This window comes from Pimephales promelas, chromosome 7, assembly GCF_988280905.1.
Source record: "Pimephales promelas chromosome 7, fPimPro1.hap1.1, whole genome shotgun sequence".
In the NCBI taxonomy this organism is placed as follows: Eukaryota; Metazoa; Chordata; class Actinopteri; order Cypriniformes; family Leuciscidae; genus Pimephales; species Pimephales promelas.
Genome location: NC_142775.1, coordinates 25,048,984 through 25,279,387, shown reverse-complemented (window position 1 = coordinate 25,279,387; position 230,404 = coordinate 25,048,984). Strand labels below are relative to the sequence as shown.

At 37.3% G+C, this 230,404-nt stretch overlaps 10 protein-coding genes across 14 annotated transcripts; 3 read left to right on the top strand and 7 right to left on the bottom strand.

Moving 5' to 3' along the window:
• Positions 1-6,834: 6,834 nt before the first annotated feature.
• On the top strand, positions 6,835-11,053 carry mmadhcb (metabolism of cobalamin associated Db). The gene is made up of 8 exons (XM_039656061.2): positions 6,835-6,962; positions 7,581-7,619; positions 7,787-7,925; positions 8,137-8,354; positions 9,264-9,372; positions 9,673-9,803; positions 10,538-10,624; positions 10,710-11,053. Exons 2-8 carry the CDS (start codon positions 7,611-7,613, stop codon positions 10,902-10,904), a joined length of 888 nt encoding a protein of 295 aa, XP_039511995.2. The 5' UTR covers positions 6,835-6,962; positions 7,581-7,610; the 3' UTR covers positions 10,905-11,053.
• A 15,234-nt stretch (positions 11,054-26,287) lies between these two features.
• lypd6 (LY6/PLAUR domain containing 6) lies at positions 26,288-51,198 on the bottom strand. Its single transcript, XM_039655286.2, has 5 exons — positions 51,027-51,198; positions 36,599-36,764; positions 33,212-33,310; positions 29,344-29,474; positions 26,288-26,838 (listed from the first exon to the last, which is right to left on the bottom strand). Exons 2-5 carry the CDS (start codon positions 36,714-36,716, stop codon positions 26,665-26,667), a joined length of 522 nt encoding a protein of 173 aa, XP_039511220.1. The 5' UTR covers positions 36,717-36,764; positions 51,027-51,198; the 3' UTR covers positions 26,288-26,664.
• A 7,999-nt stretch (positions 51,199-59,197) lies between these two features.
• On the bottom strand, positions 59,198-77,528 carry lypd6b (LY6/PLAUR domain containing 6B). Of its 3 annotated transcripts, XM_039656055.2 has the most exons (7): positions 77,440-77,528; positions 72,846-73,016; positions 63,526-63,616; positions 61,401-61,526; positions 60,725-60,823; positions 60,511-60,638; positions 59,198-60,388 (listed from the first exon to the last, which is right to left on the bottom strand). In XM_039656055.2, exons 2-7 carry the CDS (start codon positions 72,915-72,917, stop codon positions 60,218-60,220), a joined length of 687 nt encoding a protein of 228 aa, XP_039511989.2. In that variant the 5' UTR covers positions 72,918-73,016; positions 77,440-77,528; the 3' UTR covers positions 59,198-60,217. The 3 variants fall into 3 exon arrangements, with proteins under 3 accessions (XP_039511989.2, XP_039511991.2, XP_088989384.1); XM_039656057.2 differs by lacking the exon at positions 72,846-73,016 and having other exon boundaries at positions 77,440-77,473; XM_089133258.1 differs by lacking the exons at positions 72,846-73,016; positions 77,440-77,528 and adding an exon at positions 66,978-67,114.
• Positions 77,529-77,770: 242 nt separating this feature from the next.
• On the bottom strand, positions 77,771-98,578 carry kif5c (kinesin family member 5C). The gene is made up of 26 exons (XM_039655995.2): positions 98,099-98,578; positions 92,592-92,679; positions 92,432-92,505; positions 91,628-91,732; positions 90,916-90,964; positions 90,767-90,822; positions 90,584-90,671; positions 90,308-90,432; positions 89,853-89,957; positions 89,520-89,668; positions 89,232-89,380; positions 87,960-88,126; positions 87,795-87,863; positions 86,539-86,745; positions 86,295-86,438; positions 84,838-85,026; positions 84,493-84,610; positions 84,284-84,360; positions 83,838-83,947; positions 83,552-83,653; positions 81,859-81,919; positions 81,658-81,729; positions 81,115-81,219; positions 80,814-81,030; positions 80,396-80,562; positions 77,771-79,804 (listed from the first exon to the last, which is right to left on the bottom strand). The coding sequence occupies exons 1-25, from the start codon at positions 98,222-98,224 to the stop codon at positions 80,408-80,410; spliced, it is 2,907 nt and encodes a 968-aa protein (XP_039511929.2). The 5' UTR covers positions 98,225-98,578; the 3' UTR covers positions 77,771-79,804; positions 80,396-80,407.
• Positions 98,579-103,066: 4,488 nt separating this feature from the next.
• Positions 103,067-113,251, top strand: map3k19 (mitogen-activated protein kinase kinase kinase 19). 2 transcript variants are annotated; one of them, XM_089133256.1, is made up of 12 exons: positions 103,067-103,319; positions 103,518-103,672; positions 103,787-103,899; positions 103,983-104,092; positions 105,323-105,377; positions 106,436-106,514; positions 106,932-107,140; positions 108,637-108,680; positions 108,768-110,651; positions 110,910-111,011; positions 111,148-111,848; positions 111,991-113,251. In XM_089133256.1, exons 1-12 carry the CDS (start codon positions 103,131-103,133, stop codon positions 112,079-112,081), a joined length of 3,732 nt encoding a protein of 1,243 aa, XP_088989382.1. In that variant the 5' UTR covers positions 103,067-103,130; the 3' UTR covers positions 112,082-113,251. The 2 variants fall into 2 exon arrangements, with proteins under 2 accessions (XP_088989382.1, XP_088989383.1); XM_089133257.1 differs by lacking the exons at positions 103,067-103,319; positions 103,518-103,672; positions 103,983-104,092 and having other exon boundaries at positions 103,813-103,899.
• Positions 112,267-123,958, bottom strand: ccnt2a (cyclin T2a). Its single transcript, XM_039655375.2, is given in 10 exon segments — positions 112,267-113,669; positions 113,671-114,821; positions 114,909-114,979; positions 115,073-115,236; positions 117,389-117,434; positions 117,658-117,720; positions 118,096-118,156; positions 122,039-122,167; positions 123,078-123,159; positions 123,761-123,958. Coding segments are annotated over 10 exon segments (2,103 nt in total). The 5' UTR covers positions 123,919-123,958; the 3' UTR covers positions 112,267-113,491.
• A 225-nt stretch (positions 123,959-124,183) lies between these two features.
• Positions 124,184-129,542, bottom strand: acmsd (aminocarboxymuconate semialdehyde decarboxylase). 2 transcript variants are annotated; one of them, XM_039655689.2, is made up of 10 exons: positions 129,364-129,541; positions 128,606-128,650; positions 127,372-127,468; positions 127,151-127,200; positions 126,788-127,024; positions 126,526-126,619; positions 125,795-125,890; positions 125,465-125,637; positions 125,138-125,236; positions 124,184-124,746 (listed from the first exon to the last, which is right to left on the bottom strand). In XM_039655689.2, the coding sequence occupies exons 1-10, from the start codon at positions 129,418-129,420 to the stop codon at positions 124,684-124,686; spliced, it is 1,011 nt and encodes a 336-aa protein (XP_039511623.1). In that variant the 5' UTR covers positions 129,421-129,541; the 3' UTR covers positions 124,184-124,683. The 2 variants fall into 2 exon arrangements, with proteins under 2 accessions (XP_039511623.1, XP_088989381.1); XM_089133255.1 differs by having other exon boundaries at positions 124,708-124,777; positions 129,364-129,542.
• A 1,265-nt stretch (positions 129,543-130,807) lies between these two features.
• Positions 130,808-166,611, top strand: tmem163a (transmembrane protein 163a). Its single transcript, XM_039655691.2, has 8 exons — positions 130,808-131,144; positions 138,823-138,942; positions 155,731-155,774; positions 156,122-156,213; positions 159,712-159,808; positions 165,629-165,740; positions 166,165-166,306; positions 166,419-166,611. Exons 1-8 carry the CDS (start codon positions 130,955-130,957, stop codon positions 166,477-166,479), a joined length of 858 nt encoding a protein of 285 aa, XP_039511625.2. The 5' UTR covers positions 130,808-130,954; the 3' UTR covers positions 166,480-166,611.
• Positions 166,612-191,503: 24,892 nt separating this feature from the next.
• On the bottom strand, positions 191,504-192,629 carry arl4cb (ARF like GTPase 4Cb). The gene has a single exon (XM_039656085.2). The coding sequence runs from the start codon at positions 192,244-192,246 to the stop codon at positions 191,668-191,670; it is 579 nt and encodes a 192-aa protein (XP_039512019.1). The 5' UTR covers positions 192,247-192,629; the 3' UTR covers positions 191,504-191,667.
• A 1,653-nt stretch (positions 192,630-194,282) lies between these two features.
• Positions 194,283-209,393, bottom strand: sh3bp4 (SH3-domain binding protein 4). The gene is made up of 5 exons (XM_039655943.2): positions 209,296-209,393; positions 206,731-206,929; positions 204,289-206,633; positions 199,355-199,543; positions 194,283-197,761 (listed from the first exon to the last, which is right to left on the bottom strand). The coding sequence occupies exons 2-5, from the start codon at positions 206,840-206,842 to the stop codon at positions 197,537-197,539; spliced, it is 2,871 nt and encodes a 956-aa protein (XP_039511877.2). The 5' UTR covers positions 206,843-206,929; positions 209,296-209,393; the 3' UTR covers positions 194,283-197,536.
• Between the last annotated feature and the right edge of the window lie 21,011 nt (positions 209,394-230,404).

Genomic DNA, 230,404 nt, shown 5'->3' with positions numbered 1-230,404 from the left:
TAAATTTCTGCAGCAATTTCTCCTGTCTTCGTTGTCACATGATACTTCAGAAATTATTCTATGTTGATTTAGTGCCCAAGAAACATTCCTTATTATTGTCAATATTGAAAACAATTATGCTGATTAATAGTTTAGTGGAAAATTATTTGATGAAGAGAAAGTTCAAAAGAACAGCTTTCATTTGAAATAGAAATTGTATATTATAAATGCCACTTTTGATCATGCAAATAAAAAATCTTGGCCACAAACTTTCAAATGGTATAGTGAGTTATATAGGCAATATTACATCTTACTTGTTTTTTTGTTTTGTTTTTTACAAATAAGACTTCATAATTTCTCTGACTAGCTTTCTAAATTAAAATGTAATAATTTATTATATTTACATATTACATACTCAACACTAAAATTTCAGTAACTGTCTTTATTTTTACTGACCAAATTATTGGATGGGCCAGTTCATAATGATGATTTCGCACTCATTGGCCCATTTTGAACCCACTTATTTTGACTTCTGATTTTTGTTATATTTCCTACATAAAATGATAAAAGATAACACAAATCTAGATTATTTAACAAAATGTGTCCAATTTTGCCTGAATTAACCCTAGTCAATCAATATATAGTGCCTGAGAAAATACTAACACGACACCGTTCTAACAGAAAACCCTTAATATGATCTGGCTGCTCATTTGCACAAAACAGTGCCTGGTGGCACAAGAAGCAAACCATGAAATAGGTTCCAAGGTACAAGCCTTTAAAAAATGTATCGCTTCCCGCAGCCTCGTGAACCGGAATTATCCAGACAATGCTTTATCTGTACAGAGTTAAAGGGAAGGGAAGGAGGCCTTCACAGGGGAGAGACTAGTAGACACTTCAGGACTGTGTTGTCGTAGTGTCCAGGGCCAGGGGCAGGTCCATCATCAGATCTGGATCCGGCGGACTTCGGTAAACCACGGGATATATAGAGAGACTAATGTTAGCATACATCCTTCTTATGATGTAACAACTACATCAGGATTTATGGGAAGTGTTCCTGGTTTTGGGCGATCTATGCAACCTAACATTGAATTTTAGGAGTCTATAATGTGTTATGTGTATGCTAAGTCAAAGAAATGTGTTTTTTTTATTCCAGATTAGAGCTGACTGAGTGTGTCTGCTTCCCAGACAATGTTAGGAAGACTGTTCACCCATTCAATCACTCATTCATACACCGATGACAGTGTCAGCATGCAAGGCACCACCCAGCTTGTCATGAGCAGCTGGGGTTAGGTGTCTTGCTCATACTAGTCATCCAGTGTTTTATATCAGCTCTGCATTCCGTTGATTTTGTGAATTGGTAAGTTTCGTCAGGGTGTAAAGAAAGAGCTGAACATCATCAGCATAACAGTGAAAACAAGCCATGCTTGCTATCTCCTAAGGGTAGCATGTACAGAGTGAACAGCAACGGTCCTAGTTCTGAGCCTTGTGGTACGCCATACTGAAAATTTAGATCGATAAGACATCTCTTCATTTACTACAAACTGATAACTGTCTGATATCATTTAGACCATGCTAATGGCTAAAGTCAATTTAAAAGAATGTTGTGGTCAATGGTATCAAATGCAGAACTAAGATCGAGTAACACTAATGGAGAGATACAACCACGATCGGATGATAAGAGCAAATCGTTTGTGACTCTGATGAGATTTCTTTCTAAAAAGGAACATTGTGAAGATACTGCCTTTTCTAGTATCTTTGACAGAAAAGGTAGATTCGAGATCGGTCTGTAATTGACTAGTTGAATAGTTATAATTTTCAATCATTTTCAATCTTTTTATAATTATCAATCTTGTGAGTAGACTAAATAAGTTCATAAATGCATTACTGCTGTGCTGTTTGGAAATGTCTGGGGTTGAAGTTTTATTTTTCGTCAATTTAGCCACTGTTTCAAATATATACCGGGTTTTGCTTGTTTTCGTCAAATAGGGTTGAAAATTAAACAGATCTGGCAGCTTTTAAGGCCCTTCTGTACGCAATCTACAGCAGAGAGATGACTAGTCTCGTGTATACTTAATTTAGCCAAGCTGCAAAGTTGACTCAGAAACAGTTACCTTAAAAACAGCCGATATGGCAAATCGCCGTCATATGTGTTTTCATGTGGATTTTATGTCAAATAGATAATAAAAAAGCCTCAATCCAACTATAACAGTATTTGCAACTATGCACTATACGTTTAAAATGGGTTGAATGTCCTGGTCTTATGTTCTTGAGTATGTCATTTGTCCGACAGTGTCATTTGTCCCAAAGAGCACTCACTGTGAGGTCAATATACAAGATATTTTATGAGAAAACAGCCATGAAGGGACTTTTCAACCTTATAGGGGAGGGCTAGCTTTTGATGAAATGTGAAAAGAATGTCCTGTGGTTGGTTTTTCCTCTTTTCTCAACAGTTTCGCAATATTGCTGGCTCCACACGCCTGTGTCTTAACACAAAAATCACATGAATCATATGTTTTGTTTTTCACTCTGTGAGGGTGTAAAACATGATCATTCTAAGCAGCAAAAACGAAACCATATGTCCTTTTAGCAGACATTAGTATACTGTTCTTTTGTAAACAAAATTTTTCAATAATAATTTGATCAAATGCTGCAAAAAATTGATTAAACCATATATTTTTTCATTATTATTTATACACGCTGAAAATATTAGTGAACGCCCTCCTGTGTCAGCAGCACTTTAAGAGCACAACCCAGAGCAGGAATGTTCTCAGAACTGGAGAACAGCCAGAGCAAGAAGCTGCTCCATGACTGAACGAATACCACATCTTCACAGTCAACCAACAAGAACTGTCTCCATCCTGGGTCATTTACAAATCATGATAGAAATGCTTTTAAGAATACTGATCACATATGGAAACAATTACTTTTTCCTACTAAAAAATTCAGCATTTCTGGTCACCAGCATGGTTTGTTTTGCATGGGATGTCGGTTGCTGCTTTGCTGGTCATCACCAGCATGGGAAACAGGAGTAGTGATTGACCAGCTCAGTTTTGCTTGAGAACTTCATATGATGGTCCAGAGCTCTAGCTCTAAACATGGAATTCATGCTGGTTTATATTGGATTTTTCAGCTTGATTTCCACTTCAACTTTTTTCAAATTTACTAACCACGTCTATACTAATACTCAACATCACTGCATGTTTGTGTCATTTCCTTTTCTGTCCCTAGAAACCCTGGCTTCAGTGTAGCTTTGTGCTGAGTAAGCAGAAATACCACATGTGCTCTACGCAGAACTCAACAATTTGAGAGGTGGCGGTCACTCGTTGTGTGTGGAAACATATGGATCTGATAACACAATTTTTGAAAACGATATTCGCAACCCCTGCTGGACCACCAGAATATAGAATAACAAACTGTGTGAGTCTGTGGAATGTGAAAGTTAAACAGACATGGGCCTCTTCTGTTACAAGGCAGCTTCTCACCTGATAAAAGAGCTCTCTGATTTTAGATTGAACCATAAGGAGGGTAAGACTCTGAGGTGGAGGCAATTTGCCAGAATCTGCTGTTCCAACAACCGAGACATGAATCAAACTAAAATAACTACAGCATACTAAGTGCACGGACAGTCTAGAAGGAGGTGGAGGATATTTATATTGTGTCAATTTCATGAGAGCATGTGAGTGATTGAAAGTTTGTGGCAAACCAGGGTCACCATGAAGGCTTTTCTTTTTCCTGCTGTCTCAGGTTTGTGCTAAAGCGAAGATAAAACATGACCAAAGAAAAAAATATGTACACTTCCAGTACTAAACAACATAATAGTTTATGTAGGCCTAAGTGTAAAAGTTTTGTTTAGCGTGCAAGGGGATATCATACAATTACCATAGACTATAGAGAATGAATATTAAAAACATGCTCTGATATGAAGACAGCAAAAGTCTATAAGTCCATCTTAATATTAACATTTTTATCAGGCTTCTACGTATAGGTGTCTACTTATAAGTACCGGCATTTCTGAAGGGGTTGAGGCTGGGATTTAGTGAGTTTGAAGTGAAAGTATTTGATGAACGCATACTATGTGCGGAGAGCATTCACTCAATGTTATTATCTCATTTTTGACATTGGTCGCTTTCAGAGGCTTTTGCATCGGAGGTCTTCATATATGTAAATATATTATTCAAAAATATTTTCAAAAATGAATTTAATCTCAATTACAAAGTATCACATTTTCCTTAAGGTACTGTAACCATTGGTTATAACAACAAGCAGGGGGTTGCACGGAAGCACTGAAAATATTCTGCTCTGTCTCACATAACAAAAAACAAGTCATATCAAACTTACACCATAACAAGCAACTGTTTAAAAAGTTAGAGTAAATGTGTTGCAATGCACAGAAAGCAGGTATCTCTGATTCGACTGGTTCATCTGGTGCTATGGGAAACCACGGCATGTGGTGGCTTGTCTTAACTCAGAATGTTTTGTCTTTGAAACCCCAGAGAGGAACAATTTCTCATTATTAATACCTGTTGGTCCTGTCTTTCCTACTTGTCTTTCCCTGTTTTTCCTCCATAAAAAGAATAAATGTTTGAATGGCTCAATGCGTTCAGTAATCCTGCAGTGGCATCATTCTGGAATCTCTCAGGCATTCCAGTCCTTCAGTTACACATTCTTCATAGGGAAGAGCATCTTTATTACTCTACAAAACACAACTAAATCCATCCAGTGTGTAAGTTCCACTAAACACATCTTTTCCATTAGAAGTTTTCCTGTGCGTACTGCAATTAATCCACAGAGTTATTTGTGAATGAGACCATTGCCATGCTGGAATTGGAAAGAGCCCTCCAACTCCCCAAACTCAATCAGTTCTCTTGATCTCTAGTGTCACTGTTCTGCGCATGACGATAAGAATGGTCTTCATTTGAATCAAGGGCCCTTGCCAACACACTTATAAGTAAAAGATGATCACAGGAAATCCTGCCACTGTGCAGAATGGTCTGTATATTTCTCATTTGATATCTAACAGAAACACATGTCTCTATAATCCAATTTCGATGTAGCCCAATTGAGAAACTCATAAGCAGATGGATTTATGACTGTAGTTTTACATGAGAGTAACCACACACAAGGGCATGGAGTCTGTGGTTTTTGGTTATGAGAAATAGATATGGAGGTATTGAGCATTACCATGATTATGTATTTTTTTTAACAATAAGGAACAATTTCCAACAAGCTTTAGGTATCATGAAATAATTCATTTCTAAACAGATTTATTTCTGATTAATGGCCATTTACAGCATTTCATCAGTACACACATTTGACAACAAAAGAACAAGACATCTTAGTGCATCTTTTGTGTGTTTTTTTTTTTTTTTTTTTTTTCATGAGAAAAATAAGGCAGCCAAGTGACTAGGGCCACTAAAAGAACACTAGGGGAAAACCTGAAGCTATTTAATTCCATTACACTTCATTTGAGTAAGTGCAGGGCTGTAGTTTTTAACTGTGCCTTTGTCGAGGAGAAACCCTTTGGCTTTGGTACAGCTTTTAGATATTGAGTTGCCACATGCTCATTGATAGGACTGACAAACAGCGCCTGGTAATGCAATTCAATGCTTCAGGGTGACCTGGAATGTCCTCCGAGTTTCAGAAGAGTATGCAAGGCAGTGAAAGCCTTAATAGGCCCCGGAAAAGGCTTTCCGTCCTTTATAGAAATAGGCTCTGTTGCTGTTTTTAGTATTGCACATCACACTTAGAAAAAAATAGGCCAATAAAAGAGGAGAGAGAACAAAATACCCTACCAGTCGGACACTATTATGTTTGTATATGCATTATATTTTTCATATTGTAACAATCATAAACTCGTGTAATGCAGTGCTTCAAATGTGCGGATTATTTTGGTTTTACTATAGAGTAAACTTGGATATAAATACATTTGTCTGTCAGTATCTTCTCATTATTCAACAGAATAATTTGTTCATTGGTTGTTTGTTATTAATAAGACAATAAATACAAACAATGTTTGTTGTTAATTGAACAATACATTATTTGAGCCTTTTGGGGATTCTTCAATGTATTTGCCTTTTATTAATGTCAAAAGCATTTGGTGCAACTTACATTTGCTAAAAATACTACAGTGAAAGATGAAACAAGAAATCACGGTTTTCTTATTGTAATTTAGTGTGAACTTTGAAAGCATACTGTACTGCAGAAAAGCCACAAATTGCTTTTATGTATTTTAAAATGGCTTTAATGGAATAAAGGAAGAAATGCCAAGACAATTTTTAATAGTCTATATAAATCACATTCTCTGGCTGGTCTTACATGCTGGAAATGGAAAAATCCATATAAATTTGTTTGGTTTTCAAATGTCAAGTTTTCTTCATGGCTGAAATTAATAAGGTTTGTACCCATTCCGGTGCAGAAATTAACACAAATTGTTGTAGGATAACGCTGATGCTTTTATTTAATGTGAAGATGATTCCACCAGAAAACCGATTCACAGAAGAGTGGCAAGACGTTTTGACTTTTATTCATTCCCTGGATATGAATTCTTGATATCAACAATTACATTTTAACTAGGTAAAATAGGCTACAAATGAATGATTATCAGAAATTAGATTCTATGGAATCTGCAGAGGATTTGTGCGCTCCCTCCACAAAGCCTTTACAGTGCTGGGCATTGCAGGAACAACTAGGGGCAGTGCCATCAAGAACACCACCGACGCAGCTGAGAGAGCCTTGAGAGATGGCTCTGGATCTGTAGAGGAGCACCATGGGGGCAAACGAGTGCTATCATGGAGTCTCAAGAACGAGCAAGATAAACATTTTCTATTAGTCAATGTTCTGCGGACATCTAGTGGAGCTGTAAGAAATTTCAGGGACGTTCTTGTGTTTGTCCTTTACAGGCCTCCGTTGTTACGTAAGCATAAGGTTAACCAGAAGAGAGCTGTTAGCAAGCTAACAGCTAACATACATCATACACAATTCAGGTAAGAGCATTTGCTTCATTTGAATATTGTTATTGCGCATCTACAAAGAGATTAGCAAATAATACAGAACACAGGCTATGTTTCATTATAATTGGAGTGATTGTTATTAAATTTAACTTATAGTTTGGCCAGTGGGTTAATGTGTCATTAACTGTTTACTTAACGTTATAGTTCATCTCTTATTTAGTTACATTTGTGAGAATTGGTTGAAGCCTGAATATTCTAGTTTTTTATAGTGGTAACAGTTAAGTTGTGTTTTTTTTCTTTATTTTTCCTTTATGACCTCTGTTAGTTGCACAACAGACAGCAGCTGTTTTTTTTTTTTTTTTTACATTTTGAAGATTTTTATTGTTTAACCTTAGTTCTTGATTATAAGAGGAAATATTGCAACTCAGGGTGATTTTAACAAAATTAGTTGTTTCTTTGAAGCTTTACTGGGCTGTACAGCTCTTCTGTGAATTATGAAATCTTGGACGCACTGCTCTCATCCAAAATAATCATTGTTTTGTCAGGTACCTATTATGAAGAGAGCTACATTTGTTGTGTGTGTGTGTGTGTGTGTTTTTTTATTTTAATAAGTATTGTTATGTGACTATATATTTTTCTCCCCACCAACAGGTGAACTGTAAACAAGAGAAGCCCAACAGGATGACCAGTGTAAGTGTACTGCCATGTAGTCTTTGCAAGGTGGATCCAAGTAAACACACACACACACACACACACACACACACAAAAATCGAACATCATGACTACATGTTTGTCATGGTTCACCTATGGTAGACATGTTTATAAGCGCTATATAACTGCTTCCTGTGTTTTCTCAGGTGCTCTGCAGCAGAGCTCGACTGGTGACTTACCTGCCAGGGCTTCATGTTCTAGTTCATCGTGTTGTTGGAGCCAGAACTTTCTCTGGGGCGTCCGGCTCAGATGAGCCACACTTGAACGTCACAACCCCTAACGTTGGTAAATGAGTGTATTCCGAGAATATTTAAAAAAAAACAGTTGTCCAATAAAACAGAATTTTGTACTTGCCTTTTCAGGTAGACTTACTGTAATTACAAATTATTTAACATACAGATTAATAACAGCATTTGCTGTGGTATCATTAGTTTGATGTGATATAACTTTTAAAGTGTGATTCTAATGGTTTGTGTTGTTTATTATCTGTGAATAGCGCCCAGGACAGTGTGGCCGGATGAGAACATGGGCCCATTTGGGCCTCAGGATAAGCGCTTCCAGTTGCCAGGCAACGTAGGCTTTGACTGTCATTTGGAGGGTCCAGTGGAGCAGAGGAACACACCGTTCCACAGTGTGATGCCGGACTTGCTCACTGCTCAGTCCAGCAGCGAAAGGCACAACTTCATCCTGGCCCATTTCATCAATGAGATACATGTATGATCCTTTCAGAAAAAAAATAAAAATAAATATATGTATGTATATATCTGTATTTGGAATGACAGAATAAACAAATAACTAGTAAAAATAACATTATTAATGGTTGAGAAATAATGTTAATGCATTAATGTTTAAATATCATAATTAAAGGTAGGGTATGGGATTTGCAAAACGGCCGGCAGATTTTGAAAATACATCAATGATCAGATTGCTTAATTTTCTTTCAGTGCTTCTAACTCAGTGGCTGTAAGTGAGAAATCATATTTAACAACATGAATTTGAAAAACAAAAGACTTCACTATCATTAATAAAGTTATTATTTTGCTATTGCTTAGAATATCTATATGTTACCTCATAATATTAATATAATGTAAATTAATATTATGTTAGATTTTAAAACGTTCAAACGTTTAGGTCGGGAAGATTTTTTAAAATGTTTTTGAAAGTATTTTCTGCTCAACAAGGATGCATGTATTTGATCGAAATACTATAAATTGTGAAATCTTACTTTAAAAAAAAAAAATATATATATATATATATATATATATATTCTGAAATTAAATGTATTCCTGTGATTTGAAAGCTGAATTTTCAGCATCATTACTCCAGTCTTCAGTGTCACATGACCCATCAGAAATCATTCTACTATGATGATTTGCTGCTCAAGAAACATTTCTTATAGTGCTGCTCAATATTTTTGAGGAAATAGAAAGTTCAAAAGAACAACGTTTATTTGAAATATAATTGATTCTGTTTGTAATATAAAAGTTTTTACTGTCACTTTTGATCAATTTGATCAAGATCTCGACACCAAGCTTTTCAAATTTTTATATATTCAGAGAGATAGAGAGAGAATACAATACTGTGTATATATGTACATATACATGTATGTGTTTTGTTTTTTAGGAAATTGATCAAACTTCTTCAGCACAGAACGTAGATAAAGTAGAGCAGTTTTTGGATCATTCCAGTGTGGAGTGTGCTATTCAGTCTTGCCCGGAATTGTTAAAGAAAGGTCAGTATGCTGCTGTTTTAGAGTATTTGAATTCATCAGATTTAGCATGGACTTGTTTTATTGCTCTGTGACTTTCTGATGAGATCATTGGCAGTAGAGGTGGGCTTGGTTTGAATGGTGTAAATGTAAAATATGACCACAAGAGGGTAGCATTTCCATGTGTTTTTTAGGCACAAAATTTTGTGGTTCTAAATCTCAAAATGTAAGTGTTTTGTACGCAATTACTGTACAGATATTTGGTCGCTTTCGTTTGGTTAATGTTTATTTATATGCGTGTACCCTATTTATTATCTAATTCAGATTTTGAGTCCATGTTCCCTGAGGCGCCGTCAACTGGCTTGATGGTGGTCACTGTGACTCAAAAGACGCAGAACGACATGACGGCCTGGACTGAGCAAGTGGACAAAGAAAGGGAAGAGCTGCTGGCTAAAGTGAGTTGATAAAGTTGCTTGATATGATTAACATGCCATTATACACACACTCACACACACACTCACATATATACAAGTGCTTAAATCATGTTATTTGCAATTAACAAGATGCATATTTCAACATCCTAAAGAGATGTTCCAGAGATATTTAGAACTCAACATTGCAATAGATAGATCGATAGATGCATAGATAGATAGTCTATCTATCTATAGATAAATCTATAGATAAATCTATATTTATTTACTTTAACTGTAAATAAGTATCTAATATATATTTATGTGTATTATATATTATTATTATATATTTACATTATATATAATATTGAATATTTTATTATTAATGTACACACATAATGCCTAACTTAAGCTGCTGTCACTTCATATCAGAGTTGATCATGATTCAGGTATCATATTTTAGCCCCTCTCTGTGACTTTGTATTGTCCTTGAGTAAAAGTTATTTGGCTTTATTACAAAAAAGTTCTTTAGAACGTGTGTGTCTGAGAGGGAGAGCTTTGGCAGGCTGTGTTATTTACTGTTATTGTCTGGTTCACATCACTGTGGGGCCATGCTGTAGGAAAGCTGCAGGGACTTTATTATTTTCATGCTGTTGATTGTTTATGAGCAGCTTTATTCAAAGGAAAGATTTATAACTGAACATGTGCCAAAATGGAAGCTCCTTGGTTAAAGCAATTCATTAGAGTTGAATCAATGTTGATAATTGTGTTCTATGCAGTTCATTTCAGGTGCCACAGAGATATGTAATGCTCTCCGAACTGAAGGATTCTGGGCCGATTTCATAGACCCGTCATCTGGACTTGCAGTAAGTCATTTAAACGTGTACAGAACTTTTGATACGAACTACAAGCTGCTGTTTAAATTTAAACAATAATCTTCTCTGTCCGCAGTTCTTTGGTCCGTACACAAACAACTCACTCTTCGAAACAGATGAAAGGTATCGGCATTTAGGTTTTCAGATTGAAGACCTGGGCTGTTGTAAAGTGATTCGGCACGTAATGTGGGGGACGCACGCTTTCGTGGGCACACTTTTCACCACAGCGCCACCCGACAGCCAGATCATGAAGAAGCTACAAGGGGACTAAAGTTAATTAGTTGAAGATGCTGTGTGTGTCGCCATGTGAACACTTATCAATATCAAAAATACACTTACATCCCATAAGGCACTTGAATGAAATTTCCCAATGACTGTTGCTGGAAATCTGTATTTATTTTTGTAGAACAAAGAGCACTTTTGGTGTTATTTTGGATATTTGTTTTACAGAGGTAGTTCTGTGTCAAATCTCTCTCTCTCTCTCTCTCTCTCTCTCTCTCTCTCTCTCTCTCTCTCTCTCTCTCTCTCTCTCTCTCTCTCTCTCTCTCTCTCTCTCTCTCTCTCTCTCTCTCTCGCTCTCTCTCTCTCTCTCTCTCTCTCTCTCTCTCTCTCTCTCTCTCTCTCTCTCTCTCTCTCTCTCTCTCTCTCTCTCTCTCTCTGCTGCCTTTCTTGCAGTACAGACCTTAAAGGAACTGAAATGTAACCGTTGTATAGCTGAACTTGTTTCTTCACCATTGCTCAATCTGATTCTGCATTTGGTAATGTTAATTTGTTGTTGATGGTAGTTAATTTTGTGCCATAAATTATACATTCAAGGTTTGGGTAGTGATCAAGAGCAGTAATCAGTTTAATTCAGCATTGTAAGCTTTAGTCATAACTCCATAACAGGCACAATAAATAATAATAAATGAGTATCACTGGCTATAATGTTGACATATTTTTGTGTTATTTTGATGCCTTTTAAGTAAATAGACTTGGTAAATTTAGCTACAGTGAGATTGAATTGATTAAATATCAGGTGTTTTTCGTAAATGGCTTATTTTAGACTCTGAACACTTAGCAAAACCATTACATGACTGTGTGTATGCAGTTGAAAACAAGTGTGTTCACAGGTCAAGTCATTAATTTGTTTATGTATATTATGGATAAATTGCTTAACTTTTTGCCTAACATCTAATCATTCTCTGGCATGGACAATTACTATTTTGAGCTTAATATTTAAGCAGAGCCCAAAACATTGTTGAAAATTAATTATCAATCATTAAAATAACATACATATATATATATATATATATATATATATATATATATATATATATATATATATATATAGATACTGTATACACACACACACACACACACTGTACTGACTGTATATGTACACTATAGTTCAAAAATGTAAAATTTAGGATCAGTCAAATTTGAAAGAAAACAAAAATATTTGTCTTAATCTTACAATTTAAAATATATTACAGTTAAAATGTTCTCTATAGTAAAATATTTTAAAATGTAATTTATTCCTGTGATGCAAAGCTGAATTTTCAGGATCATTACTCATATCCAGTCCTCAGTGTCACATGATCCTTCTGAGATCATTCTAATATAACACTTTGGTGTTTGACATTTCTTATTATTATCAATGTTGAAAACAGTTGTGCTGCTTAATATTTTTGAGAAGACCATGATACAAATCCTTTGTAACACTATACATGGCTTTACTGTCCCTTTTGATCAATTAAATACATCCTGGAAAAAAATCATAGTGACCCTGAACTTTTGAACTGTAGAGTATGTGCAGTGTAAATATAAGTAAAAATGTTGATGTTTGCTATTGTTGGTTGATTTGCTTGAAGCGATCATAGCCAGCAGCTGCTGAGGTCAGTGTCTCAATGGTGTCATTCCATTTCATTCAGAAGCACAACAGATGGACTATAATCACTCTTCTTTAAACTCTGACACCATTATTTAGATTTTTTCGCTCTCCATTAGCAGGTGTGTTGGTGAATTGTGTTTAAATCATGTGGATAACATAAGGATTATATAAATACTTTCATGGTCAAATATGCTCATAGATTTAATTGTAACAATTTAATTTATTCTATAATTAAAATGCAAATGTTACTTCACCTTTGGAGCTATTTTATTTATCTTAATATTTTGCTTTATTATATCAGATGGTAATTTGCTTACATTGTTTTCAGTCCTTCGTAGAAAATGACAAAGCAAATAATTTTATGGCGAGTACTTTGGATCTTATGGTCTGCTTCTTCTGTAACTAGTATATGAAGATTTCATTAAAGGTATTTAACACAAAAAAAATCAGTCATGATGTGTGGTGAAATCAAAGTGTGTGGTTGATCAAAGACAGACTGTGTGTGATTTTTAGAACTGCAGTCATTATCACCCCAGGATTGACATGGCTATCAATTAGATGTAATTGTCCTGCTAAAACTTGGTTCCTACCCTTTGTTCATTGGAAAGTTCACTAACTGTTTACTGGATAACTCATCACCAATATAATTATAATGTCATCTGGTCCTTTTATCATCCTAAAAGTAACACAGTGTTTAGCCTAAATTTAAAAATGACCTTTGTGTAACTAGTCTTCAATCAATTGTTGTGGTAACAATTTTTTTCATGAGAAATTTTCATGAGAAAAAACCTAATAAGCTACATGCACACTTTTACTAAACATTTTTTTAAAGCAAAAGGTAGAATAAGTGGCTGTTTACACAACACCTTTTTTTTTTATCTAAAAATAGATTTTAAAATGCTTTTTGGTCATTTATTTACACAAAAACTGCATTTTGGGGGCCTGGAAACGCAAACTTTTCAGAACAGGTTTCAAAATGTTTTTTAAAACAATAACATTATTATATACATGTACAAACCCATAGTACAAACAACAAAAATGTGAATTTGTGAAAACGGTGACGTATTATGTGCACAATAGGCGCGTAGTGTTTCTTTTGTGACAACACCAACTACTGGCCTGGCATGCATACACTCTAAAAAATGCTGGGTTGTTTTAACCCAACTTTGGGTCAAATATGGACTAACCCAGCCGTTGGGTTAAATTTTTACATTTCATTTTTAACCCAACATTTTGGGTTTGTCCATATTTGACCCAACATTGAGTTAAAACAACCCAGCATTTTTTAGAGTGTAATAAATTATATATATATATATATATATATATATATATAAATCAATTGTATTTTTGACTAAAGCACCATTTGCAATGGTGGAATAATTCAAACATGAAAATGACAGAATCATAAATTTTTAATTGGGGTTAGATATCTAGGTCAGACAGCCATCTTGTTGATCATGAGAAATGAATTATTCAAATAAATCCCCACCCTCACAACCCCACGTCCTCTAAGAACATTTTTGTATTAATATTTTTTGTTGTTGTTGTTGTTTTAACAACTTTAGGTTTAGATCTGTGTAGTAGGCTATTTGCTAAAAGTCCTGTTAGATATGGAAGATAAATTATAGATTTTTAAGAAATGTTTACATGGATTTTTGGTAAATAATCAGCCCACACACATTTGTGATTAAATAATAAATAATAATAATAATAATAATAATAGTCAGATTAATGGACCTAGGAATGTCTACCAAATAACTGGAATGATTAAGTATATATATATATATATATATATATATATATATGTGTGTGTGTGTGTGTGTGTATATGTATATATATATGTATGTATTTATATATATATATATATATATATATATATATATACAAACACACTTCTGTCTCCTGTCCTGTTAGTATAGTGACAGCAGGCAACGCCAGGTCTGCAGAGAAAGGAAAACCTGGAGTCAGAGGTCTGTTCTGACAATGGAACGTTCCCACTCGTTATCTGCCAACATTTTCCTGTTTTTCAGCAGCTAAGATTTACATTGGCTAGGGCATGTGGAGAACCAAACCTCCACTCTATGTTGATGATTTTTCTCTGCACTGGGCAAAAAATAAATAAATTTAAGGTATTTTAGGGTTAAATTAAGGACAGAATTCCTGGTGACCATTCAAGTTGACCTAATAGGAAACCTTTTAGATTTGTGTTTTTGACTTCTGTTGTGATGCCATGTTTCTTTTTCTGTTGCCAGGATCAAGTTCTGTTGACTGCTGCAAAAGCTCAGAGTCTGTGTATTTGGACTCATGATCATGATCTGAACCGCAGCCGGTGTAATACACATTGTGATGTGTGCTTGTTCATTCAGCTCTGTGTGTTCTGGTAATCTTTTTAGGATTTCTGATGGATTTTCATTGAATTAGACTTAGATTGGAGTTTACACTTGAATTAGAAAACTGCAGATAGCACATAAGATCTGGATCTTCAGAAACAACTTTTTTTGACTCAGAAAACAGATGATGTTGAATGGCTCATATGCTAATGCAATTTCCCCCCTTTATTATATTTTCAATGTTCTGTAATGTTTAGATCTGTTGTTTTGTTTTTGTCCTGCTCATTCTTTTTACTGCCTGCACTGCTGTTCAAATTCAGGTTTTTGTTTAAATTTCAGAACATCGGATGCTATTTTTTAGGATTCATCATTTATATTTTGGTGTATCCTGAGCCTTCATGATCTGCCATCATTGTGTAATTCAGTCATCATAACACTGAAGCTGTGATGGTGCACTTCTCTCAGTCCAGTCCTTCCTCAAGTCTTTCCATCACACTGCAGCAGACTTCCAGTCTGTCCGGTGAGATTTTCCCACAGTCTCCGTCTTCCTCTGAAGACAGATTTCACACTTACATATCTGTTGTTGTCTCCACCCTGTCCTGGAAACTGATAGCACATATAAAAGCAGTTACATTTTGTCCAGTAGGCCTATACTGTACATATTTATTCAGTCACAGTAACAAAAAATAATTTTAAAAAGAAATAAAATAAAAGTGAATACATGAAAGTTTGATGGCATATACATTTAATAACTGTTATTGTGAGTAGTAGTCCTACTAAAATCACTATAAACACTTACTTTATTATCTTGTACAATATTAAACCTATATTTTACTCATGGCTCGGTCATGCTGAACGCAGACACTTGGCATTTTCCCACAGTAAAGAAGGGCTGCGTTTGTTTCCATTGCTGCTCAATCTATCCCAAAGCTTCACGGCAGAGTAATTAAAATCTCAGCATGGCCGTACTGAACAGGATATGCAGCCATGCCCTCCAACAATGAGGGTCATTCTTTGGACTCCAGACCAGGTACCTGAAACCCAGCCTGCAACAGCTCTTGATCATTAAAAACATGTTCCTGCTCATCTGGAAAGTCAGCTCTAGAACGGATATTTGACTTGTATCGGCAGGGAATTAGCCGAGAAACTGGATTACTAAAGCAAGAAGATGAAGGGAGCTTTTGTTTGAATGTTTGTCAAAATAACTATTTTTTTAAATTCCTTTATTTGAGACTAAGCTATACCGTACTTGGACTAGTACAAACATTTTCTCGTATACAGTATTTTTTTTTCTACTGTCACAACAGCAGATTGTAACTAAATGCCACTATGAGCAAAGCTAACTTCATAATTAACCTGCAGGCCTAGTCCATTTGTTAAACGAGAAGTAACCAAAGGGTCACTGGGTGTTCACTTTTGACCTCTTGTGTTGGGCTTAATGAGAGTTGTGTTTCCTCTTCTCTGCTACCATAAATTTGAAGACCCAATAAAATAAGACCTAAACCTGTCTAGATAAATTAAGTTGAAATTTGAGTAATAAAAACCATTGGAACCAGTTAATGCTACAAATTTGTCATCTCAAACTGAGGCATGTTATACTCTACGGACAATGGGCTCTTAAAAAGCACATAGCCTTTCCTGTTTTAAGAATATATCAAATATAATGTGGCTAACTTAACTCTACTATGAACTTAAATATATTTACAAAAAAAAAAAAAAAAGAAAAGAAAAAGAATTTCTTCACAGGAATATTTAGATTTTATCCCTTAAAAACGTCATCGGGTTACGACTGTAACCCTTGTTCCCTGAGAAGGGAACGAGAACTGCGTCAAATGACACTTTGGGGGAACGCCCCTCAGCGTAGCGCCTCTGAACTATGAATGAAACTATGCCAATCTCTGATTGGTGTTGCGTCATGACGTAATGTGTGACGGTACATAGGCGGAAGCTAAGGACCCGGCACACATGAGATGTCAGCTTCTGTGATGAAGCAAGCGCTCCCAGGCAGGGGAAGGCATGGCCACGAGACGCAGTTCTCGTTCCCTTCTCAGGGAACAAGGGTTACAGTCGTAACCCGAGGACGTTCCCTATCAAGGGAACTCAAACTGCGTCAAATGACACTTTGGGGGAACGAGTACCGAGAACGAAAACATTCCACTTCAATCCGTACAGCTTCCTCGTGGAGGGAGCTCTAGAGCTGAATATGGTCTCCATTACTCCAGCTGATAGGCCGGCCTCTAGGTACTGTGCCCCCTCAGGGGCCAGACCCACAGTTTCCATAACTCTGGCCGAGGGTGAAATATTGAGCCCTCCGCCTGTGTCAGCAGGCCCCTTCTGAGGGGAATCTCCCATGGAGGGCCGTCTAGAGCAATATAATGTCTGAGAACCATACTCGGGCCGGCCACAACGGGCTACCAACAATAGACTGATTCCGTCGCGACGGACCCTCTCTAGAACTCCAGGGAGCAGAGCGATCGGGGGAAATGCATACAGACATAGCCTCGGCCACGTCTGTACCATGGCATCCAGCCCCAGGGGGCTGGAGGAGTGAGGTGAAAACCACTGTTGAGAGTGGGTCATCTCTCGAGATGCAAACAGGTCCACTACCACTGGGCCAAACCTCTGAGATATTGACTCCACCACCTCGGGGTGGAGTCACCACTCCCCGGGCCTCAGCCCCTGTCTCGACAGGACGTCTGCTCCCTGATTTTGACTCCCCGGGATGAATGTCGCTCTTAGAGACAACAATTTCTCCTGGGACCACAGGAGGATCTGATGCGCCAATCTGCATAGAGGGCGAGACCTCAGACCCCCCTGATGGTTTATATAGGCCACTACTGACATATTGTCTGACCTCACGAGGACATGGTGACCTCTGAGGTCCGGCAGGAAGCTCCTCAGAGCCCGGGAAACCGCCAACATTTCCAGGCAGTTATGTGCCAGGAGGAATGATGGTCCTGCCATAGGCCTGTCGTAAAGCGGCCGTCCATGACCGCGCCCCAGCCCGTGAGGGAAGCGTCTGTCGAGACGGTTTTCCGGCGACATGACGCTCCCAACACTGGACCTTGGGACAGAAACCAAGCTTTCTTCCACATAGATAGGGAACGAAGGCATCTGCGCGTAACCCTGATCGTGCGGAACGGATTTCCCCTCAGGGAAAATCCCTTGGTTTTAAACCACCACTGAAGGGCCCTCATGAGCAGCAGGCCAAATGGAATGATGTTGGACGCTGCTGCCCTGAGCCCCAACACTCTATGGAAATGTTTGACAGTGATGGCTTGGCCCAGCTTTATCCCAGCCACTGTGGCCAGGATGGATCCGACTCACGCGGGGAAACAGCCGTGCCCGCATCTTGACCGAATCCCACACCACTCCCAGGAACGTCGTTCTCTGGGCTGATGTCAACACGCTCTTCTTCGTGTTGAGTCTCCACCCCAACTTTTGGATGTGGGCGAGGACAACATCTCGATGCTGAACCGCCTGCTCTTGTGACTGAGCCAGAATGAGCCAGTCGTCTATAAAATTGAGCACCCTGATACCCTTGAGTCTCAGGGGTGCTAGAGCTGTATCCACACATTTGGTAAATGTGCGGGGTGAGAGTGCTAGGCCGAACAGAAGAACCCGATATTGGTACGCTTCGCCCCCGAAAGCGAACCTCAGGAACTTCCTGTGAGATGGAAGGATGAATATATGACAGTAAGCGTCCTTCAGATCTATCGTGGCAAACCAATCCTCGGATTGAATTTGGTTCACGATTGTTGGTGAGCATCTTGAATCTCCTTAGAGAATGGTTTAAGTGCCTGAGATCTATTATCGGACGCAACCGCCCCATCCTTCTTGGGAACTATGAAGTAGCGGCTATAGAGCCCGGACTCCCTGTCTAGTGGAGGAATATGTTCTATGGCCTCTTTTTCTAGAAGGGAGTTTACTTCCTGTTCCAATACCCAACCCTGCACTGGGTCGACTACAGTCCAGATCACCCCATTGAATCTGGATGGGTGGAAACCGATCTGCAGCCTGTACCCATTCTGAATGGTGCGCGGGGCCCTATTTTACCAAGGGAACCAGGCTCTCGAGCCTGGCCTCGGGTATTAATCGGAATTCGTTCTCGATCCCCTGAAGCGGATTTCCGGCAGGGCTGGACCGAAAACGATTCTCGATGGGCGGACGCGATTGCTGCCAGGCCGCAAGCCTGTGGGGCGGACAGTGCAGCTTGCGTTCGCTGGAAACCGATGCGTCCCGAAATGTGTTTAACGGCGGGAGAGCAACATCAATTTGCCCGCAGAGAACCTAGGCTGGCTAGGACCTCTTTGTGGAAGCCTTTATAGCCTGCAGGACGACCCTCAGGTTGCCCTGTTTAGGCTGAGGTTTCGCCTGAGAGTGCCGTCTATGGCCCCAAGCTCCTAAAGGGGGGGCTCTAAAAGCGGTACTCTTTCACCAAACAATACTGTTTTAATATTATTACAGTCTCGTAATCTACACGCTGCCTCAGCAAACGTGAGATTTGAGCCGTAACAATATATTTGGCTTTCATCCCTCAAGAAGAAAGTCAACAGATGTGAGACTGAAATATCCGACAGCGCATGTACTAATTTGTAGGCTTATGCGTCGAGATATTTCTCAATGAACACTGCCAGCACCCTCAGGAGCTGACTGTGAATGCCTCACACAAAACAGTATTAATTATTTTTACTATTTAAAATTGTTATTTACAGGTTATGTGTCCTTATTATAGTAGACTCATAATCTACGCGCTGCCTCGGCAACGGCGAGATTCGAGTCATTCACAATATATTTGGCTTTCATCTCTCGAGAAGAAAGTCAATAGGCACGAGGCTGAAAACACCCGAACGCACGGCTGTGTGTGCGTCCAGATTTTTCTCAATGAACACAGCCTGCGCCCTCAGGAGCCGACTGTGCATGCCTCGCCCCCACACAGAATCTTTATTGCAGAGTAGACCGAATCTGCGCGCTGCCTTGACAACGCGAGATCCGAGCCACTATCCACAAGTTTCCGAGGGGCGCTCCTGTAAAAAATAAAGTGGGTGAAACTTCCGGTGACGCGGCGGAAGTAGCATTCCAATGGTATTTTGTGTGTTAGTTAGCCAAGAGGCTAGCTGTTTTTCGGAGAATTATTTTACTATTTAAAGACGCAAATCTTTATGAGAGATGTCGTTACGGAGCTCAGGGACAACATGTGCTGTTCGTGGTTGTATGTATAACAGGACTAAACTAATTCAGTGGCTTAAACGTGATTGTTTTGAACATAAGCTAAAAACGAAATCAGAGTGATCCTGTTAACAGCCCGTCTCTGATCCTGCCAACGACTGTAGTTTCCATCACCTCCCAAAAGATGACGAATCTTCCTGTGTACATTTGTTTAAATTCTTAATATTATATAAACTCTATCAGCATGTGATTAGCTGTTTGCTACTGATGTTACACCTAAACTCAGGATCAAAGCCTGTGTTGACAGAATACCAAATGTGCCAGTTAATGTATTCAAGTAGCACATTCATTTATAATTTTGAATAAACTCCAAAGCACAATGACTAAGTGTGTATTTTTTTATTTTAATTGTTTGTCAGCTCACACAACTGTCTGTCACCATGCCCTGATGAGTATTGATTATAAATAATGTTATTATGATACTCCCAATCAACTACTGCGGAGGGTAAAGGTACTGTTATTCACCCTTTTGAATTTCGTTGAGGTTGTGTTCCCACATCGTTAGCTAGTTAGGATCGCTATAACTTGAATGACTGTCAACTGTTGAATGAACGAGTGTCAAGCATGTCAAATCGCGCTTTGTTTACTTCGAACCGGAAGTCGCGCCCACTTTTGACGCAAGGCCTCATGGGGCGTAGGAAACTTGTGGATACATAGTTCCCACATGACGTCACAACATACGGGCATTTGCCGACCCGGCGCCATTGCTTAGGGCAAAACATAAGAAGAAGCAATACGAGTTGAACGAAGTGAAATGAGTTTCGTGCTATAAAGTGAAAATGGTCATCTCCTGCTGAGTCAATGGATGATAAAATCGTGCCGGAGGTTCAGTTAAATCGGGATTTTACACTATACCCGTCATTAGACTCCATATGGATGTGAGAAGACTAAGCTTTTGTCCGAACAACGACGGAGATTATGGCTGGCGAGCATAAACAGGAAAGAAACTCACTCAAAACACGCAAGAATTTGTTTGACAAAAGCACAATGTTGTGTTTTATTGCGAGTGTAAATAAATATAAGTTAACACATTGCAGTTTGAATAATGTCCTGTATGAACAAAATGACGAGGTATTAAAAACATACAAAACAACATTGTTTCCACTGTTTGATCTCACATTCCAGCATTGCAATCTCAGATTATGTCCCTAAAGATCCCGCGTATAATGTAGTTCCTCATTACATTAATTAAATTGCACGCGACTCGCGTGACGCGAGTTATTTATTTTAATATTCATGCACCGAACCATGACGCCCGCAAGTACATGCATATTACAGAAATCACCGGTGACTGGGGAACATAGGAATTAAGTTGTGCAGGCTATGGCTTTTTAATAGACAGATTAGCATCATGCTACTTCGCTATGATGACTTAAGTTACTTTTCCATTGATTGCACTTGAGCAAACGTCACCAAACCAACCCCACGTCAATCTGATCGTACACCTCCAGTGATTTCCAGGCTTGGAATTGCTCACATGTGTAAAAACTCCTCACCAATACCAGATAATTGTACACATGAAAATACTGTATCTGAGGCAAAGTTGCATAATCGGTGCTCTTCTTTTGTTGCATAAGGATACACACCATTTATGAAGGAAATTTTCGCATTGTACCTCTCTATGTCTTGTTTTAATAGTCTCTTTATAATCTATTACACTTTGTCTTTTCATGATTTGCATAACAATAAACAGACATAAATATTTGTTTGTAAAACGACATTCTCTGATAAAACGTTGTAAACGCCTATGGTAAACACAGCGGTTTTGCCCTCAAAGATGGCGTCTCCGGGGAGGTCACGTGACAATTTTTTTGCCTGTGGGAACTATGTATAGATTCTTTATTGCAATTCAGACCTTAAATCTGCCTCGGCAAACGCGAGATCCCAGTCTCAGAATCTCTATATATCTTTTTTTTTTTTTTTTTTTTGCTGAGTATACTCGTAATCTACACGCTGCCTCGGCAAACGCGAGATCCGAGCCACTAGATTCTGAATTGCAATGCAGACCTTAAATCAACGCGCTGCCTCGGCAAACGCGAGATCCCAGTCTCAGAATCTTTATTGCTGAGTAGACTCGTAATCTACACGCTGCCTCGGCAAACGCGAGATCCGAGACACTAGATTCCATATTGCAATAATGCAGGACAATTCTTATGGGACAAACAACACCAAATAAGACAGACAGTTTGACACAGAGCGCTTTGTTGAAGAACAAACAGCTGACATCTCATTTGTGCAGGGTCCTTATATAGCTTCCGCCTATGTACCGTCACACATTACGTCATGACGCAACACCAATCAGAGATTGGCATAGTTTCATTCATACTTCAGAGTCGCTACGCTGAGGGGCGTTCCCCCAAGGTGTCATTTGACGCAGTTTGAGTTCCCTCGATAGGAAACTCATATTTAATGATCACAATCACTAATCTAAAAGTTTTTCTTCCCGAACAAAAATTCTTCATGTCTCAAAATAGCCTATGTCCATGGATATGGAAATTAGCCCCGCCTCCACTCATTCACGCCAGCTCAGACAGAGACACATTCGGTCAACTTTCATTCAAGTTACTGTAGTAAACGCTGCTCAATGGTATCGCTCTTTACAACGTCGAACAAATACAGGTAATTAAAATGATTAGCCCTTTGCTTGACTAAGTTATCAAACGGCTAATAATAATTTGCTGCTAATGTTAAACACAAACCTTCTCATTCGGCATCCCAGAGTCTTAAAGGAGTAATTTTAAAAGAAACTTTTGCTGATAATTTACTCACCCCCATGTCATCCAAGATGTCCATGTCATTCTTTCTTCAGTCGAAAAGAAATGAAGGTTTTTGATGAAAACATTCCAGCATTTTTCTCCATATAATGCACTTCAGTGGGAAACAAACAGTTCAAGGTCCAAAAGACACAAGTTTTCAGTACAAACTGCAAACTGTTGAAAGGGCTTTAAACGACACCAGACTGAATAAGGGTCTTATGAAACGATGTTAATTTAATAAATAAAAAATCAAGTTTAAGTTTTATAAGCTCAAATGCTCGCCTTGCTCTGTTCTGTGACGAACGTTTGTGACTCTCCTGTTCTAACTCGTTCATCAAAATCAATGAATCTTTTTCCGAGTCATTTGGTTCATTCAACGAACAAAACGAACAAATTGACTCGAAAAAAGATTCGTTCATTTTGATGCATGAGTTCGAACTGGAGAGTCACAAACGCACATCACAGAACAGAGCAAGGTGAGTATTTGAGCTTATAAAACTTAAACTTTGTTATTTATTTATTAAATGAGCGATCGTTTCCCTTGATCGGACCCTTATTCATTGTCTGGAATCGTTTAAAGCCGTTTCAACAGTTTGCAGTTTGTACTGAAAGTGTCTTTAGGACCTTGAACCATTTGGTTCCCACTGAAGTGCATTATATGGAGAAAAATGCTGGAATGTTTTCATCAAAAAACTTCATTTCTTTTTGACTGAAGAAAGAATGACATGGACATCTTGGATCACATGGGGGTGAGTAAATTATCAGCAAAAGTTTTTTGATCTTTTGGCTTCTCTTGAGACTCCCCTGCTTCACAGCATAGTTGATGATATGCTAAAGCCCATGCACCAGTACCTTGACCTGATTGTTTATTTAGTTAGTTTGGTTACAAGAAACACCACCAGCGATTTCAAACCACATTTTTGAGACAGTCTTCAGAGTTTTAAGGAGAAAATAATTTGCACATGCATGGTTTGTCTTAACATGCACATGTTTTTTTTTTTGTTTTTTTTTTTGGCATTTGCAGTTTTTACACCTGCAGCACCCTGATTAGTTTAGCACTGTTAGTAGTTATACATTTAAAATTGTTGACCATAGGCATGAAATTAAGGGGGAATGGGGGAGTAAGGGTTGAGTGGAAAATGGAACAAACCAGAAATCTCTTTTGAGAGAACAGCCAGTAAGCCTCATTTGTAGAGAACATTCACAAACTCATCTGATTTTCATGTTGAATTATGCTGTCCGTAATTTAGCCGAAGCAAACTTAAATTTTAGAATATTAATTTTATTAACAGAAAACAAAACATCAGTAAACATTCTGATGTGAATTTAATACATTACAACACAAGATACCACAGAAGTGTTACAATGTACTCCAAAGGCATGATTTAAAAACATATGTACACAAATAATATACAGGGATATTACAAACCAGTGTAGAAAAAAATATCTACATTTATAACAAGCCTTGGCACACGATGGCATGCAGCATTCACAATTTTGTAAGTATAAAAAGATCATGCAATCCTATTACAAATCTGTATTTTTGTATTAAAGTTAAGATGCGAGTAGAAACTGATGAAAGACCTTTTTACATATACAATGTTATAAATCAGAGCTGATTTATATCAGCACTTTCAAAGACATGTTTAATGCACATGACCCTCAGATAGTTAAGCTGGGTCCACTCAGGTTAAAGGTGTTTTGTACATCACTAAACTGGCACTAACTGCTCCATAATTACCTGAGTAAATGGTTTGAGCCCTTCTGTGATCACCATGCCCTTTACATTGTACTGAAGTGAACAAACTGATTTTAGTGAATGTTAAAAATTACTTTTCATAACTCGACAAAAGACAGGAAATAGCTTCATATACAGATCGCCTAAACAAATCATAAAGCCTGAACAAATAACACTGTCGCCGCAGACTCAACATTTTTAGCTAATCGCACAGTCAGCCAGGAATCATGATTAGGAAATATTACAGTAGTACACAACAATGGACTGACGTATGTATAGGAAAACATATACATATATAATAATAATAAAGCCTTTCACTGTAGGCTATATGGACGTTCAATCACAATGCTTTCACATGAAAATCTGTACACAAGTGCTTTACGAATACATGTTGCATTATGACACAAATACACAGTGCAAAACAAAAACAAAATGTTCTTTTTATAGGATTGGCAAAGTTGCTGGATGACATGTTGAACTTTTTTTCTAGCCCTTTTCCATGATGACAAAATGATTAAAGAGGGGTGGGTGGAAAATTCATGACCCCTTGACCCCTAAAGTTATGCTCATGCCTACAGGCAACAGCACACAGTTCAACCTCCTATAAAAATGGATACAAAAATAAATAGATCTATACAAATGTATAAAACACAACTTATTAATTCAAGACAAAAGATGTGCAGGTTTATGTGAGTTTTGCTATAAATATCCTCTTCCCATGTACAGTACCGTTCAAAAGTTTGGAAACATTACATTTTAATTTTTTTTTTTTTTTTGTTCATCAAGCCTGCATTTATTTGATCAAACTCACAGAAAAAACAGTACTATTGTAAAATATTAGTACAATTAAATGCAATTTATTTCTGTGATGTACAGCTGAATTTTCATCAGACATTACTCCAGTCTTCAGTGGAAGCCTTCAGAAATCATTTATTAGCAATTCTGATTTTTTTTTAAACCAGTGATATTTTTTCAAGATTCATTGATGAATAAAAAGAACAGTATTTATTCAGAATTCTATATAAATCTTTACTATCATTTTTGATCAATTTAACACATCCTTGCTGAATAAAAGTATTAATTACTTTAAAAAAAAGAAAGAAAGAAAAAATATTACTGACCCCAGACTTTTGAATGTTGGTGTATATTATTACAAAATATTTTAAATAAATGCTGTTCTTTTTTAATTTAAACTTTTTATTCATCAAATAATCCTGAAAAAGTATATATTTAAAAAAAAATTTAAGCAGCAAAACTGTTTTCAACACTGACAACAAATCAGCATATTAGAATGATTTCTGAAGGATCGTGACACTAAAGACTGGAGCAATGGCTGAAAAAAAAAACAGCTTTGCATCACATAAATAAATTATATTATAAAAAAATATTCATTTAGAAAACGTCTCAGGTTACGACTGTAACCTATGTTCCCTGAGAACAGGGAACGAGACAATACGTCGAATGACGCAATAGGCGTTCCCCATTGCGTCATTCGACGTATTGTTGAGTTCCCTTCGAAAGGGAACGTCTCAGGTTACGTCTGTAACCTATGTTCCCTGAGAACAGGGAACGAGACAATACGTCGAATGACGCAATGGGGAACGCCTATTGCGTCATTCGACGTATTGTCTCGTTCCCTGTTCTCAGGGAACATAGGTTACAGTCGTAACCTGAGACGTTCCCTTTCGAAGGGAACTCAACAATACGTCGAATGACGCAATGGGGAACGCCTATTGCGTCATTCGACGTATTGTTGAGTTCCCTTCGAAAAGGAACCGTTATTTTAATAACATTTCACAATAGTACTGTTTTTATTTTATGTATTTTTGATCACTTAAAAGCAGCCTTGATGAGACTTCTTAAAAAAAAAAAAATTATAAGTAATGTTTCCAAACGTTTGACCGGTACTGTACATCATGGAAAACTCAGCTGGAGGGAAACCACTCAGTTTTTTTTTTTTTAGAGAATATTAGTATAGGATTCATAAAAATGTATTCATAGGAAAGAAGTCCAACAACTAACACTTCATTTCGAGGAAGGCAACGCCCACAGCTGACTGGCTCGTGCCAATGGTTTAGTTATTGCCATAAAGGTTCATTCTACTCTCAGTTAATACAGTGGAGCATCAGGCCGACGATACAGACAGAAAGCAGCAGTGTGGGACTCTGTGCTGGTTGCATGCTCTCATTAATGGGAGAAGTGGTGGCAAAGATGGCATCAGTCTCGTTTCGTGGGAGAGACATGTTACAGATGTTCCCCTCGCAACAGGCTGTACACTCCTGCATAGAGAAATATGCCAAACAAGAAATATACTAAACAAGATTTACACTTTCTGAAGTAATGCCAGTACTTGAAAGGCAAGACTACACTGATGCAAAAAGCACAGCGCAGGTGAAAACGCTTTTATGAGACATGCTTCTGCAAAATAACTAAAATAAACAAACAGAAAATGTTGAACTGCATATTTACAAGCTACTGTTTTTGTAGATATATATATATATATATATATATATATATATATATATATATAAACAATAAAGCAATTACCTTGGCTATAAAGCTACTGAGCTTGACATGTGGAGAAAAACAAAATCAAGATATTGTGCCCACAAATTAAGAATTCGTTCCCACAACTTAATGTTGCCACAATTAAAGTAAATTAAATCAAGGGGACAAATATTATGTGGCCACAAATTTGAACTAAACCAAGTCTTAATTTGTGGAAACAAATTCTTAATTTGTGGCCACGATATATATTTTTTCTTCCTCATGTCTTGCCAGACAGTATAATAAGCACTTCCTCTGAGATTTTGTTGATAAATGATACACAGATACACAACTATAAACACACACTTGTGAGGCTTATCCTGCCCCCCCCTCCCCCCTTAAACAAAGAGCACTGGGAAGCTGCCCTTAAAACAGTTGTAGAAGATTAAATTGCAAGGATAACAGCAGTTCAATATGCAAATAGACATAAGAAGACTAGCATGTTATGATGATGTAACTGCTTTTACATTCTGAATGCTGACCATTAAAATGTAATCTTAATTTGCAGCCCATTCTCACCCCCAAGGCGTCACTTAACTGACGCCTTGGGAAGCATTTGGACATGCTTCAATATCTGACGCTTTAGGCGCCCTTTAGCGTCAGTTAGATGACGCCCTAGGATCGCGTGTACCCTACCCCCACCCCACACCTAAACCTAACCGCGTCCTCTAACTGACGCTTTCCTTTAGCGTCAGTTAGATGACGCCGTAGGATAGCGTCATGTAAGTGACGCTAAAGGGCGCCTAAAACGTCAAATATTGAAGCATGGTCAAAGGTGACGCCTTGGGGTGAGAATGCGTTGTAATTTGTGACCCACGCTGGCAAAATGAGTCGCAATGAGCAAATTTTCAAAAATGAGTAACTGTTATTTTTACATTTTCTATTAAAAAGTTGATTTGTTGGAATCAGACAACACATTTATGAGCTACACTTTGTTTGAAGTAAAATCAGCAAAGTCAATTTTGAGAAAAAATCAAGTTGAATTTTTCAGAAATTTCCCAAACAAAATCACCTAGCAAACAACCATAACTTAAAATCCCATGGTAATACAAACAAATTTGGCACCAAGTCAAAACCCATACCCAGAGGAAAATATATATAATCAACTTTTTTTCCCTGATACCACAATTGCTTGATTAACATTAATGAGACAGCCTATAAGACAAGACCTACTGTACTGCACCGATCTAATATAATGTTAGACATCAGATGTGTTCTTTTATTTATATTAGCAATTTTCATAGACTTTGAAAATTACATTTCATTAGTTCAGACTCGTGCCATCGAGAATTCACTGAATATTCTAAAAGTCGGAATTCTACGCTTTAAAACGATACCAAACTCATGCAGTGCCGAATCTTTTTTTTTTTAATTCAAGGCTTATAATGAACAGCACAGAACAGAAAGTTTGTGTTAAAATCAACATAAACTAAAAAAAAAACTAAAATTCTTATTTTTTAGGGAATATTGCTGTATTTATTATAACTATGAACGATCTGTGCACTGCAAACAACAACAACCATCTAATCAATTCCTCATGGACAAAATCAAGTCCGGCCATACATAATAACGTGTTTGAAACTGTTTCATTCGGATATACGTCACCACAAGGAAGAAAAGATTATCTTAACTTCTGTTTCATGCCAACTTTAAATTGTTTAGGGCTTAATTAAGTGCTGAAGTTTCAAAGCTGATTTGGGATTAGGCCAGAATTTATTTGTGCTTGTCTGAACTGTTTTTCCTTCTTCTAGGTAAGCTATTTTTTAACCTTAGAATGAACTTCTAAATTTTCCCTTTTATTGTTGCTGTGGCATCTTTACACCACATTTATCTCTCAATCTGGCCTTCTCACATCTGCCCCTGCCCTCTGCATAACTCCTGTCCTGTACTAGAGGTAAAAGGTGAGTTAAAAAGAGTTCAGGGAGTGACCAGGCTCACCTTTCAGCAAGGATTACTCAGAGAAGGATTACTGAGAGACGGCAGCATAACTCACAACTTTATCTCATCTGCAGTGAAATCACTTGAAAGGATAAATGGATTAACTTAAGAGCAGAGTTTAGTGTTGCTGACTGAGCCATATCCTAAGCAGCAGAAATGTGTATCATGCACTCGACATGTTTAAGATCACTTCAAGTGGACTGTGTAAAGTGAGATGAGATGGACTTCATTAGGACGAGCATGACACAAGCTGGATGCACAAGTTACTTAATATGAGAGTTGTATTTAGTTGCTCTCACCCTGTTTCCTTCATGGTCCATGTCCGAGCACCCTGTTTCAAGACAGTCTTCCAGCGTCACGCAGCGCTTTTTCACCGACACCGTGTTTCCACTCCAGTTCATCTTATGACGTGTGTAGCAATATCTGCTCTCTAGAAGTTACAAAGAAACTTCACTTAGTTTTCTCAAGGGCACACTGTATACATCCCTTTAGACAACATTAGGATTTGACTAAATAAAAGAAATATTCTTCCAGGGATTTTCTACGGATATTGCAGTACTCGCCCTCAGCCGAATCTTTAATAAGTGCCCATGAAATATGAGTAGCAAAATATTGCACAAGAACTTCAACACACACAACACAACCATTTCTAAAAAAAATCCAGGAAATGTATACATTCCCTGCAAAACTGCATATGATCTGTAGCAGCATGTGCTTACTGAAGGAATGAGTGTCTGTATGAGTGAGTCATTAACACAGAGCTGTAAATCAGACCTAACACAGCACCAGCCTCCTTATATGGGAGGCTATTCATGGCAAAAGCATTTACTGAATACATATCTTAAACAACTCAAAGGCAAAGCAGGGCCTGAAAAATACTGAACCTGCATCTTATTCACTAAGCATTCGCTAAATGTTATTCTTATTCAAAAAGCAAAAAGTATTATTCGTAAGACTTCTTATTCAAAAAGTCTTATTCAAAAAGCATTCGCTCGTGTTATATTGAATTTTGACCCAGAGAGGATCTTCTTTTCCCAAAAAATGCTAGTTTGTTATCGCATAAGACTGCAACTTACGGCCTTTGCTCACTTTTGTTCCTTTTGGGGGTTATTTTCCATCTGGTTACACTTCGTGTTCCCAGTCAAAAATGACCAACAATCAAAAAATAGCTTACAAATCTCTTGTTATGAGACAAGGATTTTAATCTTGTTTCCTTTTAATTAGGGAAGGTTTTGTATTTATTTTATGAACTGATTGATCTTTTTTTTTTTTGTGGAATAAACTATTTTCCCTCATAAACTGAAGGGAATAAGTTCAGATCAATTAGGCCTATACCATCAATCAGCTCCAAAAAGAAATACAAAACCTGTGGTAAATGAATGAAAACCAGTAAACAAAAAGATGCAATGTAACATACAGTATGTGATAATATAGCATAATGAAAGATTTACAAGCAATGTAAAAGGTTGGTCGTTTTTGACTGGGAACCCCAAATTATTATTTTTTTTTAGCAAATTCACAATTAAATAGAACTGCTCTGTGACCATTTAAATGAAGTCATTGTCATTCTTTTCAGCCCAAACATACCTCCTTCGTATATAAATTGGATTCATTATAAATTGCGCCTTGTTTTGCAGAAGGACATAAATACTGTACGTTAGTTTTAATAGGCACACTGCTTCAAACTGCTGTGTAATAAGAGAGAGGTTACGGAGATGAAATCAGATCAAAAAAAAAAAATCAAAAAAAAAAAAAAAAAAAAACTCGATATGCAAGCCTTTCTCCAAGATGTCGCGGCTGTGCCCTGGGATAGAATTAATTCCTTGCCTCACTTGGAAGAGGCATGGTCTTTTTTTAAAAACACTTTCAGTCTGATTATGAGTAAGCATGCCCCTCTGAAAAAAATTAGGATAAAAAAATCGATACAGTCCCTGGTTCTCCAATGAACTAGCTGAGATTATTCGTCGCAAAAACGCCCTCTGGAAAAAGGCCCGCTCTAACCAATCTCCAGTAGACTGGCTGGCCTTCCGTCAATGCAGAAATAAAGCAACACAGGCTATCAGAAATGCCAAAATCTCGCATTTTAAAGAGACACTCAGCACATGTGGCACTGATGCTAGGGCATTCTGGAAAACAGTCAGGGTAATGGAGAATAAAGTTATCTCCCCTCATTTACCAGTGTCTATGTTATTTAATGACATTATCATTACTGAGAAGTCTCAGATGGCTTCACTTCTGAACCATCACTTTATCAATGCAACCCATACAGTTTCAATGTCAAACCCGAATCCTGTCCCAATGGACACTTCAGCTACAACCAATGCAGATGCTCAACGTTCTCCATCAGACAAGAGGCCAGGGGCTTCTCTTTTATGCCTCTTTCCACCTCTGAAGTCCTGGATGAACTCACCAAGCTGAACACAAAGAAATCTGCTGGTCTTGATGGTCTTGATCCCATGTTCTTAAAAGCAGCATCCCGCATTATTGGCGCTCCCGTCACTAGACTATTCAACATGTCCCTACAGCTCTCTGAGTTCCCTATTGATTGGAAATCAGCTGCAATTTTTCCCCTCTTCAAAGGGGGTTCTGAACTTGACCCAAATTGTTACCGCCCAATTTCCATTCTACCATGCCTTGCCAAAGTTCTGGAGAAGCTCGTACAAAAACAGTTAAATGATTTCCTGGATAAAAATCATATATTATTTGACATGCAATCTGGTTTTCGGACGGGCCATGGGTGCATAACAGCCACCACAAAAGTCCTTGATGATGTAATCACAGCATTAGACAGCAAGTAGGTCTGTATTGCCACCTTTATAGACCTCGCAAAGGCCTTTGACTCTGTCGACCATAGGATCCTCTTACATAAGCTTTCGAGTATTGGTCTGTCCTCCTCTAGCTGTGACTGGTTTGCTAATTATCTCACCAACCGTGTCCAGCAATTGAAGGTTGACAACATAATGTCAGACCCACTTACTGTCTCTAAAGGTGTGCCTCAAGGCTCCATCCTGGGTCCAATCCTTTTTTCTATCTACATCAATGATATAGCCAGAGCTGTTGGTACCTCTCGGATTCATCTTTATGCAGATGATACCATTTTGTACTCAGTTGGTTCCTCTCCCAATTCTGCGGCTTCCAGTCTTAAACTTAGCTTCACCTATTTAGAGCAGTTCTATGACAGTCTCCACCTCCGTATTAACACCAGTAAGACAAAATGTATCCTTTTTAGCCGAAAACAGGTTACAGAAACTCCACCTACAATCACCTGCATGAACGGTACGGTTCTGGAGTATGTCAAGGAATATAAATATCTTGGTATCTGGTTGGATTCATCCCTGTCATTCATTAAACACATCAATAACCTTCAAACAAAAGTCAAAGCTAGACTAGCTTTTCTTTTTCGTAATAAAGCCTCCTTTACCCATGCTTCCAAATGCACCCTCGTAAAGACGACAGTACTGCCAATCTTGGATTACGGCGACATTATCTACAAAATGGCACCAAACACAGCTCTAAAAAAACTTGACACAATCCATCATTCAGCCATCCGTTTTGCCACTAATGCACCCTATCACACTCATCACTGCGACCTGTATAAACTGGTGGGTTGGCCCTCCCTTCATACCCGGCGGCTCCATCATTGGTTTCTCTTCATATATAAGACAATTCTGGGCAAGGCACCTCTCTATTTGTCATCCCTACTTCATGCCGCTCATAACACCTATCACACAAGATCAAGTAATTTGATTAAATTTAGTATCCCCCCTACTTCTACTACCTTTGGACATAATGCCTTCCGCTTTGCATCAGTACACGACTGGAACATACTACAAAATACCCTGAAACTTACATCTCTGATCCCAATCTCCACCTTTAAGCAAAACCTCGAAAATTACATAGTTGACTCTTGTTCCTGCTGACAATCATGAACCATATTTACACACTTATTTAAGCACTCTATTCGTTTTCTTTTTCCTCTTTGTTGTCTTTTTTATTTTTATTTAGCTGCTTGTTCTAAGTGTTATGTGTTTGACTATGTACAGCTGTACATTATGTTCTTATTTTTTCCTGTAGCCTCTTGGCCAGGTCATGTTTGTAAATGAGAAGTGGTTCTCAAACATTTTACCTGGATAAATAAAGGTTAAAAAAAAAAAAAGATGTTGGCACCTCGTGGACAGTAGAGATCTGGAGCCCAGCGATTGCATTCATAGTTGTCAGGTGCATCTTCACAGGTAAAACATTTAAATCCTCCTGGATATGGAGTTGCTGGGAAAACAAAGGACAAAAGAATAATAAACAATGTAAATGGAATGATTTAGATCATCATTTAGCGATTGCAAATCTTTTGGTGAAATGTTGAACAAAAGGACGGGAATCATCAGATATAAATAGTATACTGTATGATATTGTATACATATAACATCTTATCTGCCAATACAATAATCTAATATGCTCCCTAAGATTGTGTTATTAATTAAATATACCATTTTAATATGACAGTAAAACAGTAATATTGTGAACTATTATTACAATTTAAAATAGTTGTTTTCTATTTTAATATATAATTTGTTTTTGTGCTGAATTTTCAGTCTTCACAGTCTCCAGTGTCACAGGATCCTTCAGAAATCCTTCTAACATGATTTTGTGCACAATACACATTTCTTATTATTATCAATGTAGAAAACAGTAGTGCTGCATAACATTTTTGAGGAAACCATGATATATATTTTTTTCAGGATTCTTCGATGAACAGAAAGTTCAATAAAACAATTATGTAAGGATAACAACAATGTAAAAAAACCCTTTTTTTCTCTTTCATCTGCATTGAACGTTACATTTTGATCATGTTATAAATGTGGTAAATAGAAATAAATGATTGTGTTGTCATCATACCACAGTGCTTTCCCCTCAGACTAACTCACACAAAGTAATGAATGGTAATCAATTTTCTTTTTCTAAAAAAAAAAAAAAAAATCTCCTGTTGACCAAATAAAAAAAAAAAAAATTCTCGGACATTATGATTTACACACAGTGTTTACAGAATCATCGATAACATACACTCATTTCATTTTCAAATAAATTTAATGTAATTATGTAGGCTACCTGTATCAATTTCCTAAACAATAGAAGCACTTGTGAAAGACTGAGACACCGTCTATTCAAGTGCTCTTTGCTGTTAATCCTCGGGTGAAAAAGGTACTTGGGAAAACAGTGTGCTTTTTCTCTTCCTGAAGCTCCACAATCAGATTACACGTCTCACATAGAACATAAACGGCGGCCTCGTTTTTGTTATAAAGTTTTAAAGAGAAAAACAACTCTTGTTGAACTCATCCAGCAAATCCTTCAAGAATCTGATCAAGTGACCATTTTAAACAGGCCATTCATTCATCCAAACAGCCCAATGTGCTCGCTCTTCATTCTGAGGTCCCTAAATAGCTCTGTATACAAACAGAGCTTAGTTAGAAGTTCATTTATGACCTACAGATTTTAATGTTAACCTCCACCAGATTCCTGTGAGCCTCCTAATGAGAAGGTGGTCACTAAATAATTAATACAACTGACTGTAACCTCTCTTATATATTTACAGCACAGGCTCAAAGAGATGAGAGAAACATTAGAGTTCTTCCAACAGCAAAATATGAAGTCTGAGGCACATTTATGACCCTTGTGTGTCTGTCAACATTATACATTTTCTTCCTTTCCAATTCAATGTCCATGTCTTGTGTGGATATCTGTTTGATATCTGATGTCAAAAAAGGAGAACACAGAACAATTTGTAATATAATTCAATGTAAACATGCTTTGAGTTTTTATAATGAGCTGATTTTTGATAGGCACCAACATTTTGTTGTACATGTAAACACACTCATTGTGTAGTTCTAAGTATGCTAAATACATGGAGTGTGTTTTGTGTGTTTTCTGAATGATCTCATGGGATTGTAAATCCATGCTTGCCATCTGGAGTGATGAAATCAAATCAACTCCATTATCACAGTAAATCCTCTACATCAATGTACAACAGCCGGATATCAGAAGGTCACAAATACGGTGGTGTTACACAAACTATTTTGAGATCTCATAAGAACTGATTTGTTTTAAGCTCTCTCTCTCTTTCTCTCTCTCTCTCTCTCTCTCTCACACACACACACACACAATCCCCGCTGGGCCATTGAGCAGATACGGATATCTCCAGCTGTACACCGGAGAGCCACCACACAGCTAAGGATTTTGGGAGGTCCTGCTCACTGTGATGAAAGAGTTTGGGATTTCACAGATCAATTCTCTCAACAGACCTGAAACCAACATCTACTCTCTTTCATTATGGATAGTTGTACTTGCCACATGTAACCAACTCACTGAGATATTTACATATCAAAAACAATGATATTATTGCCAACAAGTGAAGCGATCAAAACTTTTGAAATCAAAACTTCAAAAATAGGAATGTGCAACATAAGGAATTTAACAATTCTGGTTCCATTTCTGAATGGAAAATGTTTGGAATAGCTTTCACTAAAAAACATTGTAATAAAAAACATTATATATATATATATATATATATATATTCAGTAAGGATATCAAATTGATAAAAAAGTGAGATTAAAGACATTAATAAATTAATGTTACAAAATATTTATATTTCAAATAAAGGCTGTTCTTTTGAACTTTCTATTTATTAAAGAATCTTGATTTTTTTTATCACGATTTTCACAAAAATATTAAGCAGCACAATTGTTTTCAACATTAATAATAACAATAATTGTTTCTTTAAGCAACAAAACAGCATATTAGAATTATTCCCAAAGGATCACGTGATGCTGAATACATTACACTTTAAAAAATAACATAGAAATGCACTAATATTTCATCATATTACTGTATTTTCAATCAAATAAATGCTGCCTTGGTGTGTAATAAGACTTCTTTCAAAAACATTAAACAAATATTACTTATTATAGTGTAAGTATTTGTCTGAATTAATATCAACAAACCATATTCTTAAAAATTATATAATGTAATTGTGTTTGTTGATGGCATAAAGAATGTTATCAACAAATGTTAACAATATGTAAAAGCCATTTCCCCATAAAGAATTTTAAGATGCAAATCAAACAGGGATTAAAGAAGAAAAAGACTCTGTCAGAAAAGGATACACTGATCTATAGCGCCACTGCCACATGCTCTGAACAATTGATTTCACATCAGCAGACCTAGCGGGCAGCCTGAGTTTTAGGGTGGGGGGTCTTAACACAGCTGGTGTGTCAGCTGAGACTCTGAGTTTAGTTCAACCACTGATACAGCCTAGAAGGCCAATTATAAGGTCACAATATAAAATCTAGAACCCCATATTTGGAATGAATTTGCATTCAGAGCCTGAAGGTCTAACAGCTCCCTACCAGCCCTTAAAAGATCTATAGAAGCCAGGATTGACAACTGATGTCTGACTCTATTGTTCTTCCAGATGAGATGACCCAGGAAAAGGATTATATCAGTTTCATTTTCAAAGCTTTGGTAGAATCTAATAAGAAAGAAGGCTAAAGAAGAAATACTTACTTGAGGGATGGAGAAAAACAATGTCTTTTTCTGTGAACTCCCTAGATTGAACCGCTTTGATCCAGCCGGTGATGGCGGTCAGCATTAAGCCCCAGGCCATGATAGGCCAGGGTCCCATAGCTGGAGGAAAACTCACATGAGCAGGTACCCTGATCCAACACGGCACCTGTTAAACAACACAACCATGGTCACACAAAACTACTTAAATATTAGGCGCCAAATGAATTAAGTTTAACAAGGGATTAAAGAAACATCTGCTGAAGAACGACAGGAACTCTATAGGATTAAAGCAGTTCAAAGCAGTGTTATCCCTCTCCAAAACACCGGACACAAAGAGGCATGCTTGTTATTCCAGCAAAGTGCTTCATTATATCAATGACAATGTTAGTTTGCCAATGTCCTGACCCTCAGCGCCAGTGACAAACTCTTAGCTGTTTGCTTTGGTTGTCGGCAGCAGAACAAACACTCATCTATTGTTTTCAATTACTGAATGCTCACAGTGCAACATCTTTGATGAACAACACCATAAAAGTAATGGATACTTGTATATTTACAGTCCACGAAACAGGATCAGATTGAATGGAACAACTTTTTTGTTGTTGTTGATAAGATTCTATAAACAATATAACAGTAAAATGATTTACTTTAACCCATTCAGACCCTGTGTCCATTACAATGGACATCACATGTCAGCCCCCTTTTTTTAACTTCTGGAGCATTTCACAATGGACAAAAATGGAACAAAAATGGAGGCTCTAGACACTTCCAGAGCTGAGATATTGAGATATTTATAATGGCATAAATGCTTCGTGGGATGTCCGTATCTCAGCTCTGGAAGGGTCTAGAGCCTCCATTTTTGCACTCAGATCTAAGTCCCATGGCCCTCTATCAGAATCCATCCAGAGTTTCAAGAAGATTGGAGAAACATATTTTTTCGCACCAAAGAAAAAAACGACAGGGGTAAACACTGTCGTTTTTTTTTTTTTGGGTCGAAATTTTGAGTTTCTCTGATCTTCTTGAAACTCTGGATTCTGATAGAGGGCCATGAGACTTAGACCTGAGTGCAAAAATGGAGGCTCTAGTCTAGACCCTTCCAGAGCTGAGATATTGAGATATTTATAATGGCATAAATGCTATGTGGGATGTCCATATCTCAGCTCTTGAAGGGTCTAGAGACTCAATTTTTGCACTCTGGTCTAAGTCTCATGGCCCTCTATCAGAATCCAGAGTTTCAAGAAGATCAGAGAAACTCAAAATTTCGACCCAAAAAAAAAAAAAAACGACAGTGGTACCCCTGTCGTTTTTTTTTTTTTTTTTTTGTGCGAAAAAATAAGTTTCTCCAATCTTCTTGAAACTCTGGATTCTGATAGAGGGCCATGAGACTTAGACCTGAGTGCAAAAATGAAGTCTCTAGACCCTTCCAGAGCTGAGATATGGACATCCCACATAGCATTTATGCCATTATAAAAATAGTGGGTTTGTGGACGGTGGAATTATGGGATGGCGCTTGGTACCACAGACTCAGAGGGCCCCCCTGAGTGCAGTAAAATAGTTTTTATCATGACAGGAACTTTAATTAAAATGTCTGTCAAAAACACTACCCGAATCCCCATTCAATAGATTGTCAATGGGACCGCGCCCAAGTGCAGCATATTGAATGAACTGCCGAAAAACTTTAAAAAAGATAGTGGGTTATTGGACAAATAGTGGGCTTGTAGGACGGGGGCGTAGCCCCGGAGTGGTCCCGGGACATTTGGTAAATATAGTGGGTTATTGGACAAATAGTGGGTTTGTGGGATGGGGGCGTGGCCCGGGAGTGGGCGGGGGGTGGTCCCATGACATTTGACAAATATAGTGGGTTATTGGACAAATAGTGGGTTCGTGGGACGGGGCGTGTCCGGGGACCGGTCAGTGGGGACGTTTCGAGGGTGGCTCCACTGAGGGGGCTTTTGCGGAACTGCCTCAGGGGTCCCGAAACTTCGGGCTCCTCCCGTCGGCCCCCCGGGGCGGTCGGGGAGTGTTATAAAGTTATAATGTTCAAGTTTTTGTTCTAAAAAATGACTCTAGATTGATTGATTCGAAGATATTTAGTTTGTTACAAACAATGTGCAATCTGTAAAACAAAAACCTCAAAATTATAGTTTAAATGGTATACTGCTGGGATTTTTTTGACCTTGAGAAAAATCTTAAAGTATAGACCAACAATTTTTATGTTTATTAATTTATTTCATGTTGGTACATTTTTGGGAAGTACACCTGTTTTGACCTGATGTTCATTGGAATGGACAAAAAAAAAATCACAATGAAAGCAATTATATATTTTTTTTTTTTCATTTGTTTTAATTTATAGAAACCTCATGAGCTGGTAAAATGTACTTTTATATTTTTCAGAAACTTGAAACATAATTCAGGTCTGAGGGGGTTAACTAAATCCAATTAAAAAGCAAAACAATATTTGAAAAATGAGAATGATCTGGGCTGGGGTTTTTTTTGGTGCGATATACTTGTTCAACAAAAAATCCCCCTGAAAGACAAAAATAAGCCTGGAGAAAAGCACATGGCTTAAACACAGAGCTCTGCGGTTTACATTACTGAAACGAAAGCTGGGGCAGATTACACATTTTTCAGAAGTGCTTGACTAAACTGCTTTGAGTGCTTTCTTCAGCGAGTCAGATGGAGGGCCAGCCAGAAATCAATCCATTCATTTTGGTGAATCAATTGCTCTTAAATTGTTTACAACTCTCAAATTAAATTCCCCTCTACAAAAATCTGACTCATAATAAGAGAGCAAATAAATACAACAGAGCAACCTCCAGGCTGCCTTAAACATTTACAAAAACACGGTTTGAAATGTATACCATTTTTCCAGCATTTCCCCTTTAAAATGTATGAGTTTGAGTATATTTCAGTCATCGGGTATGAGATATTTGCTTTATTTACAGCATATTAGATCAAAACAGCTAATTCAACACTATTATTTAATGATGGCAACAAACAAATTAAAATTTTGAGATGGTAAGTACTGCATTGTGTATTTTTTCCTTCTCCATCAGTTCATTCACATACCAATCTTAACCTGGAAGGAAACAAAACCCTCAATAATCAAATTATTTATTTATCTTTTTATCAATTTAAAAACAATAAGAACCCTTAAAGTTATGCATGTCCAATATGATTATAATGGCTTTCCCGTCTGAGGATGTAAAATAGATTTCCTCCTGTTAATGTGTTAGCCGTGCTACTCTCAGAAAAATGATTAAATAGGCCGACACCGGGCGACCCTGAGCTCCTGCTGCTGTGTAAGCTCCTGACCTCTCAGACAATGTAGAGTGGCACAGCACAGCCGTGTTACAGAGCATCAGGTTTCCTCAAAGCAATCCTTTTCTCCACTGAAGGTCTAAAGGTGCCATTGAAAAGGAGCAGAGAAGTACATATCAGTTTTCGTTTGTAGCTGATTGGTCCCACAAGCTGTTCCTCGACTGGGAATGTCAACAAACAATTTAAGTATGTTTTGACACCCCTTTGATAAATACGCTGACCTCTATAATGCGTTAAGTCTGGAGGTAATGAATTAGATTTTCCCCTTGGGCTTTCAGCATTATATTAGTAAGAATTCATGTTTCATCTGGATGCTGAACAGATGCAGAGAAAAGCGGAGAGTTATACAATGAAAGAGCTAGGTGTTATGATGAATGGGTTAGTTATTTAGTGAATGACGTATATTTCTGCCATCGTAGATTCTACAAGAGAAAACATTAAAGGGATAGTTCACCCAAAAATGGAAATTCTGTCATCATTTTTTTGCCCTTTTGTCTTTTTCTCTGATTTTCTATCTTCGGTAGAAAGTATATTGTCAAGTATTTTCTGGCCAACTCACAAATAGTCAAATAGTGTGATTAAGCCTAATTCTTCTTGCAGTGAAATGAGTTCAGATAAAAGCTCAGCTTAGATAAAACCACCCTTTGTATGAGACTGTGACATGAGGAGGGAATGAGTTAAGTAAGGAAAACCTTGTGTAACAAAAATACATCCTACTGATAAGCAAACATGGATTCAGTTTCAACACAGGTGTCCTCAAACCGAGGCATCTTATTCAGCTTTATCTGTCATTGGAGAGTATCATGCCCTAGACCATCAAACACCAGCTGCCCAGGCCACAACTTTGAGAACATGGATGATAAGAGGTCTTCAAAAATAATTAAATACAGAGACATAACAACTACAGTGTGTAGCATAAGCATCATCACATACCCCTCACCATTGGCATGGGGCACTTTCCATAAGACCATCTCTCAATGCAAATCAAACCAGCTATTAGGCTAACTGAAAAACAACAACAACAAAAAAAAACATGCCAATCTAGCAAACCTGTTCTTAATAACTGTATGAACAATTTCACTTTAAGTGTTGACATTGTAATCATAATAATGATGACTGTAACTCATGCAGTCAAACAAGGGAAAATTTTTAATTTAAATACTTTCCAAACAAGGCACATAATAATTACTCTGACATTCAAAGGCAACCTTCCAGACCAATCAGGAAGTGCCCCAGGTTGAACTTCAGTGCCCGATCTCCTCTAAAGCTGTGCCAAGTGCCTGCCATGAGCAATACCTGTCATCAAAGCCTTCACCCCTGCAAGTCGCTCTGGAAAATGGAAACTGCGGTTGTTGGTTTGTTTAAGCAGACTATTCTGTTGTTTGGAGAGTGTTGAAGAGGATCACGATGCATTAAAGCATAGCTGGAGAGCAAACACTTTAGCACAACATGAACCTGGCTCAGAAACAAAACAACCTTTTGCACTCGCTTGATTGTACATCTGTACTGCTTTTACGCTGTCTCTGAGCCTTGTAATGCAAATGTTTTTGAGGCAAGTTAAGGAGGGATGACTATATGTCCATATAAAACCACTGGTACATTTAACCGTCTTTCAATAAGATTAAACATAAAATTGCACATAAACTGTGTCCTCAATTTCTAATTAACACATCACATCTGTATTCTGTACACTGATGTACAACAGTAATTTATATAAAATGTTCTCTGTTATACTTTAATTACATTTACTGTACATTTAATAATTTAGCAGGTGCTTTTATCCAAAGCGACTTACAAATGAGGAGAACAATGGTCAAAGTCAATTCAATTTTCAGTCGCATTAACTTTGTATTAAAATTTTGTGCTTTCTGTTGTTTGTCTCCTATGTTTCTGCTAAAAATGAATAAAAATATTCAAAGGGAACCATTCAAAGGTTTGGGGTTGGTAAGATATATATTTTTTGTTAAGTCTATTATCATCAAAACTGCATTTAATTGATCAAATATACAGTAAAATGTGTATATATCAAGATATTTTAAAATTAAATTTATGACAAAGCTGAATTTTCATCAGTGTCACATGATTTGCTGCACAAGAAACTCTTATTATCATCTATGTTGAAAATAGTTGTTCTGCTTCTAATTTTTGTGGAAATGCATATACTTTTTTTGTTTTCCTTTATGAAAGTTGAAACAAAAATCATTTGTGACATTATAAATACCCATTATAAAAAGCATTCTAGCTAAATAAAAATAATTTGAAACAAAATCTTACTGACTTTTTGCAGTAAGTAGTAGATATTAAAGTGTATAAGTGTATTCTAGTATAAGTGTAAAGTGTATATAGTAATGTATATATAGTATAATATATCTAATGTAGATAGTTAAATCATTCGGTCTTGGAAGAATTTTATAAGAAATGTTTGAGTTTGTTTTGAAAAATATGATACAAACATGAAAAACAAAAACATTGAAACCCCATTGAAAGAACAAAAGAATTAACGAAAGAAAGAAAGAAAGAAAGAAAGAAAGAGAGAGAGAGAGAGAGAGAGAGAGAGAGAGAGAGAGAGAGAGAGAGAGAGAGAGAGAGAGAGAGAGAGAGGCATTAGTCATATGACTGCATGAGTTACACAGCTTTTAAAACAAAACAGTGCTGATTTAAGTTTTTTTGCACCTGTGATACACTGTGTGAGAATGACTGGGGGAGCTCTAGAAGCCTGACTTCCTCTCTGTACAGCATGGTGCATCCAGTCACACTAATCTAATGTCATCTCATTCCTGCAGGTCACTGGCTGACTCAGACCCAGCAGGGTGGAGGCGAGAGACAGCTTGGTGAGGATTGAGTCTCCCCGCAGGTCAAGAGCCCTGGAGTTCCTGCCTGAGCCACTGCCAGTGCCAGGAGAAAAAGACTAACTCAGGTCAGAAACACGATATTCCGGGTTGTGAATTGGCCTGTGAATGGCAGTCGCTCCCATTAATGGAGGGAAAGAAATGCAAATCCTCTCCTGTGACTTCCAAAACTTGTTGGACCAGATTTTGCACAGGTTAAAAGACAAGAGTGGCAAGGAAGCCACAAACTAAAAGTTGTGTCTCTTTTCCAGTCCGTCACAAACACCTGAATGTCAGCATTTCGTAAAGAAGTAAAAGATTATACTAGAAACTGCACAAAACAAGAGGCTGTTCTTACTTACAATATAACAATAGCACATAAATTCTCTTCATATTCCATGAATAGAGTTAAACTAAAATATAGCACAACCCCTTAAAAAACGTATAGCAAAATTCCCTGGAAAGCCTCATACAGAATGGACAAGAATGCAAATTGAGAGAGGGCACAATTGCAATCTTAACAGAGCCCTGTTGTCACAAGTCAAATGGCATCGAGCAATGCCTCTGCCCTATAGTGCACCCGGTCAAGACTAAAGGAGTCACGTTGGATCAGAATCACAGACCAGCTAATTGAAATCCTACGTGCACAAACACACACTAATCCGGCACTATTCGTTTGAAGTGGTTCGATTCAGACGCATAATTTTTAATCCCCTCTTCAGACTCTTGACACATCCAAAGATCCAAGGAATCAGTCATGTAGCTCAGAATAACACAATGAAAAATAAACTTCAAATGCTCTAGATAATGCAGAAAAGATTCTCTGCCTTAAAAGAGCTCTGTTGGAACAATATTAATGATACAATGCGCCATATACATGAATAAATTTGGAGGGAAAATATTGATATTTTGATTGATTTATTGCTTCAACTTTTTTTGGGGTGAGGATAAAGTAAAAATGTTAGGGTTATAAAACAGCTGTCCTGATGTAACATGCAAGAAGAAAAAAAAAACAAGCCTCATTGAATAAAAAAAATATTAATATTTAAAAAGCTCATACATGCAATACATACAACCAACAAGACAGAAACATGCAGTAAAAAAAAAAAAAAAAAAAAAACTTTAGAGGGATAATTTAATGCTGACTATATACCCCCCCCTAACCCCCTCCCTCCAAATGTTTTCTTTTGAATTGCACAAATAACACAAAACAAGTTTTGAATGACATCCGGTTCTATCATTCATCTGTTTTGCTTCTGTAGAATTGGGTTGAACTGATCATAATGACCTCTGCAATAGCATCTCTTCTCTCCCTCTTGTTTGGTGATCCCACTTCTTGAAACTATATGGGATATGGGAAAGACTTATGGGCTCTATTGAATCTGTCCAACCATAAAATGTCTGAGCGTGTGGGGTGGGTCAAACCAAGGAGGGATAAAATAACTGTGTGGCAGCTGTAGAACACTAAGTGGGTGGGGCATAGGGTAAGTTTGATTCCCTTGAACTTTGGGCCAGCAGAACCATAACAGGATAAAGCGGCAAAGAGGGCTAATTAGGAATGTTCATGAAAGGATTTGCTCCCTCTTTTGTCTTTGGGGCTCAGATGGCAAAACCTCACATTCTCCCAACAAGACATTTACACTCGGTGATGATGGACAGAGTGTGACTGAGTTTAATCAGATGGGGGAAAACACACACCCCACTCTCTGAACTATGAGGCTTTTGTTCATATTTACATGTAAACATCTGCAGTTCAGACATGGGTATTTTTAAAGATCACCTGACACTGGAGGAGCTTGTGATTTTGTCAACATACCATGTCAAAGAACATCATTATTAGCAAAATTGCCTAAACATAAGAGCACTGTGTCTGTTCAAGGTCCGAATATGAGAATGATATGATTGTGAATAAAATGTCAACATTTCAATAAAAAAAATCTTTTTTTGTTTTGCAAAACAGCCAACTTATGGAAAGCCTCCAGCGGTAAAGACAAAACATTCCAACTTAATTTAATTTTGTAAACATGAACCGTTAAAGACGGCAGTTCATCAAAAACATGCCAGTGAAAATCCACAACAATTAGGCAAGGGGATTTAAAGCAATGAAAGTGGGACAACAAGGAAAAGCGATAAGGACATTTGCGTCAATCTTAGTGTCTCACAGACCACCCCAAATGTTGGAACCTATTTCACCTCGGCTTTCAGATTGTCATTCTGTAATATCAAAGAATTTAAATTTAATATACAGCATATACAAATCAACTTTTTTTTCAAGAAATCTATCCAACTGTCCGGTCAAAAATCAAGCAGGTTAAAAGCGCAGGATCTATTCTGCAATGTGAATTATCCTGCAGAATCCATTCAAGCATTAGTGGAATGAGAAAGTTCAAAGGAAATGAAAAGCCTCTGGAGGCTGAAGTACTGTATCTGCTGCTGATGCTGAGGAGGGAGACACGTACTGCACTTAACAACAGCAAGATTGACTGCATACATATGGGGTTCAAAGCAGAATGGCAAAAAAGAGCAGTCCAGGCATGTGGATTTTATGCCTTTGTTTCTTTCCCCCCACTAAATCATAAATAAGGGCATATACATATACAGGCCTCAGGGAGGTAAGATTCCCTAAGAAAAAGAACTATTACTTTGTAAGGAAGTGAAAAAAAAAAAAAATCATTTCTTGTCTAAATCTAAAATCGTCTTTGTTTATTTATAGTTTATTTTGGTTGGGACAGATACAGTGAACATAGATTATCTTCTCAAAGTAATCCCATGTTGGTGGTCCCATAGTGTTTATAGCCAAGGCTAATTCGCAACACCTGTCCCTAGAAGGGCTTTTTATATTAAACATTACACTAGATGGATAAATGAGAACAAAATAAAAATAAACAGTGAATACATTAAAAGGTTCAAAAACCAAACAGTACAAATAACACATTTTATCTATGCGTTGTTTGAAAATCTTTAAAACCTGAAAATAAACGTTAAAAGCACTAATCAAGAAATTCACATTTTTCTTCAAAGTTTTGGGGTCGGTAAGATTTTTCAGCGTTTATGAAAGGCTATATTTATTAAATCAAAAATACATAAAAAAAAGAATACAAAAAAAAATAATGTTGTGAAATATAATTACAATTTAAAATGACTGATTTATAATATGTATTTAAAAATATATAATTTATTCATGTCATGGCTACTGAAAATTCAGCTTTACCATGACTCCAGTCTTAAGTGTCACAAGATCCTTCAGAAATTATTCTAATATTCTGATTTGCTGCTAACAAAAATAAAAAAAAATCTTACCATAATCAATGTTGAAAACTGTTGTGCTGCTTAATATTTTTCTAGAAACCATAATATATTTTTTTTTCAGTTTTTTTGATGAATAGACATTCAAAAAAAGAAAATTGAATTACTAAAGTCATTGCAGAATAATCAATGAATGAAATGCTGAATAAAATGCTTAATGTTATTATATAATATATATTATTACATTGATACTGAACACAGTGGCTGAGGTGAATAAACCTTTAAAATCCTCTGGTTCATGGTATATTAACAGACTCATACATTTTTATACACTGACAAAGGATTCAGCAGTTTCACTTCAGGGTGCAAAAGGGCCCCCGTAAGACAAATCGGATACATCTGTTCAGTAACGCATTCAAATGGGGTGCAAGAGCAGCTAATTAGCATCAAAATCTGCCAAAAGCTTCCTAACACCATTCACGCAGATTTACACAGGCCTATATCTGAGCAAAATCCTCTCCATAATGAACCATGTATAGGCTACATATAAAAATAAATAAATAAATAGTAAGCTATATCATGTTATAAAGCTAAAATATTGGAATAATGGGGCGTAACGTGCAAAAATAACAGGTCTACGCATTAATAGCGCTGGACGCCTCAGGCGGACTAGCACTGACCCAGTGACAGTGATCTTTGCCTGGTCACTCATGCAGTTAACGCAAAACAAACTTTGCTAAATAATTCAAAAAGAGCATAAGTAATGCACAGCGTTGAGGGATCCTCTCATACGCTCCGATGCACAGCGTTTGTTATGTGCTCAGTCCAATGAGAAGTGTCATTATCCAAAGACCATCAGCCTTTGTCAAGTTCCTGGACATGGTGAGGGGAAACAAAGGGGTCAGATGAAGCCATCGCTCTGTCTTCTGCCTCACCGTCCCCATTGAGAAAGCACTCTGGGTAATGGAGAGTCTGATCAGCACATGGAGCACTGCACCCCCTCCCCCACTACGACACGGGATGCCACTGATGGTCACGCAATGGCAAAAAAGGTGGCATGTTCTATGTAAACCACAGATTACATTGTGGGTATTACAGTATTATTTCAAGACAAAAAAAAAAAATCAAGACTGAATGCAAGCCAATAATATAGCAGGATTTTAAACCACAGAATAAACAAAAAGAGAAATCCAGAAACAACACACATTACATGTAGATTCAAAACACACATGAGAGACAATAATATCTAATGTTCCCGTGACATTCCTTCAGCCAGCATCATAACGTCAGATAATGACCCTCATCATACTGTATGTCAGCAATAATGACCCATATAACTCTAAATGCCTACATGCCCTTGTCATTAGAAGGGCTTAAATAACACCTTTTGGTTTATTGGCTGGCCCATCTGGAGAAACACCTGCCCCAGCTCTAGCATGTGCTCATAGAGGTGTTCAACTGTTTCTTGGGGTCAGAGGATATGTAAATATGCGGGCCTTCCTGTCACAAGTTTCTTTAAAGGTAAGTATCCACTCAAAGCCGCTGTCTGGTGAAGCTAATCCATCAAATCCTAAAAGGATGTCGGATTCCTCCACACAAACAAAGCAGAGGTATTAGCAGGGTGAATTTTTTTATATTTATTTACATTATAATTACATTACATATTTAAAATATTTCATTATAAAGCATTTTACAAACATATAAATTATATATTGACTCATAGTGATACTCAATGTCAAAACAACAACAATCGAAAAACGAAAAAATTAAGGGCACGTAAAATAATAATAATAATGTATTTTGTGAAACTGCCAACAATGACTCAGTATAAGCACTCTTGTTGCTCTTGGGTCAGTCACTATGGCGCTGTAAATGTTTCTGTAAAGTCTTGCACAAAGTGATTTTTTATTAGGTAGCACTTTTAATTAATCATAAACAAATATTGCTCTTTGCTGAAAATAAAATCAAGTTTAAACAACAAAATCTACTATAACCCCATTCTGTATCTCACATTCACTGAGATTCACCCCTTTGTTTTACAAACAGCTCAAGATGCAAATCTCTTCAGTTTAGAAGTAGAGAAATAACATATAAGCCTTTCTGCCCCAGCTCACATAAAGTGAACCCAAGAGACCTAATGGACGATAAATCTTGTGCGTGGGTACTACGATTAAAAAAAAACAACAAAGACAAATGCATTTTTCACGCTGGTGAGGATCCTTTCATCTCTTAAACATTTTCTTCTTGAATTCATTGTTCTGACCGTGTCCCTTCAACCAAGACTGCAGCCCCACCACAAAATCAGACAGTCTACAGATGGGCTTTAGACACACATCACTGTATAATTCCATTCTTCCTATGCATGTTTGCAGAAGACAATGCCCTCCCTTTGACCCAGACTGGACGAGACTGTGGGCTTTACTTTCATTTAACAATGAAAATCGCTTTACAAATATACTAATATGAATTTGAACTAATATTGGGAACACTTTATCTACATTAACTTTACACAGTAGTCAATTTATTTATTTATTCTTTACTGTATTATTATACATTTAAATTATAAATGTTAATATTATTTCAAGCATTACAATATAATATTAACTATCAATATTAGCTATCAATGATATAAATGACACATTAAACATGATTAAATAATACATAATAATATAAATAATAGTAGTTGTAGTATGAACAAAAATGTGATTAAATAAACATTTACACTTATAGATTAATAAATTCTATAAATATTGTTGATTATTAGTTCATGTTACCTATGCATCAACAAATGCTCATATTACTGCAAAGCATTCCCATGATATATGAAGAAAATGACAATATGAGTTTATTTTCTTTCACTTTGCATTGTCTGAAATGGTCTCAGTCGTTGTGATGTCATCAGGGCTTTCCCGTGCTTTTTCCACTTCAGTGGAAATGTTTTCTTCTATCTGATATCAAAGGAAGCTCGGCTCATAAGTAACCCAACTGATTTCCTTTCACTGCTAAGAATATTTCGCACTGTGTCTTCCTCTTGTGTCCTTGGCTGCCTGTGTTGAGTCTGTACTCACAGATAAAATGCGTTTCACACAATCTTTTGCACTGAAAAAAAAAAAAAAAAAAAAAAAAAACTGACTGTGGAAATGAGCATGGAGTTATTTGTCTTCTCCACCACACCGCAGGTGCATTACAGCTAAGCGAGATGAAGCATCTTCCCTACAAAGAGAAAAACTGCAGTCTGGGCTACATTTTCATAAAAAGGTCATTGGAATGAGAAGACGTGATTTGCTTAGTCAGTCAACATTAGTCATTGGCTGTAAGCCAAAAAAACATTAAACAAACATTTTTACATTACACCCTGTATAATACTAACAAGGATTGCAGTGACCTACATATTGCATATCTAATACAAAGCTACATTAAGATTGCCAGAGAACAAATGGAAATAACCAATGTGTCTGTACACACCATGATTGAATGAACCACTCCTACAAGCATGACAAACACAAAGCAGCACACAAAGCTCTATTAAGGCAGTGGATCATATCAAATTCATAAAATCACTGCACATGCTCTGCTGTATTCGCACCTGCTGCATATGAAATATAATAGATCCATTGCTGTGCATATATTCACACTAGTGGATGCAAAAGTGCTTTAATCCTGATTAGTTCCATATAATACAATACAAATACACAACACTGAACAGTGTGGGCAGGGGGAGTAATTCCTATGACCTTTCATGTGCGCGTGACAGGTCGCCACTAGCATTTGACAGAACGTCAAAATACATATATTTAACGAGCATGGAAGATAACTCGCTTATTTAGCACTGTGTTTAAGACATGTACAGTGTAATTTACAGAGATGAATTTGTACGTTTTATTGCATAGTGTAAAAAATTAATAAACAATGTGTTTGACAGGACGGCCATTTATTTAACCTTTGGAAATGCCATTGTCTATAGGTTAACACCATTTGTGCACTATTATTCAACAAACCACATCAAAAACATTTATTTAAAAAGTAAAACTTTAAATAATAAAAAGCCAGAACTCTTTTGTAAAAAAAAAAAAAAAAAAAAAAAAAAATACAGATGCCATAGTATTTTGCTGACTGTAGGCTATAATTTATAGTTCCTGTTTGTTCACTAAACTATATAATGTAGGCCTAAATACACACACATATTTAGTTAGTCTGTTTGTCCATGTAAAATGCACTGATAATAACACCGAAAGCTAATAAAAGGCCACATAATTTACAGTTAATCAAAATGCCTCTTCAGCAACAGTAGTCAATAGTAATATGAATACATAGCAGTGTTGGTTACCCACACAAAGACACAAACATCAGGTTATCATACAACACTTCAATAATGCAATAAACCTGAACTAAATAACCTAAAACGGAACATAAACTCTACAATATAACGTACTACATAAATGATTACATAAATAAGAAGCAGCTAACTTCTTAAATAAAATCTAAACAATAATGGGAATGTCTCACCCCCTTTAAATAAGTAACTAGTTAAAACTAACTAATAAAAAGCATATTCAAAAATAATACAAAATATAATTTTAAATAGCCATGCATTTTTACTTCTAAAACATTTTTACAGTAAAATTACACATTTTAAAACATATGATTTTGTCGTATAATTCATAAATAATTAGCCTATGACTAGCCTTTTTTCATTCTTCTAACATTGTGTAGCCAAAATCTTCTTAACTGTAACCACTGGAAGCGTTTAGCTCGTGAGTGCGTTTCAGTAGCCTAGGCTATGTTATAATTGATTATAATGCAAGCGTGGTTTTGACGCAACGCTGTCAACAGTCTGCGGCTGTTATTCACTAATGTTTACTATCTTTCGAATGTGGTTTGGATCAGAGAGGTAGCCTATAGCCTACAGTAAATTAAAAGCATTTCACACCAAAATAGGTCAAAAAGCACTCTTTTAGGGATAAAAACAGGTAATTTGGGTGTGCTCTGTCATTAATCAAATCGCAGCATGCAGGTCAAATAAAAAGGTTACCTACCGAAAATGATTCAAACGACCGTAGTCAAACTTTTATCACGGCAGAATTATCCTTGTATGGCAAGATTCGAAGAAAGTCATGTATATCAATAGTGTCCTTTCAGTTGTCTGTACTCATGACACGTCCGAGCTGAATCTCTGTGAACTCGGTTCCTAAAAGGCGGATGAGACGCTCGGCTGCGCCTATCAGAGGTCGAGAGGAGGCGCGTCCCGATGGATCCACACACACACACACACGCACACACACACACACACACACACGCACACGCACACAGTAGCCTACTGAGTTTTATACACACTACCTGCCAAAAGCCATGACTAAAAATATCTGGTATTGCAGATAACTATAAGCACGTGTCCACTATCAATATTTTTTTATTTTATGTTACTTTTGCTTTAGTGTAGCTACATCCACAGATCTATCAGACAAACGTTCAATCGATAGCCTAGTTTTAAAAGTCTTTTTGTGCATAATGGACGCGTGAATTGACTTCAATCGCATCTGGTGCTAAAACGCTGTGTGCGTTTATTATGGACAAAAATGTTTATTATGGACAAAAATATTATGGACAAAAATGCTGTCTAGAATGGCAGTTCACTAGCTTTTAAAACAGAATGTTTTTAGTTGGCCCTCTGCTGGCGATTAAAACACAGTAATGTCAAATCAAAACCTTAATCAAATCAAATAGCTTATTTTTTGACAAAACAGACTAATAAATGGTTATAATCATCTATCTATACTTCTATCTATATATCATCTAACTTTTTTTTTTGTAACCTTACCTGAAACAATTAATCACATTACAGAGCTAAAAGCCTTCCTTCAAGGGACTTTTTGGTGGGTCTTAAAGTATGTGACAGTCAAAATAATATATATTAGCCTACTTGTTGGTTTGTTGCTGTTTTGTGGGAGAAACAAAAACCAAGAAAGCCTTTTAGAGCAAAAGTACCCCAAGATAGCTGATCTATGACCAGATAATTCACATTTAGCCTACAGCCATTATGATGTATATTCAAAGTAAAAAGAGGAACTCTTTTTTTTTTTTTTTTTTTTTTACCAGCTTAACAATTTCAGTAAGCATATACCAACCAGATCAGGTCTGAAGGAGTTTCAAGTAGGTCACGTAAATCTGCAAGTAAACTTTTTTTTGTGAGGACTCTATGGGGCTGAGGGGGGGGGTCGAACCGTAAACCAGGAAGCATCACAGACCCCCCCTGTCGTCACAGTTGTGCCTTTGAGCAAGGCCCTAAACCCTGCAAGTAGCTTCAAGAGGACTGTCTCTGTAATTTGTGCACAGTGATCACTTTGATTAAAGCATCAACCTCACACACTAAGTATGCTCGCAGTAAATACGTCGTGCTTAACTTGTTATTAACTAATTGTGTGCTAAACCTCCAAATATTATATTCACTGATGTCACGAATCGGTTGTAATATACTTCATGCCACAAAAATCCAAAATGTTTCCCCAAGGGCAACAATTAACTCAAAGAAAGAGAGCCTGATGAAATGTGACATGTGTGGCATGCAGCAAGACAAGCTGTTGACATTTTTTTTTTTTTAATATTGATAATAAATTAAATTATAATATTAAATAACTTTGAATATTTTTTTATTTTAAGTAATATAAATAAATAATAATATAAATAAATTAAATAGGTAAAGGATTTGTCAGCAATTGGCTCTTTTTGTCTGTGTGTAGCCTGCAAAATATTGCTGATTAAATATGCAATTAAAGATTTGGTGTTTTGAAGACAACTGACGTCCTCTGGAAAATCTATAGGGCCCTAAAATCATTAACATAAAAGTGTGAATAAATCCATCATACAGCTACTTAAAAGCCTGTGTATAAAGATCAACTTCTAAGCCAGGAACCTTTGCACAGGATGAGAGTTTGATTTGTAGCGAGCGGATTTCGACAGCAGTGAGGGAAGCCTCTGTCGTTTTAGGGAAGTGCAGAGAGATTGATGCCAGGAGTAGATCATGAGGTGAGATCAGCCATGTAAATACTACAGTGTTTTCATATACAGTAGTTTACTCACTATACATCTCTCGTTTTGAATGGAAGTACCATAGGACACAATACAAAAATCGAATTAGCTGGCTAAATAGACAAACAAAGTTTGCTTAATGTACTTTGCTTCTGCAAAAGTATACATGTACGACTCCATACATGAATTTGCTTTCTGACAGGGGAGGCTGAAATAGTGTCCACATGTCAGATATATCACTGGAACAGCCTGACATTAGGAGAAAAGAGCATCAGCACTATGTACAAATTTTGCGCATGACTGGATTCCGCTTGAAGTTTAAATCTAAAATCAGCAGTTCAGACATAATTACAACCTCCTCCTGTAGGGTCAGATTTCATGTAATGGAGGTGCAGAGCCTCGCTGGTATGCAGAGCCACGAGATAAGGATAATTTTACTACAGGTTGAAATGAACAGTGAGTAGCAGAGAAAGAGGAGTTCACAAAGACACTGGAGAAACAGGGAAGGCAAATATCTCAATTACTTGCACGCTTTTGGCATCTTGACAAAAATATCATTTAAATGAACGAGGAACACTTTCTGTAATGCACTGACCTTTTCTTGTTTAGACATAAGTTTCTATAATCGTTTTACGGCAGCTGTGAAAATTTTAAGCGGTAACATAATGAACGTGTGGTCCCGAAAAGATTTGCTAGCTCTCTTTAGAAAGACCACATACTGTAAACGTAGGATCTGCTCTAGAACTTCTACATTCCTCAAGATCGTCTGAAAATAGAGCTGCTATAAACACACTGGAGAAGGTAACAAACAGATTAAACAGCCATTGTCATTTGTGCCTCGGGCTGTACAGCTGCAAACCAACACCGGTAGTCATTATAGCCCTGAATGCTATCTTAGGAACAATATAAGGAATTTGTGTTGAGATTTGAGGATTTATTCTACTTTAAAATTTACTACCTCCTTTCCAAGACAAAAAAAAAAAAAAAATCATGACATTCACACATTGAAGAGCTGACAAGTCATTATTACTCATCATAGCTAATGCTATTTACCTCCAGAGGGGAATAACACACCTGGTATGTCCTCTTACCTGTCACCAGACGTCTAGTTGAGTTGGTTGGCATGCGAGAGGCACATAATCATCTCAAACTGAATGAACGAATGGGCTTTGATGATGTGTACTATTGGGATGGTGGTGAAGGCATTAGTGCCTCCAGCATGCTTCAATCATTCACGCTGGTCTCTTCAAGGAGCAACCATCCTTCCTCAACACATCAATCATTTCTACCGAATGAGACAAATGCCCATCTGTAGTAAAAGAGGATTTAGCCATGAAACGCTAGCAATTCTGCATTCCTACTTCTATCTAATGCCAATTCCTTTCCCCCTGCTTTCATCTGACATTTGCTTTAGGTGATTTTTGTTGTTTTGGGGTCATGAAAAGTCACATTACACTGTAATGTCAGTCATTTACTCAGCCTCATGTAATCCCAGTATAGACTTTCATTTATTTTATATTTTTTAATATTCTTTCTTTTTGGTCATCAATGGAAAGTCTGTGTAATTAACCTTATGTATTTTGTGGTTTAATCCACGTGTTTTGAAGAGAAATAGCCTGGTTTATATGATGAACAGATTCATTTTAGGCTTTTATTCATATATAAACATTGATCAATGCACATAGAACACATAAAATAACGGACGCCCAAATGTGCTTGCTTGACCACGAGAACCAATGAGGTTTCATTTCTGGAATTTTGGAGAACCAAAAGTCTTTAACAAATTGAATGTGGGAGGGACAAAACATTTAGCTGAATTTTAAGGTTCTTAGCATCTGTACAAATGGGGCTTTATTAGTGCTGATCATTGGTTCGAGTAACTTTTTTGACATTTGGGTATCAATTGTTTTAATTCTACAATATATGGTGTAAAAACGTCTGAGTGCTGCCCTCCTCAGGTTGAACGGTGGCTACTGCAGTTGAATTTTCCTATTGGATGTTTGCGGTGGTACTTGACGTAAGGGGTTGTAGGTGACGTAAGCAGCTTCCAGCTCACCACGCCCTTGGTACGAGCTCACCACGGCCTTGGCAGGATAAAAACAATCTTGTTTCGTCAAAACCACTGCTCGAGTTGGAATTATGAGTATTGAAAATGACCAGAATAGCTTATTTTAGCATCTATTTAGCATAGCATTTATATAGTTATTTTGATTATTTTGTGTAGCCTAGCTGTTGCGTTGTACTGCATCAGTTACGATAGCTTCAAGTTAACGTAGATTTATCTGTGTTTAGTAACGTTGCAGTGGTCAGGATGGTAAATGTAGAAATGGGCTTATCCACACAGCGAAAAACCTGAAAAGCGACGCAGTGCCAAACGTTGCTCCTCCTGCGAGGACTCCACCACCCCAGCGGCGTCTTGATGTGAGTGATCATGTATATTTTAAATCACAATTTATGGTTAGGCTAAAGTTAATCCTCTGGGGTCGACAAACGCGCCAGCGGATTTTGCTTGGCGCATCCACCGGCCAGCTCAGTCTCACACAAAGCCCGCCCTTTTGCCCATATATGGATTGGCGGGGTTAGGGTTAACCAAGATTTTCCAAGATGGTGCCGTCCATACCCCCTATAAATGGCATCAAAACCGCCGGTATGGACGCCACCATCTTGGACATGGTGTCCACAGACATTTCACCCTCCTCCACTTCAGGTGAAGGTGGGGGAGAAAAGTCCTTGACTTCAAATGACCGCTCTGTTGCAAAGCTACTTGCGTCACTCCAGTCATTTTCCATTTTAGAGTCTGACAGCGGCTGTCACTGCGGGTCTCAGGTTCGTCCCCTCTATCTCCGGTATAGTCTGCCCATTTTTGCAGCATTTTTCAAATATTGCCAGTGGGTGGAGTCAGCCTCTGACCAAGGGTTTAGTTACCCTTTAAATTGTCCCTTTTTCCTCCTCAAAAATGAATTTGAGATAAGTTGTTGAACACGGTAAAAGTCCATTATGTCACGCAGCAACAATCTGCATTCAAATTCTACTCCTGGTCAGTCTTTAAATGTTTGGTGAGAGAGGGTCAGAAGGGGCCAAGTATGTACTTTCCATCAGCCCTAAGTTATTTTTTCTTCATGTTGAAAGGTTTGTTGGCAATGCAGGGGGTGTTAGATCTCAGCAAGTCTTCAGACTTTACAGAAACTGCTCTTCACATGTGCTTAAAGATCACAGAGAAAGATACACCTGCCCTCTTTCGTCATCTGCACGTCAGTATTGTAGCACCACTCACATAGAAGTTGCTTTCAAACCAAACAGCTTTCTGCTGGTCAACACTGTCAACCTGCATGACCAACGTAATCATTGCAAAATCTGCAGATCGCTAGGATTCCTATTGAAATTGACTAGACATCGGTAAATGTGACAACAATTTAAAAGACAATTTATTGATGTGGCCTACCTTCTGTAATAATCTTCAAATCAGGAATGTGCATTGATGACCAAAAACGCTGCCTCTGCAAGCAGCTCCCTGAACTTTGGAAGAAAGCAATTGTTTGTTACTTCAGTTTCAGTCTTTCTTAGTATTCATTTAAAACACTACTGAGGGCCACTGCTCTGCATTCCATCAAAATAACTTCTCGGCCATTGGTATTTTTATCCTCCCATGACTAAGTGCCACCGAGGGTATACACAGGGCTGTTTGAGGTCTGGTTCAACCAAGTTTCTGAGAGGTCAGATCCCTAATGGAGAACAAAATCTCTCTGGAAACACTGTCGGCTGCCAATTAGTGCAGTGATCTCTGCCCCTGAAGTGGAATGTTAAGCTCCGCTGGCCGTCACATAGCATATACACGAGAGGACAATACAGCCGGATTACAGGACAGGTCCTGATCAAATGCAGCCAGTGTTGCTTTGGGATTACCACAGAAGGGATTTCCAATGAGGGAATTTGTGTTCAATGGAACTTTCTGGTTTGTCAAGAGTCCTTGCAGTAGAGAAAGGCTTTTTCTCATTGCATTTTCATTTCTTTTTTTTAAATTTCATTCTAAGCAACTAAAGACATAGAGCAGCTGCCAAGCGGTAATGGCCGGATGTTAGCAATATCAAAGCTATAATTCCAGATTTATGCCAAACCTTTTCAGAAAATACAACACCAAATATACTTTTTATATATATATAAAATAGTATAATGATTATTAAAGCTCTATGTTCTTATCTTAAGATGAGGTTTTGTTTTCTCAAGATGTGTACATTGCAGCCAAACACGAGTGGACTTCCTTAACTTAGAACACGCTTATTGAAGATGCCTGTGAGGAGACATCATCAATCCCCAGACTTCAATAGAACACACATTTATGTGGCGCCACCATAAAAAAACAAGAGCAGGAATGACGGTTGTTCATTGTTTGAGCGTATCAAATGCCATTCAGTAAATGAATGTTGTTTTTGAACTACTTTTACTTTTATGACGTACAATTTTAGTCACTCTTATGACCAAACGCATCACTGGATAATCCAATAATTCATGAATCAAATCCGATCAATTTTCTTTTTGATTAATAAGAATGTACGAGGGGACTTTCCAATGAGCTCTAAATGTCTTCCTTTAAAATCCAGTGACGTTTTATTGTGGGGAAAATACAATGTTCTGCAATGATGTCTATTTTTTTTTTTAGTATAAATAAGATTGTCAGCACCAAAAGTGAACATTTATATTAATTTGTTTTTATAGTTTTCTGATCATGTTCTCCAGCATGATTTAAATATGTTTGAATTTTGGAAGCAAGAAAATCAACAAAGTAGGTTACAAACCTGCTTATTGGTTTAATGACCTGTATACAATTTTAAATACTTCTTAATCACTTAAAATATTATTTATTTTCATTCAAATAATTCTAACTTTTGGGGATTACATTTGAACATTTACATCATAATTTGCATGCTTGATTTTGAAAAGATTTCCAATAACCTTTGCATAATAAACCAATGCATAATAAAGCATGCTATGCTACTATACTTTTACTAACATGCTCATAGTAATGCATCTGGATGGATAAGAGCCATAAGCTCTGCGACGCCTTGTTTTCACAGATTGAGTTCTGAATACTAAAGACACAGATGAGAGCAGCAGCACTGATACTGTTTTTCTCAATCGGAGATCAATGACTCTTCAAAGCCGGAAAGTGACAGACTCCAACTCTACGCCTAATAAAACCAGAACAAAGACAGCCAGCAGCCAGAGCAAACAGCACACACGGCGAGACAGTCAGCAGAGCAGGAACACACACACACACTTTAACTTCATAAGTCAGTGAAGCAGCTACACAGAAACCAAATCTCATTTCCTCTGCAACCATTTTAGAGGAAAAGCCATATGTCATGTTTGGTTTGGAGAATGAAAACCCCTCATTATTCCGGACAGCAATGATATTAATGGTCCACGGCTTTGTGTCCCACACTGAGATCCTCTTGGGAATGTTTTTATTGTTCTCAGAGCTCTTTGGGGGGGTTTGCTCTTTTGTACTGTTCGAGGTTCAGCTCGCTCCTCTACATTGAAACCTGGGCCGTCTCATGTAAAAAGACAGAACTGTTCTCAGATCACCGTTGAAAGAATTTTAAAAACGTAGCCCTGCTGCTCTCATACAAAAAGCACAGCGGTATGTTATAGATTAAAGAAACGAGGAGCCGTTTACACACTCAATCAATCCAATCGAAGTAAACAAGACTATTTATCATAACTTCCACTGTCATGGAAAGCAACACGGTCTCACGGTAAGGTTTTACAAGTCTCAAGCTCTAGTTTCTATTCATTTCTTAATATAAATGTATATTTATTGGATATTTCAGCTCATTTTTAGTCCAAATGAAATAAACAGAAGTCGCAACAGATTTATCCTCCATATTGTGACAGTGAAACAGATTATCGAAAACAGAAATTTACAGCAGGACTTGGTTCTTTCTAATGGTTGTTGATTGAATGGTGGGAGGTCTGAATGTGAGCTTGCAGTTGATCATAATAAATAATTTAAGTGGACTAAATGATTGGAGAATATGTCACCAGAGAGAAGCCTCACTGGAAAATGACATTTTGATTAAAAAATAAAATTGAAATATGCACGAACGAATCATATCAATAACATGCATTTCGAGAAAAGTGTCAGCAGCATAATAACTGATCATGCAATTTTGGTGCATGGACATTAGTTAAATAAGGTCACATTTTTATTCATTTAAAGTTTTTGGGACAAAAAAAAGCTGAGAAAAATGATGACAGAGTTTGCAACAGTCAAATCCGAATAACCCAAAATATAGTTAATTAATTGGTGCTTACTGTATGTGATCCAGGTGCATGTTCTCAAAGCTTTGACATACAGCAATCAAAATCTCTTTTAGAGACATTGGCATTGTTTAGAAAACTAGAACAACACGTCCAGCGTCCTCTCATTGCTGTGCTTGGCCTGTGTGACAGAATCTGGGAACAGAGCCACAGGACCATCCCACATAGAGATATCCAATGCTCAGTGTGAGCCTCAATACAAATCCAGTGAGGCAGCATAAGTGTAACCCACTGCTTTAGCTGCTAAATGCTACTTTGCTATAGCCGTCTGTTTTTTCAGTCCGATTTAGCACATTATTAGTAGCAGCCGTCACAAGCCGTACTAGTACTCCATTGACAGATCTTCCGGACACAACTGGCTTTTTTCCTCACTGAATCCATTAAAGAGTTGGGTTTTGCTGTTTAGCACTTTCCAGTTAGTTAACCCCTACTGGTTGATGCTGTAACTATGGCTGTAACCAACATATGGCTGCAAAATGCATCCACTGATGGTCATTAAAATGTATTAGTGTTTTCTGACAGAATAAAAATGTTTATGAGCAACATATAAGTCACAAATATTGAATTATATTATAATAGATTTATCAATGTCAGAAAGCATAAAAATAGTCCAAATAGTCACTAGTGCTCATCTTTTTCTTTTGGTGCCACTACAGGCAGATGAGTCACAGATTTCAAATCATGTTCTTCCAGGGAGTCCTGCAACATCCTGCCATTGAGATGGATGGGAATGCCAACAGATAGCTTTCTCCGGCATGATATTACTGTGAACTTAATGAAAACATCCATCTGACTGTATTAATATTCCAGTGTGGATGATGTCTTTTTGGCTTCTTTCACTTGTAGTGTTGTTCATCACCAAACAAGTTCTCATGACTGAGGATCACAACGGTAACAGACCAGTGAGAGCCGGGATAAGCAGGATCACAGTATCCCAGTTCCTGAAAGTTGGTGCTGCTGAGCTGTGGGTCTTTCTCGGAGAAAACACAGCATTACTGTGATTGGTCGGCAGCTCTACGTTACAAACCATCCCTTCACAGCAAGATACACACTCCTGCAACACAGAATCCCATTTTATAAGTGAATACAATTTTTGTACAAGAGATTACTGTATGTATGTACTATGTTACCATGTATTTAAGTACAATGAAGAGCGGATCATATGTGGATACTCACATGGTGTGTATTTTTGTGATGTCTACAGCCGGCTAACTGGCATTCTTCATGCATTGCACATCTTTTGGTAACAAACTTTGTCTTTCCATGATGGTAGAAGTGATGTATCGTCATACAGTACTGGGTATCTATAAATGAAGGAACGGGATATCAGGAATAATCTTTATCAAGAGACACGGTCTGAGAGCGTTGGGTTTGTGTTTTGTAAACTCACTCTGAGGGCACCACACATCTTCTGCCCAGCGGTTACAGCTGTAGTTGTCTGAGGCCTGTTCACAGGTGAAGCATTTGAAACTCTTGGGAAACGGGGTGGCTGTACAGACATGAGCACAGCGTTATTGTATAAAGTCACATTTATGGTAATGCTTTATCATGTGATAACATTCATGTCAACAAACGATTACATTATTGCTTAACAGGTCACTGGTTAATGTTTGGGGATGCTAAGATTTTTTTTAAAGTCTCTTATGCTCACCAAGGCTGCATTTATTTGATCAAAATACAATAAAACAGTAATATTGAGAAATATTGATCACAATAGATAACTGATTTAAGATGAATCTATTTTCTATTTTAATATGTCATTTATTCTTGTGATGGCAAAGCTGAATTTTCAGCATCATTAGTCTTCAGTGTCACATGATCCATCAGAAATCATTCTAATATGCTGATTTGCTGCTTAAGAAACATTTCTTAGTATTATCAATGTTAAAAATAGTTGTGCTGCTTAATAATTTTGTGGAAACTGATACTCAGGGTTCTTTGATAAACAGACAAGTTCCAAAGAAAAGCTAAATATTATAAATGTCTTTACAGTCACTTGATATATTTAATGTGTTAATTTCTTACTACTACGTACTCATCCCAAACTTTTGAACAGACACACTCACCTTCTACAGCAGGCATGAGATTGTAGAAGTCAATATTGTCACTTGCCACCAAATCAACAAGAAGCTGAACAAGAACAGTGACTAAAGCCAGATCTGCCGCCATGTTTAAAACACTGATAGTGACGCCTAAAATAAACAGTAAAAGATATGGTAAAGTCTCCGAACATTTGACTTCCTGTAATTGTCCACATTTCTATTTTGTTAAGCACCTCAATATTATAACTATTGGCATGGATTGGGCAAATACTCATTAGCATCTAGAGTTTAAGCATGATAAAGAGAAACCATATCTCCATGGCAAGAGGCCAATGAATGTTGACTGGAATATGATGAGCATAAAAAGAACACTGAAATTATTTTATGCAGATTATGCATGTAGATTGATCATCTTGTTTTGTTCAAAAAGTAATTTATAAAAAGATCTAAGATTGACGCCTACAGCTATAAGATAACCCACAAAATTCAGTCATATTAATCACAAATGCCAAACCAACAGGACAGAATTGTATGTGATGGATGGTTTAACATATTAGTCCATTAATTATAGCAAAGGCTCATATTCTGGAGAACTACAACCTACTGTATGAATTCTAATCATCCAAACGCATTTATTTCATGCATTATTCAGTTTACTGAATGCACCAGAGTCACTGATATATCCATTTGCATAAAGCCCTCTGGCTTCAGTTGCAAGTACCTACATTTAAAAAAAAAAATTACAATACAAAATCCAGCAGAAGGCCTTATAACTGATGACTATGGAGTCGAGTCTAATGTCGCCCACATTTTTGAAATATCTCGCACCTGCCCCAGGCATTTTAAGACGCAGTGAGACACATTGACCTCAGAGGTTAATCATTAAGGCTGAACACATTCTCTGAGGACATTAACATGCTCTAGTGCTTGTTTCCATCAGTGTTTAGTTACATATAGCATTGACAAATTCATTCTGCGACGGACATTAGACTAGTGTTTTCACAAGTAACTTATTTCCAGTCTGAATTAACATGAGACTTAATCTGTGAAACATGCGGTAAACAAGCTCTTTAAATAGAATTACAATCTGGAATATGAAGCCCAGGTTTCACAGACAGGGTTTAGATTAAACCAGGATTAGGCTTTAGTAAAATTAGCACATTTAAGAAGGTTTTCTAAATGTACCTTTAGAAAAACTGGTGTGAGACATCTTGAGACAAAACAATGGTACTTACATATTTTAATATTTGAACTGATATGTCAGTGCAAGTTGCTTTCTGACAGCTCAAACTTGTATTTTAGTCTGTGAAATGAAGTTGAACTTTCTTATTTAACTTGACTTAAGTTCTCCGCATTAAATCACACATCTTACACAGAAATCCACAGGCTATTTCATCTCTAGACAGCATATGGTTTTAAAGCAAACAGATGACTGTCATTAATCTTGTGGCAGTGACAATCTACTCCTGAGGGTCTCTAGCAGAGTAAAGAGAGATCACACATATATAATGACTGACAGCACAACAGCAATCAGCTATACTGACCCAGAGGTTAAAACACACAAAGGGACCTGCGGTCTGAAGCCTTTCAGCTCCCGATGTACGTGCTCTTAGGTCATAGACCAACCAGCGGACATGTAGGGACTTAAAAGCAGTTCATTAAGAATGAAGAGCGTAAAATGGTCATTTGCATGCATCTTTATGTTGGCATATTTATGGCGAAAATAAACCCACACAAACACACAGCCATTTTATATAGGCAAAGATTGCATTCTGTGTTTTAGATCAAAACTGTTGTCTACTTTGATATTTAAACTCGTTCCTTGAAAGTAAATGTCTTGAAGTGAATGTGACGATAATGAGGTCTAGAGTGCAGAACCTCAGAGGCCTGTTGTTTGCTTCAGTGATCTGTGAAGCCTGAATAATCACAACTTTTAACATAGTAACTTCTAAAAAACATTTGTGAGAGAACTGCTGATTACTACTTTACAGTGACTGATGCTAACTAAAAACTCACTTGTTAATTAGACCAAATTTGCAGAAAAAAAAAAACTTATAAAAATACATATCCAATACAAATATAATGCAAGCAAAATACACTCAAGTCACACAAAACATGAAATTAAAAACACAAGAAACAAAAGGCTTACCTTTTGTCTGTAGAGTGGAAATCTTATACACAACGTTACAGGCAGACAGATTCTCTGAGTCATTGTGCGGAGACTGCTGTCTTGACTGAGACTTTCAAAAGGAAAAGGAAAGAGAAAGCTTAGAAGTCATTTTCCAATTCAGCTCTCTCACACACAACAACAGAAAAGAGACCACCGACCCCAACCTCCTGACAACCCCCGCTTCTGATTGGACAGCAGGTGCATTGTGGGGGCGGGGCCTGTAGCCATTGTGTGAAGTCAACAGTGTAGTGGCAAGCCAGTCTAGCCCATGTAATTAGCATTCACACAAACCCGATCCACGTAACCTCTGGAAGACCAAGAGCCTCAACAAAAAACACGACAAAACAGTTAGATTAACTGTACTTTCCTCAATACACTTCATGAGTGAATGAGTGCATTGATTTTTGCTTAAACTGCAGAGATTAAAATTAATATCACTAAAGATGTTAGGAGATTTATGGTCTTGTGGAGGGAGGAATCATTCCAACATGCTGATTCAGTGCTTAAGAAACATTTGTTATATTATCAATGTTTAAATGGTTGTGCTGCTTTATATTTTAGTGGAAACTGTGATGCTTTTTTCCCTTGTTTAATGAATACAGAAACTTCAAAAAAATAACAGCTTTTATTTAAAAGAGACATCTTTTGTAACATTATAAATGTTTTTAATGTCACTTTTGATTAATTTAACGTGTCCCAAACTTTTGTTTTGGTATTATACGCCGCCTACTTAGACAGGCAGTCATTTATCATATCATGAATAAAGCTGTTTATTTTGTGTCCAATACAAGCATCACCATGTTTAAACCATCTGTCATGCACAGGGTTAGGTGGGGAGGATAAATGGTTGCATTTAAGCCAGGACTGCTAATACGTGGAAATGAGCAGAGATCACCAATTATATCGGTCTCTTTTTTTTCTTTTTTAAACCTCAAGGGGGATTTACCTATAAACTTTTGATTGAATTATATACAGTTAAGTTGCAAAAAAGATTTAATATGCAATCCATCCCAATCTAATTATGTTTGCAACATCAGTGAATCTACAACCTGACCTATATAACTGATAGCAGCACCAAAAGTTAGCAGTGTGTGCTATGAAGAGCGGCATGAAGAACTCAAGATATGGGAGGCTTCATATGTCACCACTGATTCTCTCGTGCAAAATTCTGAATAAAAAGAAAATATGACCAGTAAATTCAGATACACTTTTCATTGTAAAAATATATTATGGCTGTCTGCCAGCCCCCATAAAAGAGCAGCACGTAGAATATCAATGAAATATGATACAGTATTCCTCATTTGATATCTTGAGTTCTAGCTGTCCCTCACGGCTGTCACAGTAAATATACAGCTGTGAAATCTTCAAGTCTTGTGTAAATATCACACCACAGTGTGTTTTAGTGCATCCTTTGAGCTTTATATAAGCCTGATGTGCTGACAGGGTTAGAATTACAGGAATGTTCCCAGACTAACCAAAGCTTTAAAAAATTCCTCAAATTAAAGGTGGATCATCCTTTGAATATCCAAATAAAATACTTGTGATAGTCTCAAACACATTCCTCAATATTTTACAACAGCCTTTTGGAAATGAAAAGTTTTATGTCCTTCAGTCAAGGTTTTGCAGTTTTTGTCATGGTATTCTTTCTATCATGCGTGTAAAAAAATAAAATAGAAAACTCTTTAAAGCACATTTAGGTGGAGAACGCAAACTGCCCACTGTCTCGCCTCCAGGGAAACGATCTTTTCCAGGAACGAATCAGGGACAAATTGTAACTTTATTCAGTTAGTCTTAGAACAAGTCAATTCACTATTCATGAGCCAGAAAATATGTATTTATGTTTATAAAAGTAAATAATTTGTTTTGAATGGAGATGTATATTATCTTAATACACTAAATGAGACAAAGTTCCATTTACAACTGGTATTAAGATGCGTTTTGGTCGATCGGATCACAAAAAGACGAGGAAGACACATTCTCATTAAAAAAAAAATCATAATATATATATATATATATTTTTTGGTCAGGACCGAAAGAATCAAGAGAACCGAATTACAAATCTAGCTAGCATGCTTCCCATAATGTGCATGCGTTAGGTCAGTGGGCGGAGAGTAGGCGGTCTTTTGTGGCTGTTCAAACACATTTGATCATATGAGCCTCTACATTATTAAATCAATCAGGTCGAATGTGCTCGGAGTGCGTTCGTACCTCTGGAAGTCATCGAAAGTGGACAAGCTCAAAACATTTTAGACCCTGTTTGCACATTTAGCGTTTTCCACTTCGTGAGCATTGACAAAAATGCTTAATAGGCTACCGGGTGTAAACAGGCCCGATAATAGTCAAACTACCAGTGGCTGGTGATGATAAATAAATCATTTTCAGAGGCAGCGCTCAAAGCTTTTCAGAGAAACAGACTATATAATTCTTAAGACTCACTTACAGTCATATGATTAATTTATATTTTATCCTTTGTTAGTTAGGTCTGGTTAAAGTCAAACTGAGTTCATAATCAAAGGAGCTTCAATTATGGCATGATCTTCACTAACATTAATAAAAAAAACAAGATATGTCCAGGAATAGTATATTGCTCTGTCAGCAATTTTACTGGAAGACATTGTTGATAGATTTACTACTTTGTTTTGAAACCGGCAGATCGTCTTTTGACACAGAAAAACTGAACACATGACGTGACTATATGGTGATGGTCCCGCCCTTCTCAAAAGCCGGAGGCCTTTTCTGATGGCCTGAGGGCCAGTGGATACATTTCATCATATTATGCAGTGCTCTATTTTTGCTGCTTTGAGGTTACAGTTGAGAAAAAGAGGAATGTGAAGAAATGTGCTCTGGGGAGGAAAACAGAGGCCAAAAGTACACTTCATGTCAACATGAAATCAAATCTGAAAGGCTAATCTCCAGATGTACCATCTCAGAAATCATTTAGCTTTTTGTTTAACGAATGGCATGATTTAATGCTCCTCAACAACCTTTTCATGTATATGATGATCCTAAGTCTAGCAATTTGTCTGAACATGAAGAGAACCAGAAGAAAACATTCCCACAGTTGACTATATGCACCTGCATAGGTACAACCCAGATCCTGACCATTCAAGTGAAAAACACTTAAACCCACATGCCGTGTCTCTTGAAATATGTCAGCACTGAAAGCTTAGCGTGAATTAGAAAAATAAGCTGACCTAAATGTCCTGGTTCCAAGACACTTTCATCAAATGAACGATTTGAGGAATCAAATTTCTGTTGGCATATGGGTAGAAAGTGACATCAAAGCAATATTTATCAGACCTCCATGTTTCAGTACTGTAACACTGGCAGGATTTCAAGTGCGCTACACTCAAGTGTGTGCATATTTACCAAGACATGAATCACCACAGCATAGCAACAGTGGTTCAACAATACAAACATGCAAATGTTACCTGAGATTTCCTGTTGAGATCCTTAAAAGGGTAAAAAACTTCCTCTCTTAAATTACTTTCGTCCTTAAGAAACAGCTGATTTCTTAAAGGAAAAAGGGGGAAAAAAATGGTGAAGTAACCACACAAATAAAACGCATCCAGGGGCTGATTACTGAACAAGCATCTTCATTTCCTTGTTGAACTGAAAAAGTCCAGGAATTTTCCTACAAAATCTCACCACATTTAGATCTCCTTTGTCTCACATTTGTCACTGACTGGTTAGGTATGTGAGTCTACCTTAACAGGAAGACAGGCCGTCATAAACACACCAGGTCAAGGATATAAACTCAGGGGGGCTTTGTGTGACTCCTTTTATTGGTCATTTGTGGTGGGTGTCTTTCCAGCTCTTTTATCAATGCTGACCAAGTCAGCACACAGACATGTAGGTTGTAAAACAAAAAAGCCCTGAGGACAATATACAACGGAGAGAGGGGCTTTTAGTACTTTAGTAGAATTACAGGGTTATAAACCATATACTTCATGGAATTTAATATTTATATTTGAAGGTAACTTACTGAATTTTATTGTGTGAATTTCTAAATCTCACAATTACAATTCAACAAAACAAATAGGCCTAAAGATCTTCTAAAATAATTAGCACTAAGAAAGACAGAAAACAAGCAGATCATGATAATTCATTGTTTACTTATCGAATGAGTTATCAGGGAAGGATGTAAGCTTAAATCTGTTCATTCTGTAAATCTATTACTGACTTAATCTATTCCATTCACAGATAAACATCAGACTGGAAATTGTTCATTATTACATAAAACTGCCATATAAAGATTCCATTATATCCTTCAGGCTATGTCACGTGGATAATGGAGGTGACGTACAGTAATAAATTCAGTATAATGCCTTTCTGTTACCCGATCAGGTCTAGTCGTGCCTAAGTGAGATTTGTGTGGAAAATCCCTGAGGTGTGTATTTATGTGTATGTGAAGACGAAGGTCACGGTGAGTTAGGATTAAAAAAAAAGCAGCTTGCAGTGGATCATTTTCACTTGTGTCATGGCATTTCAGAACTGAGAACAGTAGAACAGTAGGTCAAATTTAGTCAAGATTTCTGATTCAAATTCCATAGACTCATACCTTAATATTTTGACGACAACAAAAAGCCATTGAACATTTCTACTGATACTTGCCAAGGGGAAAATGTAAACAGTAAAACAATGAATGAATCCACAAAATGAAAAATATAAATAACCATCCAGTAGTTTTTGCCTTTAAAAAATATTGTACTTCATAAACTGCATACATTTCTAAAAGGTGGCAAATTACCATAAAAATGAAAGTATATATTTTCAAGACATATATTATTTTTTATATAAACAAATTCAAAGCTTATGGTATCTGACAGTTTATAAACTACCATTTAATTGTTTGGTATCAACGATATTAAAACATTTAATATTTTTAAAATGCACACTGAAAAAAAGGCAGTAAAAACAATATGATATTGAATTAATTTGTGAAATATTATTAATATTTAAAACAGCCATTTTTTATTTTAATACATTTTTGAATGTAATGTATTCCTTTTATGGTAAAGCTGAATTTTTAGCATCATTACTTTAGTCTTTAGTGTCACATGATCCTTCAGAAATTAGTTGAAAACAATTGGGATGCTTAATACTTTTGTGGAAACTGTTTTTTTTTTGATTCTTTGATGAATTTAAAGTTCTATTTAATTTATTTTAAATGTAAACATTTTGTAACAATGTATTTAATGTCACAATAATTTTAACTAAATTTAATGTCTCCTTGCTGAATAAATGTAATTTCTTACATTAAAAAAAACAAATCTTACTGACCCCAACCTTTGAATGTTAGAGCATATTGGAACGGCAATGCAAAAAACACCTTTTCTGTAAATGATCACTGGAGAGAGCCACACCGTTTGGCATCTGCACTGAACCGAGAAAAGGGTTTCAGAGAGGGAACCTGAACATCTCCTTCCACCGTCATTTTAAGGGCTCAACAGCCACTCAGGTAAAATTACGTTTTGTGTTTCACTTGTGATTTCTTTGTGTGCCCTGTCCCATGTATTGATTACTTTTTGGTACGTAACACCTAAAAGCAGCTTAGAAAGCCTTTAAGAAATTCCAAGAACGTGCATATAGAGTCTCAAATAATTCTAGAAGACCTAGTCCTTCATTTGTCAACCCAGAGTTCAAATTACCGAAGGAGCTTGTATTCAAAAGTCCAAAGTCGTAAATTGGTCTTCTGTCCCAAAAGCTTTTAGACCATTGTTCAAGATTTTGAAGGGCCATCTTCAAAATTTAGCACACTTTTTTAATCCTCGCTTTCAGATCAATTTTATGGTAGCTTAACAAGCACAGATCTGTGCATGCGTACCGAAGCAGAAGTATTCCTTCCCAGGGTTCATATGTTGAGAAAGGAACCCTTGAGTGTCAGCCTCTCTCATTACATGGGGGTGAGAGACCAGGGTCTGTTTAATTGGCCAACTGATTACAGCACATATGCTTTTTTGCTCCCCTCGTCCTACTGCAGACTCTCAGAAGCCTTCCTGTTCTCTGGCCTGCAGGTTCAGAGAGATCAGGGCCCTGCAACAAGGGCTTTCTTTGTGTGCTTCACTGGGCTGGGAAATGGAGATGAGTTTGTCCATTTGCCTCTGAGGCCACAGCGAGGGCTGAATGGGGCCCTGGGAGAAACGTGGGCTCAGGTATCGCTAACAGCAGGTGAAGCATATGACTCTGAACTGATATCCAACTCGACGAGATCTGGAAAAATCCAGCATTCGTATCATGATTGAAGTGCTGTGATGTTCTGTAAATGATTTGGCATTCTGAAGCCAAGAACATTATTAAAGTTGATGACATCTTTATTTTAGGTTTTGCTCATGATTAACCTTAAAAAAGAAGAACCGTTTCAAAGCAAGTCAAAATTGCATTCTCTAATAATCGGGCTTGGCTCTGAGGATATTGATGGACCCTAAAAATAACAGAGCTTTAAAAAAAAAATCTGCAATAATTTGATAAAAATCCTGCAGTTATCTAAAAGTTTTTACAGCAGAACATTAAGGAAATATATGAATGCACATATATTGAGCACATCAATTATGATCAATATGCTTGTTTGATTCATGACAACAAACCTCATTGGTTCTTGTGCGTCAGGCAAGCATGTTTAAGCTTCTGTTTATCATTTCTGATGACCTCTATGTATTTGCATTGATCATTATTTATATGGTAATAATCTGTTCATAAACAAATAAACCAATAGACTCTTTGAGTTTTTCAACAATTCTCCCATATCATCCACTCTAAAATATGGACAAACCCAGCCATTGGGTAAAAAATGTAATTTAAAAATGTAACCCAATGGCTGGGTTTGTCCATATTTTACCCAGAATTGGGTTAAAACAACCCAGCATTTTTTAGAGTGCATTTGCGCATAATCTTCCACTGTCTGGGATTTATAAAGTGAATTCTGCGCAGGTTCTGGCGTACGCACAGTTTTGGACATTTTTGGCTTTCAGGGACACACACTTTTAGTGAGGATCCTACGCACGCACAGTTTTATAAATGAGACCCCTGAGGATCTAAAGGAGCAGGCAGGGCAGTAGGGGTGGAGTAGATCTGAAAGATATGAATGTGCAATACCATTTCATACCTTAAATGTAAGAAGTGATATCTTAAATTGAATATGTGATGCCACGGGTAACCAGTGAAGATCATGCAGTTAGAGGAGCAATGTGAGCAGAAGCCTGGTGGCGGTAACTTGCTGCTGAGTTTTGAACTGAAATCTTGCAATAAGTTTTTTGGGCAGACCAAGAATTAGAGCATTGCAATAATCAAGACGTGATGTGATTAACAAATGCATTAAGATTTTAGCATCAGCTAGAGTGAGAGAAGATCGAAGACCTGCAATATTACGAAAATGTAAAAAAGAGTTCAACAACAGAAGAAATATGAGAGGTAACAGATAGAGTTAAGTCAAAAAAGACACCATTACTGACAGATGAAGAAGGCTTAACATGAACCCCACCAATATTAAAGGTCAGGTCCATCCTTTTGACTGAGGTGGCAGGGCCGATCCTCCGTATTTCAGTTTTGTAATTATATTTAATTGAATTAAATTCAGAAACTCCCCATGCTTGATATACCTGATAAATGCAGTAAGTGAGTCAGGCAGGGAAGGCCTAGAGCTGGTGGTGAGATCAATTTGAATGTCATTAGCATATCAAAGAAATTAAAGTCCATTTATGCGCATGATATCACCAAGTGGTTATTCTATAAATGATGAATGGACCAAGAACTGAAACTTGAGGAACACCCAGTGAAAGCAGAGCAGTGGATTTATTTTCTAATACTTTCTGTGGTTGATGTACTGTAGGTAATGAGCCAGGAAAGAGCTGAACCAATGATACCGAGATAAGTATTTCATGGCAGACTGTGTCAAAGAGCTTAGATCGAGAATCATCAAGATGTTTATTAACCCTGAATCCATGGACAGAAGAATATAATTTACTACATGAATAAGAGCAGTTTCAGTGGTATGAGATGGGTGATATCCTGAGTCCTGATTGAAAAAGATTCAAAAATGCCATTAGCATACTGTAAGTAAGATCAATAAATGAGAAAAAAAAAGTCTGTTAGTCTTGGGGTCCTTGGGTCTGTAAAAGCTTTAACCCACTAGTCTAGGGTTTAAAATGGCACAAACATTAACTGTATAACAAATGAAGTTTTCAAACAGCCCAGTAATATAAGCTCAGGTTCTACCATAGATGTCTTGATGTTAAAGGAGTCGCTATACGGTCACGAATTGGGAAATCAAATTTTCCATGAGCTTTTGACATACAAGATGTCATCTTAAGAATATCCTGTAAGTTTCAGAATTGAAAACTTCCAAAAACAGCTTTGAAACCAAGCTCAGAAAACAATTTATTTTGGAATGTCCCTATTTATGACGTCATAGATAGGCGAAATACCACCTTAGAAGATCAACACCTACAGTAGTTCTACATAATTAACACTGTAGCCCTGATAAACATGCCTTTGAAGAGTAAAATGATTGTGCAGTGCCAGGTTTTGGAAAAACATAGTAAGTGCATAACCTTCCCTTTGACACTGCATTTGCAAAAAGATGCTGTGACTTCTATACTGGATCTGATAGAAATGGCGCAACACACCTATCTGAGTTGCAAGATCACTGCATTAATGCACTCAACATGTACGATGGGCTACATGACGCCCTATAGGATGAGAATAAGTTGAAGTTTCAGAAAGCAGTGGGCCCAGATTCCACACAATAGTACGTTTTAAACTCACTAAATAAGACTGTAAACAAAATTTGCAAGAACAAGGATTTAACACTATGTTAGTCTCTATTTCTATCAAAAAATGTTGCAGGTAGTAGGTACATGCGTTATTATGAATGAATAGTTTACAATTGTTGGCAACCAGGAGAATAGCAAAGATTCAGATAACACTTCACTTTCCTTGAATGAATAACTTCAAACATTGTGAAATTTACTTATAATCTGAGAAGTTATATTCAACAGAAGAACTATTATTTGGTTGTAAATGAGTAATTAATGTGTCTGAATCATTTCATTTTGTCAAAAGCTTCTCATTACTCTACCAGAACATTTATATTCATGTTTAATTGACTGGTCAGAGTGCTTCATCTAAAGACACACTGGGATCAGAAGCTCAGACCTAAGTGCCTATTACTCTGGCCACTGCTTTCGACTCATCTGATTCGTGGGTGTGCGGATCTAATCTCCTGAGATGATGAGAGATTGGGTTCTTTTCCAAAGTGCTCTCTTCAAGTTAAGATTAAATAGACCCTTTAGCTGTTTCACCTGGGACAGTGGCCAAGGTAACTGAATAGAGATGCCTGGACATTTATTCTGTGTGAGAGAGTCTCCCTGCATTCTCTGGATCTCATGAGGATTACAGTGCTCTTATTGAAGAAAGCATTGAGATGGAATCCAGCCTGTGCCATAATACTGCAGAGGTCATGTGCAGTTTACCTAAAGAGAATGGGAAAAATGTGGAAATAAATACAGCGCCATAATGTGGGCTGCCCTGCAGATTGCGGCTGTTTGCTTAGTCAGATCATGTTATAAATGACAGTTTATGCTCAAACTACAAAATGTTTTTCAAAGAAATCTCCATGGGTGAATTTATTTGATCAAATAAAGAACGCAAACAGTAATATTGTGAAATTCTATTACAATTTTAAAAAACTGTTTTATATTTTATATACTCCAGTGTTCAGTGTCACAAGATCCTATTTTTCTTCTAATTTCTTTGATAAATAGAAAGTTTAAGAACAGGATTTATTAGAAACCTTTTGTAACATTAAAAATGTATTTACTGTTACTTTTGATCAATTTAATGCATCCTTGCTAAACATATTTATTTAAAAAAATCTTATAGACCCCAAATAATATTTAGAATGGAGAGACTAAATTCACACATTTAAAATTGGGAATTGCGGCCACAGCATTGTAATAATGTGCACACTAAACTGCCAGAGTGTCTGTTGGTGTCCCTGGGTGTCCACTAGAGTCCTCTTCCCCATACCGTCACCACCACATCGGCACATCCTGAACTGCATTTCCCATAATTCTTTGTCTGAACTCATCACTAATCTTTGCACAAAGCTGTTCCCCCTTAACTTGTTTGAACTGGTCTATTTATACCCTGTCTGTTTCTGTGATTGTTGTGGATTCCTTGATTAATGTCATTTTGCAGTTCTCTGTTCCACTACTGGTTGTTTCTTAGTTTTTGGACCGTCTTGTATGAATTTTGACCTTTTACCTGGCTGGATTGTTAGTACAGATTACCCCATTAAACTGCACTTGGACCATATCTTTTCTTGTGTGCATGTCATGACATATACAAGTAACTACATTTCTTTGAAGTTGCATTCAAAATATATCTGGCTCAAAAAACCTTGCCCTCTAAATTTGAATAGGCATAATTTTCCTAAGGAAACCTGATCCTTTTCATTATGACGTGAACCACCTAGATGCCAAGATGTAAGGGAGAAACTATTCTTCAATTATTCTATAAAGAGTGGATTAGATACTCTGCTTCCTCTCACTTTTGGCGACAAAAATGGGTCTCTTATCGATGACCCTAGGGTACCTCTATTGTTTCCATGACCTTGAGGGCAAGGGCCGATGACCCTCACCTGTCATTTTACTAGGCGACATTGTGATAGTTCTGACACACAGGGCCTCAGGTCAGGCTTATTTCTACGCTTGACCATCCCATCATTCTAGAGGGGGACCCAACTTCACATTTCTACTTTTTGGTATCTTCAGGATCTAATCATTCTGCAAAATAGCAACAACTACAAACAGCCTCTTTAAACCTGAATGCATTGGTCTAAACATGCCCACAGTCAGACAGACCCTGTTGAGGTAGTTTTTAAAAACTGGGACAAAAAAATACAAGTCAGAACCTTGCCATGAACGGAAACGGCACCTTTACATCATTCCTTGAGTTGAAGATGACATAACTAGAGTCATGTGATACCAGTCAAGATAGGCATGTACATTGTGGTTTGATGCAGACCCACTTGTGAGCTCTGAGCTCCCTCTCAGGTCATCTGTAAAGAGCTGATACTCATGACTCACTCTAATGATAGAGTGCTGTGAAATAGTTGAGCTCTTAGCTATCGTAAGCAGCACTTCAGCGGGTAAAACAACCCTGTGTTTAAACATACAAACCCCTATTAAGCAAAAAGATCTCCCGATGGCATTCATACAACAACAAACCTGCTCAAAATTGAGGAAAAACACGAGCATCCAAAACAAAAAGGGATACATCTTCCTCCTGATTATAAACACGAAGGATTTGGGAGTTGAAATGCTGTGTAAACATGAAAAGAACAAGTAGTTTCGCCAATGAGCACAATGCTGTTCAGGTCAGTCAACAGCAGCTGCAACTTCCAAAACCAAAACCAAAGCCCTCATGCCATCTGTCTCCCTTCATCTGTCCACAGCAACAACGGTCCTTCTGAATCAAAGAGGGCAAGCAAACAAGGCTCTTACTCTCTAAGCTAGTGATAAAAACGTAATTGGTGTGTTATGGCCACTCTTGAAATTCCACAGTAATTGCAAAGGTTTGAATCAGGACCAAAACAGCCTAGTCATGTGGCGTTGATCTAAACAGTTTTATGCAGAACTTCCTAAGCTAAGTTTTGACCAGCAAATATACCCCATTACACTGCATGGTTCAAGTGAACCAAATCCGATTTTTTTCCTCTCGTGGCACAGATCGGATATGACCGGTGAACGTGTAAGCAGGAAAAACAATGCATGGATTCCGAATTTCTCAGATCGGATTCAGGCCTCACTCATATGTGGTAATAAATCGGATATGAATCGGATACGTGCATTTGCGTGTGCCATGTAAGCAGACAAATCGGATATTCCCCAGTAAATTCGAGTCGTACGTCACTAAAAAATCGCGCAATGGAAGACAAAGAAAACACGCAGTGGAGCAATGCGGAGGTTTCATGTCTTTGTTTGGGGCGAAAAATCTAGGTAAAATGCAGGGTTGTTACAGAAATAAATCTGTAGGCTATTTGAAGACATTTCACGAGATATGGGGAGGCACGGATTTAAGTGCTTGTGGCTACAGTACCAACAAGGGCTCTCCTCTTTTTCTCCGCCGTACAAGACCAAAGTCTTATGGCTGAGTCTTTACCGTCATCACCGGCGGCGTTGTCACAGGCAGGCTTTTGTGGCTCTGTGGTACCTGATGTAAGATGAGTGATCAGCACGAACACAAATACTCTTATCTCGTTGAAATCTTGATGGATTTACAAACGGTTTGGTTTCTGAAGGAGTCTCCCTCATTTAAACTTTGTAAAACTCTGTCATTTAGCTGTTTGATACCATTTGGTGTTACTTTGTGAAGACTGGAAAAGGCAGTGATATTTCCTTATATCTTGAATACCTTGAACATTTTAATATTATTTATATACTCTTATAGTATAATATATATATATATATATATATATATATATATATATATATATTCAAAATATTAATAAATACTATAGAGTATATAAATAATATTAAAATGTTCAAGGTATTCAAGATATAAGGAAATATCACTGCCTTTTCCAGTCTTCACAAAGTAACACCAAATGGTATCAAACAGCTAAATGACAGAGATTTACAAAGTTTAAATGAGGGAGACTCCTTCAGTCTTTGGGTTTAGTGAGGTGTAAAGCAAACTAAGGTTTGAATGGCAGGATGTGACCAGCTCATCTCTATCTTGTGGGCTCCTCAACACACTCTTAATGACGGTCTGACTCTCGATTGCACTGATACATGGCAGCTGACAGCAGAATCTGATCCCCGGGTACGACTGAGCTTTCACTGACAGACTAATGGAAGCTTTCTCGTCGCGAGAGACGGAGCCTCAATGATATCTAGAGGAGCTGAGGGTCACATCAAAGAGAACAATCCTGCCTGTGATCTGCTAGTGTCCTCCAGTTCTACATGAGAGCAGAGATGAGAGACAGCCCTGCAGGCAAGAAGAGAGGAGGGGCTCTCGATCACTCCTCAACCCCATGGCAAAATTAAGGAAAATATGCAGAGGGCAACATGAGAGGCACTGATCACAATAATAAGTTGGATCTTCTGTAACATCTAAATGAGGTGTAGCAGATTTTATATTCTTACTCAAGAGATTTGTCCTGAGGTATAAAGATACTGTATATTTTATTGATCCTGTTTTGTGAACAGCCATTCAATAGAACCACTACACAGAACTTAATGCACCAACTGCTTCCAGGACAGACCTCACCACTGGTCTTACAAGTTAGATATCTAATTTTTATTTCTTCAAGATGAATAATACGAAGATTTTTAGACATTTTTAAGATAGCAATTCATATTGGTGTTGATATTTGTAACTGTCTGCACTGTTAATGTGCTTGTGGCCAGGTCTCTCTTGAAAAAGAGGTTTTAAATCCCAATGAGATCATCTGGTTAATTAAAATAAATAAATAAATAAATAAAGTAATATTTTTTATTACTGTAAGTAAACGTGGATTCCTATTGTGACAACTTACCCCATATAGTGGCAACATATAAACATCACGAAATCTTCAAATATTTTTGTACACAATAATGGTGTCTAAAAATAAAATAATAACAGTAACAACAGTGGGATGAAGACTCACATTTAAGTTTACTCTCAGTGAACGAAGGTAGGTTAGGCTAAGGATTAGGAAAAAGATGTCTCCTAACTGACACTAAAAGTTTCTAAACGTAACGTTAAATAAGAAGTCACACTACTGTATTGGCGGTCTCTGTGGCGTTCCGTTCATGAGTTTGGGGTTGGTAAAGACAGAGAAAACCTCGAGCGTTTGTTGTTCCAAAGTTTAACAGTCCAACCTCAAAGAAAAGCTCGAAACAACCTTACCGTTGAGTGTATTCTATCCCAGCAGCAGCAGAAAATAAAACCCACTGACTGTGACGCGGAACGACAAGAACGCCCATTCGCGTTGGACCGGCCATAGACAGTAAAAGGGGACCGGCGCGCTCAAACAGGGTCTCTGGTTGGTCGACTGGTTGCTGACGTCAGTATTCCACATATTCTCTTGAGTCGAATCTTCCAATAAATCAGTTGTTCACAATCTAAATGATTCTTTACATTGGTCTAAGTGTTTTTTATATTTAAAACTAATTTGTAAAAAAATCTATACTGAAAATAAAATTGTCTGCCAAGAGAAAAAGACAAAACTGATGAAATATACATTTAGTAACCTTTTATTGATTCCACGTCAATATCTGATAAATGAGTGTCAGAAACCCTGTTATGTTATCCATAACTTTAAGCTTGATATCTTGGAACAACCATTAGAAACCATTTCATATCCATGTTGTGGCTCTTCCTTCAAAGCAACTGAAGTTCATTTATTGTCCTCTGATCTCATTTCCAGATGCTCCATACACTGCTGAGGTAAAGTTCATAGCACTTTTCATAAACTTTAGAAACACTTATGAACAAGAACCTGAAGACAAAGAGTATATTAAGAGGTCACTCTGTGTATTAACTCACCACCATATAGCTACATGGAAAAACAACATTCAAGGACATACAAAACACTAGACCTTGTTAAGTTATAGGCTTTGAGAGGCCTACTTTACATGAGTAGTTCTTCTATTATTTCGATGATGAGCAAAGTTCATTTGCCAGGGGAAATCCTCATATGGAACCTAAGAAGTGCATTTGTGAATGTGGTTTTAATTTGTCAGTTACACAATCCCACAAGAGAGTGCAATAAAGTGCTCACAACACTTATTATCGAGTTGTCAGCCTTTACAGTAAACTGAACAAGATTTCATCATATTAACATTTTCATGTACTGATGTAGTTACAAGTGATAAGAAACCAAGCTGAGCACACAGACTCAAAATCTTACCAGAGACAATTAACACCAGACAGTATAGGCAAAGTTTTATATTAGCAAAGGATTGTAAATAGCTATGGCATGATAGCATAGTTTACATGGTTTAATATTTGTTGAAACAATATTTGTGTTTCTTTAAAAAGCCAATGGGTTCTCAATCATATCATAGATTTAAAAGTCACTCAATGAGGTTTTTTAAAAAATCCGTCATCCTATTTTAATGATATCAATAAATAATGATAAAATTATATAAAAATTAACTAAATTAAATGATGCATTATAATTGAGCACATACATATCTAATTAAAAATCAGCTGTAAAATCTCTCCACATTTGCTTTCTTAAATGCATGTAAGCAATAAAATCTCTCTACATTTGCTTTCTTAAACACATCTGATCTTTTCATATGTGAAGCTCTTGTGTCTCTTATGACTTTGGCTGTCTTAAAATGATTGCATTTCATGCCCTTTAAAACAGGTCAGGTTAAGTAACAATGATAATACTTACAACAACAAAGATATCTTCAAATGATTCCTGGTTTTAACACTAATGTGGTATTACGACTGATATTTAACAGTTGTTGTTTGCTCCAGAGCACCTTATGGTATAAATTACAGTAAGTAATATTTTCAAAGCACCGATATATCTGTATAAAAACATGTACACATAATGATCTGGCTCTAAAGTGAGGAAAATAAAAGAATCTAAAAAGGACAATATGCAAATAAAATAAACTCAATTCCAATACTTAATGTATACAAAAATAAATTAATATAAAAATGAACATCAAGTAATAATCATTAATATAAATCATGACGAATTAAGCTTGAAGCAACTTCCTAAACTACATTCCAGTCATGTCACTGCATGTTCTCAATGAATATGTGCCAATTAAAAGAACCACACATGCTCTGTTACTCCTGAGGTGGTAAAAACTTCCAATGCTGATTTTTGTGACAACTTTTCATCTTTCAAGTCTTCCAAGTCTTAAGTCTTACTACTATGGAAACTATCCTGGCATCTGTGATGAAAGATGAGCTGAATAACTATAATCAGAATGTAATTCCAAGTATCCCGTTGTCTTAGTGTGTGGGTCTGGGTTTGTTTATTCACTTTAGATGAGTCCACAGATCTCCATTCAGGGCTGATGAATAAACGGAGGGAAGCAGGGAGTTGACTTAATCAGTATGAATGCGTTTGAGGTCATGGTAAGGACAGTAAGTAAACTTGAAAAGTCTTCGTAAAAGATGACAGTAGTTGTTTTCCCCCCTCAGCAAATAGAAAAGACTGCATTGGAAAAAGACATATTGTTGCCACACATAGCCGGAATGAAAAGATGTGCAGACAGGTATCCAACTGGTCTTTTTTTGTCCCCTGTTGGAAGTGTGAAAAGTTAGACACACCATGTTGCAAGCAATCCTGTCAGGGAAAATATATTAATAAACATTTCAGCACCCTAAACATTATATTGCCAACAAACAGCTTTTCTTGCCACCCAGAACATGAAGAAAGTTATCAATAGGTAAGAAAGTGACCTACCCTGAAATAGATACATAAACTCTGACAACATTTCAATGAATGCCAGATGGCACTAGAGTCTGTCCACTGTTCACTGACTTTCCCAAGCATTCTGGCGCAGATCTTTTGTAGCTATTATATCCATGTCGCTCCATCTTAGTCAAACAGTTGGCACAGTAACTAATGTTACACCGCAACTTCTCAACTAGTCACTGGCGCTTCCCAGATGCATCACATGCCACTGAAACCTAATTAGCAGCATTTTTCAGCACGGACCCTTTCATTTCAACATTAAGCCAAACAGAATCACACCAGCTTGAGCCAAAGTCAAATTAAGAAGAAAAAGAATTAATCTGAAGGAACATGACATGACTCCATAACTTAAATGAAGCAAAACATATTGTTGTATCAGGAAAAGCAACAAAAGACTGTTTAAAACACACATACGTGGTGTGCTTTTCACTTGTTCCTGTGATGATACTGCAGCAGCTGCTGCTGGTGGTGCTGCGATTGGTGTTGGTGGTGTCGTCGCGGGCTTGGGACGCCTCCTCTGATGCTGTGTCCCGGTGAGGCAGAAGCCACTGAGTGATGATGTCCAGCACGAATAGGCTTAGCTACAAAAGTGAAAAAGTGTGGTTCAAAATTAAACGTATTTAAAATACTTTTAACTTATAGATATAAATAAATGTATATGAATTTGAAAATCTCAAGTAAAGGGAATGAATTTACTTCTTAATATGTGGGAGACATATACAGCAATGCATAAGAGTATTTGGTCTTCATGTAACAGGAGACATTGTAGTACTATTGCGCTCTCTACTGGATATAATGCAACATTGAAATCTGAAGAAGAAATGGGGCTGACCGATCTGTGCGGTGTGGTTCCTCCTGGCCTGATTCTTGGCTTGGATGACCTCCTTGATGCGGTCCACCTCCTGCTGGTACTTCTTACGGTCTCTCATGGCACTTTCTTTGGCCTCTCTCAGAGCAGACTCCAGGATCTTCACACGCTCAGCAGTTGCACGGAGGCGTTTCTCCAGTTTGGGCAGCTCACATCTTAAGTCTGCATTATCACGTACCAGCTACAGATATATAGAAATGAAAGAATATAGACAACTATATACAGAACTACTAATTATATTATATTATTTTACATTTCAATATACCTGCTTGTGGACTTTAGTGAGCTGTTCCAGGTTGTTCTCCAGGAAAATTATTTTTTGTTTTTGTGCCAAACTTCCCCCAGATTCATCAGCGTCCAACTCCATACTCTACAAAAAAGTTTTTTTTTTTTTTTTTGCACTTGCCAGTTGCACTTTATTCATTTGAACCACAGTTAAACATTTTAACTAATACTATAGATATCACACTTCCCAAGTTGATTTAACCACAGTACAGTACATTAAGAAAAGCTTTATTGCAACAGAACACAAAATTTTTCTGAAAGGTTATGTTAAAAATATATATTTATTTTAAGTCTGAAAGAACATGTTTTGGAAGCAAAATCTCAAAATTGGCCAGTGTATAAAAAACCCAATGATTTTGCCAGTAGTACCTTGCCTTAATGTTTTTCCTTGATATTGTCTATTTTTGTATCATTAATAAAAACAGTTGCAACTGTTTTTCAGAGAATACTATCACAAAGTCAAGATGAAAAAAGAAAATTCTTAAATGAAGGGAACAATATTTGGATTGTATCGGATACTCACTCGTCCAATGCGACTATTGATGTCCTGGATAAACAGCTTACGCAGGTTTTGGAGAGTCTGGAGCTCTTTGACCTTATGAAAGACGGGACAGCATGAAAGGTGATCTAAACAACTACTCCATATAAGAAAAACAGCTATACAAGTAAACTACTTGGACAGACAGACTCAGCTGTTGGGTAATGCTGGGTATTTAAATCTTACCACAGTCTCTTCCAGACCTTTTAGGTCTTCTTTGACTTGCTCTCTCTTCTCATTCAGCTTGCTAATTAAAAAAAATATTGATCAAAAATTTCACAGAGCTACAAATTCCTGACAGACACACACATAAGTAGTTGTCATTTTAAATGCTCAGAGATTGGTTAAAGGTGCAGTAAGCAATTTCTGAGGAATTGGCTTTATGCACAGCTGCACTACTTCCTGAACTTCAGCCAGCTCCTGGTTTCCTGTGTGCCATTATTGGGACAAACTTGATTAATTCAGGTGTGTCTGATTATTGTTGCCGTGACTACTGGAGGTAACATTGTGCGCGCGTCTGTGCCATTCATTCACAGACATGCTATTCATATTTAAACAGTCTTTGTGCAGTTTACAGACACTATTCAATAACGCGATTAGAACAAAAGACTTAAGAATAAATAACAATCATCTGAATCCGCTCCTCGAAATGAAACTACCAGCACTTCTGAGGTAACTTTTCCAGGATTATTACGATAGTATTATTCCTCACTGCGCAGCAAGACAAGGTAAAGTACAAGATTCTTATTAAACTGGATGTTTTATTCAGCTGATATGAGTTTTCATGGCTTGCCTCAACATTTGCGTTTGAGTAGCGCGCACTCTCAGTGGGCATGGTCACATTAACACTTAATAAGCTATAATTAGCTGAAAGGAAAAAGACATCACTCTTTTTCATAAAGATGACATAAACTGAGAATATTTGTTTTTTTATATATATAAATGACTTCATTTAAAAGAAGAGAATTTCAGCTTCATAACGAAAAATCTTTTGTGCCTGTGTAACAAGTATTTACTTGATTGTAGCTCATTTTCAGACGCGTTTCAGAATGAACTTCACGAACTGAGAGAAGGCAAAATATGCATCATGTTTGTTTTTCTTTATTTGATAAAAATCAGAACACTTTGTTTTTATTGTGAGTATCCTAGACACTTATGTGTAAGATCAAAATCAACAAAGTAATTTTAACAGTCCCTTTTGCACTGATAAGGAAAAAAGTGAAATTGTAGCGCCTGCATGATAGCCGACACCAGAGGGTTAATATTACAAAAGCTTTAAAGGGAGACTGTAGAAGATTTTATTATTTAGAAAATAAGTAATTTAATATAATATATAGTTATATGTTTGTGCACTATTATTTTCCCTGTTTGTAACTTTGGTTTGACTTTCTAAAGCCTGCAGAAGGCCTGGAATGTTGCTCACAGCAGACAATTCTATTCTAGTGTCACATGGTAAAAAACCTTTAAGAATATCTATAGTGTGTGTTACCATTTTCGGAAAAGGATGTATGGTATATATTTGTGAATGGGGCAAATATCTGGAGGTGTCTTTTGCAGAAGATGCTTAACATTGTTGTAAAATAAAGTCAAATTTTTTTGTCATCAACGATCTCTTGGAAGTGATTTTTACAAAAGAGAGAAACAACAACAAGACCTCAGCAGGAAGGCCTGAAGGCAGGACAAAGGGGTTGCATTGTTTCTGCTCTATGTGCGGGAAACAGTTTTGAGTGTGTGCTGCTGGTGACTAACAACAAACAACTCATTTTGGGGAGAGTATGATGTAAGGGCGGGGTGTGTTTGTTTGGGTTTATTTCAAATACCAACAGTGTTTCTCAGAAATCGCTTACTGTACCTTTAATCTCCCCAAAACAATACTCACACAAGCTTCTGTAGTCTCTCGTCCTTCTTCAGTTCCTCCTGTTTGAGCTTTTCATAGTCAGACAGGAGCTGCTTCTTTTCAAGTTGAAGAGCCTGGTTCACACTGACATCAGATAACAGGATATTACTGAATAAACTGAGCAATTTAAAATTTTTGATGAGTGTTAGACCAATGCCAGCAGATGCAGATGAATTGATAAAAAGCCTTTTTCACAAAAAAAATATTTTAATATTAGTAATATTCAACTATTGAAGTTACCACGAGTAGACAGAAATTAAGCTCTTACTCCTTAAACTCATCCAAGATCCTCTGTTTCTCTTCAATTTCATCTCGCAGACGTGAGAGCTGCTTCTGATGAGCCTCTCTGTGGCTTTCCATCTGCTGTTCTAGGGCTTGCTACATGCAGGTACACAGAGAATATAACTATTTATGCTCGTATGAATATAAAAGGCACTTATTTGGCATTTTCAACAGTTATGTGTGAATCTTCTAGGGCAATTTTGTGTGTAGTGTTATTTATTTAACCATGGACTTCAAAATGTTCTTATTCTATGCAGCAAATTAAAAAAGGCCTTTTCTATACAGCTAAATAGTATCTATATAGATTAAAATATCTTCAAATATTTCTTTCTATCCTATCCTATCCCATTCATTGTTTGGTTCCTCAATGACAACCAATGGTATGATTTTAGGCGCCAAAGTCTATCTGACAAATGTGTTTGTGCACATCACCTTCATCTCCTCAGCGTCCTGCATCCTGCTCATGTGTTCCTTTTCCTTATCCAGGACTGAAACCTCATGCATCTTTTCTGTAAAAAAAGATTATTTTAAATATACAGTGAAATTACCATCAAAGGAACAAGTTGTGCTTTTTCTTGATCTAAATGAAACAATTTTACTTTGTAAAACAATGCATTGTTTAGTATTAACTACACACAGACCCTGTGCGTGGAGTTTAGCGAGCTCCTCCGATAGTGAGTCGTGGCTTTCCTCCAGCTGTCTCTTCTTCTGTTCCATGTTCTGCATGTAGTCTGTGAGGGATTTGATCTTTGCCTGATGCTAGGTGAATTAAAAGCAAGCACACACTCTAAATCCACACATACCAGTAGCCTACATACCAATTAAACGTATGCATGCACATATATTTAAAGCAATAATAATGTATCCTTTAAAAACGTTGTAATGAGTTAATCCAAAGGGACATTATACAAGATAAAAGTTCAAAGGGAGGAATCCCATATACAGGGTTCTGATCTAGAACCCCCACTAGGTGGAGCCATGCGTACCTGAGAGATCAGGAGCTGGCAGGAAGCGAGCTCCTTCTCGTTGGCCTGCATTTTGCGCACTGTGTCAGTCTGCGTGCTCTCAAGCTGTTTACTGCGGTTGACCAGAGACTTCACTTCTGACTTCATCTTACTGATGAAGAGCCGTGCCATGGTGAATTCCTCTTCCATTCCTCCGGTTATCTCTGTCATCTAAATAAAGTGAGAAACCAAACAAGCGGCATAGATCTCAGTCTGTTTCCATTCATTTGTTATTTGAATTAGCTTTGTCATGAAAGCTGCATCTTAATTCGCCTACGTATGCTATGCCCTAAAAGTATGTACTCTTTTGGTGAAGAAAAAGTAGATACTTTTGAGTGTGTAGCAGAAAAGTAAACAAGCTTTGGGACATACTGTACTATCACGTCATACAATTGTGTCTTTAATGGTTGCATCGTGTCACAGTTATAATCCTCCATATTAAATTAAATTAAATTTCCTATCGTATCTGACAGAAATACAGAAGCAGGCTGACAGTCGCAGGTCTTTCATGTGAAGATTCTCCTCATGTTAATGTATAATGATGCATTTAAAAGTGAATGGCCAAACGGATCTTTATAAAAGTCCACACTGTTATTGCAGATGGAACACGGATAACAATAAATTAATATATGTTTTTTTTAAACTTTGATTAATCACTTAAACTTTTATCTGAACCTCTCACCATCAGTCACGCATATCCGCCATGTTTTGTAGTTTTTTGTAGTCTGTAGTTCCACCTTCAAAGCACAATGGTTTGTGGGCAATATTAGCCTATAGAGCGTGCACGTATCCACACTTCAAAAATCTGAATCCGCTCCTCGAAATGAAACTACCAGCAAACTACCTACCGGAAATAGTAGACCATCCGGGGAGTTCTGGCATGCTCTTTTTAACATACTATGCTTTGGCACACACTTCATTTAATCTCACACACTGTTTAGGATGGATAGTATGGACATTGAGATGCAGAGTAAGAATAGAAAGTAACTTTTTATCCATCAAATAATCTAAAATAAATAAATAAATAAATAATAATAATATTGTTCAAATAAATGCATCCTTGGTGAGCATGAGACTTCTTTCGGAAAAATCACAATAAATGTTTTTTGTAAATATTTTGTAAAAATTGTAATATAAAATTTGTTTTACTGTATGTTTTGTGAGATGTGTATTCTTGACGATGATGAAATTTTAGTTGCAATTATATAACATTAAATAAAAAAGAAAGTAAAATGCACTCAGAATACTAAAAAAGTAAGTTAAAATAATATTAATAATAATAAAAATATAAATAATATATATATATATATATATATATATATATATATATATATATATAGTATGTGTGTGTGTGTGTGTGTGTGTATTTTAAGTAAACATTATTATTGGGCTTTTGTGTTGTGCAGTTAAACTTTCTCTATGAAGGAGTGTATTCTTACCTTGTGGTCATTCAAGGCAATAACACTGCCAATCTCATTGAGGTCCCGGAGCAGTAGACTGAGGATCTCTGCTGATCTCTTCTTGTGATGTCCACTGAGTTCCTGCAGGGCACACAGATCCCTCTCCACACTAGTCAGAGCGGCCTAGAAGACAATAACAGCATAAAATCAATGAATTCTTCAGTTACATGAGTTTTTCCATGATATTTATTTTCTCGCTTTCCCTTCTCTCCATTGTACTTACGCTCTTTTGCAAAAGCTCCTCTGAGATCTGTTGGTTTGTTTTGCCTCTCTCCTCCACCTCATGGCTTTTCTGGTCGTAATTCACCGCTAGCTCCTCTAAGGCCTGGAGCACCTCCTTCACCTCCCCTTTTGCTGCCTCGTTCTCATGCTGCAAACGGCTCAGATCTTCCTGGATCTTCTCATAGTCATGCCGTGTGGATGCTAATAACTGTGTGGATGCAAAATGGGGAAGTCGCACATTTATGTTAGTCAGAGGACAGTCGAATTCCTGCTTATTTGTGGAATACTATTAAAAAGATAGAGTCTTAATTAATACTTTTATTCAACAAGGATGCATTAAACTGATCAAAGGTGACAGAAACATTTGTAACAATCCAAAATCTTTACTATTTGAACTAAATGCTGTTCTTTTGATCTTTCTTGTCACTATAGAATCCTGAAAAAAAATCCACAAAAATATTAAGCAGCACAACTTTTTCAAAATTGATAATAATAAGAAATGTTTCTTGAACACTAAATCTGCATATTAGAATGATTTCTGAAGGATCACGGGACTGAAAGTCCAGCTTTGCCATCACAAGAATACATTACAATACGTTCATAGAATACATAAAATATGTTCAAATATAAAACAGTTATATTTTATAATATTAATGTTTTACTGTATTTGATCAAATAAATCCAGCATTGGTGAGCAGAATAGACTCCAATAGACTTACAGTACCACAAACTTTTGAAAGGTTATGTGTACAATAAGTGATAGCAAAACTATCGTGTTGAAAAAAGTGCTGCATTATTTCCTCTCATGGAAGTAAAAGCAGTTGAAAGTTCATTAGAAGAACAAGTAAGATTTCATTAGAATCATCAGCAAAATGGATAGAGAAGCAGAAATATGGGAATACAAAGATATGTCCAAATGTTTCAAAAGAGGAGAAAACTCCAACAGAGATGCTGCAAAACTGTTTCCATGGGAACAACATTTATTTCCACCTGAATAATTAGGAGCAATTTTGCTTTGCAGCCGCTTGAGAGATGCTCTTTGTACCGGACAGGAAATTCTGAGTATAGGCAGTGAGATGATGAACATCAATTATTTTCAACTAATATTTACCTCAAGCATGTGTTTTGATAAACATTCCATCGCCTATGCATGTTTAAATAAGTAAAGTGGTTCCTTCAGACCCATTGCAGGCAAGGGATCATGGGAAGACATCATAAATTATTGTAGAGGGCATCTCTATGTTGATTCGGACTCACCTCATCCTGATCCACCATCTGCTGCTTCAGGTTCTCTGCCAGCTGACTCTGCTGGTTGATCTCATCATCCTGTGGTGAAAATGGGAAAGAGAGAAGAAGGACTGAATTGTGAGGCTTGCACTTCCTGATGCACATTTCTAACAGCGTGTGAGAGGTATTTATCACCTTGTCGTCTAGCTGCTGATATAGGTCATTGATCAGCTCCTCATATCGGGTTTTCTCTGAATCAGGAAGAGGCTCAGGAGGCGGAGCCGGAGTGTCAATTATGGGAGGGGCTTCAGAATTCTTTGATTCTTTACTGCTGTGCTGTTCATTAACAGGTACATTCTCACCTGAAGATAAAGGAGTGAAATATGTCAAAATAAATAAAATAAAATGTAAAATAAGGCTCTGGTTCCTTAACTAATAAAATGAACAAGGCTTCCAGGAAACAGTCCTGCAGACCTGATGATAAAAAACACTGACTGGACGTGAATGAAAGAACAGCTGCACAAAGAGTCAGAGCCACATTCATTCTGGGATTTATCTGGGCTTTATAAGTCTGAGATGGGAGAGAAATCTTGAATTCAGCATCTTTGTGTTTTATTGGGCAGTACAGGTGGAGGGGAGCTGATAACACTGACAGAGAAAAATAAACCTCATTCATGGAAATGCATGAGAGAAAGTGAGACATACTGAGAGAATGACAAAAACATCTCAGGATTCAGAGAAGGAGAAATAAAGTGAAGCTTTGAACTAAGGTCTGAGGCTAAATATGTAACTGAAAATATTAAAGGAAAGTGAATATTTTTAGCTATATACATTAGTGCTTTGTAGCAAACATGCATTCACTTAATGACAGGCCTTCTGTTTAGAGTCATTATGTGTTTACCCTTCCACAATCTGAGTAATTAGTGCTAATTGGTATTTATCATTGTCAATTATTGTGGATGTTTGTCATCAGTACACACACATGGTTTACATGAAAGCCAATTTGTGTCAATTTCTCATCAATATAATAATATATTAACATATACTATTGAATTACTTCATTTCCTCTATGGAAACATCATTATTTTACTCAAAAACAAAAATCGGCTATGACCTTATTGCTTAAGTCTTAAGCAAACAGAGGAGGAAGAAATAACTGGCTCCCCTCATTGTGGGGTCCATTTCAGAACTCAAATGAGCTTCTGTCAAGACAATTACATCAAAAATCAACTGGCCTCTGCAAAAAACCAAATGATACGCGTCTTCTCAACCATTACAGTATTTTCAAATAAACTGCTTCAAATGTCAAACATCATTCCAATGAAATGTTTCTCATCGTCCTAATTAACAAAAAATATAATAATAAAACAATTTATACATTAAAATCAATAAAAATATCTTTTCAGTCTGTAACAGCAAAGTGATATTTTATTATTTGGAGTGGCTGTGTGTGTTTTCTCTATTTACCTTTTCGCCATCGCTTGAGCTCATTTTCTAGCCGCTGGATGATGATTTTCAGACCCCTGGTCTTCTCTTTCTCTTTCTCATATTTCTTCTTCCATTCCTCAGCTGTGAGCTCCATGTTAACAGAAACTGTGTTTTTGATGGTTTTGGCCCTGCGTAAAAGAGAGTTATTTCATCAAAATAAAATAAATTATTTGTATATGCACATGCTTGTTTCATATTTACCGCAGCACTGAATTTCTGACTTTCTTAATTTTAGGAGAAACATTATAGGGCATAAAATGGCTTCACCTCTGGCCGAACATGAGAGTGGATTTGGTCTCAGCCTCATTAAATACAGAGGGAGAGCAACAGATGACGATGGTTGTTCGGCAGTTCCCACCCAAAGAGTCCTGAAGGATCCTGGTCATTTTACTATCTCTGTAGGGCACATGGGTTTTCTGTAATGAGAAATATAAGGCAAGACATAAATAATGTATAGATCGCAAATGTATTGCTTTGTACTGTGAGAGGTGTATACATGGCCTAGATTATGTACAAACAATGTACACAAAAAGTATTTCAGTGAGAAAATAAAAAGAGAAAGGAAAAAAGAAAACGTCTGGGTAGCACTTTAGCACTTACGGTTCCTTCGGCCAGGGCTGAGATGACGTTCCCCAGAGCAGAGAGAGACTTATTGATATTTTTAGCCTCGTCCAACACAGATCCTTCTGCTCCAGTTTTACTGACCTGTGTGTGTGTGAGAGAGAGTGTGGAGATATTATATCATTCTCAAACCTATTTGTAGGTTTATTATGACTCTGTCAGGATTTTTGAACAATTCTAAGACTGAGAACAAGAGTGTGATCATATATTGTAATGCTAGCCAGAGGCTGACATAAAAAAATTGGATGCTGCATTTATTGTGGTAAAAATATTTTTAACGCATTAAATTGAAACATTTTGACAGCACTAATATATATATATATATATATATACATTTGTGGTACTGCTTTTCTAGATATAGCTAGAGCGACTAGATTTTTCCAAACAAAAACAAAGACAAATACAGAAAGAAAAAATAAATAAATAAAACATGCCTTTTCACTTCCTGCTAGATCCACCAGGTAGAGTTTTCCACTCAATTTCTTCTCTGTCTCCACATTCTCCTGCTTGATATTAATGAGGAAAATGCTGTGACTGCGGGAGCTGTGCTCATTCATGTCTGTAACACAATGTAACATCAGATGACCTTGTGTTAGTTAGGGTAAAAACAGTGTAACGAGGTGAAAACAACAGTGTACTGTACATTAGTTATGTTTGATTCAGAATGCGATGTATTATATTCAGAGAAATTAGGTTAAATAGCCACTTACTTGTGACAGCCACATGACGATTGGTTTTACCCTCGTCAATCACATCCATGACATCCTCTGGACTGGACACAAAACGCTCCGTGCAACCCTGGCAACAGAACAGCATCAAAAGACACATCACATCAAGGAAGTGTTTGTTTCAAGCCTGTGACTGAAAAACACTGTATTGTGCATCTGTCCTACCTTGACGAAGGGCACTCTGTTCTTATCCTCATGTACAGCCAGGTTGGTTTTGGAAACTTTAGGATTAGACAACAAAAATGTAATTTACACTATGAAAAAAAAACATGAATATTATTATTATTATTATTCTTTTTTTAGTTTTATCTTACCATCGAGCAAGTCTCTGATTTTGTCCAGGTAGATTTCAAAATAAGATACCTGTGATAAATGGGTGGCTGTTATTTTTTTTTAATTTAATGATTCAGTTCTACATTAATGGACATGATATCAAACAACAGTCCAATACTGTATTAACATACCCCATAACTGAATATACTCACTTTATGTCAGAGACATTCTATTATTTCTTCTAAACAACTACTAAGCTTAACATTTTTTTTCTAATTGTTACTATGTAATAGTTGATGGATTCACATGTGAACATAAACAAGCAGATTTAATGTTGAATAATTTTAGCTCCCTAATGGACCCTTTCCATATTTCAGGGTTTCTCAGAAGCAGAAGTCATCATAGTTGGGTAAACTTCTATAGTGGTAAATGGAAATTTCAATTACAATTTCTGCAGTCCCATTAGATCCAATAGCAAATGATAAAAATTCACAATAGTGTTTCTATGACTTTTTAAAAGAGGAAAAAAAAAAAAAAGAGATTGTCACTCATTTGCCATCACTCCCTCAACCGTTGTGTTAGAAACAGTCACACAGCAGCGCTAACTACTTTTCTGAAATGTAAAGACAAAGTAATATAACAAAGTATGGTCTTATAACCGTACATTACATTTTTTACAAATGAAAATATAATAAAAAATGTTAATAACCGTAGAAATCACGTGTCATCACAGTCTGTGTAAATGGTCCATACCTTGATATGGAACTCCAGGTTCTCATCCATAGAGTAGATGTGATCAAAGATGTCCTGGGAAATGCGAGGGATGATGCCCATCAGCTGAGGGTTGTGGAGCTGTCCCTGTGTGCATGTTATAGAGGACAATTCAGAGGAAATATTTGTTAAGATGGCACTTATTTCTGCCAGTTAGTGTAACTTATGTAAGAACTAAGCTCTGTATTGAAGAATTCCCTTCTCCATAGTCCCGCCCCTTTTCAGCGCTGCGCCCATTGTGTTCTGTCTTCCAGTTTGTAGTTCCACAGCATGAAGGAAAGTTCTTACGGATTTATGAATGAACCACTCGTTTTAAAATGTTCCTCTACTGACATTTGTCATCCGCTTCAAACATTTCAATGCTTTCGTTAGTAGATCTATTTTACCAGCTAATTACTCTTCAACCGCGATGCCATAGGAATAGACAGAGCTGCCGCAAAAACGGTATGAGGACATCCTGCTTGGCATGCTAATTTGCACCTTTCAGTGGCTACAAAGTGATTAATTTTTAGAAACATTTTTCAAATAACTGAATTTATATTCAAAACCTTTGCCGCAAGCACAGTCTGTTTCCAAGGCAACACTTGCAGTTAAGTGGCATTTTGCTGCTGTTGCAGCAGTTTGGCATTTCAGTCATTTCATGAAAGATGCCGAGAGATATTCATCAGTCGAGAGCATTTTGTGACTGAGCATAGTGACACAGTGCTGAAAGGTTACTTTGTTATTGAAAAATTGAAATATGTGAACTTGATACAAATCGTTATAGATATATTTTTTCTGCCTTACCTCCATTGTGTGAGTCTTCCCAGATGCGGTTTGGCCATAAGCAAAGATAGTCCCATTATAGCCATCCAGCACATCTGAAATGCAAGATTCGTGTTACAACTTTTCATTTTTTGCCAGGTCAATGTAACCTTTCATACTTGTTCATGCAACTATACGCAACCTTTAACAATCTGTTTGGCACAGGCATCATATACTTGTTCCTGTGTGGTGTTCGGAGGAAGGACTCGGTCAAAGATATAAGGCTTGCCCTAAAAAGACAATCAGATTAGTCAAGATGCAAGTAATAAACAGGAACAAGTAAAATGGTTCAAAGGGTATCTTTGAGAGAAAATATAATATAAGAAAATAAGTAATATTTTGTTTTAAGCTTCTCTCTATTAACTCTATTAAGTTTCTATTATGTTAGCCTAATGCAGATAAACAAGTTTGATTTCATTATATATCTTATTCATTTATGCAATATTGTATTAACGCATAGAGACGTCAGTCAGCCTCTTTCTATTGCTGACGCTGCACAGATTCAACTAACGGCTATTTATGAAGTTCCCCAGAGGATTTCAGTGGTATACATTGTTAAAGAGGAAATAAGAAGGACCTTGTGATGAATAAAGCCCATCCCCCAACTGCCAGTCAATCTTATTGAGCCACAACAAATCCCTCTCTTTTTTTGTTTTGACTCTCTGAGCTGAAGCCCGAACCTGCTGAAAGATCTGGATACTTTGAAACTGCTGTGCAATGAGAAATAATTCTCCAAAGAAATAACCATGTGCAGTGGAACATTTTTTTAACAAATACATAAACTAGCCTATAAATTAAAATGCTAAGCTAGGAAACCGGAGAGTGTTGGAAATGTGTTTGCAAGCATTCATTACTACAAAAGCTGGTAACACCTTAGTTCAGTGTCCAATTCTCATTATTAACTACTTTCTTATTAGCATGCATAACTAGGATATTGGCTGTTTATTAGAACAAACAAAGCACACATTAACGCCTTATTCTGAATAATCATCTTCTACATCCCCAATACCTAAACAATAACAACTAACAAACAACTATTAATAAGCAGCAATGAGGAGTTTATGGAGGCAAAAGTCAAATAATAGTTAATTAATAGTGAGAATTGGACCCTAATCATAATGGATAATCATAATCACCCTAATGGAACCACTTCCATTCTTTTTCCCATATAAGATAATCTATCCTTTTTTGTCTAACCATTGTGGTTAAACTTTTGTATAAAAAGTAATATAAAAATAGTAAGCGCAGCATACTGTCTTTTACTGTAGCCTACATATAGTGCAAAATCAGCAAACCAAGATATATTTTTAGCATTAGCATTCTGACTCATATATTAAGTGTCTTTAACTCCTAACATTTAAATTAATCATTTAATACATTGCATGAATTGAGTACATATTACATTGTACAAATATACCTACTTGTAATTACAGCTGAAATTAACTTCTGTAATTGCACTGTTGACTCTGCCCTCAGACGTATACCCAGCCTTAAACCTAACCAAACCAGTCCTAACCTTATACTGTATCACACCTCAATAGCAGCATTTTGCAATACAACATGAACACAATAAACACCTAAAATTTAAGTACCTAACACACTTAAGACCCCCTAATATTAAAGTGTGACCGTGTTATTTTTACATATGCACACCGATATCATGGGGAGCTCATGTACTGCTGACAGCAGCTTTTCCACATCCTCCTCCACCCATATGCACACATATACTCTCTCGTACAAAGAGAGAGAGAGAGAGAGAGAGAGAGAGAGAGAGAGAGAGAGAGAGAGAGAGAGAGAGAGAGAGAGAGAGAGAGAGATGCCTTACTAAAACATCAATAAATCTAACATACGGACCAGCTGACCTAAAACAGATGAAATGAAATATCCCTGACATGCATTTACCCTGTTGATAATCTAAGACATCACATGCAGACAGCAGTTCTGCTGCGTTCACACAGACGCATGATTTCTCTGTCTGTCTGTTTGATTAAGCAGGTAGGGGTCAAGCATTCCCACTGAGACACAAATGAAAGCTGTTGCTCAAACCCAGACCGTCACCACGGAAACAACATCCCACTCAGAAAGAAAAGCACTTATTGGCCGGCAGTCAGCACCTGTCTCCTGGCCAATAGTGTAGGAGAATAATATGATTGCTATACAATGATCTCTTCCTTCCATCTCGCTCCGTTTTTTCAGCACATAGGCAATCTTTTCTGAGACAAATACTCGTATGCAAATTTAATTGATTTTTGTAATTCAGAATAATTGTGATAAAAAATAATTACCGTAAAACTGATATCAAAAGGCATATATGTTTTTAAAAGTATTTTATATTTAGTGAAATATCTCAATAGACAAGGGCATATACGCTAAATCTTGCATTTGACTTTCATTTGTGCCGTAGTCTGAACACTATATAAACACAGGCTGTATATAAAAGCACATGTGTTCAGGAGAATGCATTCTTTCTTTAAGTCAATAATTTATGCACACTATCTAGGGACCATCAAGGCTTTTTCAAGAGTACTCAGGATTTTACCAGCTTCAATCAAAATCCTATACTTCCTGCTTGAAAGGATAATGCATCTTTTCCTGTCCATTTCAGTAGAATAGAAATAGCAGACTACATGCAGTATTCAAATAAATGATGTGCATATGAAGAGTTCAGATGCAAAAGCCTCTAAATGCCATTTGAAATTGTCTTCTTTAATAATGATTTTTATCAAACTTGTATATTTAAGTTCAGTTATTTCACTTAAATAACAATTAATAGGTAATTATCATTGCCATTTAAGTGAAATTACTGAACTTAAATATACAAGTTTGATAAAAATCGTCATTAAAGAAGAAAATTTCAAATGGCACTTAGAGGCTTTTGCATCTGAAGTCTTCATATCACAAATAAATCTAATAATGCAGTAAATGTAAGGGTGGTGATGTCAAAATATAAAAAATAAATAGGCAACTAAAGGGTTTCTACAAGCAACATGAATGTGACTATGTGCGTGACAAACAAGATTGTCCCAATCCTCAGTGGACTTGCTTAAATATTCCACTAAATCAGCCTAAACGTTCCCTGCCAGCCCTGGCCCCTCAAATGGCACCTCTGTCACTACGGCAACGTAAATTACTCAGGAGCCCTGGGCCTCTCTGTGGCCTTGCACATATAATAAGACGTTTCCACCACATTAAACACAGCTGACCAGACTACCCTCATAATGCAAAAACATCAAATCCAGCCTGATGCTAACATGCTGCAAATAATTGGTGATTACTCACAGTCACAAACTGTCCTGTAAATCTCCCTGCAATCGTTTTGTGGGTGGACAGTCATTCAAGGAGTTTACATGCAAAGACAAAGCGTGCAACCTCTTTAATGACTTTTGTTTATTTTAAATAATTAATTCATATGTAAAGAAATAATTATCATGTAAGATGAATTATTTTCTTCAAAATAGTTGCAAAGTTGCTGAATTTTTTTATGAATTAGAGAGTTAAAACAATACATTTTAATAACGAATAATACGTAATATTACACAATCGATTATTACTCAATTAAAATTAAATTTAGTTTTCTTCACAATTTAAGTCTATATTATATCAATACATTTTAATCAATAATTCAGAAGTGGATTAAAAATTAATTTCATTTTACGATGCAGAAGATAATAGTATTTAAGATATTTAATTTACCATTTTATTTGCATCATATAAAGTTATTTTGCAGAATTAGTTTCATAAATTCATTTTTATTTCCAGTTCATCAAGACAAATGATAGATATAGACATTTCTTTTTATTTCCAGTTCATCAAGATATATATGAAGAGTTCAGATGCAAAAGCCTCTAAGTGCTATTTGAAATTTTCTTCTAAAATAATCATTTTTATCAAGCTTGTATATTTAAGTTCAGTAATTTCACTTAAATGACAATTAATAGGTAATCTTCATTGCCATTTAAGTGAAATCACTGAACTTAAATATACAAGCTTGATAAAAATGGTCATTCTAGGACAAAATTAGATAGATAGATAGATAGATAGATAGATAGATAGATAGATAGATAGATAGATAGATAGATAGATAGATAGATAGATAGATAGATAGATAGATAGATAGATATTTTTTTTTTATTCCCAGTTCATCCAAACTGTTGGGGGAGGAGGTGTGAAATTCCCCCTTCCCCCACAAATGAATTTGATTTTATTGACGTTTACAATCTGTTTTTAAAGATCAGACTTTCTGTGACACACCACACAGACAGGTTTGCTACTAAACAACAATCACTAATGAGATGCAGGTAGTTAAACATTGACAGTATAATAAATGTACATATATTAACGAGATCTCCATTCAAAACCACAGTTGTATCCTAAAGCTGAATGTCTGGCATTAGGAGGACCATCAGGCTGTGCATAGCCTGCAAGGCACCATTAAAGAGAATTTACATCAGAAGTAGGAGTCTAATACCTGCTACGCTCGATTTTCTGTGCAGATTAGGCATGGTAATGCTGATTACCATTTCAATGGGTCGGATAATATGGTCTATTGTGTTTGCACAAGGGATTTCTCAGGGGTTTACTGTAAAACATAAAAACCATCAGTATCTTACTGCGTCGACACTCCAGCTTATTCATAGTATGTCACACACACACCCACACAAACACTTTTTTTTCAGGTATCAAATGCTCTTTCATTTAATCACTACCATACTGTGTTATTAAAAGACAAATGAAACAAGCCTCTGACCCATAATAATCATTTTCCAAAGAAACCACAAATGCTTCCAAGTCCTAAATTGAAAGCATTGCATGGCATTCAAAACAAAGTAGAATGCAAGTTCAATCAACAAACAACTTGCCATTCTAAATTATTATTACATAAATCTGTCACATCTGATGGCCACTAAGAAAATTATGATATTAAAGTAACCAAAGTTATTGTGGAGAGACATGAAAACAATGACTGAGATTTTTTTCGGTGAATTCTGTCCTCCAAACTAACATTTCACATTGTTACATCAATTGAGTTAAGTGTAATTTAAAGTAGCTACATTCAGACAAAAGTCAACTAATGAAGATGAATTGTGATCTCTGGAAAATGTTTTTTGGTTATTTTATGTAATGTGCCATTATATATATATATATATATATATATATATATATATATTGTTATATTAGTTAATGATTGACATTTTTGTACATAAACCTTCAAATGTTTGTTTTGTGTTTCGTATCTCGTGTTTTCATACTTTCAAAAGTAAGACGAAAGAAAGCATGTTCAATGCTATAATGCTTCTAAAAGCATTATAGATAACTTAAAATGCGATAATTAAAAAAAAGTTTGCTTTTCAAATGAAATTGTTGACTGTCTAAAAAAACAAAAATCTAAGAACGTTGTACGAGCAAGCCCTGAATTCAGGACTTAGCCTACCTTTTGAAATGAAAGAGCCATCGGATGATTCACCCAGACAGATAAATGATCACACAAATGAGTCACAATAGAGTGATAGGCTATATTTATCTAAAGTTAGGCTACATCATATGGATATCTCCTGCACAAATAGCCTAACGAAATTAAGATCGTATAAAAAAGATACAGGAACATTCTGTCCGCCTTAATAACATCTGTAGACTCTAAAGACATCTTACCGTTATCACCACAGTGTCTTCTCCTTTGAATTTCGGTATGTATTTGTCACCTCTGGTGATTTCCGATTCGTTAAGTGGCCTGAATCGGCACATCACCTTCACACAACATTCAGCTGCATCCACCATCGTGTATGATACCGATTTTATCTAAAGAAACTTTCTCTCCGGTCAGCAGATCTAGTCATCCACCCAGCAGTCTGCAGAGGAATGCATCAATCAAACAATCAAAATGTCTCGATGCTTGCCAGCCGTTCAGCCCGTACGGTCCCTTCCTATTGGCTGGGCGAAAGAAGCGTTGAACCTGAAAACAATCTCAGATAAAACTTCTGGACACCGTTTTAAATATCGTGTAACATATCATATCATCACTTAACAACAGCTTTGTTGTCGTTGGCGGTGGCTGTTCGTAGCTGAAGTCGATCGTTGGAAGAGCATCAGCACTGGACAGTTCCACGGTCCACCTCCTGCGGCTCTACGCGCTCTGACTGACGGCGAGCCGCTCCTTCCACGCGCGCTTCTGCTGTCCAACAGCGCCTCTCAGCAGAGCTGTCCGTGACTGCAACAGCAACAGGGAGAGTTCATTAAAAGTGCCCAAGGCCAGTAGCTCTAATTAAAAAGTGCCAAAAATAAAGAAATCAATAGCAGGCGAATTGTCTTATAATTTATGTAGCTAGGCCTACACTCATTTAGCCTATGCATCATCACAAGGTGCTTTTAAAAAATACCGTAACATTACATGTAGCCCACCAAGGAAATCACATCTACATTTGGTTATGTTCACTTGAATTGTAATTTATGTAAATTCAGTTCGGAGTCAGTTGATCATATTTTCTATAAATGACCCCTTGCCAAATAATTTTGGTCTGACCTTTCAAAATTCCTTGCCTCAAAATCAAAATTGGACTTTGATTTATTGTGTGACATAATCTGTCATTTAGCCTAATTCACGAACCATAAAATAGAATACATATGTAATTATTTTATTGGCAAAATATTTAATTTAGAAATGTAGCTACAAGGTTGTTCTTTAGCAACCCCAATTAAATAATTTCCTTTGTGACTTTAATCACATATGACACTAAAACAATTAGAATAACAAAAAAAAGTATCAACACTGTTAAATTGTATGACTGTTGAATGTTGCGTGACTTGATCTACTGCCACATTGAATTGTGTATTAATGAGTAAAATCACGTTGGTCCAGTTTGGAAAACGTGTAGATGTCACGGTTTAGTTTAAACTCAGAACCATAAATAGGGCTATACTGCCCTCTTGTGTCAAATTATATTTGTATATTTATTTTTCCAACAAATAAAACCAAACCCGCAATAAAACACCGTCCAAACACCCTTGAACTCAACAGATTCAGTGGCTCAGTTGATAAAGCGTTGGGCTTTAATCAAGAAGACTTGAGTTCAATTCCCATACTTGCGTTAATTTGTTGTGATTATATCAAACAAAAGTGGCCTAAACAATATTTCTTCAACCCGGTATAGTGACAAGACCTGAAATAATCACGTTGGTGCACTTTTGAAAACGCGCAGATGTCACGGTTTAAACCCCCTCAAACGTGAAACTTACACTTAAACTGAAACTTACCTATTGATTTTCATTAAACTGAGAAAAATGGAATTTTGTTTTATTGACGATCACTGAGAAATGGTCTAATATTTAAAACGCAAAAAACATGTATTCTTTTCAAGGTGAACAGGATTCATTTGCCTCGATCCACGCTGAAAAAAACGTCTAAATGTCACTTTTTTATTGAAGCAGCCTAAATAGTCCACTTTGGAAAATGTGTAGATGTCACGGTTTAACCCCCTCAAACGTGAAACTTACACGTTTGCTTTAACACGCTCCATTGGAGAGATATCCGGATGTTTATTCGCCTCTGCCATAACGACCTATTGGTTTTCATTAAACCGAGAAAATGGAATTTTGTTTTATTTACGATCACTGAGAAATGTTCTATTATTTAAAAAATGCAATATATATATGAAGAGTTCAGATGCAAAAGCCTAAATGCCATTTGAAATTTATGGATCCACCCCGAAGAAACGTCTAAATGTCACGCTTTTAATGTAGCCTATTTATGTATTTACTATTTATTTATTATTGTCTTCCATTTACTTTTTTTCTCTTTATTTATCTTTTGTAATGCTGTCTTCCATTATTGCTGTAGGCCTGCTTAAGTGTTTAAGATACTTTTGTTTATCCATCTTATTTGTTCATCAAGCATTACAAAGGTAACATTAGGGCTATAACTTTCACAGTTATGTTCAGTTTGTCAAGATATCATGGACTTTTTATTCACATCATGTGTTCCTTTATTTGATTTTCCCGACAATCCATTTTTCTATGGTTAGGCTAAATCATTCTGTTCAGGTGCAAAAGTCATTAGTCAATAGTCATTAACTATCTCGTTTGAGTCACTAAAATCCTTCAGTGTTCGGTCTACGTTAAATTTATGTTGTTGCCTTGCCTGTCTGAATATTATGTGATTATCCTCATTAAACTTCGTATTGGAATTGTATTTTTCTTCTTCTGCCTTCCTGCACCTGTGGCACATAAGCGGACCAAACAATGTAGGCTAGTAAAACAATATACATCGATCAATAAAATAAATAAATAAATAAATAAATAAATAAATACAAATTGCACAGAAGTGGAATTAATAATACAAACAAGTATTTCCCGCTGGAGGGATTTAATTTATTTATTTTTTTTTTTTTTTTGCATTCAATAACTGTGAAATTGAGAAATCATCAGCAGTGGCCACTAGAGGTCGTTGTGTTGTGTTTGGCTGTTCAAGTCTTGAATGTTATGTGATGTCTGATATTTAATGTTAAACCTTAAAAAGTTCCCACTAAATCTAAAATGTGATGGTGTTACAGTGAGTACTGTTAAATGCAAGGATTCCGTTAAATCAGCAAATCAGTGAAGTGGATCACAGTGTATGATCCTTTAATGCAGTAGAATTAAAGAGCGATGTAATTCTGCCTGTAAAGGCTGTTGGCCTCAGTGAAGGTCAATCACTGCAACTGTATCTCCACATAATGATTCCCAGGACTGCTGCTGCTTAACACACATGCAAAGAGGCTACAAGAGACAGTTTATATGCTGACTGGGAAATACATTTTTTGGAACAGGTGTAAAATATTGGAACAATACAATATGTCTTTAAGAATTATGAAATACAAAATGCACACTTCCCCTTAGAAACCAAAACAAAGGTCTCACGGTGAGTTCATTGTTTTCATGCCAAAGCTCTCCTTGGCAGAGTCTCCTTGGCAACAGGCTGTAAACTCAAATCTGCTTCAGGCAAAGACGCAATGAAGACAAAGGACTGACCCTTAAAACACAAGGATGTAAACATTGGAACTAATTTGACTTCATTTAACTCAAACATTTCAATCCAGAGAGGCACAGATGAGTGACACTGGTGAGTCTTGCTGGTTTTAATGTAGGTAAGCAGCAACAACAAAACATTTTTTTATGGTCTCTTATTTAATAAGTACTTTAACATAAAATTATTTGTCTTTGGAAGTTCTATGCATAACGTTATGCATTATAAATTGTTCTTTTTGGCTCATGAGCTTCTCTTTTTCTAATGGATAAATACATGATCATTCATTTTTGTTTATTAGTCAATTATGAGCTGCTTTGGGGTGTTAATAAGTAAGCAAGAAAAAAAAAACTATTTGGTATGTATCATAGGTAAAAAAAAAAATACTTAAAGTATTAGTATTGTATTGCACCATTTTTACTGCATCACTTGTTGTGAACACTGAGGATGGTATTCATTGCAGCTAGTGCACCAGAACTGCAGCTAATTTCTGTTTGTGCGTCTGCCAGAACACTAGAGCATGAATAAACATGAAAGAAGCAGAATTGGTCGTGAGATAGTGTTGGAGCAGCTGTTGAAGGAAGAGCTTGAGGCTGTGACTCTGGGGCTGGAGCAGGGGATCTACTCCTGGGAAGAAATTGACCTGTCTCATGATTCACTATTTCATTTAGTTAAAGTCCCTCAAACTTGCATTCAGATGTACATTTTGAGATAACTATTCATCATAGTCACACAGCCTTTTTTTATAAGTTAGGTGATATAATACTATTAAAAAGTGTGAGATTTTAAACTGTCCTAGTGCACAGATTCGACAAACCATTCATGTGACCAGAGGTGCGCACTTCAGTAATTATCCATAAGGTTACCGACCGCTGCACTAGAGAATACATGCACTGTGAGAGTCAAGGTGAATGAATTCCCACATCTTGACAGAAGAGCACTTCCACTGCACTCATGGTATGTTTACACAACAACAATGTACTAAAAATTGAAACTTTTTTTTCTGTGCGTTTTTTGCGTACAGACGCCGTTTTCAGAGTGATTCCCATTCACGTGAATCTGTGAAAATGACTAAAAATGCTGTATTATGCATGCCAGGGCAATAGTTGGTGATGTCACTTTGTAAAAAAAGAAAAAAAAAAAAAACACTATACGGCTACTGAACACGTGTGCATGACGCAACTTTTTTCACAAACTTACGTTTTGTATTTGTATCATTTTCAATCGTCTGGCTTCCAAATCCCTGTTGTTGTGTAAATGAACGGCCAAAATGAATAAAAAGTTTTCACTCACTCATTTAGTGGGATCTATTAGAGTAGTATTTAGAAAATGGTGCAATGAAGGTAATTTTGAATAGCCAAGTGTTTATGAGTGTGTCATTGAATCATTTACTCAACCAATTAGTTCAAAATTACTGACTCATCCACAGGCACAGCACAATGGCAACATATAATTTTGATGTTGCTTCAATTTGAACGATTTTCACTAGTGGAACAAACATAGTAAAGTAACTGGGAATGCCATGTAGGTTACTCCATATTAACTTATTGTTTTTATTTGTTGTATTTAATTATTTAATATATTTAATTGTTGTAATATCGCACTTGCAATCGTGATGTTGGTCTTAATATCACCACCATCAGTGCATTGCTCAAACTACTCAAACATACATTTTGAACACAGGTGATGCATTTCCTTCTGGAAAGAGGAGCTGACGCTACACTTTGTAACCATAGCAACCAGACAGCTCTTCATGTTAGTCAACCAGCACTCCAGGGGGAGCTGTTGATGGCTATGATGAGAGACGTACCACGCCAGAGGCAGCTCTCACTAGCAGCCTGGTGGGGAGATCTCTACTGTCTACAGGACCTGATGGTGAGCAGCTCAGACTTTAACTTACACTTGCCATTTGACTGCTTGAAATGTGATATCAGACAAAGCAGGCCAGACTCCATAGGGAGATCTCTGATGGATCAGTATTGGCCATCTGTCATGATATATTTTTACACTCACCTCAGGCAATGGCTGGAAGGAATTACAACAAACGAGTCTAATATTGTTTATGTGTTGCAGGCCCGGACAGACTTGATGGACTTAAATAAACAGAGCAGAGATGGTCTGACCCCACTGATGCTGGCTGTAAGGGATGTGGATCTGTTTGAAGGACTGGAGATGCCATGGGAATATCAACCCGTGGAAGTGGTGAAGGAACTTGTGTCTCTTCAGGCGTAAGGAAACCTATTTCAATTTTATTAAGCCTACAGTTATTATTTTTACTTCTTGGATCTGTAAGGTATTTGATTTCGTAGGCCTCTCACTGATCCACGTGTTCTGATTTCCAGTGACACAAGGATGCTTGATCGGAGAGGTCACACTGCTTTGTGGTACGTCTCTCAGATCAAGAGCACCAAGAAGGAAGATCTCTTTAAAATAATGGAGTCTTCAATGCAAACAGGTAAACACTTTTCTTTTCATTTAGAAACCAGTTTATGTTCTCGATGCATTTACTCATTTTAGTGTTTGTATTGTATTTTGGAGATACAATATTCTCGTGTCTGGACGAGTCTTATTGGTCAACGAGTCCTTCTGTACACTCCAGCTGCTGTCCTACACGTGGCAGCTGCACACCAGTTTCAGATAAGATGAAGGTCAGGTGCTTTAACACGACTTACTAATTAATGCAGTGAATATTGCCAGTGTCTCACACAGAAATCCTTGTGAACTTTGTAAACAAAAGCGGACATATATTTACAGCATAAGCTGCATAAAATAATAAATATGTATCAGTGGGACTGTAAAGGCAATACCAGTTAAATGTAGTTTATTTGCTACATTTAAATGTTTTAATTAAGCCGTTCATGACGTTCCATTTGGCTGAGCCTTGGTCACAGCAGGCATCACAGCTGGCTAATGATGGTGTTTGTTAGTTGATTTAACGGACCACCTCCAGATGGTCAGTAGTCAACAGGTGAATTAGTCATGTGTGATTCTGTAAGAGGTAATTGTATGGGACGGTCAACCCTTACAGCTTTTATGCAGTTTTGTTTCTTGGTGCATACCAGCTGTCATTTTAAACCACCTTTCCTTTTCTGAACTTTAAAGTAACCATGAAATCAAAATTGACATTTCAAATATTTCAAGAAATATTGCTGTATTTATTATAAATGATTTATCGATAAACTTTTTTTTTAAATTCATGCGCCCTCATAAACTAACTCTTTCCCTGCCACCAATTATGCCACCTGTTGCCAGTCACCATAAGCATTTTTGATATTTTTTTTACAAATCAGTAATGGCCCCCCAGAATATTTTGCTGTATGAATATAGATGCAATATATTCAAAAGAATTAACAGAGCATTCTGCTTTAAACAAAGTCTTGCTTAATGCTTTCTTTTTTATCAACAGTTGAATGTCGAGAAAATCACGTTTTGTCAAAGACTACAGCGTACATAAGCAATACTTTTATTACTCGTCTCGGTTTCTTTTTTAAACATGATTTGATCTGGAGATTTTATACTTTTTCAGAAGGCCGTATAAACAGTAAAAACATTCTATCAATGGCTGGGAAGCGTTGTGTCAAACAATGGAAAATTCCATCAATGGCGGGAAAATAGTTAATCAAAATAACTTACCTTCTTGCAACGATATCACTTCTTTTCCCTAATGATGTTTTTCGGCTTGAGGGCAGGACAACCTGTCACTCACATAAGATCACAGTAATAGCAAACCACAATGATCCAATCAATTACCGATAGACAAAATCGAGTCCAGTCCTATATTTTTTGGTCTTGTTCAAGAAGCCGTTTCACTCAGATATACATCAGAATAGGGAAGAAAAGACTATTGCAACTTCTGTTTAATTTTTTTTTTTTTGTAGAAAGAATCAGCTGATATAATCATTGCTCAAAAGAACAATGCAGACATCCACCAAGGTGAGTTGCTGGAATAGACTTAACAAACATTAATTGTGCTCATCCTAGACAGAATGTCAGAGGTACTGTACACCTGCTGAATCATTCCAGAAGGACAGTGATTCTCTGTGTTCACTGGGCTTTCAAACACCCCCTTTGGCAGTAACCATCACCCTGAAACACACACACACACACACACACACACACACACACACACACACACACACACACACACACACACACACACACACACACACACACACACACACACACACACACACACACACACACACACACACACACACACACACACACACACACACACACACACACACTGCAGCCTCAGACTCTCAGCCTATCCCTCAGAGGATCCATGACAATAGGAGGGGTGTGTCTGACTCTGCTTTTTGGGCTCCTCTGTTTCGACCGACTCAGACTACACCGAGTCATCAGCAGAGAACCTCTGAATTTGCAGATAAGGATTATGTAAGACTCAGAGGAACTGTAAAACATTTGGTTTCAGTGAGGCTCGGGCTACTTTAGAGAGGACAGACTTTATGAAAGGTAATTTTCTTTGTGTACACACACGCAAATTTTGGGGTCAGTAAACTGTATTAAATGTTTTTTTAACAGAAAAGCTCACAAGGTTGCATTTATGTGATCCAAAATACAGTATACACAGTAATATTAGGAAATATATTACAATTGAAAATAGCTGTTTTCATTTTAATATATTTAAAATGTAATTTATTCATGGATATATATATATATATATATATATATATATATATATATATATATATATATATATATATGAAAAGTGATGTCTATGTGTATATGATAAAAGGATTAATGCTTCTAGGGACATTTTGACATTTCATTAAAAAATATTTATGTAAGATGATATATAGATCTTAAAATGTTGGTGGATTTAATTTATTTGTATTGGTTTTAGTGTTTTCTGTGGATAGTGGATCTAGTTTTTTGTGAGTTTTTATACTAGCTCTACAGTAGAACCATAGGAACGTTTCATATGACCCTATAGTTTTCACCTAGAGAGTGTATTTGGATGTCTGCAGATAACAGGATTTGCTTTGAGGGTTGTATGGAGCCAAAGATGGACATCAGACAAGACAAAGATGAGATGAAACGAAGCAGGTTATGACTGCATCTGACTGCATACACACTCATTCATCACTTCCTCAAACTAAATTAGCATTCAGATAAACAGGAGAGCCAATCATGAGTCAACAAATCAGACTTAAACACCAACACCAGCAGTTGTGTATACATAAACTGCACAAACAAACTGCCCTCACAAACAATCTGCCTGCATGAAACCCCATGTCCATTCAGTGGCTCCCTCTCATTTCTACACAAAGACTATACAGAGGAGTACAGTTACAGGATCAAGCCGTCGTCAACATAAGACTATGATTCCAGGGTGTGCCAGAGAGAGAGGGGGAGGGTGTTAGATTTAGCTCTGCCCTTACTTTTTAGAATAGAAATTTAATAGAAATAGAGAGTTTTTATATTTGAAAAATATAACCATGCTAATGTAAATTTTTCACTCAGTCGGACTTCATCCTTACCCAGCCTATGGAGCAGTAGAAAAGACTGGGGTAAAGTAAGGCCTTTGCATCCATCTCTCAGTTTGACTTCCTCCTCAATACCCGTTCTCCCTGCTGCTCATGCCACTCAGCTCAGCAAATCTGCACCAATGCTGATGAACCCTCTTCTTGATGCAAGTGTGCTGCTGAAAGCACGGGCTAACATTCATAACAGTAAGTATAGACAGTTGTTACTTGCGGAAAAAAATCTAGTATTAAAAAAATTACAGAAGCTGATAAATAGATATGTACAGAAAGACATATAAATAATGCATAAATGCACTTCCTGGAATGCAGTTTGACAGAATACATTGGAAAAACAAGCACAGTAAAACATTAAAATTGTACTTACATGCATCAGCTGAAATGCAAGTTGGTCCTTGAGTTAAGGCTAATAGCTTGTTTGCAGTCATGTGATTCTGATGATGAGTTCAGTTGGAGGGCAGGAAGTGAAAAGCAGAATGGAGCAAGATGGAGGAAAGTCCGTACTGTGCTGGTTAAGAAAGGTATAAGTAGAAAATCACAACATTATGTTGGACGTGATCCTTATGTTATAAAGAGACATTTTTCTACTGAATTGAAAGTCTTATCTGCCATCGTCCCACCACGTTGAGTTCGGTATCTGATTTGTTTATATTGTGCTGCCTTTCTGCTAGTGATTTTAGGGCAGTATTTTGATATTCTGTTGTGATTGTGAAAAAATGTCACCATTTAGGTCATCCACTCTGAATAGAATGTATGGGCAGTGATGATTTGAGCAGTAAACTGATAATTTTGCCAGCGTCTGTCTTTAGTAAAACTGCATGCAATCCAGAAGGTAGCTACAGATCATGGAGTACTATGGAGTTCACCAAAGGAGATGTGTTAATAGCCAGAATCAAGAGTCCTGGTGTAGCTCCTCAACTAGTCCAGATTAATTTGAATGTTAGTTTCACTGCTTTCCCAGTGCTCAAGAAATTCTATATCACTCTCTATTGTTTCTAAAGAACATCTAGAAAGGCACTGAGTATGTGATGAACAAGAAGGGAAGTAGTGCCAGTGTTAGTCATTTCTGTATTATTAGGGTAGTGTGATCCAGGGGACATTTACTTGTATTGCCTGGAGATTGTGACAATTAGAAAAACAGAATAAGAAGCTGGACAAGTCAGAATTTCAGAGAACAGAATCCTGACATAGGTAGGAGTAGGTAGAGCATGAAGAACAGCCTCTCCATAATTTTCATAATAGTGAGAGCAACTGTTTTGAGCAACCATCATTTGCAAAACATCCTTGGGATTTTATGACAGGATGAACCAGCTGCTGTGCATCTTCAACCCCCAATGTCTGATTTCAGCAGACCCCAGAATTTTGATCAGCTGGGGTAATGTTATGGACATTAGCCTACCACTGAGCTGCTCAGAAACTACTCTGCATCTCCACTAATAATTTGTATGATCTACAAGGGGAAGGCTTGCAGAATGTTCAAGAAGTATTTTTCAAACAAAATGTACGTTGCCTACCTTGTGGTTGGTGTGACCAAAAATGAGGACAAGTACTTGCTTAGTTAATGGGGCTACTCTACTTTTAAGTTGTCTGTGTGCAAATTTGATTGCCATGAATGAACGATTCTGTTCTGAGAAGGTTGTCACACGAAGGGAAAGCATATAATAAAACTTCTTAATTAACTACAGGACTTAAAGCTGTTGACACAGGGGATGACAATAACAGGAAAAAGGTGAGGGAAATCTTATAAAAATAGAAATAATACAAGTAAAAAATCTTGACTTTAATAGCATTTTGATTATTGTGATGTGATTACCAGACGCCACCTACTCTATGTTCAAGGACACCCAAACATCTCACTCCTCTGGACAATAGATACACGGATGGTTCTGGACGTTCAAGCCTCGAGCACCCACTGATCTTAACACAAAGCAGCATCTTGCCCATCTCATCACAATCTGGGAGACGATTGGAAAGGAACTCAAGCCAGTCTTCCCGAAGATCCAGAGGCACCAGAGCGGGCAGTGAAGAGAGCAACTCCTGCAGCAGTAGTAGCCAAGAGGAGGATGAGACTGTGCCTCAAGATGCACACAAGATACATGTGGGATTAGAGAAGTCACTCAATTTGGAATTAGGGACCTATTTGGATTTTCAGGATTTAGTCAGTTCTGTAATTAGCAATACCACAAAAGATAAACACAATATAATTTCAGACAACAATAAAGATTATACAGCTATCGAATCATTGACTGTCAGGGAGATCGAGGCTAATACGAGATCTTCCAAGTCTTCCAAAACAATTGAAAACTCAAAGGATCTTCACGGAAAGTGTCCAACTTTAGACTGCTGCTCTGTTTCTGAAGGACACAAAAGCATAGTTAGGGAAATACATCCTTTAGTCAGAGAATCCTGTTTTATCGAAGATGAGAAGCACTTTACCACTGTGGATTTTACTGAAGTAGAACAAACTACAGATGGAAAGAACAAACCAGTTAAAAAAACAAAAGGAAATGACAGGAAAGGCAAACCATTTATTCAGACAAACCAGTCATTCAATGTTCTGGCACACAGAAATCAAAGTACTGTTAAAAGTACAAGGAACAGGATAAATTCACCAATTCAATCAAAGCTGCAACTTAGAGAATGTAAACCCACAAGCCTAGTCACTGCAAGAGAGACAACTAACAAATATTTGCCAAGAGCACCTACAATAGCTCGCAAAAAAACAGCAGATGTAGCCCCAACCACAAAAAGGACCTCTGAACCTTTTCAGCACACAAGGTCAAGTGATGAGAAGAAAGTAAACAATAACAGTCAAAAGCAAATTCACAGAGATCCGAGAAGTGCAAGGGCACCCAAAAAGCCTGCACCAGGAGTAGCACAGCGAGCAAGGTCAGCTGTCGATTATGTCACTTACAATGACATGTTTCTTAAGATCAGTCAGGGAGATGAAGGTCCAGCAATCTATGAAATGTTTGCAACTCCAATGTATGAAAATCTCAGAGTAGACTGTTCAGCGGAGAAAGCAAGACAGGTTCATACAGCGCTTCAAGTTAAAAGACAGATAAATGGAAAACCGAGGGACCAAAATACAGTGGAGGTTAACCGAAGGAAACAAGCGCAACCTGAGAGATCCAATCGAGGCAAGTGCAGGCATCTCAAGCGGAGGGATAATGTTACCAAAGGGATGAAGAAACACCCTCCTCCTTCAGAGAATAAATGCCATGTCATTATAACTTCTACTTGTGGAACCGTCCAGAAGAAATCTGAAATGCCCATCATTACGGGTGATGGGAGGGAAATTTCAGGCATGGAAAGACAATGTACTTCCATACTGTCAGTGATAGAAGAAGTTCTTTCCAACACTGTGCCCAAAACAAATCTCATTACGGACATAATACATCAAGCACAGACTCCAATGGATGCAGGTGTTAAAAGTGAACCTGAAATATCATGTGTGAGCAGATTGCCCACGCAGCCACTGATCAATACATGGACAAGTGACGGAACAGTGTCACCTGTGCACCAGAGGTTTCCAGATGAAGCCAGTGATGGACTTCTCACTGATGACCTGCTGCGGTCTTTGGCAGAGAAGTTGATCTCACTTGAGAAAAGAGATGTTGAAACACTCAAGACTGAAAATGGAGATGGCACAGAGTTTAAACATAACTTGCCTTCAAAATTTAAGACATTTCTAAATAAGGTAACGTTTAACATATTTCAATTGTACATTGAGTCAGAATTGCCAGCAATGGTCCTTGCTAGAGGGCTCCTTTCCTGCTGACTTCAGCTCCAACCTGCTTCAATACAACTGCTTGCAACACATTGATTTGCTGGTATCGGTGCATTTTATTGGGGTTGGAGTTGAACTCTGCAGGATGGTAGCTCTCCAAAAGCAGGGATGACTACCTCATTCCTTAAGTCGATATTCTTGTCACATTGAGTTTCTTTCATCCATCAGGGTGTTTCCTCAGGTGAACTACACAACACTCTCGAATCTTGCTCACATGATGCTATTACATGGACAAAAGGAGAGGTTCTGGGTAAAGGAGCTTTTGGGACAGTAGGTGTTTAAATGATAAACATTTCAAAGCACCATTTTTAGCTTTAAAATAAAAATGATTTTCAAAATGTTCTCCAAGTACAACCTGATATAAAGGTTTTATGTTTCTCATTTTGTTCTATATTTTAATTTATAGGTGTATTGTGGGCTAACCAGTCAAGGCCAGCTGATTGCAGTAAAACAGGTGGCACTGGACGCTTCAACTTCAGAGATGGCAGAAAAAGAGTACGTTCGCCTGGAAAGAGAGGTGGAGCTTCTTAAGAACCTTCATCACACTAACATAATTGGTTTCTTGGGAACAGCTCTCTGTGAGAACACTGTAAGCATATTCATGGAGTATGTTCCAGGTGGCTCCATCGCAAATATCCTGAGCCGGTTTGGACCATTGCCAGAGAAGGTCTTTGTTCTATACACTCAACAGATTCTGGAAGGTGTTGCCTATCTTCATGCCAACAGGGTCATCCATAGGGATCTGAAGGGAAACAACATCATGCTTATGCCCACTGGAGTGATCAAGTTAATCGACTTTGGTTGTGCTCGTCGTCTTAGCTGTCTTCAGACTTCAAATGGAAGTAAGAGTGACCTTTTGAAGTCTGTGCATGGTACTCCATACTGGATGGCACCAGAGGTGATAAGCGAGACAGGTCATGGACGGAAATCGGACATCTGGAGCATTGGCTGCACTGTGTTTGAAATGGCCACAGGAAAACCACCCCTTGCACACATGAACAAGATGGCAGCCCTTTTTTATATTGGAGCTAGAAAGGGCTTAATGCCTTCTCTGTCTGATGACTACTCTACACATGCAAAGCACTTTGTCCAGGCTTGCCTAACCAGGTACATTGCTCTTTTACTCAAAAATCAAGAAATATTTGCTCTGGTTCTTTTTGTGAAGTTTTTAAATCCACTGTATATATTCAGCCTGTTTTCCACACGCTTCCTGTGTGTTTTGTAAGTGGGAAATATTTTCTGTTTGCAGAGATCCAAGGCAACGACCGTCAGCAGAGGAACTGCTAAGACATTCATTCATCTCTCATCACAGCCAAACCTGCAATAGACCAATGAACTGAAAACTTATTCACCAAATCAAAAAGTACATTTTTAAAACAATGATACAATGCAAATTGACCATGTGACCCAACATTTGACATGGGGAAAATATAATTTACTAAAACATTAAAGAACCGTACGTAGTAATTTGACAAACATGGCGATAAGCTTTTAACACAAATGATCAAATACACAAAGACTGAGGTTAAGGTAGTGGAAACCATATCATTTATTAAATCTAAATAAAATGGGGGTGAGGGGGAAGTGCCAGGGTTTGCACTTGCCTTGTCCAACTGCAATTCAGTGATCAAAAGTAAAATGATGGTTTGTACAATGCTGGCCTCGTTTACGAATAGCCTCACCGAAAAAAAATCTAAATCAAAAGATCAAAACCATTCATCCGTATTCAGAAATAATGTTGAGGGCCTATGAAAGCCCAGATCTCTTTGGGTCAGAAATGTGATAATGAAATCAATCTCTTTTTACCCACCTTTTTCTTGTTATTTGTTATTGACTTACAGAGTTGCACAAATAGGCTACTGCTTCAAGCCAAGAAATATATAAAAATGCACTTCACAGCGAAGGTTATGTAAACTTCATAGAACTACACTTTTTGAGGCACAACCTTTGGCATCCAGCTTAAGGTCATCTTGAAGGTCAAAAAAGGTACAAATTGCATGGCCTGACAACATGCCAGGTAATTGGCAGGGTGTAGATCGCCTGCTAGTTCACCCTCTTCTGGAACAGGGAACACCAGTTCAAACATCACTGGAAGGCTGTGCTAGAAATGCCAACGACAGATTCTAACAACGAGTCACAAAATCCCCTCCACCCCCATATATTTATATATATGTATATATATACATTTTACAAGCAGCTCCAAACCTGAGAAGTTATGGTACAGCTTTTATCATACAAGAATGTATGTACATTTTTCTCCACATTCTGTAAACAACTCGTCCCTTTCATTTTAGACATGCAGCTCATACAGAGGGTATCAGATGAGGGGAAGGTAACAAAAAAAAAAAAAAAAAACATTTAAGGAACTATGGAACTTAAATATTGATTCTGCATTCCTTCTAACTAACAAATGAGAGGAGTGTCAGTCTTTTTAGAGGCTGCTTTCAGTCATATAAATTTTCACTGTGGCAAAACTTTCATTACTTATTTTTATCACGTAAAGATTTTTTTTTTTAAAACTAGAATGGCCCTGAATTTCACATACTGGCTTAAGCATTCATACTGACTGTTCATGAGGGAATACTGAGAAAGAAGCAGCAGTTACACAGAGATGGCGAGACTTAACCGAACTGCCAGAAGATCGGGAAGCATTTTTATTTTCTTTCTCTTCATTGCTGTTTTTTTCTCTTCTTAATAATTAAATCTATGCTTGATTTTTCTTTTATATTTTATCCTCTTTTCCTATCAGTTCAAGAGTCCATTCCATGGGCACTTAACAGCGAATCAAGCATGTCAAAAGTATCTTTGTAGTCTCTGTGTTGGCCATTAGCAAGGCCGTCGCCATCAGGGCCATGGCTCTCCACTGGTTTCCTGGCCAGTTTCACTAGGGTGTTGAGATGTCCGTAGCCCACCTGGTATGTGACGGGGAGGGGGGAAGGGAAGGTTAGGAACAGAGTTGTGAGATGACACACACAGCTGAACAGATGAACAATGAGAGGAACTACCTGTACCGCCTTTGGAGCTTTTGTTCTTTTTGGAGTGGTGATTGTGGCTGGCGTCGGGGTTCACCCTCTTGCGTGAGGAACTGGAAGCTGAGCTTGCACCATCAGCAACAGAACCTAATGGGCTCCTAAGGGCCGAACTAGCTGCGGGTGGCTCGAGGATGCTCCTGCCATTGCCGCTATGTGTGTGAGTGTGCGAGTGGCTGTGTTTGTGATGGTGACGATGGGTTGAGTGGTCTCTGTGTTTCTCCTTGCTCACAAGCGGGCTGGAATGTTTGCTCTTTGCAGCACCCTCATCTGAGGAGCTGTGCCGCTCAGAGGACACCTTTATTTTCATTTTTAGCTCCTCCTTACTTGATCCCCCTTTCTCGGTTTGAGAGGGGACTGGAAGACGCAGTTTTAAAGAGCTACCTTTTTCACGTTTGTCCAGGAGCTTGTCCTGCCCAGCGACAGGCAGTTTCATCTTTATGGGTGAGGCAGTGGTGACTCCTGCTCCCTGCTGCCCCAGAGATAGTTGGGGTAAATGTTTGCGGTAATCTGTCTGTGCTGGAGCAACATAGACCTCAGTCTCAATACTCTGCTGCTCTTGCCTGCGTTTCTGCACCGCCAGTTCAGCAGCGTGTTTCTCCCTGTACTTGTCCAGAGACATTTTCTGTGTGGGTGCTGCAGGATAGGTTGTTGCCTGGTGCTTGGCACCACCACTGGACTTGTGTTCGTGTTTGGCAGGGTTGATCTCTGTACTTTTGTCAGGCCGATGTGGGTGCATAGATGTGTGTGGGGGAAGTTGTTTGACAGAATACAGGTCTGAGCGTACTTGGTCCTGAGGCCAGTCACTGGGGGCGGTGTAAGTGTAAGCGGTTCCCTGCATGCTGGCAATAGAATCAAGAGAAAGACTGCTGCTTGAGTTGCCTGGCAGGGTCACTGGGAAAGATGTGGAGGCTTTGGAGAATGCTGTACTTGTAGAGACCCCAGGAAGGGCATCCATCAAGGAGAGGTCCTGGGTTAACGAAGGTCCCGCTAAAGAGCTGCTATCTGAGCCCTGACCATCTGATTTGGGCTTCTTAGCCGCTTGTGTAGCCTAGAAATAAATATTGCAACTGTGTGTAATTTAACTACGTTTGACAATGTAAAGACACCCAATGGATGATTTAGTCTAACTGCTCACCCTCCAGTTACGAATCCTCTTTAACCTGCTAGGTGTCTTCTCCAGTATCTGCAGAAACTCGTGGGTCAGTTCTACAACAAAATTCAAATGAATATAAATCATGGGTGACTAAGAAATAGGACAAAATTACCCTTATATGGTAATTTAGGGGAATGTCCATTTACCATCAAGAAGTTCAAGTGTAACTAAGTTGTCCACATACTCCCACCAGTGCTTTCCATCAGTGGAAACGGGGATCTCCCAGTTGGACCACTTGCAAGCCAGGTGAATGCAAACACAGGCGATGACTGTGGGCTTGTACTGCAAGCAGAAGGTGGTGAGGTGCAGACTGCAAGAGCAGCACGTCATGGAGGAAGAAAAAAGACAACAAAGAAAGAGCACAACATGATCAATTGCTGAAAAGATGGAATGCAATGTTGAACATCTAGAAAGTATTAAAGTTAAGAAAGCATTAGGCACTAAGATGTTCCCCAATTCTGAGCAACATACTTCCAAAATTTGCTTGCACAGTTCAGAAACTACTTCATATAGCAGCATGCAATTTAGTCACATTTTACAATTTGGACATTATAATTAAAGCATTTCCCTTCAAATCTACTGTTCATATTTTGTGACAATCTGAATGGCAAAAGACATGAGAAGGGATGCTCTGATCAAGATCCATACAATATTGATTGTAAGTTGAAAAAAAAAAAAAAAACAAGTAGGCTTACTCAACATATCCATACAAGGATACACAGAAAGGCTTAGGGGAAATGGTCTACAAGGCCTACTGTCAGACTGCAGTCAGCCAATTCTTATCAGCAGTTGATCGATTGTAGCATACCTACATTTGAAGTTTAGAATATCAGTAAAAAGTCTTAAAACAAGAGTTTATAAAATAAATTCTACTATGAGGAATTAAAACTGTGCTAGCAAAAAAATAATAGGTTTGTTACTCATAATCAAGGGTAAACTTGATACTACTGACAAAAAAAAAAAAAAGTACATTCAATAACAGGTGTAAAGGCCTGCAGTCAACAGAATCATAGGGAACAGTGAAGCAAACAAGCATATGGTTACCATCCATATTTACCACATGTATGTGAACTGTATGTAAACCTATGTCATGAAAGGCATAAAGCCGTTTGGCCTCATTAAGTGCTTATTTTTTAATCTCTGTGAATTTGCCCTGTCACTTGTTCTGCTATACTGATGACAGAAGAAAAACTGCATTAATAGTCCCTGAAGAAGAAGATTAAGACATTTCTCAGCCAACATGCTAATTTTTTTTTTTAAATGTGTTTTACTGTCTTTTGAAAATGAATACAAATAAACTGAAGCCTCAGTCAAAGCTGGATGGTAACCTTGTGCTACAGAACAGAATCAATGTTTGGACATGGGGTAAGAGGAGCTTTTAAATGCAAAAAAAAAAAAAAAAAAAAATAGTATAAATGAGTATAAATGATTAGATCATCCATCAACTGTCATTGGCCATATGAAACTGGGGCTGATTTATCAATTCTGTTAAAAAGTCCACGTCCTTTGGGTAACTTGCTCTTGTTTGAGAACGTCCCTTTTATGTGCAAACCCCGTGTTAAACATATGCTGCTCTAGTCCCATGTTCAGACATCGCATATAGTGTTGCAGTATCCCTAAGCAAAAAATGGGCATATACTAATGATGACAACTAACCTAACTTAATGAAGACAATAAATACACAATGAGGGGGAACACACACAAAATCAAATTATTCTATTTGATTCAATTACAAGGAAGACTACACCCTTTAAGGACCTTAAGTTACACACCTGATATAGACAATTTTTTTTATAGATTATAGGGCGTATACAAATACATAGCCACTGAAACAATTCTTTAAATGTACAAATTCAAACAGGTCCTTAATGGGTTTGCTTGCATTAAACACAAGTACATCACAATGGAAGCACAACAGATGGCTTCATCTCACAAATCAATTCAGGCAATTCAGGCATTGAATGACAAAAACAAAAACAAACAAAAAAAAACTTCTAAATAGTTTGAATATGAAAGACCAAAACATGGTTTAATTATCACTTTAAAAATAACAAAATCATAAGAAAAAAACAAGGGGGTCTGGGTACTTACCGTGAGAACTTCTATGTAATGTTTACATCTGTGTAATCTTTAGCTGCTATTCAGGCTACCAAAGTGTCTTTTTTAGACAAATGCACTTCTGTAACCGAGCAAACGTGAGGTTCAAGAGCACCACTACACTTCACATTGTGCATTCAACCCCTCTGTGCCAACAATGATCCCTCGTACAATACACCGCACTGCAACCGGGGCCGGTGCCGCCGGACCCCCTCCCCACCCCGATCTGAGGGCATGTTTGAGAGGGGGGGGCGTCCCAGTAGCCACCGGTGCAAAGAGGGTGTTGGACACTGGTAGGGTAACCTGCAGTAAAGGAAGCTATAGTGTGCAGTCACAGTGCAACAAATGAGGTTCTGGATAACAACCTGTTGGTAGCCATGAAATAGGAAGTCTGTGCCAGATCCTTGCTTGCTGTGAAAGCAAACACAGAGAAAGAGGAAGGTAAAAGAGTGAGTAAAACTCTACATGGAAGTAAAAATGAGACCTAATTACACTCAAATCAGTGAGGTTTACCTCTCCATGAACTGCATGCTTAGCCATAGTTCAAAAGCCAAAAGTTCAGATTACTAGATTAAGTCAGCACTGTTTTATTTCTAATGGTGATTGCAGAGAGCATGTGAAGTAAAGTCTATACCTCGGACTAGCTGGGAACATTTCACAACATCAGTGTGTGGATGTTCAATTGTTATTTCAAAGCCTGCAATATAAAGCACATGAATTTAATTCCTAACTGAATCACACGATTCTCAACACCTGTAGATCATGAAAGAACCATGCATTAGTTAGAACAAAGCCTTTAAAACAATGCAGAATCATTGATACCCATGTGTCCTGTTGCAAAATAATCAGGAGATCCAAGATTAACTGAAAATCAATTTCACTTCATTGCAACAAAGCTTAAGATCATCATTCTGTCTTTAAATTTAGCAATGATGATACAACTTTCCAGTCAAAAACTGAGTGGAAATGCTTTTTTTTTAATTCAAACTTTTTTCAAAGGTGAACCGCTGTCAGCAAGCCTCTATGTTCACTCTAATATTCAGTTCAAAGGAACCTCCTTCCATAGACTTACCTAAAGTCTGCAGCACTATGGTTTCAAGTATCACCAGCTCTTGAGCTTGCTGGAGGTATGCCTGAAGTTCAATAGACAATCATTACATGAGGCTTGTAATGTGTCTTTCTATATCTTCATCCAATAAACAGAATTCTCTGCATAATTCCAATTACAGGCAACACTAATTTTTTGCTTAACAATTTAACACTTTTTTTTTTATAAATTAAGACCCTCAAGATGATATTTTCCTTATTTAAGGGAGTTTTATGTCCTAGCACTGACACACTGGATGTCTAACGTCAGTGTCTCACTAGTCCATTTTCGGTTGTAAGCCTCATTTACATCATTGCTGGAGAATGAAAGGGAGTCTGTGAGTTTCACATGAACGGGAATGTAGAGAAATATTAGAGGCATTTCTTTAATCTGTCCTCCTTAAATGGTTAGTTAGAGTAGTTAAAGGTATAGTTCACCCAACAATTTTAATTGTCATAATTTACCCTTTGTCGCTCCAAGCTTGTAAATATGGTCAAAAGAAAGCTCAAAAGTGCTTGCATGACAGGCAAGATCAAAACTAATCAATTCTCACGCTTCTCTTGACCATATTTAATGAGGTCTATTAAGTGCTTATGAAACTTCAAGTGAATAAAGTAGGGCTGGACGATAAACCGGTCTCAGTATTTATCAACATTAAACCATTGTCGGGAACAATAAAAAAAAAAAAAACGTTCGATATAGCGCTCGATATTTTCATTAAAATGCACCCACATCGCCGGTAGATCTTAGGGGCCGTTTACATATCGCGTCTACAAACACGCGGAATATGGAAGCATAGGGGTAGCAACATTCAATTTGAAATGTAATTATGTGAAATGTAAAATGGCAATGCATTTCTGTATTTAAATGTACATTTACCATTATATTTGTACAACGTTGGTGCAAAATTAAAATTTGCCATTTCATATATCAGTTTAAATATGTAAATTGAATACATATTTTAATACTTTGCAAGTCTCTAAATTAAAATTTAAATGTATTACACAAATTATTAGATATGTTTAACACGTTCAAGCAAAAACTCGAGCAAAATTATTTATTTTTCGGATCAAATTCATAGTGAAAAATGTGACCACTCTTTATTTCTTCACAACTGATTGTAATGTTCAATAAAGTGACTCAAGTGATGTATGACCATCTCCCATTTCTATTTTATTAAGTATATTCACAGGGTGGGTGGGGCCAACTTCACGCAGTGATTGACAGGGTGGGTGGGGGCGGGGTCAACTTCACACAGTGATATTACATTTCAAACTGAATATTGCTACCCATGATTCCATACTGTCTCCTTTCCAAAGCGTTTGCGCTCCCATGGCGTCTGTCGTTGCTATGTAACCATGAACTGTACTCTCCAACACATGTTGACTGAAGGTGCGTTCCATTCGACCGTGGAACGCGAAGTTAAAGATGGCGTGACCAACACAATGTTGCCCAACATCAAAAGGCAAACGGAATGAACGTGGGACGAAAACCTTACTACTCATTTCGAACTTCACGCTCAGTTTGGACCAATGTCAGTGCAGCGCAAGTCAATCTTAAACAAGAGACACTGTTACTACACAGCGCTAAGATCCAGTACAGAAAGCATTTGAATTCACCACAGACGTAATAACATCACTGCGAGATCTAGTGAGAAGCATTCAAATTGCTCCATTATTAACTGTAGATCTCTATAATCAAACAGCACTGGCGTAGAAACCAGGAAAAACATTGGCCATTAACTAGGCTTTAAAGTGTAAATTGCAGGTTAACCACCACAACCAATTCATGTGTAAATTAAAGTGCTCAATATGTATATATTTAAACATTTCTGTCTTAAAATACATTAAAATAACTTCTAAGGGTTTCAAAGGTAGCGTGTTATTTACAGTAACTGGGTGATGACGTCATAAGAGGGAGTAGCAACCCATACTCTAGATTCCTACTGTTTGTGGCTTGACTATGGAGAACCACTGAGAGACTGAGGAGGTGGGGAACCATCAAATTCTTGATGGACCACAGCCCTACAATTTATCAATTATCAATTCTTGGTGTGAGGAAAATGAGGGGAGGGTTGGCCAGGTGTCCTGGTGATTAGCTGGAGCTAGCCTAGGTTAGCCTCGTGCTAACCTGGATAACATTAGGGAACAAGCCAAAGGGAACAGCTCGACCTGTGACTGGAAAATGTGACGTGCCTCACGCAGCATATCCTGGTTTTGCAGCCTGTTCTCATCCTTTAACGTCATATGCAAAAACGGCGATATACTACGCACATGGCACCCTTTATCGTTAATATAATACGCGAACCCAAGAGGTCCTGAATCCTTTAGCGTGAATATGACGCACACCCTACTCCACACCTAAACTTAGCCCTCACAGCGCGTTATATTAACGATAACGGGTGCCATGTGCGTAGTATAGTGCCGTTTTTGCATATAGCGTTCTATATGACGTTAAAGGATGAGAATGCGTTGGGTTTTGACGCATGCTGTCTGAACCCATTTGTTCAGGCAGGATCATGGTCCTCTTGAAGCCAGCACACATGAGTATGTTTACAATTGAGTTATTTCATTCATCACTTCTGAATTAAAAAAAAACAAAAACATTTCTATATAATTACTAGCCTACTTGCCGTTAGATTAACAGTAACTCTAGGCTTGGAGTCCCTTTTATGATTACACGCCCAGCTTAGCGGAAGGGAGGGGGAGTGTAAAAAGTACCAACTTTTCATATTATATTCAGCATTTTGGTATAAAAAAACAAGAAAACAATGGTGGGTGGTTCTTATCTTTGTTTAGTAAGCACACTGCATTATCTTCGTGAAAAATGTAACCTGCAATTTACACTTTAAGTCCACAGATCAGCAACATTCACCATGGATTTAATGTACTAACACTAACTGTAACCATGTTTGGCTGGAATAGTAAAATGCTTTCAAGTACGTCACATATCTTTTTCCAGCACTTCAAAACTCAAATATGACCATATTTAAAAGTTATTTTTAATGTGATGACCAAAACATTGTTTATCCTTCAAAGATTAATCTCATTTATAAAACTTAAGTTTCAAGATGTAGGATAACTCACACTTATTTAAAAAATGTTTCTTTTAATACATTTTTTTTTTTTAAATCAAGGAAATTCCTCTGGTATTTCTTTCTTTCTGCTGTATCGAAAACGTACCGAACCGTGACACAATTGTGTATCAAACCGAACCAAGAATTTTGTGAACCATTACACTCCTACTAATTACAGATGTTGATCTATCTCAAAGTTTGCCTTGATTGTTCTACGTTAACTGCACACATTTTGTAACATTTTATTCAAATTCAAGAGTTTCTTTAAAATTTACTTTTTTATCTTAATAGAAGACATAAAGATGATATTTTTGTTTACATTTTTGACAGCTAAAACTAATATAATTTGTTTTTTGCCTTAATAATGAGGATAAAAAAAAAAAAAAAACAGTGGTTTAAATTCACTTGTCTAAATTTGGTTTAAATTTAACTTGTCTTAAAAAAAGCTATAAAAATATCAATAATTATCAATACCTAACGATATGAAACATTATATCGTGATCAAATTGCACAGCCCTACATAAAAGCAAGCATACATTAATTTGGTTTATCAGGGTGTAGCGCGAGTAAACGTTGATACTTTTCACTTTTGTTGAACTAACCTTTACTTTTGTTAATTAATGGATATGACATACATCTGATAAAAAAATAAAACAAATTAAAACAAACAAAAAAACATTTGGCAGATGAGAAACCCATGATCAAAGTCGAGTTGTGTAGAGTTGACTAGTGAGACGCCTGATTCTGTAGCGACAGAATCTAAACACTCTTATGGAGGCATGTGTACCGGAAATTATTCAGTATGATGAAAAGGTGGAGAAAATAGAATCAATAAAAATACCCATGACTTACATTACTCTTAGTATCCAGAGGAGGCTCTTGTGGGTTTAAACAAGCATGCGCTACTTTGATGACATGTTCGAGTTTCCGTGGTTGCTCTTCAACTTTTGCAGCCAGAAATAAAGTTGTTGGGGAGATGGTCTGTAGAGGAAAGAAAAGACATGGTCACATTGAAAGATGCAAGTCTACTTTCAAGGGTTAGGCTATTTCCCCCTAAAATGAAAGTCATATCCTCAATTACTCACCCTCATTTTATTCCAAGCGAATAAAACTTTTGATAACTTCAAAACCCAAATGAAGACACTTTTAATGAAACCTGAGAGATTTCTTTCACCATTAAAAGTCCATTCACTCAAAACATTGATGCTTTAAAAAAAGTTCATAAAAATATAGTAAAAGAAATCAATATGAATTGAGCGGATTAGTTTTCTGAAGAGACACAAATGCTTTATATGAACCCGATTTAATTAGGCTTTCATATAAAAACACTAAAATAAAACGCATCAAAAATGGTAAACAGAAGCTCAAACATGTTTGCTTGACTTGCAGGAACCAATGAGGCTGGTTCTCGCATGTTTTAGATGAATGGACTCAAAGGAAGGACATTATCTCAACAGGTTTCATTTTAATGATGTTTATTTGCGTTTTAAATATGAATGAAAGACTTATGGATTTGGATCGACATGATCAACATGAGTGTGAGTAACTGATGACAAAATGTTACTTTTAGGGTGCACTAATCCTTTAAAACATCAGCATCACCAGTGTGATTTCAAGAAACTAAAAAAAAAATAAAATAAAAAATATCACAGCTGTGTAGTAGACCAGATATGACCAGTGTCTCTCACATGTTCATCGTGACTTAACACAGAATGCTATGTTTCCATTCCACTTTAATTTTAAAAGCTGCATTTATGGTTGCAATGCCAGCACAGTGGAAACATTCTTACACTCCAGATGAAATTAAACACAGAAGCTCATGAATATTCAAATGGTTAAAAATGTTACATTCAATGGATGCAGGCAGTGTGGATGGAAACATGAAACTTACATTTCTGTGGAATTTGGTGAAAGAGTGGTACATATAAAATCTGTGCATGTAAACAATGGCAGTATTTATTGTGAGTTGAGAACTGATTTTTAGAGTTAAGGAAAACGTAGGATTACGTAACTTCAGCCATTTATGTACAACTACGTATTCGTGTTTCGTATTGATACAAGGTCGTAAAGCAAATGTACGCATTTTAACAAACCCCGAAAAAAAAAATCACATAATTCGTATTTTGACAGGTTTAACGTTAGTAGTGCAGGGCGGCTTTAATATTTACGGTAACCGGCCTGCCCGCGTGCCATTGACATAACCCTATGGGCATAACGCGTGAGATGCGTGATGTCGCGCGTATTAGCAAATACAACATAAACACAAATCGAGTAACAACTAAAGTTAGCTTATAATCATGTCTAGCCAACATGTAAATATACAAATTGTACGTCAGTCATTAGTAGAACATTAACATGAATTAGCACCAGCCTAATTGCTAACGAGGATAAACTGACAATCTCTAATAATTTCAGCCGAGGTCACAACTATTAACGTTACATATATTCACGAAACTGAAATGCCAGATTAGATATATTACAGGTGTAAAAGTAAAACAAACAGTCGCAGCGAGAGACACAAATGGGCCTGCTGTTGAACAACGCGTAATTAGCTAACGTTACTATGAAGGATACACATTTAGTCTCTGGCCCATGTCCTGAATAAGATTCGCGGCTTGCTGTCGATAGGACAGCTCTCTGTCTGGCTCCACTCCGCAGCGACGGGACGGGGTGGTTTCGAGCTGTTCCCGGGTGAAAAACCATTTGGACGATGATCCCCGGCACGCCGCCATTACCGTCCAGCAAACGAACAGAGAGCGAGCGTCACGTATTTTCACATACGTCATGTCCTTGACGTAGCCTACGTCTCACAACGCGTTGCTGCTGGGAACTGTAGTTTATGAAAACTACAGAACTATAAAATGATATAGTTCTAACTTCTATAGTTTATATTTATAGTATGAATGATGCTGTCATGACTCATAGGTGTACATAAACTGAGTGGTTAAAGAAATACTATAAACTGAGTGGTTAAAGAACAGCGAAAGACACAAAATGTTTTATCAAAAGCCTTTTTGATTTATTCAAAGCAAACACCAGACTCCTTCTTTAAACGGCATCATCCTTTAGCATTTTGTGGCAGAAATTCAAATGTATGTATAGTATTACAGTTTTTCTTAATCTCTTTGGCACATTTTTAAACAGTTTTAACATTCTCAAAACTGTAAGTGTTTTTGTAACTGTTTGCTGGAATATCACAACCCACAATATCACAAAATTGCAAGTTTGCACAATGTAGTGAATCACCCAAAACATTTGAAATGAAATGAAATGAAAACTTTTTGTCATCCTATCAACACACAGCTTTGCTCATTCTACACTAAAATGATAAGATAAGACAAATAGGCCTACAATGTGAGAAAATATTATTATTATTATTATCATAGCTCAGACAAAATAATTTGCACTCCCCAACTCTGCCTATATGGTTTAATTCTCATCTTATCCAGCTAAATCACTTCTGTTCTGATATACATCAATAGGCTACAACTGACCAGTCACTCAAACTGTTTTCTTGACAGTCCTAAAAAATCCAAAGCATTCCCAGCAAGCAGTTTATCCTAAACAAAAGAGTAGAAGAGTGAAGATAAGCTGTAAAATGACAAGCATTTGGATATTAGTATGCTCTATATGCACTTTAATAACTTAATTACAGTATTATCATTATTAAACATTATTTATATACATGTAGCCTACATTTTATATACAGTATACCAACATTTTATGTGCAATATATTAATTCATGTATTTGCAATTTGAAATAAAACTTAGTGTGTTCAGATAGATGATATATAGATAGATAGATACATATAGATAGATAGATAGATAGATAGATAGATAGATAGATAGATAGATAGATAGATAGATAGATAGATAGATAGATAGATAGATAGATAGATAGATAGATAGATAGATAGATAGATAGATAGATAGATAGATAGATTCTTATACCTTTAGCAAACTATCAAACTCATCCATGGATTGAATCAATGCGCCTGGCTCCAGTTCCCCCAGTGGAAATGGGTAATCTGTTCCTAACATCACTTTATCCTGCAAAAAGCAAAATTCTTTATTAAAACTAAAATAGCACATAAAACAGAGGTGAATTATATTTATTTTGCTGCACAGTTTTTTTTATTACTAGAATACAAAGGTCCTGCACACATGTAGCACCTGCAGGTCCTGCACACACAGCTATTGCCATTTCATCAGTTAGAGTTCACTAGTGGTGTTGCTGTGGCATTAATGCTGGCACAGTATAAATATTAAAATAACTACCTTTCCTATGACATCCATGAGTAACTTCAGTGAAAGTGGGTCATGCACAAGAGAGTCAGTGTAGAAAGATCCTATGTATTTGCGTGGGTTGATTTTGTTGTCGACAGCACAAAGATCAGGGCGCACTTTAAAGCCATGCTCAATTCGGCCAATGGTGTATGGAAAAGCACCACCTGGAACACAAAGTATGAACTATAACACCACAACCACTTCACAAAAAAAAAAAAAAAAAAAAAAAAAATTGTATTCTATTTATAGTTCAAGGTTATCCTTTCTGCTGTTTTGCTGTACATGACATCATGATTATAAATTATTATTATTATTTTTTACCTCCGTGAGCAAAGCAGACCTTAAGTTTGGGAAATCTTTCAAAAACACCTCCAAAAATCATGGAACAAACTGCCATTGTAGTTTCTGCTGGCATACCTGTCAGAAATAACTGGGATCAAACAACGACTTGGATATAGTCTTCAATACAACTGATTCAATAAAAATGATCACAATCTGCTATTAAATATTTAAACAACCTTTTGCAGGAAATACCCTCAAACAAATGTGTGTTTCTGGTGCGTGAAAAGATGGAATTATAATCTAAAATGTTGTTCAAACATTCTACAATTTAAATACAAGTATAAACAGAATATACTTAATGTATATAAAGATGAATGTGAAAATTGATCAAATTAAATCAACAATGATGGTCCCATTGTTTTGTTATTTTTGTTGCTAGAGTTGTCATTGCATCATTGTTGTTTTTGTTTGTTTAAAATTGAAAGTAGATTATATCTATTTTGTTATTTTTGTTGTTGTTGTTATCTTTTGTCATGTTGGTGAGGCAATCTAATTTGTATTTCTATTTTTATTATAAGATTTTTTTTCTTCTTCATCCTACTCCTGTTCTTCTTGTCATAGGATGTATTTTTATTCTGTTTGTTTGGATTTGTTAAATTGCTGTTGTGGAAATTCGTGTTGCATTACCATGAAAAGAGAATACATAATTTAAATGAAATGAAATATAAAAAACTGTAGAATGTCATGTCAAGACACTCAATCAAACCCACCAACTAACCAAGGCAGCCAGTATTTTGCCATTCTGCCATCTGTCTGCATGTCCCACGGATGCACAAATATCGAGCAGTTGAGTTTCTCAGCGGCCTGTCATAAGAGGCAAAATACTTTTAAAATGCCCCACACACACTGAGACAAAACTGAATGACTTGACAAAAAAAAAACAAAAACACAAAAACAAACAAACAAAAAAACAAAAATACCAAATGCTTTAGTGTGGATGAAGCATGTTCTACTAAAGGCAAATGTACTTACAGCATAGACAGGATATAGCTCTGGGGCATTGAGGTCCCATGTGTTTATATGAGAGCCAATTTGCACTCCAGGAAAGCCTAGCTGATTCACACACCGACTCATCTCTTGTACAGCTAGATCTGGGGCCTGCATGGGCAAAGTGCCCAGCCCAACAAAACGCTTTGGGTATCGCTTCACTGTAGCAGCCAGATCATCGTTCAGAATCCCACACAGGTCCAGTGTGTCATGGGGTTTAGCCTTAAGAAATGCATAAGACTATTAGTCTGAAATAATAGACTTTATAGTAGTACTGTAAAATGGGTTTTATGGCAGGAAGGTGTAATTGAAACCAAGAGTTTGGTTCATTTTTACACTGATTCTTACCCAGTAGCTGAACATCACCGGCACAGTGGATAGCGCCTGTACTGTCACTCCTGAAAAAAAAAAAAAAAAAATGAATACAAATATCTGCAATAAATAAAACAAAAAAGTAAAAAAGTAGAAATAAACATGAATAAGAATTAAAATATATTTCTACACACACACACACACACACACACACACACACACACACACGCACTTTATCAGTGTGTTTCACTCTTTACCATGTTTGTCCATATCCAGAATCCGAGCATCTGCATCCCAGCAGTTCTCTTGGATCACTCTAAACAATTTTCCGTCCTTCATCATTTTAGCTTCTCCCTGGTACACAGAAAACCCATGGTCTTTCTTTTAAGAATCATTTTTCCATTATAAGAATCCATTTTCCATTTGATATTTCAGTGAATTTCTGACATTTCTACATGACAGTTAGTATTTTCAGCCACTTGGTGGCAGTGGAGAGCAAAGTCTAATTCACACAGTAATACAATGCAAAGGACTTTGGAACGAGAAGAGGGACAAAGTTTCTGGCATGACAAGGTCTTTTTACACCAGGAATCAATGTTTATTTGCAGATCAAAGGAAATGGATTATCTTTGAATACGTGTCACTCATTCAACCAAATATAGTTTATTTAAAAAGTTGTACTACTCTATATTGTTGTTTGTTTATTAGTTTATAAGGCACAGTTGAAATGGTAAGATCTATGTGTGTGTTAATGTCAGCAGCCGCATTGTGCTCAAGATGATCCGTTTTTTTTTCTCGGCTACTTTACTGAAGCTAAACCCCATGTGGAGCTCTATAGCTGCTCTCAAGGAGCCCAGGGAAGGCCTGCTGTCCTCTTTTTCCACACACACACTAACACCCCTGACTGATAATCTCAAAAATATGAAAGAAAAGGTTAAAGAAAAGCACTATTGCCTGATTAGGAATTCAAGCAAAAAAAAAAAAAAACTGGACTGCTTAATGAGCATTTCCCCAAATTATGTTTATTCAGTTTTAAAATAGTTCTTCCAATTGCAACGTAGAACAGAATTCAGAGTCAGAGTCAGAACCAGAAACCACCAGAGACACCAGCAGAAATGCAGTACAGAGCAATTCAATTACTCTAAAGGTCTGCAGGTAGGCTACATAAAAAGGCTGGCAGAAGTTTTAACATCCTCCTGCTCTGAGTGGAGGATCAGATCCGTCTCTGCTGCCCACTCATTCCTCATGGGGGTCGTAACACACACACACACACACACACACACATACACACATACACACAAACACACACTTTCTCTCAGGAAGAGCTCATGCCAGCTGGATCTATAGCCAAGCATGCAGAACCTTTTCCATCCAGCTGGTGTTCTTCCATTATCATCAGCCTAAACTGCAAATTGAGCTGATTTTCTCTGTGAGCGATGGTCATTTATAAAAGAGTGTATGGGATGTTCCAGTGCAGATTTTTAAACTTACTTTGCAGTGATGGTGGAGTTGAATGAATCCATCATATCCATACCTCTGAGAAACATGAAATGTCAATATTGAAGTTAATTTTATAATGAAATTTTATGCTATCAAAATATTACACTTTTGCTATGGCAATAAATGATTGAATAAATAAATTAACTTGGCTTTAATTTGCTTGTTAAGACATGGGAAATGATTAATAGAAATATTCCTTGGCGCAGTCAGATAAACAAGCAAGAAAGGTCAGGGTTAGTGATCAAACCCTTTCATTAATGTTTAACAGATGCATACATATTATGAGTAAATCTGTGGCCGCGTCTTGTCGTGTCACTTTTAGTATTGAAATACATTTTTAACATTAACATAGAATCTAAAAATAGGAAAAGCAGATTTCCTTTATATTTGGACAGGCACACTTTATATAGGCCTACCAGTAGGCCTATATTAAATTAACTTTAAGGTAGAGCTGACCTAAACATAACAAAATCCAGCAGGGGCAATGTATGCTTAAAAAATAGAGGTTTAATAATAATAAATAATAATAATAATACATTTTATTTGTAAAAGCACCTTACATTTTAAAAGAAAAACCTCAAAGTGCTACAGTTTTGACTGAACTAATTTATCTAAAGAAGCAAGTTTATCTAAAGAAGCAAGGCAACTGCAAGTTAAATAACTGAAAAAATGACAAATATGTTATAAGCCACTTAATCCTGGTTAACCCATGATGACCCAAGATAACTTCAACACTTTAAGCAACCTACCTGTTTCAGGTCGGGCCATTCCTTTGGTAAAATATGATTATGAATATCGATCTTCATTCTGCTGACATTAAGAACTCAATTCTTAAGTCAGAAGTTTTTTGACAGGCTTGCAAACTGAATGTTCACTCCTCGTGCAGTTGTGAATGTTCAACAGTGTGTGAAGCAGAAAACAAACCCACCCCTGAGTCCGGTCTTTTCAAATGGCCCAATAAAAACCCCTAGAAGTGAGACACCAACCAGCACCATTAGTTTTTTATAGGCTAACTTGTAAATATACTGTGTGTATTGTATGAACAAATTTATGTTTGTAACTTATGCAATAAATGGCAAACTTTTACATAAAATAAAAAAGGTTAAAAAATCAACACACATTAAAAATGGAGATTGCGGTCTGGAATAACCATTTCATGTCAGTTTCGGTACATTTAGGAAATATTTTATCTAGTAACTTTACATCATGCACAACAGTGTTCTCTAGCGGTTACTGGAGGTAGTAGGCTACGTCTGAATGTACTGGCACTTATCTCGTATTCTTGCTGTTGAAAAAAACAGCACATTTACCTGTTTTAGGGAAAAAGAAAAAATCCCGGATCCACTACGTATTGGATTTAATCCAGTAGGGCAGGCCTACGTGTTCGGTCTACAAACTGCAGCGAGGACATCCTGAGAGGTCTGGGCCAAGAGTCTATAAAAAAGGGGGAAAGTTTAAGTAGCCTAGGTCGCTCAACGCTCACCCTTTACTCACCCTTGTTCCAAAGCCCGTATTTATTCTGTTGAACACAAAAGTAGATATTTTGAAAAATGTTCGTTGGTAACCAGACAGTTGAAGCCAGGCAACCATTGACGTTAATAGCAGGAAAAAATAAAAATAAATAAAAATAGGCTATATGGAAGTCAATTCCGTCAACATCTGGTTATCTTGTTTTGTGTTCAACAGAAGAAAGCAACTCGTGGTTTTATGGTAAATTATGACAGAATATTATTTTATTTGTATTTTGTAATATTCAAATTAAATTATCACATAAGTCACTTGACATAAATAAATTGTCAATAAAAAATAGCTATAACTGTGATTTCACAAACACTAGCTAGGCTATTAGCCTGCAACAAACATGTTCCATGACTGGAATGCATAGAATAACAAAACTTCTTATTACAAAAAGTATAAAACTTGTAAATAACAAAAAGGCAAGATTATATGAAGTTTTTTAATGGATTAATGATGACAATGTGGCAGCTACTGACTTTGCCATAGCCTATAAAACAATAATAAAAACGTTTCTCAAATCTTGTGTCAATCGAAGGAGGAACTAGCCTACAGCTGCTACGATCAGATGACGTGCAAATAAGAAAAGTCAATGCCAAATTACGCCGTGCCAAATTACAATTTGGTGGCTGCAGTTCTTGCGCTCGGATTGGAGTTGTTCTCGGTGGGAGGGTGGGGTGGGGGTCCGTTGCTGATGCTGGGCAGATTGCGTTTATCTCCGCATCTCAGCTCCGTTACCCTTAATGCTGCCACGGATGGCTGCGCGTCGCAGTTCGACGTGAGATTTATTGAGGGCTTCATCTGATTTCAAAAAAGCTAACAAACATGACAGATAGTACGACTTCTGATCAATGCCCTGTTCCCAATCCGACTATTGTGGACCCGTCGGCTGTGCGAAACGGACAATGCGCTGCTGCCCAGGACCCAAACCTACCCAAAAGAGGGAGCCAGGGCGATCCTTTCAATGTGGACCGGGACCAGGAGATGAAAATCACAGATAGCGTTGAGGGACAAGGTAGGCTAAACCTAACAGAAACACACATCATCTCTCTAACAGATCAAGCTGTAGCTACTTTTGTAGAGTTGGGAACGACAATGAAAAGACAATGTTACCTTTAAAGAAGAATTTATTTGGGAATCGGGATGTGATGTGAATAAGACTAAGGAGGCTCGCAAAGGTTGCGGTCAAAAGGAGCACGCAGGCGCTATTGAAGCTAGCCTATTAATAATTCAGGTGAGCACAAAAAACAATAATAAAAAAACACAAAAAAACACTGTAGCATAGTCTATAAAAAAAAAAAAAAAAAAAAAAAAAAAAAAAAAACGGACCCGAGATTAAACATCCTTTCTGGGTTTGCACGTTTAAGAGTATAGGCTAGCTTTTAAATGAATGGATATGATCTGTATTTTTCAATGGAGCAGCAATGCAATTTTATTTTATTGCAATTCGAAATTTGACACTGCAGAATGTGTCATTTCGGATTTTATAACTGTTTATAAAACTGTTTTTTAACTCAATTTTTTTGTGTGTTTTTACAGTAAAGTGTAGCCTAAATATTATTTTAATGGTTGTTTGTGTCAAAATGAATGAATGATTTGTTTGCGATTCAAATGAATGCATAACTTGTATCTATATATATTACATCTCCATTCTAATTTTCCTTAGCAGTTTCTAGAATTCTAGACGATAATTAGTTGACAAAGAAGTGGACTTATAAAGTGCTTTTGTTAACTTGGATATTATTGCTACAGACTCAAACCACTTTTTCATGATTTGGGAGGAACAAATGTTATAGTTTATGATCTGGCCATCATCTTGGTTACGGTCCTGCTATAGGCTAAAGACTGTAAACTTTGTTTCTACTTCTGCTTAACTGAATCTATGGCTGACTCACACCTCAAGTGGAGATGTTCAGACAGAGGTTCATCTTATCTCATATCAGCACTTCCACTCTTAGAAGCAGCATTACTCTGCACCTGCAGGATCTGAGTGTTGCTGTATGCTGTAGCAACCCCCTGTGAAATCAGTTTGAGCCACTGAATTATGCATACGACCCTTCAATTCTCCACTGGTGAAATTGTGAGGGCATTAGAAGAAGTCTTAGAAAATCAAAGAAGTCTAAGAGAAAGACTGATGCGGATGGAATTCATGGATGGACCGGACATAGGGTCCGGTCCCTACTTTCTTCCTGTCTAAGCTGCAATGCAGCAAGCTTTGTCATTTAGTCAAATATCTGTTTGCTCATGAGTTGCAGTAACTTGAATTGGCAGTGGCAGCCATCAGGATGGACAGCTTTAGGATAGAGCTCGCATTGGCTGCCTTCAGTAAATTCTTCACACTCATAAAGCAAGTATAGACTTTAAGCCACCAGCCAGTTGGCATGGAGAATTGTTGGTTAGGCCTTCTGTCTTATACTTTTGAAGAACATATTAAAAACATTTACTTAACTGCAGTTACATTAAATGTTGTCACAGTTGTTTAAACTAAAATAATATGGATTAAAAACAGTTTCTTCATGTTTATGAATTGAATTTGAACAGCCCAGTTGTCAGAAGTGATGCATGTTGTTAAGGGAAGCATACTGTTTTTCTAAGTTGCTTCATTGATTCTGAAATGGCTTAATTCCACTTACAGATTTTCTTAAAAGTTTAATAAAAAGCAAATCTTTTAGCCAATGTCCTTTAAGCCATTTAGAGGAATGTTTCTCTCTCTTTCATGCAAACCCTATTAAGCATGGAAGAATTGCTGGGTCATGTGGATGTCCTGCTTCCACATGATTAGCAGATGGATGGAGTGGGGGCAAGCTCTTTGAGCTTCAGCTCATTTTATGTGCCTATAGAGTTTGCATGGGAAAGTACAAACTGAACAAATATACTGTTTGTAAAGGTGTGTGTTTGGAGTGTGTTTTGGTTTAGAAATGAAATAGTTTGCAACTTATTTGTGTGAGTGCAGCACATGCTCCCGATCCTTACTGATGAAATAAATCATGTGAGAGGCCACATTCCCCAGCTCTGTTTTTCAGCTTTTACAATCACACTGACTGACCACCTATTGACTCTGTGCTCATAACCCTCAGCATGTGACTTCCACAGGCCTGACAGATCAGTTTGGTATATGGAGGAAGATACACACACTGTCACAGTCCTCCGTCTGCACCAGTCTGTCTTGTCTTCAGCACTACACTTCCCAGGATCCTCTCGTCACCCTATCCCGTGTTCACTCCCTCATCAGCCACCTGTTCCTCGTCATCATCATCTGTTTCACCTGTTCTCACCCCATTATGTTTGATTATTCTGTGTATTTAGTTCCCTCTGTTTTACTCAATGGTTGTCGGTCGATGTCGAATGTTACCCCGTGTTACCCTGTATCCTTGCCTGTATCCAGAATTAAATGTTACCTTCCGTGTGAACCTGGACTCCTCCTATTCCTTCCGTCTGCACTCCTGTTCTCCTGCACCATACCCCGTGACAGATCGACCGACCTCCAAAGAAGGAAAAAAAAAAAAAAAAAAATGGACCCTTTCGTAGGGGTCCAATTGCTCTGTTTAAAGCAAGCGGACCGGTCTCTGGAGGATCATCTGGCGGATTTCTTCCACCTCGCTTCCGCCACAACCTTCCCGGACGACTGCCTCTGCAGCTTCCTGTACGCCGGCCTCAACATCGCCACCAGAGAGCAGTTGTCCGGGAGTGGTCCCCAGGGGAGTTTTTCAGCATATGTGGAGTGGGTGCTGGTGTCCTGCGGTTCTCCCTTCACCCTCGATGATGGCACCAGCCCCACTCCAACACCGGAGCCCTCCTTTCCGTTGGTCCCCACCAGCCCTGCCGAGCCCGAGCTCTCTCTGCTGGTTCCGTCCAGTCCTTCCGAACATGAACTCCCGTTCTGGCGCCCCCGCTTGATGCTTGTTCCCAGAAAGCCTGCGCTCACCGTCAGCCCTGCCGAGCCTGCGCTCACCGTCAGCCCTGCCGAGCCTGCGCTCACCGTCAGCCCTGCCGAGCCTGCGCTCACCGTCAGCCCTGCCGAGCCCGAGCTTTCACCGCTGGTTCCGTCCAGCTCTCCAGAGATTGAATGCTCTTCACCGCTGGTTCCGTCCAGCTCTCCAGAGATTGAATGCTCTTCACCGCTGGTTCCGTCCAGCTCTCCAGAGAATGTATGCTCTTCACCGCTGGTTCCGTCCAGCTCTCCAGAGATTGAATGCTCTTCACCGCTGGTTCCGTCCAGCTCTCCAGAGATTGAATGCTCTTCGCCGCTGGTTCCGTCCAGCTCTCCAGAGATTGAATGCTCTTCACCGCTGGTTCCGTCCAGCTCTCCAGAGATTGAATGCTCTTCACCGCTGGTTCCGTCCAGCTCTCCAGAGACTGAATGCTCTTCCCCGCTGGTTCCGTCCAGCTCTCCAGAGATTGAATGCTCTTCGCCGCTGGTTCCGTCCAGCTCTCCAGAGTCTGAATGCTCTTCGCCGCTGGTCCCGTCCAGCTCTCCAGAGATTGAATGCTCTTCACCGCTGGTTCCGTCCAGCTCTCCAGAGATTGAATGCTCTTCACCGCTGGTTCCGTCCAGCTCTCCAGAGATTGAATGCTCTTCACCGCTGGTTCCGTCCAGCTCTCCAGAGACTGAATGCTCTTCCCCGCTGGTTCCGTCCAGCTCTCCAGAGATTGAATGCTCTTCGCCGCTGGTTCCGTCCAGCTCTCCAGAGTCTGAATGCTCTTCGCCGCTGGTCCCGTCCAGCTCTCCAGAGATTGAATGCTCTTCACCGCTGGTTCCGTCCAGCTCTCCAGAGACTGAATGCTCTTCCCCGCTGGTTCCGTCCAGCTCTCCAGAGATTGAATGCTCTTCACCGCTGGTTCCGTCCAGCTCTCCAGAGATTGAATGCTCTTCACTGCTGGGTCCGTCCAGCTCACCAGAGAATGAATGCTCTTCACTGCTGGTTCCGTCCAGTTCACCAGAGAATGAATGCTCTTCACTGCTGGTTCCGTCCAGCTCACCAGAGAATGAATGCTCTTCACTGCTGGTTCCGTCCAGATCACCAGAGAATGAATGCTCTTCACTGCTGGTTCCGTCCAGCCATCCAGAGATTGCACGCTCTTCACTGCTGGTTCCGTCCAGCCCTCCAGAGACTGAATGCTCTTCACTGCTGGTTCCGTCCAGTCCTCCAGAGACAAAATGCTCTTCACTGCTGATTCCGTCCAGCCCACCAGAGACTGAATGCCCTTCACTGCTGGTTCCGTCCAGCTCACCAGAGAATGCATGCTCTTCACTGCTGGTTCCGTCCCACTCACCAGAGAATGAATGCTCTTCACTGCTGGTTCCGTCCCACTCACCAGAGAATGAATGCTCTTCACTGCTGGTTCCGTCCAGCCCTCCAGAGACAGTATGCTCTTCACTGCTGGTTCCGTCCAGCCCTCTAAAGACTGTATGCTCTTCACTGCTGGTTCCGTCCAGCCCTCCAGAGAATGAATGCTCTTCACTGCTGGTTCCGTCCCACTCACCAGAGAATGAATGCTCTTCACTGCTGGTTCCGCCCAGCCCTCCAGAGACTGAATGCTCTTCCCTGCTGGTTCCGTCCAGCCCTCCAGAGAATGAATGCTCTTCACTGCTGGTTCCGTCCCACTCACCAGAGAATGAATGCTCTTCACTGCTGGTTCCGTCCCACTCACCAGAGAATGAATGCTCTTCACTGCTGGTTCCGTCCAGCCCTCCAGAGACAGTATGCTCTTCACTGCTGGTTCCGTCCAGCCCTCTAAAGACTGTATGCTCTTCACTGCTGGTTCCGTCCAGCCCTCCAGAGACTGAATGCTCTTCACTGCTGGTTCCGTCCAGCTCTCCAGAGACTGTATGCTCTTCACTGCTGGTTCCGTCCAGCCCTCCAGAGAATGAATGCTCTTCACTGCTGGTTCCGTCCCACTCACCAGAGAATGAATGCTCTTCACTGCTGGTTCCGTCCCACTCACCAGAGAATGAATGCTCTTCACTGCTGGTTCCGTCCAGCCCTCCAGAGACAGTATGCTCTTCACTGCTGGTTCCGTCCAGCCCTCTAAAGACTGTATGTTCTTCACTGCTGGTTCCGTCCAGCCCTCCAGAGACTGAATGCTCTTCACTGCTGGTTCCGTCCAGCTCTCCAGAGACTGTATGCTCATCACTGCTGGTTCCGTCCAGCCATCCAGAGACTGAACGCTCTTCACTGCTGGTTCCGTCCAGCCATCCAGAGACTGAATGCTCTTCACTGCTGGTTCCGTCCAGCCCTCCAGAGACTGAATGCTCCTCACTGCTGGTTCCGTCCAGCCCTCCAGAGACTGAATGCTCTTCACTACTGGTTCCGTCCAGCCATCCAGAGACTGAATGCTCTTCACTGCTGGTTCCGTCCAGCTCTCCAGAGACTGTATGCTCTTCACTGCTGGTTCCGTCCAGTCATCCAGAGACTGTATGCTCATCACTGCTGGTTCCGTCCAGCCCTCCAGAGACTGAACGCTCTTCACTGCTGGTTCCGTCCAGTCCTCCAGAGACTGAACGCTCTTCACTGCTGGTTCCGTCCAGTTCCTCCGAGCCCGAGCTCTCTTCTTCGCTGGGCCCGACCAGCCCAGCACCAGAGACCGTCCAGCCAGCGCCAGGGACCGCTCAGCCTGCTCCGCCCTGGCCACGCCCTCAGCCTGCTCCGCCCTGGCCACGCCCTCAGTCTGCTTCGCCCTGGTCTCGCTCTCAGCCTGCTCCGCCCTGGCCACGCCCTCAGCCTGCTTCGCCTTGGTCTCGCCCTCAGCCTGCTTCGCCCTGGCCACGCCATCAGCCTGCTCCGCCCTGGCCACGCCCTCAGCCTGTTCCGCCCTGGCCACGCCCTCAGCCTTCTCCGCCCTGGCCACGCCCTCAGCCTGCTCCGCCCTGGCCACGCCCTCAGCCTGCTTCGCCCTGGTCTCGCCCTCAGCCTGCTCCGCCCTGGCCACGCCCTCAGCCTTCTCCGCCCTGGCCACGCCCTCAGCCTGCTCCGCCCTGGCCACGCCCTCAGCCTGCTTCGCCCTGGTCTCGCCCTCAGCCTGCTCCGCCCTGGCCACGCCCCTCTCAGGCCCCAGTTCGTCCCCCCTCCTTCCTCTGTTCCGCGGCGTGAGGTCACGCCTCCCGGGAGGGGGGAGTTCTGTCACAGTCCTCCGTCTGCACCAGTCTGTCTTGTCTTCAGCACTACACTTCCCAGGATCCTCTCGTCACCCTATCCCGTGTTCACTCCCTCATCAGCCACCTGTTCCTCGTCATCATCATCTGTTTCACCTGTTCTCACCCCATTATGTTTGATTATTCTGTGTATTTAGTTCCCTCTGTTTTACTCAATGGTTGTCGGTCGATGTCGAATGTTACCCCGTGTTACCCTGTATCCTTGCCTGTATCCAGAATTAAATGTTACCTTCCGTGTGAACCTGGACTCCTCCTATTCCTTCCGTCTGCACTCCTGTTCTCCTGCACCATACCCCGTGACACACACAGCCTCCCACTGTCACGATGACATAGCTTCCATTCATTTTGAACAGATGACAAAGGCATATTTGAGTTTTACCTTTTTGGCAAACACAGCACATTATAAACATTGGACGCTTTACAATAGACAGTCAGCAGGTTCTGCCGGCCGCTTCTGTTCACTTAGTTTTATTCATAATTACAGTCACGGAATAAATTTGTGACCTGTGGTGTTGTATATGTCTCTAATAATGACCTGATAAAGACTTTGTTGAGGGACTCAGATATGTTATCTCACACATACTGTGGTAAACTATCAGCTTGTAAGGTATGCTGTTGTTTGTGGAAGTCTGTTTCTGCATTGGATCCAAAAAACAAGGAAGTTAATTGTGAGACAAAGTTTAAGAGACAAAATGAAGAAATAATGTCTTCTCTTAATTTTAACTTTATATTTAACAGTGTGACTTAATCTCACACAGTCATATTGAGAGATATGAAGTTAGGCCTACTGTTCAGAAGTTTTGGTTGCTTTTTAAAGATATTTAGTGAGAGTAAAGACATTAAGGCCCGGTTTCACAGATATGGCTTAGATTGAGCCAGGATTAGGCTTAGTTCAATTAGGGCATTTAAGTATTTTAGAAACATACCTTAGAAATAAAAAAAAAATTACTGGTGTGCAACTTGGAGGTCAGTATATTAAAAAAAAGATTTGACAAAATATAAACCTCCTATTCATAAAAAATGTGAGCCCCACAACTGTTTTCAACATTAAAAGAAGAAATGTTTCTTGAGCAGCAAATCATCATATTAGTCATACAGTCATACAAATATGACTATTTTTTACTGTAGTTTTGATTAAATAAGCAAAAGACTGTTAAATATAGTGTACATTCCCTGATATGAAGTCATAAGTACCTTTTAATATTTCACTCAGAGGCTGTCTCATCTTCCAGTAGCTAAAGATCTCTCAGGGCTGCAAACAGCATTCACATCATTTGTGACTTGTTACTTGTTAATGATAAACTGAATTTGTTAGTGGCATCTAAATGTTGTTGAAACCATTTTGCTCTTTTAATTAAACACAGAGCCATTGCCCCACAGTGCAGATTCATTTCTGCTCTTTAATATGTCTCTACCCACTCCCTCTCAATGCCATGGTCCAGTGAGTAAATAATCAGCTCCTGTTGTTTGTCTCCCTATAGAGTACTTAATGTAATTGTATAATGACCTTTAAGCAGTGTTTTCTTTACTTTTTTGACAGGTCTCTTGGAGAGCAGCATGCGCCTAAAGCCCCATGAAGCTCAGAGTTACAGGAAGAAAGCTCTGTGGGTGTCCTGGATCTCCATTGTGGTGACGCTCATCCTGGCTGTGGCCGCTTTCAGTGAGTTCATGGTGATGCTTTTCCTGGCTGTGGCAGGCAGTATTCAGGATGTTCAGCTAGTTTTGGTTAGAACTAGTCTTAATCACCCACAGACCGCCCACAGTCTGTACACCGACTGTCTGATGTGTATTTCACACAATAAAACTTCCTCAGTCTGGCAAGTTCCAGGCTGATTGGCTGACGGAATTATGATTATTCTGATTACACATTTTCTGTACAGCTGTTTACAATTATGTCCCAAAATTATATATACAGTGTTGGGGAGTAGTTAACTACAAGTAGCGAAGCTACTAACTTAACTACATTTTTGAGTAGCTTGGCAGTAGCTCAGTTGCTTTTTAAACAGTGTAGCTTTTCCAGTAGCTAACTACTTTTTGCAGCAAGTAGCGGTGTAGCTCGAGCAAAAGCTACATTGTGTTTGTCGAGCCTGCGCGAATCAGCGCGCTGCTAGGATATTCTTCTTCTTGTTAGATTACAAACTCATTTTTTTGCCATCACCGCTACCTGTTGTTTAATCACACATCTGCGGCTAACAGTTCACTGACGTACAGAAGTGTGTTGACACACACATGATGATGGAGCAAGATGTGACAGCAGATTTGGAGGATGGAGAAACAACTAACGTTAATCACCCATGGCCTTATTTGTCCAAGTTCAATCGGTATTTTTGAGAAAATGTTCTACATGCAATTTACGTTGGATGTATATTTTTTTTCTTGCAATGTTGTAGCCTATTGTTTACAATTTTGCACTTTTGACAAACAATCTGAGATATTTGGGTGTTGTGTGTAATAAAACAATAGTTTTTGAAATCATAATTGTATTGCATTGTTTTAGTGTTTAAAACAATGCAATAAAATTATGATTTCAAAAAGTATTGTTGTCCCCTTCTGTCCTCAGACACTTATTCAGTTATTAATAATACGTTGTTCAAAAAAGCAAAAGTAGTTTCAATGTAGCTAGCTACTTTTTGATAGTAACTTGTAGTGTAGCTAACTACTTTTCCAAAAGAGTAGCTTGACTGTAGTTTAACTACTTTAACTTACGAGTAGCTTGTAGCTTGTCAAACTACAGTTTCAGAGTAGCTTCCCCAACACTGTATATATATATATAAAAAAAAAATGCATGCAACTTTTTGGTGTAAGAAATTTCAGATAAATCTGGCCCTAAATGGAACAGTAGGCTACATGAAAATATTCCTGTCTAAGTGGGCCGCTTTTGGCCAAAATAAGCTGCAATGTGGACCGGACCTTATGCTGTGTGAGACTAGCTTGATCTGGCAGTGGCATCCATCAGGATGGGCAGCTAGTTGGGACTAGAGCTGGCAGAGGAGTTTTGGTAATTACATGTAGGAAAATTGTATTCCATTATATTGAGGACGTTAGTGGTCGCATGTGAAGTACTTTATGATATGTGTAGGTCATGCTGCTTTGCTGTAACAAGCAGTGAATGAAAACTCTCCTCTTGAGTCACTGAAGATAAAGATTTTCACGATAAAGATTTTATGGAAGCGTTTGCTGTCATCGTGCTAAACATTGTTTTCTATTTTTCTGGTTAGGTACAGACACAGAGTTACATCTATATATATATACATATATATACATGAAATAAACAAACAAACAAATAAATAATATAAAATAGTACATACTAAAAAAAAAATCAAATATAAAATAAAGTAACCGAGTATAAACCTACCTTTATCAGCAAACATAAAAAAAAAAATAAAAAAATAAAAACTGTATCAAATGTACGAACAAATTTTATTTTGCCAATACTGTTTTGCCTGCTAATGTTTCAGTGGTCTTGCAGATGACTTTTTTATTTTTAGATTGTATAACTTTATGCTGCTTTGAAACTATTTATTATAAAACATTAAAAGGTGTACATTTTTAAAATATTGAAAAGGTTTCTCATATTCTGTTTAACATTTGTTTGGGGGATTTAGTGCAATGAAAGTCAATTAAATACTTAATTTAATTATTAAAGGGTTAGTTCACCCAAAAATGAAAATATTGTCATAATTTACTCACCCTCAAAATGTTCCAAACCTGTATGAGTTTCTTTCTTCTGCTGAACACAACAGGAGATATTTTGAAGAATGTTGGTAACCAGACAGTTGACTAGCCATTGACTTTCAGTACTTCTTTTTCCTACTATGGATATCAAAGGCTACCCTCAACTTTCTGGTAACCAACATTGTTCAGAGTATCTGCTTTTTAGTTCAACTTGAGAAATAAACTCAACAGGTTTGGAACACCATGAGGGTGAGTAAATTATGACATCATTTTTCTTTTTGGGTGAACTAGCACTTTAATGATTTAATTATAATATCATGTATACTATTTCACACACAGCTGCCTTGACATTAGCCTCTTAACTGCTCACAAGATTGAGGCAACATGCAGTCCAGGAATGTTGCTCACTTTAAAGGAGGTTTAACATATATGCTGCAGAATTAGATACTCATTAAACATGTTTAAATTCAGACATCTATGATCTGAAAATCTGCAAGCAACTTTGTTTCTTTGATGCTTTTTCTGTCTTCACACCCTTGATTTAGAGAGCACTATGTATTTTCCATGCATATTATCATTAGAATGAATGGGCTTCATTCATCATATTTATGCAATGCTTTTAGAAACACAATCTGGAGTGCATGAAGATAAATCACATGCACAAAGAGGAAGCGAAGGAAAAATGTAGAAAGTTGACAGGATGTTTCAGGATTTTCTTGCCAGATGACGATGACTCCCCCATCTGAGTCTTGATTTCTGCCAAGGTCTCTTCCTCATTCTACCTTACTATCTTAGTTCATTCTTTCTTGTCATTTTTCCTTTGTCTCAAGTCTTGTGAAAAGCAGGTAAAATTTTCGAAAGACATGAGCTCAGAGAAATGAAGATTAATGCTAATGCCCTGAAATGAAGGAGAAAAGCAATTTCTCATCTCTCTTTTGTAATACGCTTTGAAATGCAGTTATCTACATTCACCTACACCTTACAAACAGACACACATGACACCCTTCTGACTCATGCACATCATATTGTCTATATTTGTAATATTTATTTCGTAATATAATGTTGAGAAGAGGAAGTTGGTATTTGGCCCATACCAAGCAGACAGTCTGTTTATCACGAGTTGTCCGTAATGACAGTGCATATGGTTGTTGGACATTTAACATGACAGTAGTCACTGTGTTGTCGGAGACTGCGAACTTTCCAAAAGCTGCAAAAGCTGCTTTAAATTCAATATCGACTGTGTCTACAGTTTGTACCAGTCGATTTTCTCTGCCTCCGTAGCCTTAATTTGCACAAAACCCATGGCTCATCTGTCCACGTAAAATCGGAATGTCTCATGCTGAAAAAGCATGCTTAACTTGTCCTTTGTGTTTTGTGAGACATAACGATGTGGCATGTGGCAGCAGTCACTACACTGTCACTCTTATATATCGCACAGTCACACTCTCACTGTAAAAAATCGTTCTTCACTGAACAGACATCATGACTCTTGTGATGCTAGTGATGTGGGGCTTGTGACCGTATTCTTTCGGAAGAAGAACACCCAGCTTTGTTTTTGTGGTTTGGCCTGAATACATACATTTTTGCTGATATTTCATGCGAGTGAATTGGGAAATCATATGATATGCTGAATCTCGTAATTATTAAATAAAATGGAAATAAAAACAAAAATAAAACATAAGTTCAGGCAATGCATCTTATTTGAAAGCTCAGAGATTTATTGAGGCTTACAGCAGGAACTGTTTGCTCGCTCTTCTAACTTTACATTCAGTGCTACTCAGGATATTCTCTAATGGAATATGAAAGACAATTTGCATTTGAAATAAGGAAATACAAGCTTTTAGTAATTCTTAAAGGCATAGCAACATTTAACAGTATCTAGAAACTCATTTACATCAAATTTTTTCACTGGCTGAATGCCAAATGAGCTCAGAGAATATTTGCCTTTTATGCAAATTATCATCTCTCTTGTTCTTTCAGTGTCACCTTCCTCATATTGCAGTAGCTCACTACATTCAAACACTACATTGGCTGTAAAAACAGAAAGCAATAGATCACTCAAAATCTATGTTGTGACAAACAAGTATTTTGCTTCTATTGAAGTAGACATTATGCATTATTCCAAGAGGGAAGATATAAGGACAAATAAAATTATATAAAATAAATAACAACACACAAGGTTGCTATTCTTATAAATACATTTGTATTTATATAAATGTCTTGGTTAAGCAGCAAACTTTGGGATATTCAGATGTATTATAATGATATATGTCACCTAAAATGACACCTGAACTGGGTTTATAGTAGAAAATTAGAAAGTCACAGGATCAAAGTGGCACTCATGGGAATTCAGTGTCATGATATGTGGAATAATAACTAGACAGTTTCATTTTAATTAAGCCCTTCCAATGTGAGCCCATGCTGGTTGGTACCAAAATAATACTGAATATGAGAATAGATAATGGTGAGTCATTAGCTTGCAATTTCACCCTTTTTAATGAACTAATGTGTTGTACTGTATCACCATGCTTTTCAACATGAGGTGCAGTGTCTTATTCCATTTCAATTTTTGGGCGGTACCGCGCTGTATCAGCCATAGCAGTCAGGAAAGGTCCCGTTGAGAGCTTGAGAGAACCCATCATCGAAGTGCTCGGCACCAAAGAAAAAAGCTGAGGTGGAATATACGAGCGCTGCATGGCTGAACAGCTGATGTAAATGATTGCCAATGTGGATTTGTGCTCTTTTAGTTTTACTCTAAGGCCACGTTTACACAAAGCCGGGTATTTAGCGAAACGAATATTTCAAATATTATAAAATGTTATTTCAAATACAGTATAACATTGTTCACACACCCGCATAAATACGCCGTTGAGCGCCATCATAACTATGCCAAAGCTATTGGCGGCAGTGTAGGGGTTAAGGATAAATCCATGCAAGTCAATCAGAATCCTCAGAATCGACAAGAGAGAACCTAAAACGTCATTTCTCCCTGTTCACACGACAACACATATCCGACGTTTTCAGAAATCTCCACTTTGGCCGGAGTTTTTAGAAATAATCGTTTTCTGTGATAAAAACGGGGTTTTCGTGTAAACGAGAGGCCAATCTGCAGGGAAATATCTGCGTTTTCCCTTCATGTAAACGGGGCCTAAGTAGATTGGCCTCTCTAGCGAGATTCCTATTTGTTGGTCACGGCGTACGCCGAGAGTGACTGACTGATAGGGAACTTATGATAAATTTACATTACAAATGGGATTGTTTAATTGAACTGTCATTTAACCACCTGAGTCCAAGTTCTCCAGATACATACAGCGCTCGTCAGAGTTAATTAGGGGTTATGAAAATAGTGCGTGTGTGAAATATAATATCGCCCATTAGAACAACTTCAATAAGAGCTTGTTGGGTCTTGGTTGAGTGCTGTATCTTTACGCTGCTGTCTTCATCAGCCTCGTCCTGACATGCACTACAGCTATTAGTTTCATAGTAAAATGGATTATACAAGCACACAGTGCCAAAAGACAGAGAAGATTTATTCACTGCAGTTGAACTTTATTCCCAGCTGTCTGTCTTTATTCCTGTCCTGCTGAGAGGCATCTTATATCAAGTTCAACCAAGCATTCAGGAGAACGTTTTTACTTCAGATACTTTGCGAGTACTGTAATGCTATCCATGTTGGTCTCTTCAGTTTCTCACATGTAATCCCAGTTCTTTATAAATCATTAGGCATGGCCTTTTACTTGTGAATCATCACTGAGATGTGGCATCACCTTTAAAAGGACCGTGGTTGGTGACATTTTCAGTGCAGCAACACATTTCACCTAAAGTCACACCCCGTTTTCACCGAATGTTCTTCTCACCTTATTAACATGTTGTGCTGCCTGAAACTATTTTGACAATGTTGATGATAATGATGATACATAAGATGGTGATGATTTATTGTTTTGTCCTAGTTTTTTCATCCCTGCTGTTGTAAGCTGAGTTCATCACGCTATTGTCCCTCTGCAGGACCTGCTTAAAGCATCAAGAAAGGGTTGACTAAATGAGATGCATTTGTAGCCCTGTAACCTGAGCAGAGCACTGCAGATGTCTGCCATTCTGCTCCATTAGGAACCTGTCTAAACACATTAAGTCTCGGTGTTGAGTTCTCCTTCGAGTCCATTTAGGTGGGACTGGCATCACAAAATTGTTTTCTGATAATGGAACCAGTGTCCTGATAGCAGATATGCTGCAGGTGTTTATGGGACACATCATTAGTCACTGTGAAACTGTACCTGAATGACTCGGGAAGCCTTTTCTTTCTTCCTTTCCTCCTTTGTGTCTATTTGTCACACACATATAATTTGTCTCCTGAATTTATTTACAACATATTTGTTTGTTCTATATTTGCTCATTTATTTAATTATTAAATTAAACGAAACGGCAAATGCTCGAACACATGGGAACTTCATTCTCTTGAGAATGTCAATGCCTATTAGGGGATGTTTGTTGATGGAATCCAGAGACTGTGGTGGTCTATTTGCAAAATGTTTTTAAAAATCATGGCTTTTAAATGATTTTTTCTGCCTGCTGTTATGATGCTTTTTTTTTTTAGTTCAGAGTTGTTTTACATGTGCACAAGCACTGGAGCAATAACGTTGAGTAAATACTGTCCCAGAAGGAGGGAAACGAGGTACAACGCATGAATATTGGATATCTGTTGCGCCATCTGCTGAAGACACCTTTATTCACATCTGAAAGGCCAATGGCGCATGACGACGTATAAGCATAAGCATATAAATGCAGTCGAAATGCAGAATTTTCTTTTTTCAGTCCAGCTCTTCACCGAGCCTCCAACTGTGCGGGGTTCAAAGGTGTTTTACCTCGTTTCCCGAGAGAGAGAGAGAGAGAGAGAGAGAGAGAGAGAGAGAGAGAGAGAGAGAGAGAGAGAGAGAGAGAGAGAGAGAGAGAGAGAGAGAGAGAGAGAGAGAGAGAGAGAGTGCTCAAACACTGAATTGATTCCACTTAAGCATTTACTGAACGGACACATAGACAAGTATACTTCCGGTTATGTCATAAGTGAAACCGGATGTGTGTCAGTATATTCCGTCTGTGCATTCGGTCTTAAAGTTACAGCAGCCTGATATTCCTGCTGTTGTCTATGTCATTAATGCTGACAATGAGCTGTGAAAGCTCTTAAGCTCTGATGACACAGCAAAGCCAGCACCTCTTCTGCCCATCTTTCAGATATTTGCGGCACTATAGGGACCTAACACTATATGCAATCCCTTCGACAGAGACCTCAGAAAATTTTCTGTGCCCCGGATGGATTGTGGCAATATGTGAATGTGGAGAGTTTGAACATTTTGTTTGAGAAAAACGTCAAAAAGCTTTTTTCCTTTCTGCCTTAGTTTCAACAAGAATCACCACCGTGGGCTTTTCTTCTTGCGAAAATAAGGCATGGTGGAATAGCTCTTTTTCCACTGACGGTATTCTTGTCAGCATTCAGTTCCACTAGTCTGCGTATATATTCCTGCTGTATATTTGTCTGGTCTATGTGTTCTCATTGTCTAGCTCAAAGGTAGGAAACATCACCTAGTGGACTTCTGCTATCCATGGTCCTGAATTCCCCCTGGCTAGTGCAGTTTAGTAAGCCTAGACTGAGGTAATTTTGTTTCAATTTTGTTTCAAGTAATACGTAACATAGAAATGTATGCAGCTGAAAAAGCTGTTGAAAAAAAAATTACAGTGGCCTATAAAAAAAAAAAAAAAAAACTTTGTTGGCATAAAAAAATGTGGTTAAATATAACTAAATACATGATTTAGGAATGCAAGAAAGGACACCATATTTAACACTAGGACATTACAGTCTATTTCACCTGAACTCCTGTACTGCTGTTGTTAAAATATGGACAGGAACAGCTGCTTCTCTGGAAGCCTGTTGTCATGACCTCAGACATGTGTTCATGCAGCCTACAGCACATTCACGTGCTGAGCAGGTGCATCTAAAGCATGTCAGCTTATCAGGTCAGCTTTCAACCTTCAATATTTAAAATACTTTTTTTCTGTCTTTAATATTTTGGTAAGCTAATTCTAAAATGATTCCCTAGAAAAGTGTGTTGTCAACTACTCCTTTGAGATTTACTCAACCAATTACATGAGTTTGGTTGGCCAATGGCAGACATGTAATCTGCAATTTTTACAATTCTATTTGATTATGTAATTTGGTTTATTAGACATCTTAAAGCCCTTCAAATTCACCATAAAGAATTATGTTTAAATTTTTCACTGTTTAAAGGGATACTCCACACTAAAAATGAAAACTGTCATCATTTACTTACCCTCAAGTTGTTGCAAACCTGTATGAGTTTCTTTCTTCTGCTGAACACAAAGGAAGATATTTTAAAGAATGATTGAAACCAAACAGTTGTTTGGCACTATTGACGTCCATAGTAGAAAAAAAAAAGCACCATGGAAGTCAGTGGTGACAAAGTTCTTCAAAATATCTCCATTTGTGTTAAGCAGAAGAAAGAAACTCATACTTGAGGGTGAGTAAAAAATGACAGAATTTTCATTTTTGGGTTTTAAATTTTAAAATGTAATTTTAATGATTAATGATTTTTATCTACCGATATAGTTATAGTTTCCACTGTGCCATTGTCTAATAGGCTGCTCTGAAATACACCAAGCTTTTGAGTAATATGAAGTCATTATATCAACGAGCATATCCTATCTGTTTAAACAAGGTAGTTAAAGCCTTGGTTTAAGCTTTTTTTGACATCTGGAGACTGAAATTTTAGTCAGAAACCATTAGTATCTGGAGTGTATCAGTTGTCTGCCATCCAAAAATGTAATTGCAAAAATGATTTCATTCCAGTTAGATGTTTTGTCTACTCTCTCTTTATCTCTCAGTTAGCAGTGACCATTAAATTAATTCATTCATTCTTATTTCAGTCACAGTCAATAAAAATCACAAGCTTTTGCTGTCAAGCATTTACTAATTAAACATAATATTTTCATCTTTATTTTTTCCAAAAATATTAAAATTCTATTATTAATATTTACTGTGTCTATGAAGTGACGTTGATTATTCTTTTCAGTCCTGCAGAATTCATTCAGTTATGCAGTCAGCCACACACTGACCGCATGGGGTGTTTACGTGAGTGTGACAACTGACTGGGGATCAGATATGTCTGTGGACATGCCAATCCTGTCACATGATTCACACACACAGCATTAAATCTAAATGCCTTGAAACACATATACAAACCATAATATTGCCCCAAAACACCCCAATTCTGGCATATATAAGCGTATAACGTTCTGCAGCAGAAAGCAGGTGCAGAGCTCTCCCTGTTAATAAACGGCAGCCAAGCAAATCTGCTCGACCGGCCATATTGGCTGGGAGTCTCTGGTCTCAAGGGGCTCCTGGAAGCCGAGCTCAGACGTGAGCTGCATGTGCTGTGAGTGTGACCTCAATAAATCAACCTAGATTAGGGCTCCTGGATGCGGTACCACAGAGAAGTCGGGTCGGGCGTGTGGCGGGTCCCACAAGAGGGAATACCTGGAATCTGTGAATAATCCTGAGAATAAGGGAAATGCTTTCTTGATAAAGGTAGAGATCAACTCCAACTTGTTCAACTAACCAATAATCACAGAAAACGTTGCATTTTCATCGAAATGGCACATTTTATTCTGTTACATAAAATTATTTAAATGTTTATCTAATAATATCAATCTTAATATTGTCAAGAGTTTTATATCCAATGGCAAAAAAATATGACTAAAGCTTTTGTTTTTATTTAAAAACATTTTATTTGATAACATATTATTATTATTATTAATTGAGATTATATTATATTGAGATAATATACATAAGTTCATAATTATTCACATTGATTAATGACTTCTAAAGAAAATCTAAAGAGTCATGTAAAATTCAAATTTGGCAGGCTAACGTGCAGTTGTTTGTAGTTTTGTGAAATGCTGACAGATACACTTGCAATTTTTTTCATGTTTGATTATGCTAAATGAATGTGCATAAGGCAAAGTGTAAATTCTTGTTGTGTGTAAACATCAATTTAAAGTCACACTTTTCCTCCAGCCCCCAGCCAAGTCACTGGGGCAATAAGTCACTGATATACTGCTTCACTATACTCACTCTGTTTGTTTGTTTGTCCTTCGACTAAAGGTCTTAGCAGTACAAATATTCTATTTAAGATTACAGCTTACTTTATGAATGCACAAAGTGCCTTAATACTTCTTGAATAATATTGCTACTGCAAATGTGTTTGCAAATGCTGTTTCCCCCTTAGGTTCAATCAGTACTTTTTTCTTTCCAATAAGACAGCGGAGATCTGTGATTGGTTGGTTATTTTTGTTTGTGGAAAGAGAGTTTCCAGAAATCAGGTTATTTTAAACATAATTCAAAGAATAGCAAGATGTTAGACCCTCAGTGTACACTTTTAAGCTTCTTCAATGCTAGTCTCACCCACAGAGCACATGACTTGAACTTGTTTTTAAGACCTTTTAAGGCACCATATAATGAGCATATTTCATATAAAGCCTAAACCCCACCATTTTTCAAATCCAGTTCTCTTAATTTGACGGCAGCGCCAGTTGAGTTGCACTGAGGGGCGGGGGTGCCGTAAACTCCACTCTGCATGTGGCAAATTGTCCAGCACTGCAGGTTGTGAATTATTAAAGACAACATATTGCTTCCGAGCTGAGGAAGAGCATTGTTGTGATAGCCAGTGTCCCCAAAGTGACTGCTACGAGGTCGAGGAATTTACATTCATTTGCATTGGAATCAATCGATTAATTATGTTCATTGCAGAAATGACCAGACTGAGGTAAATGGTGAATATTCACATAGACCTGTGTGGGATGGCTCAGTCATTATCCTGACTCGAAGTGGAGCATGTTGTATATTGATATTCCTTTAAGTCCATTGATTCTTTCAAAGTGACGCTTTCTCGGGTGCTCCTAAAATTGATTTCAAATAGATTACAGTCGAATTAGTAAGACACTGGCAATTGATTTATGCAGTCTGTTAGAAATGTACTGGATTTTCACTCAGAAAAATGCCTTTCATAACAAATGAGTTGCACTGCACCACAAATAAGTCATTAAAAGGGGAAATTACATGATTACCTGTGACATCTTAAGTCTACAGTGCTAAACAAAGCTATTAGCAATTTGTGACCGCTTTTAAACAGATCTGCCTTTTTAGATATGATCAGGAAAGCAGCAAATCCTGCTTTCTATTTCAGTGACGTCTCTGCCTTCTTTTGAAATTCATAGCACACACAGTCTTACAAGAGGAATGACATCTTCAGTCAGCTCCGGGCCTCTGAGACGGGGATTAGTGTGATGAAAAGCAGGAGTGGTGGCCATTATAAGCCTGAAGCACTGAGAGAAGGGTTCTCCCACCATTCCTCGTTCATTACGGAAGGAGATTTAAATCTCTTTGTCATTCTGTTGTCAGGAGTATGTCCATTATGTTTTGGTGTAGCTTTCATTCTGTTCCCTGTTATGGTTTCATTGAGTTCACTCTGCTAGTTTGTTTCCATGGTTAATCATTAGTTCCACTCCTGTTCTTAGTTCTGTTAATTACTCTGTGCATTTAAGCCATTAGTTTCCTCAGTTCATGGTTCAGGGCACATTTACTTGACAACAATGTACAAAAAAAAAACAAAACAAAAAAAAACGCGAAGTATTATCAAAACAATCCAATCCCTGTTGATGCGGAATGCGAAAAAATGACTAAACGACTAAAACACAAAACACGGTATTATTTATACAGTAGTTTGTGATGTCACTTTGTTAAGAATATGCGCACATATGCATTCTTTTAAAAAGCACTTGCACCAAACGCACATACTTAAACACATAATACACATGCATTTCATCACTATTTTCACAGAGTCGTGTTTTTGTAGTTTACACAGAGACGTTTATCGGTATCATTTTCAAAAACTTTGAAACCCATTTTCAAATGTTTGAATTTCAAGCCCCCAAAATGCTGTGGGTTGTGTAAAAAACACATAAAACGTTTTGTAAATGGCCCTTCAGTCTCGTTTATGTTGAAGTGGTTGTGCTATTGCATTTTCCAAGTGGCCTCCTGTGTGTTAGGTTTTTTGGATTTATTCATTAAAGATGAATAATCTCCTTCATCATTGTGCACTTTACTACAGCCACACGTTATAAGAGGCTGAACCCAGATAAGATTTGTTTTGCGTATTTTTTTTCTTCTGTATTCTTTCAATATGGAATTAGTTGCTCTTGCATCTGGTTGCATTGGTTAGTTGCATCTAGTTGCTCAAACGTTGACTTCAACCTTTTCTTTGAAAAGAATCAAAAGAATGATTCATTCAAAAGAATGATGTGACTGACTGAACGAATGATGACTGTTTTTCCCAATACAAATTTGAACTCAGAAGACATATTAACATCAAGTTGTATGGACCAATTTTGAAAAGAGTGGGCAGGATTTTTTCCCCAAAAAATTCACCTTTTGTGTTCCATGGTAGAAAGAAAGTCATACAGGTTTGTTATTACATGAAGGCAAGTGATGACAGTATTATTTTTTTAGCTGAACTATCCCTTTAAGCTTAGTCTTGCTCACTGTCTATAGCAGGCAGACCATATCAAAGACTGTATACCAAGATGGTGTTTTCGTATTGCTATAAATCGGAGAAACTGCAACACAAAAAAGATCCATCGTATATTGTCTATAGTGTATTGATGAATTACTGTAAGCACAACTCACACAGAAGTCACTCACAGCTTTCTGATGGTCAACATGGCAAATCAACTGACCAATCTTGGCTGATTTGAAAGATGTTATTTAAATGTTAGTTTGTCAAGCAGTTTTGGAGTTTTCGCTGCATGCTCTCCGTTCAAGTAAACTTCAGTTGGTCTTGCATGCCTGAAATAGCTGCCCAGAGGCGTTGTTAATGGCCTCTGAGTGAACTGAGTTTCCTTGAAAGGGACTTTGGAGCATATGCAGCAGAGTCTGGAAGAAGTTGAATGTAAAATAGTGATTGAGTGCAAATCAGAGATGTTCCAGCCATCTCACTCTCTCTCCTCTGCCTCATCCTTTACAGCGTTTCTCCTGTTAATAGATGTCTTGTATCTTGTTAGCAACCAGTTTTTGTGTTTGTTTTGTGTTTTGTTTTTTTTGTGTTCTGACTTAGAATCTTAAAGGGATACTTCACCTCTGGATGTATGTGAATGTGTATTTAAAATGGGTCATTTATATAGAAGAAATGTGAAACATTTTTGAATTTGGAGCTTTCTAGACTGAGAAAAGACAGAAAATGTATTTTTGGCTTATGTGGATGAAAGACAACAACTCCCAGAATGCACTTGCTTCGCTACCCTACGCAGTAGTTAAACCACAAGTCTAGGCCACTAGTGAGTCTCCGTGATGTGTCTGCCCGAACATGTTTCGAGATTGCCCAAAATGTCCGGGAATCAGCTTTTGCATTCTACAGTCGCCATTCATTATGTTTACTGTGGCGAGCAGGACGAGTGAGGGCCGTGGGAGGACCGCGCGAGGCCGGTGGCGTGATTACCAATGAGCGACACCTCACACCTGTGAGACGCACCGGTCTTGTATCTCTCACGGAGGTGCGGGAATTTTCTTAGCGATGTTAAAACGCACATCAACTGATCACTTGTTTAGCATTCATATAAACTACATTCAGATTCACCAATCAGAATGAATTCAGTTAGATTGAAACAAACGCTGTACATGTAAACAATGAATGGCGACTGCAGAAAGCAAAAGCTGAATCGCAGACATTGACGGCCGGACATGTCCGGGAGAAAGAGGATGGTAACCCCTACTCAGCTTTCTCCACAGAACAAGAGCCTGCTAGCTTAGCTTCCAAAAAAAGATGGCTGGCATGTGTATAATCCCAATCCTCCATAATGCATCCGTCTGCGTATTCAGTACCTTCATCCTTATTTTCGAAAAGTTTCTGCCAGTGAAATTAAACACACTGACACTGATCTGTGATAGGTCTGTTTGCGCAATAGGTCCAAATCCCTATGGGCGGGTTTGAAAGGGTGGGAACTAATGCTTGTAGTCTTTACAGAAATCCCTCCTATTATCCTTATTCCCACTATTCCCACTTCCTCAGGGGAAAATGAGAGAGTGTTGCACGACCATTCAATAGTATGACTGAGTTTCTAACAATGGAAAGCTTAATGCAAAATGACCCTTTAAGTCAAACCTGCATTTGTCAAAGATCTGGACAAACCTTTATAAGATACACTATAGAAACGTTTAAAGGCGAGAGTGTACTTCGATTTCTATGTGTACGTGACGCAAATTTCATCATCACCAAAATAGTACATGTGCCACTGGATTTTTTTTTTTTTTAATAAAAATCCCCTGCTGTTTAAAATATGTATCGCGATTAGTCACACATTTTTATCGATTTTCAACCGGTTGCGAGTGAAACGTTACATCCCTACTGTAGACTGCAACAACAGACGGCCGCCGCATTGACAAGTGCTTGTGTGAGGGGGTTATGAGAGAAATATAGTACAGACTGGACAAAGATGAAACTTTCTGGAGCGCATGTGTCGGCCGCCCTTGTGCCTGCATGCTATTAAATGGAGTATACTTATAGGCATTTGACTTTACACACAAGCCAGCGAACACACACACACAAAAAAACAAAACAAAAAACAAAACAAAGTATACTTTGGGCTTAATGACACCTGAACACCACACCCATAAGTGCTTGTTAAAGTAATTACAAAACCATCAACAAAAATACATAATTCTGTGATTTTTTTCTCTCTCTTGTTAATATTAACACCATTATTGATGTAATGCTGGACTAGAGACATTTACACTTTTTTTGACCTACTTTCTCAGGCATATTTCTTCTGCTGCAACTACACTCACAGGGTTCTTTGATCATCACATTCCTGCGTATGTGCTCAGTTTTGGGGGAATATTCCATATGCAAATAGGCCAGTAAGAATGTGAATGTTATCTTTTGCAGATCATGTACTTTTTTTGTCTGCTCATATTAGCAATCTTACAGATGCCAACAGCAAACAATTGCACATGTTTAAAATTAAGCTTGTAAGCTTGTTTTTCTTTCTAGTATTTTCACATTCCAGTCATAGTTTTTGGCCCTTTGTTGATCAGCTAAATAGAATCAAGGAATCTTGATTATAAATTCATAATAAAGTTTCCTAAAGCTGGGAGGGGTAAGGGGGTTTACAGCGATGACATGGAATCAACCATATTTGCTTCCCCAAACGTTCAATTAACAGTTCTTAAAGGAACCATTTTTTCCTCTAGTGTAAAGAACTCCACTCCACCAAAGAATTTGCACTATGGAATGGAAGGTTTCATGGATTGTTATGGAACCAATAGAGGCCAGTAAAGAACCTTTATTTTTAAGAGTGTTTTTTCTTGTTTTTGCCACATTTTTATTGATTGAGAGTTAGGAAAGGAAGAGAAAAATTGGGGAGAGCAAATATCTGGGCCAAACTATTGAGTGGTGAGCAACCCAGCTGGGTCTCATGTACTGACCACAATGCCACATTTCTGATGTTGTTGGTGTTGTATATTGTATATTATAATACACAGACTACATCAACATCTGTTATGGTCTCTGAAAAAGTCCCCAGTTGTTTTATCAGTTGTTTTAATGAACCAAAATCTCTACATGTTTTCCATATGTAACAACAGATCTGGAGCAGAATTGTTGTTTTGTTTCAAGGTAAGCTATCATGCGGTGAGCAGCCCCTCTGTTGCTATGACACGTGGTGGTCGAGTCTGTCTTCAAAGTTAGAGATCAATAGAACAGTGAGAGTTCTTCACTCAAGAGGGGGACAGCAAATAGAGCCTCTCAAATGCAAGCTCACGGTTGGTAAAATGGAGAGCCTCACATCTCTGCAGTCAGAGAGCTTTGTCAAAAAAGTCAAAACACAGTGGGCAATCTTTTTTTTTGTTCACATTTTAATAGATGCAAATATTGGGTTGACTTGGCTCTGTATTATGATACCGCTAAATCTAACAAGGGATTTGACAAGTACACTTTCAACTGATAACAACAGAAGACACTGTACAACAGATCTGTTCTGTGAATGAACTGTCAGTTTGGGCTCAGATCTGAACATGTACAGAAGGCATTTTCTCTTTTTTAAAAATTCACTGATGTTACACAAATGTAACAATCCCCTCACCAGCCTTTCCAAAAGAAATTTGTCTGTTGTATTCTAATTTATTATATTATATTATATTATATTATATTATATTATATTATATTATATTATATTATATTATATTATATTATATTATATTATATTATATTATATTATATTATATTATATTATATTATATTATATTATATTATACATGGTATAGAATAGAACTAAATTGTGTAAACACTTTATTTTAAGGTGACGTAGCTACATTGTACTTCTAAGGGTTGGGGTTTGTTTTAGTGTTAGTTACTTGTAATTATGCATCATTTACTGTTATTAGTAAGTTGTAATATGTAACTACGTCGCCTTAAAATTATTTACCAAATTGTTGCTAAATTGAATAGAATGGATAATTCCATGTCATGGTAAGTAATACCATGCTACGTTTTAATTTTAATGTGGTGTTGCCAAAAATGAGCTCAGAATAAGCTAAAGTTCAGAAACAACATCAGCTCCTTTACACTATAGTTAAAATGTACTATGCAATATTATATGGTTTGATTTACAGATATATCTTTCTTTATTCTTCTTCTCTGTTTTTTTGCTCTTCCCATAGCTGTATCCTTCATGAGACACAGCGCATCAGCTTTTGGATTTGCTGTAAGTATAATTTTCAGTGTTATTTTCATATCTGCATATATTTGTCATGAAAAATAATTACTCCTACATCTCAGGGATCATATTAGAGTTACATTAATGTCAATGCAGGAATGAATTACATTTTATTCTTTAGGCAAAGATGTCTGGAAGTGTGTGTTAAATATAATGTGCAGTTACCATTCAATGAATAAATATTATTAAATAGTGTTAACATGCTTGTGCTAAAGGCAGCTCTGGGAATGTTTTATAAGACTAAATATATCACTGGATTCAGTTTCAGTTTATGACGTAGTGAGATGCTTTGAGCATCATTTCTATAGCACTGAAGAATCACTGTTGTTTTTCAGTTTGATGCGACGTTAGATGTTCTTTCCTCCATTATAGTGCTGTGGCGCTATAGCAACGCTGCAGCAGTGCACTCTGCCCATAGAGAATACATGTAAGTAAACAAAAGATGAGCTGACTGTGGTATGTAGCACTGCATGGTACAAAGGACCTGCAGCAAATCACTAAATATAATGAATAATACTTCCTCTGTGACCCAAATTGGTACACTTTACAATAAGGTTCCATTAATTAAAGGGATAGTTCACCCAAAAAATGAAAATTCTGTCAGTATTTACTCTCCCTCATGTTGTTCCAACCGATAAGACCTTCGGACCTAGCTCTCAGATTTCATCAAAAAATATCTTACTTAATTCGTGTTCTGAAGAACAACATGAGGGTGACTGCATATATATATATATATATATATATATATATATATATATACTATTCCTTTCAACTCTAATGAAAATAAAGTGAAAGTCTGTTAGAATAATAAAATACAACAATTTATTATGCCAGGTAAATGTATTATTACAATTTCAAAATCAATTGAAAGATAATCAAAGCAAACCATCAAATATTTTAGAACAAAGAGGAAAATATTTTACCCAACATTATGAAATGCATGAATGCTGAGTCTCTGTGACTCAGCGTTCACAGGCTGATCTGAGATACAGAAAAGGCTTTGATCTTAGTTGCATTTCATTATATAGCCAGATCTCATTTCATATGTAAACATGAGTTTGCAGTGGAAATTTACTGTGTTCACCCTCCCAGACTTACTGGGGGTTGGAGTGGACCATTTGCTAACAGTGGGGATTTGCATTCAGGAGTTTATCTTTTTGGGCCAAGGATCATGTATAAAGGGCACATTCCTTTGTGTGCCAGTTATCCCCAAACTTCTAAAAAACCTTATGTTTATTACCTTATGTTTAACTCTATTGGAATGCAACATCTGTACCATCCACTCTAGGACATTTCAAATGATACTAAACACAATACTCAATGATAGTCATTCACATTAAACCATATATATGTTCTTATGTGAGTTTTGGTGATCTTCCCATGTGGGACGAGAAGGAGAAGTATAGCACGAGGGGGAGTTCAAATGTTAATTTGCTTTGTTCTCTCAGAGAGTGTGAACACTCCAGTGTTACCAGTCTTACACTTTACAATAAGGTTCATAAATTCCATTAATAAATGCTATATTAATGGAAAGTCATGTCAATAAAGAGTCTACAAATGTTAGTAACACATGAGTTAATGTTGAAAAGTGTACACTTTTCACTTAATCCATTAATTACTTATTTGAATGCAAGTAATGATAGTAAAGTGTGTATAAACATGAACAATATATTTTTACGCTGTAAAAAATTGTTTACCAACAAATCAATGCCTGATCTACTGTATATATATATATATATATATATATATATATGAAAGAGTGTTAAGGTACACAACAGTATTTTTACATTTAGGGTAACATGATGAGTTAGAAATGTACTGCTACGTAAACTATTGTAAACATGTACATTAAGTTAATCTTACAAAACAGTTAGCTATTTCCAGGCACTGTTCATTCATGTTAACTAATGTGTCAACTAATGTTAACTGTCCATGCTGTTAATGTGAATTATTGCATTAGAACATGTGTGAGTAGTAACCATTAACAAATATTAACTAATGCTGAACAGAGATGTTGTTCATGGTTAGTTCATAGTAACTAATGCATTATAATGTTAACTAATGGACTCTTACTGTAAAGTCTTACCCCAACATTCATAAGATTTCCATTACACGAGAATAGATGTTAAAGCTTCATGCTGATTTGTACTCGGCTTTCGCCAAGATAAGCACAAACTAAGACATATCTTACAGTAAATTATGCTTCTCCATCGATTTACGCCTCCGTCCATATGATGTGAATCTCCTTCTGTCCGGCGTTAACTTTGGCTAAAAGCCACCTTACATCCTGTCAAAATGTGCCTCAATGTGGCAGGTGATGAACACAAAGGACAAGAGGGATCGTTTCCTACCCAGAGGTTTAGGTTCTGTGGTGATGGGAGAACAACATAGGTTGACCTGATAAGGAAACTGATCCTACTCTCTTCCAATGACCAAAGGTCTTCCCAGCCCAATTTGCGTTGTCCCACGCTCTCCTTTGCCTCTACCACAGATTTCTTTGCTGGCCACATTCTACCAGTTTTTAACACAGGTGCTGCCTCCCTTACACATTTGTCACGTGACTCTACTAAGGTCATTTCCAGTCTGACCTTGGCGCAATTAAACTCCTCGGTTAAAGCAGAGTCTGGCAGCTGCAATATTCCTTTACTATAAAGTCAACCATTTCCTGATGTATGAACTTATTGACGCTTCCAGCTTATCCACTTGTTTTCAAAGAAACCTCATACATAGTCAGTGGCCACAGCAACCTCGGCAGTAGACCAAACTGAAAGCACCAGAGTTTTAGTTTGCCTGGAAGAGCACAGCTGTATATGCTCTTCAACCCTTCCACTGCTTGTCGTTTAACTTCTCCCACTCGAACTGTGTTCTTTGGATCCCCATCATACCATCTCCCAAGACAGTTCACTGGCTTCTCAGAAACGGATATTATCATAAAACATATTCTAAACATATTACAATATAAGTCAGCAATTCACTGGCAGCGCTGTTCCTTGTAAAGCTAGTACAATTGTGGTGAAACATCTTAATTTGAACACAATGCCCTTAGATTAAATGCTACCAACATTCATTGCAACATTTTTAAAGTCTGAACGTGGTTGCTTGTCTAGTCTGTTGAGTGATCTGCTTTGTTTCTTGCTTTCACCTTGACTGTCTCAAATTGAGACGTATTATGCTGATAAAGGTTTTCGCTGCTGGTTTCATCCTAGGTCTGGTTGGAGATTGTGAATCTCATTTTTCTGGTAGATGTGTTAGAGTGGGAGATTTATATCGCAATACTAAGAAATGCAGGTCTTTGTAGGTGTACCAGTGGCCGCTTGTCACACAGGAAAAATTAACATGCATTGTGGACAGTTTTCATATTTTTCAGAATGGATTAGAATGGCTTCAACCTTGAACCAACATTAGCTACACATACAAAGAGTAGGTTTAATATATGCTACCGTTCAAACATTTCAGGTCAATAAGTCTCTTATGCTCACCAAAGCTGTATTGTGAAATGTCTTTACAATTTAAAATAAATCAATTAGATACATTATCTAACTGCTATTTATGATGGCAAAGCTGAATTTTCAGCATCATTACTCCAATCTTTAGTGACCCTTCAGAAATCATTCTTGTATGCTGATTTGGCACTCAACCAACATTTCTTCTCATTATCAATGTTGAAAACAATTTTGCTGCTTTATATTTGTGTGAACATATTTTTTTGCAGGATTTTTTGATAAATAGAAAGTTAAAAAGCACAACATTAGTTTGAAACAGAATATTTTTCAACCTTATTTCTATACTGTCACTTTTGATCAGTTTAATCTAATTTATTTTAAATCTACATAAAAATACAATGTTATTAATTGAACATAATAACACAATTTTATTAATTGAATCATTTTATCAACATAACTTTTCTGCTTTTCTCCATCCACAGAGCATGTGTGATCCTGGGAGTAATTTTCATCTTGTCGTCTATGTGTATTTTGGGGAAGGCCATCCATGATCTGGCCACCAAACTTCTTCCTGAAGTGGTGAGTTCAATGTCAGGGTGTCATATTTATATGCGCACACAGCTGCCATTGTACGTCTGCAAGACCAAAAGGGCATATGAAGTGTGCCATTTGGGACAGGGCCATTATTTCATCTCAAAGGTCAGATGTTGCTTTTCCCAGCAGTCACAACACAGGTCTTTGTCCGTTAATTAATCAAAGACTGGCACCATTCCAAAGAGCTATGGAATAATAATTTCAGAGGCGGTGATGAATGTTTTTGTGAGTTAATCTCTATCCCTATTTTCATCTCTTTTACACCACTGGTAAATCTCTGAGCACTGATACACACCATTATGTGACATTACTGAACAAGATTTTCTTGGATCTTCTACCAACAAAATTTTTATCAATGTCCAGGTCTAGAGACTTTTCTACTTATCTCTGCATCACAAAATAATCTCTGTTTATGTTGAATGAAGAAACATGTAAGGTAGGAAGAAAAAAAATATGAAATAATGTAGAGTGGAAAATATGGCTATACAGCTTGAAGCTAAAAACTATTAAATGGGTCATAATGGTATATGCACTTTCAGTACAAGTTGATTGTACTGAAATGTGTGTTGACAGTGCAACCATCATTACCTCACATGGTCGGACGCCCCTCCCACAATTGTTGATTGACAGCAGCGTTTCAACACATCCCCGCCCTGAGCGAGCTGTCATCATCAGTGTTGATACACTCTTTCTTTCTTTCTTTCTTTCTTTCTTTCTTTCTTTCTTTCTTTCTTTCTTTCTTTCTTTCTTTCTTTCTTTCTTTCTTTCTTTCTTTCTTTCTTTCTTTCTTTCTTTATTTATTTATTTATTTATTTATTTATTTATAAAGCACTATTTCAACAACAGTTAGTTGTACCAAAGTGCTGTACACTGGAACAGAATGGCGTCTAAGCAATTGTGGTGTTCTGTTCTTGGGTGTAATAACAAACACAGCGCCCATGTTGATGTTCCTAAATCCGAACCACTGAAGACACAGTGGCTGAGTTTTGTTTTTCAAAGGGAGTTTTGTTTTCCCACGAGCAACATCAATGCTTTCATGTTTGCGTGAATCATTTCTCAGCAGACTGCTTTATAAACGAGGATAAGTATAAAGCTGGTTTTGCTAAGAAACTGCTCCTGAAAAAAGAAGAGGTACCAACTATTCATGTCCCTGCCTCACCTTCAGAAGAAGTGACTGTAAAATTGTATTAACCTTAATAGTAATCTTTGCAAATTGCTTTCATGCTTCACGATGCGTGCTAAGGTTTACACGCAGGATACATTAGCAGACACAACATTTTGTAATAATACAATAACCATAACGCATTGAGTACGTAACATTATACATCGGTACGTTAAACACATAGCGTTCGTACATCTCACTAAGTTACTGTAACGTTACCCTACCAGTAACATTACATACAAAGATGGATCAAAGTGACATTATGTTAACCAACCACTCAGACACGTCCTGTTCGAGCCTTAATTGTCAAACTTCTTTGTGGTCGTCATCTTGTTCCGGGTCCGACTCTGGTACAAACTGATACGATTGCACAGATGTATCCTCAGAGACTCCCACTACCATATTTTTCTCCAAAATACCCTCAACTGTTGTCAAGGCAACATTCCGCATGCGTTATGTAACTACAACAGAACAGAGAGGCGGAGTGATCAAAGCTCATAATCGACAAAATCGACATAATGACAATTTTTAATTAAAATATATTATAAACTTTTCATTTAGACCCTAACGAATCAAATTAACTTGTATGAAAAAAAGCATTAGATGACTCCTTTAATTTTTAATGACAATCAATTCCTGCTGTCCATTGATGGCCTAAAGCTATCACCTTTCTTATAAAAGAAAATCTAAATGCAAATGAGTATTTTCACTCAGTGTTTATTTCTCGGGCTGGGAAATTGCAGTTCCCACCCTTTTCATCTATGAAATACTAATGAGTGTGAGGAAACAGCAGTAATCTGGTGTCAGACATAGACCGAGACAAAAAGAATAATAGGAGTCAGGGATCAGGAGTCTGTTATGGTTCACGCCATGTGGGTCAAGATTAGTTTTCATCACTGTCCTCTGCAGTTTACTTGATGAATCTGTAATGTGTGAAAAATCATATTAAATGTGTCTATTTTTAGAGGAACTATGTTGCCAATTTCTAGTGGACTAGTGGAATGAGAAACTTACATCCAGGGTTGCTATTGCTATCTAAATCATTTTTGCTAATAAAAAAATAAAATAAAATAAAAAAAAAGATATAAATATTTGATGAAACTTACATTTTTTTAATAAAAATTAGGAATGCTGCCGTGGCACCTAACTCAAATAAAATAAGTTTAAGTTACTGTCAGTCTAAAATGACAAAAAATAAAACTGAAATAAAAAAGATTAAAGCTAAAAGTACTAAAATAACAGTGCTTCCATGATCATGATGCTTCTCATGATCAGTCCAGGCAGGGGTCAAATACTATGTAAGCATGCTAAACATGCTAAAATTGTCTTATTATAAAGTCACCGAATGTGTGAATGCCACCTCTTCCCTGAAAAGCTGAGTTTTCAATCCTCGTTTTGCCCCATAAGTGCTAATGAAATATCACGCTGCAGCTTTAGTGATGGATTTGTGCTGGCCTTAAGCCATAATTTCTTTTGGTTCTCTCATTGCATTAGGATGGATGAATCGGAAATTGGCTTCCACCTTCTTTAATATGCTGTCCTTTTTTTCATTCTATCAGTCCTCAGCTCCTTTCTCAAATTCGTTAGACCTGGTCTCTCCATGTCAGCACCCTTCACTGGCAAATAGCCATCACACCGAATTTCTGAGGTAGCCTTATTGAAATCTGTGTGGTCCAGTCAATCCAAATGGCCAGTCTTAACTAGCCGGTCTAGCTTAAAAGGTGAACGTCTGGTCTGAATTGAAACACATTCATTGTCTGTCAGCTGTTACTCAGAGATGAAGGTCTCTGAACAAACTGTCTTATTAGAAATGTTGGAGAAGTGCTTCTGGATGTTGTGTGGGTGGAAAGCTGACATTCTTACTTTGGAGAGAAAAGAGAAAAAAAACAAGAGAGACAAAAACAGCTGTAGTTCAGATGATACTTCTGGCATTGCACCTGAAAATGTCCCAAGGACTGATAAGAGACATTTTATTATTTATAACAGCTATTTTTACCTTTCGTTTTCCTTTTTCTTGATGAAAAGAAAATGTATTTCCCATATACAATATGAATGATCAATATATTAAATGGTTTAACAGTATGTTTAAAAAAAATACAGAATAATATATTGTTAATATATTACAAAAATATTGAATAATACTTAAGGAATTGTTGCTTTTCATATATTGAAAAAATATGTGAGAACATATTTACTAATATATAATGTAATTATATATTCATTAATAATCTTCGTAATATATATTATTATAATATGTATATGTGATCAGAGAGAAATATATAATGCAATTTATAATGTAATAATCATAAAAAATAAATATTATTTATTTTTTATTATTATTACATTATAAATGTTTCATATTCTCAAGAATGAAATGGTCTGTTTTTACCTTATTTGGAAGGGTCATTAATAATAATGAGGAATTCTGCTCTGATTGGCTGTTTCACTGCGGGCCCAGTGAAACAAATGGACTAACATTAGATGCCTTGTCAAATAAAGCCGTCTTGCCTATGTCTGCATGCTGCTGCAACGCGTTTTACATAAATTCAAAATTAAGGATAATTTTTGGCTTCAATATACCGTGGAAAAGTGATTTCCCCTAGTTTAAGATATTACGCAGTAGCCTACTCGTTCCCTCTTCTAGAGAGAACCGAGGTTACGTTAGTAACCAAGTACGTTATGTATGCTCGTTACTTGGAGTTTCATATTTGTTATGTTATCCGATTATAGATAAACATCAACCATGCCAGTTGACATTTCTTTTCTGTGGGAAGGGTATGAAAAGTCCTCACATCCCCTGCTTAGCCTGGAACATAACATTTGTTATGATCTGCCATTTTCCCTATGATCCTCGCTTGTTTCTTCGCCTGCAGAACTTCCGATGATTCGGCTGCGCAGTTTTGCCTGGCATTGAACATGGGCTGGCATATTCAAATTTTTGGATGCGTACATATTACAGTTTTTTCTGAATGCTTAGGCGCTAATCGTGATTCTTGTAGCACAATTTCTAAAACTATTAATACGTATGGCAAAACCACTCACTGAGTTTGCAAAACTAAAAGCACAAAAACTGCTTTGCACTCAATTTGCAATTTTGTAACACACACTTTGCAAAACTGTAGGCACAATTCACTGCACAACACTCTTTTTGCAGAACTTTAAACACAACTAGCAAAATTATACACATGTATGGCTATCATTAACACTATTTTGCCAACTGTCTGGCTCACTTTCACATGTGAAAACTGTTTTAGAAAATTAGTTAACTTTGCAATCAGCCTAAGCACTATAAATAAGTCACAGGTACGCTGTCTGTGTGGAGTACAATGGAAGGAGCAGTAAGAGTGAGAAGAGTGAGAATCAGAGGAGGCCGGGGGAGAGGACATGGAGGTGAAGAAGTTGGAGGAAAAGGACGTGGAGGTGAAGAAGTTGGAGGAAGGAGCTAGAAGAGGACAAGGAGGCAGAGGGAGAGGATGTGGAGTTGAAGAGCATACCCGATATGTCATCATATGGGACAATGTTAGTTTCCATAGGGCTGCTTTGGTCCGCAACTGGTTTACAGACCACACATTCTTCATGGCACTCAACCTCCCTCCATACTCTCCATTCTTACGTAAATCCCATTGAGGAGTTCTGGAAAGTGTACGACCGTCATCCTCATCAACAGGTAGCACTTTTACAGGCAATGGAGGAGGCATGTGAAGATATTGACCAGGCATCATGTCAGGCCTGGATAAGGCATTCAAGGAGATATTTTCCCCGGTGCCTTGGACTGGAGGATATTGCATGCGATGTGTGGACGGAATTTTGCGGCCGAACCCAGAAAGACGACATGATGTAGGCTGATTGTTTTTTTTTTTTTTTTTTTTTTGTTTTTTTTTTTTGCAAAATTACTCTTTTGTGTTCTGACTTTGTCTTGGTTTTTATGAGTGTGAATAAACACCAATACTTGAAGTTTGTATCCTTGTATGTTTACATGACACTATGACAAAAGTATGACCTCAAATTGACATCTGTAAACAGAGACAGCAAAAGCCAGATGTGTTTTGCATTCATACCATCAGTGTGTAGTTGGCACATTGTGTGCTTAGTAGATGATGGCTTGTGTTTACTGTTTGATACAAAAACACAATTTTTACGAAGGTGTGAAGAGTTAATCTAGCTGTGTTTGATTTTGCAAGAGAACTACAATGTTTTGATAATTGGGTGAAAGGTTTTCTTATTTGTGTGTAGAGTTTTGCAAAACTAGCCAATAGTTACAAAAAATGTGCTTAAGCAATCAGAAAAAACTGTAATGATCCCGACTGTTGCGTCACGGACTGTTATGTGGAGATTCGCCTATTTTTTAGGGGTGTTTGAGACTCTCTGTATTCCATGTCCATGTACTGGACTCTTGCCATTTAACTATGCCAAGATAAATTCAATTTCAAATTCTAGGGCACCTTTAAGATGAATGCACTTCATCTCTACGTCAGCTCAAGGTAGACTGAAAGTCTGTCTTATACTTTTATCCCTCTTTTATTCCGCTGGCCTTTAAGAGATCTAGTTTCTCCGAGTTTATAATTCAGCCATATGGACCCTGTGTCATTTCTACTGTGATCACTTCTTCTTTCTGTCTTTTTTATTGTCTGTCTCTCTGCCAGGATGACTTCCTGTTCAGCGTTTCCATCGTCAGTGGCTTCATGTGTGCCATTCTTGCTGTTGCCAAGTTCATGCTGGGAAGGGTTTTGACCAGCAGAGCCCTAATCACTGATGGTACGACACACACACACAAACACATTTCATGTCAGGTTATTTGCTCATGGTGCCTCCTAGTCAATGAACATAGCAAATAGCCCAATGACTATCAATGTTATTTAATATATATATATATATATATATATATACAATTACACTACTTTGAAATGATTAGCTTTTAGTTTTATATTTTCAGATTTCATTTTAATTTTTAAGTTTTAGTCCTTATGTGTTTTTGTAAGGACTCAATTTTAGTTAACTTTCTTTTATTTTTATTTCAGTTTTAGTATAATTTTTGTACTTAAACATATTTATTTTGGTTAGTTAGCAAGGTAACATTTCTAAGTTTTTCTTCTAATATTTATTTCTTACATGAATGTGTCATGAAGATAAAATAATTATAACAAACAAAATTGTTTCTTCTTTCTATTTCTTTCTGAAGGCTTCAATTCCATGGTTGGAGGTGTCATGGGGTTTTCCATCCTCATTAGTGCTGAGGTGTTTAGGCATTATCCCAACATTTGGTACCTTGATGGGACCATTGGGGTCCTGATTGGACTCGTCATTCTAGCTTATGGAGTCAAGTAAGTGTATTTCATTTATTTATATACATCTATTTATATTCTCCATAACTTCAAGACATTTGTCATCCACACTCTCTAATGTGGATATTTCCATTGTTCCTCTCTCCTGCAGGCTGTTGATTGACATGGTACCACGAGTAAGACAAACTCGAAACTATGAGCGCTTTGAGTAAAGCTGGTTCAGAGAGTAAAAGGCATTGTATGGATCCATCCATTCCTCTCTGCTCCTGCTGCTCTCTCAACACACATAATACCCAAATACATCAAGGAATAAAGTCTGCTGGCAGCCATTTCAGCATCACACACTTGTAGAGCCATCACTCCGACCAGCTCCAGATGTCCTCTTTTGCTCAGCAAAACATTTAAGAAGGAAAGAGAAAAGACAACGAGCTGATCAATGTGCACTCCAGGCACACCAAGGCACATCATCAATTGGTTTTAAATATAGCCTGTAAAAAAAAAAAAAAAAAAAAGGATACCGTGTCTCCACTTCCTTCCACAGTAGAAAAATGAAGCCGAAATATCCCAGTAATGGTCGTTGCTGATTACGTTGTTTGGTGCCCGAGTCTGCACAGGGTCTAGTGATCCTGAGGTGGAGCTGTGGCATCAAGGTCTCGCCAACACTCCCATGGTTAACTCAAATCAAACTTATTTGAAAACAAACACTTGAACATACATCTGCGTGATGACAACTTTCTAAAATGACAGAGACCATCTTAGGAAAAAAACATAATTGAAATGTAATTGGATTTTTTACTTTGGTTTGCGTCCCATTAGATTAGATTAAGACATATACTGCAGCGATCAAAATCCTTTGGCTTCACTTTTCAGGACTTGTGTGGCGAGCGGCACGCTTGGTTTTAAACAGAGACCAGCATTTATAATATCATCATGCTGTGGTCACATCCATGAAATTCTTTTATGTCACATTTTATGTTCCTTGTTTCTTTCTATAACCATTTGTTTTTAAATTATGAAAGAAAAATATTGATTTACACTAGAAATTAAATGCAATTTAATCATCCCACCTTTTACCACAAAACTATTTAAGTATAGGCCACACTTTGTTAGGTGTGTTTATATTTTACTGTTGACTACTATAAATAACCTCTCAGGCTAGTATTTCCCAGCCACATTTCCAGTGTAGAGGTAAAACACACTTCAGTGAAGAAAGCACACAGGAATTTCTGGAGGTCGGCACAAATATTCTGTAGGCTAAAGACGTCTCAGAACCACAGTTCAGGGTCAGCAAGATAATTATATGAAATATTGATATTGGAAAAAATATCTTCATTGTTAACAGGAAAACTCCACAATGCATTAGTGATCTGTCACAGACATTGACTCCTACTGAGTCAACTGTCAAATTGACTAACCACCACAAACCCCCTCAAAATGAGAAGTGTAAAGGTTGTAGCAGCTTTGACCGTTGAACCATTTATACCACCAAAAACAATAAAAAGACAAACTAAATTACAGAAATATTCCTAAATCTATTTACTTGTCTTACTGTAACATTTTCGCTTGATATTGCGTGCTTTGCAATTCAACGTAAAAAATTCAATGCTTCGTTCATGTATTTAGCAACATTGTCTTATAATTAAATCAATTAATCTGATGTTTAACCCGTGATTTTCTTAGCTTGCACTGCTGAGTGTGTCTGTTTGCCACTTGCAATAGAATCCATCAGATATTCGTTTCGTGCCAAGACAGAATGAGATTAGAATGGCCTGAAGTATCGTCTGATGTAGAAATGATTGATTTGGACTCTGGCAGACAGAATGAATGATTGTTGAATTATGGAGGGTTTGTGAGGGAGGGCTTATTCTGCAATGGAGAGCAAATCATTGGAAAAACAAAGCACATTTTAGTTTCTTATGCACTGTTTGACAATACTATTGTATAATATAATGGGTTTTTACCTTTCATTTATTTCTTCTCCACAGAGACTGAAGCATAAATACAAATGTTTGTCCTTTGTGACCTACTAAAAGTATGGGCGTAACAATTTTAAAAACTTTTATAATGTTACAAAAAAAAATCTGTTTTAAATAAATACAGTTCTTTTGAACTTTTTACTCATCAAAGAATTCTGGGAAAAACAGCATACCGTAATTGTTTACAACATTGATAAGAAATATTTCTTGAGCAGCAAATCAGCATTAGAATGATTTCTGAAGGATCATGTCACTCTAAAGGCTGGAGTAATGATCACACGTAATATTGATATTATAAAACGTATTTAAATATATAAAAAACGTATTTTAACTTGCAATAAAATTTCACAACATTACTGTTTTTATTGTATTTTGATCAAACAACTGCATAAGAGACTTCTTTCAAAAACATAAAAATGTTCTGTCAACCCACAAATATTTGAATGTTAGTGTATTTTTAAATCTTTAAATTTATTATTGAAATTTATTATTATTATTGAATTAACATCATTTTTTTCATTCACACATTTACATGACCTGCTTGCTAAGCACAGAAATTATGTTTTTCTTTTTTTAAATCTAATGTTACAATGCAGTTTGTCACTGACCATCCCAAGTACATTAACTCAAATTCATGTTACAGACTAACAAAGTATTTAAAAGAGCTTATGTGTTTTTACTGTTTTTGACACACAGGGTTCCTATCTTTTACTATTGAGAATCAGCAGTTTTTTTGCTTTTATAATTTTTTTTTTTTTGTCTCATATAGTTGGGATGTAAATGTTACTGAATGTAATTGACTGATCGGTTGGTTCGGTTCACAGCTCACCCACTGCAGACCTACTAATGTATCGTACCAATATTACCAGACAATCATGAGTCAACAAATAACTGAAGCACAGACTCCAAAAGCCTTTTGTGTACTGCTCAATGTGATCTTATCTGAAGAGGGAAACTTTAAAGCAGAACGTCTCATATTTGTGTTCTTTTTATCATCATGACAAAGTTATTGTTTGTTATTTATTACTGATTTTTACTCAAGTGGCGTGTTTAGCCATAATGCAATAGCATCATACTCATTCTTTATAGATGGACATCCTTATGTTATAACTTGAATTTTTATTTGTCCATAATCCTATATAAACTGTTCTGACTTGACTGTATATGTGTATAAACTGCCCATGGTAACCGATATTTCAATGTGCCGAATTAATACTGTATTATGTTTACAAAATTTGGTATTGAGTATTTATAATATTCAGATGTCGGGTCACAACTGCCAGAATAGGCAGGTCGTTTATTATGAGTCATTTGCTTTATTTGCTCATTCTCATCAGGTATATTGTGCTAGTATGTAAATCTAAGCATGTGTTAGGCTGTAGCGTACCATCAGCTGACACATAGGTAGGAGAACAGCGCTGTCTGTTCAAAGACTTCACTGGCTAGTCGCTTGTATCATCAGGGTCACATAATGGTCACAGTATAATAAATACTTACATTTGCTTAGTATAGTGATGGTTGTTCAAATGATAAATCAGTCTATATTCCAAAGACGAACTGACAGCTATACCCTGTTTTAGTTTGGCTGAGGCTTTGTACTAATCTTTGTACTAATGCTGTAGTAATTTAGTCTTAAGCAATAGGCTCACTGCTCAGTTAATTCTGCAACGCTTTGCATGAAAAAGACCACATACCCACAAAATGCTGCACAAATTCACACTGACACAAAAGCACACGCATGCACAAGCAAATGCACACAGCACATTTATGATGTCTGCACATAGATGAGAGGTTCTGAGTGTATTTATTCCTATAATAATACTGATTTATATTTCTGTAGAAGATGTTAAAAAGCTTGACGTATAGGTTGTACAAAAATAAAAACTCTTACCAACCAGATTGTGTGTAGTTTTTGGATTGTGTACTGACTAATGTCACCTTACAAATATGACAAATCAACTCAAACTCATGTAACTGTTGTAGGCATGCATGAAGAAGCAAAGACATCCTTAAAGTTACAGTGTGTGCATAAATACTACCAGTCAAACTTTTTGAATAATTAAGATTTTTGTATGTTCTTGAAAGTCTCACCAAGCTGCATTCGTTTGACCAAATATACAGTGAAAACAGTAGGCCTGTAGTTGTGAAATATCATTACAATTTAAAAGAACTGTGTTAATAGGCCTGTATTTATTTATTTATTTATTTTGTTTTGTTTTGTTAGTTTTTTGGTCCTGTGGCTTTCCTGTGAATTATTCTTAGCCCAAACCTTTGAAATCATCATATAAGAATTTATTTAGAATATAGAATTTATTTCAGTATGAAGGGTCATGCACTTTTCATTTATGACCACTAGATGGGGATACGTGTTAACACGTAGTTACAATACATAGCCTATGACAATTCAGCAGGAGGACACTCTGATTTGTGTACTTTTTTCTGACCAAATTTTATACATACAAGACGTTATAAACATTGTTATTTTAATTAAACAAAAGCTATATTAGAGCTACACCTAGGCCTAGCTTATTAATTACAAATGGGACAGGTAATTGCACAACTTTATGTTGAATGAAGTAGCTAATAACAACCCACACATTGTCGGTTGTAAATAAGGACATTTTTGTGGCTATTTAATGTTTAGTGGGCAACTTTTAAGTTGTATTAAACATGCAAGTGAAGTTAATGTGTGTAGTACTTTATATAACCAGTAGGGGGCAGAACTAGAAAGATGAAAGATTTGTTTCTCACATGTGACCTCTGCAGAAAAACAATGGTAATCCCATGGTACCTTTTTGATGGTGTAAAGATAGTAGGGATCTTTACAAAAGCAGAGATCTTTACAGAAACCTTGCTTATTAACAATATCAATAATACTTCACAGGTAGATCTGTTCTTTATGTCAGACACATGTAGGCTTAACTTATAAGCAGTTCTTAGTAATGTTTTAATGACAGAATCTGTATAATTTCAACTTTATCTAATAATCAGAACTTGTGGAAACTACCATGCCTTTAGCACTTGGATTTCAGAGCACTTCCACAAGAATATCTTGACTGCTAGACACTGAAGTCAGTGAAGTCAGACTGTGCTGAATGAACAGATTTCACACTGGATGCAGGCGTAGAGTCAAACTCAAGCATGGTGCCATGGTGACAGACAGACCACAACAGCCGAATATCATGGGCAATTGGAAGTGGTGCTCAGAGAGGAGTCAAGCTTTCAAAAGTTGCCCCAAAGCCAGAGGGAATGTTTGGAATCTCCTGATCCATTCCACCCCCGCAAGTGTAAATCTCAGACTGACATGTTTGAGATGACAGTTACAGCTGTTCAGTGTTGTTTTTGGACTCTGGATCTATATATGCAAAATATGTCAAAGACACTCTCATGTCAAAGACATGTATACTTAACACAGTCTCATCCCAAAAAGTCATATAACTGACGTTTTGGGACGTATTTTGACCATACGTCAATATCAGCCTTTTTAGGGCCCCCTTAAACGTTGGTAGATGGCGATCCCGGGCCGTCATACAACTGACGCTTTACCTTTAACGTCAGTTAGGTGACGGGTTAGGTTTAGGGTTAGGTTTAGGTATGGGGTAGAGTTAGGATCCCATAACCTCATCTACCGACGTTTAAGGGGGCCCTAAAAAGGCGAATATTGACGTATGGTCAAAAGACGTCCCAAAACGTCAGTTATATGACGTCTTGGGGTGAGACCGGGTTGGTATACTCTAGGTCTATATATATATATATATATATATATATATATATATATATATATATATATAGATAGATAGATAGATAGATAGATAGATAGATAGATAGATAGATAGATAGATAGATAGATAGATAGATAGATAGATAGATAGATAGATAGATAGATAGATAGATAGATAGATAGATAGATAGATAGATAGATAGATAGATAGATAGATAGATAGATAGATAGATAGATAGATAGATGGTCCAACTCAATTAAATTGAGTTTTTTTATATATATAAATTGCCTAATATTTAGTTGGACCAACATAAATCAGTGGAGTTCAATTTATTTAAGTTGATCCAACTCAATGTTTGCCAATTTAATTAGGTTGGATCAACATATAATACAAATTTTAACTGAAATAAATTGAGCTGAACCAACATAAATTAATTGAGGGCCAATTTATTTAATTGAGTTATCCCAACTCAATTGGATTAAGTTGGTGCAACTAATTTTCTCCGAATTTAATTGAGTAGATTCAACTTAAATAAATTGAGCTGCGACAAAATTTTTAAAAAGTGTTACTTTAGCTCATTATAATTACTTAAACTCTTCTAAGAAGGCCTAGAGCTAAATCCCTCTGCTACAAGACAAGATAAAAACAGTTTGCATAAATTGCTAATTGCATCTAAACATTGCTTGTACAATTTGGATTGTTTGGAAAATGCATTCATGATGTTCGTGCTCATTATATATTTTTTTTATACATTTTAACACAAAAAATGGACTACAGCTTTAACCCTGTTTAAATATTTTATGTTAGACTCATTAAATATAATTACGTTCACTAGTAAAAAAACGTTCTCAATACGCTAAAAACAAACTGTTTTAACATTCAGAAAATTCAGAAAAGTTTTTTTTTTATTAATACATAAAAAATTAATTCAATAATGATTTCATAATTTGATAGGAAAGTTATAAAACATTGTTTGGTGGGATGTTCGTCACCATATGTAAGATGACGTAAGTTCGGGGTGGGTGTGTTAAATGCATTAAATCTTTTTTTACAGTACATGCCTTAGGATCTGACTAATGAGAAGGCAGTTGACATTTCTCATTCCAACATGTTCCCAGGCTGGTCAGGATGTTCCAGTAACTCAGAACATGTTCAATACTCTCCTCCCCTCTGAGGTGGATGAACCTGAAAGCAGGGGTGAAGCTTTGTTCACTGAATGGAACAGCATTCCAGAGGTGATGTGAGCATACCACAACACACGATCATGTGAGCTACAGCTCACAGCTGCAGACCTTCATCTTCTCTGACCTTGGTTTGACTTCCATGACCAGAAAGAGTGTTAACTTCTAAATGCAAGGTCTTTTATCAATTACAAATGTGTTTAATTCTCAATTGGATTTATTCTTAATGTATTGCACTGAAAAAAGTTCATGGTTTTATTGATATGTGATGTATTTTTATTTGTATTTTTATTTTTTTTGAGAGGGGGTGGATTTTTAGGGCTGGATTTTTAAGATTTCTGCTAAAGTTCATCTGTGTCATTAGGCATTAACCTATCCTTTGTTGTAATTTTTTTAGAAAACACTAAATGAAATTATCAGAGGTGGACAGTAGTTATATTCTATTTTGTGGAAACTTTTTACCTTAACTTCAGTACATTTGAAAGGCAAATTCGTCAAGGTCTTTAAGTAGATCATAACTTCAGTCAAGGGACCATTTTGGTTGGAAATGAATGTCGGGTTGAGGTCAGAACCCGACTGATGTTGAACCCGACCCGGACAGTTCTAAAACATGGCAGATTATTTGATTATAATAAATGTACCCTGGTGTCACAGACAATGCATGGTCCCAGAATAAAATTCATGTTTGAGCTGTTGAGCCGGAAAGCAACCTGCACTGCACTGACATATCTATCTTTTTGTCTCAAGACCACATCAGTAGCCTAATGTTTTGCATGAAATGCTGAATAGTCTGTATGTGTGTTCCTTTTGTTTCGTGTGAGTCCATGTGTGTTTTGTGATGTGTAGCACCTGTGCAAAACTAATTTCCTAAGGGATAAATAAACTAAACTGAACTGATTATTAAAGCTACTAAAATGTCCTAATTGAACTAAGGCCATAATCCTGGCTTAATCTAAGCCCTGTCTGTGAAACCAGGTAATAGAGTGAAAAATAACATTTAATTGGTCAATATGATTGTACCATATACATTTGCAGGTTTTCACAGCTTTTTGTGTTTTGGAAGAATCTTCAATAAGCATTTGTGTTTCTGTTTTACCATAGTGACATGCTACTTTGCAGCCACATACTCTGTTATGAGGTGTTGTGTACTTTGTCAGAAGTAGGTCAACTTGCCCATCTACCCAAACAATCAAATGATGCAGTTTCCTTGACAGTCAAGTATCATGGGGCTAGCTGGCCCAGACAAAAGACAGCACTGTGTTGCTTCAAAGGACTGGAGAATCAACACTAATTGAAACTGATGTTGCAGATTTATACATTTTAATGTAGCCTATACAGTGGGTCAAACACATGAACCCCTGCCTCCATCAGCACACACACACTGACACTGACTGATTGAGACCTCAGGATTTGCTGCTTATGCAATGTCTGACTGTATCAGCCAATGGGGAGCAAGAGGGTTGGCAACTGTTGCCATGACAACAGGCATAAGCTTGACATATGGAGGGGGAGGGTGAAAACAGGCATCTAATAAAATGCCAATGAGTGGTTGATGGAGACATCTGCAACATATTGGCATATGGACTCAATTTACCATAGGGAACATTCACATATATAAACTAGTGGAATTATTAAACTGGATGAATATTAAAAGCTTTTTTGAGAATTACCAGAATTGTTTTTGTTGTTCAACTTTACTGACAAAAAAAAAAATAATAATCTGAAAACAAGGGAAACCACTACTGATGTTTAAACAATATCAAAAAACACTTGCATCCCTATACTTCCATATGTAAAATGAGTAAAATGTCTGAATTCACTGCATTTATAAAACAGGATGCAAGGAAATAGGATGACCTAATACATCTGAAAATATTCTGAAGTATGCATCTAACATACACTTTACTATCCCATAAGGCCATGTGAGAGGATTGGCAGTGAAATGGTGCAAATTAAAGCGTCACATTCATAATATGTAAAACATTGTTTTTATGAAGCAATTACTTTTTCATTTGAGCTACCTACTCAGAGCCCCTTTCAACATATTTGCAATCGTATTTTTTAACATAATTAGTCAATTTAATTTAAGCTTGTTTAGCCGTTTGTTGTAGTCCTTGAACGATTTTTTTAAAAGCAAATATTGCTTTGAACTTTGAGCGTTTTAACTTTGCAGATGTGCTCAAACAGCAACATTACACTAAAGTTAGAAAAGTGAAATCATAGTCAACCAACCCTTTAATATATTATCATAATTATAAACACATGTAGTCTAAATAGTTTAACCGTTCACTTCACTCTGATATTCTTCAAGTTATTTACATGCTAATGAATCGGAAGTCTTGCACCTTGTCACGACTGGCTCAAAGCTGCAATGTCTTTCAGGTGAATGGATGTAAATGTATCAGCCACAGAAAACAAAAATCTAAACCAAATAACAAAAGCCTAACCCAAACACAAGTAACCCAGAGAAAAAGAACCCCCCTCTTTACTAGCCAGCCTACTTTTATAGAGGGATGAACAGGTGGACATCATTCCCTTGATGGGTCTCCTAGCCACACCCACTTGCCCGCCATAGCAAGATGAGTAGAGACTCGTCACAACATTCACAGAAAATAGCTTACTTCCGCTTTCCAAAATAAGGTGGATATTCTATTATTCAACAGTTAGTTCCAGTGGCAAGGATTTTTCAATTATTCACTTTAGTTTGCAGGGTATAATGTTCCACCAGTCTGTGGTGACACAGACCGTTTGAATCGTTTGATTTTTTGCAAATGATTACTTGAATCGCTCACTCAAAAATTCGATTCATTCCTGAACGAAACACCACTACTGTTGTGTTGCTCGAGAGACACAGAGATTCTGTAGTGGCTTCGTATGGAGCTGTTTTCACTATTGGAAAAAGTAACTGCATCATTGTGTCTAAATACAAGTTGCTCAAAAGCCTATACTACTAATTTCTTGTTTCTTGAATGTATAAAAACAGGCTATGTAATATATGAAGAGTTCAGATGCAAAAGCCTCTAAGTGCCATTTGAAATTTTCTTCTAGAATGATAATTTTTATCAAGCTTGTATATTTAAGTTCAGTGATTTCACTTAAATGGCGATGATAATTACCTATTAATTGTTATTTAAGTGAAATTACTGAACTTAAATTTACAAGTTTGATAAAAATCATCAATAAAGAAGAAAATTTCAAATGGCATTTAGAGACTTTTGCATCTGAACTCTTCATAGATGTAACTTATACAACATTAGCATATGCTAATGTTTCATCTTGACGTCATGACTTGTTTGAAAAACAACTATTTATTTAATTGACTCAGAGTTGACTCTTACTTTTGAAAGACAATAGGCCTAAAAGCATATACGATGCACTTTCAGATTTAAAAATTTGCTGGATGTTTTCATTCACTTAGAGCAGTTACACACTACTACATGAAAGGTAATTTTCAAAAATGCATAACAGGGGCACTTTAATGTGTAAACTTTATCATTCAGAGCAAGACGCTATTAGAGGCAAGATGCGAGGGCAGTGGTCAAATACACCAGTCTAGCGTTTACATAAAAAAAACAATGGAAAAGCAGTGCTGTGGAATACAAAAACCCATTCTTTGTGAATGGACCTTAGAATATTTGGTTTCCAAAGCACTGTTTACAAACAGACAAGTTTCAAGCTATTAAACCTATGACAAACACCTAAAGATTCCAGTCTGACCTCAACAGATATAAATCATTGAGCATAATGAATGAACAGAGAACAGGAGTGGTAGGTTTGGATTTGTGCCTAGATTACCGTATACACAATAATTACACAACACACTTCTGTGTGTTATGACATCATTGACACATGCCATTGAAATAACTGTGTCAAGGGTGCAATGGACAGAGAAAATAATTGACTAGAAAGGATTAGCTGTGCAAACTTTTTCATATTTATATTAGACCAACCATTTGGCGTCATCCTTCCATAGAACCATGTTTTCTGTTCACTCATGAGAATTTAAGTTCTATGAGTTCAAGCTAACTAAGAATCAAAAGTCAGAGAAAAGTTTATCTACTCTGCTGGGGATTTGTTGAACTGCTTGTGTGGATCTATCAGTTACTTAGTCTTTAAAGTGTGTCTGTCTTTTCCATCTCCTTCAAAACATTGACTTTAAAATGCAATGTTGGGCTTTTCAGGTTTATCAGATAAGCTTATCTGTCAATATACAGTATCTGCTATTTTTGGATAGCCAGCATAGTTGTAAACCAAACATTGTCTTTCATCCTTTGCTTTAGAGCGGTTTGCAGTAAAAGAGAAGTTGCAGGGTTGATGTGATTATGGGTTGGATCTCCTACTGCAACATGATTTCATGAACCACATTCTCATAAACTTGTGATTTACAAATCCCTGTACTTACCGTTCATGTAAATCTGACAACATATTTTAATATAAAGCCATATTTTTTAATAATGAATACATATTTTTAACAAAAGAAAACATTGCAATTTCTAATAAATATACAGACATATTTCTAAAGACAGCAGTGCAATATTACAATGCCATTTTTTTTTTCTTTTTTCCTAAAAAATGATAAGTGCATCAAAACATGTACTGATAAAGCTGATGGAGCTCCTAATTATAAATAAAATTTGAGTGTCTAAATAATTATTTTTCATGTAACTTTAGCAGAATTTTTGTAGGACTATCACTATTCCTCGATTAAATTTCAATAAAAAAAATGCTTGATTGCAATTTACCAGTGTCTATTAACTGACGAGAATCCATGGAACTTATTATTGGACCATTTTCTAAGGGTGCACGGCATATTAAAGGCATTTGAAAATCATAATATACTGTAGCATTAGTGCCATGTCAAATCACATATGCTTTGATTTGATTAAATAAATGTTTGTGCTGCGAGTTTCAGAGTGAAGCACGATGCTTTAATTATTCACATGCATGCAGGCTACGTGTTTCTTCCAGCATCTCAGAGTGACTCCGTTCACACTAAATGCTGCTACACATCAACTTTATCTCTGTAAGTTTAATATATATATATATTTTTTTACATTACACATGCATCTGCACCCGAATGTTGTTTTAGTTAAAGCAATGAGCCAATACACAAATGTTCAACAGTTAAAATGTTTGGTTTTTGACACTTATCTGTTAATTGTTCAGTTTTACCCTCAATGTGCTTTGTATATAATGTTCCCTACAAACAAAAACCATATTGCTCTATCCCTCTTCTGTGTAACAATAGTTTTTATATCTTATTAGCAAACCTCATTTTAGTAACTTAAAATTACATTGAAAATAACTGTGATCTAAACACTCTTGTTATAGTTGATAAAAATGGCAAATCTTTTCAGAGATCACACCGGCAAGATAACGGACATCATAAATCCCGATAATGGACTTAGTTACTGTTTTTTGCTATAAATAAAATGCTAACTGCAGGTGTGTTTGCAAGGCAGGTTTGTTTGTCGAATGTAAACAACACATGCGTTCGTGAAAGTCAAGCTCTTATTATTGCTACACCCTGTAATTGAGAAACACCCAGAGCGCTTGTTCAGACTGGATAATGTTTGACTCAGAACACAAACACTATGAGCAAGCAAAGACATGTCTGAGTTCTCTCCCTATCTCTGTATACTGAGGACACTACCCACAAATAATATTTCATATGGTCAAAGTATGTAAAGTGCGCTATATATAGCCTGAAATTTAAGGCATATTGTGTGTTGTTTCATTGAGAAAATGTAGCTCAGTGCAAACCAATACAGAGAAAAGCTAATTAACCAAGCAACCCAGAAGACTGGCAGTCAAAGCTTGTCTGGATTTACGTTCTCCAGCTGGGGACCCCTTTATGACCACCTCTGACCCTCCTGTCTCACAAAGACCGGGGCTGTAGTCTCAGTTAGGCTGTCCATGTGTGGGAATTGCATCCTTAGAGGGAGTGGTTGAAAAAAAGAGGAGAACAAAGAGAAGAACAAAGAACTCTTTGTTGTAGTTCCCCAAACTGCCCATCATTTAATCTAATGTAGCAAGATAATGTTTCTCCGATGTCTAATGTGTTTTTCTTTTTTTTTTTTAGGAACAATGGTGCAGATTTTAGTTTATAGGATGAGCATTTCCCGACTTTTCCTAGCTTTAGTCATTTTTACAAATGCTCCCTATTTCATTATAAGGACAGGAATATTACATAACTCTTCAGCCTTCAAGTTATTAGGTTGTTCATGCAAGCTTTCTACATACAGTTTTGAGACTTTACAAAAAGAACATAAAGATGAAATCCTGTTGCATTACATGGCAGAATGTCCCGTCTTCCCCAGTGCTTCCACCCCCACCACCTTCAAGCTTTCACCGGGGTGAAGTTGTTCTTCTATTACTGACTAATAGTATCTCAGCCATGAATCAACCTTTGTACAATGAGTCTCTTTCTCTCTGTCTACTCTTGTTGTTTTTGTAGAGCAAAGAAAGACCATTCTACCTGCTTCAGTGGGAACAATGAATGACTCGTTCCCTTTCTCTATGAGGAATGTTTCCTTGTAAGGGCCAGTAAAGGTAACTTAAATTTAGGGCTTCAGTAGCAACTTTAGATTTTTATTTATGATGCTGGAGAAACGTATTTCAGCCATTTGATCATGCATTGAATTTAAACGTTCTTCCATACTATTTTTGGTTTGATTATAATTTTTGTTTATACATTTTTGAGTATAAATTCACTGTTAAACAATTTAACACTCGCTCGCATAATGTCCAAATCTTTCTGAGTCACAATACTTGCTCCAGTGATGAACCAGTGACTCATGCTATTGATTTAGCAATGCTAGCCGCCTATAGCGCTCTCACGATTTTCCACAGAATTTTGCTAAATAAATTTCAGAGTCATCAAAAAGTGTGGATGAATAGTCAGCATTTGACTAATGGCATTTATGATGCCAAATGATTCACATTCCCAATTCTGTCACAGCTAAATATAACAAATGATGCTCAATGCTCAAATGTTGGAAAAGCCTTTGAAAATCTTTATTTTTGAGCCAAATCCGTTATTTAATTAAAATAATAATAAAAAAAAATGTTCATTTAAGGTAAAATGTGCTTGTTCCAATGACCTAATATGTTTGGATCTTAACACACTGTAGATTGCCATGCAGTCTGCTATATGATTGTGATGTTGTGTAAAGTGTGTCTTTATTGGTCTGAAACATAATCTTTGATGCAGAACGATACATTTCATTACAGTGAAAAAATGCAATCTGTCCAGCTTAAAGCAGAGTATTTATTTTGCTATACAAAGTTATTTTCGTAACAAGATTACAATGAAAATCGATTTTTTTTTCTAAATTAATTTTGTTGTACATGGACAAAGTGTTGTCTGTGCCTTCAGAGGAAGTAGAGTTTGCATTCAAGGCGTTCTTGTGAATAGTTTCCCCCACTGAAACCCTACGATTCTCTCAAGACAGCTGGAGTGTGACCAGATGGACCGGTTGCCATGTCAACCTCTTGATTCCCTCTCACTCTTGTGAAAGTGGGCTGATACAAACAAAGCTGAATGTCATTACGAGATCCTTCTGCCTCTCTCTCACATTTCAGTAGATGGGAATCATGTTGGGCAATATGAATGAATGCCACTCATGGATCAATCACTTGCATGGGGAAGATTTTTGAAAACAGATTTTTTTTTTTTAATAATCATTATAGATAGTTTAAAAGTTTGGGGTCAGTAATATTGAAAATAATACTTTTATTCAGCAATTAAATTGATCAAAACTGACAGGAAATACATTCATATTGTTAAACAAAGTTTTCCATACTCTTCTTTTACACTTTCTGAATCCTGAATTTTTTTTTATCACACAGCTTCCACAAAATATTAAGCAACACAACTGTTTTCAACATTGATAATAATAAGAAATGTTTCTTGTGCAAATTATCAGATTAAGGATCATGTGACACAGAAGAATGGTGTAATGATGCTGCTTTTAAAGGTGTGAGTGCTGACTTTCAACACATATTGAGAAATGTTAGCACATCCTGTAGCTGCAATGAGCTGATCATTTATTTTGGATGGTGACAAAGAAAGAGGTGAGAGTTATGTCGAGGATGCAATGTCCACAGATAGTGTTCTTACTGTATAGCCTGAGCGATTTTAAATATTTTATGCAGTGGATGAAGAAATCATCAGATCATCTTTATTACTCACAACATCTCTCATCCCCTTTAAAACAATCAAAGGTTTCTGTATCAAAATGCCTTTTTGATACTCTTTGCTATTGTGCTTTTCACTCAATTGTCATGCATGTTGTGGGGTCATGAGTTTAGACAGAGATAACGAGACTGATCCAGCGCAGTCATTAATCGTGTAATTATGAGTTTATGGAGATGTGACTTTTTATTTATCAATGCCAGTCAATGACTGGTCACCAGACATTTAGTTCACAGAGACGTGTTTGAGGTTTAACTAGGAATAATAACAATCATCATCATCATCATCATCAAAATTTATCATCAGTTTTAAATGCTATATATATATATATATATACACACAGTATATATATATTATGGATCATATAACAAGCATCAGTCAGCTAATGCACAATTTGAATACCTCATGACATTTTATGGAGCTCCATTTCCATCCCAGCTGAGAAAAATATGTTCTAAGAACATTTGCTAATGTTCTTGTTAAGTTATGAAAATGTAATTACTAAATGTACACTAAACATTCAAAAAGTCCAGTTTTTTCAGCCAAAGTTCTGAGAACAGTCCATGTTTACTGGGATTTACATTTATTTGGTGTGATAGTGAACAGGTTTTAAAATCTTTTGCATTGTGCCTGTTAAGAAAAGGGAGACAGAACTGTGGGCAGATGTTAGTCTATACAAGCACTGTGAGCAGTGTTAGTCTAACACAAGCACTTCTCAGAAGGACACTGCTCAGCAGTTCAGCCCACACACTATACTAGTATCAAGCATGGAGTCAGCACTTTTGCTGGAGAAAAGCAATGACTATAACAGGTAAGGTACCCTGTGGTAAAAATAAAAAAGGATGACATCTAGTCAAGAAGACTAGTAATTAATATTCATGTTAATCAGATATTGGTTGTGTCTGAAATCGAAATCTGGAACACAGTTCCAGTAGTGGGATTGAATGTGAGATTGAATAAGTGCACTCCATGACGTCCACAGTGGTTTCGGACAACCAAATGGCTAGCCCGTTCTCATCCCAAGGCGTCATATACGACGCTTTTGCAAAAGCGTAAACATCCAACGCACATGGCACCCTTTAGCGTCAAATGAGGACGCAGATATATATGGGGCAGATGGTGCCTCCAATGGTCTAACCCTAACCCTATCCCATACCTAAACCTACCATAACCGAAGCATCTCATTTGACGCTAAAGTGCCATGTGCGTTGGATGTTTACGCTTTTGCAAAAGTGTCGTATATGACGCCTTGTGGATGAGAATGCGTTGAAATGGCTGTTCCAACACGATCTCACGGGAATTCGTACGAATTTTACGAGGTGGCTAATTCGTAACAATTTGTACGACCTCACTCGGACGAATTAGTACGATTTAGCTAATTCGTACATATTTTACGAATTAGCAAATTCGTATGAATTCGTACGAATGACCTACCCCTGACCCCGCCCCTAAACATAACCGTCATGTGGGTTTAGACAAATCGTACAAATTTGTACGAGTGAGGTCGTATGAATTACGAATTAGCCACTTTTGAATCATTCGTACGAATTCGTACGAATTGGTCGTGAGATAGGGTAGGCTGTTCCCTCAAAAGTACCCTATTTAAAGTCTCTATGAAAATACTTTTTTTTTTTTTGAATATGTTATTCTTGCTGTTATCTAGCCAGCGTGCTCCAAAACAATGACACAACTCTCATTTAGAAGACCAAACCCAACATTGAAAATGAAAATCAGGTTGATCTCCAACATTGGACAGATGTTGTCTTGTGGTTGAACATCAGAAAGGTTGGTCAGAAACTAACTACAGTCAACATCATTTTTATTTGATGTCTAAATCGCAAAATCAATGAGGATGTTGAAATAGAGTCATCATCAGTTACCCAATGTGTAGTGAGCCAGGGTCCTTACTGTCTTAGTGCCCGGATTCGTGTACACGATATACTGGTTCACAACCTCGGAAGCCAAGGATCTGATTGAGATGCTCATCTGTTTGATCAGGGTTGCAGCTGAACTTTGCGGGTAGATCTCCAGTATAGGCTGGTCTATGCTAATTCACACTGCAGACCAACGCCAACAGTCACCAGATTATAGCACGTCACTTCTTAGACATTCTAATTCTGATTCAGCATGTTCAATTGGCAAAAACAAGCTCTGACAGAGGCCAACAGACTACGGGTTGCACACTGATCCAACTAAAGTGTCTGTGAATTGGCCTTTAGTCAGTATTGAACACTGGAGTTTTAAATATAGCTGAATGCAAACATACATTCCGTTTCTGTTGTGAAAACAGACCAATATACTATTGTTTTTTGAATATACATTTCGATATATGTTTCGACACTCATGTCTTCATCAGGCACAATCAGGTGCATTGAGCCGGATGAAGACCTGAGGGTCGAAACGTCACCTTTTAATAAATTCTGTTGGAGCAGTTATTTTCCGTGTGCAGACTTCACACTTATTTATTTGTTTATATCACTTAGGCCCCGTTTACACAAAGGGAAAACGCAGATATTTCCCTGCAGATTGGCCTTTCGTTTACACGAAAACCCCGTTTTTATCACAGAAAACGATTATTTCTAAAAACTCCAGCCAAAGTGGAGATTTCTGAAAACGCCGGTTATGTGTTGTCGCGTGAACTGGGAGAAATGGCGTTTTAGGTTCTCTCTTGCCGATTATGAGGATTCTGATTGGCTTGCATGGCTTTATCCTTCTCCCTACACTGCCGCCAATAGGTTTGGCATAGTTATGATGGCGCTCGACGGCGTATTTATGCGGGTGTGTGAACGATGTTATTTTTGAAAACGGAGAGGGGAAAATATTCGTTTCGGTAAATACCCGGCTTTGTGTAAACGTGGCCTTAGTTGTCCTGCACCTGAGCCCAATTTGGGTGTCTGGGATGTGCACACCATTTTTTTCTATTTTTTGAACCTTTTAACCACTCATTACAAAATATATTTAATACGTTTATTTTCCCTGATTGACTCTTGATGTTTGTAATTTGTCTTCCGGTTTTGTATTTCTTTAAAGCATAAGCTTTATTATAACCTAACCCGGAATGCCATGGCTCTATCTTTCTTTTAAGCATTAGAACGCTGCACCCAAAGCCGGTTTGTTTACTCAACCATGCATGGAGTCGTAGAACTTTAACCTTTGACCTGTGACACTTCTCACAAAAAGCCTCCTCTGAGCAAATAGAGCTGCTTGGCATTCAACCTCCCAAGAAAGTGGCATTTTTGTACAGATCTCTGACCACCCCCCTCTCTAAACCAAATCCAGATTTTATAGTTCCTAGAAGAAGATAAAAACTGGCACTGAACACTTTGTGCATCATTAGGCATGTTGCTCTGAATGGCTGCTGTGAGCTCAGGGCGAGACAACCAGGAGAGCCTGTTAATGAGAGGAAGTAATGCTCTTCGTTATATTCATTATGTTACATAACATGTTAAACTGGTCTACTTAAAATATGATACCATATACAGCCTCAGCTATAAACCAGAGAAAGACAGGTTTTTATTTTAAAGAAAGAATCTTGTACACGTCAAGATTTAACAGGCAGGCAAACAGGTGTGCATCACCCCACCTAAAAAAAAAAAAAAAAAAAAAAAAACGTAAAAATGTAACAGTGGTGTTTGCAAAGCTGCATGAACCTCACAGTAGGGCCTTTGACTGCCTGTCATTTTGGAGGTGATCCAGAAAAAAATTGGCTAAGTTTAACTTATTTATAGGCTATTAATATTATATATAGACTAGAACCTTCAGTTGAGAGATTTCTCGGTGCAAAATGTAGTGCTGACGTGTTGGAGAGATGTTACAGTAACCCACACTTCTTGAGACACAACCTCTAAAATAACTTTCTAATGTTCTCACATCAAGTCTTGGTATATGTTAGGTCAAATCAGTTTCCCTATTTCAAACACAATCATGTACAGAGAATTTGGTTGCAACACGTTATTGTATGTCATCATTGAGAATTTTCCCAATTGTGCAATTTCCTTTGCATTTCAAAAATGTTCATGAAAATGACAGAAGGAATGAACTAACATTATACCTGAGAATTTGAATGATCTGTGACTATAATATTTAACACATTTTAAGCAAGAAATTTAAATATACACTTTACTGTTAAAAAGTTCTGGGATAATATATATATATACTGTATATATATATATATATATATATATATATATGAAGACTTCAGATGCAAAAGCCTCTAAGTGCCATTTGAAATTTTCTTCTAGAATGATAATTTTTATCAAGCTTGTATATTTAAGTTCAGTAATTTCACTTAAATGACAATTCATAGGTGATCTTCATTCCCATTTAAGTCAAATTAATGAACTTAAATATACAAGCTTGATAAAAATGATCATTATAGAAGAAAATTTCAAATGGCACTTAGAGGCTTTTGCATCTGAACTCTCTCTCTCTCTCTCTATATATATATATATATATATATATATATTCTGCACAGATATATATATATATATATATATATATATATATATATATATATATATATATATTCTGATGCATTAAATTGATCAAAAAAGACTTTTACATTTGTTAATAAATTAAAAGCAGCACAACTGTTTCAATATTGATCTTAATAAGAAATGTTTTTTGAGCACCAAATCAGCATATTATAATGATTTCTGAGGATCACGTGACATTTTTTCAGGATTCAGAATGTTAAAAAATGACATGATGCTGAAAATTCAGCTTTGTCATGACAAAAATGCATTACGTTTTAAAATGTATTTGAATAGGAAACAGTTGATTACATTGTAATAATATTCCACAATATTACTGTTTTTACTATTTTTTTTAAATAAATAAATAAATAAATGCAGTTTTAGTGAACATGAAATACTTCTTTCAAAAAACATTTAAAAAATGAAGGTACCAAACCTTTGAATGGGAGTGTACCTTAATACTTTGCATTAATTTGTTAAAGATCTAGCTGTTAAAGAGAAAATGCTAAATATATTACTTGAGTAAGTGGAAGTTAGTGATTTAGTGACATCACTAAAACAGAACAATACAGTAAAATATAACAGGGTAAACATGAGGAAAAGCAGGACCTTATGTGTCTGGGGCTTCCCACAGTTATTGTGTTTGTTTATATTGTTGAATAAAAGAGAGCTAAAATGCAGTAAGTTCTTATTGCACAATGACAATTCAATTCAGGAACATCTACACATTTGTGTAGCCTAAGAGTTCAGAAAAACTGAGAAATACAGACATACAGAAATATTCAGCAAGTGAGCTTCAAAAATATGAACCCACACTATTCCGCAAAGCATTGTAAAATATTGTGTTGCTGAGTTTTATTCAGTAAAACAGGGGCACTTGAGGAACAAGAATCAGATAGGGTGGGACAGAGAAAGAGAGAGAGGGAACAATAGAGAGCAGGGCAACAAAAAGTCACTCCATTTCCATCTGAAAGGAGTTCCCCAGCTTGGGCCGCTGAGAATTGAAGACGGAAATCATTTTCACTTCAGTGGCCGTCTCACGTTCTCAAGGAAAGTAGAGGTGGCATTGAAATGTCTGCATAAAGTTACAGTACAAAACAAGACACATGAATCATATAAATCATGATCATCTGTTGCATTCAGTGTAAATCTACCGGCGATCAGATCATGGAAGATGATGTTCTTTTTTTGTCATTGTTTTTTGTTTCATAATTTTTTGGTCAACTTACAGTTTTAGCCATTATACTTCATGGTAAAATCGTAGCATCAAAATTGTGTAATTGGGTAAAGCCGTAGACAAAAAAGGTTAGAAAGTGATTTTTTCCCCCACAAATACATTAACAATGTATATTGTCTAGCTGTTATGGCTATACTACAGACACATAGTATTTAATGTTTACTGATTGGCCCCAATGACTTCCATTGTAACCCAGTGCGCTGTAACCCAGATTTCTGCTATTTTTCTTTTAAAGAAAAGGGGAGACATTTCAAAAATGATTTTTGCAGTAATCAACTTAATGCCAAAAGTAATGCTGATTTAGCTTGAAGCTGATTTTTTTCCTTTTACAATTTACAATGTTATCATCACAAGTGTTTCATATCAAATGAATATACACTTTCAGCTTAATTATCTGCCTAATGACCTAAAAACATAAAATAGAAGAAGAGGTGGGTGTGGGATGTGACCCAGATTTCTCCCCAGAACAAAAAGTCTGGGTGTAGCTGCTGATTCACACTTATCAAACATCCATTTGTTGTTTCTGTTACGATGATACAAAGTCAAGGCTTAAGAGAGGGAAACCTTTCAAAAGCCTTTTATGCATGAAGGATGTATAAGCTAATATTTCATTTCCAGCTTTCTGAATAAACAATAAAGTCGTGTATCATGAATCTTTTCCTCATTGCTCTATTTTCCTGAAGGCCGTGTGGATCATCATAGTTCAGTTCTGCTTATGAGTGCCGTGGACTGGTGATGTCAAACGGCTGTTTGTTTATTCTGAGTCTGACAGCACCCTTTATCATTTAGATTAAAGACCTAATTAATTTGTCTCCTCATGACTGCTGGTGCACTGTGTTTTAGATTGTTTTCACACTTTGTTTCTCATATAGATTAATTATGCTGTATTTTGTGCTGGGGGAGAGGTGGGATGTTCCAGAGGTCTCTTTCTCTGAAGCCTACAGTAAGCATATTAGTTTTTTGAAAGAAGTCTCATGCTCATCAAAACTGCATTTATTTGATCATCATCATCATCAAAAAAAAAAAAAAAACAATCAGAAAATATACAGTTTAACATAAGTAATGTTTTCAATTTGAATAGCCTATGTTTTAAAATGTAATGTGTTCCTGTATTAAATTCTAAACTGAATTATTTTCAGCATCATTAGTCGCATCACAATCCTTCATAAATCTTTCTGTTGCTGTATGCTGATTTGCTGTTTAAGAAACATTTCTTATTATCAATGTTGAAAAAAAAATGGTTTTCAGGTTTCATAGATGTAAAAGAAAAGCATTTACTTGAAATATAAATCTTTTGTAACATTATAAATGACTCTTACTTTTGATCAATTTCAACACATTCTCATCCTAGGGCGTCATCTAACTGACGCTTTTAACCATGCGTCTAAATCGATGCACATGGCGTTAGTTCGATGACGCGGGTAAGTTTAGGTCTGGGGCAGGGTTTGGGTTAGACCACTAGGAGACGCGTCTCATATTGACGCTAAAGGGTGCCATGTGCGTCGGATGTTGACGCATGGTCAAAAGCGTCAGTTAGATGACGCCTTGGGATGAGAACGGGCTGTCAATTTAATGCATCCTTGCTGAATAAAAGTAGGAATAAAAAGTTAATTGAGAGGAGTCATAGCAGAGTTTACAACTCAAGTTTTCCACTTCAGGTCCACTGCCCCAAGCAAAGTCTGCATGTGCAGCCAAGCATGCTGGGACAGGAGGGTGACCTGACTCTAGATCCAATGGGAGAATCCAATCCACAGGGCTGGTTAAGATAATAGGCAAAATAAGAAGTTTGAAATCTACTGTTGTTTTACTTGGATTACTTGTTGATACTGTTTTCTCTGACACTGGCATTCGGGGGAAACATGTTAAAACGTCATTATGAGACTGTTAAATGGAGAGTTTTTGCACGAGTTTATCAATGCATTGGGTATGTAAATGCTATTTTTTTTTTTTTTCTGTGGTAGAACTAGCCTGATGGTCATAGAGGGGGGTTGTGGCTCTTATGCTGTACTTCTCTCTCCCGAGAGAGCGAGGCCACTAGCATTGATTTGCAGCCATTACTGAAGGTTTCTTCTTTCTGTTGTGCTATTCCCTCAAGGTACCTGGAGATATCCACACACCCACCCTTGCCCCGACACAGACACACACACCCATTATGTGCCTTAGTCACCATCCCCCTCTCGAGGGAAATGTAAACAGCTCTCCCCTCCTCCGTAGATTTCTCACTCACATCTCACATCTTTCTTTCAGGCACCTTCAGTCTCTTGCACAATTTACACATATAAGGCCAGAGGTGTGAATCCGATTGACAGGAGGGCATTTTGGTTCTAAGATGGGCCTCCTAATAGCTTCATGGATTTATATGCACATACTAACCTATATTTTTACAAAGTCAAACTTTAAAATAATAAAAGCCAACAGAAGCCCAAAACGAAAAGAAATCCACTAAATTTAAAACACACACATTCACAACATCTTAAATGTTCTTAAACAATCTTAAGTTTCTTCTGATTTGGACAGAATTTGACAATCATATTATTTTTTGCTTCAAATCATAACCAGAACAAAAAAACTTTTCTGTCAACAGTTTTAGTTCCAACACATGCAGAATAGCAATGCAATAATGCAAGGACTGCAGAGTGGAAACATTAAAATGCTCTGTTGCAGTTTTTAACAAGATTATTACTCAATAGTTTCTTATTTTTGTCACCATTTCTATCTTTGTAAGAGGAAATTCCTCAACAGGGTAATCATGTGAGACATCTCGGGTGAAACAGTTACTGACAGAAGATTGTGAGAGATTTCTGGAGTGTCCATTTGACCTGTGCTTACCTGTCCATCTTTAGGAAGGAGTGTTGAATTGACTTGAATGTAAAAAAATATATATAAATTCAAAATTGTAAAATTTTCAAGTCAATATTCCTCACGTTCACATGATGCATTCTGTTAAATACTGCTGGGCTAGTAAAACAACTATTGCTCTATAACATGGTACTGAACTTAACCTGATAAAGTTAAATATTAAGAACTAGTCCTCATAAGACACGACAAAATGTAAAAATCGCCTTCATGACCTCATTATGGCATCATCTTCTGCTGTCCATTTGGAGGAGCACAGGGAATTGCCTTCTGTCTCCACAAAAGCCTCATGTGAAACCTGATCTTCATCAAAGTTTCATGTGTCTCTTATCATCTCGACTATCAAATCAAGACAAATTACTCTAACCATCAACTAAACCTTACTTTTTTTCAATCTTTAACTACAAAAATGCTTTATTATAGCCTACTTGTATGTTTATTTAGTGTGAATTTAAGGGACATTTGATGAGTGAATACCATGCCCAAAAAGCTAACACACATTATTGTATAATTAGTAGTATATAATAGTCTACTATTAAATAGTAGACTATTTAAAAGGTTATCTTAGGTAAGACTGTGGAAGTTCGGTGTAACTGTGGCTGTATGTGACCAGGCAGTTTTCTTAAATGGGATTTCTGTATAGACCGACCATCTCTTCCCTCTTGGGATGAAACCTTAGAGTTATATGGGATAGAAAGACAACATTGTAAGCATGGCATGGCTGGAAAGGGGGACTTCTCTTGAGCTAAAATAACAAAGACCATGGGTATCCAAATACACACTACTTGTGAAAAACATATTACATTTTAATGTGTGTGTTTTGTAGAAAATTGTAAAAAAAAAAAAAAAAAAAAAATGTAGATAATATCGAAGGATAACAGTCCTGAGAGTGGAATTGTGATTTCAAACTTGGCCTTCCATTAAGAAATTTAAGTAATAGGCTAAGGCTAGCTTTTTCTAACTCCACTCCAAATTATTTGTTTCATACTTGTGAAATTTCCAATTAATCTATATCTATTATTAAAAAATTGGTACAAAAGACATTCTAATCACTATTTTTTTTTGAAAACCATAAAATCTGAGGTGCGATTCAGACAGCTGAGCTGACCTCACCATTTACCCTCGGATCGACATGATAAAGAACATGAGAGATGTTTGCTTTAACACATTTTAATTGAAAAATACTTCAGGTTTCATTTTTTACTCTGTAACACACTGACAGTCTAATATCTGATCTACAGTGTTGTACACTACTATCTTGGTAAGAAAAAAAGTGCTTAGAGGTGGACCGTGTTGCAGGCAATGCCCTGTCCCTCACTTGAGTTCTTCACAGTTCCAGTTTTTGCTATTTTGTGAATTACAAGGTCTTCAAACACCAATCTCCTTCTGGGATTTTGAAGCTACAGTTCTCAATAATGTTCTTAGAAGTTCACTCTTCCATAAGAGTCAAAATAATATTATCAAGCATTCCATGAAATGTTACAGCAGTTTTCACAGTGCTTCAGAGAACTCCTTCAAACTGATGACCAGGCTATGCAAATAAATGGCAGCTTAATCAGGACCAGCCCTTTTATATAAAACAAATAATTTCCTTTTTGTTTTTGGTTCACCTGCACCATCACAAACACATGCAACATAAATCCAGCTGGAGAACAACCAGCCATTCAGATGAATGTCAACAGTGCAATGTTGCAATGGCAAACCCAATGACTCAGGCCATCAGCAATGGAAAAAAGGCAGGTTCAGGCTAAGAGAGTTATCGCTTCTTCTTCTGTTTGAGGCTTTTTCGTCGTTTGACTATCATTTCATACAGTTTGTCCATGCCTTCGTGAAGCCCCTCACCAATGATGGCACAGGCTGGTTGGATGTGGTATGTAGTGGCAGGCGTGAGCTCCTGGAGCGCAAGCTGCTTCTCTATGTCAGCCACAGACAAAGATTTCGGCAGATCCTGTTTATTAGCTATGACTAAAAGTGGTGTTCCTTGGTTTTCAGCAAATTTGGTCACTTTATGGAGCTCTGTCTTGGCCTCCTCCAGTCGATCCACGTCTACCGAGTCCACCACATAAATAATGCCATCGGTGCACCTACTGTAAGATTTCCACAAGGGCCGGAGTTTCTCCTGCCCACCAACATCCCAAAAATGACAGCTTATTCCTTTGGCCGTGCCATTACTAAGCTTGATCTTTTCTGTGTTAAATCCTATTGTGGGTACAGTGTTGACAAATTCGTTGAATTTCAGTCTGTAAAGGACCGTGGTTTTCCCTGCGGAATCCAAGCCAAGCATCACTATATGGAGGGACTGAAACGCGGATATATTGGAGAAACTGTTCCCCATTTTGATCGCCTCGTTAGTAGGGGTAATTCCAAAGCAAACCCCCTCGGCACCAGCGATTCAACCAAATTCAGACTGGATGTGATGGAGTGGTCATCTCGTGCTCGGTACACTCCTCCGTGAGCGGAGAGTCTCCGCAGTAACAGCTCACATCAACATTCCCACCACAAACAGTTTCAAATTCCACCAGACGTCTCGGTGTTCAGTCTCTCCCGGTGGTCGTCCACATTAGCGATGAATGAATGTGATCAGAAATGTGTTTTAGACATAACACGAACGAGTCTACTCACGAGGTGATGGACACAAGCAAATGTTTGATAATGAATGAAAGCCAGCAGTGGCCCTGCAGCAGCAGCTCCTCGCACTGGAGAGAGAAACTCCGCCCGCATTTCATGTGGACACTGAAAAACAAACCACTTTTATGGCAAGCCATATATTCCTTTAAACGAACTAGTAGGCTATACGTTTTTGTTACAGGCAATTCTTGTTTACACACTTGACTTGGTAGTCCACGAATGACTAGCCTATATTTTTTCACTATTAAATTAGACTTTTAGATATGACCTAGGCTATTTAATCAGTAGCCTGCACTAGGCCTACTTCTTTGTTTACAGCAAAACACATTATATGGACAATTTAAATCTACATAAAGAAAGCCTAATTTTTGCTTTATTTTTATTTAGCTATTATTTTAAAATGTGTGATGTTAGGCTACCTATCTGCAGTGCAAAAATGTATTTTGACATGTAAAACATAGTGTGCTTAAATGGAATATTAGCCAACTATTTAAAAACAATGGACATAAAGCCTACATTATTTTTCAATAGTCGCTCAGTATACGTCTATGTCGAATGAATAATATGCCTCAGATAGCATGGGGTGCTATTGACATCTGGATGACGTATTTTTAAGATGAGTGTTTGCTCATCTGCAAAACGTCTACGTTTCCTGTCAGATGTCAAATAGACGTTTTATAAGATGTCAGTTTAACATGCATTCTAAATCATTACATCTAAAAACATCTTCTAAACGTGGGGCTAGTGATTTCGATAGGCCTTACACTCTGAAAAATTGTTGTTTTTTTCACATGATGCCATAGAAGAACAATTGGTTACCCAAAGAACCTTGGTAAAAAGTTTATGAAAAACAATGTTCCATTTCTTCATAACCATCGATGCCAAAGAACCTTAATTTTTAAGAGTGTAGCCTAATGGCCAGTACTAATAGGCTACAATTTAAGTAAATAAGTTATAGTACCTAAAAATAGTTCAGGTTGGTTCTAAGGATTAAACGTTTAAATGGTTTTCCACACAACTTTCCTCAGCAGTCTGTGCAGGACACAGGTTAGGCCATTAGTTTCATGGAAGATGTGTGGCATTCGTAAAGAAACAAGGGTGCTCAATGTTGTAGGCTACCGATTTGTTCAGAAACACGGACAAAATCACATTTTAAACATTTCAACATTCATCATCATTTAAATAAGATAGGCCTACGGTCCATATTGCCACAGCAAATTTGAATTAATATAGTATAACCTACTAGGCTACCTCTTCAAAGTGATTAAAATTGTTATTCGTTTGGCCAAAATCTTGAACGAGTGTTTTCTCGCGGTAGTTCAGTAACATTGCGGATATTGTTATTGTTGGTATGTAGCGCCACCTGCCGTTCATAGTAGGTACGTGATGTTTATCATAACCCAGCCTTTCAAATTGAAAAAAACGGTCAATAAAAAAAAGAGTGTATCTCTATGTGTACACCGGCCCGAGACTGGTTGTTAAACTTAATTGCATTTGGTAACACTTGGGTCTGAGATCAAAAACGTATATAAGCAATTTGACAATTTTCATGGATGAGTGTTGTGGCATGCTATTAAATCAAAATTGTCTAAAACCAGTCCTCATAAAATTAAGAAAAGTCTAATTCAGACAGGTGATGTTGACAAATCCATAGGCAAAAAAATATTTATCAACAGATTGGTCTGAATTTAGCCTAAATTAGAATATAGATTTATTTATTTATTTATTTATTTATCATCAACAACAGAACAATTACAAAAGTTTATTTTACACATGATAATCATTAATTTCAGGTTTAATTAGGATATCATACAATTATTGCTCATCGAACACAACTCGGGCACGGTTTGGGCAACAATCTGTGTCTTTACAGTAACCGTTTTACAACTGTTTGTCCACTAGATGGTATAGGCCTGGGATGGAAATGTTGGAGAAATTACATGGAATGAGAATTGGCCTTATTTTAATTACTCAATTGCCATTTTAGGCAGTAAGACTCAGGATGTAACATTAAATCATGGACTATTTCAAAACACCATTCTTTTTTAGCATTAAAATAAAGAGAAAGAAAAATGAAGCAGTTTCTCCATTGAAGAAAAAAAAAAAAAAAAAAAAAAAAACTCCAGTGCTCACTGACCCAAGGAGGAACACTGTTTATTAGCATATCACAGGCACAGACACATTCATAAACAGACTTGACTGTTGACAGGTACAACTGTTAAAATCTTCACAGTTGATTCTATGTGCCTTACACACACAGGGCTGTTGCTTGCAGGGCAAAAGGTGGTGATTATAGGGGACTACATTATAGAGGTAGACCCCGAACGGAGCCCCCCTGCTTCAGAGGGCGATTTTTTTTGAAGAGAGACCACAGCAACAACCTGCACCGGGGCCCCTGATACCCTACACAAAGACATACACACACATTTCAGATTTTTTGTCAGAAGCATGGTTCCCCCCAGAGAGTGAGAGAGGGCCCAGATGAAAGGCTTGTGATGTGAACTATGCTGTCTGCATGCCTGTGTCTACTATATGGGCAGAAGTGCACACATTTTTGTTAGACCCATAGTGATGATTGTTTACATTTGTCAAAATTTCTCTTGGGAGAGCCTGTCAAGCAGAGAGAAAAATAATGCTGGAGTGATAAGACTGGAATTTGCACATAATACTTGATGTTTGAAAAACTCTTCTAGCTTCGTTTATCAGAGGAATAATAAACAAAGGGAAACACGCTGAAAAAAAAAATATAATAGCACTAAAATGGTCAAATGAAACGTTCTCATCACCTTCAGTGCACTAATGGCAAGTAAACATGTTTATTTGTCAGTTGATGATCAGAAGTGTTTTTTTTTTTTTTTACATGTGCTGATATGTGTTTAAGTTTATATTTATAACTTTACATAAAATTGAAGTAGGCCTTTATAAACAATAGACAGAGCAAAGTGAAACAGGCAGTTTAGTATAGGCTTACAATGTCGTAAGGATTATAAATCAACAAAACAAAAGAGAAAAATTGTTACAGAGGGCTGCTCGATTAGTCTATGGCAAAAATCACAATCACTATTATTGTTGGTTAATACTGAAGATTATTTAACGTGATTATTGGTGGGTGATATCAAAGTGTTATTTCACTACACTCTAAATGCTGGGTTGTTTCAACCCAAATTTGGGTCAAATATGGACAAACCCAAATGTTAGTGTTAAAAATTCAATGAAAAAATATAGGCTACAGTTGAAAGTGAAAGTTGAAGTTGGGTTACAATTTGAAATTACATTTTTAACCCAACATTTGGGTTTGCCCATGATTTGGGTTAAAACAACCCAGCATCAAGTAACTTTATCAGTGAAATTTCACAATTATTGATACTTCAGGAAAAAAATAATACTAACTTATCTAATGTAAGAAAAAGGCTTCAAAACAATCACAGAAGACAAGTAAAGAGTCAATAAGAACAAAGAAATCATTTACAAACAAAACGGACAAATAAATACAACAGAACGGAAATACTCTTTAAAGTGTTTTACATTTTCAGAAAGATGTTCGAATACGTAATAGTCTACAAAAAATAATAATTATGGAATGTAAAATATCACTGCATAAGATATGACACTGCATAATCTTACTGTACACATTAAATATAGATTAATCCCCATTAAAGCAACTTAAGTTATTCAGTCAAGATCACCAAGGGATTTGCCTTTGTTGATTGATTATCATTAATGACAGACTGCGGCATGTTTATTAGGCTGCAGTCACTTTAAAAGCTAATGCACAATTCCAATATACTGTTACACACACATTTTCTTCCTCAACTCGGTATATTTAAGACATACGCAAATACTCTCCAAATAGGCATTTATACTTTTTTTTGTGTGTGTGTAGCTACGCGTTTAGGTGCGTATCTGAAGCCTATTTTCTTATCTTCGTTTGTGCACACAGAAAGCCACCTGGGAAACAGCAGCATAATGTGCTTTACTGTTTATTATCAAATACTTCCCGCAGTTTAGCAATAGTAGACTGCAGTTTACAATACTTGCATATATGGCTGTTTTGACTGTTAAGTTTGGGTTAATTATGGAGGAATGAAAGTGTACTAGTTGTGAAAGAAAGGAAGGTGGCCTGGACTGAAAATGTGGTAGCGGCACAATACTTGTTTTACCTCGATTATGTTGTTTTCGTAATCGCTGGAAGCCAAAATTGAAAATCAATTACAATTAATTGCACAGCCCTATTTTACAGTAACAGTGAAAGAAATACAAGTATGTAAAAAGCATGTCTTTTGTAAAAAATCTACAAGTATAAAATCATGAATTTGAACAATCATATCTTATTTTACATTTGGAGTTTTACATATCCATGAGATAGAGGCCTTTGTTTTGTATTAAGACACCAGAAGTACACATTTGGTTTTTCTTAGCAGTATAACCACAAACGTTTGTGTTCTCACCATTTTTTAACGACTCCTTCCTGGACTATCCAGTTTAATGTCTTAATAGAGAAAGTTGTATCATATTTGAAATGGAAGAGAGGTTAAAACAATTAGCACTGTGAAACGACCTGCACAAATTATGCTTGCAATGGTGGTTCGGGTCGATCAGATTGTTCTTCATGACGGTCATTATCAGACACAGGCTTGAACTGATAAAGCAAAACTGACGCCATAGTGTTGTTCCAGTAGTTTTTACAGTGCCTGTTCACAGCACCAAGCGGTAGACCAATCACTGCAGACTGGGCTTTCCAGAAGGCAGGTTTAAAAAAATAATAATAAAAAAAAAAACCCAACTAAACTAAAACAGAGCATTCAGACAGAGGTGTCGTAACTATCTAAATTAAAAGAAAAAAATGTTTTTTTGAACATTTAATCATGTAATTTTATTCTAGACCCCCTAAACAAAATTATGAACCTGTAGATGAGCATAATAGGGGCCTAAATTGGAGTCTAAATTGAAATCAGGTGTATCTGGGTCCTGTAAAAGTCAATTAGTTTAGGCAGTCTTTATATAGCACACTCATCTTGAGGGGAGGGTCTAAAGGCGGAGCTCCGTAGGAGATCCAGACAGTTGACAAGGATGAGGGAGCCAGTAATCTGTCTCCAGCGCTTGGTGATGGGGTTCTTCATTTTGTCCAATCCAGTGTGAAGTTCCTGAATTACATCCCTGTAACTGTCCCCAATCTGGGCTGCCCATGTGACCAGGAAGTCATAGGCAGGTTTCCACATAGCCTTTAGTAAGAGGAAAACAATTTAAATATTCATTTGAGTTTGACATGTAAACCTGCATGGACATGATATTCAGGTGTCTATGCCTATATACTCTCCATTGGATTGAATGTGTGCAAATTCCCCAAGCCAGTGAAACAAAGCATAAGAGGAAGCTCATAGTCTCATCAAATGTTGGTAGAACATTTTGGTTCCTTTTCTGAGCTAGATGCAATCACTTTAATTAGGTTTCTATAATCGCTGCTCAAACCAGTTCTTTCTGGACCATTATCGTCAAATACGATTGACAATTAGCATACGGTTTGGATTGGCGGTATGGTTCTGCTGGGTAAGAACTCCCTGTGCATCCATGCAGCCTAACATGGATAATCCCCCCATAGGGTAAACAGAACAGAACCAACATGAATGTATTGCAGATAATCATTAATTAAGATTTTTTTTACACGACACCATTTTCAGCTAAACACGAAAACTTTTTATGCACTTTGGCTGTTAGTGAATGGGATGGGAATCTGTGTGAATGGGGGTCATTTTTACAATGGTATCGTCTGTACGCGAAAAAAAAAAAAAAAAAAAAAAAAAACTTCTCAGTTTTAAGCACATCGTTGTTGTGTAAACGTACCCTTAATGTAGAACATAATTTGAGAATTTAGTCCGATTCAAAGGCAATCAGAATGCCAATCCTGACTGGTATGGAGGAGGAGCTGGAATGGAGGAGGGTAATTAGCTCCTGAGAAGTGCGATATCTGTTGACAATACTGCTCATGAGCTTATATAAGAATGATGTTCTGGGCGTCGTATTCCTAATGGTAGATGTGGATCAGCTTAGAGTCAGCAGATGCAAGCTTGACTAACGTGACCTGCCAGAATGCTACGCTTGATTTTTAAACTTTTCAGTCAGCTACTGTCTCTCGCACCAATCTCACTAGGATATTGTTCCTTATCCATTTGTTACAATTTAGAAGATTCAACATTCTATACACACACAAAAAAGTTGCTGCCTTAAATTTTTTCAGTACAATCAGCTTGGATCTTTAAGTCAATTCAACTTAAATTACATTAAACTGACTTAATGTATAAGTCAGTTTAATGTGACTATAATGCCCCTGGTATAATGCCCCTTTTTACAATATGTAAAATATAGGGGTGGACGGTATGACCAAAATTGTGTTTCACAGTAATTAACTAATTTTATTTCACGGTAACGATATATTTTACATAGGGCTGGTCCGAATACCATTTTTTGAGCTTCGAAGCTTAAGTAGTAATGAACATCGAATATTCGAAGCTTCGAAATCTCTATATGGTGCAATATAGATAGACAGATGAGACGCACACATTCAGAAAACTACAGAACAGCGTGAGCGGGAAGCGGCGCGCCTCACACGAGCAGAACATAGGCTCCACACATTTTTGTTAACTTATATCTGACTAACAAATAACTGACAAAGTAGGGTAGAGAAGCAGCGCGTTTTCCCCGGTACATTTTTGCCTTGTCTGCTTATACTGCTTTTATAATGGGCTTGTTTTGCTCTTTTCGTGATAACTGGCAACCTGTCACCTGGAGCTTTGATCACACAGAGAATTTGTTTATACCTCGCTGTCCAGTTGTCCTCTGCTGTCCCTGTGTGGAGCTTCATATGCTTCCATCTGCTGCCGGGACACTTTAGCCAGTCTCTCAGCAAGCTCCCTCCAGCGTCCTGCAACCTCCACCGCTGTGGTCAACAGCACAAAGTCCATGACCAGCCGTGCCACCAGGCCCTGACAATCCATCTTCAGAAGAGCCTGAAAGAAATATACAGAAATGCATACCAAATTAAGCACAAATCTATTGGTATATAATGGAAATGGAATTGTGCAATTATTTTGCAATTTTCTAATGCTTGCATATTATAAATTTCATAAAGGTGTTAAAAGGATCACTCAAAAATTAATATACTGTCATCATTCATTAACCCTCATGTTGTTCCAAATCTGAGTTTTTTTCTTCTGTGGATCACAAAAAAAGTTATTATGAGGAACTCCTTGCATGCACAAGCAATGAGAGATATTTTTCAAAATATGTTCTTTTAGTCATACTGGTTTGGAATGACATGAAGGTAAATGATAACAAAAATGGACCTGTCCATCTAGATGCAATCTTTAGCAAAGGAATATCCATTTTCTCAAACCGTACATTTTAATATTATATGCCTAAACACTATTGTACCATTTAAAACGATTTATTTTAGTTTTCATTGTTTTCAGTTACAAATTTTAACATTGACCATTAATTAATTATCAGCTTTAACATCTAAAAAATAATGGTAGGTCAGTATCGGCCATCATTTTATTACCAGTCCATCCCTAGTTACAATACATTACCCCATATATGCTTAAAATATCATGGCAAAAATCATAAATGACCTTGAATCTATATGCAAATATTTGACACAGTAAAACAGTTCAAATAAAACTGAAATTTATAGTTTGTTTATTGTTTATGCTTTCTAAAATCTCACACCATGTCATCAGCTATTTAAAAAAAAAAACGTGTTTTCTTTTTCCCTTAGTTTTTGCTAAATAAAGCCTGTTCTAATAAGTAACTTTCACCAAGAGTACACAGCAATACTAAAACAAAACTGAGGTTTTCTAAGCACCGCCTCAGAAAATCTGGACCAACCAAGAGCTCAAGTCATCATCCCGGGTGCTTTGATAAATGTGGCGATATGCAGGAAGCGACGTGCATGCTCCTGTGAGCACAATATAATGAGAATGACTTTGGGCCCCTTGGACAAGGGAAATGTTAGGGTGGAATATCCGGCCGGGCTTTTGGCAAGGGTTCTGTATTATTAACGTGACTTTCTTTTCTTTTCTTTTAAGTGTTCTGAGTGACATTTAAAAAAACTGAATTAGGACTTATATTCCACTGTGCCTTTTGAATATATGACATTGAATGATCTACAGCACTGTTATCTGGTGATGATGACATGTGACATTTATACTTTGTTAGCACTTTATACAATAAAGAAAAGAATCAGTATTTCTACTAGTGCCATCAGTGAATGCAATTCAGGATTTGAACATTGTTTGTCAAAAGTGCAGGTGCTCTTCATGTACTCAAATATGGTCTCACAACAGCAGCAAGTGTTTAAAAGTACACACCCTAAACCCACTAATCTCTGATTCCAGATCCATGGCTTGGAATGTTTGGAATGACAGGAAGTCTGCTCGGGGGGAGGAACACGGCACTGAACACGAGCAATGAGATAGCAGGAGTCTTGGATGCTTTCCATCTTATCAAAGATGTTAGTTCTACAAACAAACAGGATGTTAAGTTTTTGACTTGTACATTCAGTCAGTGCTAAAAGGAAGATACATTTTTGTGATCGGTACAATCTTCGGCTCCTCTAGCACAAGCAGTGAATTTGCCACTCACTGTCTGGATGCAAGTGAGATCATATTTTGTGTGTGAAATATCACCCTCTGTACACAATGATTGTGTGTGCATTAGCTAAAAAAAAAAAAAAAAAAAAAAGATAAGGCCTTTCATGTGCACCTGTTTCCTGACGTCTCTCCCCTCTGACCCCTGTCACAGTCAGGAACTTATTAAGTAAACCCTACAGAGACACAGTAGTAACAGAAAGACAAACACAATCTGACCACAATTGGACCGTCACAGAATCCAGAACCAGATGTTAATTCTTCAGAAATGACAAGAATGTTCATTCATAATCCAATTGACAGATATTGTTAGCGTCATGATCTACAAGTTGACCAACTACAGGAATTTAATTATATATAATTACGCACAAAGCCTGTCTGAGTAAATCAAAATATTTGATCAGTGCAGAGATTTTTTACATTCATTCTTTAGATTCTTAGCCTTATTTAACACTGCATGTGCACTAGACAATGCAATAATAAGACAGCTGAACACACAATTAGTTTAATGATTTCAGTATGTTTCTCTCTTAAATTCATCTTCTTCAACATCTGATTTTATGATATTACTCGTACATCATTATATTTCCTCTCGTCTGTCTCTTTTGATTTCCTGTAAGCTGCTCTTTTTCTGTTTATAAACTATTGTCAGAAATCTCTGCCCATGTATCCAGAACAACTCTACTGCTCAAACAATAGGCTAGGGGAAATGGGAGGAGACCGGGGGGAATCAAAGACTCAAAAAGTTTAGAGACTTTCACTCGTTCTTCTGAAGCATGTCTGTAAATTCATCTGACCCTCAATAAAGCCCAGACTAGATTATATGCCAGGAAAACGGGAACTTTTACTGATTAAAAATGGAATTGCAAAGTTGTATACAGCTGTTCAGTCAGAATGTCCATTTTTTAAGGTAAATCGAAAGACTAATTCACCACGGCTTCCCTTGGGAATTTCTATTGGGTTTCAAAACTCACATTTGTAATTTATTTTGTAAAACAAAACAGTAAATTATCTTTTCGTTATATTAACCACAGACCTCATTTTATTCATAAATAAAAAAAAAAAAAAAACAGAGGGAATTCAAGAGGGATTCCATTGCTCTAAAATGCTAATTCTTCACAATTGAGAACATGCAAGTAGTTTATTAAAATGTGCAGACAATTACAGTTGCATATGTGTTTGCAATCTCATGGCAATAGATTTGTAGGTGTGGAGGGATTGTGTAGTTTAAGGCGCCTCTCGGTCCATATTTGATGCTTCTGTGTAGATGTTAACAATTAGAAAGGAAACATCTGCACAACTAAGACTCTTCAACACGTTCACATCTTCCGGCATTTTCACTCACAGGTCTGTTGTCACGTTTGAGATGAACACAGATAACCCTTCCTAATTTTAGTACATGAAGAACATTTCCATGTGTCTGACAAGTCATTTAGCCAGCTTCACTTCAGTGATATCAAGCTCTTAAACTTACTTTGTCAAAGGGATGTGCTACGTGACAATATCATATATTATATTTCAATATTTTAATCTCACTACAAATGTGGTGTTTTCAGCAGATCGTGAACTTGTTTAAGCTCATGGTTTTTTCACTTGAGACCCAGCATTAACTAAACTTAAGCGTGTCTGTGCATGCCCTTTATATGATGTCTATACTGTATGTGTTGATATCAGATACTGAAGAAAGTCTTGTGCATTTCGACTGTATGCTTTTTTCATATGGGTGGTACTTTTACAGTTGCACATACGTCTAAAGTTTAAAAACCCTATTTTACTTAATTATTGTTAGGTGATTTGGTGTTTCCGACTTTTCACTCAACTGGTTTGAGTAATTGAACCACACACACACACACACACATACACAATTGCATAGATTATCACAGCCAAAAATAGTAAAAGGGAAATATATACACAAGGAAAAATAATTTCCGACAGTGTTTACACTTTTAAGGAAGTCAACCTTCAGATATTTACCACATTTACCTTGAATATTGAACATGAAAATGGCGTCATTCTGTGCTTTGTAAAGACTTGTCAGAACAAGCATTGGAATTATCATTGAAGCTCATATGAAATGAAACATATGAGCAAAAAATTTGCATTTTTATATTGATACACGGGTGAAACTCGAAAAAATTAGAATATTGTGCAAAAGTTTCAGTAATTCAACTTAAAAGGTGAAACTAATAGACTCATGATTATGGCTTACAGCTTATGAAAACCCAAATTCGAAATTAGAATATAGTTAGATTATTATAGCCGTAAACCATAATTAAAACTCAATATTATAACAAATAAAGGCTTGAAATATCTCACTTTGCATGTAATGATTCTATATAATATCATTCAGTAATTTAAGTTAAATTTTTAATTTAATTTAAAATTAAATTTTTCGAGTTTCACATGTATAGAGGTTTAATCACAATGTCTTTTTTAAGTTGACATTGAAATATGTGATTTTTATTTAGAGAGTCTTCAATGAACTCTCTCTGACAAAGAAAGAGGTTTGTTTTAGGTAATTACAGATTGACTGATGCATTATAGAGCATGTTATATTTAAAAGTGTGTTTGTAATACAAGCTAAAATGCAACTTGATATTTCCCTAGGAAACATCCTGCTTCATGTTCCTGTTGACTTTCACATCAAGCTTTATTGGCAGTTATATGAAGAGTGCTCTGAGTAATGCTATTACATATTTATATAACTGGCTCTGGTATGAACTGCAGAAATTATACATTATTCATAGTTTAATTAATACAAATCTATTCATTTGCAAAACGGAAAAGTGTAGAATAAATCCTTCAAACACATCTGCGAGGTTGATTGCATGCAGCTTCATCAAGTTTTTATAATTTTCAGAAATGACATTTTTTGATTTCAGGCTGGATCTATTGCCATCATAGTTGACTTTCAGACGTTTGACTTGTTAACTTTCAAAAACGTCACTCTTCTCTTTGCAGTTGCTGATCTTATAAGTAATAAATTAATTTGTATATGACTAAAGAAAAATTTCATTTATTATTTGTTTTATTTATTTTGAATTATTTATACAAGGTGCTCTCAGTACTCACTCAAGTTTAGCTGAAAGATCTACATCAACACTTACCTTCATGAGTTCCTTCTGAAAAGACTTCCTCTCCTTGCCCTCAGCTGCGTTGCAGTCTTCCTTAAGCTTCTCGAGAACACACGCCACCTTTTCAGGCTCACTGTCCGGCTCTGTCCGACAGAAATGTGCCAGAGGCAGGTTGATGTAGCCCAAGGCATCAGCAAAAGCTCTCCAACTCGCCACGTTCTCCATCAATATCGTTCGCACTGATGCGTAGATGTATGTCAGGCACATGCAGGGCTTCAGGATCTGCTCTAAAAGGACTGTAGTCATAAGATCAGGCCCTTTGAAATGAACAGGTTTCACTTTTCCCATGATTAGAATGTTTTTTGCATGCACCAACCCAATTCTTCCATGGTAATATCCGATGTACCACTCTTTGGTCCATAGATGTCCTTTAAATTTAATTTTTTCCTCACTCAAAAGAGCCATCACATCTCCTTTAAGATACTCCAGCAAATACATGCTTTTAGACTGTCTTATAACCGTTTTAAGCAACTTAGCAAATTTCATGTTTTTGACTAGTCTGTCCTGAAACACAGGGTACTTTGTGGTCGCTGCAAGAGGAGACAGTACAATTTTGTTGACTTCCTTTTTCTTTAGGAAGCGCCTTTGAGCGGAGCTTGTGCTTGTTTTTGGTGGTGGGGTTGGGGTCTGAACGCAAAACTGGGCCAGGATACAGTCCTTATCATCCTTGACCTGAATTCGCAAAGTAAAGTCTAAAATGTCACTAGAATCCCGGGCCGCAATCATGTAGACGAGACGGGCAACTTTTCCGAGTTTGATCTGGAATCCCCTCACGGTTCTTGCCTGTTCATTGGCTTTGACTTCAAAATTAGACATGTTCGAATACACGCCAACTTGAAGGTCTTGAGGTTTTGTTAGTACAAACTGATGCTTTCCCCAGAGCTGGAGGACAACAGGTGGAGTAGAGTGTGAGTGCTTTTTTACGTCGCTCACTAGCAACGTCTTCGGGGCGCAGTCGTGGCCAAAAATGGCCACCACTGTCTTGAAGGATGGGTGGATGTGTTTTGGCCCATATACCCCAAGAGTGACCTTTTTCACGACATGTTCCCACACCGTGTTGTATGGGGCCACAGTTTGTGCTTGGGCAACCACAGAGACATACATGCAAGGCTCTAAATTGTCCAGAGTCACTTGAACTGTGTCTGCATACATGTATGCATGTGGAATCGAGACATATGGACCTTCTTTGAAGTCGCTTCTTACGCACACCACCTCTGTGGTATTGCGGCTCTCCATCTTCACAACAACAGACACTTTCATCTCTAAAGTGACTGGGGTCTTGGTTTCCATGTTACTGAGTTTTACTTCTACCACTGGACTTACAGTAGTACATCTATCATTGTTGAGCTCCAATGGTGGGTCCAGAAGGGCCCTCAGCGATATCTGTTGAGTCTCACCAGGTGCCACATGGCCCTCAGGGATGTGTATGCTGATACTGGAATCTGGTAGCTGCACGGCACCGCCAGCACTGTCAAGATTGCACACAATGTTGGTCTCTATTGGCTGGGTTTGCCCCCAACCTGGGTTTTGTCCAATGGAGTCCAGGTCGTGGCAGGATCGCGTAAGTTTACGATGATTTAGCCATGCCGTTTTGAAATCCTCTTTACTTTGATAATGTTCAGGTTTAGGTGACTTCATGCCACCAAAAAAACTCAAGGAACCTTGATTCCCATCAGACAAGGACTGTAGGACAGACAGCTCTGACATGCTGTAGCAGCGCTTGCTCCTACAAATCGACTTGTTTCGCCGAAGATTTGGACCGATCCCCGAACCGGAACTAAAATGTGTGTCAAAGAGCCCACTTTCAAAGCCATTCATGTTAACAGTGCTGCTGGTGTTTGAGATGGGAAGTGAGAGATTATCAAAACACAAAGCATTTGCTAAATTATGTTTACTGTTTTGGTCAGAGGTGCCTTGCACCGTGCCATTTAGGAAAGGGTTAGTTGACATCCGTTTATTAACGAAAGGATTTTCATTTCTAGATTCTGTGGTTTTGGAGGAGTCCGGCCACTCCCCTGAGATGTCCATTTCTTTCACTCCCTCAGAAATGTCACCTAGGCTGTCAATCATGCCACTATCACTGAACGAGGAGTCTCGATAATTGATTGGGTGGACATAGGCTGCTGGGATGTATCCCATTTCTTTACTGTTGTGTGCATACCACCACTCTCCACCCGATGTGTCTATAACGTAAAGACAGTCTCCCTTTGAGAACTTAAGAGTGGTAAAGCTGGATGGACAGTAATCCTTAATGGCAATGACTTCCTTGACTGCTCCAAAGGAGGTAACGTCCAGTCGTAAGGCGCTAGGAGAAGGTGCTGGGAAAAAAGATACAGAAATGGTGCATGAGATTAAACATAAAGGTAAACAATACGTTGCTTTCAAGTTAAGAATAAGAAAATAAATGTTTGACACCTGTGAGGGTGGCCTCTGACACTCCTTCACTGTGATCGATAAGTGCGCCCTCAGATCTACAGCGAGGGAGCACAGTGTTGTTGTTCGCTGATCGGATGCGATGGGCAGCCATGGTGAGTGTCGAACTCCACCTCTTGTCTCAAGTTTTTCTTCCCATGTTTCAGTTTCAGATTGAGAGATCAATGGCCTTCCATAATATCTGTTACAAAGCAATATAATGGTATTATGAGATTTTAAAAAATATTTTTATGAAGAAAATTTGACCAACACCACCAGAGATCAACTATGAATTCAAGAAAATTGAGAGGATAAATTGTAAGAATTTCATAAGAATGTTACCATGTGCAATTAATTCTTAAAAAAATCAAAATCATAATATTTCAAATATATTTTAAAGAACAATGATTTTATTATACTAATTGTGTGACAGTTCTTTCGTGACAGTTCATCGTTAAATTAGAAAAATGCTGTTAACTGTGATATCTTCAATCTATTTAATTAGTCATTGTAGAGATTTTCATATTAGTCTATCAGGCTTGTGTGTGTGTACATATGAGAAATTTCAGTTTAATTTCCTTGTTCCATTTTTTATCCTAAACCTACGAGAGGCCACACTTTGCCACTACATGTCTTGAAGATAAGGCTAATATGGGCAAAAATATTTGTTCTTGTCCAGACATGTCTACCTTTTTCGTGACATCCTCCTGAAAACAAACAGAGAATAAAAAGCCCTGGTCTCTGTGAAAGTTCACACAGTCAATTGCTTCTCCTGAAATCTAAGGAACTACATTTCTTTACTTTTTTAGTTTATTACTATACATATTTCGTGCAACGACTTGTGTTGTCAAATGATTGCTTCAAATGTTGAGAAAAGTGATTGAATTATTCATAAATAAATAGAAGTTCCATCTGAGCTGCTTTAAGTGTGCAGCCTGCAAGTGTAAGGATCAAACAACGCTTGCTTTTAGTAATCAAAAGTAGGATAGTGTTTGAGTGGAACTCGGCATCCTCTTAAGTCTGATCATGAACTATAAAGGCTCTCCATCTATACACATCAGTGGTTTCCATGGCTACCACCTTGGGGAAGAAAGCACACACTGTGAAGCGCCTTTAAAGAAAATGCCCAGCTGTAGGCTACTGGGAATGTCTCACACACATCAGTCTGACATATTATGAAACTACTAACTGTTTTGCACTCCAGCAGGTTATCATTCCAACAAAGCAATCATATGTGGCTAGACTCAATATGTTTCAATGTTTAAAACTAAGGTCCCCATAAAGCCTCACCATTAGTGAAAGCAAATTGACTCAGTGAGGGTTACAGTTTTGTATATTCAAACGCCAATGTTATATAGTAAGACCATTCGTAAATAGATAACATAAGCAGCAAATTAAGTATCAGCAAATGGAGAGCAGCTGTGTGAAGTTGCGTATTATATAGATAGACTACACATTTGATATCTATGGTAAACTGCTTATTTAGAGATTATTTTCTTTAGCATGTTCCTGAAAACGTGTGTGTGTGTGAGTTTATGATCTGTTCTGTAAAAGAATGTTTGATTATTCCACCTTGTGTTTCAGAAAAAAACAGAGGAAATGCCTGTGAAATAAGGATGTGCTGCATTTCCCAAAACTTACTTTGTATTTTAGTAAGCCAACATGGTAGGCATAGAAACCAATTTAACAATCTCTGTGCTTGTTGAATTAATTGTTGCTGTCATAGACATCATTTATAACATTGGCTTTTTTTCCCCAAACTGAACTTTTACAAGCCGGCAGAGTTTTGAAGCATGACAATCTATCTAATAAACAATCTAGTTCTAGTTATTTTATTTATAAAGCACACATAAAAACAGTCCCTGACCAAAGTGGTGTACAAAGCCAATCAAAACAAAAACAAAATATGAATGTTAAATTTAAAACCTTAAGAAAATAAGTAAGTTTCAAGAGAGATTTATAAACTGATAAGGAAGCAGTCTTAAGTTGTAGCCTACATGTTTAATATGTTCCCATTTATGCAGATAACTTTTGAGGAGAACTGGGTGAAAAATCATGTTCAGACTGTTATTAGGCTAATTAAACATTAATGCTGCAGAGAACGTATATATTATTTAAGAGTTTCTAGTTTGACATGAGAGGATGAAGGTTTGAGTTCTGATAATCAAATTTGCAGTTACAGCCGAAAAATATGGCGCACAAGAAAATGTTAGAACTACATGCAAGTTTAAATTCTCAAACAGTAGGCTAAGTTCAGATTCTTTATGTAAGATAAAAGACGGTTGGTGGGTGTAGGCTACCTCAGACAAGTTGAGACGTATTGTGAAATTTCAACGGACGAGTAGCTACATTCAGTAGACACTCCACTTTAATACAATTTAGTGTATAACACGACGATAACAAAAATCATAAACTCGATTTAAACTGAGTTTAAAGTCAGAAACCGCAGCTGTAAATTCAGCAAGGAAAGTTGTAACTCCGTGGTAGATATGACGAAAAAAGCAATGCAACACTCATCTATGAAACTCCGAATATGAATAAAGGCCAAATTAATTACAGCCTACTTACTTTATTGCAGATACACAGTCCAGTCTCTTGAGTGTGTGGACCGTTATGTGAGGTTGTCGTGAGCGCGCGTCTCAATCTCAATAAGCGCTTCGCTGTTCAGTGGAAAAGCTGCGTGACGTCATTAGCCAGGAGGAGTCCCGCTGTTCTTGTGCTTAATTTCGACACCCTGACAATTTTTTACCCCCTTGTTTAAACCGCTGATTGCCCTAGCCCCGGCCACTTCCATACCTAATCCTAAACCTACCTGAGGAATTATAGAGGGCTAATAACCTGGCGGTGGCGGCCGGGTGTCCGAATTTGGCACTAGACGAAAAAACATATCAAACCCTTAACTGCCAAACAGCTTTTAAACTACCATAATAAATGGGCCAAGTTTTATTGAGCCAAGGTAGCCCATATGCCTTATCCAAGGCCTAGGCTATTGTAAATTTAAACTTTTAATTGTAGTTTCATGTGCTATTGTGCTTTAGGCTATTTTAGCCTACTCTTGAGGATGATGCTCCATTTATTGAATTAAATTACACTGAAAATCTTGCTCATTTGACAATTATTCTGATCTGATTAAAGCCTCGTGTAGCCATATCCTACAGTAGATACATTTCCACAGCATTTTTTACACTGGCAGTCACAAAAAAAAGCTGCATGCGACACTGAAATTACATTTAATCAGCTTAGCAAGTTCAACCCTTTTGGGGAATGCGTCTAAATAATACATGTCTGGCAACACCTGGTGGACATGTAGCCTATGGCTTAGCATATAGCAAAGCGATTTGTGCCTTAATTGTATCTCAAATATGACCTAACCTAAATTTGTTTAAAATGTACACTGGATAGCCTACAGTTGGGGAATGAAGATCTCAATTTCCAGTTTAATTATGCACTGTCATTTTAACAAGTCATAAAAGAGCTGTGGCCGTGATTTTGCCAAGTAAGACAATGTATGGGGATGAAGAAACAGTTTCTGCTGCCACAGAGAGGCATACAGAGCACAGAGGTAATGTTATTATGTGTCTACACTTCAAACAATCTAGTACACATTCACATTTCTTCACATTTTTATGTGGAGTAACCTGTCGAATCTAAGTTTATAAATGCAATCTGATTTGTGTCTGTGGTCTCATTTTTGGAGCCACCACACCACCTAGTGGCAAACTCTTTGTTGGCATTTTGTCAGAAACAGTTTGCTCTGTTCCTGATTTTGCTTGTCTTTTGTCTTTGTGTCTTTTGTCTGATATATTTTGTCTTCTTACTGAAGGATTTTTTTTCACAAATGTTGTGTTCTTTAATATTTTTTTTCCACTTGAATCTTTAATGGTTACAGAATTTCCTTTTCTAGACAGCAGTCTATGGAACTTGGTTGAATGCAGTTGTCATTTTCTTTTCAGTTTTTTCTTGATTATTCCAGCTGTGAATAATTTGATCCGCAGCAATGATCAGCACAAAGGTTTGTTCTACCTTTTTGTTCAGTGTCATGATCCCTTATCTTCTGGTTATTTTGCGGCATGGTACAATCTGACAGTTTTGATTCTCTTATTGAAAGGCAATTTTGCGGAACTCTTCCCAGTAGTGTTGTGGTCAATATGGCCACATACCTGTGGAGCTCCTGTTTCCAGTCTAGCCCCTCTGCCTGAACAAATATGCATTTCAAGATACATTCTGCCTCTCCACCTCACTGTATATGCCTGTGCCCGTTTTGACGTTATCTTCACAGAATACCATTTTTTTTCTCACAGAATCGTTGAAATCGAGCAGACATAAACTGTGGAACACAATCTGATCTGATGGTGCAAGACAAACCATGGAGACTGAAAACTTCCTCCGAAAGGTCAATGACTCAGCCTGAGCAAACTTTAATATTGCATTCTTGTATGGACTGTCCCATTGTCCCATTACTGTAAATAAATGTTCATAAATGAATAAATAAATACTGATGGAGTCATATATACATGCCCATACTAAAGACAATGCTTCGCATTCAGGCTTTGCTCATTTCAGTCAGGCTGCGACTGATATAACGTATGGGCCAGTTCTCCCCTTTGTTCTTGAATCAGACCCTGTGCCTATACACAATGACCTTGGTTGGAGCTCTCTTGTCAAAGTAAGCAAGGGTTCCGGCCGGCTTCAGCTTACTTCTTCTTTCAAGCTTGAAACACCCATCTTTGTTCGGGACCAAATGTGAATGGAGTATCTCTCTTTGTCAGTCTCCTGAGTGGTTTAGTGACGGATTCAAATTGTGGAATGAACACTCTACCATATCCAACTAATCCCAAAAAGCTTTGTACTTCTGATGAGTTTTCTGGCCTCGACCAAAGCACAAACCTTTTTTTGAGCCAATCCCTTTTTCTGAAAGCAGCATTCCCTTAAACACTAACTCGTTGTACTAACTAAGCCATTTCTCCTCATTTAGGTTCTACCCACATTCTACAAACCACCGTAAAACCTCTGACCATGTGTCTCTTGGTTTAGGGCATGTTTAATAATGTAGACAGAGATATTCTCCACTCCCTCAATACCTGAAAGTGCTGATGCAACTTCATGTTGATGTTGGTTGCAGGATACTGGATCCAGAACTGGACACTATTCCCAAATTCGGCTTGCCATGTTTCTGATTGTATCTAGTTGACTCTGACTTTCATTATCCGAGTTAAGTAGCTGTCTCTTTACCCAATAATGGCTTACCTTTTCCGCTGATTACTGTTAATTCTGCCTGGGTGCTCCATTTTACATTCTATTTCACACGTGAAAGCTCCTCTTATGGGCAGGGCCTCTTTAGAAGCATACGCGTACAGCATCGTATCAGACTTGAATGAGTGGCACACATATATATTTTTTTTTTGCTTTTTTGTACCTAACATGTAGCTTTGTCAATGATGTTGCTTGTGATCCCAGAATCAATCTACATAAATCGACTCCATCAATATCTGTATGAGTTACAGTCTTTCACCATGAATGTGTAATATTGATTACTGTAATTTCTCTCAATTCCTCTGCTGACATATTTTGCAACGCATTCTCACCCCAAGGCGTCACCTTTGACCATGCTTCAATATTTGACGTTTTAGGCGCCCTTTAGCGTCACTTACATGACGCGATCCTATGGCGTCATTTAACTGACGCTAAAGGAAAGCGTCACTTAGAGGACGCGGTTAGGTTTAGGTGTGGGGTGGGGGTAGGGTACACGCGATCCTAGGGCGTCATCTTACTGACGCTAAAGGGCGCCTAAAGCGTCAGATATTGAAGCATGGTCAAATGCTTCCCAAGGCGTCAGTTAAGTGTAGTCACATTTTTAGTTTTGAATATCTTAGCAAAATGATTAGTGCCTTTGCTCTTTCTGCACTGCTGACCCCATGAAGGACAGGTTGGATCTTTGGTGAAATAGTCCACTTGTCCATATCTATAGCTGTCTCGCTGTTTTCTCCCCCTTGCTTTGGAATTCTTTTTTCTACAATTCCTCTTTCTCTCTCCGTCTGACTGACATGCATTGCAGACATTTGTAACTGCATTTGCTCAAAACGGCATCACACAACTGATTATCTCTGTCGAATCCAAAGTCACAGTCTTTAGCAGCTTGTCTAAGCCATGTGACATTGTTGTACAGTCTCTTAAATTGTTGTCACATCACTTGCATTTTGTCCCAACAGCAGTACTTTTGCATCTGCGAACCATTCAACTGCCGACAGACATCTCGTCCAGCCTGGTCCGTAGTGGGTTCAACAGCAGTCGAATTCCAGTACTGATGCAGTAGGATCCATCTTTTGATTTTAAAGCAGCACTATGTCGTTTTTTCAACCTTTATAATATTTTTCCAAAACCCTTGAGATGGTACATTGACTTAGAATAGGTTGAATGACAGGTCTGCCATGAGCCTGACGTGGTCTGTATTGCTTTTACTGGCACTCTGTAACTTCGGGGAGCGGATAGGAACCCGAGCACAAAAAGAAATACAATATTCGACTGCTTTACGGCATAAAGTTCCCCCACTTCCTCTAATTCCAACGCGAGCTCAGCCCAACGAGCGTTTTTCTTTAACCTCTGTATGTTGTCATGGCTTTAGCAGCAAAAAAACAAAAACAAATGTGAAGTGCATCAGAAACAGAGCATGCATGCTATGCGCCTCGCTGCATCCAATGTAGACTGCATTGCTTTCTTTTGAGGGCACTTAAGACACTCAAGCATCCCTGTAGAGCCAGCTCGAGATGTGAAAGTATAGGCTACTGATTACTGAGTTTGGTAGGGGCTGCATTCTTGCAAGTAAATAATACGATTAGATGGACAAAATAATCGGTCAGGATAACTATCCAATGTCTGGAGGCTAATAGTCTTGTTTGTTACTTATTTCTCTGGTGAAAGTGTCTTGCCTCAATGCAAACTGAGTTTTCAAATTTGCTGATTCATCTATGGTAGCTTGATATTATAATATTGACGACATGGCTATTATCTACCAACAAACTTGAATTAGGATATCTATTATGTAAAACAGTAGCCAATAGGCTAACGTTACTATAAAGACGCTGGCTTGTAAATGTGAGCTACGCGATCTTTTAACGTTTGAAAAAAATAAAGTCCATGAAACTATATTCATGAGACATGCTGAAATATATGCCAATGTACCTGTGATGAAGACATTTCACACTCAACACTGGAGTCTGCCCAAGATGTGACAACTCCTTCCTTCTGCAGAGTTTGGGGATATTGCTTGTCAACAAATGCATGTGTGTAAGATTATTTAGTTGGTAAAACTTGAAAAGTTTGGGACCTGAAGTTGTCCTGAGCACTGACATCTCTCAGCTGACAACATGCTTCTTTTTAAGAGATCAATTAATGAGCTAATTTATAATTAAACAGCATTGATTGTGTGCTGCTGCTCTGATAATTTGAAACACACTCTGTGAAGCCTTTATTTCACATGCTTACCTTGTCAAGCACTTGATGTTGCCCTGAAAGACCGAGTATAGAAGAAAACAGATCGATGCTCATGACATTGCATATAAATTATGAAATTTCAAATCATTGCCATTTTAGTCTTTCAAAAAGGGGGTTGAATAGAAAAGAAAAAAAAAAACTTCACATATGTGATAAACCACTGGGTCTAGCATGAAAACAAACCACGTGTCTTTCTCTCTCTAAAGTGGAAATATATTGATCTCAATGAGCGATTGCTGAAGCCATCAAAAATCAAATGCGGGTTTGGTTCTTATACGCCCTGACGAGTGTTTTTTAAAGGTGCTCTATGAAAGAAATTCTTTTGATAAACAGCAGCGATTGTGCGATTATATGGAACTCTGAACTAAAATCTTGAAAAGCACATCAACTGTGACAGAAAAAAAAGCTTGATATTCAGAGGAACAAAAACGTGCTCCCTTTCTGATAACATCGGTTGAAAGGAGAATTTTGTCAAAGTAATGAAAGAGAGATTTTAAATATTTATTGCCTGAACATTTATCAGCTATTTACAGAGACGAATCAACGATTGTGAAATTACTAATGACACAGTGAGGTGAATAAACTTAATATTGCATTTTACTGTTATCATGTTGCAGCCCATTCTCACCCCCAAGGCGTCACTTAACTGACGCCTTGGGAACAGGGGCGCAACTACCCAGTTTCAGAGGGGTATGCAGCAACAATTTTAGCCCCCCCCCCCAAAAAAAAAAAAAAATTAAATAAATGTAATGTAAGTGTGCTATGTAATAACTGAGTAGGAAGAAATGAGAGCTAACAGAAAAAAATAAGTGCAAAATTGTCGTTTATTAACACAATTAAACTATAGCTACTCCACCTTGATGAACCCCCCTAAGAAAACTATAAGCTCCATTGTAACAGCAATAGCAGTGTTTCTCACAGGATTTTAGGTAAAACTGTGGTAGGTCGACCTCTGTTTCTCTAGGGGGGTTCGGGGGCATGCTCCCCCGTAAGAAAATTTTGTGTTCTGTAATGTTAAATTCAGCAGTCTGGTGCACTTTGAGAGTTCAAAATTAAAAGCTCCAACCCATATTCAGAGTGCAAATTAAACAGAGAAAAATTTGAACCTCTTTTAGTTAGTGTCTGTCTACATTACACTACTACATAATAATAGTTATAATATTAATCCCATATATAGGCTAATTGCCATTAAGGCTATTGTAAAACAAATGCACAGAAAAATAAAGGAAACTTACATAATTAGTTTTGCACTAATTTCTATACTTGAAAGATACTTGCGCATAATGACATATTTCATGGGCCAGTGTCAGAAAAAAAAACTAAAGCTGACTTTTTTGACCAATACATTACACCAGCACAGCACCGCCAATTAAGCAAAAAACAAAACAAACAACAAACAACAAACAAACAAATGGGCCGCCGATGTATGAGTTTTGTGGGCCGTTAAGACAAATAAATTAAAAAAGGAAAAGCACGTCGGCCCAGCGGGAATCTCCCGGTAGTCCCGATGGCCACCGAGATATAGATAGCCTATGCCTGGATGTCACATTTTAAATCCTACCTGTTGGCTTTCAGCAATGCATGCAGTTATTTAGCTGCTGTTGCATCAATTGACATGCCATCTCCTTTTCTCTCTTTCTTTTTCTATTTTTAGCCCCACAGCATTTTGTTTTATCCATCTTTTTCGACGACAACCAACTACTCGTACCTGCTCGCTCAGAGCTCACGGCGCCCCCGCCCGCTCGCGATATTACCCGCCCCCCTTCTCCATGAGGGCGCCTACTCTAGCCTGGCTGTTAGTCCTCTAAAATTTTATATAACATTGAAGGAATGCAGAAATGATTTAGAAACGGACAACGGCAACTACATATAGAAATACAATATAGCCTAACATTTTTTTTTTTTTTTTTTTACCATCGCTTTGGCGCCCCCCATTGTGCTGCGCCCCTATGCGCCGCATATAGCGCATACCCACTTTTTGCGCCACTGCTTGGGAAGCATTTGGACATGCTTCAATATCTGACGCTTTAGGCGCCCTTTAGCGTCAGTTAGATGACGCCCTAGGATCGCGTGTACCCTACCCCCACCCCACACCTAAACCTAACCGCGTCCTCTAACTGACGCTTTCCTTTAGCGTCAGTTAGATGACGCCGTAGGATCGCGTCATGTAAGTGACGCTAAAGGGCGCCTAAAACGTCAAATATTGAAGCATGGTCAAAGGTGACGCCTTGGGGTGAGAATGCGTTGCATGTTCAGGGTTTATCAGAGCATCCAATGTTATTTGGAATTGTTTGTAATAGAACTAGAGCCAATAAAGAAGTTCCAGTTTGGTCTGCCTATAATAATCATAGAGAGGCTGTCATATATATACGCTGTAATATACGTCATATATTAACGTATATCTGGTGTCAGTAATACTCGCAGGATTAGATTGCACGTGTCTCTCCTCTCCTATGGGCTTAGAAAGGAAATGCTGTTCCTCACCAGCTGTGTAGAAGGAATCTAATCCCACTTGCTCCAGTGTTGTTCATCTCTGGGGTTCTATTGTTCTCAGATGTTTGCTGCAACCATAAACTGCACCATCTGATTCAGTCCACTAGGACCAGTTAATTAGATGAATCAAGAGTCCTGCTCAGTTGGAAAAAGCACCTGTGGACAAACTTCTATAGAGAAACCGCTCCGTGAGGAACACTTTGAGATTGACAATTACACACTATGGCTTCTGTGAGCAGCTGGATGTATAAAGGCAACTTCAAAAGCAGATAGGCTTAGTGGCTGTCCCATTTCACAGAGGGGAAAAGGAAAGAAACACCTATAAGACATGCAAAGACAATGCTTTGCAAGTGCACTTCCTCCGCCTTTCACTTGGTGTCACCAGCGCTTTGGCCAGTTTGTCAGCAACAACACGGTATTAACTACTGCTTCATACTTTGCACATCAAATCTAAATGTCTCCCAGAACTCTAGTGTGTGATCATTTTTTATGCTATTTGAACAAACTTTTTTTTTTTTTTTTAAATGTGGTTACAATTCCAATGCCACTTCAATGTCGAAATGAGATAGATCATTTTGATTATAAGCCATTATTATAAAACACTGTAAAACAAATGTTTTTTTTTACAGAAATAAGGACAGCTGTAGTTTGTAGAATAATTCAGTAAAAATTTTTACATATTTGCCGAACAAACTGCTAAAAAATACAAACAAACATTTTAAACAGTAAATCCAACATCACTTTTCTGCTGATTTACCAAGGCCATGTTGCTTTTGTACTTTTAACATATTGACATCCACCATCTAACACAAATCAAAATTCATCACTAGTAATACTTGCAGATTATGCCGACTGACACAAAACACCATTATGGTATCACATTAGACTTAAATAATGCACAAACATCCAATTAACAACATAGGATGTTGCATAAAACCCTAATGTGTACATAACTGATAACAAACACATGAGAAGAATGCTTCTTAATTGTTTTGTTATCTAAAAAAAAACACACACACAAAAAAAATCATCAAATGTGATGTAGCCTATCACACAGAAAATTCTAGAAATATCAGTTTATGACTTTTCACTGTAAATTATAATATGATTTGTTCTGTATACTTCAAAAATGTTTTACTCTATTTATAGAGTAAAATTACATTCAGTTTTTCTCTAGTACAGGAACTTACTGTTAACCAATGAATATATTTACTGTCAAATTTTCACTTTAAAAGTAAAAGTCATATTTACAGTAAACATTACTAAAATGAATCAACAAGGTGTTAATATATGTAATGCATTCTTTTATTTATTTATTTATTTTTTTTAATAAAACATCACTGACATCTTTAACTGCATGTTTTCACATGAACAACCACAGAAAAATGTACTTCATTGCATATCAGCGCTGCATTGTGTGCAACAATTCACGAAACACCAATGTTATAGGTTCTGGGATTTTATTTATTTTTTATTTATCTGAACTGGTTCTTAGTTTCTAAGCCTATAGTTTCATACTAAATATGCCTAGATTTATCCATTACCTGTGTCAGTACATCACTTTTATTAGTTTAGGGCATGTTGTTATATGTAATTTAAATCACCCTTGTATTTTTGATAATGTAATTGTATGCCTATTATTGTGGTAACCTTCCTAGATTTTTACTGATGCACGTTGAGTGATGCTTGCTGTTTATCAACAGTTGCTTATATCACCTGCTTTTACGTAATGAAACCCTTAGATACTTAATGGTATTCAACGTTGACAGTGCATCATTTATTGTTTGTCTCACAGCTGCATAAAGCCCTATAATTTCTACCCATATCCAAGTAATTTCTCCTCGGAACTGTAACTCAAGCCTGCCTTATTTTTAGACGTTGACCTCCGCTGTGTGAGGAGTCTATAGCAAACAGAATGATTCCTGTCCCTGGGGGTGTCTGGGTAAATGTTGCTTCCTCTGAGCTGGAGATCTCAGCTTGATATTTAGCTCTCATCTGCAGTCTTCAGAAGCTGAGTAATAAAGCTCTCCGTCAGATCTGTTTTACGCCATATCTCAGGAGCCTGAAGAACGAGGGGGCTGAAATATTCATACATTTTTGCACAAGAAACTGTAAAACCTCTTTCTTTTAGCAGCAAAATGCATGCAGGAATCATTAGTGATTTGTGCATACTGATATAAAAATATCCCTGCTGTTCCATAAGTGAGTTGTATGGCTAAACAGTTGAATGTATGAATGTCATCATTACTGTTTCAGCTCGGCAATACATCCTCAACCACAAGCACTGCAATCCACCCCTCCAAATATCTTTTGGTGACAATTGGAATCTCTTTTTTACTCTTTTTGTGCTGTTTATGTATTTGGACAGTGCCGCTGTCTTTTGCTCTGAACTCCAGCAGAGTGGATTTAAAATAAATCAATGCTGCATTAACGTTAAAGTGCAGCCTGTCAAATTTACAAGGTGTTTTCTGCTATTTGCACTCAGAGACCATGTCCTCAGATGCAGTCAGATTGCACATAAAGAATGATGTAGCTTAGACCTACGTGACGGGTATAACATGTAATGTAAACAGAGTGGCCTATGACATCCTTGTGAGCCTTAAAGCTGACTTCTGTTGATGAAAACAACAACAACAACAACAACAAAACCTTTAATTGACTGCACTTCTGACTTCTAGACTTCATTCATCATATGTGACAACTACAGTAAAATTAAATTAAAAACAGCAGTTGGTAAACTATCCATTCATCCGTCCACTCATTCTCCAAACTGCATGTTCTACGTAGGCTTGTAGGGATGCTGGAAAAAATAAACATGGAAATAATAGACAACATATATCATTTTCGCTTAGTCTCTAATCACTCATCACATGATTTAGTCTTTTGTAGCATTTCAGTCATGGGCGAAATTTGATGTGCTGTGCTGGAGGATGCCCTGTAATGCTGTCCTCATCATGATTCAGGAGTCAGGACATATTTCGTGAGCTTAGAATTATAAGGTTCTATCTCCGTTTAGGGTAGTTCTGAGATATTGAGCATCAAAGTTTTTTACATCCCAGCTGGCAAAATTGTTATGTAGTATAATCTTCTATTATAGCTTTATCTATTAATCTTTTTTTTATTTTTGTTTTTATTTTTTTTTACAAAAATAACACCACACAGGCATTAATAAACACCTAATGGATCAGATTATGTCACAAACTCAATTTCGACCAAAAGTGGAGATAGAACCTCACGATTCTGAGCTCACGATTTATAAAGTCAGATTGTAATCTGTTATGTTAAGTACTGCATTGACAAAATGAAATCTTTTTGTTGCACAGGCCTTTGTTTGCTTTTTGAAGGGATGTTTTATTTCTTAATGGTCTTCTCATGGTGGTAATTCTTTCAAATCCAGAAAGACAGCACATTAGTAACGGACTGAATTCTATGTAGAATGCTCTTACCCAGGGACTGTGCCTATTTTTCAGTAACACATTTCCTAACAATTAGTTAAAGCATTCTGACTCTCCAAGGAAGGGAGAATTCATTTAAAGCTCTGGCATGATCTCCTTGATTAATTGTTATGAGAGGCAGCAGATGCATGCAAATCCCATATTCATTCTACTGGGCAAATGGGGGTTATTTTTAGACCAGACAGCTGCTGGGACAAAATCAAACACGCCAAAGTGTCAGTATTCACTGACACCAAGCAACATATCCTTCAAAATGATAGTTTACACCGAGAGTGTGCAACTGGCACCATGTGTATCAATTCTGTTCTTAATATCTGACATTATCTGCCCCATAGCTCTTCTGGAATCAGATCAATGGATGCTAAGTAATGTAAGATTGAATTGTCTTTTGTGTTTAAATTGTATGGTTGAATAAAACAGGAAGTATTCAGATTAATATAAATAGCCAGTTTGACATGCCTGTTATTGTTGCAGCAACAACGATTGTCTATACCTGAGATGACTTTTGAACTGTTTCTACATCATTTTGTTGAAAAAGAATTTGATTTTACAAAAAAACACTTGTCTCAGTGTGCTAATTGTAGGTTATTCATGCACATCATGCAAGGTTTTTAAATTTGTGAGGACAGGAAGTTGTAATGTGTCGCAAGCAACCCAGACTAGGAACTCTAGCAAAAGCATTAGAAGAAAACATTAGAAGAACACAAGGAAACAAACAACACATTACACACAATAACAACCAACAGAGGACTGAACTGAACAGGTATATAATAAATAATTAAATAAGATAAATTAAATACACAGCTGATAATATATCAGGGTTCAGGGACATCAGAAACCAAGGAAACCAGAACTAAAAAGAGCATGGAAACAGGAACTAAGGGAAATAAAACTGAACGTCAAAATTAGATACATACACTACTGTACTGCACTTATTGTGGGTTGGTCACATATTTTACACTGTACTCACCACGCCTGCATTTATTTGATCAAAATATACAGTAAAATTGTAATATTGCATATAATATAATTATTATTATAATAAAAGTATTATTATTACATGTTTAAAATAACTTTTTTATTTTAATATATTTAAAAATTTTATTTATTTATGTTGTCAAGGATGTTTTTGGTTTTGCTTTCTCTTAGTCATTTCCTGCTCATATCATGTTTTTCCCTTGCTCCTCATGAGTTATGCTTTCATAGTTTGTTTTTTTCTTTTTCTAGTCGTGGTTCTCTGTTTTGTTTTGTCATTGGTTTATTATGCATTGCTTTCAGGTGTGTCTTGTTAATTCATTAGTCTTTTTTTGTGTAAATAGCCAAAACCTGCTTACTCGGGGTATGTCGTTTCCAAAACTCCTGTGTCGAGTTAGTTTTACTGCTACAGTAATAACTTTGAGTTTTCATGCATGTCGGACATATATGAAGGCAGTTTCAATGGAACGCTGAATTCAGAAGTTACCAAGGAAACTAAGGGCAAAAAGTTCTCTGAAGTGGAGTTAGAAGTTTTAATGTTGGCTTATGAGGAGTTCAAGCCCATTATAATGAAAAAAGCAATACAGCTGCATATGCGAAGGAAAGACAATTGGCTTGGCAAAAAATAACTGACAGTATAAATGCGTAAGCTTTTTTTTATTACATTTTATATATGCTTGCCTTTCTTTTGTTAATTTGCAAAGTTGAACAATTGTATTTTTGAGCATGTGGCATGACTCAACAAGCATTACTTGTCTCTACATCAGTTTCTGAAGAATACAGTGCAATGTATATTGAAAAGAAATATTTAGGCCTCTGTTTTTATAAGGTGTAACAAAGCAAAAAGAACTATTCCCCAAGTCAAAATGAAACACAAAAAATGTTCTCAAAAACGGTAATATTTTATTTTAACTAGGGCTGTCAAACGATTAATCGTGATTAATCGCATCCAAAATAAAAATTGTGTTTACTTAATATATGTGGGTGCGCTGTGTATAATTATTTTGTATAAATACACACACATGCTTGTATATATTTAAAAAATATTTTCATGTATATACTGTACATAGATTTATATGTAATTTATATTGTATATAAATATTTTATATACAAATAATATTTTTTTCCTAAATATACATGCATGTTTGTGTATTTATATATATATATATATATATATATATATATATATATATACAAAATAATTATACACAGTGCACCCACATATATTATGTAAACACAAACTTTTATTTTGGCTGCGATTAATCACGATTAATCGCTTGACAGCCCTAATTTTGACTGTTGTAAGATCAATGTCGTATACTAGTATACTAGTTTTTCTGATTATTTTTGTCATTCGTTTAACATTTATGACCTAAAATATGAAATGTTTAGTTCTTACACCTTATCTTGCACTTGACCGTAAACTGAAGCATCAGTCGCTCTGCTAAAATTTGCGCTCAGCAGCTTCTGTGAACATAAAGCCCGCCTACCTTTTTTTATTGCTCATCTCAAATATTCTGACACTGACGAGCAGTGACAGACCAATGAGGCAATGAACACACATGCACACCATCCTCTGTTTCTGACGTACGCTCTGCTCATGCGCCGCTACGGATTGAAGATGAAGAACGAGCTGAATCTGATTATAACAAGACTGAAGTGAACAGGAATTGTGTAGCTTACACTTAATCACACATTTTTAGGGGGGGTAGGCAGTTTAGGGAGGAATTTGATTACACTTTTTCAGATAGTGTAGACCGGTTATGCATTTTGGTAGCCTGACTGGAAAACACAATAGCCCCGGGATAGTTGAGATAGTTGACCATATGAATTCCGAGTTCTCAGAGTGGAACAACGGCTGCCTCCGCAACCCTCATAAGACACGGGGTGATAGGGATATCCTGAAGGGTAAGACTTTGTACTGCGCCTCCAGAGTAGCCCTAGAAAATGTGGCTGTCAAGTCTGAATCTGATTCATTTGTGAGCACACACACTTTTACAGTGGGAACTCAGCATCATCTTAATTTCCAGAGTGTAACCACCCTCTCTCCGATGCAGTGATCAACATCTGATCCTCCCCTGGAGCCCTGAATGAAATGCTTGGTCCCTCATGAGAAGGACCAGTAATCCCATCCGAAAGCCGCCAGGCATGCGAGACAGTGAACGTGTCCATCAACCTCGATGGCACAAGGCACGCTGAGAGCTCAGGCCCTCATGAGGAACAACGTGCCGACGTAGTCATGCTCTTATAAGAGAGTATAAACCATCCACAAACACAGTCTCAGCATGTTTGCGATGCCCGAGGAGGTGGAACGCTTACTGTAATCCTCAGATCACCAGTGCTATTAGCTAAAGTAGCCCTTTTGGCCACCAGAAGAGGAACTGGATAGGGGAATTGGCAAAGGGACTCCACCTCGTTTAAGGCACTTGAGTCTTGAACGCGTGTGTGGAACGCCGACCAATGTGCATTGGCTCATTCAGTTACACTCGAAGTAGATAGACTCGTCAGTTCTGACTCGCGTCATATATTGAGCTGACGAAGGGGTACGAGATAAAACAGAGGGAAATATTATGATGACAAAAGTGCAACTTTCTTTGTTCAAATGTGTATGTTGTCAATATTAAAAACTAAAGTAGGCCTATTTCATAACAATCTGTCTCACAGCTTTCTTGGCATTAACAATTTAACACAGTCAATCCCATGTTGCAATTGGTTTTTGCTTTTATAACCCCATTTCAAGAAGCATTTTGTAAAATACAATAAAATAAAGAACCTGTGATTTGTTAATTCTCTTTAAACTTTATTTAACTGACAAACATATAAATAAAAGATATTTAAATCTTTTCACTGACCAACTTACTTGCATTTTGTAAATATAAACAAATTTAGATTTTGATGGCAACAGCACACAGCAAAAACTTTAGGACAACTTTTTTGGACCAACATATACATTGTATACAAAATACAATGTGAAAACATTAGACATTTTTCTCTTTGGACTTTTTTTCTGTTGAATAAAGATTCATTTAAGAGAAATAACATTTCACAGATTCTTGATTTTTTTTTGTATTTTACTAAATGTCCCAACTTTTCTGGAATTGGGGTTGTAAAAATGCTTGGCATTTCATTTAAATGAATACTCATTCAGTGTTGATATTCATTCATAAATTGTGCCAAACAAACCCAGTGAATAATATTATTTGGATTTGATTTTTAAAAAGGAATTAGCCTTTAAAAATGCCTATTCTATTCTATTCTATTCTATTCTATTCTATTCTATTCTATTCTATTCTATTCTATTCTATTCTATTGTTTCTAATTTCATCATAGCAATCATAGCATTGACTAAAAACTAAATTCCAAAAAACACTATTCAAGATAAAAGCCAGTGGTTTAGGGAGTGGAAACTTGGAAACTTCACATTTAATGTCTCAGCTCCTCCTCTCACAGATGTCTGGTCACATTGATATCTAATTATTGATATCTAATTATTGTCTAATTATTGTCTTATGCATGACACAATGTTTGAAGTAGTTATTTATGGTTAATGGGGTTATTGACAACATGGAAAGTAAGGGAAATATACAATATGTAATATTCATACCTGCACGTAGCATCATCTTCTTTATATTTATGAAGCAGTCGAGTATATTGCTTAAACAATAATAAAGAAATCTAATATAATTATAATATATTTTGATAATGGCATATGGATTTATTAATTAAACAGAGCTGTTTAACTATCAGTGAGCATGTAATGTTGAAGGTCAGTTAAATCTGAATCAGCAGTAATAAGCCTGTCCAGACTGAGAACAACACCACCTGGCAGATTTGTCATCCAAAGAAGTGCTGAGATGGAGGATACGGCTAATAACTGAGGGACAGTGAGCAGCATACATAACCACAGTGTTTACGCACAAAGTTATCTCCAGTTTACTCAGACTACTGAGAAAATTTTGCTTCAGAGGAGCATTAGTGGATGATATTCCAGAGCTGGGGCAAATTACCTTTTATAGATCATTGAACTGATATACACATTAATCAAATCAGTTGCGGATGGTGCTTTTAAAGAGGGGGAAGCAAGCATTTTCGGAATTAAGACTCTTTGGTAACCTTTATGAGAAGGAAACTCACGGGAAGCAGCGCTTCAACTTGGGCACATATCCAAAGAGATGTCAACCAAACTGGATCAATCGGTTACCTGGATTTAATAAATAAGAAGCAAATATATAGCAGACAATATTAAGCTATAATCAGGACATGGACTCCAGCCCGATATGACTTGCATTGCTTGTGAACTAGAGCTTGTCTCATAAATGAACCAAAACTCAGAAATATATAGAAAGCTTGACATGTCTACGTTTAAACAACATGGATCAACAAGATGAAAAGATAACTCTCTCTTATAGCCTAATCCATAAGTGCATAGCCTACTTCATAGGCACATTCACAATACTGCGAAGTGGCGAGTCAGCAACTTCATCAACTTCCTCTTTTCAGTCAAGAATGACACAGAAAACACCAGTTTATTAATAAAAAAATTAAAATGTCTATCTTTGACACATTTGTTACTTTTGTCGGTTCTTTGTGGCAAGCTTTCTGAGTCCGCTAACTATACGAATATCGTGACTCCATATTTTGTACCAGACAATTTATGGTTGTTCAATAAAGTTCTTGGTAAAAAAAAAGAAAAAAAAAAAGAAACTGTGCCTAATATTATTGTATAGCCTAGTATTTATTTTACTGTCTATATAGTAGCCTACACTACAGCACGCAAGGTTTTATGCGCATGCTCTAAGTCTTCTTTTCGCATTTTTAGTGTATCTCTATGGCAGAATTACAGGGCCACACACTGGTCTGGGATGTATGCTACATCGTTTTCAGTCAGTTTCAGTGGTTTCGTGTGTACATAGATATTTTTCGAGACGCCACCGTGTTTACAGACTTTTTTTTTTTTTTTAAACGAGGGAAAAACAAAAACAAAACATTGGATAGGGAAAGCTTTGGCTTCGTGTGAATGTGGCCTGAGACCAACACAACCTGATGAGGCCATAAACTACATTTTTAATTGTAACTTGTGAAAAACATACAGTAATTATTTTCAGTTGAAAACCATTAAAGTAATTTTCAATGTGATTTAAAATAAATCTATTATGGCCTGGATTTGTATTTAACTCACCTGGATTTAATTCAAACATAGATAATCATCGTTCCGTTCTCAAATGGTCCACTGAGTAAATCCAATCATCCTGACACCATTCATTTAGGCTTCCTTTGTGGTCTTTGTCCATCCAGAATGACAGTATGAGAAAGATATGGGATTAAGTGCTCTGGAAATAGTGTGTGGGGCTGAAATATAGATATTTATGAGCCTTCACAACAGTTCATAAAGGACATTTCTAAGTTCATCCTTTACATCTTATCTAGAGCAGACTTCAGCAGACCTTCCTTGTGATCTTTTGTAAATTTCGTTTGGCTTTTCACGTAAAAATATTTTACAGGATATAGGTAAGTATTTGGCAGGCTGGCTGTCCGATAACAACCGGTGAGTTTCATAAGTATCAGGCAGGCAGAATACTGGGTGGCAACAGGTGAGTATATTGTGCAGGTATATTGTGCAGACAAGGTAATGAGGAATAATGCAAGAACATAATGGGAGCAGGATACAGTCACTTAGCTCTCGTTCCAGATCATCGATTGATAACATTGAAGTCAAACACCATAACAGCAGAAGTCCAACTCAAAACAGTCACATTAGGAATCCTAAATCCATACACAACATCACAACATATATATACTGTATATATATATATATATATATATATATATATATATATAATATATATTGGTGTATGGTGAACATAAGAGGAAAGAAATGCATTCAGAATGGAGTCCTTCAAATGTGTAGATATTACATGATGTCTCAAACAAAAAGAACAAATTAATGAGTAAATAGAAATGGCATATGAATAGTCAGGGCATGTTCTGTCTCAACACATCAGCATGTTCCTGCTTCTGAACGCAGTTGTCATAACGTGATGGCCTCATTATGTATCGGGCCACTTGTCTGACAATACTTCACCCAAAATAAACTAAGCCCAAGAGGCACAATCCATCTCACTGAAATGGTGCAATGAACTGTCTGTGAAATTTCAATCCAAACTAGCAGGGTTTGTTCATGCTGCAATGACAGAGAGATGAAGTCATACATCATTTCCATCTGGTCAGACAGCCCATTCTCACTCCCAAGGCGTCACCTAACTGACGCCTTGGGAAGCATTTGGACATGCTTCAATATCTGACGCTTTAGGCGCCCTTTAGCGTCAGTTAGATGACGCCGTAGGATCGCGTGTACCCTACCCCCACCCCACACCTAAACCTAACCGCGTCCTCTAACTGACGCTTTCCTTTAGCGTCAGTTAGATGACGCCGTAGGATCGCGTCATGTAAGTGACGCTAAAGGGCGCCTAAAACGTCAAATATTGAAGCATGGTCAAAGGTGACGCCTTGGGGTGAGAATGCGTTGGGTCAGAACGTGTGTGTGTTAAGACCAGTGAGAGATGTCTAGGTAAGTGATGAAACGTCATAAAAAATGTATGAAAAGAAATGCTGAAATGTATTAGTATGTGTAGAAATTTACATTAAATTAGATTAATAAATGAAAACAAAAGGAAGCTGGAGCGCTGCTGGAGTCCCTTGTATCCTCTGGTGCTCTTGGAAGGTTTGAAAGTTCATAAACATTGGAAAGAAATCCAAGTCCAGGCACTCGCTGAGACTTGGATTTCTTAGATTAATTAATGCTTTGAAAGTATCGTTCATTGTTCACTATTAAATTACTGTGTTTCGTTAAAGTGATAGTTCACTCAATAAATGGAAATTGAAGTGTCGATAAGTGTAAAGTGCTATTTTTCATGTTTCCCTTCCCTACATTCCATTTCATTGTTTTAGTCTAAATTAGTTTTTGCTTTCTCCTGACCACTTGAGATATCTTTGTTCGTTGTAGCTGTGATTTGTAATTAAAGGTCAAATAATGGATGGTTGTCACTTTCCATTCTTGTGTAAGGTGTGTAATTGAACCAGGCAGCCAGAAGACACACTATCATTGCCAGTGTTCAATTGTCTCATACTTTGATGCAGTCGTGCCTAGTGACCTTTGTGTGTCACTCCTTCCGGTTGTTCTATGATTTGCATGTGTTGTGTTGTGCAGTCTGTCTATCTATCTATCTATCTATCTATCTATCTATCTATCTATCTATCTATCTATCTATCTATCTATCTATCTATCTATCTATCTATCTATCTATCTATCTATCTATCTATCTATCTATCTATCTATCTTTAAAGCACAATTATTCAATATCACTCACTGGCTGTCGGACTCATGAGGGTGATCCCAGTGGGATATACAACATTTCTGTACAGTGAAAACAATCTTTTTTTTTGTTGCTTTTTTTAAACTAGTCTTTACCTTTAGACCTTAGAATTGTTTGCCTGACTCAAAGTAACTCAATGGTTTATTCTAGAGCTGCTGAAAATGGTCTATTTTACCCATACATTGATCTAAAACAGCCCTCTTACAGTATGTCAAAATACATAGTGAAGTAAGACCAAAACTGATTTCACAAACTACATGGCAACTAGGCCCCAAAGTAATTCTGATACTGGGAGAGAGACGAGAGCAATTTCTTGATTCAGGTGCCAGTGGGATAAATGATGCATGAACAGCTGTCCTCTGTGGCACTTGGAACTTTCACAGCTGTGTTTGAACACCATTTATTGTTGCTTTTTTTCTCTCTCTCTCTCTCTGTGTCACACACACAGATTATCGCCGCTCAGGACCAAACTTGTTGATAAGGCAATCGGAAAGAACAGTATGGGCTGTGAAAGCGGGTTTTCACAGCTTCTGGCTGACCTGTTCCAACGTTTTACACCTCTGTCTCCTATAACTGATAAGATCAGATACTAGACATGCCCTAAATTAACTGTATTCAACAGTCCACTGGGAAATATTGATGATACAACTAAAAAATTGCAGCAAACATTTCTCCACCAGTGACGTTTGGTGTTTTCACTTCCTTACGGTGCTCAAGGTCTGGCAAGCTCATGCCTGACCGTTTCTTGGTTGCCTCAATCTTGCTGACATTTCCACACTTTGAGCATGACACTCACTTCTTACATTTTAATGTTTTGTTTTGCTGAAAGTCATGCCGAATGGATACTAAGTGATTTTTTAACATTTACCTTGAATATTGCCTCTATTTTCATCCATTAGCTGGAGACTCTCTGAGCCTGCAAAGACCATGGAAGTCACGACCCGCTTTAAAAAGCTTTAAAATGCTGTCAGTTATTCATCTTTTTCCAAAGCACTGGAATACCATTTACAACTGATTTTACTTACAGTATCCTATTTGTCTGCTAAAGTAGTCAAGTCAAGTCACATTTATTTATATAGCGCTTTTCACAATACAGATTGTATCAAAGCAGCTTCACACTGATAACATGAAAGTAGCACAACATAGATCAACAACATTGCTAAACACTAAATAACCCCAACTGAGCAAGCTCAAAGCAAGCCAAAAGCAAGGCGACAGTGGCAAGGAACCAAACTCCATCAGATTGGATGGAGAAAAAACCTTGGGAGAACCCAGGCTCAGTCGGGGGCCAGTTCTCCTCTGGCTTACATTCATATTGTTTAAATATAAATATTAAATATAAATATTGTTTATGAATCAAACGGCGCCATAACATATCGCAGGCGTTGAGTCGTCTCTTCACAGGCGTTGAGTCGTCTCATCACAGGCGTTGGGGCATCCGAAATCCCCGTGAGAGGCTGGACACAAAACTGGACCTGACGAACGCCATTTTTAACAGCAGAAAGGCAGATGGGAAATAATTAGCATAGCTGATGTTCATAATGATTTCCGTTATAACTCACAAACTCTCCGTAACCTGAACTCTCCGCAACCCAACCATACGCGCCGACCCGTTTGTCTAAAAGGCTGTCGAGCCCCACTGGTGCGTTAAGCCACGAGCCAATAACTAGTAGTGCAACATAGCAGAGCTGACATGGCTGCACATTTCTGTAACCCACACGAAATTGCCAGGAAAATTGACTTTCAAATTTGTATAGGCATTATAAAGGAAGTTCTGCAAAAAACAGTGGATAGGAAAACTAATTATTTAAATTACATTATCATTTTAACTAATAATAGCAAAAATTATTATTCCAGTTAAATTAACTGAGATAATGGTGCTTTGAAAAA

Coding starts and splice junctions, on each gene's coding strand:
- mmadhcb (XM_039656061.2), top strand. Junction 9,373..9,672: donor CCCGGAATTGTTAAAGAAAG/GTCAGTATGCTG, acceptor TATCTAATTCAG/ATTTTGAGTCCATGTTCCCT. Junction 9,804..10,537: donor GGGAAGAGCTGCTGGCTAAA/GTGAGTTGATAA, acceptor TGTTCTATGCAG/TTCATTTCAGGTGCCACAGA.
- lypd6 (XM_039655286.2), bottom strand. CDS start 36,716: ATGGGACCCTGGCCTATCATGGCCTGGGGCTTAATGCTGACCGCCATC. Junction 29,475..33,211: donor AGATCTCTACTGTCCACGAG/GTGCCAACATCT, acceptor TGTAACTTCTAG/AGAGCAGATATTGCTACACA. Junction 26,839..29,343: donor TGGACCATGAAGGAAACAGG/GTGAGAGCAACT, acceptor TTCTCTATGCAG/GAGTGTACAGCCTGTTGCGA.
- lypd6b (XM_039656055.2), bottom strand. CDS start 72,917: ATGCAGGGAGACTCTCTCACACAGAATAAATGTCCAGGCATCTCTATT. Junction 63,617..72,845: donor TACCTTGGCCACTGTCCCAG/GTGAAACAGCTA, acceptor TCCTTTTGAAAG/TCTCAGTCAAGACAGCAGTC. Junction 60,389..60,510: donor ATCACAAAAATACACACCAT/GTGAGTATCCAC, acceptor TCTGTGTTGCAG/GAGTGTGTATCTTGCTGTGA.
- kif5c (XM_039655995.2), bottom strand. CDS start 98,224: ATGGTGGATGCAGCTGAATGTTGTGTGAAGGTGATGTGCCGATTCAGG. Junction 90,965..91,627: donor ACCTGGAGTTCCATATCAAG/GTATGGACCATT, acceptor CATTTATCACAG/GTATCTTATTTTGAAATCTA. Junction 83,654..83,837: donor ATCTTGGATGAGTTTAAGGA/GTAAGAGCTTAA, acceptor ATCTGATGTCAG/TGTGAACCAGGCTCTTCAAC.
- map3k19 (XM_089133256.1), top strand. CDS start 103,131: ATGCATTTCCTTCTGGAAAGAGGAGCTGACGCTACACTTTGTAACCAT. Junction 103,320..103,517: donor ACTGTCTACAGGACCTGATG/GTGAGCAGCTCA, acceptor TATGTGTTGCAG/GCCCGGACAGACTTGATGGA. Junction 111,849..111,990: donor GTCCAGGCTTGCCTAACCAG/GTACATTGCTCT, acceptor TTCTGTTTGCAG/AGATCCAAGGCAACGACCGT.
- acmsd (XM_039655689.2), bottom strand. CDS start 129,420: ATGAAGATCGATATTCATAATCATATTTTACCAAAGGAATGGCCCGAC. Junction 128,651..129,363: donor AATGGCCCGACCTGAAACAG/GTAGGTTGCTTA, acceptor CATGTTTCTCAG/AGGTATGGATATGATGGATT. Junction 124,747..125,137: donor AGTTTGATAGTTTGCTAAAG/GTATAAGAATCT, acceptor TCTTTTGTTTAG/GATAAACTGCTTGCTGGGAA.
- tmem163a (XM_039655691.2), top strand. CDS start 130,955: ATGACAGATAGTACGACTTCTGATCAATGCCCTGTTCCCAATCCGACT. Junction 138,943..155,730: donor CCTGGCTGTGGCCGCTTTCA/GTGAGTTCATGG, acceptor CTCTTCCCATAG/CTGTATCCTTCATGAGACAC. Junction 159,809..165,628: donor CCAAACTTCTTCCTGAAGTG/GTGAGTTCAATG, acceptor TCTCTCTGCCAG/GATGACTTCCTGTTCAGCGT.
- arl4cb (XM_039656085.2), bottom strand. CDS start 192,246: ATGGGGAACAGTTTCTCCAATATATCCGCGTTTCAGTCCCTCCATATA.
- sh3bp4 (XM_039655943.2), bottom strand. CDS start 206,842: ATGGCTGCCCATCGCATCCGATCAGCGAACAACAACACTGTGCTCCCT. Junction 206,634..206,730: donor GTCAGAGGCCACCCTCACAG/GTGTCAAACATT, acceptor CTTTTTTCCCAG/CACCTTCTCCTAGCGCCTTA. Junction 199,544..204,288: donor TTCAGAAGGAACTCATGAAG/GTAAGTGTTGAT, acceptor TATTTCTTTCAG/GCTCTTCTGAAGATGGATTG.